This window comes from Triturus cristatus, chromosome 3_1 (assembly GCF_964204655.1).
Source record: "Triturus cristatus chromosome 3_1, aTriCri1.1, whole genome shotgun sequence".
Taxonomy (NCBI): domain Eukaryota; kingdom Metazoa; phylum Chordata; class Amphibia; order Caudata; family Salamandridae; genus Triturus; species Triturus cristatus.
This window is the reverse complement of record NC_140583.1, coordinates 258126038-258349617: the sequence shown is the minus strand read 5'-3', so window position 1 is coordinate 258349617 and position 223580 is coordinate 258126038. Positions and strand designations below refer to the sequence as shown.

At 45.6% G+C, this 223580-nt stretch overlaps 2 protein-coding genes across 5 annotated transcripts; both read right to left on the bottom strand.

The window, feature by feature from the left end:
- Positions 1–1240: 1240 nt before the first annotated feature.
- Positions 1241–121445, bottom strand: NEIL1 (nei like DNA glycosylase 1). Of its 4 annotated transcripts, none has more exons than XM_085643834.1 (10): positions 121425–121445; positions 57051–57536; positions 54965–55084; positions 54507–54570; positions 51367–51463; positions 50831–50955; positions 11480–11507; positions 10778–10842; positions 6966–7821; positions 1241–2105 (listed from the first exon to the last, which is right to left on the bottom strand). In XM_085643834.1, exons 2-10 carry the CDS (start codon positions 57524–57526, stop codon positions 2056–2058), a joined length of 1881 nt encoding a protein of 626 aa, XP_085499960.1. In that variant the 5' UTR covers positions 57527–57536; positions 121425–121445; the 3' UTR covers positions 1241–2055. The 4 variants fall into 4 exon arrangements, with proteins under 4 accessions (XP_085499960.1, XP_085499958.1, XP_085499961.1 ...); XM_085643832.1 differs by lacking the exon at positions 121425–121445 and adding an exon at positions 70084–70187; XM_085643835.1 differs by lacking the exon at positions 121425–121445 and adding an exon at positions 70084–70187 and having other exon boundaries at positions 10778–10839.
- Positions 121446–161129: 39684 nt separating this feature from the next.
- On the bottom strand, positions 161130–187055 carry COMMD4 (COMM domain containing 4). Its single transcript, XM_085643831.1, has 8 exons — positions 186908–187055; positions 179377–179448; positions 178265–178330; positions 177064–177103; positions 175205–175324; positions 165850–165930; positions 163395–163568; positions 161130–162500 (listed from the first exon to the last, which is right to left on the bottom strand). The coding sequence occupies exons 1-8, from the start codon at positions 186908–186910 to the stop codon at positions 162460–162462; spliced, it is 597 nt and encodes a 198-aa protein (XP_085499957.1). The 5' UTR covers positions 186911–187055; the 3' UTR covers positions 161130–162459.
- Between the last annotated feature and the right edge of the window lie 36525 nt (positions 187056–223580).

Genomic DNA, 223580 nt, shown 5'->3' with positions numbered 1-223580 from the left:
AGTCAATTTTAACAAATTCTTCATTTTTCCATCATCTTTTCTTGATTTACATACACAGTCCAGCCAACGCATTTCATCCCATAAACAACTGGGACTTAATCAGGGCTTAATCTCTTGTGAAAGTGTGTAGTATCCCTGTTACGTGAAACCGAGATCTACCTCATGAAATATTAATGAGGGTTGTTTATTTGCGACCCACTGGAAATCGCAGAAAGTGTAAAGCACACTTATTTCACATAGGTGTTTGCGATTACCACATAGGAAATATTTGCTATTTGGTAATCGCAAACCCTCATCTACGTACATCTGGCCCAATAACTAGAGTCCTCGCCATGCACTGCTAATTTCCTAAAATATTACATCACTCATGAAATCACTGATAACATTATGGCAACATCTGAAATGACATTATTTTTTGACAACACTGAATGGAGGAGCGCGGGTTAGCGTTAATTTAGGGCAAAGAGTTATAGTCATGTAAGTTAACTATAGCTGGTGAATTTCAATGGTTTTGTTAGTTTAAAACGGTCTGTTTAATTGACATTTTCACCTAACGTCCCTTTAACCTTTGGGTTTTTGCAGTGAATACACGTGTGTATGTATAGTTATATATTTCTATATACATAAGCAGATATAAACAGATATATACATATATATATATACACACACACATACACAAACACATATTTACTGCCCTCTAAAAACCATTAAAAAAACATTCAAATTGTACGGAAATATGACAGCATTGCAGCCATTGAACAGCATGAGTACACACAAGCAGTCTGTACAGCAATGCCAAAGCCGCACAAGAAAACTCAAATTGTATAGCAAAATCACCTTTCGGCACTTTTGACTCACCTTCAATTACAAAACGTAAGACGAAATAATGCACACAGAAATAAAGTACTATTTGAGACATTTATTCAGGTAGCCAACCAAAATAACCTTCTGGGTATTCCACGGACCATATAGACTCCTGCGGGTATACACACTACATCCCATAGATACTGGCACCATACCAAGTTAAGAAGAAAGCCAAGCCAGACTGCATCTAAAGATGTCAGACTTCACTTTTCCGTAAGCACCTGGGTAAGAGGAGGGCGTCGGACTGCAGGGCAATGGTGGCTGAGGAGTGTCATCAGGAAGAGCCACCTTCACACCTTGCATTTGGGGAGCCTTGAAATCAGTGTTAATTAGTTTATTCTGCCAAAGTGATTCCACACACAGGACACTGGACAGCTTTTTACTTATATGCAGTAAGTTTATTCTTCTTTGCTTTAAAATGTGCACAGATTCACAATACTAAAACACTCTTGCTGTCTTGGATTTTAGAAATATAAATGTACAAAGCAGATACAGTATGGTCCCATTTGTAATAAACTTTTTTCCATCTCATACTAGTGCCACAAGCTGCAGCAGCATTCGAAGCCATATTCCCAAAGGCATATAATGGCAAGGGCTTTGATATTTTTGCATAACTTTGTACAAACCCAACTTTAAAAAACGTACAAGTAGGATCATTTTATTTTTTGTGCGGACAGTCCGGGAGTAGTTTGAAAAGTGTTTTTTTTTGTTTTTTTTTTGTAATTAAAATTTTTATTGAAATTAAAACAAAATTACATACCGTAACCAACAAAACAAGCCAGTTAGTGTTACAGCCGCTTTACAATTGTGGTGCGTGCCAAGTCATTTGTGTGCATACATCCTCATCTGTAGGGTTTCTTGTCACCATGATAGATACACACATAATATACCCCTCTGTTTATGTTCGGGCCAGTTCGACTGATGTGCCTACTTATTAACATGTGTAATCATGACTGGGTCCTTCAGATATACCTGGAGTGACGACACAGTAGTTTGAAAAGTTAAAAACACAGCCGGTTTTACTAATCCCTTGTAACTCCTTTTCAAAAGAACAGATGAGAAGAGAATACGATTAAAAACATGTCAGTCGCAGTATTCTCTGGGGTCAGTGCTGGGATCGAGCTTCCAAGCGCTGTAAAATGTCACAGGGAAGTAATGCAGAGTTCTCTTACAGACAAGAGAGGGCACTTTTTACTCAGCTTTCAGTTGTCTGGCGCTCCTGCGAATTCCAGTGGGGGACCCTGAACAAATGGAAAAAAGAGACATGAAGGTTAGAATACGAGTTACTCTTTCATCCTCTGTGAAGGAATTTATAAAACCTATATACTTTTCCATTAGCATCACTAACAGCCTTTGCTGTGAAGAGATAGGTCTGGGGTGGCTATTCTCTCAGTGGTAGCCCCAGAGGCCAGTCATTGTGATGACACCATCTTATGTCAAGGAGAGGGCAGTGAAAGTCACCACATGCTAACGACTTTGACTTATGAAAATCCTTTCCAATAGTCATGTATTTTAAGTGTCTATAGAAGGCTTCAACATTTCCAAAACCCAAATCACGTCATTTGTTTTACTATTTTGTGGAATGTGTTGCAGCAGTCACTGCTTCAGAAAGTTAGTGTAGGCTCCTTACTCGCTACTGCATTATTTACATGTTCAGGTCCCGTAGCGGTGCTTTCACTTCTTCGGTTAGGCCACTAAGTAATTTTGATTTAGCCTTCTAACTCTTATTCTTTCTCATGCAGTGCTCTTTTTATCATTACCTTCAATTCCAGCTACCTTTCTGTTTCCATCTCTCTCGCTGTCTCCAATTCTTCCAACAAGCAATGCAAGTCGACAATTATTAATTAATAATAATTTAATTATAAATTGCTTAATATCACATAGGATATTAAATATTTTATAATGAAATACAAAAACTGTATATTTTAATTATGAGATGTATAATAATCTAGAAGGTATTAAATATTTTGTAATGGAATTATGAATATGTACTATTTTTACAGATTTTTTTAACATTAATTTATATCTACTTCCATTTGTAAGTATTTTAAATTGTTTAATTTAATTTTATGTAATTTCCTTTCGGTTTTATTTTATGTCCCTACCTTCGTTATTTTCTATGAGAGGGTGTTGCAATTTCAGTGACTGGCCACGCTTAGTGCTGGACTTATACAAAAGTATAAGTAACTTCTACAAAAGTGCAAGCTACTACAAAAGTGCAGAATATCGAAAAGTAGTACACTTTCTCAAAAGTGCAGTTAGTGAATCAGGCCACAGTGCTGATACTGCAGGATACCTTGAAAAGATAAGGTGGCCTTTATGAAAGATTTTAATGATAACTAATATTTAATAGTGATCAATCCAAGCTTGCCAATGTGTGGCAATTATTCCTAGCTACAACAACACAGTAGTAAATAGAACACTAGAATTTCACCTGACCAATGACAGGGAAAACAGACTAGTGAAATGTGCCCTTCTTGGTGGGACCTTAGGAAGGGTAGAAAATTTGGATATGCAAGACAAGTTGTGATTGCATCAATTGATGACATCAAGAAGACGATTTAACTGCAATGACATGCATGTGTAATTTTTGAAGACTTAACACACAAGTATGGATTGTACCTATGATACAGGGATGTACACGGGAGCCATCAAAGATAGCAACAACACTTCACAAGGGGGCGAATTGCAGAGGTGTTCTTCAGTGTCCACCAGCAAATATTTAAAAGCAGGTTTAAAGAAGAGCCTGCCTTTCATCACTGCGTCCAGTCATTAAAACTGAACAGGCTCCTTTCCAGCTGCAGTGTAGGTCAACCCTGGAATGCAGAGACCTGAGCACCTGCCTCGGTAGGCAATACATTCCATTATGTTTTGCTAAGGTCATATAGCACGGTGAGAAGACCGTAGCTGGTACCATTGGGCTGTAAATCCCAAAAGTCTGTGCTTTGCACGTAATCCTTGCCCACGTATAGATGGCATTAATGTCAACTGCCCTGGTTTTTCACTGATTTCAGATTATCAAATATCTTTTCATCTTCAGTTTAAAAAACTGGTTATCTTGTTTTCATTCCATGTTGTCTCTTTCGGTGTTCACAAGGCTTCAGGGCTCTCCAAGACTACTTCAAGTTATGCAAGCCTATTACTGATCAGTGTTTGGGGAAAATATTTAGCTATGGGATGTACCAGTTGGGCACATTTATGGGACTACTGCCCTCAGCCATAAAGGAACAATGTGTGTGGGCTCCCCATTGTCATCCTCAAACCCTTCTTCAGAATAACAGTTGAGCATTCTGCCCACTTCAAGCTGAAACTCAGGTATTACAAAAGCCAAAGGCACGCACACCTGCAATTCTTACTGGTTTAAGGCCAATTAAACATCCCCAAATATATATTACAGGGCTTTGAACCAAGATTTATATTATGGTATAGAAATTCCCAAATTACATTTGACCCATGCTTAGGGGATGGGTCTTTTGCTCTGTTCTTCAAAATCAAAGTGGTTTCTTGTAAGCATCATCTTTATTATTTACAGACTCTTCTAAGGTGTTGGTAGGAAATGAACAGCCCCCAAATCTTCAGACGTTTCATCCATGGTACCCCCTGTAGGTAAGTGCTCCTTTTTGTCATGGCCACCCCCAATTTCTGCCACTGGTACTGATGTTTTTCGATTGATGTGCACTGGGTCCCTGCTAACCAAGCCCCAGTGCCAGTGCTCTTTCTCTAAAACAAAGTAAAATGGTCTAATTGTAACACAATCGGCACACACTTTGGCCCTAATTAGCGGTACCCCTGGTACCTAGGGCATGGGTACCAGATACGGTCTCTAGGGGCTGCAGCATGTATTATGCCACCATAAGAGACCACCATACAAACTGCATACAGCCTGCCACTGCGAGCCATGGTGCAAACCATGAATGAAAACACGACATGGCACACTCACTGTGTGCCATGCCAAAGTCACTGCATGTAATATATGTAAGTCACCCATACAGCTGGCCTTCTAGCCCTAAGGCATGGTGCATTCTATTACATGAGAGGGTAGCATGTCTGAATGAGCAGATATGCTTCGGTGCTGTCAAGTTTAATTACTAGATGGTACAAGTGAACAAGGAAGTCATCTTAAGTATATGTACTGGGTACTGGTCATTACGAGTTCCCCAGCTACATAATGGCTTTACTAAATTCTATGGTGTTTGGTTGCTACTATCCAGTTAGCTGGCTGACTGGAATTGTCCAGCATGCCACCACAGACCTATTTCTGATCCCCTGGAGGTGAGAGCCTACTTGTTCACACCTCTTGAAACAAGATGGCTAGTGATTTAGCATATCAAGGCCAGAGGTTTCAAAGCCCCTGCCAGCTTTGATATGAGACCCTGGCTTCCCCCAGACCTGTGAGACGCAACTCCCTGCCATGGGGCCCACTTAGCACCAGGACAGAATGGAAATTAGCTGTGCAAGTATGTGTGTTGCACCAACAGGCTAGTCCCACCGCTAATCTTGTTTTTTTGATGGAATTAGGAACTGTTGTACAGGCTTATGCTCACTACCCACAGGAAGTAGTCATATAGGGGTGTAGTGACCCCCAGGGTAAGTAGCCCATTGCCTACTACCCTTCAATGCCCTTAGGGCCCCTAAATTCAGTATTTAGGCGGCCCCCTGAAGCCAGGAACTCAGATACACCTGAAGAAGAAGGACCAAGAAGAGCTGAAGAATGCAAGAACTGTGGACTAGCGGTGGATTTTGCACCAATCCCTGCCTGCCTGCTCCTGTCCTAGCAAAGGCCAGGAGCCCGACTCGTCCTGTAGCTGCGCATCCTCCAAAAGGGTTGGCAGCATTTCACCAGCCAGCCAGCATCTCCTTTGACGTGGTGAAGTCACTTTCCTGCAACCTGCAGGCACTGACGGCAACGTCCGGTTCACTGATCTGCTGACCAACGAGTCCACCGATGTAGCAGCAGCCAGGAGGAGGTCAGATCTCCCCACTAAGTTTGGAGATGCCATACCCCCAGGAGCCGTCCTGCACCAAAACCTGGGGTACCGGATCAGCTTGCAGCAACCAAGGTTTGTTCAGCATCCAGCATGGACAACAAGTCCAACGTACTGTCATGGGACATCAGCTTCAGGGAGGCCATTGTTGAGAGTGACCCTGCTGTCCTGTTTTACTTAATCTCGTAGATCTTGGTGTTTAAATTAATATAAAAATTATGTTATTTTTGTAAATTGGTGAGGGATTTCCTTATTGAGTGTGTGTATCATTTATTGACTCTGTGTGCGCAACAAATGGCTAACACTCTCCTTTGATAAGCCTAAGTCTGCTGGACCACACTACCACAAAGAGAGCACCTTGGGATTGTTAAAGCAAGCCCCTGTACCCCTGTAAACTAGTAAGAGACACCTGGACTCTCTGCACAGTGCACGCTATACAGAGAGCCAGCTTCCTACACCCCCTGAACCAAAAGTGAAAAACACGAACTTCCTTCCAACCTGAACTGAAGACTCCCATCTGCCACTTATGATTTAAAATGAGGTTTCTATGGGAGTATATTAATTTTGTATACACATGTAATGTGTTGAACTGGGTGCTAAGGAAAGGGGCAAAACTCAGTGGGCTCGGAGGTTTGATTTTGAGCACACGTGTACACAGGAAAATTAGAAAGGACAAGGGATGTTATTTGCTGTAACTGCCTATTTTCTGTGTATCCTTGTCTAATGAAGTATTTTTCAGCATGATAAGCTTCAATCCTCTGTGAAAGCACCTTGAGAAGTTTTGAAAATTCTCCAGCTCGACTCAGAGATTAACAAGACCAGTTTCCTAGCACCACTGCTGCAACCATACTTGCATCACCTTTACCTTGCTGTAGCTCAGGGTCTGGGCACAGTTTAGTGTTCTATATGCCTACTTTGCAGTAAGGTCTCATTGGTTTGAGTGCCAACTCCCCTATGACACATCCCCATATTGCTTAATACCCTCTTGTCTTTAGGACATTAACTGGAATCTGTTAAGCATCACAACGCACAACAAAACTGTGCAGCTTCAATAACTGAAAACACTGCCCAGAGCAGAAGTAAGGAGCATTCAGAGATGCAGCATGCCAATCTTACCTGCCCTCTTTCGTGCGCTGGCTTTGGATTTCCTCCCTTTTACAAGTGACGAATTCTCACTGACGTCAGTGAGTGGAGCCAGCTCGGCATCATTCTTCAGCTGCTGCGTCCCCCCATCTGGCAGTGGTAAATCCTTTAAAGAGATTTCATTGATTAGTGCAGGTTCTTCTTCCTTCTTTGGTTTACAAGCAGTTTGTTCTAAGAAATGCTTTGTTGAGGCTTCAGTGAGGGAAACTGGCTCTCCTTTCTTCAGTTGCCGTCCTCGCCCCTTCGGAGCCCGGGAACCCTTTGGAGAGGTTTCAGAGAGCGGTGCAGACATGTCCTGCTTCTTTGGTTTTCTCCCTGTCTCCTGTTGGGAATTCTTAGCAGGTTCTTCCGTAAGTGGAGCTTGCTCTCCTTCCTTTTTCAGTTGCCTCCTTCTCCCCTTTTGCATCTGGGAATCTTTTGGAAGATATTCGATGAGTGGAATAGACTCCTCTTCCTTCTTCAGCTGTCGCGATCTCCTTTTCTCCTGCTGGGAATTCTTTGAAGTCTCAACAATATGTGTAGCAGGACCTCCTCCCTTGCTAGGTTTCCGCTTTCTCACTTCTTTCACCAGTGGGGTATTCCTTGGAGAGCGTTTGACTGCATCGCTTTTTGATCCCCTTCTGGGCCGCTGAATCTTTCCTCTTTTTTGTGGAGTGACTGCATCCTGCAAAGATCCTTTTCTCTTCCTAGCTGTAGAATTTGATCGCTTCTTTGCTCCCCCAACTGCCTTCTTTCGAACCATCTTTTTCTGCATCTCCTCACTTGCTCCGATGCTACCCTGGTGCAACTCACTGCTTTGCGGTTTCTGCTTCCTCTTTGGGGCGGTCACCTAGAAAGCAACAGCAAAATCTTAAACCACCTCCCCTTATTGGACCGATAACCAAGATAATCTTTTACTAACAGAGGATGATTCCTGATGAGAACTGCAAAGTTCTTTTAACCATGTTCATCTTTAGTTAAGCTGCCAAGCAATGATAAGGAATACAATTAAAATCTAACAAACTAAGAAGTTACTCACCTAAAAGATGGATCTTCACTTTTGGTATGTGTGGGGCGTATGTTTTCTCTCGCTCTGAGCAGCTCAGCACATGGAACAGAGGTAAGTTCATGATGGATATAAATGAGACAGGACCCAGCAGCATAAAACGGTGACCAGAAATGCATATGCATAACCGATATGGTCCCCATCGTACATAGATAGCATTGACAGCATTCTAGCCCTGGCTGGCTGCTGCAAACTACAGTAGTAACTACCCATAATTGATATGGCTGGCCCTTGGTGACCCCTTTCAACACCGTAGTACTGAAGCAGATGTGCAGGGTAGATGTATCCTGGTACATGGACTTCTAGATAGGCAGAGATCTGCTTTGTAAATGTGTATGACTCGAATGTAGATGATGGACAGTTTTATTGGAGGATAATGGAGCTCCTCGTGCTGTTGTGATGCTGTAGGTTGTGTGGGTCGCGGACATCACTCTCGAAGGGGATAAGGACCGACATCCACCCTGAATGCACGCAAAGCTATCTGTGTAGTATAGGGATAGTTTATGGAAGACATTGTGACGGGAAGGGGTAATTAGTTTGAACAGTGAAGATGAGCGGTAACACATGCAGAAAACCTGAACAGCGCATGAGGTTCACGCTGTTGCTTCCAAGCTTGTTTTCAGCATTCCATAGACAAAGTTATCTGCGGCCGGCATGTTATTTTTAATACACTAAGAAGCTACGAGAAGCAGGAAGTGTGGGAGAGATGCAGGCGAAGGTTGTTCTAACCCTGAGAAAGAGAGTTCAGGAAAAAGCCAAAAGATGTCCAAAGAAATGATTAGTGAGCTTCAGGGCAGCCAAAGGACACGGACTGATAACACAGCTAGAAATTGCGAGAAAAGAACAGAATCGGAAACAAGCCAAGCTTCAGGATATTTAAGCGCAGAGGCCCATGTGGGGGACTGAAGCTCGTAGATGGGGTTGTGCAAACTGCCATCGCCCATAGCTGCCTCTCTGGCCGTGCTGTTCCTTGGCTGTGACGCTCGAGAGAGCGAGAGAGACTCGAGAGAAAGGAGAGGGCTTCCCAGCACTGTGGATAAGTTAAGTTCTATCTTAAGTTCCACCCAGGGATGAAAGGCCTTTATTTTACTGCTTTATTCTAATTCGTCAAAGTGTCATTGTGGTGTTTGTCATCAAATGTATTATGCTCAATTCTGATTTATATGTTTACAGAAGTGCTTTGGATATTCCATGTAATGCAGCAGCCATTGTGCATTTCATAGCCAGTTGATTAATGCTGTTTTGCAAGTCAGGAACAAGGGAATGGTATTTCAACTGTTATATAGTTATCAATTAGGTATTTGACACTGAGGGACTGAGCTTCCTAAATGTTATTCTAGTAATCATAGTTTCTTTTAGTGAACCTGATCTTTTGATTATTATTATCATTTGCTATTCCATGATACAAAAATGTATCTAATCACCTTGCTTTTGTGCTAAAATATATATTTATTTTACTGTTTCATTAAAGCTAATTTGTACATGCTATTGGTGTATTGCTCCTCATTGAGTTTCCTTATTGACTTATATCTGATTATTTGGATTGAGTGACAGCTGTCAGTCCACCAACAAGACTTGCAATGACACGAAGACGCAGTGTCGACACTCTAATCAGGAACCCCTGGAGACAGCTGTCAAGTTGAAGTGGATGGATATTAAAAAACCAGACAAACTCATGGGAGAAATAAGACTGGCTCACACTTCGAGAGAACAGACAGAGGCTCCATGGAGATAGGATAAATCTGCCAAAGTGCTTGCATGGCTGCTGCACAGGGAACTGCCGCAGATTTGTACTCTTGCACAGCCGGATGGAGCCTTGGTTTACACTCGGGCTGGCATCACTGACGCCCTGAGAAAATATCTGGCCACAATGTATAAACACTCGCCAAGGGAGCACGTTTCCAGTTTTAGAGAGTACCTGGCAAAACGTCCGCTGCCAAGGCATCAGATGAGCAAATGGAGAACTTGGACAAAGAGCTCACATGGCTGTCATATATGAGCATGGTGTTTTTTTGCAGATGGGGAAGCAGCTGTAGACAGTGTCCCGCTCCTTGGTGGCGCAGCTCTCACGGCACTGGTTAGAGTTCGGGTCCTTTTTAATGCAGTTAGTGGCCTACAAAAGGGGCCGTTTTTGAAGTCTTACCAGGCTGTGATTGACACTGAACTGCTTATGAAGTATACCTAGAAACTCTCAGCTCAATGAATAGCAGATGAATCTAGCTAAAAAAAAAACAATACTTGAGAACCAGCAATAGACAGCATCTGTTACATCATATTCATAACACATGACTCACAGAGACTATCAATTTATACTTTCTAAAGCAGATTCCTTTTTTGTGCGAGAAGAGGGTGGCCACTTAACTCCATGTCACCTAGATACACACCATGTTTCCTGTGACAGGCTTTTCTGTTACAAATTGTTTTCAACAGGTGTGGCACATCTGGTAGTGGAATTTTGGCAACCTATCACTTCAATTCACATAATTCATGTGGTTGACAAATTAACCTGGTGACTTGAGAACTAGGAGCTTAAGTGGCCACACTACATTAGACTTATTACTTGTAGCGTGCAAACTTTAAACCAGGGTGAGATGAAATCTCCCCACACCAAGTAATGTCACTCACAGACTTATCAGCATGGGCGCTCATCTCTAGCACCATAGGAGATCCAGCTCTTGATGCTAATTAATTTATAAAACTGTGCCACCGACTTACCTCATCCACACAAAGCTTGCCTTACCTTTACAGGTGTAGTATCAGGATCTGCTTTCACAAGAGACTTTCTCTTCCTGCTTTTCTTTTCTTCTGAAACACCAATTATATAGGATTAATCACAAGACAAAGATATGATCCAACATGAACAATATCAAATGTAAGAGTGAGGAGCGAAGGCGAAAGAATATTTTGAGGTTATGTTTTAGGACATTGACGCTCTCTACTGCTGGCTACAACCCCAGCGACACTGAAGGTCAACCCTAGGTCCATAGCGGCACTAGCTTGTCATTTGCTGACGCAGGCGATCGTTCTTCCTTACCTCCTCCACCCACCGCTCCTTTCCCCCTTACTTTTATTTCTCCTAAGAGCCACTAGCCGAGTGCGAATGACCACATACCGAAGTTTAGTTCATTTCACTGCAAATTAATGGGCTAGCAGGATTTAGGATAAGCGATGCTAAATATGTCGACACTACTGTCCTTCCAGAGTCGTTACTGTATATACACTGCTAAATGTGTCAATTGTTTAAACTTTGCTTCAACCTGCAAATGAGCACATGTATATTACTGCTGACTCTTTTACGTAAAGTGTGGATTGTGGTTGATAAGTTACTGCTATTCAAATTAATTAAAAAAAGATTTCATTTAAAGGTTTTAGGAAGAGGAGTGTTTATACAGGTTTGTGAAGATGTAATCTTCTCGGAGAATGAGAATGAGAAGTAGCTCACCTTTCGGGGCCATAGGTCCAGGATCGCCCTATAAGCAAACAAGGATTTGTTAGAAGAGCAGCATGACATTTAGTTGTGTATCTACATCCAGAGGCGTGAACAGAGCAGCACCTCCACTTCTATTGGTGCCAGAGAGTTTGAAGACAAAGGAAAGCAAGTGTTATGAACAAGACACATCTTGCATAAGCCATACTCTCACAATCAGAGCCCTCTATTTTGGAAGGCAGGCTACTGGAGGAACAGTGGCAGTGGAATGCATTCTTCATCAGATGTATCCTTAGGTATACATTTATATCTGTGCATACATGTCAACTTTTAAAAATTGGTACAGAGACTTGGTTGGTTCTCAATGACGCCAGCATAGAGAAGTGAAAAGCTTGTTAGAGTTCAACTTATCCCTCATCTCAGACACACATTTCAACTTAACTGAAGAAAGGAGAAGGCACAAGATGTTGTCTTCTCTGTAGAAGGCGGTTAACAGATGAGAATGGTGGCTCTAGGTGCAAAACTGTGAATGTGATAGATAGAATGCTGAATTCTAATGTCTAAAGTCATTTATTTGTAAAGGAAAACTAGGTAAGACTGCGTGCCCATGCACGAGCGGTCATATGGCAGACAAATAACCTCTCTCCCGTTACCACCACACACAAGTGTTACAGGAGACAAGTTAGTAATTGCATTTGCCATAGCTAGCACGATGTCATTTTATAGCACATGATTCGGCCGCATGACCAAAAAAGCATAGAGGAGCTCCGGAAATGCTTTTCTGCTTGCCTATGAAGATTAAAGGACTTCACCCAATGACTTAGAATGTTGTGGGCACAGAACATACTTTGGACCATCTCCAATTGTCTAATTCCTTCCCACTACTAAAACCACTTTCCTCATCATGCTCGTATATGACCTCACAGTAATGGATGGACTGCACAAATCACATAAAAATGAAACAGGCGCAAGCGCGGGCCACACAGCACAGACTGTACGACGTTGGGGATAAAGCTAATAAGCTGCTGGCCTGGCTAGACAAAAGACAAACAAACGCAAATTGGGTTCCAGGGCTGCAAAGTGAGGCAGGGGACAGATTCGAAACTGGGGCAGAAATAGCAGGGGAGTTTGCTACTTACTATAAGGGGATATACGCCTCTCGTTCACACCATACAGAGGACTGCGGAGACTTCTTGCGGGATATTTCTCTGGCGCGGCTCTCGGTGGAGGATAGGGAGGGATTAGAGGGTGACCTGACAGTTGATGAAATCAAAGCAGCAACCCGTGGCCTCCAATCCGGGAAAGCGGCTGGACCAAACGGACTGCCGGAAGAAATGTTAAAAGCTATGTCTGACGTGACCGCGGAGCATTTATTAAATATGTTTTGCCAGGCGATGATTGAGGGCGTGCTCCCACCAGACCAGAGAATGGCGGTGATGGCGACAATCCCGAAACAGGGCAAGCCACCCTCGCATTGCAAGTCGTATCGGCCAATATTATTGCTCAACTTTGAGGTTAAGGTGCTTGCCAAGATTTTATCTACACGGTTAGCTGAGGTGATTACAACTAGGATACATCCAGATTAATCTGGCTTTATGCCACATCGAAGCACCAGGCTGAATCTCCGTAGGTAGTTTGGAATACTTCATATCACGGAGAAGGCCCCTAAGGAGCAGGCTGCACTACTTTCCCTCAATGCCAGAATGGCATTCAATAGAGTGGAGTGGAGCTTCCTCTTCACTGTTCTAGAAACGTCCGGCATGGGACCCAAGTTTATAGGGTGGGTCAGGCTTCTGTATGCGCAACCATTAGCCAGGGTACGGGCCAATGCCACGGTGTCACGGACATTTGCCTTGCCGAGAGGTCCCAGACAAGGCTGCCTACTATCTCCAATTTTATTTGCTCTGGAACCTCTCGCAGCATGGGTTCGGCAATACCCCTTTATCTGGGGGATACCAATAGGGGGGAGGATCACATATCCCTGTACGCAGATGATATTCTGCTGTATGTGAGGAAACCAAGGCACTCCATGGACTGCATTCTCCAGATATTCCGTATATTTGGGGACTACTCTGGTTACCAAATTAATTGGGGTAAGTCACTGCTGTACCCTTTAGCCGGAGGAATCCCCACACTGACCTCCCGATGCATTGTGCCAGTGCAAGAGAATGACTTTAAGTATCTCGGAATCTATATAACGAGCGACCCCCAAGAATTCCAACAACAGATCATCGGTACACAGCTCGATAGGCTTATAACAGAAATAAAGCATTGAAGCGCGCTTCCTCTGACAAGGATGGGATGCGCGGCAATGTTTAAAATGATAGCATTGCCGCGTCTTCTGTATGTATTGCCAAATACGCTATACAAGGAGTCCCTAGCTGTTTTCCAAAAGGCGAATACAGAGCTCCGGGCATTGTTGTGGTGTGGCGCGGCCCCACGTATTCGATAAATAACTTACAAAGAGGGGTATATGAGGGTACTAGTGGGCAGCCCAGCTGGCAAACGTGAAGGGATGGGTTTTTGAGGACAGGAATGATCCAGCATATAGGGTGGACAGACTGGCTATGGGTGGGAGAGGCCCGCGGACGCTACTTTACACTGGACGAGTAGGCAAGGAACTCCCGCCACAGACAACTATAGTGATTAGATCATGGGTTGCAGCAACAAAGTACTTGGGTTGGGAGGGTAAGCTCATGGAGATGACACCCCTGTGGGCAGGCGATGCTCTGAAGGAAGTGAGTAGGCTGAAGGGGTTCGCCACATGGGAAATATTGGGGCTGGAGACCCTGGGAGACATTTGGAGGGGGCAGACGTATATCACATTTGCCGACCTGGAAAGGGAATACGAACTGGGGAAAGGAGAGTGGCTCAAGTACATTCAATTAGGGCACGCCCTATGTGGGTATCTCAGAGAGGTGGAGACCCTGGCATTGGCCTTCCCACTAGAGGATAGGATATTGACAGAGCCACTGCAGGACAAAACCATCTCTCTAATCTACAAGAAGATAAACAACAATGCCCCAGACCCATCAGGCTCCCTCCGGACAACCTGGGAAAGGGATGTAGGCCCTTTAGAAGAAGAGGAATTGTTGGAGGCACTCCAGGGTCTGAGAGAAGTTGCGATACGCGCAAGATTTCGTTTAGTGCAGCTTAAAATATTGCATAGGGTGTACTACCCTACATCAGAGCTACAGCATCTGGGGTGTAGCGAAAGTGCGGAGTGTCACAGGGGTTGCGGGTCTGAAGGGACCTTCTATCATCTATTATGGGATTGTCCTCTCTTGCAAGAATACTGGTGGAGAATAGCGGCAGCAATGGCGGAAGTGGTGGGTATGGAGGTCCCGCTAGAACCTAAATGGTTCCTCCTGATAACAACTGGGAACCATGATTGGCCTAGTCACATGAGGAAATGGCTAACATTAGCGGCTATGGTGGCTAACCAGAATGTAGCAAGAAAAGGGGGAGCGACAGAAATCGCCACTGTAGAGGAGTGGGAGAACGATCTTGATTGGTGCTGGCAGGTGAAAGTTACAATATATAAAAGTAGATGGTGCCCTAAGAAGGGAGATAATATCTGGGAGGCCTGGCAAACATATAGAGGGTTGTAAGGGGATATATTGATGCACAGACCGAACTTGTTGAGATTGTAGCCAATTGCGTAAATATTTGACTTGGAACTAATATAAAATGGGTGATACACTAGAATTGCTTTTTGTATGTACTGATTTTGTTTACGTTTAATACAAAGATATTTTTTTAAAAAATAACATAGGAAAGGTATAAACAAATCTACAACATGCTCAGGAATTTTGTTCATATTTGTAAGCTTTGGAGGTGGCATTGTGGAACTGCTGTTACAAATGTGCAGCAGGAAGTGTGCAAGGCCACTGAGGCAATTTTACATACAATATCAATGGATATGTGTAGGAAAGTGCCCCTTTTTGTAATGGTTGCCCCCACTTTTTGCCACTGAGACTGATGTTTTTCGACTGATGTGCACTGGGCCTTGCTAACCAGGCCCAAGTGCCAGTGCTCGTTCCCAAAAAACAACGTAAAATGGTCTAATTAGTACACACTTTGGCACCCCTGTAAATCCCTAGTAAGTAGTACCCCTCGTACCTGGGGCATGTGTACCAAAGAGGGTCCTTAAGGGCTGCAGCAAGTATTATGCCACCCTAAGGGACCCCCCTACAAATTGCATGCAGTCTGCCATTGCTGACTGTGTGTCATGGAGCAAACCATGAGTGAAAACACAACATGGCGCACTCACTGTGTGCCATGCCAAAGTCACTGCATGTAACAAATGTATGTCACCCCTACAGTAGGCCTTGTAACCAGCCCTAAGGCAGGGTGCATTATATGAAATGTGAGAGCAGCAGCAAGTCCAGACAAAATGTGCCCTGATCTAAAGGTTGAGTTGGTCGCCTCAGTGCAGCATTATCCACCAACTGTAGGTTATAAAGACTGTTGTGCGAGGAGTTCACTGAAAGGGGCTCCCTGCACTTTACATGGGTTCCTGGGAGAGGCGCATAACAAAACGCTGCCCACTCACCATAGGAACCAAAGGCCCGCTGTCTTCAGCCGCACCGCTGAGGCCGCATTGCCCCACCAGGGACAGCTGCACCACCCTGGGGCATTTTGTGTCATCTGATCGGGGGCAAAATGAACTGCATAAGCGGCCCAGCAGGACTCCGCAGCAGTAGGTTGACATGGCCGCCGTTCAAGGTCAAGCGCTGGCAGCAGCCGCATGGGGTCCGCCACATCCCAGGGGCCGCGTACCAACCACAGCCCTCAGCAGGATCGGGCCGGGTCTCCCCCACAAGCATTTGAGGGAGAGCCACTTCAGGAACGGCTTGATGAGAGTGGCCCACAGGGCAGCCACGAGAGGCGGGCGTGTGCCAGGCCCAGCGAGGCCTCCAGTTCCAGTCAAGGCTGTGTGGCTACCACAGGTGGCCAGGCATCCCGCCAAGGGCACAGTTAGATTCACAGCAACTCCTCGCAGCCAGTCGTGGCAGTGAGAGTTATGGGGGAGCCCGCCGTGCAAAGATATTAAACGGATTATAGCATCGACCAGCAGAGACCTCTACAGAGCGGCCATTTTGCAGCCCAGTTGGCTCCGCCCCTCCCCCAACAGTCCTGTAAGTAATTTGAAAGTGACCCTATGCACTGTATGTTACATCCATAGGATAAAATTACCGCTTTCGAGGCTCATGCCTCAAATCTGCCAGTTGTAGTTTCTGAAAATCGCTAGCACGAAAAGTACTTACCTGATCCCAAAGATCTTGGTGTCTAAAATTATATAAAAATGTGTTATTTTTACTAATTAGCTTTGGATTTTCTTATTAAGTGTGTGTCTCATTTATTGACTCTGTGTGTGAAAAAAATGCCTAACACTACCCTCTGATAAGGCTCAGACTGCTCGACCACTCTACCACAAATAAGAGCACCTTGGGATTGTTACAGCAAGCCCCTGTACACAAGTAAGGGACACCTGGACTCTCTACACAGCGCACCTCATTTTGGTACACTACATAGAGAGCCACCTTCCTACAATATGTGTATCTGAAAACAGAACATAGTTACAGTATGAGTTGCAAGAGACAAACATGACACTGATGTAATACTATCAAGGGACTCCCTTCGAAGGTCAATTATTATAAACAAAGTCAACAGGTTGGTCAATGCTGGTTTGTCATGGTTTTTGGAAAATTTCAATGTTGAGGGAGTTACCACGGCCACCTGTACATAAAAAATAAAATACTGCCTGAAAGCACAGTAGTCCCTGGCACTAAAGGGAACTACTTTTTGTGTGGATGTGCTCCTTGTAAAAGAGCAGAATGCCGTCACTAACAGCGGAATTAGCTAATGCATGAAGTGGACAGACCCACTGCCCCATAATGTGGCGGGTGGTAAAAAAATGAATGTGAAGTGTGTTGGTTGAAAAGTCCTCTAGGTAGATAAGAAATATAACTTAAGTGAGACCAAAAGGTCTTGGCTAAAGCCGGACCTACAAAGGCATTAGTAATTATCCTGTTTCCTTTGTCATGGCGATTCTGCCACTTGATCACAAAAGGTTGATGCAAAACAAAAAGGTCATAAGAAATGGATATCTTTCTTACTTGGGAGTGCTTATGCAGGGGCAAATAAGTGCTTTCCCCTAAAATGTTCTAGGACAAGATAATCTAATTTCTAACTCCATTCTTAGAACGCTTGGTGGAATATGCCCCTTAAGAGCGACAGTGCAACACTGCCCTTATATAATGCTATAATTTCAAAATATTTTGTTGCCCAATCGCCTTTACCTCATCACAGGAAACTAAAATATGTGTCTGCTTCTGTATATTCCAAGCTCAAAACCCACACTGCTGTCTATCCTTCCCTCTCTCCACACCAAGGGCCCAAAAGCACTCAATTTCCCTCAGAACTTAGCAACTTGAAGCACTACGCTCTCCACCTGACCTTTAAACAATTCCTATGACATGTGCATGCCATTTCACTAGTAAAGTGATGTGGCAAAGCTATCCACTGCTTCCCCAGAAGCCCCGTAGCACCACCCATGCAACTCCAGGCTCATAACCCATTATGCACACCAATTGATCAGGAGCCTGCACTTTGTCAAGAATGTGTATCATTCACATTTATTTCCAAACTAAACTTGTGCAGTGTTCTAGTTAAGTGTTAGAGCTCTTCCAATGTGTGAAGAATCTCTTGAAGCATCTCTTCGTCATAAAGGTGGGAAGCCTGGTTTGGAAAATACTTAAATAAATTATCTGGCTGATGTTGAAATTAAGGAGTTAGTTGTTATCCGAGTTACCTAACATAGGAACTTTCAGCTTACAGGTTTAATGTCACTGGTTGCCATAAATTCAACCTTGAGTTTAACTAACATGAAACACCAGTTCTTACTGAGCACTTGATTCCCTAACAGACAAACTCCTTCACTAAGTAAGAAAAATAATCACTTCTGGTGTATTTTTCTATTTACAAACTGCAACTTAATTACAAGTTACCCTGAATGCCAACATTTGCCAACTAATAGAAAGAGCGTGCATACTTAACACAGATAAAGGCACTTAATTGTACACTACAACTTACTTAATTAACTGCTTCCTGAATGCAGGCATAGCTACCATATTCATAGACTCAAGAAAGGATTGTATGTACTGAAAAGAGGAGAGTCACTTAGCTTGTTAAGGGTTGACATGAGAATGGCAAGGACTAAATATAAGAGGAACTGTCCTATTACCTTAACTCTAATGGAAACTTTGAGATAAAGAGACTGACTGACTGACTGTGACACAACACCGTGGGTCGCTGACAAAGCGCTTTGACCTAAGCTTTTTTTTCTCTTAAATATAAGAGAGACAATAAAGACTGTTGACTGAACTTTTTAACAAATGGCTAACAGATTGTTTTTTGACATGTTAGAGTTGATGTAGGATACTAATGTTAGTCTTTACTTCTCAGGTTATTACATCAGGGGTTATTACATCCAGAGTACCTTTATATCACAGGTCATTACACTGGGAGAGCCTTTACTTCACAGGTAATGTTTAAGCATGTCTTATAGCCTTATAACTAAATTCATTTATTTCAAATTAATTGGAAAAATAAAACCTGTAATTAAGTTTCAATTTATTAATGTTAAGCATTGTAATGGTGATATTATTTTATTAGTAATTTAATACTTTAAATTTAAAATATTAAAATTAATTGTAATTAAACTAACCATCCCTGACACCTAACAAACCCCTACTACCCCTATACACTACCCATTCCTGAACCCTAACAACCCTTAATTACCGTTAAATATTATCAATGTCAGTTGTTACATCATTAGTTTTTAGATAGAGACAAATTATATCATGGTAAATACATCAGCAGCATTTTCACATCTCAGTACTTTACTTCACAGGTGAAGTGGTATTATTTATGTATGTGTATATATATATATATATATATATATATATATATATATATATATATATATATATATATATATATATATATATATATATATATATATATATATATATATATATATATATATATATATATATATATATATATGTGTGTGCATATTTATAAACACACATACATACACAAATATATAAATACACATGTGAATAAATATAATATATACATAAAACTTACATTTAAATATAATGTTAGCATTGTTTTTACATTTCAAAATACTTTCTAATAAAAATATTTTAATTTCCATTTTTAATGTTATAAAAATGTAATGTATTTTTTAAACTAGCCACCCATAGCCCTACAATTCCTTACTACCACTATGCACCTCTCATCGCTAAGCTCTAAAAACTCCTTATTACCACTAAACACTACCCATCCCTGAACCCTAAAAATCCTACCTACTGCAATACACATCCACCCCAGAGCTCACAAATGCCTTGCTATCTCTGTACACTACCCATCGCTAAGCCTTAAAAACTTCTTAATACCTCAGACACTACCCATTTCTGAACCTTAACAATTCCTTACTACTCCTAAGCACCATTCACCCATAAGCATAATAACCTCCTTACTACCCAATTCAATACCAATCTTTGAGCCCTAAAAACCTTTTGCTACCTGTACACACTACCCCTTCCAGAGCCCTAAAATGTTATGGCCGTTATAAACTACCCAACCTTGAACTCTAGAGAACCATTACTACCCCTATTTACACTTTAAACTGTAAACCAATATTTTAATCTATTTTAATAATGAATAACTTTTTTTTAATCAAATAAATAATTTACAATTAAATGAATTACTTGTATTTAAATAAATAACTTAACATTAAATGGTTGTACTTATTGACTAATTGCATTTAATTTAAAATTAATTTAAATTACTATTATCAATGTAAGGGCCCTAAACATGGAAATATATGTGTAATGTGTATGTTAGTGTACACACGCACACACACACACACACACACACACACACACACACACACAGATCTATCGTTAACTTTAGAACATTGCAAACTAACATATCTGCAAAGTAAAAATTTACGATGTAAAATACTAACATCCTACCTGTAATGAAAAAGTCCTGATGTAACAATAACATACTGTAGGAACCTGGCTTTTTATGTAGGGTACCAAAATGAGATACACTATGTAGAAAGTCCAAACAACCCTAAGTGGCTTACAGGGCTTAAATTAATAAACCCAAAGGTTCTATTTGCGGTAGTTTAGGCTTATCAAAGGGCAGTGTTAAGCATTTGTTGTGCGTTCAGAGTCAATAAATGAGACACACACTCAAGAAAAAACTCGAGACCAATTAAAAAAATAACACAGATTTCTATATAAATGTTGATACTAAGATTATCCAAATCAGGTAAATACTTTAGATGCTATACATTTTTACAGTAATAACAGTAGAAAATGACCATGGTCAGATTTGAGGCATGAGCCTCGTAATGTTATCCTATGGGAGAAACATACACTGCATAGGCACACTTACAGAGACTACTTGCACTACTGTTCTTCTGGACTTAAGATAAGTAGGGGCCAAGGTCCAAAACAGCACCAACAGTTCAAATTTACCTGCCTCTGGTAGTCTGGGAACAGAGGTGCTTTAGGCGGTGGTAGCCTTGAACCCTAGCCGCTAAAATCAATGGGGAAAGTACCTGTAAGAAAGTTGCTGCAAGGAAGGACTTGGCGGATCAGTCAGGCAGAACCCAAGGGGGTAGCTCGTCTCTTGAGGGTCTCAGAACCACAGAGACATTGTGGGCCCGGTTCACAAAAGTAATCTGAGACAAAATCCTAACTTTACGACATCTTGGTATTCACAAAGGGCATTTAGGAGTAGTAAAGTTAGGATTTTGTCTTAGTTAAACTTAACTTAGTTTAACTTAAGTAAAACTTAAGTTTAACTGAGACAAAACTTTACTACTCCTAAATGTCCTTTGTGAATACCGAAAGTCGTAAAGTTAGGATTTTGTCTCGGATTACTTTTGTGAATCGGGCCCTGTATGTTTATGTAAGCCTGGGCTGGGGAGCTCGAGTGCAGAGGTGTTTTTTCCGGCGGGTTGGTTAGTTAGAGGGTCTCACGGTTCTTGGTGTACCTGCAAAAGAGGGAAAAGAGACACAGCAGGGCCACTCTCAGTGTGGAACTGGCCTCTCTCGAAGTCCCTCGACGTGCAGGTAAGTTTTGGCAGCAGTGGTGTTAAGACGAACACAAACAAGCCTTGGTGCTTGCAACCGGCTCCGCTACCTTGGATTTGGTGCTGGGTGGCTTCTGGCGGTCCCAGCGCCTCCAGACTTGGCAGGAAGATGGATCTGACCTCATGGAGCAATGAAGACATCTATTTGGGGTGCTGCTGCCTTGGTGGCCCTGGGGGTCGACAGAACGCTGTACTGGGCAGACAGGGTCAGTGCCTGTTGGTGCAGGGAAGTGGCTCCTCCTCCCCAAGGGAGATGTTGCTGGATCGATGTAGTGCTGGGCAGATCTCCAAGGGTTTGAGGAGGCTGTTCTACTTTTGGATGCGTCTGGTTGGTGATTGTCGGGAGAGCAGCAGCCAGGCAGGGTTTGGCGCCAAGTTTGATGCTGCTCCACAGTTCTCGGGTCTTCTTTGTCCTCCTTCTTTCAGGCAGATAAATCTGAGTTCCTGGTGTCAGGGTGCCATCTTAATACTACATTTAGGGGTATTAAGGGGAGTGAAGGGTAGTAGCCATTGGCTACTTATCCCTGAGGTCACTACACCCCCTATAGGACCACTTCCTGTGGAGACTGGGCATAACCCTCTCCCAGAGTTCCTAATTCCACCAAATACAAGATGGTGGAACCCTTCTTTCACGGAGCACATCAGGTAGCCCACCTTAGGGGTGGTACACGCCTGGAGGTGCAACATGCCTACTTGCATAGCTAATTTCCCAACTGTCCTTGTGCCAAATGGGCCTCAGGGTAAGGAGTGACATCTCCCAGGTCTGTGGGAAGCCAGGGTCGCAAATCAAAGGCAGCAGGGGCTTTGAAGCCCTTGGCCTTGATATGCTAAATCACTAGCCATCCTGCTGGAGTAGGTGTGGACATTTGCCTCCAGAGCAGGCACTGTTTCTGACCTTAGAGAGTGTAGGCTCTTACCTGCAGGGGGTCAGAAACTTGTCTGTGGTGTCAGGCTGGACGATACTAGCCAGTCAGCACACTAGATACTGGTAGGTTTTTCATGGGGCACCTCTAAGGTGCCCTCTGGGTGTATGTCATAATAAATCTAGTGCTGTCAACAGTCCAGATTTATTAAGACAAGGTGCTTGATACCAAACATCATAGGTTTCAGTAAAACCATCATGTATCTGGGGAATTCGTAATGATCAGTGACCAGTAAATATCCTTAAAATGGCCTCCCTGTTCACTCGTACCATCTAGTAATTGAACTAGACAGCACAGGGGCATAGCTGCTCATGCAGGTATGCCCTCACATGTAATATAATGCACCCTGCGTAGGGCTACAAGGCCTGCTGTAGGGTGACTTACATATATTAGATGGAGTGACTTTGGCATGGCACACAGTGTGTGTGCCATGTTGTGTTTTCCCTCATAGTTTGCACCAAGTCACTCAGCCTGCAATTGCAGCCTGCTTACAATTTGCATGGGAGTCCCTTTAGGGTGGCATAATACATGGTTCAGCCCTTAGGGAATCCTCTTTAGTACCCGTGCCCTAGGTGCCAGGGGTACCGTTTACTAAGGAATAACAGGGGTGTTAAAGTGTGTGCTAATTGTGTTACAATTAGACCATTTTAACTTGTATTTAGAGAAAGAGCTCTGGCAATGGGGCCTAGGTAGCACGGAACCAGTGCACATCAGTCAATAAACATCAGTACCAGTGGCAAAAAGGGGGAGTGACCATGACAAAAAGGACGCTTTCCTATACATACCCCCTAAACACTACTAATCTCTCAAGACTGAAAACCTTTACTACACTGTGCACTACCGATCCCCGACTCCTAAAAATCCCTTACTACCCCTACATGAACCCTAAGACTCCCTTACTTCCCTGTTATAAAATCTAAGTTTAAAAAACATGAAACCACATTCACATGAGTTGAATTGTTTTTTTAATTGTAAAATCATTTTGTATTTCTAAATATTAAATAAACAGATTTTTATTTTGTATAGCTCTAGATAGTAATTACTAACAATCTAATTAAATAAAATAAAATTATGCCTAACTGAATGAGTACTTAACTGTAATTTATCATCTTTACATGACATAGGCTTAACCATATACATTAGTGTGTGTGTGCTTGTGTGAGTCTATATGTAGATAGATAAATATATACATACACACATATATATATATATACACACACACACATCCCGTAATTACCGCTTCAAGAACATACAGTTACATATTCTACACAGAGCGTACCTCACTCCTGAAAAACTGCAGAAATACTTTCCTGATACACCGTTCGCCTGCCCTAGGTGTCTCGAGCCGGCTGCCTCTTTCATGCACATGCTATGGGATTGTCCGACACTTTATAATTATTGGGAAACAGTGCATACTACGATTCGTGCAGTTACGGGGTTGCAGGACCTATACACATGGGAGGCCAGCGCCTTAGGCATACATGGGCGACAAAAAATAAGAAGGTGGAGCGGCGTTTTGCTTTCTTGGGACTTATCCTGGCTAAATGATGCATCACTATGCACTGGAAAGCACCGGAGGGACCTCCCTTGGCGGCCTGGGTGGGGGCAGTTAAGAAATGGGGGAAGGCGGAGGAAACGCTGCTTCGGACGGAGGAAGCCCGTGGACACCGTAAGCACCCGATTTCCCTATCCTGGGCGATGCTGATGCACTCCTTCACACAAGAAGCACCACCGGCGGCGGGCCCGCGAATAGCTGGCTCTCAGGAAGCCTCCGCGACTCCGGAGGGCGGTGACCAAGAGGCTCGGATACCCGGTGGGCCCTAAACTGAAACTGTAATTGGTACCCTGGTCGGCCCCTACACAAACAGGGATCTATACTCCCGCCATCAACCCCTACACCTCTCCTCCCCCGACTCTTCCCCGCGTCAGCGAAAACTTAGCACGACGATAAGTTGGGACATTGCTCTCCGACGTTAGTCTCACAAGGTCTATAATCCCAGATATGGTGCACTCCCCAGTTTACATGTCCCCAGTTCATTAATAGTAATTAGTTGGCCGCGCTTCAACGACCTGAGGGGCAAATCACTCAGGGAAGATGGATCCACATAGCAGCCCTCATATGATGCGGCATCCACAGTGCGCGTCAGCGGGGGTGGGCCCGGATACAGGATAGGGCAGGGCCCTGGACCCTCTAAGCCTGTGCGATCCGCGGACTATACTAGTCACATCTGTATACGATGATCCAAGGGTATATGTTTACTGTAAGTCCATAAGTGCATATATTTGCTATGTGTTTACTACAAATGCCAATAAAAAGTTTTATAAAAAAAAAAATATATACACACACACAAACACAAGTAACGTAGAGTGTGTAACAAGATCAGCTACTTATAATAATTTGAAGGTGGTGGATAAATTGTAAATAGAAGTTATAACTATAACTTTCACATTTTTCAATTTTGGGTACTTTAAACTTGGTTTGTACAAGGCAATACGTTCTCCTAACTATAACTAAGCTTTAACCTTTGTTTCTCTCATTGAATCTCAATATTTTTTTAAAAACTTTTTAAGAAAAATGTTTTTCAAATCAAAGAGTCCAGTGTTGCAAGTAGAGAGATGTTATATGGAGTGTTGTACAGTACAGTCGAGGAGAGTGTTGTAAAGCCTATTGCCATAGACTGGAGTATTGTTGATTGGAATCAAGTGGAGTAGAGTGTAGAAGAGTATTGTACAGTGTAGTAAAGTACAATATAGTGAAGTGGCATGGTGTCTCATATAATGGAGTCATGTACCATAGACTGGAACAGCGAGTTGTACAGTGGAATAGTGTGTCGAACAGTAGAGTAGGATGAAGTACAGTCTTATTGTCAGGATTGTCAAACCACGATTCAGAAAAACATTGTTTATGAGCCCGGTAAGAGTAAGGACAAAAGGAAGAAGAAAGAAGACAAAGGATCTATGTAAAAGATTGACCAAGACCGACTCTAAGATGGCCGCCAAGAGCCCTCCGTTTGGACAGCGAGTTAGCGTTCTAGCGCTCCCTCGCCATCTGATAGTTCCAGGTGAAGCGCCCGTGCTGAGGCGCACTTCACCTGAGAATTGAGGGAGAGAAGTTCGTTGAGGTGCGTCGCATAGTAATAGGGAAAACTTCGACGCGCACCACTTTTTGCATTTTTCCCGTCCTGAGTATCCTGAGGAAGGAGTCGTGAGGAGAGTTCGTGAGTTGCTCTTGAGGAAATTCGAACCATCTGGAGAGCGCGGTAAGACTGTTCCGTGAGGTGCAGTGGGAGTACGCGCATAAAGATTTGTGGCTCATTTTCTAGGCAGTGGAGTTGAGCATAAGAGACACTGTGAGGTCTTCACCAGACTATGAGCCAGTGCTAGCGGCCAGTGTCGTGAGCAAATATACATGAGGCTGAGTGAAGTAAAACTATTGACTTAATTCTAGTGACGTTAGAGAAAGTCATCTCCTAGTTTAAGAGGAAGTTACTGAAGTGATTATCAGAACAAACACATAATAATTCAGTAAAGACGAAAACTAATTAGAATAACAAGCTGAAGAGGATTACAATGTAAGGAAGAAAACAAGTAGAAGAATACTTATCTACATAGAACCCCAGGTGGAGCCCAGCTGTAAATTCGATAGGTGAGGAACCAGTAGAGAGAAAGGAAAGGGGTAGAGTTTAGAAGACTAGACACACAACGGGGAATTAACACTCTGACAATTTCAGTTGCAGCTTTAGAAGCAAGAAAAGAAAAGAAAAAGCAAAACAACAGAAGAGAGGCAAGGGTCACACTCAGACAGGGTAGGTAATAAGACGAGGAGAATATATAAGAAGAAAAGCAGATAGACGTAGGACTAATTGTGTTATTATATTACAGTCCTTAAGCTGTCGTGCTAGCTGGAGAAGATAGAAGGAGGAGTCAGAAGAAAGAAAATAAGAAGCAGCAGTGTGGCCGTCTCTTCTCTGTCCCATCCCCTTTCCCCCCTTGGGTTTGTTTGGCACTCGTGCAGTAAGGTGCAGTGCCGGAGAACCTGGGAGGGGCATTGGGAACTTGCGGCGTTCTGCTCCTGTGCATTGAATCGAGCGTGGTCTGACAGAGTGAAGTGCCCACAGTTGAAGTAGCACCTGAGCAGAATGGCGGAAGGTTTGGACTTGAAGAAACTAGGGGACATTTTAGAAGGAATTCAGAGGGAGTTAATAACGGTTCGGGAAGAGAATAGAGAGCTCAAAAAAGAGACTACAGATTTGGCCCAGAAAGTGAGTAGTTTAGTATCTAGTTCTAGTTTAAATTATCCAGCCCCACAGGAAGGGAATCTTAGCGACACCACAGTTCCCCACCCTAAGTTAACAACTCAAGTCATTCATTCTTTGTCTCCAGTAATTCCGTTGGCCCCTCCAGAGCGTTTTGGAGGGGACCCCCAGAAGGCTCAAGTGTTCATAACACAGTGCACCTTACACTTCATGTGCCGTCCGGCAGTTTTCCCTGATGCGCAGTCTCGAGTGGCTTTTATCTTGTCGTATTTAAGTGGAGATGCGGCGTCTTGGTCAATGCCTATAGTGACTCGTAATGACCCAATATTATACGATCTGGAAGAGTTTAAGAAAGAATTCCTTTGAATATTCGACCGACGCAGGGTCTCCCAAGCAACCGACAATGAACTTTTGGAAATAAGACAAGGCAACCGAGACTTGGTGGCCTACTTGGCGCAATTCAATAAGCTGATAGTGGAGATGGAATGGCCGGAGAACAAACGAGCTGCAGTGTTCTATCGTGGCTTAAAAGATGAACTAAAGGATGCCTTAGCGCAAGTACCCAACAGACCCACAGAGATTTCAGCGCTAATAGATTTGGTTTTGGAAATTGACTTCCGTCAAAGTGAAAGGAGAGGAGAGAGAAGAAAGGAATATCGTCCAAGTGTACCGAGATTTGATAGCGTCAGAACGGAACGGAAGGGAACAAGGATTTGGACTCATTCAAGGGAGGAGAGCCTATGCAGATTGGGACCATTCGAGGTCCTCTCTCGAAGGAAGAGAAGGAGAAACGAAGAGTAAATAAACAATGCCTATATTGTGGAAACGGGGGACATTTCGTTTGTAATTGTCCCAAGAAGCCCAAGCAATCGCCGGCGGAAAACGCCTCGCACCACCAGTAAATGGAGTTGGACTGGTGGTTGAAGAATCTAGGACAACTCCAGAAGCTCATACCCTGGCAAATACCCTGCAGTCGGCATCTCCACATCTGGTGTTAATGATGATCTTACGATTTCGAGAAAAGAAATTAACACAAGTCGCAGTCATGATTGATTCAGGGGCCACGGGTAACTTTTGTGATCTAAAGTTTGCCGAAAGGATCGGATTGAAGGCTATCAAGAAGGAAAAGAGTGAGGCAGTACGAGCTGTCGATGGGACCAATCTTTCATCTGGACCCATTGTGAGCCATACGGAGCCTGTAGAGCTAGAATCTGAAGAAGGACATCTAGAAATACTGGAGTTCAATTTAATAGATGCTCCACAGTTCCAATTGATTCTTGGTCTCCCTTGGCTCACTGAGCATAATCCCACTATCGATTAGGAGGCACGAACTATAGCCTTGAATTCTGAGTATTGCAAGTTGAATTGCCACAAGGGTTGTAAAAGAAATCAAGAGGAATCACCGGCATATCATTTGAGTAACAAAGAGGCGACCATTTGTGTGATAAGTACCGTAAGTCTGCCAGAAGAATACAGCGAATTTCTGGATGTTTTTAACGAAGTGGAGGCTGAAAAACTGCCTCCGCATAGAGATTATGATTGTAAAATAGATCTGGAACCTGGAAACAACCTTCCCTGCAGTAGAATCTATGCATTGACAGAGCGAGAAGATGAGCATTTGAAGAAGTACCTACAAAGATACCTAGCGAATGGATTCATCCGACCATCTCAATCGCCGGTCTCATCTCCATTATTTTTTATTCCCAAGAAGAACGGAGAATTGAGAACGTGCATAGATTACAGGGCGATCAATCGCATAACCATTAAAAATCGTTATCCGTTACCTCTCATATCTGTGTTATTGGATCAGGTTAAAGAAGCAAAAATTTACACAATTAGATTTGAGAGGGGCCTACCACCTTGTCAGAATTCGTGAAGGTGACGAATGGAAGACGGCATTCCGAACTAAGCATGGGCTATATAAATATCAAGTCATGCCTTATGGATTGTGCAACGCTCCAGCTGCCTTTCAACATTTCATAAATGATGTACTGAAGGAGTTCATAGATCAGAGTGCAATAGTATATATAGACAATATACTAATTTATTCTGACACCGAAGAAGAACATCAGGTGCATGTCAAGAAAATCTTACAGAAGTTGCGAGACAACAGCTTGTTTGTCAAGTTAGAGAACTGCGCTTTCAATGTCACCACTGTGGAGTTTCTGGGGTTTGTGCTTGCGCCCAGTGGAATCACCATGGATGAGCATAAGATCAAGGCCGTCATCGATTGGGAAACCCCTAAGTCTGTGAAAGAAATTCAAAGTTTCATTGGGTTCGCGAACTTCTATAGGCGGTTCATACAAAACTTTTCCAAGAAGTTAATCCCCATTACGAAACTGTTAAAGAAGGAGGTTCAATTTGAATGGTCTACGGAAGCCGAGGTAGCATTTCTACAATTAAAGAGAGACTTTACAACAGCACCAATCTTGCTCCATCCAGATCCTTCAGAGCCTTTCTATGTAGAAACTGATGCGTCAAATTTGGCATTGGGAGGAGTACTATCCCAAAGGCATAAGACAACGGGGCAATTGCATCCAGTGGCCTTCCGTTCCAGGAAACTGACAGCAGCTGAGATAAACTATACCATCACAGAAAAGGAGTTGTTAGCCATCAAGGATGCCTTTAAGGAGTGGAGGCATTATTTGATGGGTGCAAGACATGTGGTCACGGTGTACACCGATCATCGGAATTTGAAATTTTTAAAGTCGGCCAGAACATTAACCCCAAGGCAATTGCGATGGTCATTATATTTCGCAGATTTTGACTTAGTCATAACCTTTCGACCTGGGTTGCAGAACGGTAAGGCAGATGCCCTTTCCAGACTGGAAACCGAAGGAGTGTTGGAAGAGATCAAGGATCAGGCAATCATCCCTGCTGAAAGGCTGGTTGGAGCGATTTTGCAGGAGACTCAAGGGAAAAAGAATCTGAATGCAATGACCTTGGAGGGAATTACAGACTGGTTGGAAGGAGATACAAGGCGAGAAATTCGAGAAGGTTTACCATACCATGATGGGGCATTATACTTGCCCACACCTGAATTGCATCAGAAGGCCTTAAGGGAATGTCATGATAGTATTTTGGCAGGACATAAAGGCATGACTAAGACAGAAGAACTGGTGAGAAGACGATTCTGGTGGCCGGATGTGAAAAAAGATGTACGTCAGTACGTAGCCACATGTGAGATCTGCGCTAGGGGAAAATCGGAGCGGCAAGCACCTCAAGGGTTTTTGCAACCCTTACCCACACCACCTTACCCTTGGCATACAGTTACCTTAGATTTAATTGTAGATTTGCCATCGAGTCAGGGTTTTGACACCATATTAGTTTGTGTGGATGCTTTTACCAAGATGGTACATTTTGTGCCATTAAAGGGATTACCTACAGCTAAAACTTTAGCACACACTTTTAGTCAGAATGTAGTCCGAGCACATGGTATTCCTAAGGTTTTAATATCTGACCGAGGTGCTCAATTTTTATCTCATTTTTGGAGGGCCTTCACCCGAAAATTGAACATTGACACTAGATATTCCACTAGTTATCATCCTGAATCTGATGGTCAGACAGAGCGTGCCAACCAAGAATTAGAGCAGTATCTGAGACTGTGTTTACTAGATCACGAGGGGGATTGGCCAGATTATCTGTGGGCAGCTGAGTTTGCACATAATAACGCTAAGAACATGTCCACAGGTTATTCCCCTTTTTATTTGAACTCAGGGAGGCACCCCCATCACACATTAAGTTTTCAGGAAGTGGATGTTCCAGCAGTCACAGATTTAGTTGAACACATGACACGAGTGCATAGTCTAGCCACAAAAAATCTAACCAAAGCAAAAGAGGACTACAAACACTATGCAGATAAAAAGAGAAGAAGGGAACCTGAGTTACAGGAAGGTGACAGGGTTTGGCTGAATACAAAAAATCTGAAACTTAAGGGGGTCAGGAAGTTTCAACCTAGATTCATAGGACCCTATCAGATAGACAAGAAATTGAGTACCTTGAACTATCAATTAAGGTTACCCAAGGGGTTGCACATACATCCAGTGTTCCATGTTTCTCTATTAAAAAAGACTTTGAGTGGTTTAAGAATCAACAGACCCCCAAAACCAATCCAAACTGAGCAAGGAGAGGAGTTTGAGGTACAAAGGATAGTAGATTCTAAGGTGAAGAAGAGAAAGTTATACTATCTGTTAGATTGGAAGGGTTATGGCCCCGAGGAAAGATCTTGGGTGTTATCCTCAGACATTCATGCCCCTCGGTTAATTAGGGAATTTCACAGTAAATTTCCCAAAAGACCCAAGTTGAAAGGAAGCACTTTGAGGGAGGGTACTGTCAGGATTGTCAAACCACGATTCAGAAAAACATTGTTTGTGAGCCCGGTAAGAGTAAGGACAAAAGGAAGAAGAAAGAAGACAAAGGATCTATGTAAAAGATTGACCAAGACCGACTCTAAGGTGGCCGCCAAGAGTCCTCCGTTTGGACAGCGAGTTAGCGTTCTAGCGCTCCCTCGCCATCTGATAGTTCCAGGTGAAGCGCTCGTGCTGAGGCGCACTTCACCTGAGAATTGAGGGAGAGAAGTTCGTTGAGGTGCGTCGTGTAGTAATAGGGAAAACTTCGACGTGCACCACTTTTTGCATTTTTCCCGTCCTGAGTTTCCTGAGGAAGAAGTCGTGAGGAGAGTTCGTGAGTTGCTCTTGAGGAAATTCGAACCATCTGGAGAGGGCGGTAAGACTGTTCCGTGAGGTGCAGTGGGAGTACGCGCATAAAGATTTGTGGCTCATTTTCTAGGCAGTGGAGTTGAGCATAAGAGACACTGTGAGGTCTTCACCAGACTATGAGCCAGTGCTAGCGGCCAGTGTCGTGAGCAAATATACATGAGGCTGAGTGAAGTAAAACTATTGACTTAATTCTAGTGACGTTAGAGAAAGTCATCTCCTAGTTTAGGAGGAAGTTACTGAAGTGATTATCACAACAAACACATAATTCAGTAAAGACGAAAACTAATTAGAATAACAAGCTGAAGAGGATTACAATGTAAGGAAGAAAACAAGTAGAAGAAGAATACTTACCTACATAGAACCCCAGGTGGAGCCCAGCTGTAAATTCGATAGGTGAGGAACCAGTAGAGAGAAAGGAAAGGGGTAGCGTTTAGAAGACTAGACACACAACGTGGAATTAACACTCTGACAATTTAAGTTGCAGCTTTAGAAGCAAGAAAAGAAAAGAAAAGAAAAAGCAAAACAACAGAAGAGAGGCAAGGGTCACACTCAGACAGGGTAGGTAATAAGACGAAGAGAATATATAAGAAGAAAAGCAGATAGACGTAGGACTAATTGTGTTATTATATTACAGTCCTTAAGCTGTCGTGCTATCTGGAGAAGATAGAAGGAGGAGTCAGAGAAAGAAAATAAGAAGCAGCAGTGTGGCCGTCTCTTCTCTGTCCCATCCCCTTTCCCCCCTTGGGTTTGTTTGGCACTCGTGCAGTAAGGTGCAGTGCCGGAGAACCTGGGAGGAGCATTGGGAACTTGCGGCGTTCTGCTCCTGTGCATTGAATCGAGCGTGGTCTGACACTTATAGAGTGGAGTATCGTCAAGTGGAGTGTCGTGGAATACAGTGGAGGAGAGTGTTGTGTCAATTAGTGGAGTGGGTCATTGAAGAGAGAAGTTGAGTGGCATGTAGTTGAGTAACATACAGTGTAGTATTGTGGTGTAGAGTGGATGGGCATAGAGTGAAGTAGAATGTTATAGAGTGTAGTACAGTGTTGTCGAGTGGAGTTGCATCCAGTGGAGTAAAGGGTCGGACTGTGGAGTGGTATATAGCGGAGTATCGTACAGTGGCACAGTGTGATGAAGTGTAGTAAGAGAAGTATACTGAGTGGAGTACATTGGAGTGGGGTAGTGTAGAGTAAAGTGTCAGAGTGGAGTGGCGTGGCGTAGACTGTAGTGGCATGAAGTGCAGTTGAGTAGTGTAGCATACAGTCGATTCAAGTGTCATAAATTGGAGCAACGTGTTGTACAGCAGAGTATAGTGGGGTGTCGTACAGTATTGGTAAGTGATATGGACTACAGTAGAGTAGAGTGGGATACAGTCTAGTTGAGTTTTGTGGAGTGGATTGGCAACAGTGTTAGAGTACAAGGGCTTTGAGAACTGTCAGAGTTGAGTGAAATGGGGTGCAGTTGCATACAAAGAGTAGCGTGCAGTGTCGTATAGTGAACTAGAGTATCTTAGAGTGTTGTACAGTGGTATACAGTATAGTACAGTATGGTACAGTGGAGTAAAGGGGTATAAACAGGAGTAAAGTGCCGGAGAGTGGCATACAGTGTAGTAGAGTGGATTGATTGTTGTTTAGCAGCATAGAGTGTGGTAAAGTCTTGTACAGTGGAATAGAGTCGAGCGGAGTGGTGTAACCTAGTGTGGAGTAAAGTACAATAAAGTGTATTGGTGTGTCATAGAGTAGAGTGGCATTGAGTGGAGTGTACTGGGTTAGCGTAGGTAGTAAACTTATAAATTGGAGTGAGGTCTAGTACAGTATAGAAAAGTATAGAGTATAGAAATGTTGTATAGTGGACTATTGTTGTACATTTGAGTGTACAGGCATGAAGTGTAGTATAGAGTTATAGAATTGGACAGCGGAGTGTGCTGGGATAGAGTGCAGTTGAATATCATGGAGTGCCATGAAGTGGGGTAGACATTCATAGAGTGGAGCTATATAGATTGGAGGACAGTGTCATACAATGGAGTGGCGTAGAGTGAAGTGGCATGCACTGTAGTGGTGTAGAGTCGATTACAGTAAAGTGGAGTATCATACAGTGGAATACTGTACAGTGGAGTGCAGAAGAGTGGAGTGGCATATGTGGAATAGCGTATGGTGGAGGGGTGTAAAGTGGAGTAGGGTACAGTGGTTTAGTGTATAGTGGGGTGGATAGCGTAGAGTCGAGGAGACTATTATAAACTGGAGTGATGTCTCATACAGTAGAGTGGAGTGCTGTGTTGTACAGTGTTAGGAACTGTTGTAAAGTGTTGTACAATAGATTGTAAGGGCATGGAGCTGAGTGCAAATTTAGACAGTGCAGTGTACGGAGTAGAGTAGTGTCTAGTAGAGTGGCACAGAGTGTAGAAGAGTTTTGTAGAGTGGAGTTACATAGAGTGGAGTGGCGTAAAGTGTAATAGCGTATATTGTAATACCGTACAGTGGAGTGACGTAAAGTGTAGCAGCATGCAGTGGAGTGGCATACAGAGAAGTGGTTTCGACAGGAATGGTTTATTGTGGCATGGGATACAGTGAAATAGCGTACTGTGGAGTGAGGTAGAGTTGAATACTATACAGTAGCGGGGCAAATACTGAAGTTGCATACAGAGGAACAGCCTAGAGTGGAGTTCAGTGCAGTGCCGTAGAGTACAACAGCATAGAGTAGAATCACGTAGAATAGAGTGGCGTAGAATGGAGTTGTGTGGACTGAAGTAGTGTAAAGTGAAGTGGGGTATAGTGAAAAGGCACATAGTTGAGTGGCGTCCAATGGAGTAGCGAAAAGTGGAGCGGTGTACACTGGAGTGGCATATAGTGGAGTAGCGTATAGCGTAGTGGCATAAAGTGAACTAGCGAAGAGTGGAGTGGCATAAAACAGAGTGGCGTAGACTGGAATAGTGTATAGGGGAGTAGAGTACAGTGGAGAGGCGTATAATGGAATGGTGTAGACCTGGAGTGGCATACAGTAGCGTGGGGTAGAGTGTAATAGCAATCATTGAAGTGCAGTATATTGGAGTGGGGCTGAATCGAATAAAGATTGGAGTGCCATACACTGGAGTGGAGTAGCGTACAGTGGAATGGCACACAGTGGAATAGCATAGAATGAAATAGAATACACTGGAGTAGCAAATAGTGGAATTACACACAGTAGAGTGGCGTACACAGAAGAGGCGAAGAGTGGAGTTGCATACAGTGTAATAGCGTAGAGTGGACTGGAGTAGAGCGGAGTATGTGAAATTTAGCAGCAATGTAGATTATGCTGTGCAAAGTAACGCAAAACAGAGAAATGTGCTGCCTTGCATTTCTTCAGATTTACCAATCAGCAGATGGCCATGCATGGTGAAGTCCAATAATACTGCCAGTGCTTAGTTATATATTAAGCCATGGTATACCGTGATAACTTTGCAGTATACTGTGGTACATGGCGATGACAAGCCAGTATATAATTTGTTAATGGCCATTTTTTGAGAATGAAAATGCAGCTATATTGTTTTTACTACACTTTGGCTGTGTTCAGTGTAGGACCTTAGATCTAGCTAAGTAGCAGATCCTACCTATTACCACTTTAAAGTGGTATTAGGTAGAGGAATTTATATATTTTTTAATGTATGTATTTTAAAATAAGTTACATCCATGTTCCACTGTAGTTTCACAAAGGTTTGTGAAATTCTGAGAAAGTACCGTGGTGATAGATAAGTTTAAATACCTTAACTTAAAAAAAAAATCTTACCCTAATTAACAGCAGTACCCAAAACGCATCATATCTGCACCATAATGTATACTCCTGCCAAATTTCATGTAAATCCATTCAGCCGTTTTTGCGCTATGTCAAATACAATAGTCTATGGTAAATGCATTGGTAGAAAAACGCTTTTTGGGACCCCTTTTATCTTTGCATATCCTTAACGATTGACCACAAAAATGTATATCATCTCAAAATAATGTGGTGATTCGTCTAACAGGTGGAAAGTTATTAGGGAGATAATATTCAAGGGATTCCCATCTCTCGGAATACTAACTGTAACCACAGAACTGCAATCAAATATAATGGCATTTCTTTCTATGTATCTATTGTATTTGTAATTAATTTATTGGTTTACATAATCATGTGACCATAAACGTGTCTTTTAGTTGTTCATATTTAGATTTTGAAACTTTACATATGCAGTCTAGATTATTTATTGGGCTTCCTTGCTACTTTTAGTAGGATTGTGCTATATATGAAGCCCAAAGTGAATGAAATCTAATTACTATTGTTATGAAAATTAAGAATATTATTTTTTTCCTAATTGCTAATTTTTATGCCCTCCAGGTAGTTGTTTGTGTGGCTCACTGCTAGGCCACTTTTCCATTTTCCATTGAGTACATAAGGAAGGTGGTTTTGTTTGGCTTGCTCATACAAGCCAATATTTTGGAAGAGGAAATCTTAGTATAAGGTAACATCAATCAATCAATCAATCAGGGAATTCTGAGCGCGCTACTCACCTGTGAGGATCTCAAGGCTCTGGGAAGGGGAAAGGGGGGAGCCAAGTCTGGAGGGTCTTCCTGAAGATGTGCAGGGTGGGGGCTCGTCTGATGTTGAACTGGAGCTTGTTTCAGGTCTTGGCCGCGATGTAGGAGAAGGTTCTTCCACCCGTTCTTACTCTGCGGATGTGCAATGATGTCGGCGAGGGCAAGGTCGGCGGATCAGAGGTTTCTCTTGGGTATGTGGAAGGAGACTCTGTCGTTGAGGTATTGTGGGCCAGTGTTGTGCAGGCATTTGTAGGCGTGGGTGAATATCTTGAAAGTTACCCTCTTCTCGACGGGGAGCCAGTGGAGGTTTCACAGGTGTTGGGTGATGTGTTTGTGTCGAGCGATGCTGAGGACGAGTCGGGCTGCGGTGTTCTGTATGGTCTGGAGATTGCAGAACAGAGACTTGTTGATCCTGGCGTAGAGGGCGTATCCATAGTCCAATCTGCAGGTTATGAGTACGTGGGTGACGGTCTTCCTTGCTTCGGAGGGGATCCATTTGAAGGTCTTCCGGAGGATGCGGATGGTGTTAAAGCAGGTGGAGGCAACGGCGTTGACTTGTCGGGTCATGGAGAGGTAGGAGTCTAGTACGATGCCGAGGTTCTGGGCACGGTATGTGGGGGGAGATGCAGGCGAGGGTGGTGCACCACCAGGTGTTGTCCCAAGCAGAGAGGGAGGGTCCGAGGACAAGGACCTATGTCTTCTCCGAGCTGAGCTTCAAGCAGCTGCTGCTCATCCAGGATGCGACGTCCATCATTCCTTCCTGGAAGTTGAGTCTGGTGGCGATGGGGTCTTTGGTGAGGGAAAGAATGAGCAGGGTGTCGTCGGCGTAGGATACTATGCTGAGTCCGTGATGTCTAACGATGGTGGCAAGGGGGACCATGTAGATGTTGAAGAGAGTAGGGCTGAGCAAAGATTCTTGGGGTACTCCGCAGTTCATCTCTGTGGGTTCGGAGAGGAAGGGTGGAAGTCTGATTATTTGGGTTCTGTTGGTGGGGAAGGAGCATAGCCAGTCGAGGGCGGTACCATGTGAGAAAGTGGCTCTGTATATACTGTTCCCAAATAGGTACAGTTTGTACAGAGTCCACAGTCCTCAGAGGATTGGCAGAGGCTAAAGTTAGATATAACCTTACTCTCTAAAGTGGTAGCTTGGTCGAGCAGTAAGGCAGTACCAGAGGAAAGTGTAAAGCATTTGTTGTACACACTCAGTCAGCATATGGTCTCACACACTCAATAACTGAACTCAAGGCCAATGATTTATATAAAAAAATATATGTGTGTTTTATTTTAGAACCAACAATGGGTATTAAAATATACTTTCTCAGAATGAGATGCTTTAGGTAAATACTTTTGCAATATACAATTGACTGTTGTAAATACTGGTTACAGGTTGTTGCAATAGGCAACACAATTTCAAACACAATAATGCATTGAGCTCAATGGAAGTTTTAAGTTATTTGCAATAGATTACTTTCAAGATTACTTTTGTAACTCCAGGACTGGATCCTAGATTCAGTCCTGGGACAGTTTTTAGAAACAAGTGATAAAAGCAGACTTAGTTACTGTTGTGATTTTTAGGCAATATTTTGCTATTTTAAAAGTTCACACTTAGAAGAAATTTCATAGAAAAACAGTCAATGATTCCCTATGGGATAAAATTCAAGTTGCAGGTAAAGTATGTTCTCGTTACTTTTGTAATCCAGTACTGGGCTCCTAGACTCAGTACTGGGACCTCTATCCTAAACAGGTAAGTAATTACGTTTTCACAGTTGGTACGATTTTTAAAGAATATTTATAATTGCAAAAATCGACACTTAGAAGAATTTTCACAGAAAACAGTCAATGATTTCCTATGGAAGAAAATTGGGTTAATGGTAAGTACGGTTGTGAGTATTTTTCAGGGTCAGTGCTGGGCACCAAGATCCAGCACTGGGATCTCCCCTAATAGCAGGTGAGTATTTTCGTTTTCGTTACTCGGTTGATTTTAGGTGAATATTTTAAGTTTTAGAAACTCCACACAGAAGAAATTTCAGAAGAAACCAGTCAATGTTACCCTATGGAGGAAAATTGGGTTATCGGCTTTTGGGTAAGTACTCGAATGGCAGAGTTAAGGTTCTGGGCACAGACTCAGGGGTCTCCCAGGGTCAGGTAAGTACAGTTACACCCTCAGCGGCACAGGGGCAGCCGGGTGCAGAGTGAGTTAGGCCCAATGTTATCCTATGTGAGGCAGGGGGGCCTTGGTTGGTGGCTGCTGACTAGCAGGCCACGTGGCTGTGGGAGCTGGGCTCCTGGTCACTTGCTCAGGGCAAATGGGGAAGTAGATAGGTGCAGAGGTTACACTGCCAGGGCCACTCGGGCGCTTGGGTGCAGGGTGCTTTTGAGCCTTCGGGCGCTCAATGGATTTCAATGGGAAAGCTCCTGGTTGAACAAAGTGTGCAAGCTTGGGGACGAAGATTCTTCAGGTGCCACCACCACTTCGAGAGTTAAGTTGGGTAGTTGGAGGATATGTAGGTACCCAGGAGTTGGGCACAGGGGGCCGCAGGGCGCCGGGTGCAGGGGTGCCTTTTGGTGTCGGAAATCTTACCCTTTGTTGATCGCGGTTGGGAGGGTACCTGTTTCTGAGGCTGCAGGCGTCCAGGTGAGTCCTTGGGTGCCGGATTCGGGGTCACAGTCACCGGGGGACGTCCTCTGGGTCTTTGTTCACTCCGGCACAGGCCAAGCTTGGCGGGTGCAGAGTGTGCAGGGTTCGCAGTTCTGGGCTGATGCCAGGGGTTAGAAGCTGGTTTTGAGCAGAACATAACATAACAAAAGGTAGCCAGGTCCTCCGGGCTTTGTGAGGTTGCTGGCCACCAGAGGTGCCGGGATGTAGCAGGAGCAGGTTCGAGGGTCGACAGGCCGGTAGGGCTGGGGCCAAAGCAGTTGGTGTCTTCCTCTTCTTAGCAGCTGCACGGCAGGTCTTCTTTCTTCTTGCTCTTCTTAGTTTTTCGGAATCTGGAATCTAAGGGAGGAAGGGTCAGGGTGCCCCTAAATACTAGATTTAGGGGCGTTACAGGTAGGTAAAGGGCAGGGACCAATGGGTCCCTGCCCTGGGGTGGGTACACCCCCTATCCTGCCACTCTCCAGTGGGAGGGGGGCAGTAGCCTAGTCCTGATTGGGCAGGGCCTCCCATCCTCAAGATGGCGAGCGCCCGGAGATGTACTTCACCTCGCCTCCCCCACCTGGAGGGTGGGGTTGGCAGGCTGGCACATCCCCTGTCCTTTTTGGCGTTTCCGGCCAGGCTTCCCGCCAGAGTGGGGGTAGCAAGTGGCCTGGGGAAGCTCACAGAGGCGGCATGCCTTTGAAGCTTCCCCTGTCCATCCTGGGGGAGGAGACCTAGCACCTCGCCCAGGATGTGCATTGTTGCAGGCCCAGGAGAGCTGGGGCTCTCCTACCAAGTCGTCCAGCAACATGTCTGCTGTGTGGCAGCCTAGGCAGCCTCCCAGACCAGACGTGGGTTGTAGGTTAGGTTTCAGGGGCCATCTCTAAGATGCCCTCTGTGGTGCTTGGTACATTAAATCCCACACTGGCATCAGTGCGAGTTTAATGTGCTGAGAAGTTTGATACCAAACTTCTCAGTCTTCAGTGTTGCTATTATGGTGCTGTGGAGTTCGTGTTTGACGAGCTCTCAGCACCATGTACTCTTAAATGGCAGCACTGCACTTACAGTGCCCAGGAATGGACCTGGGTACTGTAGGGGCACAGGGCTCAGGCTCCTGTAGCCACACCACTGGCATAGGGCACCCAGCTAGAGGGGTGGCTGATGTATGCCAGGGCAGTGTAGGTAGTGGGCATGGCACACGGGGATGTGTGCCATGTCGACTCTTTGTTTTGTCTTGTACCCAGACACTCAGCCTGCAAGGGCAGTGTGTGTGTGTTAGGGTACAGGGCCTCTAAGGGTGGCACAATGAGTGCTGCAGCCCTTAGAGGCCTTCCCTGGTCACAAGGCCCTGGGTACCTTGGGTACCATTTACCAGGGGCTGACATGTGGCCAGGGTTTGCCAATTTGGGTTTGAGGTTTTTAGGGAAGGAACATAGGCCCTGGGCACCTGATTGGCAGGAGTCCAGGGCACACTCAGTCAAAGTACATTCAGCAATTCAGCAAAAAGTGGGGGCATACCATGCAAGAAAGATGGCACTTTCTTACACAAACCTACCCCCCCCACCCCCACCCCCCCCAAACGAAAGGTGATGAGACTAACCTTGCCCTATGGAGTCTTCATTGTCTAAGTGGAAGAACCTGGAAAGTCCATCTGCATTGGCATGGGCAGTCCCTGGTCTGTGTTCCACTTCAAAGTCCATTCACTGTAGGGAGATGGACCACCTTAGTCGTTTTGGATTTTCCCCTTTCATCTGCATTAGCCATCTGAGAGGTCTGTGGTCAGTTTGAACCAGGAAGTGAGTACCAAACAAGTATGGCCTCACCTTCAGCAGGGACCAAACCACAGCAAAGGCCTCTCTCTCAATGGCACTCCAACGCTGCTCTCTGGGGAGTAGCCTCCTGCTTATAAAAGCAACAGGTTGGTCTTGGCCTTCATCATTGGTCTGGGATAGGACCGCTCCTATCCCTAGCTCAGAGGCATCAGTCTGCATTATGAACTGCTCGGCATAATCTGGAGCTTTTAGAATTGGTGCGGAGCACATTGCTTCTTTCAGGGTCTCAAAAGCCTTTTGGCAACTAACTGTCCAGTTAACCTTCTTGGGCATCTTCTTGGAGGTGAGTTCTGTGAAAGAGTCACAATGGACCCATATTCCTTCACAAACCTCCTGTAGTACCCAGTCAAGCCAAGGAATGCCCTGACTTAGGTCTGGGTTGTTGGAGCTACCCAGTCTAGGATGGCCTGGATCTTGGGTTGTAAGGGTTGTACCTGGCCTCCACCTACAAGGTGGCCCAAGTACACCACAGTGCCCTGCCCTGCCCTACCTGGCATTTGGATGCCTTGATAGTGAGACCTGCATTTTGCAGAGCCTCTAAAGCCTGACCAAGGTGGATCAGGTGATCCTGCCAGGTGGAGCTAAATACAGCAATAGCATCAAGATAATCTGCACTAAAGGACTCCAGCCCAGCCAGGATATGGTTTACCAACCTCTGGAAGGTGGCAGGGGCATTCTTTAACCCAAAAGGCATCACAGTAAACTGATAATGCCCATCAGGCGTGGAGAATGCTGTCTTTTCTTTTGCTCCTGGGGCCATGCCAATCTGCCAATACCCTGCAGTTAAGTCAAAGGTACTGAGGAATTGGGCTGCCCCTAATTTATCTATCAGCTCATCTGCTCTTGGAATAGGGTGAGCATCTGTCTTGGTGACAGAGTTGAGCCCTCTATAGTCCACACAGAACCTCATCTCTCTCTTTTCACCCTGTTGATGAGGTTTGGGGACCAGAACCACTGGGCTAGCCAAGGGGCTCACAGAGGGTTCAATGACCCCTTACTCCAGCATCTTGCTGACCTCAGCTTTGATGCTTTACTTGACTTGGTCTGACTGGCGATAGAATTTGTTCTGGACAGGTGCACTGTCACCAGTGTCCACATCATGGGTACACCAGTTTGTCAGACCAGGGGTCGCGGAAAAGAAGCTAGAATACTGTTGCAAGACTTACTTGCAGTTAGTCTGCTGTTGGGCAGAGAGGGTGTCTGAAAAGACCACGCCATCTACTGACCCATCTTGTGGGCTGTAGGAGAGGAGGTCAGGGAGAGGTTCACTCTCTGCTTCCTGTTCCTCATCAGTCACCATCAGCATGGTGATGTCAGCCCTGTCATTGTAGAGCTTAAGGCGGTTCACATGGATAACCCTTTTGGGTGTCCTGCTAGTGCCCAGGTCAACTAAATAGGTGACCTCACTCTTTCTCTCTAGGATAGGGTAAGGGCCACTCCATCTATCTTGGAGGGTCCTTGGTGCCACTGGATCCAAAACCCACACCTGTTGCCCAGGTTGAAATTCAACCAGTGCAGCTTTTTGGTCATACCAGTGCTTCTGAAGCTCCTGGCGGCCTCAATGTTATTGGATGCTTTCTTCATGTACTCAGCCATTCTGGACCTTAGGCCAAGTACATAGTCCACTATGTCTTGTTTGGGCTCTTGAAGAGGCCTCTCCCAGCCCTCTTTTACAAGACAAAGTGGTCCCCTCACAAGATGACCAAACAGTATTTCAAAGGGTGAGAAACCTTCTCCCTTCTGTGGTACTTCTCTGTAAGCGAAAAGCAGGCATGGTAACAGGACATTCCATCTCCTTTTGAGTTTCTCAGGGAGACCCATGATCATGCCTTTTAATGTCTTGTTGAATCTCTCAACAAGGCCATTGGCAGGAGTCCAGGGCACACTCAGTCAAAGTACATTCAGCAATTCAGCAAAAAGCGGGGGCATACCATGCAAGAAAGACGGCACTTTCTCACATACCCTGTATGCAGTGAGTGTGCATGGGAGATGGTGTCGAAGGCTGCGGAGAGGTCGAGTAGTATCAGGGCCGCTGTGTGTCCTTGGTTGAGGAGGGTGCGGATGTCTGTAGTGGTGAGTAGAGCGGTCTCAGTGCTGTGGTTGCTGCGGAATCTAGATTGGGAGGGGTCGAGGATGGAGTACTCTTCGATTAATTTAGTTAGTTGGACGTTGACGGCTTTTTCAGTGACTTTGGCCACGAAGGGGAGGAGGGAGATGGGTCGATAGTTCTGGAGGTCCGTAGGATCTGCTGAGGGCTTCTTGAGTAGGGGCCAGACTTCTGCGTGTTCCAGTTGTCGGGGAAGGTGTCGGTTTCGAAGGTGGCATTGATGGTGCATCGTAGTTACGGTGCCATGGTGGCAGCGGCTATGTGGCAGATTTGCCGGGCCAAGGGTCCATGGGGGCTCCTGAGTGAATGCCTTTCATGGTCAATGCGGTGTCTTCGGTGGTGACTGGGGTCCAGGAGGAGATGGAGGGCTGGCTAGCGTTGCTGGAGGAGGAAGTGGTTTCAGAGTCAGGTGTTTGGTTGTTGAAGTTGTCGTAGAGGCACTTGATTTTTAGATGGAAATAGGAGCTGAGCTTGTTGCAGAGGTCCTGGGAGGGGGTGATGTCCGTAGTTTCGCTGTTGGGGTGTGGTGAATTCCTGGATGATGCTGAAGAGTTCCTTAGAGTTGCTGGAGTTGTAGAGGATCTTGTTTTGGATAAAGATCCTTTTGGTCGATCTGATGTGTTGGTTTTATTCTATCATGGCGTTCTTGTAGGTGGTGCGGTCTTCTGAGGATTTGCTGTTTCTCCAATTCTTTTCGAGACGTCTGCAGGTGCATCTGTATTCTTGGAGGTCGGCGGTGAACCAGGTGGCTTTTCTGGGGCGCAGTCTGTCAGGGTTACGTAGGGGTGCGAGCTTGTCTGCGCAGTTGGTGATCCATCTGTAAAGTTCTTTGGCTGCAAGGTTAGCGTCGGTAGAGGTGGAGGGGCATCACGGTTGAGGGTGGAGTTGAGCTACTCCTCGGTGACCTTGCTCATGTTCCTTCGCGGAGGGAGGGGTGCAGGTTTGCGGGCAGTGGGTATGTAGACGTGATAGTGTACGCAAGTGGTGGTCCGTCCAAGGGGGTTGCGTGGTGTGGCTGAATTGAATGTTGTTACCTCCTGCGAAGATGGGGTCGAGGGTGCGTCCTGTCTTGTGGGTGATGATGAGTTGTTTCAGTTCGAGGTTGGCGTGGTTGTCCAGGAGGGTAGAGGAGTTGGGGTCGCTGAGGTTGTCATGGTGGAAGTTGAGGTTACTGATGAGTATGTAGTCCATGGAGGCGATGGCGTGGGACGCGATGAGGTAGTGGTGAACGCGGTTCGAGGTCCGGGAGGTCTGTAGGCGAGGGTGCATCATAGGGTTGATCTGGGGCTGGTCTGGATCTGGAAATGGAGGTGTTCGGTGGTGGGCAGGCTGTCATTTGAGCTGGCGGTAGTGAGTCGGAGGGAGCTCATGTGTGCGATGGCAAGACCTCCTCCTGGGTGGTTGGGGCGGTCCTTCCTCTGGGTCTTGTATCCGTCGGGGGTGGCGGTGTCGGGGTGGAGGTGGAGTTGGTCCAGGTTGCTGTGAAGAAGGCTACGTCTGGCGTGAGCGTGTCAAGGAGGTCACAGATCTCTAAAGCGTGCCTTTGCAGGGAGCACACGTTGAGGAGGATGCACCTCAGTGCTTCGTGGGTGCTGGCGTCCAGTGTGGTGGCGACGGCTGTGGGGGTGCGCAGGGTGGTGAAGGTACGGAGGCAGTGACGGCAGGAGAACTGGCCATGGGTGGTGTTCGGCGTAGACTGCTGGCAGAAGTTGTTCTGTCGGGGTTGAGTGTGAGGAGGGCAGCTGAGTATTAGCGGTGGGTAGTCGGAGATCCAGGGTCCCTGGCGCTGGTCGCGGGTGAGTTGCAGACAGGAGCAGACGGGCTTGCCAGCGGCGCGGCCGCGCAGCGGCTGCCATTAAGAGGGGGAAGAGGAAAAGAAGCGCAGCTGGGAGGCGGGAGTGGGAACGGCAGGGGGAGGGGCTGTGGGGGCAGCAGCGGTGGGAAAGAGGCGAAACGAGCACGGAGGACAGAGACCGAGGGTACAGGTCAAAAAACAGGCAAAAGACAGAGAACCAGATAAAAGCACCATACACAAATAGACAAAAACATAGAAACAGATACAAGGCACTAAAATAGACAGGAAAAAACACAATGACAGACACAAAACACACAGACAGACAGCAGAGGACCAGCAGAAGAGCAAGGCTCTCCCACTGGACCATCAGGGATGAGGCCCAAGCTGGAGCCTGCAGGTGGAGGACAGCCGCGAACACCTAGCAGGAGAGAGGTGAAGGTGGCAGCGGCAGGTGACACAACAGCAGAGCTGCTGGGGCGGAGAGCGGGACTCTGGCCAACAGGTCAGAGGTCCTGCTCAGACCCCTGAGCAGCGGGCGCCATTAAGTAGGGGGAGGGAAGCGCACCTGGGAGGCTGGGAACGGCAAGGGGGGGCTGCGGAGGCAGCAGCAGCGGGAAAGTAGGGCGGTAAAACCGGCACAGAGGACAGAGACCAAGGACACAGGTCAAAAAACAGGCAAAAGACATAGAAACAGATAAAAGCACAATAAACAAATAAACAGACAAAGAGAGAGAAACAGATACAAGGCACTAAAATGAACAGACAAAAAACAAAGACAGGCATAGAACACGCAGACAGACAGCAGCGTTCTAGCAGAAGAGCAAGGCTCTCCCACTGGACTACCAGGGATAAAAAGCAGGCAGGAGCCTGTGAGTGGAGGACGGCCTCGAACACCTAACAGGAGAGAGGTGAAGGGGGCAGCGGTAGGTGACACAACAGCAGAGCTGCTGGGGCGGAGAGCAGGTCTCTGGCCAGGCCTAACATAACAGGCTACAACAAGAGAGGTGAAGCCTTAAAGTTCAGCTAATGTAGCGATGGAAACAATCTCTTGAGGTAAATTTAAAATCCTACCACTGGTCAAACACTGGAGATCTGAAAGGAAAGCATTGCTTACCTATAACAATCAGTTGCACCTATAGTGCTGTAGCTTCACATGCTCTGCACACTCTTCTCTGCCTGCCAATGATTCAATTTCCTCCAGTAAGAGAAATGTGTTGCCTCAGATCAATGCTGTGACTGGAATGTGTTTTGGTATCCTGCAGGCTCTGAAAAATGTCTTGTTCTTTCTGTCCTTTCTGCCAAGAAAAACGGTTTCCAGGCTCTGATGACTTCTTGCCTGGATTATTCTAAACCCTTATATCTTGGTCTTCGGGAGTGCGCCATTCACGAACTTCAAATGGTGCAAAACACCGCGGCACAACTACTGAATTTGCTGTGAAGAACTAGGATTTCTAGGCATCTTCCTTCCTTGCACTGGCTGCCAGTAAGGAAGAGAATTCTGTTTAAAACACTGGTGTTGATTTTTCGTGCCTTGCACAATATTGGTCCACGTTACCTGGCCTCCCGTATTCATTATTACAACCCTGCCACGAGCCTTCAGTCCACGCATCTGGCCTTGGCTAGAGTGCAAAGAGTGGGGATGACAAGGATTGTCGGATGCTCTTTTTCCTTTCTAGGCCCATCTGCATAGAATTCTCTCCTGCTGCACCTGAGGCAGCAAAAGTCAGAACTTGCTTAGGAAAGGGCTAAAACCTTGGCTATTCACTCTGTAATTTATGCTTGCAGCTAGACGAGCTCCGGGACACTCCTAGGAGCATCTTTACGCTCTATAAATCTGCCTTCATCATCATTATCAGTGAGCATTACTCCTGCTATGGTTTCCACATTTAAGCACCTAAATATCAGGAATCATCAAGGTATCTGAGGTCCGAGTATGGCTAAGAGAATACTTGTCACGTGCATTCCTTTTCTGTGGTAGACCAGCCTTCGGTGACTGGGACTCTGCAAGTAGCAAGCCAGCCTGAGACAAGGATGGGACTTCCAGGTCACAACAGGCAATTTTCTGTTTGGCCAGCTCTCTACTTGTCATTAGTTTGTTCACCACTTCCCATCTTTATTATTTTAGACCTTTAAGGTTCCTCACTATTCTGACCTCTGTGCCTGTTATACTGACCTTGCTCTCAGGATTCTGTTTAGGCTTTGTCATATTACTGTGTTTTGGCTTCTCCCTTCCCTACTCAGAGGAGCCCCATCACTTTCCTGAGTTTTGGACTTACCATCTTCGCTCTCACCTGGCTTAAGTTTACTGTGGCCCACCTTTCTGAAGTTGGTGAGTATACGTACTTGCCATTTACTTATTGTGAATATTGCGGGCTTTCAATCAGCACTAAAATACTGCATGTACTTTCCAATATTAGTAAGTCATTCTATTACCAGACAATCTCCCTGTAAATCCATGCTGCAACCAGAGATATAATACCTAGAGTTGAGTTTAAGAAGACCTGAGTATGTCTGTGTGTCTCTCTCTTCGAAATCCACTCTGCTTTCTTTCCGGTTTTTGGACTTGTCTGGTATGTCCTACTTGATACAGACGCAGCCACAATCTGGGTGGAGGGGCGTATTTGTCATCAGAACTTTTTGGAAAAGGTGACAATCGAGTATAGACTAAACTCCAAAATCTACCTGCGCCAGCTTTATCGGCATGCAGTACAAGATGTGTCTGAACTCATCATGTCTTAGCAACCCAATATCAAGATCCATAAAATATTTACTGCAAAATCAATGGACCTGTTTAGAGGTGGTACCACAAGATGTAGATTAGCCACCTGGGACTGAAAGTAGAGGAAAGCGGTGCCTTGACCGAGACTTGGCTGCTTCCATTTCAAAGGATCAACACAGACAAGGACAAGGCTGGACTGAAGTATGGTATGGATTTTAAAACGGATTATAAAAATCAGATTTGTGGTCTTGATAACAGAAGGTTACTATTGATAAACTCATGATGCAGTGATTGCTCTTGACAAATCCTTTGTTAGTTGATACTGACATTACTTAGAATTCACAGCAAGTAAATTTGGTGTTGGTGCTAATGGAATCATTTTGCATGTGTTTAACTCAAAAGAGATACCAGACCAAGTTGTCCCCTAAACCTTTTCTTTATTTGAGAAATTAAACTATTTGCAATCATCATTCGAAGAGATCTGCGTATTCACAGCTTTTTTTATGGTGAAATGAAATTTAAAACATAATTATATCCTGACAACATGCTGCTGACACCATGTAATCCATTCAACGTAGGTAATTATCTATTGCAAAAAATGGATACCTACAGAAACTTTTCCGGTCAGAAAATTAAATGGAATAAGGCTGACATTTTCCTAATTATCAAATACTGCTTCTCTTCACACTTCAAAGGTGGGAATGCTAAACAGTAAAGAATATATTTACTTGCCTAGGTATTCTTCTATATAACAATCTACAAAGTATTAGTAGAACCTAGATATAATATTAACAACATTAGATTATTATTTCATCAACTGGAGCAGGCTACATCTGAACTAACGGAAAACAATATTAGAAAATGTGTATTTTACTAAGTATTAGGACAACATAATACAACAGTATTTTCTTAATTTTTAAAATGTATATCTTAGATACAAAATAAAGAACATACTTGCTTTGTACCCATGGTGAGAATGTTATCCCAGAGAATTTCTATGCTCTCGTCAATAATGAGCTCTGAACCCATTTCCTTTCACTGCACTAAAAAGAACCAGTATGCAGCTGCTGACAGTATTCCTTTATTTTTACACAGTGAAATAAGAGCAGCTACTAGCTAAATAATTCATGAAAAAATATTTCACTCTTGGCAGTTGGCTCGGAGTTTGTATTCTCAAGGTGGCGCTTTATCACTAAAATAATAGCTATTACTAGGTTAGTCTTAATTCTTGAATATATTCAACAAAAACTATTTTAAACTCCAGCATGAAAGGTGGAATTGGGCTTTTTTTTTTACATCGCAGTCTAGCTGGATATGCAATATTGAACATGGATTGCTAGGAAACATGACCTGGTTTTATTATTGATTAGAGATGGTATAGTAGGTAGATGGGGCATACCTACACCACCAATGTTTACTGTTTTTTCATTTGTTCCTGTTATCGGTACAACTGAGACATGGTCATCAAAGCTGGATATTTTGTGGTTTTACAATAGCTAAGAAACTAATCTTAAACATATGTTAATCTACAATATATCAATCAAAAAAATTGATTCAAGATCTCATACTATTAGCCACCTAAGAACACATTATTTATCTTAGAAATAATGAAGATGATTTATATAATGATATTTGGAATTACTTTTGTAACTTGTATGCTTAATTCAATCATTTACTCTCTTCCCTGCCCCTTTTTAAAAAAAAGTTCTCTGTCCTTCCCATTATGACATCTTGTTCAGTTGTCAATGTGGCATCTTGCCTATTCTATTAAGTGATTTATCTATGACTTTCTATTTATGATTAGTACACACATTTTATGAAAACATATAATATAATATATTGTATTACTAATTCACATTCACTTATTTTGTATTTACAACGAGGAGCAATATAAATATATGTTAAAAGGAGAGGTAGCCGTGCGGACTCTAAATTGGTTTTACCAAGAAATGCGTGGTCCTAAAAAACAGATTCCGATGCATTTGATGCCAAGTCAATCACTCAGTCCACAAGTTTTTTTCAGTCTCTCAACTAGACGAGAAGTTCCACATGCACCAGGCAGGAAGGCATTGCAATGGTGTACCAACAGCAGATTTTACAAATATTAAATAATAATAGAAAATCGATAATAAGGTCTGCCCATAGTCGAGGATAGGAGAGTTTGCAGCCATGATTTTGCCCTGAGTCTTTCAAAACAGCTCTGGACCAAACTCTGAGTTCTGTAACATCCTCATCCCTTAAAACTGGTCCTCTGTGACATGTTCTATACAGACGTCGTATAGAAAAGAACAAAAACACAGGCATTAACAAACTTTACAAACACATTTTAACCCACCATGTTATAAATGAAACTGAAGGGTGATTCATGCAGAGGACAAGCAGGGGAGGAGGGCCTGTGACGCATAGGAAGGGGTGGAGACTTTCACCATTACTGTGTGGTTCCAATAAACTGAATAAAAATATTATAGTGTCATGTCACTTCCAAAGCAGCATGTGCAGTCTGCAGAAGTGTACAGCAGCTGATAAACTGAGATTGCAGCTCAAAAATTCTTTATTCAATGGCACTGTGTTCAATTATCCAGGACAGCTCTTGAAAATTTGAACACAATGACAATAAGCAAGCAGACTAAGGGGCTGATTCCGATCTCGCTGGGAGAAGAATCCGTCCAACTCGGATCCGGAGGGCTTTCCGACCGACTCGTGCTCCAGGGCTCCGAGTGCCCGAGTACGATGCGAACGAGCGCTGACGGACATGGGTCGCTCAGAGCCCCATTGAAGTCAATGGGAGCCTGTTGTGCGATGCGTTCATAGGCTCCCATTGACGAAAAAGGTACGTTGCGCACAAGGTAGCCCCCTGTAGTGGGTACGTGTCTGTGCCACCCGCACCGTACATGCATGTGTAAGGGGGACTCTTAGTTCCCCCCCGTGTTCGACTCGTATGACTACGGGTGAAGGGGGTCTGGCGCGGGCCCCCGAAGTCCGCTTCCCGGAGCGTTTATGTGTCGGAGGCTCCGACTCGATCCGGCTGTCCGAATCGTGCATCGTACTGGCTCAGTCGGGAATCGCCTTCATTGCATGGCACGGTTTGCTTACGGACGAGACGTATGGAGCGGTTCGGACCCGGAAACGATTTGGTCGGTGATTTCGCGTTTCTCGCGTCGTACTCGCACGCTCGTACAGCTGTACGAGTCAGTCGAGAAACACGCGTACGGCTTGTACGTTTTCCGGCAGTATCACGTTCGGAGCCCTTCCTAGCGAGAACAGAATCGACCTCTTAGTTCTCCTTGGAAAGCCAAGAGAAGTGGAAAGCATTTGGCAAATGAGATAGCTGCTGCTCCTTTCTGGGTTTTTAAAAAACATTTGAAGATGTAAAAAAAATGTGGTAGATGAAAAATTAAGAGGAGGTCAGTAGTTTTCAGGCACTTTAAAGTTACCATGGGTTATGGAACTTTGTGGACCACTTGGCTTGGGCTGTTTTAGTAGCCTGCGTCCTAGTAAACACTGACTGCGTAGTTGTGATCACACTCCCCACACTACAAGTCTCAATTCATAAAACTGAGGAGGATCATTGGGAGCAGGCTGGGTGGGGGGGGGGGGTGCTGAGGTTGGGGAGATCAGGGATTCAGTCAAGCTGGCAAATCCCAACCTGGACCTTACCTGGAACCAGATGGTTCTGCCATTGCTGTCCCGCAGGGTCTTCATTCCGGCGACATAATAACATCGCAGCCACTTCGCAAAGGCAGAATAATCATCTGAATGCTGCGGGCCGTAGCCTTTCCCAGCTGGATAGACAAAGGCAGGAGACAAAGAGAAGATTAGCTATTGCTCCGCTAAACATACGTTTCTAGTCTGCCGAACACGTCACTCCTGCCAGCTTTACTTATGTCTACACCTCACTATATTACATTCTGCAGCGTAAGTCCTCTGTCATATTGCTCTATAGTAAAACGAATGACCAAAAGCTGCAAAATCAAAAGTAAAAGCAGTATTCTAGTATTTTGCTGTACTTTTTCACTGCCAAAACGTTGACGCACATTTTGCAAAACTGACAAATTCAAGACCCGTTACAAAACTCTCCTGGAGCCCTCCCGACCCCCCACCTCACACACACTGCCATTGCCTTTTTTAGATTCTAAGCAACAGTACTTGATATCAGGTTTAAGAGTTAGCAACAGATGTTAATCGGTACATACTTAGGTTCATGACCTCCATTGGCACCAAATGGCAGAGTTCCAGCAGGTCGGGGTTCTCTTTCTTTAACTTCAGCTTCTTGCTCAACGTTAAATCGGACTGATGTGGAAACAAAATAAAATAACACATACTTTTAACACAGGCACCTACCAGACTAATAAGTAACTCTCCTCACAATCCAATAAAAGAAAGCTGCCTTGCCCAATTACCAGGTCAGAATCAAGCTCTCCCTTCTGAAACCTCAGTGTTTTAATATAAGTAAAAGCTACACCTCCCCACCTCTGGTCAACTATAAACTGCCTCTTCTACCACCCTGGTCTCCAGACAGACATTCTAATCACATGGTGCATCTTCACAGCCAAACAATGCCATTTTCAGCAGAACTGACAAGCCATCTCTTCACGTCACATAGTACGACAAACTGCATCTTCGGACAAAGTCATTGAAAAGAAGCCTTCCCTACAAACTTACCACCACAGACCATCTCATCCCACAACTAAGCCTCCAACTAGCTCCCACTGCTGAATCAACCTTGAGCTTGCCTTTGCCCTCCTATCCTGGAGGGTTTAAACACATCCTGGGCCACTTAAACCGTACTTACCATGGCTACGCTCCACCTAGATCCCTTAAACCACACTTACAGTAGTTAAGGTGCATGTGCTTAAATCCCTAACTCTTTGGTGACTTCCAGGTATCAACTGAAGCCTTCATTTGTGACCCTCTGCATTTGAGAGCTTGCTTCTGCAGCACCTGTTGCGGCGATAGACTATTTGCTGTCAGGTCTGGGAATTTGGTTGCCCTGCGTGACTTTCAAATGTTTGAGTGAAAAAAGAACACACCCTCTGACCATTCTCACATGCCTAAACCCCTTGTTCGACCAAGTCCACTTGATTCTCACCAGAACCTTTATCTGGGAAAGCTAAGGGTATCCTGATACCTCCAATGATGTGGGATAGGTAGCACTGGGTAAGAAGAGCGGTGTGGCACGTCTATGGAGCACTTGCCTGTGAACCCAAAAGTCTTTATGTTCAGCCAATCCTCCCTCCAACTAATATGGCAGTGCAAGACAAAGAAAGTAAGGGAGCAGGAAGGATAGGCTTGCAGACACCGTGTGACAGCGAAGAAAAGGAACACAGTCATAGTACTTCCCCACCTACTTTTAGACCCCACATATTTAACTCACAATGAGGCCCCGATTCTTTTCCCAGCACAACAACCACTGTTCTCTTTATTCTGGTGGTCTGCAGTTGTGCCCTTTACAAGCAATAAATATAACAATCACACACTGCCTCTTTCCGTAGTCCAGTGTACGACACACACCTCTAGCCACAGCAGTCAATTATAACCTGTCTCTTACGTAGCTCAGTAAAATACAAACTGCCTTTCTTGCATCTTCCACACATCTTAGCCTCCTACAAGTTTCCTAGCTGCAGTGTAGATAATCACAAGCAGCCTTGCTCGTCCTGCAAAGCACATCTCTCATAGTAAATAAGTCAACTGCAAGTTTACTCTCTACCTTGCTGAAGCACATCCAACTAAATCTGCCTGTACTCAATGCCGAACGAACATAATTTCCTGTACCGTCTGCATATTTTAACAAACCACAAGCTACCTCATGATTTACAGCCAACTACGTGCTCTAATAAACCACAAGCAATCTCTCCCAACTACATTTGGTTTTCCCCACATCTCAATAAAACACAAACTTTCTCCCACTACAACTCAGCAGATCAAATGTGTTTTTTTCCCTCAATCAAACTACCAGCTGCAACTCCACTTAACCCAGCCAATCGGAAATTATCCACACCGAAAACGCAGCCAAATGCAAATTGCGTCTTCATACCTACAATTTTGTTCTAGTTATAGACCAATCGCTCAACCTACAGCTCATCCCACCACTAATTACCTCTCAACAGCAGAGCAACCTACAGGCTGGCTCACCTGCAAATTTCAATGACAAACTATCTTTACCAACATCCGTAGTCCACTTCAAGCTTTCTCTTCTACAGCCCAGTCAATCACATGCTGCCTTTTCCCACACTCAGATCAACACATTCCTCCTCCTACAGCCCTCAGTGGCATTATGTCACTAAGCAAGCCCCAGCCTATGATCATCACATCCAGCACATCACAAGCTTTCTCTCAGCTCTTCTCCAGCCAACTGCCAACTGTCTACCCATTGCTCTACCTACCACCGGCCTTTGTATCCACCCTCATAACTGGCAAGCCAACTTTTCCTTGACCTTTTGGTCTCTAACCAAAACCTAATTAACAACAATCTGCCCCTGCAAGAAACTCAGCCAGGCCTTAGCTTCTGTTCCCCACAACCATGCCAATCCTCAACCCGTCTCCCCCACATATACAGTCAATCATAAGGACATTTCCACTTTAACTGTGCAGTCTACGTCTGCACAACCAATCACACGTTTGGGACACATTCCCTATCCACTACAACTGCAGTCCACCCGAAATCATACACAAGAGTTACATTCTATACTAGAGTTTCATCTTATCTTGTGTATGTCAGTCCATGTCATATACCACGCGTCTCCTTTCCCAAACATGGTGTGAAAAGAATTGGCAGATTGCTCTTGATGGGGCTGCATGATTTAAAATAGCGTACCTGTAAACTTATAAAGAATTAGGCATGTACCTGTTGATACCAGTTATACTCCAGAACATGCTACCCCAGACGGAAAACTGCCTTTGATCATTTACAGACTCAACACCCTAAGTGAACCGTAGTATATAGCCGTCACATCCCAAATATGAAAAGGACACTATTCAAAACATACATAAGGTGAATATCTTCATATAAGACAACGAAAACCACCACTTGCAATACAAAATGAACAAGGTGATTAACAAACTGGGCAACTCTCACCTAGGTTATTCTTTAATGGATCATTTATTTGAACCTAGCCTATAAGAAGGTGTTGGACACCTCCCCCTTCAAGGATATCTGAAAGAGAACTATAGCTTCCTCTGCCCTGAACCAAACAACAGATTAGGAAAAACGCCTATTACCTAGGATGGTTGCAGATCTCCACCAATAAGCCCTCCAGCAGCAAGCAGATGATGGTCATCCCGCACTTCATCCCTCTATGCGTAATATTTGATCATATTCCCCAGCTACACTCACCTGCTCAGGATTCCCCAGTGATTCTAGGACTGTCCGAGCCTTAACAAAGGGTGGGACATTCAATCTAAAAAGAAAAAATATGCATATTATTAACATGGCTTTGATAAATACCCATTCCTGAAACAAAGTCACCACCCTTGTGCAAGTCCTCACCCACTTAGACACGGACATGCTCAAGAAACCCCATTGTTAATCAGTTCCTTTGACCTAGAAGCCCACACATTTTCTAAAATCTCACCAGCATACATCTCAAAGGCCATTTTGAAGCAAAAGGGTCGACAAACCTGATGTACTGTCCCATAATTGTTAATGGTGAAAATGGAGGCATAGAAGTTCACCCTAGCCTCAGCTGCCATGCCTGTTTGTAGGTACATTTACTCACATATACATGTAGAGCTGTGCACAAAAAACACATGACGGATAAAACGGAGTGTTGCTAATCTCAATACATTGCACACCTGTACAGGATCTCTGCACGCAGGTAGTTTCCAATGCCGTTGAAATACTTTTGGTTAAGTAAGGCTTCGCAGATGGGTCTCTCAAACGCCTTGTCCTGAAGGTTCCTCAATACGTTTTCCCTGGAGCATAGCATGAGGAAAAAAGAATAGATTGGAAATAGGCAGGACTGTTGATTTCCAAAGCTTGTGGCTGCAGAACCTCTTTTTACAGATACCACCATCAAATCCAAGCAGCTGACGAGAGAATGAATTTGTCATTTAATGGGGAGAGAGGAAGTCCGCTACAGAAACTGGCCTTCTTTCCTGTACCATGATGCAAAGAATCCCCAGGCCATATTGCAGTCTTGCTCACCCTTTCAGTTCCAGAACCAGTGTTAACACATTGTATGGTTTGTGATCCACTGCCCTAGGGCAAAGGCAACCAAAAATATCAAACAAATGAGTTACCTCAATTCATTAGTCCGACTACTTTATAACACGCCCAGAAAAAACACTGAAGTAAACATAAACATTAAATCTTTACTTACAAATGATCTTTTACACACCGTGCTGATTAGTGGATGTATGGCTAACTAACCTCAACAAGGGAAGGGCCCACTTTTGGAATAAATATATGAGCATTGTAAGGCCTTACCAACAGTCTAGGACTTATTACAAGTCCCTTCAGACAACCAATAAAAATTGGTTACACATCTCTCACTTTCACAAATGAAACTGTATATTTGTTTAGGAAACGGACAAGTAACGCCCTCCTCACACATTATTCAATGAATCTGAGGAGTTCACCAATCATCTATTGTGTTCCATCTGTAGAGATGTCATCCAGTCAAAGGTAAACCTCAACACTCCTAACGATGCAGGCACAAGGATACTGTCCACAGCCCTCTTAAAACACTCCATACTGTCTATACTTAGGGACATCTTACACACAACAGTATGCCCCATCATGGCCCTGAAGAAATAGAACCACATCGCTAACGCACTATTTGATGGCCAATGCCTCGACCTTCCAGCAAGCACATATTTAAAACCAGCTGATGGTCTACAAAGCCCTCGTGACCAGCACCCATCCTATCTAGCACAACAGGTCCCTAGCGATCATGACTGCTCCACCCTTACTTGGATTTAGGAAAAAACGGAAGACACAACTCTTTAAAGAAATCTACATCACAACAAAGTAACAGTTCCTTTCCACTCTCAGAAACCGGTCCAATCACTCATTTGGCATATTTTTGCCTTAGGACACTTTTTTGGCTAGGTACAGTACCGCATACATTTCTGATTGCAGGTCGGTGGTCCTTAGAATCCAAAGTACAGGATTTGCTATGGGGTTTAAAGCTGTTTTTAGATCAAAGTGTTTTCTGGTTGAGAAAACAAATCATGAATGTAATAAGGCTGGCTCATAATTTTATCTTTTAACGTGGTCTGTGCCCCCTACCTTCTTCTCCTTTCCCTTACATATGGAATAAAGGTAATACCAAGGAGATATCTTCTTGCCTATTTCTTCTGGAAATAGAGAGAGTTCAGTGGAGGGGGCATTCATAACAAGCAGAGTCCTAAGAACAAGGATTCTGAGTTGATGAAGCTTGGTTGCAGGTCTGTTCAGTTACACTATCTGTCTTTATCTGCCCAAGCTTATGAGATTAAAGATTTTTGAGCCAACACAGGTGTAGACGTGTGTGAAGGCAATTCAGTCTAATAAAACTCCAAACCAAAGAATCGAGTCTTTGATGCATATTTGATAAATTTACACAACAAAGACAGAAGAGACGGTCATAAGAGGTCCTTGAATTCGAAGGTGGTATCTGATATTTAAAAAACACACATTGCAAAAGGCAAAAACAATGCAGAAGTAGCATGTGAAAATATACTCTCATGGTAATAAAACCAAAGTCATTTAACAGCTTCCCTGCACAAGCAAAAACAGCAATCAAAGTTACAACTGCTTCGGACAGACGTAGCAGAGTAGTAACGTGTATGCAAGCCTAAAGCTGGACACTTTTTACAGGCAGTTATAATGGCAAAGTAAATTGTCTCCCCAAACCTTACGTCCATTAAATATTTCTTCCATAAGAGAATTAAATACCTGAATTTCTCATACTCCAGCATTATGCAAGGGCCCCGGTCTGGCTGCCATATCCCATTCACTTCCCAGCTTCCAAAGCGCCGGGTGTCTACAAAGCACAGTGCCCGGCGTGGTGGGTCTGCCGTGTAGAAGCGCAGATGGGCATGCTTGGGAACCTCATCCGCCGGAGTCAATCTGAAGGTGCCGGACATCCCAAAGCGGAAGACTATGTCCATGGGTTCTTCCTCTTTAGTGGGCTCCAGGCCTTGCTTTGCATGTCCTTTCGTGGGACTTTTCTCCTCCCACTTGATGGGTGTCAGGCTTAGCTTCACTTCTTTGCCACGAGCTGCAGCTGTAATCCGGTAGCCTTGGCTGGAAAAGGGCACCTCAGGGTTCTTGCTCACCTCAGATTTCTCCACTTTTCCCGAGAAGATTACCCCTTCACACACGGAATTAACATAGCGTGCTGCTATGTGCAGCTCTGGACCTTCTGGCATCTTCAAAACCCTACGGATAAAATGACAGAAATTTGGAAAAGGCAGGGGTGAACAGAACTAATTAGCTCCAATTGAGGATTTTACCATCCAGATCTGCGATGACATCACTGCAGAAAAGTACTGTCTCTGAGCCTATCCCTCTGAATCTGCTCTAAACTCTGCATACAATCTGCTTCTACTTCCCAGAAGCTGCCCCCAGAATGCAAAACCTGCCACCAAGAATGTGCCTCCCTCTGCAGCAGAATCAGCCCAGAGGCCCCCCTATAATCTGCTACAACCAACTCCCCCTCCGAATGTAGAATGTTCATCTTTCTTAGGCCTTTTTCCCAGATTATGTACTGATTCCCTTACCCGTTTGCCCTTTATCTCACCACATACATTGCTTCAGTACTATTTGTCCGTCCTTTGTGCAACGTCTATTCTTTCAACTTGGACAAGTATAGGTTGCCTGTAAGATGTCTGTGACGTGCCGATTTCTAACATAAGCCATTGTACGACAGCATTTCACATCCTAACAAGGCTCCACATGTACTAAACATTTCAACGGTTGCAAACGCTCTCATTCAACGTTTGAAGCCATTAAAATGCTTTTTCTTATTTACTAATCCAATTTCAGGAGTCAAAAAGTTTTTCTGACACCTAAAATGTCTGTCTTAATAGTTAACGATTCAGTATCTGGCATGTTGTATGTGTCCCTTCCAAATACAGAATCAGTATCTAATGTATCAGTTTTTGTGACCGAAATCTGGTTGCAAAACATCGATATTTTACAAACACCTCAAATGAGGTGGAAAACCCATTTGCAAAAGAGGGAAAAGCGTTTAAGAGGAGGCAGTGGTCCCTGGGACCACTTAAAAAATATATTTTTAAATATATTCCTTTACGGAAAAAAGGCTGCATTTTTTTGAAAAGTTTGGTTTATTAAAATCAGTCAATGACCTGGTGATCTGCTGATCCCAGCAGGACGCCAGACTCCTTACTTAAACTCCCCCCTAGGTCTCACCTGAGTGCTCATTTATTTTTTATTTTTTTTAATTTGTTTCATGAGTTTTTCAAAACAGTGACATCATACATTAAGTACATCTGAGCAAAGAAAAAACCTCAGTACATAATCTCCAGGCATGATTTACCCAAATAACAATCTGACAACTTTACTTCAACACCGCCCTGTGCTATAAGATAGATCTCAACAGGACTCCAAATACCCTTAGGTCTTGAAGCGACTGGCAGGTCCTCAGCATATATGTTTAATTGCTCCTTTTAATATGCAATATCTTTGAACCAGGAGGCAACCGTTGGCGCTGCTCCCCCTCCCCTATCCCCCAGCATTTGGCTACTACCCTTTTTAATAGCAACAAAGAGATAGGCAGCTGTACAGCATTAAAAGTATGCAATTGCAGATTGGCTGCTAACAGGCACACCTTTGGGATACAAGACACTGATTGCAGCAACATCTTTGTTAGATGTTGAGTAACACTGCCCCAAAACCGTGACACCAGGGCACATTCCCAGGCCAAGTGTCTGAAGTCAGCACTTTCCACTCCACTTCTCGTACCTCGTGAGTCCTCTCGCAGCCCATATCTATGCAATCGTGCAGGTGTATAGTACAACTGGTGCAATAACTTAAAATGGATAATTCGTAGATTGCAATTCGCTGATAGTCTCCCCGTCAGTGCACAACATGCCGTCCAGTCCTCCCAAGATAATGGGTCGTCTAATTGTGTAACTCACTTTTCACATGCCCTAGAGGTGGGCAACTGAATCTCAATTAGTGAACCCCTGTATAACCTGCTTATCAAGTCCCTTCTACTGTTTCTAGTCAGGAGCATCTGAAGGGCCTTCAGGATATGCAGCCCTCACAGCCACTCGCAACCTGGCATTGAAAAGGGGGGCGAGTATATGTTGGTACAGCCAGAGTTATCATCACTGGTGCATGATCAGATAACGTTTTTGGTAAATGCGCCACTGTCTCCACCCATGAACCTACGGTGCCCGATAGTAACCAATAGTCCAATCTAGACCAGGAGTTATGAACAGCGGATGCGAAGATATCCTCCTTTATCCCTGGATTCCACACCCTCCAGACATCAATCAAACCCTCCTCATACATTATTTCTTTGACCGTGCTAGCAGCTATCTTACCATGCCAATCAGTGGTTGCCGATATATCCATAACCGGATCAAGATAAATATTCAGATCGCCTCCCCAAATAATTTGCAATGGTTCCAATGCACGCAGACGTCTCCACACGTCACTATAATAGGCCGGATCATCCACATTTGGCCCATAACTATTCACTAAAGTAATTAGAGATCCTCCCAAATAGCCCTACAGCAGGACAAGCCTACCCTGTTTGTCACCGTCAGTGTGGAACACCCTAAACGGGGTGCCTTTTTTCACTAAGATCATAACCCCTTTGGAGTATGCAGAGTATGAAGAGGCCACAACCTTACCCACATTAGTTTCGGTATGTTTGGTCAGATGTGTCTCTTGCAGCAAGGAAACATTTATAGCGTGCCTATCTAAATATGCAAAGACCAGCCTTATCTTCTTTGGATTGTTGAGTCCCCTTACATTCCATGTTATCATTTTAATCACCCCACCCTTTGGTGTCATTCAAACCCTTGCCCCGTATACTTGGACAGCGCATCTGCTCCACTCTTCCCACCAGACCAGCAATCAGAATTAGAAATGACCTGTAATGTGGTTACAACGCAAACAAACCCCTCCACTCAACCCCCACCCACTTCAGCCTCCCAAACTGTCCGAAGCCATCCCCGAAACAACAAGCCCAGAAAGGCATTAGGGGTGCACCCAATTGGGGGCATTGCAGGCTCAAGAACTTCTTCCCGGTGGTAAAGGGAGGTGACCGAGCAAGTACTATGCCCCACAGCCTGTGCCCAGTTTTATGAAATTTCCGTTAAGCCCCACCAGCACCTAAAACAATTTAGTTTCAGCTCAGTTTTTAACAAAGACCTGAGAAAGTTGTCAGTCAGCCTCGTGCCGCGGCCCTCGGCACTCACAAGGCCCGCGATACATTTAACCAAGCGATTTACACATAATTTCTTAGTAGGTGCAACTAAATAAATTCAAGTCAATATTCCAGTTTATGACAGCGTCCCACCGTCTATCTGACCGACCAATACGCACACAGTAGATAACTCAACAACAGACATTGGGGCATCCGTAGATTTCTGATTTTTCTGCCATGTTTTTACAAAGTCCATAGTACTTCTCGGGATCGTGAAATGCCTGTATACCATCCACCACCACCCGCAAGCTAGCCGGGTAAAGCATTGCATAGGGAATCTTTGCAGCCTGCAGTTTCTTCTTCACAGGAATAAATTCCCGCTGTGCTGCTTGGACCGTGGCTGTGAAATCCGGGTAAAACTCGAGCACATTTCCTTCATGCGTGATTGTCTGTTTCTCTCTTGCCATGCGGAGTATTGAGTCCCGATCTTCATTATTAAGGAGACGAGCGATCACAGGCCTCGGCGGGGCCCCCGAGACTGGGCGCGCCACCAGCGATCTGTGTGCGCACTCCAGCATTACATTAGAGAGGTTATCTGGCCCGAATATTTCCATGAGTATTTTTTCGATGTGCAACTCTATCTTACCCTTTTTCGTCGATTCTGGAAATCCAAGAATGTGAAGATTATTGCGGCGAGACCTCGCTTCAAGATCTTCATTCTTTGCCTAGATCACCGCAAGTACTTTTTCCATATCTAGACTTTTATAGGCCACGGACTGCAAGGCGTCCTCTGCTGCGGAGATCCGCTGTTCCTCCTCGCCTATTCGTGCCCCCTGCTGATCCAGCCTATTAGCAAAATGGTCCATACGCATATTGAGGGCATCAATTTTACCACTGATTGACTGCAAGCTAGTCTGCATTGCCATTAATGTTGATTCCAGAGCAGTAGGGGTTTTATCTGGAGATTCCTGCACCAAGTCTGACGCTGCCTGCTGCTGAGATTTAGTCAGTCTCTTAGCTTTGAAAGTGAGGCGCGACTGTTGTTTATTCATTTCCCCCATTTTGGAGCACACGTAGCCTGTGCAGCAGACAGCGACCAGCCGCGACAATGTAGCTTGTCAGTTTATACCCCACTCTGCATACCGCACCCTCCGTCGCAATTCCCAGCAAGCCAAAGTCAAGATTAGAGACCCCTCCACTAACACTCACTCACTGGTGCGTCTCTGGTCATTAAACGTCTGATTGGGCCACCCAGCTCTGCGCAGTATCTTCGGGAGTGTGACCCTGTTTACTTGGTGTTTGCCCACTGCAGTCGATCAAGCTTACTGCCACCCCGCAATTTTTGGACATCTGGACCCTCAGGTAATGTTTGCTCACGCAGGACGGACCTCCGCACGTCAATGTACCCAACTATTCAGTAGGCAAGTCCCTTCACCATGCCTTCACTAGCCAAGTCTCCCGCTGGTTCAAACTCCTCCGTTGCTAATAAATTGGCAGCGTCTCAACTGGACACCAACACTTGGCTCGTCGCCATGCTTCTCCACACTCCGCTATGACACTTGCGTGTTTGCCGCACTGGATGGCTCGCTACACAGCGTGCGATCCCAGCCTTCAAGCGGGTGGATGCAATATTTACTCAAGAGCCTGCATCGACAGCCAGGTAAAAGCAGGCCTCACTCAGTACCGGGTCCCGACGGCCTCACATACTCCATCACGGGCCGTGCATTACACTTCCCCCGGCGATAATCTGCTTGCTCCTGGATCTCAGGCCCTCGCAGCCCAGACTTACAGTTCTCGTGTTTATTAGGCGTTTGTGGCAGTCCGCAGCACTCCGTCGTACCTCTGGCAACGTTTCACCTCCTCAGGCAGTGTAGAGCTCGCGTTGCGGCACCGATGTGCCTTGATTCCAGCGGGAACTGCCATCTTGTCTGATCACCACGATTGTGAGCTGCGGACATCAAAAGTCGGCTTCTCCTACAACGGCCGGCGTCCGCAACAGGCCAGCGGGCTGCTCTGCATATTCCGATACCCGAAACTGAAAAAAACAGGCACAGAGCTGCAGCAGGTCGTAGGATGACATTAAATGAAATATGAAATGAAATACCAGCATTTGTAAAGCGGACAGCTACCTCCGGAGAGGTGTCCCGGTGCTGAGGGCTGTCGGAAAGATTAAGCAAGCTATTGCCCAGAGTCACATGGTGCTGGGCTAACCTGCTGCCGGAGTAGGGGATCGAACCATGAACCCTGTGGTCCGGAGTCAGGCACCCTGGTCACTGCGCCACACCTCCTCCACCGATTAATGAAGGATTGTAGTGCTTGGTCCGCGGAGCCGCTCTAACATGCAGCCATCTTGCCGCCGGCCAACCCACGCCACCCGACTGCTCATTTAAAGACCCTTCACTGGCTCCCAGTGAAAAAGAGGGTTCAATTTAAGGCCATGGTTTTAATGCACAAGGCTTTGCATGATTCAGGAGCAGGCTACCTTAGAGAAAGAATTCATGACTACATTCCTTCACGCACTCTGCATTCTTCTTCTGCAAATTTGGCAAAATTCCCTTGGATCCACCGAATTAGAACTGGTGGCAGATCCTTTTCTTATTTGGGGCCCCTTAATTGGAATAAGCTCTCAAAGGACCTGTGCTTAACCAGTGATCTTCCCGCTTTTAAAAAGAAACTGAAAACTTGGCTCGTTACACAATCTGTTTGGGTTTACAAGCTGGTGTCGTATGTATTTAGTGCGGGGATACTCTTCGGTGTAGCTGTGCGCTGTATAAATTGTTATAACATAACATACCTGTGATGGCCTCCAATCATGGTGAGTTGGAATTTGCGACCTACCTCATTAATATGCATGAGTTCGGTAGCCTTCCAACCCGGATTTTTAAGACCTGACCTATTAGTACATAGGTCGGTTCTTAAAAATCTTTCCTGATTGCAAACATACTGGCAGCCAATTGCGACCAGTATTTTTTCAACCAGATATTAGTACATATGGCCCTTTGTTCTTAAAGTGGCAGCGGTGTTGTGATTAAATACAAGGCATCTTTGCACCTGTGCAATTCAATCCACTTCTTTTTTCATCTAAGAATTTCTTCCTATCCAGTCGATCGTATGTGGTAGCTCTGACGAACACCCACATCACCACACAACCAATTCTACAACTACAAAAACAACTCTAGCAACAAACAGACTTATTTTGACTCAAAGAATAATCCAAATGTCCTGTGACACACAGAAAAGCTGTTCTCGAAAACAAAGATGGAGGAAGTACCTATAACAATTCTGGTCAAGGTCTACAACCTTTTGTGTGTTTCATGTACCGCCCTAAGTGGCTGGTTATGCCCAGACAAGGGTCCCTTGCTCACTGTGTCACTGGATTCAAACTAGCCTGGCTGATGAGGGGTAATACCCCGAAACAGGTCCCAGGATGCTTGTTTCCGGTTCAGGGAGGACCTGGCCTGGCAGTTCGGGCTGGGCTGAACTGGTCCCATAAAAGAGCAGGCTCAAGACTGATTTACAAATGGCTGGGACTAAACTGAGGTGGCATGGTGAGCAAGAGCACAATGGGTTGGGATGCTACCACGAGCGATCGCCAGTGGTTAGACAATTTGCAAGCATTCACACCATCACCTTTTGTGTGTTTCAAGGTCTACAACAGCCTTGTCAGGCTACCAAAATACTATGTTACACTTGGAATATGTTCCCAACCACTGAAATCGAAAGCGAATATTTCAGAATATTTGAAAGATCTCTAAGGTGCAAGTCCTTATGACTTTAAACGATCCCTTACAGAAAATCGCTTCTTCTGCAAGACTATACAAGACAAGAGCCAACATAACTTCACAGTGCAATGGTTTTCTGCTTGATTTTTAGCGTTCTTGGAGCCAAACTGATAACAAGTCTACCTTCCAGGTGATACAAATGACAGTATACGAAGGGAGAAAAAAAAACACAGGATGCACTTTAGTGGATACAAAAAATACTTTTTGAGAGCCTTACGAAATAAAATAATTTTCTTTAGATGGCAACGATTTCCAAAAGTGTAGGCTCGCTGGAAAAAAAGAAGCAACTTCGCATCCTAGCCTTGTGGAATCTCACAACAAAAAACGTCCATCATTATGACCACAATAAATGGCTGGTACAGTATGAATGAAGTCAGTGCTAAATAAAAATTGGACCCTTCTCAGTTAAAGACGTTGAGGGAACAACATCACACAGATACTGGCTACTATCATTTAATGATCTCACTCAAGTCTGACCAAACCACCCATTTCTTCTGGGTTCCCGTACTCTCAATTTCAACCCCTTTCCGACTCATACTTTGAAAACATAACTAAAGAAATCAGAATCCCTAGTCTAGAGTGCAGGCAAAATACTGTTACTAAGACTACCTGGCATCCTAAAGATCAGCGGCTGTCTAGTAGGCCAAGCCAAACATTGGCATCAAAGCCAATGCACAATTGTATGCATGCTATGCTGAAGGGCTGAACTAAAATGTGAATGACACTCCGTTTGATGAATAACCGAAGTGGGCTTACCTAAACCCAATTTTCTCTAAGAAATATTATGTATTATTTTTGAGAAAACATGAGGCTGGTGAGAAAGCTAATGCAGTCTTTTACTTAGACCAAAAACACACAGAAATAGATAGAGCACAGGGAGCATGAGTGCAGGGGGTTCTTAGCTCACACGCCCAAGACAAACGGCACTGGTCAAGAGCATCACAATCTTCCCTGAAAGACATGGAACAAGTGTGGTACTCCTGGACCAGTGCATATTTCTTTAAAGACATGGAACAAGTGTGGTACCGCAGTGCCAGCTAGAGCAAGCTTCCTACCAAGACATGGAACAAGTATGCTGCTGCAGTGCCAATCGGTGAAAGCTTCCTTCAAAGACATTAAATAAATATTGGTACCGCGGGGACAATGCAAACTTCATTCTAAGACATGGAACAAGTGTGGTATTCAGGTCCAGTGCAAGCTTCCTTCAAAGACACGGAATAAGTGTGATACTCAGGGTCCGTGCAAGCTGCCTTCAAAGACATGGAACAGGTGTAGCACTAGGCAGCACCATTGAACGACTCCATTAGATACAAAGAACAAACAGTATTTCAAATTTGGTAGACGTCTAAGGAATAACACTGGGGGATATGAATGCAAACTTGACTCGCGTGCGTAGAAAGATTTCCACACACAAAATAGGTACAGCAACAGGCAGGAGTGCATGCTTCCTTCACACCCATAAAACTGATCTGGTCAGAAACAATGCAAGCTAATGTAGTAAGTCCCTACCGCCGCTATTTTCTATGGGAGGGTGTTGCACTACCAATTGCTGGCCACGTGTAGTATTGGACGTACTACAGAAGTGTAAATTACTGCAAAAGAGTAACTTACTACACAAGTGCAGTATGTGAATAGCATGAAGTACTAAACTTACTCAAAAGTTTTAGCTTACTCAAAATTCTGTTACCTTTGTGACTCAGAGCCACAATGTGCAGCATTTAGTAGCAGTTTAAGTTCCCCTCACACACAGCACAGGTACAAACAAGATGGTCATCAGCAGTGCAAGCTAAGAAATCCTCACAAATAAAACAGGTATCACACTGGCAGTTGCATCTAAGCTATTTCAGGCTCAGAGTACCCAGAGTTAAGACTAAAGATGGAAATTGACACTGATGGCTTGAGCCAGATGCTAAGCTATGGTTCAGTTCAAGGTCCTCTCGAGCTCTTGAGCCAAATAATATATGAGCTTTCTTGTGGCTTCTGCCTGCAACCCCTGCTCTAACCTCATGTATTAAAAATGAAAGATCCTTATTGTTTTTTTTTCTCAATCTGTTGTTATTCTAAGATTGGGTTCTTTTAGGAAGTAAGAAAGTCTTGTTAGTACAGAACTTGCAGGAGGAGCCAGACCATCATGGCCGCTCGGATGCTCCGTGTTGAACCTTCCCCCCGACTTCCAGAGCGGGCAACCCGCCGCGCTGTTTTCGCACCTAGAACGGCGTTTGTGCGACCGGAATGCGGGCTGATCACAAGATCCTTGTCAACCTTCTCCGATCTGACATCTCGGAGAAATGAGCCTAGATGTTCCCCCGACGATGAGGCTAAGATGGCTTCCGTTTTCGCACAGCGAGCAATTTCCAACGCCCCCCCCCCCCCCCCGGTCCACCTCTTGAGCGGAGGGGCGACTTACTGCGGTGACGAGCAGCGGGACGAGCGGGACGCCTAAAGGGAACACCGAGTCCAAAAGAGGTGAGAACTCACTCGGTGTAGGCGAGAAGGGGTGCGCTACCACGCCATTGAAGTCTGGGCGTTTTTAATCAATTTACGCTGATGCTGCCAGTTAACTGAAAGAAACGGTTCATTGCGAGGCCGTTTCCTTCTCCTCGGTGATCTCCGCATAAACAGTGCCTGACCCTAAAATGACAGCTAAACAAGGACTATTAAGATCGTCTTATCCTCGCCTGGGGTGCTGCACGAAGAGACCTAGGCATTTTGGACTATTGTTGCTAAACCTATGCCGGCAGATTAAGAGATGCGTCTCATTGAGGGGCCAATTTTGTCTCAATGACTACCTTTATATTAACAAATGGCTCTAATGTCTCTGCCCCAGCGATCTCAAGATGGCCGCCCTTCCTCTTCTCTTCTGGGCTATAGAGATTCATGGGGACTGGCCGACTCGTCCCCACTGCCTGACTTCTTGACGGCCGACCCAGTAAGACCCTCTGCGATGCTCTTTCCTCCCGGGTCTATAACCATTGATCATCGTTGGGACATCGACCAGCCTTCACCAGACCCTGTTCCCGCCCACCCACCAGGACCTTTACTCTGCGAATTTCCCTCGACAGCTGAGACCAAACCATTTTGACTGATGCCCGGTAGAGCTACCACACGAGCTAAAGGGGAGATGGTCTTTGGATTCCCTCCTTAACCATCACCTACCCAGCCGGACTTTGGGCAAATTCTCCCGCATCTCTCCTGACCTTTTCGCCCCCCCACATTCCCCTACCCCCCACCTCCCTCCGCTCTACTCTTTCTAGCTACTGACCTTCGCTCTCATCTTTCCTTGCCCCTTGTCCCCACCCTGTCTTTCTGTGAATGTTTACCCTCACCACTTGAGACCTAGCTATTTTGTCTGATGCCCGATGGAGTTACCTTGTTTAGCTATAGGGAAGACGGACCGTGGATTCCCTCCTTGGACGTCACCTACCCAGTCGGTCTTTAGACAGACTTCCTTTCGTCTCTCCTGTCGTCTCTTCCCTCATCCTCCCTCTTCTCACCTCTCCTTCCGCCTTCCACTATCCTTTTCTCTCTCCTTTCTCCCCTCTCTTAATGTACTGCTTATTTTTTAACGTAATGTGTAATTGTGATCATTTTCTGTTACATTGCGGAACCTAATGTAAAGCGCTCTGATACCTTCGGGTCTAGCCAGCGCTATATAAAACTCTTTCAATAAATAAATAAATAAAATAAATAAGTACAGACAACCACAATCCCTATGTTACGTCTTATATACAGGTTTTGTGTTTCTCCTGACCATTCACTCTTAGCATATGATGCCTACAAGTATGGATGATATGCGACTCCAACACTTTATCTTCGAGGTCTTAAGTAACATTTCCTGTACATTGATTTACACACTTGTGTGATTTACTGTGTCTCTGTGTGTGATGTAAAGCTCTTTGACATCCTAGACGAGAATGAGTGGCGCTATAAAAAATATTAAATAAAAAAATGTGTGCCATTTAAATCAATATTTTTGTAATTACTCATACAGACAGAGAAAACCTAAATTCTTGGAGGTCAAGCGCATCAATTACGTAGGGAGTTAACATTGATTGTTGAGACAATCCAGCACAAGCGCACAGCACACCCACAATACCTGCCCTGAAATGTCACTATTGGGAAGGGTTTAGCCAGAATCAGACGTTAATAGCTCATCCCTGCAGACACAGGAGGCAGCTACCTTCCTGGGTGTGGCTGAAATAATTCCTGCAAGAGCAGAAACTTCCGGCCGAGCCCCACGGTTTGGTTAAACACATGGCCCCATAAAGATAAGAATCCTTTCACGATGCCGGAAGGCAGACCAGCCCGTCCAAATATGACGGCTCAAAAAGCCGAACAAAAGGTCACTACCAACTCTTTTCCAATGGCTGGCCACCGTTTAGCATAAACGGTGGCGCCAGCCAATGGAAAAGAGACCCAAAAAACTGCTGCCAATAGTTTATTTAAAGTACTTGTGAAGTGCTAACAAACTGAGGGCCTCTGTTTCCTTCCACTACATTGGGGTCTATGTGTTATGCTCCAGATGGATCCCAGCCAGGATTGTACTTGAACTACACATGGCCCTTTAAATCAGCCCTTTGTTTTGCTCCTAGCTGGATGTTAAAATAAGAAAGACCCCTTACTGCCTGCAGGTAGCTGGACCAAACTGAATACAGACAACGTGCGTGCACTGCCGAATCATGTCGTGGTGTCAGAATATGACACTAGGACAAATTCAGCATGTTTCTCTGTGAAAATAGCTGGGGGGGAAGGATCAGGGTGATTACCCCTACTTTCCAGCACTGGGTGTAATGGAGCTGTTTGTCTGTGACTTTCCTAGCAAGTACTGAATGTGTCTCCCAACAAATAAAAAGCAAAAGCACAAACCCCAGAGTGCAATGTGATATTCAGCACCTCCCTACTTCACAGGTCTTTAAAAGACCACTTACTTGATAACGAGGCTTTATTGTTTTTTTTTCCCCTTTCTTGAAACTCCTGCATCCCCACTCTGCATATTTCTTGATTGAATCAGCTTCCCGAAATATGGCTCTAGTTGCGCCTCTGGCAGACTAGCACAGAAGCACGGCAGAAGTACTGCCGCAGTGTAACAGCATTTCTGAATACTTGACATAAAGAGTTAGCTTATAACATTTGTGTGATGACACAGACATTGCAGCTTCACTGTACTCGCAAAGAGTTTAACTCGACATTTTGCATGTAAGGCTTTGAACTGCCAAACAAAGGTAGCTGATAGCCTGCCAGTGACGTGACCTTGTTAACAAATAGGAGCTGGGCGCATGTGCCCTCACTTAAGTTGCACGCTTAACTAGCGTCCGTTTCGTTTTTTGGCGCAGCGCTCTTTGCTGAACTACGGACACTTTCGCAAGGAGTCGTTGGCAACCTCAGAAAGCAACTTTCCCATTCAGTAAGTGAGCTTCCTCACTGCCACTCCCCCTTTAACGGCCCGCCTACTCATAAGATTCCCTCTCGCCAAATTCCCCTACCCCCACATGCCCCAAACTATCTGCCTCCTTTGAGAATCATGTACTATTCCTCTAACTAGTATCCGCCCTCTCCTACATCCCTGTATTGAACCGCAGCTCAAGCAGCAGCCCGGTCTTCCTCCGCAACTTCCTAAGTCACTATAGTCTCCTCCCATTTACTTATATAACACACACGTGTTCTGGCTAGATATACATAAGAAGCAAGGAGCGCGCCTTCAGAACTTTGGTACTATGCCCGCGACCCTCTGGACGCTTTGCCACCCTCCACCCACCCTCCACCCTCCTTTCAGCAACAACAGGAGCAACACCCCAATAAATACCTGAAACTTGCAGCTTTACTATTTTGGTCATCACCTGGGCTCGTATTGGCTGACAAAGAGGAGAAAGGAAGTGACCGACTTCGCGCTCTGCATCAAGGGATGTGTAGTTCTACAGAGACGGATGCACTATGGGCATGAGTAACAAGAATTTGCAACGCTCTAGGTCTCGCATTTGCGAGAGTTTTACCTATTGGCATTATAAATGACAATGCCTTTTATTTATGTGTTTTGAAAATCAGCAGCAAGCGGTGCCTAAACGCGCAGTTTGTACTTATACTCGTTGCTTACGAGAATCAAGGGTGGCAGTAACTGCGCCTGTTTTACTGCCCCCTTGCTTCTGGTAAGCAAGGGCGTGTGTTAAATTACGCACCGCTTGCAGGTTTTCAAAACACACAAATAAAAGGCATTCTTATTTACAATGCCAATAGCTCAAACTCTCCCAAATGCAAGACCTATTGCATTGCAAATGCTTGTTTGGGTAAGGTGTGTGCATGCTTGAAAAAGTGACATAAGGTATAGGCAAACTAAGGGCCAGATTTACAAAGGTTTCGCGTTGGGTTTGATTTACTTTCATAACGCATACCTGATTATCCTGTTTGGGATTTACTAACCAATGCGAATTGGTATTTGCATTGGTTTATAGATAAGAATAATGCAAAGCGCTGCTTTGTATTATTCGCCATTAAGGGGGCGTTCCACAGGTGGTACATGGGTGCTCCTGTGCAAGCACCCATAGTTTTTTACACAAAACCTTATATACTAACAGTGGACAGGGTTTTGTGTAAAAAATGAATGCCATTTCAAAGCAGGCGTTAAAAGGAGAAATGCTTTTATTTCTCCTAACATTTCACACAACATGTGTGCTGCAGTGTACAGCACACATAAAGAAAATGTCCAAAAGTTAATCTAAGCATAGTATTTTGTACTGAAGAGTGACTCCTGCGAAGGCCACTTAAGCAAACAACGGGTAGGTAGGATGTTTAAACTACCCCAAGCCCCCACCTCGAACCCCCTTCCCTCCGTCCATAAAGGCCAACTGATATTATTGAAAGCACAGTATAAGAAGCATACATGTAAGAAAACAGGAAAGTCCGCAAAAACACCAGAAATGCTGCTGCGGGTAATATTTTCTGTGACCATGTGCCCTCCTCTATTTAGCCCCCTGCCACCATGCCAGAGTTCAACCCGCCAGCAAACTCATCACTGCGCTGTCTCTGTCCACCGTCCCCAATGCCTTTAAGACACAGCGATGCCCACGCGACATCCGCGTGACCACAAACGTGTTGAAATCCCAGCTTCACACCCCACGCACCCAATGCTCCTTACTCAAAAATAGCGTACATTTAATTTTTACAACACAGAAAGTGATCAGCAACAGATGCAGGATGGGGACAGGCGAAATATGTGCAAGCCTCCCCCTTTTGTTTAAAAACGATTTAATTTTCGGTTGAAACACATTAAGTTCTTGTTCAACTGGGTCAGTGAAAAAACAAAGATGACATACAATAAACAGAACAATAATCACACCGGCACATTACTTTATACATGTGTTTTGGAAACTATTTAATAAAGCTGTTCCAAATATCAGGTTTGTTTCTGAGATTGGAAACAAGTTTATATTAGATCTTTCTGTGGCACTTCGTATAGTACTTTTACTGGTTCTAAGTGCTATAAAAACGGCGTGTTTCTAAAACTTAAATTAATGGTACTTAGTTTGCTACCCTCAAAAAGATGAAAGCACGAGTTGGCTTTACTCGTGACCTACAGATCACGGTAGTTGTGAGCACTGAGCGTTTAGTGCCTGTAGACCTCTTGCATGTGGAGTTAATATCACAAAGGCAAAGCTCCCAATAAACACCACATTGCGCTGCAAAGCCTGCTCCCAATAAACACCACATTCAGGGGCGGCTCCTCCATTGGGGCGGAGGAGCGTCGCCACGCTGCTTTCTCGCAGTGCGTGAAGCAGAAACATAAAATGGTAAAACTACCATTTTATGTTTCTGCTTCTCGCACTGCTAGAAACCAGAAGTGCCTGGTTGGGGGACGGGCGGGTGGACGGGTCTGCTGGAAAGCAGGAGAGGGGTGGCTAGCCCAATGCTGTGGGCCCTGACTGTTTGGTCGGCTCCCATTTTCCATGTTACTTCTTACCTCACGCCCTCCCTCCTGCCGAAATAAATGATGCAACAACTGTGAGAAGTTGGCCTGGCATATGCTGGTCACTAGTTATAGTGGCCACCTTGCACCAGTCCAATTCGACTCTTGGTAGATAGGTTTAAAGACAACCTTTTAAAGAAAGCTATCCTAGTGGTAGTTGTGGAGAGCAGCCTTCAGGCTAAGTCTCTGAGGAATGTAAAGCAGCTTGTTTTACCTTATAATCTCTTGAATTACCAAATGAAAGGACACCACACAGGTATATATATCAAATATATATGTATTTATTTCTAAATATACTCTACTAATCTCTTTATGAGATTAGAGCCAGGTAAACATTCAAAAGATCAACAGTTCTCAATAAACTAAGCACAAATATGGCTGTAGCCCTAGGGGCGTACCAGACCATATACTAAAATAGTGGTATAACAAACTCGACTTGCAAAAGTAAGAGGCCTAGGGCCTTGGGAATCGCTGGGGCTTCACTGCTGCAGTGTCTACAGGTAAGTAATCAGCCCACAGGAGACGCGTGCAGTGTCTAAACATGCACGCGGGTTTCAATGCGTTTCAATGGCAAATGTCGCGGTTTGTATTTTACAGTTCTAGAGCACTTCGGAATGGACAACAAGCAAAAAACTTACAGGGTAAGCACTTCGATAGCCAATGTGCACTTGGGCACCGTAATGCCAGAGTTACCTCACCCAGGGAAGCTGGGTGCAGAGGTGTCCTTTGGTGTCGGGTCGCGATGCTGCTTTCAATGGGAATCGTTGAAGTCTTGCTGCTTGTGTCATCGGGTGAGGTGTCCGTGGAAATCCAACGATGGATTGGAGTTGCAGGCGACCTAGAAATTGAGGGGACAGAGTTCAGGGTCACTTGCCAGTGACCGGTGGCCTTCAGGATAGATCACCACAACTGTCAAGTCTCTTCACGTCGCTGATGGTGTTTTGTCTCTTCGCCCACGTGGTCCAGGAGAGATCGAGGACAACCAGCAGCTGGATTTGGAGGGTCCCACGACGTCTGCAGCTGATGGCGGTGTCGGCACTTGGATCGGAGCCAACAAACCTTGGCAACTGCAAGTCTCGTGTGGAATGAAGATCTTGGATGGTTCAGACCAGCAAGGTCCGATGGACTTACCCAGCGAGGGTAAGTGAGGGCAGGCCCAGAGCAACCAGGCAAACCCTTGGAGTGTTTCAGAAAGTCTTTGTAGGGGCTACTAGCCAACGGGCAAGCAACCGCGAAGACGCCTTTGCAGGGAAACTTCAGCAACAGCCCACGGTCACTCGGGATGAGGTAGGCCGCTGTTCTTTGGTTCCAGACCTGCTAGGGACGTGGACAGTAAGTGGTCCAAAGCACAAGTTTGTAGTTTGTCGTTCAGGGCTTGCACTTGAAATCAGTGCACGGTTCCCTGGTATTGCTGTACCTCGTCACTCGTGGGGTCCAGATGCCTCAGCTCCGCTGGGGACTCAAAATGGCCGACGAGAGGTCAGGAAATCAGCTTCAGGGGACGCAGGGACTTCGGGCTCCGGCGGGAGCGGTAAAGTTTGCAACCGTTGTTCAGTCCTTTAGGTGCCTGCCAAGCAGGGGAGTCACTCCTTGACTCCAAGGGAGATCCTTCGGTCTTCTAAAGATAGTAGAAAGTTGAAGGGCCAGGATTCTTCTTCGTTGAGCGTCGTCCAGGTGTAATCTAAATTGCATTGGCAATGTGTGGTATCTTATACTGATAAGATGGGAGGGACTAGCTCTATGGCCACTCCTCTAGGAGGGCCAGGGTAGTGGGTGGTTACACCCACTTCCCTTTGTCCAGTTTCGCGCCAGGACAGGGGCAGGCAGCCCCTGAACCGGTTTGAGCTGGCATATGCACAGAGGAGCCTACTGCTCCCCCAGTGCAGGACTTCAAAGCACTCTAGGAGTGCACCCACCCAGCTCCAATACACTAAATCCTGTCTGGGAGGTGGTGACACCTCCCTGTGACAGGAAACCCTTTGTTGAGCTCCCTCCACTGCGAGTTTCGGTCAGCAGCAGGAGGGCAGCCCGGTGTCTGTGCTGGTGGCATCCATTTTGTGATGCCAGGGCTCTAGCTGATTTCTACCGTGTAATACAGGGTGTACATGTCGTCCCCTCTAGAAGGGTGGGATCCTACTCCCACACCAGTTACTGGTGTGGGTGTAGGATTCCAAGTTGTTTGACACCAAACACGACGTGTTTTGATGCAGCCATTCCAAAGTTAGCATTTACCGCGAGGTTATAATGCACTTAAGAGTATATGGTTTAACCGCATCCACAAACAGCAGAAGAGAATAGACTCTGCCAGCTGCAGAGGGGCCCTGCTCAGGCAGAAGCACCCCCTCACATAGTAAACCAAGCACCCTGCCCTTGGGATTGATAGGGCCTACCATAGGGGTGACTGATAGGTTTATATGTGTGTGTATGGTGAGATATAGGAACCTATACCTCAGTGAGGAGTGCTAACACTACCTCACACAGGCTGCAGTAGCAGGCCTGTGGTGTCAGATTGTGAGTGCTTCCCAGGGGTGGCATAATACATGCTGCAGCCCCTGGTAGGCCTGTGAAGTACCAATGCCCTAGGTACCTAAGGTACCATATACTAGGGGCTGATAAGGTACCACAGTATCCAATCACTAGTGCATCTAATATGCACACCAAGTTGTTTAGAGAGATCAGGTAGACTGGGGCCCTGATTAGCAGGGACCCAGCCAGACTATATCCAGAAACCAGTGTATACATCAGAAAAAAAGTGGGGGCAACACAAATGCAGATCCTACTCTCCTACACAACCCCCCCCCCCAAACGCAGGGACATTAGACTAACCTTGACCAGTTGAGTCTTCATGTTCTAAGTGGAAATACCTTGAGAGTCCATCTGCATTGGCATGTTGGGTCCCAGGTCTATGTTCCACTGTATAGTCCATCCCCTGTAGGGAAATGGACCACCTGAGCAGTTTAGGATTTTCACCTTTCATCTGTTTGAGCCAGAGGAGGGGCTTATGGTCAGTCTGAACTATAAAGTGAGTGCCAAACAAGTATGGCCTCAGCTTCTTCAGGGCCCACACCACAGCAAAGGCCTCCCTCTCAATGGCTGACCAACGTTTCTCTCTAGGGGTCAGCCTTCTGCTTATGAAAGCTACTGGCTGGTCTTGACCTTCATTATTAAGTTGAGACAGTACAGCTCCCACACCCAGCTCTGAAGCATCTGTTTGGACAATGAACTTCTTTTGGTAATCTGGACTCTGTAAGATGGGGGGCAGTGTACATTGCCTGCTTGAGGTCATCAAATGCCTTTTGACAGTTAGCTGTCCACTGAACCTTTTTTGGCATTTTCTTGGAGGTAAAGTCTTACGCAAGGTCCTTGCCCTCCTCCCCATATCCGCCCGAAGAACACTGGTACACGCCCTTGTGACATCACGCCTGGACCATGGCAACCTACTGTACCTAGGTGCCACCTGTAAGGCAGTAAAACGCCTCCAGGTATTGCAGAATGCGGCAGCTCGCCTCATCTGAAAACTCCCCAAAAGATCAGATACCAAAGCTGCTCTTCATAACCTCCCCTGGCTGCCAGTAAGAAGCAGAGTGGAATTCAAGGCCCTCTGTACATGTTATCGCATTCTTGCGCGGAAAGCGCCGGCACCACTCCAGAACCTAGCCATCAAGTATGTACCCTCACGCGCTTTGCGCTCTTCTCATACAGGTCTACTGGTGGTCCCTAGGATCAGAAAGGCCCGCATGGGTGGACGCTCCTTTCGCCATCTGGCAGCGAAATGCTGGAATGCCCTGCCTCTTAATCTCCGCCTCGACCCTTCGGAATCAAGTTTCCGGAAAAACTTAAAAACTCACCTTTTCTCACGGTAACTGAACCCCTCCTCACTTCTGCTTCGAGTTTGCAAATGTAGCGCGGGGACACGCTTCCTGCGTAACCATGCGCTTTATAAACTTCCCTAATAAATAAATAAATAAATCATTTAAGGGGGTCACTATAGATCCATATCCCTTAACAAACCTCCTGTAATACCCAGTCAGGCCCAAGAAGGCTCTCACCTGTGTCTGGGTGGTTGGAGCTACCCAGTCCATTATGGTCTGGATCTTGCTCTGTAATGGTTGAACCTGGCCTCCACCTACAAGGTGGCCCAGGTACACAACCTGACTCTGCCCTATCTGGCACTTAGTGGCCTTGATAGTGAGGCCTGCTTTCTGCAGGGCCTACAGTACATTTCTGAGGTGGACCAGGTGATCCTGCCAGGTGGAACTATAGACAGCAATGTCATCAAGATATGCTGAGCAATAGGTTTCCATACCAGTCAGAACTTTATTCACCAACCTCTGAAATGTGGCAGGTGCATTCTTCAAACCAAAGGGCATTACCACAAAGTGGTAGTGCCCACCAGGGGTCGAAAATGCTGTTTTTGCCTTGGCATCATCAGCTAACTTGATTTGCCAATAGCCTGCTGTAAGGTCAAATGTACTTAGATACTTGGCTGAGGCCAAAGTGTCTATTAGTTCATCTGCCCTTGGGATTGGGTAGGCATCAGTCCTGGTGACTGCATTGAGGCCCCTGTAGTCAACACAAAACCGCATCTCTTTCTTACCGCCCTGGGTGTGAGGTTTTGGGACAAGTACTACTGGGCTAGCCCAAGGGCTATCTGAGGGGTCAATAACACCTAGCTCCAACATTTTCTGGACTTCAGTCCTGATACAGTCCCTGACATGGTCAGGTTGCCTGTAGATTTTACTCTTCACAGGCAGACTGTCTCCAGTGTCCACCTCATGGGTGCACCAGGAAGTCTGACTTGGGGTCAGGCAAAACATATGTCTAAACTGTTGTAGCACTTGTCTACATTCAGTTTGTTGATGTTCAGTGAGGCTGCTTGCCAAAGCAACACCATCAACTGACCCATCTTCAGGGTTCTGTGAGAGCAGATCAGGGAGAGGGTCACTCTCCTCCTCCTGGTCCTCATCAGTTGCCATGAGCAAGCTCATGTCAGCCCTGTCCACATATGCTTTAAGTCTGTTGACATGGAGCACCCTAAGGGGGCTCCTGGGAGTGCCAAGATCTACCAAGTAGGTGACCTCTCCCTTCTTTTCAACAATTGTATGGGGGCCACTCCATTTGTCCTGGAGAGCTGCTGGGGCCACAGGCTCCAACACCCACACTTTCTGGCCTGGCTGGTAAACAGTCAAGACAGCCTTTTGGTCATGCCAAACTTTTTGGAGTTCTTGGCTTGCCTCAAGGTTTTTACTGGCCTTCTTCATGTACTCAGCTATCCTGGAGCGGAGACCAAGTACATAGTCCACTACATCTTGTTTGGGAGGTTTGAGAGGTAACTCCCATCCCTCTTTCACCAGACATAATGGTCATCTAACAGGGTGCCCAAACAGAAGTTCAAAAGGGCTGTAGCCAACCCCCTTCTGAGGAACCTCCCTGTATGCAAACAGAAGGCAGGGAAGTAAAAGGTCCCATTTTCGCCTAAGCTTCTCTGGGAGTCCTTTAATCATTCCCTTTAGGGTTTTGTGGAATCTCTCAACTAACCCATTGCATTGTGGGTGATAGGGAGTAGTGAATTTGTAGTTTACACCACACTCCTTCCACATTGCAGTTAGATATCCTGACATAAAGTTGGAACCTCTGTCAGAGATGACCTCCTTTGGAAAACCCACCCTGGAGAAGAATCCAATGAGGGCTCTTGCTACCACAGGAGCTGTGGTAGTCCTTAGGGGTATAGCTTCTGGATACCTGGTGGCATGCTCCACTACCACCAGTATAAATCTGTGCCCAGATGCTGTTGGTGGGTCAAGGGGACCAACAATGTCAATCCCTACCCTTTCAAAGGGAACCCCCACCACAGGTAGTGGTATCAGGGGGGCCTTTGTGGTGCCACCTGTCTTGCCACTGGCTTGACAAGTGACACAGGAGCGACAAAACTCCTTTGTGTCTTCAGACATGTGTGGCCAATGAAAATGTGGTACAAGCCTGTCCCAGGTCTTGTTTTGGCCCAAGTGACCTGCCAATGGGATATCATGTGCTAGGGTCAAGAGGAACCCCCTAAACTTCTGAGGAATTACCAGCCTCCTGGTGGCTCCAGAATATAGGAGCTACTCATCCCAATAAACCTTATGGGACCCACTAGCACTCCCAGCAGCCTCAGCAGCAGCCAGCTGTCTGAGGGGTTCAAGAGTGGGGCAGCACTGTTGCTCTTTGCTCAGATCTTCCCTGGAAGGGCCGCCTGCCCCCAAGAACTCAACCTGACCAGGCTCAAGTTCCTCTGGGGCAGTTCCTTCTACAGGCTCTGCTTCTCCTCCCTCAGGAGGGGAATCTGGGATCTGAGACAGAGGGGAAGGCCCAGCCTTAACCCTACTGCTCCTCCTCTTGGGTAGCACCTGGTCCATAGTTTCAGGATCCAGAGCTGGTTCAGCTTTATGCATTTTGGCTTGTGACCTGGTCACAGCAAATACCTCTGCAGGTATGCCCAACATCTCAGCATGAGTCCATAATTCTACTTCAGACCAGGCTGAAGTCTCTTGATCATTGCCCAACAAACATTCGACAGGGAGGTCTGCACTGACTACCACCTTTTTGAGGCCAGTTACCCCTCCCCAGGAGAAATGAACAACTGCCAGGCTATGGTTGGTCCTGGTGTTGCTAGCATTGGTTACCTGGTACATTTCACCCAGGATGATCTGTGTAGGGTCCACTAGGTCCTCTGCCACCATGGTGACACTAGCACCTGTGTCCCTAAATGCCAAAGCCTGTTTGCCATTTATGATAGGCTGCTGTTTGTATTTGCCCAGATTACTGGGGCTCACTAGGAAGGACATATCAAGGTCCCCCTCACAAACCAGCATTGCCTGTGTTGGTACTCTGACTAGGCCAGAGTCCACATCAGATCCCAGGGTCAACCCTACTACACCCTTATTCTGAGTATTACCTCCACCACTTGCTGTTCTAGGGGGAACAGTTGCCTTAGGGGCTGGAGTGGGGGTGGGTTGGTCTTTGGACTTTGTACAGTCAGAAGTCCAGTGCCCTTTCTGTTTACAGAATTTGCACCAGGGCTTCTTTTGGCCTTTTCCCTTGTTGGATTGTGACTCCCCACCAGTTGCAGATTTTTGGGGCCCTTGTGAAGACTTCTGATCTTTAGATTTATCCCCACCCTTATCTGAGCCTTTAGGATCTTGCTTCTTAGTGTCACCACATTGGTTCTGGTTTTTCTGCCTCACCCTGGTTCTGACCCATATGTCTGCCTTCTTTCCCAATTCTTGGGGAGAGGTCAGATCAGAGTCCACCAGGTACTAATGCAACGACTGGTTCTGGCAATTATTAAGGATCTGTTCTCTCATTATGAGATTATACAATCCCTTAAAATCAGTTACTCTACTACCCACCAGCCAACCTTCTAGAGCCTTGGTTGTACAATCAACAAAGTCAGTCCAATCATGAGTCTGTGCTTTTTGGGTGTCTCTGAACTTCAACCTGTACTGTTCAGTGGTTAAGCCAAACCCATCTATCAAAGCACTCTTCAGGGCTTCATAATCATTAGCATCCTGTCAGGACCAGGCGGAGATAGGCACATGGGGTAGGTGGGGGTCACGTAACACGGAAGAGGGACTACAACTCCCATAATCCCTGGGCGTATCCCTGACCCCGGACACACAGTGATAAGCCCTGCCCCTGGGGAAGATCGGGGCTTGTCACTTGTAGAACGACCCAGCCGCAGCAGGAGCTTACCTGCTGGACTCTTGCCGTTCGCAGAATCCCTAGGTCTGCAGAACACTCGTGACGGGGGGAAGGCGATCCTGGACCTCCTCGCTACTGTGGACATCCCGTCAGCATACGGAAAGGACGAGCCGGGAGAACTCGGCAATTATAGGCGTACGTGGTGGTGCCTGAGCGCAGGTTGCACGGAGCATTCTCACTGGGGTCCTGACAATTAGGAGCCCCGTACAATGCCTGCGAAAACGCTGCACGGAGCAGTGGTTTTCGCCTGATACTGATCACGGAGGGGAAAAGACCTCCTACCTCACTCGAAGTACGGTACTTCAAGTTCTTCGAGCCCAGGGCGGCTGATGCTGCCAAATTAAGCCCACACTAGGGTAACAACATTACAATCCAGAGAGATTGTAATCCGGGACTCTACTGTTCTGCCCTGCCCCGAGCAAGTATCCGGCTAATTCCCCCCGGGACAAGGTATCTCCAGGACAACGCGAGTTAAGGCGGTAGAGCGTGAGGACAACGTCTCTACCCTTGGTGGAACTCCCGTCTAGGAAAGAGAGAACCGGACTGCGCAGAATACCCTATGGAACTGCTCCCTAAGTAGTGGGAGAAGAAGAGCTCAGCCGGACGGCGAACTCTAACTGCAGCGAGGGTTATCTCCAGTCAGATAAGTACCTCTGGTGGAATGAGTTAATTCCACGCCTTGTTTTGATTTCCTTCGTTTCCTTTGAATCCTTATTTCACTTTGTGGCATTTGCAGAGCCGTGTCACCAACGACTAAGTAAGTCCCTACACATTGGGTTACGGGGTGGACACGGTGGCTGTGACAACCGAAGTGTTAATCCTTGTTCTGTGTTTGCTTACAGGGTACAGTGGGTGGCAGATAGGGATGTGAGGTCCTCAGCATCAGAAGAGATCCATTCCTGAGCCTACAGCGCCACCTGGTTTCTTTTCTTTTCTCCCTTTTTTCCCTTTCCCCTGGGGAGAGATTATTCTTGTGTGGTTCCCCATCCGTTCGCTCGAGAGTATCTCTCCGAAGGGGAAGAGGTTTACTAGCATCATCATCGTTCCTGCTGTATCCGGCTGTCAGGTGCGTGAGCAGCCTATCTCTGTATGACAGAGTGACAAGCCCACGGATAATTACGGCCCGAACGATGGACACCAATACAGTACTCACGTCAGTGTTAGAAACCTTGACAGCTCTACGAATGGAGGTAGATGCCTTTCGGGGGGAAAACTTAGAACTCCGTAATGAGATGAGCACGATGAGACGTGAAGTCGCAGGGTTGTCCCGCACTAGCGCCCCTCAAGGACGAGGAGGACAGTACATTCGGAACTGGACCCTACCTCCCCCTACGTCCCAAACAGCAGGGGATAGTCAATCCGCCGGGAATGCGGGTGGGGGTACAGTTCCTTCCACCATTCAGATTATACAACCCGCACAGTTACCCCTAGCTCCCCCAGAAAGGTTTTTTGGGGACCCAAAGAAATTTGGTATCTTTTTAGGACAGTGCAAGTTGCACTTTATGTGTAAACCCGCGGTCTTTCCTACGGACCAAGCAAAAACTGCTTTCATTATGTCATATTTAGGGGGTAACGCGGCTAGCTGGTCTTTCCCTCTTATAGAAAGAAATGACCCGGCCCTGCGCGATTTCGACACGTTCTGTGAAGAAATGCGTTAACTGTTTGATAGAAAGGCCCATTCCCTCTCCTTAGATAGGGAGTTGCTGACGCTTAAACAAGGCACTCAAGATTTATTGGCCTACATAACCAACTTCAACAGACTAGTGGCTGAGACTGATTGGCCGATGGACAAACGCACCTCACTGTATTATCAGGGCCTTAGGGGCGAATTGAAAGACGTCCTAGCACAAGTTGTGCAAATGCCCTCCTCCTGTGACGAGCTTATCGACCTTACCGTGCAGCTGGACCATCGGCTGCAGGAAAGAAAGGGGGATAAGCAGCGATCTGAAACCCGATACATCCCCCCACGACAGAAACAGGGAACTGAGGGACCCTCCACCGTTACAGACGGGACAGAGCCCATGCAAGTGGGTGGTATACGTGGACCACTTAATCCAGAAGAACGAGAGCGTCGAAGAAAAATGAAGTTATGCATGTACTGCGGGAAGTCTGGACACTTTATCAAGGAGTGTAAGGCCAAGGCCCGATACCCCCTAAAGGAAACCCCAAGGGTACCCGTGGTTGAGTACGTACGTGAGGCTCCGGAAAACTAATATGCCCAAACGAGTTACAAACCCCTTGTTTGTGGCATTTTAAGGAAGAGGTTTGTCCGACCTTAGCCAACACCATTCAAAACGCAGTGGCCCATATGAACGTTTGTGTTACTCTAGATGTACCAGGAACCGGGCTGGTGTTGGTCCATGCTCTCTTGGACTCTGGAGCAACAGGCAACTTCATTGATAGGAAATACGCTCAAGACATAGGCATGCCGTGTATTAAAAAGGAGATCCCTGAACTCATCAAGGCCGTGGATGGCACCGCACTAACGTCAGGACCCGTGCGATATCATTCTCATTTGGTACAGATGTGGGTGGGCGCAGACCATAGCGAGTACATCCAATTTGACCTGATAGACGCCCCTCATTTCACTCTGATATTGGGAATGCCCTGGCTCACTCTACATGATCCTCTAGTGCAATGGGCGGCCAGAACCGTAACTTTGAACTCTTCGTACTGCAAGGAACATTGTACGCCTGCTCGTCTCCAAGGCGCTCCAAAAAGAACGAGGCCTACAGAATACCTGGCTAGCAGCTGTCCTGGCAATATCGTAGGCTGCGTCACCACGCTGCCCAAAGAATACCAGATGTATAGTGCTGTATTCAACGAACAAGAGGCCAGCCAGCTTCCACCGCATCGACCCTACGATTGCGTGATAGAGCTGGAACCAGGAGCCAGCATCCCCTGTAGTAGGATTTACGCCCTTACAGAGGCAGAGACCACCTATTTACAGGAATACCTGGAGAAACTCTTGAGTAGTGGTTTTATTCGGCCATCATCGTCACCAGCCTCTTCACCCCTTTTCTTCATACCCAAGCGGGAAGGAGGTCTCAGGGCATGCATAGATTACAGGGCGCTCAATCGAATAACGAAGAAGAACCGCTACCCACTACCCTTGATACCCGTCTTGTTAGACCAATTGAAGGGCGCGGCAGTCTTTACCAAACTAGACTTGAGAGGGGCCTACCACTTGGTGAGAGTGCGGCAGGGGGACGAGTGGAAGACGGCATTTAAAACCAAGTTTGGTCTCTATGAATATCAAGTTATGCCGTTTGGACTCTGCAACGCCCCCGCCGCATTCCAATTCTTCATGGATGACGTGTTAAGAGGGTTACTGGACGTATTTTGTGTTGTCTATATAGACGACATTCTGGTGTATTCCGCGTCCCTGGAAGAACATATTCCGCATGTCAAGGCTGTACTGGAATGATTGCAACAGCACGCATTGTATGCGAAGCTCGAAAAATGCTTCTTCCACACCACCAAGGTGGAGTTCCTGGGGTACGTTATAGGCCCCCATGGAATATGTATGGACCAGAAGAAAACGCAAGCCATCACGGAGTGGGAATCCCCTACCTGTGTAAAATCCCTACAGAAGTTCTTGGGATTTGCAAACTTCTATCGGAGGTTCATAAAGGACTTCTCGCGTATTATCCAACCCTTGACCCTTCTGCTGCGAAAGAACACCAGCTTCCAGTGGGACGCAGCAACCGAAGAGGCTTTCCAAACGCTAAAGAACTGCTTTACCAGTGCCCCCATTTTGAGGCATCCGGATGCGACGCAGCCCTTTGTCCTTGAAACTGATGCGTCACATTATGCCTTGGGAGGCATCCTTTCTCAACGACATCCGGACACGGGCCAGTTGCATCCCGTCGCTTTCTTCTCCAAAAAGCTATCCGGTTGTGAAACCAACTACAGTATCATGGACAAAGAACTCTTAGCCATTAAACGAGCCTGTGAAGAGTGGAGACACCATCTTCTGGGCGCCAGACACACCGTGGAGATTTATACCGATCACCGGAATTTGCTATTTCTTAAGAGTGCCCGAGCCCTAACCCCTAGACAGCTGCGATGGTCGCTGTTCTTCGCGGATTTTGACTTCGTCATCAAATACCGACCAGGCCCGCAGAATGGCAAGGCAGACGCGTTGTCCAGACCCCTTCCTGCCCCTGAAGGAGAAGTCACCAGAACGGAGGAACCACCTAACATCATGCAGAAGGCAGCCTTCCCTGAGGAAAGAGTAGCAGCCGCCACCACCAGTGACTTTCTGGATGAAGTGCGAAGGCAAACCAGAAACATCGATAAAGATGCCTGGATCCAAGAAGAAGCCTTACACCGCTCTGCTAAAGGTGACTACTTATTTCATGATGACAAATTGTTCATACCTGATGGACCCCTGCAACAACAAGCCCTGCACTGGGTTCATGATACGACGTTGGGAGGACATATGGGAATCCACAAAACTATACAGACACTAACCCGCTACTTCTGGTGGGCATCACTCCGCAAAGACACAGCCAAATACATCTCCGAATGCGCGGTATGTGCCAAAGCCAAGGTACCGCATCAGCGACCCAGTGGCCTTCTCAGACCTATTCCCACACCACCTAGCCCATGGCACACAGTATCTATGGACTTTGTAGTGGAAATGCCAACAAGTGCAGGACATGACACCATATTGGTAGTTGTGGATCACCTTACAAAAATGGGGCATTTCATCGCTCTCACTAACTTGCCAACGTCAGCGGAGCTAGCCGCCATTTTCTTGCAACATATTGTTCGATTACACGGAATACCCTCGGTTCTCATCACGGACAGAGGGACTCAATTCACCTCAAAATTCTGGAAGGCATTCTGCGAAGCCCTGAGGATTGATGCACGTCTATGTTATGTTATGTTATGTTATAGAGTCTTATATAGCGCACGGCTGCCCCAGCCAAGGGGCGTCCCGGCGCTGCGAAAAAACCAAATGCAGAGAGAAAGGAACGCAAAGAGAGAGAAGCAATTATTGAAAAAGGTGAGTTTTGAGTTTTCTAAAGGTCAAAAGGTCCTGCATGCCACGGATAGATTCCGGAAGACTATTCCATAACTTGGCAGCTAGGAAGCTAAAGGATCGGCCGCCTACTCTGGTCAGTCTGATGCGAGGAATGATCGCCAGATGTTGTCCCTCTGATCGAAGCGCCCTCCTAGGAGTGTACTCCGACAGGAGGGGGCACAGCATTGGGGGAGAAGCGGTTTTAAGGATTTTAAAGGCTAAACATAGTGCCTTAAACTGGATCCTTTTGCCCACCGGGAGCCAGTGTAATTTTTTCAAGGCTCCGGTCGTCGAGGATCCACCAGCTACCATCCACAAACGGATGGAAAAACCGAAAGGTTAAATCAAACACTGGAACAGTACTTGAGGTGTTTCACGTTATCACTGGACGAAGAGTGGAGTCAACTCCTATGGACAGCTGAGTTCGCTTACAACAACACCAACCACTCTTCCTTGGGCTGTTCCCCATTCTACTGTCTCTTAGGGTTTCACCCCAATCTATTACCTTTTGCGCATCCTGTTTCCTCAGCTCTTCCGTCAATACAGGAGCATCATGCTCATCTCAAAGAGGTGGTAGATAGAGCCAAAACCCACTTAGAGGAAGCACATAGAAGGGATAAGGTACAAGCAGACAGAAAAAGAACACCTGAACCCTCTTATGGGATAGGGGATAAAGTGTGGCTTAGCACCAGGCATCTGAACTTTAAGGGAAACACTAGAATGCAGCCCAAATACGTTGGTCCCTACCCCATAGAGAAAATCGTAAATCCCGTTGCCATGAAACTTACTCTCCCTACCTCCTTGCGAATCCACCCTGTCTTCCATGTCTCCCTCCTGAAGCCATGTCTCCCAGATACCCGTTTACCGCTTAAACCCCAACCTGTCGAGGTTGACGGGGAAGAGGAATACGAGGTGCGGGGTATACTAGATTCCAAACACATCAGGGGGCGAGTACATTATTTAATCGATTGGAAAGGTTATGGCCCTGAGGACAGGTCCTGGGAACCTAAGGCTAATTTGCATTGCCCCGAGTTATTGAGGCGTTACCATCACCGTTTCCCCAACAAGCCCGGTAGTCCGCCGAGACGGCGGCCATTGAGAGGGGGTACTGTCAGGACCAGGCGGAGATAGGCACATGGGGTAGGTGGGGGTCACGTAACACGGAAGAGGGACTACAACTCCCATAATCCCTGGGCGTATCCCTGACCCCGGACACACAGTGATAAGCCCTGCCCCTGGGGAAGATCGGGGCTTGTCACTTGTAGAACGACCCAGCCGCAGCAGGAGCTTACCTGCTGGACTCTTGCCGTTCGCAGAATCCCTAGGTCTGCAGAACACTCGTGACGGGGGGAAGGCGATCCTGGACCTCCTCGCTACTGTGGACATCCCGTCAGCATACGGAAAGGACGAGCCGGGAGAACTCGGCAATTATAGGCGTCCGTGGTGGTGCCTGAGCGCAGGTTGCACGGAGCTCACTGGGGTCCTGACAATTAGGAGCCCCGTACAATACCTGCGAAAACGCTGCACGGAGCAGTGGTTTTCGCCTGATACTGATCACGGAGGGGAAAAGACCTCCTACCTCACTCGAAGTACGGTACTTCAAGTTCTTCGAGCCCAGGGCGGCTGATGCTGCCAAATTAAGCCCACACTAGGGTAACAACATTACAATCCAGAGAGATTGTAATCCGGGACTCTACTGTTCTGCCCTGCCCCGAGCAAGTATCCGGCTAATTCCCCCCGGGGCAAGGTATCTCCAGGACAACGCGAGTTAAGGCGGTAGAGCGTGAGGACAACGTCTCTACCCTTGGTGGAACTCCCGTCTAGGAAAGAGAGAACCGGACTGCGCAGAATACCCTATGGAACTGCTCCCTAAGTAGTGGGAGAAGAAGAGCTCAGCCGGACGGCGAACTCTAACTGCAGCGAGGGTTATCTCCTGTCAGATAAGTACCTCTGGTGGAATGAGTTAATTCCACGCCTTGTTTTGATTTCCTTCGTTTCCTTTGAATCCTTATTTCACTTTGTGGCATTTGCAGAGCCGTGTCACCAACGACTAAGTAAGTCCCTATGTGGAAATTTAGCTTGCAAACTGAACATTATCTGCGCCATCTTGCCTCTCCCCAGCGCCACGCACAGCGAATGCACGGCCGCCATTTTAGGCACCCCACTCTCTCCCCACTCATTGTCAATCGCCAGCGCGGTCCCCTTGGCGCTGCGAGCATCCCCCGCGGACTGGCCACCCCCGCTCTCTCATACAGGCCATAAACCCTCTCCTTCTGCGCGACCTTGCTACGGAACCACTTCCGACCGACATCCCATACATGGTCATGCCTCTCCTTTGATAACCCCCTTCCTCTGCGGCCCATTGTCTGAACTGGTCCCAGGCCATCACCTAGCCCTGCGGATGCAGTTTATTGCCCCTACTGTAAGGGAAACACCCCACATCAAAGGGATTACAGTAGATCAAAGCCCCTACCCCCTGAGACCCGACCGGTCACACACACCCCCGGGAATTGACAGAATACCCTGCTGCGCAATAGCCATCTCCTACTGTGGGTGGGGTGGGAACTTCTACTGTATCTATGTATGGGATCGGATCTGAACCGGGGCTTCAGGGGATATTCCCCCATGCATCAAGGGAATCTCAAGAATGTACTATGTGTAATAAAGCAATAAACCAGTGTATAAGAGACCAGGTCTCAGAGATGCAGTTAGAGCACCTCGTGACGATACCTTGCTGTCTGATCTGATGTGTTCTGCTCCAACGGAATAAAACTTTGTTTCCTGCCTTCCAGTCTCCGGCGCCTGCCTCTTTCATTGGTAAATTATCGAGTGGTATAAGAGGCGATTACCGCCGGGCAAATACTTGAAAGGTTATCGACTGAAACTGCCGCTACCATTTAACAATTGGCGTCCCAAACGTGGGGCCCATCAGCGACACGTGGATCCAGTGGGAGAGGTCCCGACGACAGAGTGAACGACTGCAACGATCGGGAGAGCTCCTGCCCAATAGACCCTCGTCTGGCAGCCGATCATCCGAACTTCACTGGTTCCGAGCAGACCTCTCTCGAGTGATCTACGGTCCTGACTGGGAACCATCAGGAGTGCCGCGGCAAATACGGAGAGTAGAGGACGATCGGGCGCTGGAGGCGGAAGACGAGAAACTGTCCACGCGGTCCGGGTAAGGTCGTGATACACGACAAAATGCGAAATAATTGATTGATTGTTTAAAGCTTTGGAAATACTAGTATTGCTCATTGATTGTGCTCATTGATTGTTCTCTTTGAGATATTCGCTGTCTACAAACGGGGAGGAGTAGAAATACTCTCTCTCTCTCTCCCTTTGCAGATAGTGAAGGGTAGGTAACGCAGACTTTTGTCCCCGTTGAAACCCGTCGTGCCTATCTTTATCTCCCCATTGATTGATTGTCCGAACATTGATTGTTTTGGAGAATAGTGCTTTTTGAGATATTCTCTGTTTGCAAATAACGTAGAATAGGAATATTCTGTCTAGTCTTTGCAAATAGTGAAGGGTAGGTAAACTTCACTGGTTCCGAGCAGACCTCTCTCGAGTGATCTACGGTCCTGACTGGGAACCATCAGGAGTGCCGCGGCAAATACGGAGAGTAGAGGACGATCGGGCGCTGGAGGCGGAAGACGAGAAACTGTCCACGCGGTCCGGGTAAGGTCGTGATACACGACAAAATGCGAAATAATTGATTGATTGTTTAAAGCTTTGGAAATACTAGTATTGCTCATTGATTGTGCTCATTGATTGTTCTCTTTGACATATTCGCTGTCTACAAACGGGGAGGAGTAGAAATACTCTCTCTCTCTCTCCCTTTGCAGATAGTGAAGGGTAGGTAACGCAGACTTTTGTCCCCGTTGAAACCCGTCGTGCCTATCTTTATCTCCCCATTGATTGATTGTCCGAACATTGATTGTTTTGGAGAATAGTGCTTTTTGAGATATTCTCTGTTTGCAAATAACGTAGAATAGGAATATTCTGTCTAGTCTTTGCAAATAGTGAAGGGTAGGTAATGCTGACTTTTGTCCCCGTTGAAACCCGTCATGCCTATCTTTATCTCCCATTGATTGATTGATTGATTGTCCGAACACTAGTTGTTCGATATTGGTTCTTTGGAGGTATTCTCTGCTTACAAATAACGAGGAAGAGAGATATTCTGTCTAGTCTTTGCAAGCAGTGAAAAGATAGGTAGTGCTGACTTTTGTCCCCGTTGAAACCCGTCATGCCTATCTTCTCCCCACTGATTGGTAGTTGGTTCTGCCCGGACCGCTTATTAGAGGTGAACCATCCGGCTCCACTGGAGGGCACCCCTAATAAGGACATGTTCACTAAATATGGACTAGTCACCGTAGCTTATACCAAGCTATGGCATAAATATACAAAGAAGGACCCCGAGAGTCAGTGGCCACTGATGGGATCCTTCGACGACCATAAGATAGAAGCGCTAGAAATAGCTCTGCGTAGCAATAAGACGACGCCTACTATGCTTGACAGTATCGGCATGTGGCACAAAGAAGCAACGCAACGGAAAAAGAGGGAAGAAGTAAAAGCAGAAAAGGAATTACGAAAGGCAGCTCACCTTGCCGCTAGAAAGTTAGAAGAAAACGTAAAGGAGAGAAGGGAAACTAAACTAAGACAGGAGCCCGAAACCTCAGGCCAGTACGCTGTTAGGACCCCTTCTTTGCTCTACCCTGAGTTGTCCTCCAAGCAGCGAACGAATGACGAATTACTGTTAGGTCCCCCGATCATTTACATGCCCCCTCCGTATGCACCCTCCCAATCAGTAGTGCAACACCCACAACCCCCGAACACGAGCGAAAGCAGTACAGGGGCCTCGGTCCTCACGGCCTCCGCGCCGGCCGAGCCTCCTGTGCTGAACACAACGTCGGCTATAACGTTAGACGACCCAGAGATGAGAAAGAAAGAGTCCACCAGAATGAATCGGCTAGCGAAGGATGAACGAACAGGAATCGACAAGATAGTAAAGGCACTGGTAGGATCCTTTTTTTTGACCTTACAAAAACTAAAATAACGCTAGGAGTTAGCCCTTTGTGGGACATATGAAACCAAGGGAAGGAGTCAAGCTCACGGTCGAGACGACCACGAGGTAGCCCGACTCCATTACTCTCGCTGCCTAAACATGTCTGCCCTACTGCCCACCCCGCCCAATAAGCATGACAAAATCCCGCACAAACGGAAGCCTGCTGACACCCACCATCGACGTCACCAAACTAGGGCTAGATCGCGCACAATTGGGCTATGTTATTTTTCCGATTGCACAGTAACCTCCTTGTGCTCGTCATCAGATTGCAAATATGTACAAACACTCCAACGAAGTAGTATAGTTATAACATTTTAATAACTTATAGGATATAACAAACACACCAACAGGGTAAACAGGTTAAAACACGTTTTAAAACAACTATTTACATGACAGTCTGCTGCAACCTCCATCCCAAAGCCTTAACGTCCACGTAACACCGTCCTCGCCTCTCCTTCCTCGAAATTGCAACATTGGCCTGTTTTGGGCGGTTCTTTTAGTCGGCTTTGGGCTATAAAAGCCATGCAAAAATCCATCGACCTCAGTGGCGGACGACTGTGCGAATAGGCCGGAGGCTATACGAAGCGCCGAAGTTCTGGCAACCCCAAGGCGGAGCCCGCCACGCTGTGCGGGCCTTTCCGCTTTCTCTTCTTCTTTCTTTAATGAGGGCTGATGCCCTGGCGGGGGGAGGCGACGCAGACGGGCCTCCCCCACCTCCCCAGGTGGAGGCTCGCCAGGCACCCCAACCATCTTTTTCATCGGCCTGCTGAATTTCACCCTGGCACGCTGTGCGGATCTTCCCATTCTCTTCTTCCTCCAATAACGGAGGGGTGCCCTGGCGGGGGGAAGCGACGCGGACGGACCTCCCCCACCTCCCCAGGTGGAGGCTCGCCAGCAGACGAGGGCACCCCAACCGCATCTTTCACACGTCAGCCAGCTGAGTTGCGCCCTGCCACTTCATTCGCCGTTCGGCTGAGCCGGCGCCCCTGCACGCGGCCGCCAGGCAACCACCCAAGCACCGGGTTCACCAGGACTGCCGCTAGCACCCGACGTGAGGAGTGGGCCCCCGCAGCAAGGTAATCGGGGACCTACCCCGGTGGTGATACCATCCAAACTGCTGTCGTCACTGCTACTGGAATCACCCCGGTGGCAGTACCATCCGAACTGCCGCTGTTACTGCTGCTGACTCCTCTCCGGTGACTGTACCGAAGAGCTGCTGCTACTGCTGCCCTTGAATTCCGGCGGTCGACTCCTCCGGATCCAGGCCTAAAGCCCACCGTGAGACAATTCTGGACTCGAAAGCTTGTCTGCTTGGGCATGGGCCCCACCCTTGACAAGATGCTCCCCTCAGCCTTGCAGAATCGGCTGGAGTCATTTGACACTCGACTCCCGCGGACTTCCGGTAAGGACAAACCGCCGCCATTGCTCTTTGCCCCGGACGGCAGCCACCTTGCCTCCGCTTAGTGCAGTGAGAAAGACTGGTTCGAAGCGTTGGCGGAAGAACCCGCCTCCTGCCCCGCCCCAAGAACGAACCATGGCATTTCTACGGGGTCGCAGTGACGCCATGCTGACGCAAAATTGACGCTAACGAAAGTTCTCGAACTACTGAAAGGGATTCTGGTCCAACAGCAAATTCATGGAAAGACTTAGACTGTACTCTGGCCCGACTTCGCCCCAAGATGGCGCCGATGTAGGAGAGGCCTACACACCCTTGTGGCGTCCCAGTCACGTGACATTTGTGTTAAACAGATATGTATATATATATATGCGATGCTTCCACACATGATGGTCGGGGAGGGGCGGCAAGGGAACCGACTTTATGCCGTAGTAGCGTTGCTCATGACACTCGACGCCTCCCCACCACGTGGCCGGCCTGAACGGTTGTAGGCCCGTATCTTGTATGCTGACATTGTTTTAAATAAAGGGTCTCTTGAAAGAATTACGGAATCAGTGCCATGACTAATCACATAGGTTGATAGAGATCTCTTCATTTGAATAAATGATTGTTACCCCCAAGCAATAGAAAACAGATAATGCAGTCCCCATTTGCCTGAATCTTTTTTATTAACGGAATTTGTACCCATCACACCTATCTTTTCCAAGAGTTGTTAAACCATGGTCAACCATAGCTCAGGGTATATGCCGAACGCAAGGTATGGTATCTTGCACCCTAATACACGACCGATTGAGAAATGCATATATGACAAGGGAACCCGAATTTAGGAAATGAAATAAATTAGAGCATCTTTGTCTCGGACAAAGAGAATAATAGGTCTGTGGTATCACCCACTCCTGCGACTAGCTTGATACGTGGTAAGTAGAACTTTTTCGTGTCTGCGCGCGCTGGGGTACTTTGAATACTGCACATCCCCTCCCCTCCTTTTTCCCCTCTATAGGTCACAACGAAGTTCCGACTGAAGAGTGGAATGGACATGGACCGCACCGAGTTCAATATCAGGGAAAAACATAGACAAACGTTGTGAGATAGTGCGTAAAATTACAGACCACCATTAGGAACATGAAAAAGTGTATGATATGATTGTGCGTGTGTACTACGATTATACGGCATGAATGTGTATGCGTTTTATATTTGGGTCACTTGAAGAGAGCGTCACTGTATGATTGAAGCGCTCGTCCACCGATCAAAGGGAGGAGAATAAAAGGGTCCGACACCCCCTAGGATAAACTACAAAATACTGAAAGTACGCAGCATAGAAAAAGAGGACAGGAAAGGAGAGGTCCCGATGCTCAACGTAGCCCTGAGTCTCCATCTTAAGTTTCTGCACTTGATGCATGTACTGTCACACCCTATCCGGCATTTGTGTGTACGTGATCACCGAATTTATGTCTTTTCCCTGCTTGTGTTTTCTTACATGGAACAGACCCATGCAACTCCATGTTGTGTGTGCACCAAGTGGCCTATTTTCTTACCCATGTCTCTCTCGTTTTGTGTCGTATGTATGCCAAATAGCCTACTTGATGCATCTCTCTCTCTCTCTCTCTCTCTCTCTCTCTCTCTCTCTCTCTCTCTCTCTCTCTCTCTCTCTCTCTCTCTCTCTCTCTCTCTCTCTCTCTCTCTCTCTCTCTCTCTCTCTCTCTCTCCCACTCCCACTCCCACTCCCACTCCCACTCCCACTCCCACTCCCACTCCCACTCCCACTCCCACTCCCACTCCCACTCCCACTCCCTCCCTCACTAAAAAGCCTTCTTACCCTCTTTTCTGTTTGAATAAATTAACGACACATACCTCTTCGGTAAGTGTATAATTGGCCTGAACACAGTGGTGTTCGAACAAATTGACAGAAACAAAAACGACCATACTTTACCACGTTACTACCTCTCCTTTTTGCAAACGTTAAGCCTAATCGGCTGAGAAGGAAAGGACAGGTAAGACGACTGATGTCTCCCAATCTGACCCTCAACACGGGGACTATATGTCAGTGGTTTTTGTTCTTAAAGGATACCATCTCCACCACCCAGAATTACCCCTGACCAATTAGCCTGAAATAGAATGTCTAAAGCACCCTGCTCTCCCAAAAATAACCCCAGCCCTATACTAGCCGTCTCAGAGTATTTCGAACGAAACGGCTGATGGCCCTATTTTCTAATAATCCATCGCCTAAACTGATACAGGGTTACCTATTGTCCCCAACAAAGATAATGCTTAGCTTATGTTCCTCCCCGAAAGGGATACTCGTGAACGCATGACAGTAGCACCTCGCACTTACTTTTTCATAAACTTAGTAGTCCTCGGAGGAAGATGTGTACTACCAAACCTTATGTTGAGGCGAATGAGCCTCCACCGGAGAAGCCGGTTCGAATTTTTAATAAACCAGAAAATTGACAGATGTCAGGCTTCCTGCAACGATTATAGGGCGCAGAAACCGACACCTAGAAGGCCAGACGATGGACAGGGACACCCACAGAACCCTGCACCACAGCAGTAATTAATAGATTAGTAACACGCACATTAACATCAGAATTATTAGACACCAATCATATAGTAACAGATAAGAGCATTTCCGCAACTACTCGAGAGGATGAAGTATGTAAATGTCTTCCCTGCCAAAATCTCTAAGACTTTCGTTTCTTATAACCCATTCAAAGATAACCTGCAGCCATCGGAAGAGAGGGGTCGGACGTGACGCACAGCCTGGCTGCGGATCATACAGCATCTATGACATCGACCAAGGGGGAAGCGACGAAGCAAAAAGGGCGTGAGACGAGACACCATTATCAGAACGATAAGCGCGAAGGGCTACATCGAGGCCCCTGCTCACTGACCAGCGTGCCTGAAGTCTCAACCCGTCGGGCCCGATTGATGGGCCCAGTGCTGAAAGATTCTGCTCTCCTTGGTCCGCATTTTTGATCCGATCCCACGCCACCCCCTTCTCTCTTCCTCTTTCATTTGGACTATGACTTTGACCTACTACCGAAGAACAAAAGGCAGGCACCCTGTCTCAAAGTACCTGTGGTGAACTGTGTTAAGGAACAGGACTGTGATCAGAGAACAGTGAGTGGTCACACCCTGCCACGTGAGAAATCGGATTTGAGCTGGACCTTAGCTCCACCGCCGGTGCTCAACAGTGCCAACGAAAGAAGAACAACAACAAGAGCTTACCAGTGATGGCTCTTTATAATAGGACACTGGAAAGAAGAACCTATGTTAAGTAGAAAATCCTCTCCCAACCACCTTTTTTTTTAACTATCTTCCTATTGAGTTTTCATGATGCTGCATCAAACACTTCCGACTATACACTGGGACAGTATCCTATTCATACTCGAACACACTCGCCTGGGCCTGACCTGCGGCACAGCTAATGTAATTTTGAATGTACCTCCTCCTCGCCTACTTTATCAAACTGTATGAGACAATGTACAAAAGTGTCAGATTACTCCTGCCTGCCCTAAAGACTCTGTATCTTTAAGAAATGTATGACGAACATTGACGATACTGTAACTGAAAGGCTAACAAAGGTGAATATTGGCCAGACAAGCTGGCGAGATATGTTAAAAGGGAGGTCTGTGGAAATTTAGCTTGCAAACTGAACATTATCTGCGCCATCTTGCCTCTCCCCAGCGCCACGCACAGCGAATGCACGGCCGCCATTTTAGGCACCCCACTCTCTCCCCACTCATTGTCAATCGCCAGCGCGGTCCCCTTGGTGCTGCGAGCATCCCCCGCGCGCTGGCCACCCCCGCTCTCTCATACAGGCCATAAACCCTCTCCTTCTGCGCGACCTTGCTACGGAACCACTTCCGACCGACATCCCATACATGGTCATGCCTCTCCTTTGATAACCCCCTTCCTCTGCGGCCCATTGTCTGAACTGGTCCCAGGCCATCACCTAGCCCTGCGGATGCAGTTTATTGCCCCTACTGTAAGGGAAACACCCCACATAAAAGGGATTACAGTAGATCAAAGCCCCTACCCCCTGAGACCCGACCGGTCACACACACCCCCGGGAATTGACGGAATACCCTGCTGCGCAATAGCCATCTCCTACTGTGGGTGGGGTGGGAACTTCTACTGTATCTATGTATGGGATCGGATCTGAACCGGGGCTTCAGGGGATATTCCCCCATGCATCAAGGGAATCTCAAGAATGTACTATGTGTAATAAAGCAATAAACCAGTGTATAAGAGACCAGGTCTCAGAGATGCAGTTAGAGCACCTCGTGACGATACCTTGCTGTCTGATCTGATGTGTTCTGCTCCGACGGAATAAAACTTTGTATCCTGCCTTCCAGTCTCCGGCGCCTGCCTCTTTCATTGGTAAATTATCGAGTGGTATAAGAGGCGATTACCGCCGGGCAAATACTTGAAAGGTTATCGACTGAAACTGCCGCTACCATTTAACACCTACACATTGGGTTACGGGGTGGACACGGTGGCTGTGACAACCGAAGTGTTAATCCTTGTTCTGTGTTTGCTTACAGGGCACAGTGGGTGGCAGATAGGGATGTGAGGTCCTCAGCATCAGAAGAGATCCATTCCTGAGCCTACAGCGCCACCTGGTTTCTTTTCTTTTCTCCCTTTTTTCCCTTTCCCCTGGGGAGAGATTATTCTTGTGTGGTTCCCCATCCGTTCGCTCGAGAGTATCTCTCCGAAGGGGAAGAGGTTTACTAGCATCATCATCGTTCCTGCTGTATCCGGCTGTCAGGTGCGTGAGCAGCCTATCTCTGTATGACACATCCTCTTCTCTAACAGTGAGGAGCCTGTCTCTCCCTTTGTCTGAAAAGGAGAGCCACAAGATTGCTGCCCACTGTTTCTGGGGGACCTGTTGAACTTTACAGGCCCTCTCCATAGCAGTTATCCATTTGTGGATATCATCCCCACCCTGGTAGGGAGGAACAACCTTGGACAGGTTCCTATGATCTGGCATGTAATCTCTGCCTCTAGGGACACTGTTGCTGCCACCAGGGGCATCTAACCCCTCCTTCTTTGAAGCTCTTTGGAGCTCGAAGGCTTCCCTATCTAAGGCCAATTGCTTGGTTCTGAGGGCAAGCCTAGCTTCCTCATAATGGAGCATCTTGAACCTTCTGTCAGAGGAGGTCTCCCTGGGAAAGTTGGAGTTCCTCTGTGGAATAGATTCTCTTCCAGAGTGGTATGACTTGTCAGAGTCCCTTGAGAGGGACCTAGGCCTGTCTCCCACTTTGTCAGCTCTCTTAGGGAGATTTCCTCTATTCTCTTCAGACCCCTCTGGGTCTGGCCCTTCACCCACAGAGTCCAGGTCATCTTGATTTTCATCATCAGACCCAGAGACTATGTGTGACCCACCCCCTGATCCAGACCCACCAGCTCCTAGAGCTTGCCTCAGGTCATCTGCTACTAGCAGATCTATCAGGTGTTGTGATGAGGGACTCCTGCCCACCCTCAGATTTCTTGCAAAGCATAAGGCCTTCAGCTCAGTGTAGGCTATATCTTTGTACTGAGATGGGATGGACCCACTGGCTCCATCCTGGTGAGGCATACTAGTGTTGTGCAGTGTTGTACTACCTACACTAGTTGTGGCCTACTAAACCTAGCTTGAGCTGTAGCAAGGGTGTGCTTATCCCTTCACAAACAGCTCTAAGTTCAGTAGAACTTATTGATACTAGCTTGACTTTATATGTACCTTGAGTACCTTAAGTGGTTTTTCAGGTAGTAATTCAAATAGAGATTTTCTGGTAAAACAATGGCAAGCTGGAATCCCACACGCTGCCCACCAATGTGAGAAGTTGGCCTGGCATATGCTGGTCACTAGTTATAGTGGCCAGCTTGCACCAGTCCAATTCGACTCTTGGTAGATAGGTTTAAAGACAACCTTTTAAAGAAAGCTATCCTAGTGGTAAACATTCAAAAGATCAACAGTTCTCAATAAACTAAGCACAAATATGGCTGTAGCCCTAGGGGCGTACCAGACCATATACCAAAATAGTGGTATAACAAACTCGACTTGCAAAAGTAAGAGGCCTAGGGCCTTGGGAATCGCTGGGGCTTCACTGCTGCAGTGTCTACAGGTAAGTAATTAGCCCACAGGAGATGCGTGCAGTGTCTAAACACGCACGCGGGTTTCAATGCGTTTCAATGGCAAATGTCGCGGTTTGTATTTTACAGTTCTAGGGCACTTCGGAATGGACAACAAGCAAACAACTTACAGGGTAAGCACTTCGATAGCCAATGCGCACTTGGGCACCGTAATGCCAGAGTTACCTCACCCAGGGAAGCCGGGTGCAGAGGTGTCCTTTGGTGTCGGGTCGCGATGCTGCTTTCAATGGGAATCGTTGAAGTCTTGCTGCTTGTGTCGTCGGGTGAGGTGTCCGTGGAAATCCAACGATGGATTGGAGTTGCAGGCGACCTAGAAATTGAGGGGACAGAGTTCAGGGTCACTTGCCAGTGACCGGTGGCCTTCAGGATAGATGACCACAACTGTCGAGTCTCTTCACGTCACTGATGGTGTTTTGTCTCTTCGCCCACGTGGTCCAGGAGAGGTTGAGGAAGACCAGCAGCTGGATTTGGAGGGTCCCACAATGTCTGCAGCTGATGGCGGTGTCGGCACTCGGATCGGAGCCAACAAACCTTGGCAACTGCAAGTCTTGTGTGGAATGAAGATCTTAGATGGTTCAGACCAGCAAGGTCCGATGGACTTACCCAGCAAGGGTAAGTGAGGGCAGGCCCAGGGCAACCAGGCGAATCCTTGGAGTAGTTCAGAAAGTCTTCGTAAGGGCTACTAGCCAATGGGCAAGCAACCGCGAAGACGCCTTTGCAGGGAAACTTCAGCAACAGCCCACGGTCACTCGGGACAAGGTAGGCCGCTGTTCTTTGGTTCCAGACCTGCCAGGGACTTGGACAGTAAGTGGTCCAAAGCACAAGTTTGTAGTTTGTCGTTCAGGGCTTGCACTCGAAATCAGTGCACGGTTCCCTGGTATTGCTGTACCTCGTCACTCGTGGGGTCCAGATGCCACAGCTCCGCTGGGGACTCAAAATGGCCAACGAGAGGTCAGGAAATCAGCTTCAGGGGACGCAGGGACTTCGGGCTCCGGCGGGAGCGGTAAAGTTTGCAACCGTTGTTCAGTCCTTTAGGTGCCTGCCAAGCAGGGGAGTCACTCCTTGACTCCAAGGGAGATCCTTCGGTCTTCTAAAGATAGTAGAAAGTTGAAGGGCCAGGATTCTTCTTCGTTGAGCGTCGTCCAGGTGTAATCTAAATTGCATTGGCAATGTGTGGTATCTTATACTGATAAGATGGGAGGGACTAGCTCTATGGCCACTCCTCTAGGAGGGCCAGGGTAGTGGGTGGTTACACCCACTTCCCTTTGTCCAGTTTCGCGCCAGGACAGGGGCAGGCAGCCCCTGAACCGGTTTGAGCTGGCATATGCACAGAGGAGCCTACTGCTCCCCCAGTGCAGGACTTCAAAGCACTCTAGGAGTGCACCCACCCAGCTCCAATACACTAAATCCTGTCTGGGAGGTGGTGACACCTCCCTGTGACAGGAAACCCTTTGTTGAGCTCCCTCCACTGCGAGTTTCGGTCAGCAGCAGGAGGGCAGCCCGGTGTCTGTGCTGGTGGCATCCATTTTGTGATGCCAGGGCTCTAGATGATTTCTACCGTGTAGTACAGGGTGTACATGTCGTCCCCTCTAGAAGGGTGGGATCCTACTCCCACACCAGTTACTGGATTCCAAGTTGTTTGACACCAAACACAATATGTTTTGATGCAGCCATTCCAAAGTTAGCATTTACCGCGAGGTTATAATGCACTTAAGAGTATATGGTTTAACCGCATCCACAAACAGCAGCAGAGAATAGACTCTGCCAGCTGCAGAGGGGCCCTGCTCAGGCAGAAGCACCCCCTCACATAGTAAACCAAGCACCCTGCCCTTGGGATTGATAGGGCCTACCATAGGGGTGACTGATAGGTTTATATGTGTGTGTATGGTGAGATATAGGAACCTATACCTCAGTGAGGAGTGCTAACACTACCTCACACAGGCTGCAGTAGCAGGCCTGTGGTGTCAGATTGTGAGTGCTTCCCAGGGGTGGCATAATACATGCTGCAGCCCTTGGTAGGCCTGTGAAGTACCAATGCCCTAGGTACCTAAGGTACCATATACTAGGGGCTGATAAGGTACCACAGTATCCAATCACTAGTGCATCTAATATGCACACCAAGTTGTTTAGAGAGATCAGGTAGACTGGGGCCCTGATTAGCAGGGACCCAGCCAGACTATAGCCAGAAACCAGTGTATACATCAGAAAAAAAGTGGGAGCAACACAAGTGCAGATCCTACTCTCCTACAACAATACAGGCTGAATCAACACGTTTTAGCAAAAGTTGGGGATGTATGGGCTAAAGGCCATCTACTTACCTTCCAGGAGCTCCAAACTCGCTACTCCCTACATTCGTCCAAATTTTATATATATTTACAGATGAGACACGCCCTCCAAACGCTCATTCCGGATGATACGAGGCTCCAGACAATGATAGGGGACTTGGGTAAGGGGGGGATCTCCCGTATTTACTGCACTTTAGTTAACAACACACCTGCCTACTTAGATAAGTTGAGGGAACGATGGGTGGAATGGGTGGGGCCCCTCAATGAAGTGGACTGGTACAATGCCCTCATGGCCCCCAGGACAGTCACTGTCTCTGCCAAACTCAAATTGATTCAGCTCTACTATCTACACGCTGCGTATCTCACTCCCCTGCGCCTTTACCGAGCGGGCTTGCGCCCGGATGCGTCTTGCGCAAGATGTGCCCACACCCCGGCTGACTTTTTCCATATGATTTGGTCGTGCCCCCGGTTGGAGCAATTCGGGGGGTCTCTCGAGTCGGAACTTGCAGAGGTGTTGGGGTGGGAGGTTCCTCATGACCCACGTCACTCACTGCTGGGAATCGCGGATGGGCTGAATGGGTCCAGAAATGAAAAGTTATTTTTTATTACAGCCATGATCGTGGCCAAGCGGGATATAGCGGCGGCTTGGACACTTCCGATCCACCTGATCTGGGTAGGTGGCGTAGAGGGGTGGATTGGTGCACGACCCGGGAGAAAGCCCTGTACATGGCCAAGGGGTGCGGCAAGAAGTATCGTAGTGTGTGGGGGAAGTGGTTGGGTAATGTTGAGGGTTTCGAGTAACTTGCCCTCATATTTTGCCTGTGTATGTCTTTTAGGTTCGTGATTGGGGGTTGCTTTGATTACGGGAATGTGATTTTCGTAACGATTTCTGTGCTTGTTGTTGTTTTGTTTTATGTGTTTTTAAAATCAATAAAAATGTGAATATCAAAAAAAAATGTGACCTCAAAGGAAAAATGACCCTACCTCAAAAGAAAACAGGACCGATCATATTAATTCCTTTTCAACCCCAAAAAAGTTGTTCGATAAACACATGCTGTAATGGTACTTAGTGGAGTGATATTGTTTGTGGTACCTGCTCTTGTGGAGGGATAAACACTAAAAGAGGCATGACAAATGCATGCCATAAACAAATGGGAAGAAAGAATAGGATAGTGACAATGGAGACAGCAAATTGCAAGCCTATGGGCAGGCTGTAAGCCCATGGAGTGAATACAGCATGTCTCGAAGAGACATGCGCTGCCTAGGCTTGACCTAAAAATAACTTTATTGCCCTTGGTATTATGTCAATAGATTGTAGGAAATAAGAAAATTAATGGGAGTGGAACATTTCAGGCTTCAAGCCAAATTGAACAAATTTTGTTGTCTTCACTGGGCATCCGCTTTCTGATCAAAGTAGTTTTTATTAGAAAAAGTTGTGAGAAAAGCTACAGTTAATGGCACACTGAGAAAACAAGACTGATCAAAACAGCACAGAAGGTAAAAGCAACTTTACTGTCAGTTTGTGGGTTCTTCCTCAAAAATGTAAATTGAAGGGGGGCATATGGTCTCATAATCACACAAAGCCTTATGCCGCGCTGGCTGATGAATTCCAACTGCATACATTTAAATTTTATCGGTACTTGTAGGTGCCACATGCTTTGGATCATTCATTTAGTAAGTTAAAAAATGTCACAGCATTCAAGCCATTAAAAGCTGGGCTAACGGGATAAAGGTATTTCATGGCTATACCATTCTTTAATACCCAACTGCACTGACCCTCTGCTGTCTTTAAAACTGAAGTGGGAAGAGGACGTAGGTCCTATAGATGATGACGACTGATCTGAGGCTAAAATGGCCATCAAAAGTCTGGCAATCTCATGCCTTCTTTCCCTGATACAGTTAAAATATTTCCATGGATTCTATTATGATCTGGAGCATATCTAGAAGATGGGCAAAGCCCATCCCCTGGCTGTGGTAGATGTATGAACTGTTGTACCATGTTTTTTTTATGGTATATGGGACTGTCCGATTATTTCTCAGTACTGGAAGGGTATCACACGTATCCTGGTCAAAGTGGTGGAAATGGGGATCCCTGTGGACCCTAAATTGGTGCTAATGGAGACTATAGATCAATCTGGTGACCCACAATGCGATAGAGTCTGTGGGTTATAGGGACGGTATTGGCCAAGAGGGACATTGTGAGATGCTGATGACAGTATCTGACCTCCTTGTGAGAGAACGGCAAAGATGGATGGATTTTTGTGCAACAACGGAGAAGTTGATTGATCAGGCTCGTGGGTGACATAAAAGTACTTGGAGATCTGGGGCAAGTGAGGGGACCATTCTCATGACTCTGAATTCAATGTAACCGTTTGCAAGGTGTGTTATTTTCAGCTCAAGCTTGTAATTACTCCCATACTCTCTCGAAATGTGCAAAATTGCATTGGACTGTATATTCTACACTGTAATCTTTCTGTGGATCATTGCATTTTATCTGTGGCTGTATTTATGGTTAAAATAAATAAGCTGATGAAAAAAGAAAAAGAATGGAATTAGAAGGTCAGTGGCAAGCAGGGCATGTTAAAGGCAGTGGGGAATAACATATATTTAGACTAGACATGTTTTGCAGACAGTTGTGCAGTAAGGGGTATCATGTTGCATCATTGGGCATGTGGGACCGTGAACCTCGAAGCCATATTTACTCAATGAGTCATAGCTGCCAAGTTTTCAGCTTGCATAGTTGTGACATATCCATGGTTTCACTGTACTTACGAGTGATATTCTACTGCTAAATGCGTGACACTTAAAATAATAACTTTTATTCACAGTGCTTTCTCAGTCTCTGGCTGTGACTTTGTAGCAGTATAAATAAACAGGTCACTGTTCTCCACTACATTAACCAGGGTTCGATTCGGCTTCTCTCTAATTACACTACATTAGTAGAGATTTCATTACTCAACTGTTGTTTCATAGCATAAAATAGTGAGTGTATTTCCCACTGATTACTAGGATTTATTTTTCATCTAAAGTGCGTGCATTATTTAATATGCAGTTATCTTTCCATACTCATAAAATATATATATATTGAGAGCACTTGTTCTATATTAAACCCTAAATATCTTTGCAAATTTTGCGACAGACTGTCTTGCACTTTTGTATTAGAATTTAAAAATAATTACTTGTGTAGTCACTGTGCCTTCTGAGTCGCAGACTGAGACCTCGTAACACTATAAACACACAAGTGACTATTCAGCACTGCGCCAACTAGGATTCATTTTTATTTCTCACTGGTCACATAAACAGACATTTGCATTAATTGCATTAAACAATTGGTGTTTCATTCCCTAAAAGAGTGCATTTGTCGTGGATTAATTGCATGTATCTTTCTTTTAAGAGGTGTGTGAGCTATTTTATTGTAGTTACCGGAAGGTGAAAGACCATCAAAATAGTTACAGAATATTTTGTCCTTTTTAGCCTTATCTTTGACTCCGACCCCACTACACACCGGGTGAGTTCAGTGCTCTGCTGGTCTCGCCTGTGCCAACCAGAAGGGCCTCCCCACTGACTGCTAGGTTGACACAGAGAGCGTCTCCGGGTCGCGATGGGGGCTTCGGGGCAGATAGGACTGATTGTGAGCAGGCCTGATAATTACCTGGGGCTAAATGACAGAGTCAGTGAGAGAGGCGTGGCTGCTTTTGTTTAATTTAAGTACAGTAGCACCTCGGAGGAGCTGTAAAATGCATGATTAATGCATTTTAATGCGGTGTTAGTGTAACTCCTGCCTCATGGTAATGAGCGGGGCTGATTACCAGTGGTAGCTCCCACCCTCAGTCCTCCCCCTCAATCCCCTCCCCTCCTCCCTAGTTCTTGATTATGCGTTGTCCAGCCAAGGGATAAAATCATACCCAAAGAAAGAGAAGGCCAAGAAGTTTGGGCTGCCACCCACAACAGCCCTATAGTTTCATTGGGATGGCAATGTAGTATGGGAGTTTGATTACAATTCTTACAATATTGACAGAACGTTTGAAGGACTTAACTAAGTCCAAGATATTATGGTCATGGGAAATACACCAATTGAGGAGATAAAGACTGCTTGACAGAAGGAGAGTGTGAAGGCGCCTTCCCCTCACAGGTTAGAGAAGTGGACGGCGGCTGAGATCACTAGCTGGTCATCAAGCCTCCAGGGATCCGTGTGGGTGAGAAGGGCAGCAGGAGGAGATAAAACTTGCTTGACAAAGCTCATAAACCATCTTGAGTGTTCACCGACAGGACAAGATGCAGTGCTACAGGGCCCTGGCAGCCTCTTGGGGTGCGGGAGCATGGGCTATAGAGACACTTGTAATGGGCCATAGAGACACTTGTAAGGAGAGAAGGGGCCAAACGGTGACTGAAACGCAGCATTTGGATGCCATTTTTGGGAGGTCTGTGGGTGCTAGGGACCGTGCAGACTAGAGATTGAAGAGTGGTGGTCCCAGAAGTCTGAAGGGATGCTTTGCATAGAGATGACGGAAACAGACCAATACAGAAAGTAGCGAGAGCATGAGGTGCTTCAGATAACCAGCTTTGGAAGAATGAATCTCAAGGTACCGAACACTGCTGAACCTTAAAGTGGAGGGCAAACAGCCAGATCCGGATCACCAAATAGGCAAAGTAGGCACCGGCCTATTGGCCCCACTCCTTTTAGGGGCCCCACGACAACGGATCAAAATAATATTGATTTGCTTTTGAAATCAAATTACAATCAAAGCTCTCTTACATTGTTTCCAAAAGATAGAACAAAAATGAATCAACTCAAAGAAACGAAAACCTTACATTAAAGACTCTAAAGAGAAAATAACACATTAATGTAATGTACCCATTGAGCACTTCAGGTTTTGTTGGTTTATTAAAATCCAAAAATATATTTTTTGTTTAATAACATTAATTTGTGTTAATGTTTAGTTTTGTGTAATAAAATTGGTTTATTAAAATTGTTGGTTGGTAAAATTACAAACGTATTAGGAGATAATTTGTGAAGGGGGTACAGAAATTTCAACTGACCAGGGGCCTCCACAGGGTTTAAACCGGTTCAGCAAAAAGCCTTTTCTACAGCAAAGCGTAGAGCTGGGTGATCCCTTCTGCTGCTGCAGGGGTTTGAAAGGAATAATATGAGTGACGTTTGGCAATTCCATTTTGCCTGAGAGCCTCAAAAGACTAATGGTGGTGGAAGCCAAAAAGGAACTCCTAGTCAATGACATGAGAACAAGAACACCAAAGATGAAGACTGAGGCACAGACAAAGCAAGGAGGTGATGCTTTACAACAACATTTTACCAGACCATCTATGCAAGTATCCCAGTTCGGAGAGGTCAAAATGGAGTTTCTGAAATCCCTATTTGGAGGTCAAAAAGAGGAGTTCTCAGCACTCAGAGTGGAGGTGTGACAGGATTTTAAAGAAGTCAAGTAGCATGTCGGAGAGGTGGGAGGGAGAGTGGGGGTTCTGGACAAAACAAATGACAACCTTTCTTGGAGCAAGCATTTTTGAGACAGAAAGTATTAACATTAGAAAAACAAACCATTGCACTACAGGAGGAACTTGAAGGTGACCACCATATTTGAGGATCAGGGTTAAGTCCAGAGAATATTTTGCACACTGTTGGCTCTTTAGCGAGAGTAGTAATAAATATTCTGACGAAAGTGCACCACTTCCAGTTAAAAGAAAAGACAGCGACAGCAGCAAGAAATCATAAACACTTCGAATTCAAAGGACACAGTGGTCTTTTATCAGTAGTTTGGTTTTATTGTAGACTTTACATAAAAGGCAAGAGTTTCACCCTCTCAAACACTTCTTGAAACCCAACGAAGTTGCTCATAGATGGGGCAATGACTTGACGTTTCACTGGCAAGTCCAATTAGAAATGCACTGAAATCTCTAATGGAAGTGAAGAAAGTCCTACATATACGAGATGGCGGCTCTGAGAGAGAAGAAGAGACTTACTCCAGTAACAAAAAAAAAGAACGATGAGGTGTGTTGAGACCCATCTGGCAAAGAGCGTGGGGAACTCAGAAATCAGCTGGCCATTGACAAAAGTGATAGACAGAGAAAGAAGAGGAAATCAATCAGTGGAAGAACGCCTGGGACACAAGCGCAGAAGACCCATTATGGAGAGCGTAGGGGTGTGACGTAGGCGGGGCAAGAGGGACCACATTCTGCTCAAGGCCAATTGATTTCAGTGAGAGATGGGAGACTCGAGGGCCCCTCATCACATTCGGGGTGGTGGGGAGAGGAGTCATTTTGCATTACACTACTGAGAGAGCGGAGACCTCAGGGGAAGAGTAAGACTAATGCTACTTATGTAGAACAGACTTACAAAATCATAGGGGTTTGCCCAAATCATCCTCCACAACTTGGGCTAAGAACATCACATTTATAACATGGTAGTGTGGAGGAATGAATATCTCAATATTACCTATAGGGTACAATTAGTTACCCTATACAAGGTCCATAGTCCCCTCTCTATTTCTAATGCATCAAGAACCACATCTCACTCAACATTCATTGTTAGAAAAGTTCATCATTGCATTAGTTCATTATGTTAAAACAAACTTGTACATAGATCACAAAACAAAAACAGAAGAAAAGTAAAGGACATTTACGCACATATATACATCAGCCCTTTAGAGCAAATAAAGGGCATATCAACTGTACATAAAACGAATCATCATGTGTGTTGTCACCTGAACCCCAACTACTTTATGTCAGTGCTCACACTCTCATTAATGGCAATGCGTTGTGAGGTAATCCTATGTACACATGGGGAATTCACTGCACCCCCTATATCAATTTATACATGTGTATCTCCACAACAATACAGTAATTATTCTTGTATTAAGTTGTTTCCCCCCAAACATAAACTGTTGACACGTTTCAGCCCCTATTCCTTCCGGGCCTCCTCAAGTCAAGGGAAAAGAAAACAACTTAGCGTCTCACGGGTGTAATGTCTCTAAGGGGTGGCCCCCTGGCTAAACGCTGTCCTCTCAATTCAAATCTGAGTTCCACTGGCTCCACTTGATTGTCTGTGGCCCATCCGAACCTTTTAAATATCCCAGAAAGACCCGCCCCATGAATCAGAGTAATCTGTGTCTCTGGCGGGAGGCAAATAACTCCTCGGCGTCTTCCACAAAAGATCGCACTCGGCTTTGTTCAAAGTAGTCTGGCCACATGTATCAGCTCAGTGCTCGGGAACCTCGAACGCGGTCAACTTATGTAGAACAGGCAGGAGACAAACATCTAAATATCATTTTAATGCTGGTGGAAGATAGGACTTGGGAAGTTGTTCATCTAGTAATTTTAAGGTTCCTCATTGGCGTTTTAGGCTCTTCATGCTTTAAGGGATAAAGCGACATGAATTATGGGTAGCGCTATGGGGCAGGAAAGGTGATTCCAAGTGTGGAAATCTGGTTTTGGTTCATCTTTGGGTTGGGTACCCGCCAAGTAAAGTAGGATGATACACAGAAAGCAAGACCACCGAGGGCATTGGGATGGACTGGGCACAAATGAGAAAGACATGCGTATTTATTGTGAGCTCTAGTATGGGTAAACCGATTACCTCTTTGTCTCCAATGTCTGTGGTCTTAATACCCCCAATAAAAGGATATTAATTCTGAGGGTCCTGAAACGTCAAGGGGAGACATCCATTTCCTGCAGGAGACACATTTACTTCCCTGGGACACATGGTTGCTTAGATCATGCTAAGGTCTAAAGCACTTTCTTTTGCTCAAATGAAGACCAATTGGCATCCCTGGCTTCCCACATGCTGGTTTCTCAGAGGCGCATTGGTTATTACTGAGTGGATTATTAAGGTGCCACCAGTTTCCTTTGAAGCAGTAAATGCCTCCAATCAGGGACAGAAGGGATTTTTCATGGAGACAATTCGGGTTCATTAGCCGGCCTACGGCCCACTCACAGTGGGAGGGAATTGGAACATGTTATTAGAATGATACAGAGATGAATCAAGCCAGCAGCATAGGGTCATGGCGGCCATTCCTGAGGATCAGTCTGGGAGGCTCATTGAGATTGGCATGGTAAATGCAGGGTAGGCAGTACACATTAACAACACAGACCATTCCCATTACTCAACAGCACATCAGGCTTGTCTTAGTCCTGGTAGACCAGACCTTGAGCGCTGTCCTTACAGACTCAGATCCTGGTGTGATTACACTGTCAGCACAAATGACATGCACATTGAGGTGCGGGAGGGCAGCGCAAGTCAGTGACACCACGTGATGACTAGATAACACACTTCTCACAAGGCCCGGTTCTAGATGGTGGGCCAGACCCATTCATAGTAGAAAACAATCCTTTGGATTTCTACTTAATGAAAAAAATAACAGATTGCATGCAGCCTCGCTATCGAAGGCTAATTGTACAGCTTTCATGTATATGGCCAATGCTTTGCGCTTCCATAGGTGCCCAGGGACAGGGGTGAGGTCACAGGGGCTGATTGCTGTTAATGTGCAAGTGTTAATAGAAGGGGTACCCGAGACACCCCCAGTATATCGAGACTGCAAACTCGTGTGACAGTAGTTAAGGGATGAAAACAGTTTTATGACAGTGTGAAGAATTTGGCCATTTCAAAACAAGTATGTGAAAATGTGCATACAATCAGGATATATATCTCAGTGGTGGTTTATTTTATTTTTATTTCTGTTGGGAAGCTATTCCTAGCTAATGGCCAGGGCCACTGGAATTATGCGGCCAATTTATAACCAAATTATGCTGCAGGAGTGAATACATTATGTGGCAAGACTAGGCAAATTACGTTGCACAATGCGGCACATTTTGTGATAGTATTACTTCATTATTTTTACAATTTTATACTTTAACACGGTCTTGGCAAAGGTTATACATCTTTAGTACCAAAATATAGCAATAGGCAACAAAAGGTGATTAGTCAACCTTTGCGAGGGGCGTTCTAAATTTGCTACAACATGTGTCATTGCATTATTAGTAACTTTTGATCCGTTTGGGTTAGAAACAATTGGGGGTAAAGTTAGCAAATTCTACAGCAGATGATGAATTATGTGGAATATGCTGCAGCCATAGAATCGCATATTTCCAGTGGTCTTGCTTATAGCACTATATTAGTTAAACAAACACTTATGAATGGCGATGTTTTGACTCTTCTTACGTGAAAAAGACTTGTCAAGTTTCATCAATGCAACACAGATATAGTATGGGATGGGGCAGTGCAAGTGTCTATTATACAATAAAAGCACTGGCAAGATGTGCTGCCGGTGTGCTGCCTACTCTCAATCCCCCGAGGTACTCGCAGATGGTAGCACTTGCTAATACAGTTAGACGGAATGTGAAGAAGAGACGCCCCATTTTGGGGTCCCGGCATTTATTCTCTCCCAACACATTCTCTCACTGTAACACGAACAGACATAAATGCGTTTCAAGCGTAATTATGGATTTGTCACATTTGCCCCATAATCCATCATTTGCTGCATAATTTGCAGATTTTAGCATGTAAACCATCTGCTTATTGTTGTATTTGCATTTTAAACTGGTACTAATAAGGTAAAATCTTTTTTCGGACAGCGTTAACGTGTAAAAAAATGTTAAAATAATGAAGTAATATTACTTCTCATTACTCACTGTAAAATGTAGTCAACCCGGCTGCATAATTCGGTCCTTCTGTGCCGCATAATTCCAGAGGCCCTGATTATAGTGCTGCTATCACTCCTCGGGTCCTAAACTGATAAGAGAGAAAGAGTGTGGTAGAGAGAGGGGAAGGTGAAGCAGAGGGACAGAAGAGTGATAGGGAGGAGGCTGAGGTAGGAGGGGGATAGAAAGAAACAAGCATTGGCATAGCCAATAGGTCTCGCCTTTGGGACCTTATAAGTGTTTAGCCATGCAACAGTTGCGTAACTAAATACTTATAAGGTCCCAAAAGCGAGACCTATTGGCTATGCAAAGCGGCCGTGAAAGTGAAAGTGATCGCGATTACGATCAAACATCAACGCGGCCGTGTGGCCGAAAGTGAAAGTAATCGCGGTAAAACGTGGCGCGCGCGCCCACGCACATGCACTGTAGCTCTAGGCTGGCCTGGTAGCACTTTTTGGAGCCCTCTCAATAAGTCTCGCCAGACCAGCGCATGCGCTGGGTCAGGCGAGACCTAAAAAGGAGGATGGTGAGGGGGGAAGGAGGACGAGTCTGAAAGACACAGGAGGGTGAGCAAGAGTGGGAGGATGATGAGGGACAGAGAAGATGAGGAAGAGAGAGAAGGGCGAAGAAGAGAGAGAAGGATGTGGTGGCGAGAGACGGATGAGGTGGAAATAGAAGGGTGAAGTGGAGCCAGAGTGAGTTGACGCACAGTGAGAGGATGGCAAGAGAGAAAGGAGGCTAGGGCGGAAAGAGAGGAGGGTGAAGTGGAGAACGAGAAGGGCACAGCACGGAAACAGGTAGATAAAGTGGAGAGAGAGTAGGACGGTGTGAAGAGAGTAACGTGGAAGGACGTAGAGAGTGAAGTGAGCGGGACAGCAGGGTGAAGTGCAGAGAAAGAATGGTGAAGTATGGAGAGAGGAAGGCGAGACAGAGAGAAAGGAGGGTGAGGTGGAGAGAGCAGAAAAGAGCAAGCCCATAGATTTAAACCTCTATAAATATACAGTCTAAACTAGTAGACAGAACACATCAATGAGTGTGGTATGCAGTAAACACCAGTATAACACCCTCCAGCATGTATAGACCCAACTCTCAGATACCTGAGAGTCTCTAGACACCCCCATTCATCTTCACAAATGACCAATTCTTCATGGCTCTCCCAGATCCTAAGTCCTAGAACCCTGACCGCTTCTTACAGACCAAGAGGTTGGGCAGGTAATCATATTGTAAATCATGGAATGCCCCCATATTAGTGACAGATTTATGTGACTTGTCAATAGTCTGTGGCTTTCTAATGGCAGAGGTGAGGGTTCTTGCATTGTGGAAGCTGCTTGATTGAAAAAGACAAAGGAGGGAACCTGTATTGCTCTTTCAAAAGAACTGGACAATCTGGAGGCGCACCATAAGATAACCTCCTTACAGAAATTATGGTGTAAACTCTATGCAGTGATGAGCTTGATGGAACTTAATACAGCGAAATACACTTTATCTAGCGATCAATAAAATTACATTGAGGAAAAGAAGAGAGCGAGGAGGATGCTATTGTCAAAACTCTGATTGAAACAACAGGCCTAAATATTCATAGATGCCATTTGAGGACAGAATGAAAGAGACTTACACATGAAAGGACATACTAAAAGCATTCCAAGAGTAGTGACAAGATGAGTCTATAGAGAAAGTAATCACAGCTAGGGTGACAAGCATGTCCACCCTTGACAGCAGACTTGCAAGAATTACTAGGTAACCCAATTTCCTCAGTGGAATTGAAAAGGACTCGGGCCTGACAGGTTCACACCCTCTTTCTATAAGACCTGCTGACCGAAGTAATATGCATACTCTTAAGAGTTGACATTCACTTTGCTTAACAAGGTCTAGGGTCTTCGTCAGGGTAATATTGCAGTAGGGCTCTGGTAGGCTGACTGAGTGGTCGAAACATGTTGGTAATATAATGATAATACAGAAACGTTAGGTCAGGTGATTCATTATTAATCACCAATTGACCAACACCTTTTTCATGTTTTAAGCATACCAGAGGTACTCTATAAATAAAGGATTGATTTGAATATACTTCTAGGTATATTTTAAACTTTCTCTCTTATTCACAACACAAAAATCAGGACCAAGTCTTTTGTCCTGATTATAAATGTATAAGAACTTCCAGGGAAAGACTAGCTCCCTCATGTTGAGTCCACCTGATGGCATTGTTCCCACCCCAGTGTGAGAGGTTGTCAAATGATGAAGCATGCCTCGATAAGTTCAGGGTGAGATGACCTCTCAAAAATCTTTTGAGGACCTTTACTCCTATTTTAGTTTCTAACAAACATGTGGTCTGAGTTGACCATACTACCCCACATCATATTCTGAACTGAACAAGTCAAAATTAGAGTCACTGCCCTCTGCCGCCATTCTTCACTATCCAGGTTTTGGAACACACTCAAAGTGGTAGTGAGGGGTAACATCATTGCCATCTATGTGAAACTTAAAAAAGAAATGGAAGAAAAGGGACTAAGTTGTAGGGGAAAGTCAGAGCCCTCGAAATAGACCACAAACACCAGGTGCCCACGCAATATGGTGACAGTTGGCCTTACATAGACAAAAGCTTAAAGTCTTAAAGCAATAGAGAATGCTCTGCTCAAAGCTTGCCAGCAATACTATAATAAGGGAAACACTGGCTAATTAAGGGCCAAGTAAGATTATCTCTCTCCAGGGCGAGGCTCTTCATATGGACAGGGTGATCACCCTTGCCTTTCGGGGATTCTATAAAGCCATATGCACAGCTTAAGACATGTCTGAGTCTGCTACAGAGCCCTACTTAGCTGCCTCTACAACACCATCGCTGATCCAGACTCAAGCAGTCTCTCGAAAAACATATTTCCCTTGAGGAAGTGATATCTGAGATTACTACGCTTCAGGCCTCTAAAGCCTGAAGTCTTCAGGTCTCTAACGCCTGAGGCTCCAATGGCTACCCTGCGTTGTGTTTTGTAAAACCTTGTGCCCTGCCCTGGTTCCAGTCTTACAGTGCAGTGAAAATATTAGGCAACGGGCTCGCCACCATGAGGGAAGCTGTTATAATAGTGATACAGAATGCCCATAAGGACTTTTCATCCTTCACCTCCTACAGGTCCATCTTGCTCCTCAATGTTGATGCTAAAATCCTCATAGGAATAGGAATTTGCCTAGCTGTAGTGCAGGGTAAGTTCCAATTCTATTAAGCACAAGGAGGCGAGGATTAGGCCATTCTTCCTTCACTTTATTGAACAGCAGCAAGTTTAAACACAATGAAACCAACTAACTACTACTCCCATGAACACACTGGGCTTGAAGAACAATTTCAGCCAAGTCCATCAACACTGTCCACTATGCAGCTCCACTTGACCCCTCCTTAGTGCTTCCTTTTCCTCTTTCTTTGTTGCGAACAGCCTAGATAGGAACCTCATGCATCCTCTTTCGATCCATCATGTCCTGAAAAGACAGGCAGCGTTAGCACCAATGCCAGAACCGGTGTCCGCAAAATCAGCACCAAAAGGCAACATGACTATGCATGTAAAACAAACGTAAGCAAGACAGCAGCACCAACGACAAATGTCGCAGAACATAAACCCCCAAGAGAATTTACTTACTCCAGAACGGGAAGGATCCTCAAGTCCGGCAGACGTCCGGGAGGGATAATCCTCGCCTCCGTGTCCTTAATAGAATTGGAACTTACCCTGCACTGCAGCTAGGCAAATTCCTATTCTATGGCAGGACCGGAGGCTCTGATTATGACAGTTTAAAGCTTATCCACCACCAGTTGAGCCACATCCAGAACTGGCTTAAAGTAAAACCGCTTAAAGGTGGAATCCGAAGACCAGTCCGCTGCATGCATGAGATCTTCAAGCCATGCACCCAGCGAAAACGCTTTTGAGGCCATAGCACCCCGTGCAGAATGAGCACCAAACGTTTTTGTATCAATCCCCACCTCCTGCATGACCCACCGCACCAAATGTGCTACGGTCGGAGAGAAAACCGCCTTAGAGGGCTTGCGGAGAGCAATCAACAACTTGTTCACCCGGAGGGCGAACCTCTTCTGTCAACTCCTCATAAGCATGGAGGCACTACACCACACACAGTTTTGGGGATTCTCTCAATGCCGGGTAGGAAATTACCCTAGTATGGCATTTAATACGCCTGCTAATCGCGAACGTCAACCCCTCAGGAGAACAAACTCTGGCAGTAATATCAAGCAAATCACATTGCCAATTTCGCAGAAAGCTCTTTACGTGACAAGAACCTATTGTGGAGAAGTGTGGCTCAATGGTTAGAGTGGCAGACCCTGGTGCAGAGGTCTGGCCCGGGACTAGGGTTCAATTCCCTGCCTTGGCGGGTCTTGGGCTCAAAATTCCACGGACCTGACAATTCTCGCCTCGGTGCCTATTCCAATCATGGAGTCCCACTCTGCGACTCTGGGCAATAGCTTGCTTAATCTCCACAACGGCCCCCACAACGCTAAGGATGCCTGGCCTCCACCTTGGGGGTGCCCAGGAGTGGACACCTCACAGGGAAAGCCAGGATGGGTTCCACAGCGGTATTCGTACAAGCGCCTCGAGACCCTTGCGGGTGAGTAGTGCGCTATACAAGTATCAATTTACAATTTTACAATTTACATTTACAACCTATTAGGCTGCCATGAAAGGAAGAGGTTCAAGACCATAGTCATGTCCCAAAGATGAGAATAACGTGGCTCCGGAAGGAGGCAGAGGCGGATGCCCCTAAGCAGTCAACACACCAAGGGATGTTCCCCCACCGGGGATCCCAAGACGGGCGCGTGACCCGCGGAAACTGCCGAACTGAAAGTGTTAATAGAGCGGTATGCCAGACCTTGCTCCACCAGGTCCACCAAAAAATTGAGAATATGGACTACATCTGCACCCACGGGATCCACACTCCATCGCAGACACCAACAACGCCATCTATTCCGGGCGTAGCGGTATCTCTTGGTAGTACTGTCGGCCCATGCCTTGAAAAGGAGGGACTTGGCGTGGCCCGAAAGGCCCGGGAGCGCACAGCGATGCCTGAGATCCTCCAGTCCATCAGCCTCAGGGATCTGTCCAACACCATGTGATGAGGTGTGAGATCCGGGTCCAGAAGAAAATGAGGAAAGTGGGGGAGTCGGATTGGAAAATCCCAGGAAAGTTCCAGTAGAACCGGAAACCAAACTTGAGATCTCCACAGAGGGGTGATCAGTACCACTTCTGCCTGCTGGCGACGCACATGGGCTGTGACCTGCGTGATCATGGAGAACGGAGGGAACGCATAGCCCTGCTCCGGTAACCAGTCCTGCAGGAACGCATCCGTCGCTTCCGCTAACGGATCCGGCCTCCGGCTGAAGAAACGTGGCAACTGGTGATCCAGCCGTGAGGCGAACAGGTCCACCGAAAACGGACCCCGATGCTCCGCTACCTTAGCAAATACCAGGGGATCCAGCTTCCAGATGCTGACATCCAACCGGTGTCGGGAGTGCCAATCCGCTACCTCGTTGGCCCGTCCCGGCAGGTACTCTGCCGAAACCGAAACCTGATTGTCCAGGCAAAAATTCCAAAAGTCCATGGCAAGATCGGACAAACCGCAGGACCAAACAGCCCCCAGGTGGTTGATGTACCGGACCGCCGACACATTCTCCATGAATGAAATGAAATGAAATGAAATGAATGAAATGAAAGAGGCATTTATAGAGCGCATGGCTACCCTAAGGCCTCCCAGCGCTAAGAACCAGACGACCAGTCAGCAAATTAATTAGACAGTAGGAAAAAGGTACGTCTTCAGAAGCCTGGGAGGGTGTTCCATGTTTTGGAAGCGACATATGAGAAGCAGCGACCTCCACATCTGGACCTGAAAATTCTCGGGACCATAGCTAGGCGTTTATTTTCAGAGCGAAGGTGCCTTCTGGGATGGTATGGAGAGACTATCCTTTGAAGGATTAGAGGGCCGTTTGCGGCCATGATCTTGTGCGTGACACAGAGGGCCTTGAATGTAATCCTTTCAGAAATAGGGAGCCAGTGCAATTGTCTAATTGCTCCTTTCGCTGATTCTCTCCGCGAAATTTGCTAGAGAATTCTTGCCGCACAGTTCTGGACCTTCTGTAGTATGCCTATTGTGGACTGGTGGACTCCTAGATATAGGGCATTCGCGTAATCCAGCCGTGACAAAATCAGTGCCTGGAGGAGTATTCTTCTTGCATGAAACGGGAGAGGAGGCAAGATCTTTCGTGCTGTCTTCAGTATCCCGAAGCAGCACTCAGCTACCTTGTTAGCCTGTGTCTTCATGTCTAGTCCTGCATCCAGCCACACTCCCAAACTCTTGATGTTGTTTTTAGGAGTAGGCGGGCTTCCCATACAACCAGGCCATGCCAACGGCATGTCTGGAGGCAAAGGTTTTCCCAACAGCATAAGGTCTGTTTTTGCTCCATTTAACTGGAGGCAGGACTTTTTCATCCAGACAGATATTTCCTCAAGGCATCTGGAGAGATTACTTCCTGGCTGTCCCGCGTCTTTAAGGGAGACAATCAGCTGGGTGTCATCGGCGTATGTGACAATTTGTATGCCAAATGCCTCCACAATTTTGGCTAAAGGACTCATATAAATATTAAAAAGAGTGGGGCTGAGTGATGAGCCCTGAGGCACTCCACTCTTCAAAGGCACATTCCTAGAAGTTACATTCTCCTCAAAGACCTGGAATGTGCGGCCTTCGCGAAAGGAGGCTATCCATCTCAGTGCGGTACCAGTCATCCCTATCTCATGGCATCTTGCAATAAGGATTTGATGGTTGACGGTATCAAAAGCCGCACTGAGATCTAGGAGGATTATTGCAGCTGATCCTCCTAAATCCATAATTTTCCTTGCCTCCTCCACTACGGCGATCAGGGCGGTTTCAGTGCCCTGACGAGATCTAAAACCAGTCTGTGTCGAGTGCAAGCAGTCATGTTCCTCCAGATAGGAGGAAAGAGTAGTATTGACATGCTTCTCTGCTATTTTGGCTATTCCCGGGAGCAGGGAAATAGGGCGATAGTTAGCCATTACCTCCGGGTCTGATCCTGTTTTTTTTAACAGAGCCTTCACCATCGCTTCCTTCCATAGTGAAGGGACCTTGCCTGTTGCCAGTGAGGAGTTAATAAGTGTTGCGAGGATGGGGGCTACTTCTTGGGCAGCCTTCTGCAGCACAGTAGGGGGCGCCTGGTCTTTTGGGGAACCAGATTTAAGTTTATTAAGTAAGGACATCGCTGTGTCTGAGTCCAGGGGCGGGAAAGATTCCAGGCTCTGATCTCGAAGGTCTCCAATTTCTTCCGTCTGAGAATCATGGTCAACAGTGGGGACTGCCGAAAAGGCAGAGTAAATCGCCTGCACCTTGTCCTGGAAAAACTCTGCTAAATTATTACAGTGCCCTTGTAAGTCAGTGGGGGTCACTGTGGTAAATGGAGGAGTAGTCAGGGATTTAAAATTTTAAAAATTTCTCTGGCGGTGTTAGGTGCTGATAGAATCTTTGCTTCATAAAACTTGGATTGTGTTTTCGTAATCTCTACTTTATACAATTTTATTGCATCACGATAGACTTTCTTTTTCTCGAGTGAGAAGTCCTTCCTCTACTGTCTCTCAAGTTGCTTACAGTTCCGTTTGAGATCCCTCAGCTCCACGGTATACCATGCAACTTTTTTTGGGCCTTTTTTAATGTCCCTAAGTTTTATAGGGGCTAGTATGTCCAGTGAATTCTTGATCCAGTGATTGAATTGCAAATTTGCCCTTTCAGGGTCAGGGTCGAGGCGGGGACGTGTTTCTTTAAGGATGGCAACCCATTCCTCCGTAGAAACATTTGACCAGTTTCGGTTCAGAATTTTGGAGTGGTTTTCAGCCTTCCTGCTCGTGGAGGCTGACCAGGAAAATGGGATTAGAGAATGGTCCGTCCAGGGGAGCGGCTGGGGGTCCTCTACCTGGATGTGGGTATTGGTAAAGATCGGGTCCAGCAGATGTCCTTTGACATGAGTTGGACCCGTCACTTTCTGGGAGAAGAGTAACACCTCTAAGGCATCCGATACTTCCTCCACATAAGTGGCGGCACGGGATTCAAGGTGTAAATTAAGATCTCCCAGAACAGTGAAATTAGGCAGGGACTGACCAATAAAGATGTGTTATCAATCAAGTCACCAATAAAGGATCCTATCGCACCTGGGGGTCGGTATATTAACATACCTGAGAAGGTGCATGTAGGTGTAAATTTGATTGAAAAGGAACAGCTTTCGCAATCCCGGATAAGCCCGTCTGATATCCTACAGCTAAAGGAATCCCTATGAATGATGGCAAGCCCTCCTCCTCTAGTAAGGCAACGATCTTGCCTCTGGATGGTATAACCTTGGGGCAGTGCCTGAACAACCGCTGAATTAGACCAGTCCGTAAGCCATGTCTCAGTGAGAAACATTACATCCGGGCTGGTATCTTCTAAAAGCAATCTAATTTCTAGCGAGTGTTTTGGTAATGAACGGCAGTTTACCAGCTCCATTTTAAAATCAGAGTTCAAAGGATATATCTTACCCGCCTGATCCTCTGACTTCAGGGCGAAGTTGCATTGAGCGCAGTGGATCTGGTCAAAGGGGGGGCCCAAGCAGTGGTGACATTTATGCGTGCCACGGAGTGTTCTTAGCTGATCAGACGTATATGGGCCCGGCGCTACAGCCGCGGGAGCAGCGGTCGTGGCCTCTGGTCTCGTTCGGGCGCGGACGGGCGCAGATGGGCTTGCCTTTGGCGCGCCCGCTGCACGCGTCCGCTGCGCGCTCGCCACATCCACCCCTTTTGAGCCAGGACGCGCAAGCTCTCTGCGGCAACTGCACCGCTAACCCCTCCTCCTAAGCCGCCCCCGGAGTATAACACACAACTCCGTCCCCAGAGCCCCCCGCATCAACTATCCCACAGAATTGAGAAGGACACACGACTGAACCCTGTCCTTGGTCTAACATTGCACTGTGAAGGAGCCCACAAGGAGCTTGAGGCGATTGATATGTAATGACTGTTCGGGCACCGACAAGGCGGCACCCATGGAAAAATCTCTGCACCTGGCGCCCCAGCCCGACCGGCTGGCATCTGATTCTATTACCAGGTCCAGGGCCGACCCGAAGATCGCACACCCATTCCACGTTTGCATGTGTGAAAGCCACCACGTCATCTCCTCCCACACCTCCGCAGAAAGGGGAACCAGCTGAGATTAAGTTAGGCCTCTCCGAAGATGACGAACCTTGAGCCGTTGTAGGGCTCGATAAGGCAGAGGGCCCGGAAAAATGGCCTGAATGGAAGACGACAGAAGGCCCACCAGACGGGCCAGCTGACGCAAGGATGTATGAGTTTTCGCCAGAGTCTGCCGCAACTCGTGCCTGATTTTCGCCATTTTCTTGGCAGGCAGGCTCAGTGTCGCCGAAACTGAATCCACCACAAACCCTAGGAATGTGACCATTTGCACCAGGGACAGAAGGGGCTTCTCGTTGATAACAAACCTCAGCCCCTGGAGGAGGTTGACCGCCATCTGCAGATGATCGGAAAGAATCCGAGGGCATTGATCCATCAGGAGCATGTCGTGGAGGTAGACAATCAGACGGATGCCCCGAGCCCTGAGGAACTCCACCGCCGGACGGAGGATCTTGGTGAAGTACCAAGGAGCGGAGGAGAGTCCGAAAGGCAAGGAGGTAAACTTGAAGACCTGCTTGTCCCAGAGGAACTGGAGGAAATGCCGATTAGGGGAAAACACCGGGATCGCGAAGTACGCGTTTTTGAGGTCCAGGCGAACCATCCAGTCGCTGGGGCGCAAAACATCCCTGAGGAGGTGTATCCCTTCCATTTTGAAATGACTGTACACCACCCACTCGTTGAACTCTTTCAAATTTATAACTGGCCTGCGGCCTCCATCGGGCTTGTTGACCAGGAACAAATTGCTTAGAAATCCCCAAGGATGCTCCCGTGCAGGCCAGATGGCTCCTTTTTGAAGGAGAGCCATAACCTCTTCTCGCACCAGCTCTGCATCGCGCTGCAAAAAGGAGAGAGGACAAGGACGGTACAACTGCTTGGGATGGCCATGGAACTCCACCTGAAAGCCCTGCACCGTCTTCAGCACCCATGCATCGCTCGTAAGAGATGCACAAGCCGGGAGACACTGTGCTAAGCGACCCCCCACTCGCACTTGTACTGAAGAAAGGACGCTTACCTTTGTTAAAACCGGAGTTCTGTCCTTTGGCACCACCACAGCCGCGGAAATTCTGTCCTCTCGTGGGGTAGAACGTGTTGAAGTGGGAGCCATCCTGAAACTGCCCGCGCCTGGAGCCTGGCCCTCAGATCTGTTGCCATGACTGGCCCCTCAGAAAACACGGGGGGTGAACACTTTCCGAATATTGGCCTGGGCTTTATCCAGGGAGGTGAATGTGGCAACAAATTTCCCAACTCCCGAACAAACGGACCGCCAAAGAGGCCTCCTTGGGCCACTGCCCCCACCTCCGAAGAGGCAAGGGCTCCCAGCTTAGGGTCGACAATGATTAGGAGGGACCTGCCCCTTTCTATGGACAGGGTGCAGTTAGCATTCCCCAGGAACACTTTCACCCCCTGCGCCCAGCCAAAAAGCACCTCAGGGTCAATCAAGGACCCGGATGCCTTGGCCTCCTCGGCCATGTCCAAGATCTTGGTAACCGGCCCCACGGCATCGAGGATCTTGTCCTGACACGAACGCCAGGACCTGTTGATACCCTTTTTAGGGTCTTTGACAAACTTAGCTAGGAATGTCGCCATCTTAGGGTCGATGTCCGGGGTGAGCGCAACTTTGTCAATGAGACAGTGGCGAAGACATTCTGTGTGGAGCTGGTTTCGGGCCTCCTTCTCCATAGGTTTGCGCAGACGCCCTGCAACATACTTTGCCACCTTGTCAGCTGGAACCCAGTCAGTAGACCTATGATGTACAATATCATCTGGGTTCAGCTTGTCAGAAGTAGTACCAGCCTACTTGGAAGGGGGGGCCAGCCATGGTCTGGAGGGGCCCGCTTCATCATCAGTATCGCCTGTGGTATCACCGGCATCAGGATCGGGGGAAGCCGTGCATGGGGGGGACTGGGGATCAATTTGAGGAGTCACAGGGTCAGGGACTGGGGCCTGCGCAAGAAAAGCCTGCTTCAGGCGCAAAAACGCATCCACATCCACATCCACCCCTTCACCACACTGTCTCTTAGCGGGAGGGGGACCCTCCTCGGTAGCCTAAGGGGCCTCAGGAGGGGGCACAGATTGCTCCATGTATTTTGCACCCTCCCGCGTAATGCGCGTCGAAAGGCGTTGTTCTAGAGGCTCCATAGCCTGGTTTACAGCATTATATATGGAGTCATCAACTGCCTGGCAAAAAGAATCATCCCAAGGGAGGTACGACAGGCCATCGTCCTCTCCCTGGTATTGGTCCTGGTCAGGAGTCTGCATGACTACTTTAGTCCCCAAAACCAGCAGGCAGCACCTCAAAAATATGCCAGGAACACTGGGGTGCGTAAACGCGGTAAGCGTTATAACTATTGAAGCTGGGAGGGGGCCCAGACCATATGGGTGAACACAGTTCACAATTTACAGGCCAAAGGCCTTGAAGACACTCGTGCCCTTCACTCGCACAGACCATCTCCTGTGAAGAGCATCTCTGCGGCTCCGTGCCGCAATTACGATCCCACAGGGTGTTTTAGAAAAGGTGGAATACGGACCCCCACCAGGGCGTACAACAACAATGGTGGTAATACTAGACCCCGCAGGGCGTCACACAGGAGACTGGGGCAGAATAACCTTTACAATCCCTCCAGTCCCCGCAAAACAAACAATTGAAGTAACAGCTCTAAACACACAGCACATGTCGAACACGCACCGAGAAAAGAATCGTGACTTATCTTGCTGCTGAGCAGCGAAGGAAGAGGAAGCACTAAGGAGGGGCCAAGTGGAGCTGCATAGTGGGCAGTGTTGATGGACTTGGCTGAAGTTGTTCTTCTACCCCAGTGTGTTCATGGGAGTAGTAGTTTGTTGGTTTCATTGTGTTTAAACTTGCTGCTGTTCAATAAAGCAAAGGAAGAATGGCATAATCGGAGCCTCCGGTCCTAGAATCCTAGCACAGCATTTTAACATGTTTATGCAAGGACTAATAGCTCCTGATCAGTCTGGATTCATTCCAGAGAGAGGGTTTCGCGACAACACAAAACAAATCTTTCACATTCAGGACAATATGCCGTGCACCAAAAAAAACCTCTGTTATCATTAGAGAAGGCATTTAGTCCCGTACGTTGCCCCTTCTTAGAAAGTATCCTAAATGGATTTGGCCCTTATTAAAAAACGTACTACTACTGTCAGCGCTTGGCTAGGGTAAGGGTCACCAGTGTTCTTTAGGACCCTTTCTCGATGCGGCACAAGAACGGGCTGTTCCCTCTCTCCCATTTTGTTTGCTCTTTACGTGGAACCTCAGGCTGAAAATAGTAGGGCCAACCCTGGGACTGCAAGGATCTCAATTGGCAGGCACAAACATAAGTTAGCTCCATGTGGTAAGGATGTTGTTGTCACACTGCTAGACCCGCAGTGTTCAAACCCAGCCTTACTGACTGGCCTTATACTTTCTGGGCAGGTATCCAGATTCAAAATTAACCCCCAGAAATCCTAGATATTGAACATATAATAATAACATATCTCCTGCAAAAGACACACAGGTTGTGCTAAAATGACTTTCTTTCACTGGTCTGGTCGTAGCAAGATATTCAATACCTGGGGATTTAAATGTACCCCTCTGTAGCCCTCAACTACTCCAAACTGGGGATTTAAATGTTCCCCTCTCTAGCCCTCAACTACTCCGAACTACTGGCTCAGCTCATAGAGATTTCCAATCATGGCACATATCTGGTCTATTTGGCTGGGATTAAAATTACTCCTCTGCCCAAATTACTTTATGTGTTACAAGCCCTCCCACTGCAGACTCTGATATTTATAAGTTCCTTAGAGGTAGACGCCTCTATTGGAAGCCCCCCCAACAACAAAGATGGGAAGCAGACCCTCCATTTCAGAAGAGGAATGGGCCAGTATCTATTACAGAATTTGATGAGCAAGGAGGCTGTGTTAAATACTGCACATTATTAGTACTATACCCCAACAAGCAGTGCTTAATTTGAGGTGGTGGGGCCCACCAGCAGCCATTTTTGTGCAGCACTTATTTTTCCTTATAAGACATTCACCACAAGCAAGAGACGCAAAAACACACAAAGGGTAAAGAAGTCGGATGAGAATAAAAAGGAAAAACGTCACAAAGGGTGAAAGCAGGAACCTGCATCAGTGAGATAAAAGGACAGGTAGTGTCTCAGAGTGGATTGCAGAGCTACGAGGTCCATTCAAGACTACGCAGCCCGGTGTATTCAGTGTGCTGACATTTAAAAGCACCGGCTGCTGGTTTGTGAGCAGAGCCTTGGGCACCGGCACTCATTCCACTTAGCACTGATGGCAAGTATACATAGAAGGAACCCCGCAAAATCGGATAGGTACTCGTGGACATGTACAGGGATTAGAACACTAACCCACATGCTATGGCACTATCCTAAATTAATGAGATATTGGCAAGTGGTCCTGGTGGATGTTAAGTACACTTTTTTTAAACTGACATACCACAATTCCACTCCTACATCATTTTTGGACTCCCCAATAGACAGACCTATTTTCTAAAGCCCCACAGGGGAAAAGATGTGGCTTAAGCTATATATATAGAGGTAACTATTGCTCTATCTGCTCACTGACGCCGTCGTTGTGACTTGCTGATATATTTACTTGCTGGTCCTTCTTTTAAAGCCGATTTTATTGTTATTTTAGCATTCATAACGTATTTGTGTATATATGTGATTTGTATTTTGCCCCGCATACTCGCACCTTAAAACTGTATACACTGGAACTTTTTAGTTCCTATCCCTGGCTGCTATAACCCACAATCGCTGTTTGCACTATTGTTCTATTGCTCATTTCCCCATTTTAAGGTGGCGCTGGCATAACTCGACTCGACTCCACTCTACTTCCTGGTAGCGTCACGGGGATTAGCACCTATTAGCTTGCTCCGGCCCTTATTTCAATAGCTGGATGCAAGCACGCACGCGCCGTAGGCGCGCCGGAGGCGCACCAGAGGCAAGCCCGTCTGCGCCCAGGTGCGTCCAGCGGCCAGTAAATATACTTTGCCAGAGCCTGTCACCTCTAATTTTGTAACTTATACAGCTGATGAGATACGGTCCTTAAGAGGCATGATCCTGCCCTGCTGTTCCGTAGCCAATCTTCCGTTGCAGAGATTTATCTGTCCCAACTGCCGCTTTGCTTTAGGCCGTGGTCCTAAAAAACGGATGAAGTCTATTTTAAAAGCTTCCGCCTCTTCCAATCTAAAAGAAAAGTCTCTTTCAGGTGCAGGTCACCTTCTCCATTTCTGGAGCCTTAATTGTCGCTCCCTCCCTAAAAACAAAGCGCATATTTATGACTTTCTACAGTCAGAAAATCCGGATGCCTTGTTCATTACCGAAACCTGGCTCAATACCAGTTCTGGCCCAGACATTGCCTGTGCCCTCCCCCCCGACTATGTTATGGTAAGAAGTGACAGAAGCACGGGAAGGGGAGGTGGGATAGGGATCATTTTTTTTTTTTTTTTTTTTTTTTTTTTTTTTGTATCCAACTTTGTTTTTATTTAGAAAAAGAGGTGAGCTCAAAGTACACAGCTGTGTGCCTACAACCATCCTGGCCGGCAGCGAACAAAATCAAATTCCATTTTACAAAGGCCTTACAGCCTAACATATCGCACATTTTCCCCTTCCAATTCACTGCCTTCAGCGTGTCATACTCCGGAGGCCCACCACCCCACATCCCATCCAAAGCCGCGTGTATGCCCGATGCGGGGGCGGATAAGGCAGGTGTACCTGGTGGTGCCCGGTAATCTCCGACACGAATCTCGCAGCTGAGGGCAACCCTGTCGCTAAGCCGGGGCTGCAGCGCGCTGCGCGGGTACACAATGTGTGAGGTAGCTCGTGTGTGGCGGTGTAGCGCCCCGATGTAAGCGCGCAGGGTCGGAAGGGGTTGGATAGAGGCGCGTCGCGCCACCGCGTTGGGTTATCAAGGCCCTATTAACGCACTTAACCTCTACACGTCCTGGAGGCAGGACAAACTTAAGTAAACAGAAAGCGGGGGGGGGAAGTGGCGGGGGGAGGGGGGAGGGCGGCGGGGGAGGCAAAACGGCAGTCCTCGCAGCGGTGTGGAGGGGGAGGCCCAGGTCTAAGGGACGCAGCACGTGGGGAAGCATGTCCGTACCGTGGTAGGGTCCGGCCCCGGCAAGCCCACCCGCAGCTAGGAACCCCCCAACGTCGAGGGTGTCAAAGCCCCCGGCCGTGTGAGAACCTCAGAGCGCGTCTGAGATATCTCGTCATCGAACAGTTTCAAGGCCCGCAGTCTCGGCGGTTTCATTCGCGCGTGTTCTATCCTGCCCAAATGGGCCACCAAGGGAGACCAGAGGGTCTTAAACCTGGTGTCTCTAAACTGAAGGCGGGCTGTAAGCAGTTCCATCGCCAGTACCTGCCAAAGACGAGTGAACCACACGTTGACGGACGGTGGCTCCGCCTTCTTCCAGTACACCGCCACCGTTTGCTTTGCAGCGCCTAACATATGAAGGCTCAGATGCCAATCGCGGCCTGTCATTGCCCTTCGCGACGTCGGCCGAAGGCCCAAAATAATCGTGAGGGGGTCCTCTGGCAGGGGGTAACCAAGCACCTTCTTGATGTGGCTGAGGACTTCCTTCCAATAGGTAGTCAGACTCGGGCACGTCCACCAAATGTGGATAAAGTCTCCTGGTGCTTGAGCACAGCGCCAGCACAGCGGGGACACCTTGGGGAACATCTTCTGCAATCGGACAGGGGTGTAGTACCACTGGGTCATCACCTTGTAGGCTGATTCCTGTTGGGGAATGCTGCGGAAGGTTTTGGGGATATCGCTCCAGAGCCTCGTCCATTGGGCGGGATTAATCTCGGAGCCCGAAAGATTCTGCCAGCGCTCTTGGTACGGGTGTAGGCCTGGCCGCTGAGAATGTTGAAGCACTTTATAGACTCGAGAGACTAGGCCCTTGTATGAGCCAAACGTACGCGCCAAGTGTTCAAACTGGGTGAGAGGTCTCGTGGCCGCCTGCATCAGCGAAGAGCCCTGCACCCAATGCCGAAGCTGAGCGTATTGGAACTTGTCCCCGTCTGCCAGCCCAAAGTCCCTTTGACATTGCTGGAAGGATTTGAAGGTCCCTCCCTCGAAGAGGTCTCGGATCGTCCGGCAGCCACTCTCCGTCCAGTTCTCGAAGTATGGCGCGCAGCAGGCCGGCGGGAACTGGGGATTGCGAGCTAGAGGGGTGTGCGGTGAGGGGAAGGTGGTGAGGCCCCTGCGGACCGCCACTTTATCCCAAATCTCTAAGACCGTCCTAGTGGGGATCGCCATATACGCACTACGGTGACGCGCCGCCCGGGGCAGCCAAGCGTGATCCCAAATCGGGCGACAGGTAACTGCCCTGTCCATGTGGAACCAGATTTTCTCGCTTTCCCACGCCCCCCACTCCAGGACATAACGGAGGTGTGACGCCCAGTAGTACTCAAGTAGATTGGGACAAGCAAGGCCGCCTCTATCCCGAGGAAGCTTTAATATTTTGTTAGAGAATCGCGGTTTCTTACCTCCCCAAATAAAGGAGATCAAATCCCTTTGTAGCCCCTGGATGTAGTGTTCCGGGATGGGGGTCGGCAGGGTCTGAAACAAGTAGAGAATCTTTGGCAGCACGGACATCTTAATCGCGTTGAGGCGACCGAGCCAGGAAAGCGGCAGTGCCTTCCAGGCGCGCAAGTCGTCTAGGACAGAGCGTCTGCACTCCTGCCAATTGGCCTGCGTCCAGGTGGCTAGGTCCGGCGTCAGGTTGAGACCAAGGTATCTCACGGAGTCGCTCGCCCATTGATATGGGGTGCTCGTCCGCAACGTCGCTGCCTCCGTCTCCGGGATCGTGAGATTGAGCACCCAAGACTTGGCGTGGTTAATTTTAAGCCCGGAGGCCCGCTCATAGGTATGTAGCAACGAGTGCGCAGCTGGGAGCGAGGCTGAGGGCGAAGACAGCGTGAGGAGGAGGTCGTCAGCGAAGAGCGCAACTTTATGGTCACGTCCCCGAAGGGAGATACCCTTGATGTCCGGCGACTGGCGAATGAGAATAGCTAAGGGTTCTACCACCAGGGCGAAAAGCAGAGGCGATAGGGGGCAACCCTGCCGCGTGCCCCTGCAGATGGGGAAAGGCTGTGTGAGGTGGCCATTCACGCGCACCCGGGCTGCCGGGGCAGCGTATGGGGCCATGATGCGTGCCTCCATTTTGGGTCCAATCCCCACTTTCCGCAGAACCGCTCGAAGGAACTCCCAATCCACCCGGTCGAACGCTTTTTCAGCGTCTAGGGACAACAAGCAAGCCGGGATATTCCAATGCCTGGCCTTTCCCACTATGTGGGCAATGCGGCGAACATTATCTGCCCCCTGGCGTTGGTGGATGAACCCCACCTGATCCGGGTCCACGAGGTGTGGGAGATGAGCACTAAGCCGTTTGGCAAGGATTTTAGTATAAAGTTTAAGATCCGAGTTCAACAGGGCTATGGGCCGGTATGAGGAGCAGAGGGTGTGGTCTTTCCCTGGCTTTGGGATGAGGGCAATCTCGGCCATCGCCATGTCCGGGGACGGCCCCCCCGAATCCGCGAAGGAGTTAAAGAGACGGTGTAGGTAGGGTTGCAGCTGCGGCAGAAAGGCACGGAAGAATGCCACCGGTAGCCCGTCTGGTCCAGGCGTCTTGCCAAGCGGAAGATCTCCCAGGGCACCCGCTATTTCTTCCAGCGTGATGGGCTCCTCTAGGAGCTCAGAGTGGTGTTTACTCAGCGGTTCCCATTCACAACCACCCAGTGTCTCTGTGATCAGCGCAGGATCTGGCGGCTCTCTCTCGTACAGGGAGGAATAATATCCATGGAACGCCCGAAGTTTAGCTGCCTCGGTGGTCACCCATGTACCTCCCCCTCCCTGTAACTTCGCAATGTGGGCCTTTGCCGTCCTAGCGCGCAGCCGCCTTGCCAGCACCTTTCCCACCTTATCCCCACCGATGTAAAAGCGCTGCCGGAGCGCAAGAAGTGCCCGTTCCGCCTTGTTCGTCCGGTGTGCCCGTAACTGACCTCTAAGGACCGCCAGGCGCCGCTTATGGACCGCCAAAGGGCGGGTCTGGTCCATCTTCTCCAGCGTCTGGAGTTCGCGGGTGAGTCTGGTTTCATACAGTTGGGCCTCCCGTGTCCGCGCGGCAGAGATAGCCGTGAGGGTACCCCGTATCGTGGCCTTAAAAGCGTCCCATAGGAGGGGGAGGGGGGTCTCCGGCAACTCGTTGTGCTCGAAGTAGTCCAAGATGGCCGTCTTTATTTCCTCCCTGTCTCTCGGGTCCCGTAGGGCGTGATCTGGGAACCGCCAGCGGCGCGGACCGGGGGCGCGAGTGGAGCGCTCGTGGAGTAGCAGCTCCACATGGGCATGGTCGGAGACCGAGATGCTCGAGTGCGAAACCGATATAGTGTCAGAGAGCAAAGAGTGGGAGACAAAGAGCATGTCGATGCGGGAGTAGGAGCGGTGGACGTGCGAGTAAAAAGTGAAGTCTTTCAGCCCCGGGGAGTGGTAACGCCACACATCCACCAAGGTCAGAGCAGTAAGGGATTTTTTCACAGTAGCCGACAGGGCCCCCACGCCTCGGAAACCTCCCCCACAGCGGTCCAACTTCGGGTCCCAAACCAGGTTAAAGTCCCCCCCCACTATGAGGTCCGAATCCACCGGGTCGAGATACTCCCGGATGACCCCGCGCAAAAAGGTATCTTGCCCCTGGTTAGGGGCGTAAAGATTGCAAAGCGTGAGCCTACGGTGCCCCCTCGTGAGCTCCACCCTCAGTACCCGGCCCGCAGTGTCTCTACGCACCTGTGTGTCCCCGTGACAGAATCCCGCCCGGCAGAAAATAGCAACCCCCGCTGTCTTGGTGGCCGCGGAAGCCCAAAATCTGTGAGGGAAGCGCGGATGGGCCATACGACCCACATCAACCCGCAGAAGGTGCGTCTCCTGCAGGAATACCACGTCTGCCCCCTGTTGGAGCAGGTACCTCCAGATCTGATGGCGTTTGCTAGGCGAGTTAAGCCCCTGCACGTTCAAAGAGACGACCTTCCAGGAGGGTACAGTAGTCACAGACATGGGTCAGCACGTGCAGATATCCCCCCCGGCCACCCCCAGCCCCCCCACAGAGCCCCCCCGCCAGAGGGTAAGGAAAAAATGAGGAAGAAAGTCAAAGAACAAAGATAAACGAAAGAGTTAGAGGCACAAAACGGCCAACATGGCCAACAAGGACTATTCCAGTCTAGGGAGTGGCCAGGCACTTCGGCACAGGTTATCCCAGAGAAGTCACTCTCCCAGGAATAGTGGTGGGGGTCCGTCGGCACTACCGCCATTCTCCAAGTTCGAAGGAGCCCCGGGCCGCCGCCCGGCATCAGGAGTTGCAGCAGCGACAACAGCGAGAGGGCCGCCGTCTCCTCCCGCACCAACAGCCGGGAACCACAAAGCGGGCCATCCCAGTTACCCAAGGGAGAAGGAGCCCAAATTGCATGCCCGGAAGGCTACTAGGGAGCAGGCTCCTGTGACCCCGCCGGTGAGGTTCCGGCCTCCAGCGACCGAATGTGGCGTATGATGTCTTGCTTGTCCTTCGAGGAGCGACTAGCGGCAGGGGAAGGAGAGCGCCCCGCCCGGCGCACCCTGGACCAGCTAGGCTTAAGCGAGGCTCGAGGCCCCGCGGCACCGCGCACCGGGCTGGCCGGAGGGGAGTCCGGGATCTGGAGTAGCTGCGCGGCTTCCCTGTAGGACCGCAGCACCCGTCGTCTGGACTCCCAGTTGAAGATGAGGGCGAAGGGGTGTCCCCATTGATATCGAATGTTGAGGTCTCGCAACTTGTCCGTAACCGGTCGGAAGGCCCGCCTGCGCCGGAGGGTCGTGGGAGCCAGGTCCTGGAACAGCTGTATCGGGGCCCCGTTGAATTTGATGTCCGTCCTGTCTCTTGTCGCCTTGATAATGGCCTCTTTTTCGACAAAGAAGTGGACCCTCGTCAGGATATCGGGAATCAAACCTGGCCTTCCGGGTGGGCCCGACACTCTATGGGCCCTGTCCAAAGCCGGCGGGGAAGCGTCGTCGTCCCCCCGGAGTTCATGCAGGAGGTCCGCCACGAAGGTCATGATATCCGTCCCCTCCGCGCCAATCGGGACGCCCCTAATGCGGATGTTATTGCGGCGCCCCCTATTTTCCAAGTCCTCCTGCCTGATCTGCAGCTCCACATTCTGCTCCTCCAGGGCCGCTATCCTCTGCCACAGGCGCTCCTGATCCTCCGAGCGGGCGTCCAGGGTTTTCTCCATGTCGTCGACCCTGTCCCCCAGCTCCCCCACATCTCTCCGGAGCTCCTTGACGCAAGCCTGGACCTCCGTGCGCAGCGAGCCGATTTCGGACTTGAGGTCCTGCATGAAGACCGCCATGAAGGACTGTGTCACTGGCTCTGCCGATCCACCGGCTCCAACCGCCTGCGAGCCCGTCGGCGCCCCTCCAGGCTTACTCCAAAGGTCCTTTACTGTGGCATCTTTCGCGGGCGCCGATGGGTCCTTTCCTGACTTGGTGCGCGTCATCTTGCCGTTATACGCCGCCTCTACAGGGAGACCCCAGCCGCAGGACGGCTCGTCCACTCAGCGCCCCTGGGGGGCCAGCCCGCGCCGAAGGGTGTACAGGCCAGGTCGAGTCACGTCCAGCGTAGGGCTGCTCCACTCCCCAGGTCGCGAGCCCTGTCGCAGCGCCGCCGCGGACGCGCCTCAGGCGCAGTAGGTAACCAAGGCCTCGCGGCCCACGCCGATACGCGTCGTCTTCAGGGCACGGAGGCCACCAGGTCGCCGGGCCCACCAGAGTCCAACTCAGGGCCCTCCCCACTCACACAGGGAGCAAGCAGCACAGCGTCCGGCGCTCCAGGAAAGCGCGCTGTCCTCGCAGCTCAGCAACCACCTGGGGGGGGCCGGTAGCCAAGCAGTCCCACCGTCCCGGGTCCCGCTGCCACCGCACCCCTCAGCCCCGCTCCTCCGTCGAGTCCAGCAGGAGGGGCGAGCTAATATCCAGGGCTCAGTCCAGCCTCCAGGCCCACAGCCGCCGCCCGCGAGGACCAGCCAGCCCAGCCGCCTCCAGTCCAAAGCTCAGATCCAGGGCCGCAGCAACCTCTCTAGGCCTTCAAGCGCCCCCACCGCAGCCGTCGCCACCACACGGACAGCGCTCTCAGGAGCCCCCCAGCGTCCGGGACCACCGCTGTCAGGGCACCCTCCGCGGCTACAGGCTTTACCCAACCAGGGTGAACCGCCCCGCGGGCCGATGCCTCCCGCCGACCTCCTCACCTCGGGCGCAGTCCAGCGCAGCAGGATCCGGTGCTCGCAGGCAGCGTCCGCAGCTTCAGCGGTGTAGGGTCCCAAAATGGCGGCCTCGCCCGCCGGGGCAGACAGCCCAGCTCCGCTGTCCTCGACCGGCACCAGGGGGTCTCGGCCCCCGCCCTCCGCCGCCTCCGATCACCTCAGGCCGGCCAGGCGGCCTCTCAGACGGCCCCTCAGCAGGCTCCAGCTATCGGGTGGTCCGCGGGACCCAGCAGCGTTCACCGGCGCAGGTCACGCAAGATGGCGGCCGTCTCTTCTGTGCCCGGGAGCCCTCAGTGTCCGGCCTCCGATGTCGCCAGTCGTGCTCCCCGAGCCCGGCACACCAGGCAGCGGCAGCCCCCTCCAGCTCCGATGGCCTCTCGCACCAGGGGAAGCCTTGTACCGGCAGTCAAAGGTGCTTTACAAGCTTATTTAAGCCGGCGGCAGCCCGGAGCCCCGACAGCTCGCGTCCTACACCATGCTCGGCTTGGCCACGCCCCCCAGGGATCATTTTTAAGTCTAGGTATTCTTGCAAGTTCGAACCTCAAACTTTTTCAGGCTGTGAGGCCGCATTATTCAAACTTGCCATTTCTCCACAATTGACTATATCTGGAATGCTTATTTATCGCCCTCCTGGCTATGCGAGACAATGGTCCTCCTCGTTTTCAGATGTAATCGCCCCTTTTATTTTACAAGCATCTAACTTTCTAACTTTGGGTGATCTTAATCTTCATTTGGAAGACCCCATGAACTCGGAAAGCTCTACTTTTTTAGCTGATTTGGAAGCTCTTGTTCTGATGCTTCATAATAAGGGACCTACACATCAGGCAGGGCACTTGCTGGACCCTATTCTATCGAATTTTGCTCTAGTCTGTAACACTCCTGCTCTTCCCCTAAATTGGACAGATCATTATGCCGTCCACTTCCAACTCAATGTCTCTGGAAACCCTTTCCCCTCATCCACTTATAGTAATGGGAATAAGAGACCATGGCATAAGTTAAACCTAGACTTGTTAAACAGCCTCCTGGAAGCAAATTCCCCAGATTTAGAACTCCCGCTCAATTCCTTGAATATGGCGGTTTCCAATTGGCTTTCCTCTTCTATTAATCTCTGTTTGCCTTTTACATAAAAAATACAGCTCCTCTCATCGTCCTTCGGTCCCCTGGTTTAACGATGACTTGAGGATCCTGAAATCTAAGTGCAAATCCCTGGAAAGGAAATGGCGCAAATCATATGCTTCCAGCGGTAAAGCTGATTATAAGGCAGCCCTTCACATATACCATTCCGCTTGCAAGGCTGCAAGGGCCTCATATGTCTCAAATACCATAAATAATGCTTTAAATCACCCTCAAGCCTTGTTTTCCATGGTTAAAAAACTGGCTGGTGCAAACACTCTTCCCCTACCTCCTGTTCTTGATTCTACTAGATGTAATAACATCGCTAATTTTTTCATCACCAAGGTAAAAACGATTTATAGTACTTTAAATTGTTCTGTTCCTGATGCCCCTGATAAACTGGGCCCAGATAACAATCACATGAATCCGCCTGGCACATTAAAAATCTCACAGTGGCCCCTCCTCGATGATGACTCTTTTGCCAATTGGCTAACCAGGGTACAGTCAGGCTCCCCTTTGGATCCTTTACCGGCTAACATCTTGAAACAACTTTCTCCTGCTGTATTGGGAATCTTTAAGGGGCTCCTCAATTCCTCTCTACGTGAATCCTCTGTCCCTTTGGATTGGAAACACGCAATGGTGGTCCCCCTGTTGAAAAAGCCCAATGCTGACTCTTCGGTTTTAGCCAATTACCGTCCCATTTCACTTCTACCTGTACTTTCCAAAATCTTGGAAAAACAGATTAATTTTCAGTTAACTACCCATATTGAAAATGCAAAATGTCTACATCCTTCCCAATCTGGTTTCAGGACACATTCCTCAACAGAGACTACATTACTAGGAGTAACTGAAAAATTACGCGCTTGTTTGGATCAGGGTGAGACTATGGCACTCATTTTATTAGATCTGAGTGCCGCATTTGATACTGTGTCTCACTCCATCCTGTTGAAATCCCTACAGTCAGCAGGAGTGGAAGGATCTGCCCTTTTATGGCTGTCCTCCTTCCTCAGCGATCGTACTTTTCAGGTCTTTTCATCCAGCTCCTCTTCTACCTCACGTTCATCTGCATATGGAGTTCCCCAGGGGTCCACCTTGAGCCCAGTGCTCTTTAACATCTATGTGAGACCCCTGCTACCATTGTTGTGGACGCAGGTCTCACATTATACTCCTATGCAGATGACACTCAAATCATTTTCTCCTTATCCTCTTCTAAAGACACTCCTGTATCCTCATTGCGGAACGGTTTACGTCAAGTTTCGGAATGGATGAATGCTAACTGTCTGAAATTGAATGGGGAGAAAACCGAAGTCATCATTTTGGGCAAAGATAAACATCTTTGGAACCCTCATCACTGGCCCCAAGAAATGGGTCCTTGTCCCAAGCCAGTTGCTCGAGTTCGCAACTTAGGGTTCATCATTGACAGTCAACTCTCTATGCGGCAACAAGCAATCAGCACCGCCGGTACCTGTTTTTCTATACTTAGATGGCTACGAAAGATCATTTGGATGCTCCCCGTTTCAACTCAGAGAACCGTGGTCCAGGCTCTTGTCATCTCCCGCCTGGACTACGGGAATGTACTCTATTTGGGGAGCAACAAAGAACTTTTGAATAAGCTCCAGGTGGTCCAAAATTCTGCGGCCCGTCTCCTTTGCCATGTCCCAAGAAAAACCTCCATCTCTCCTTTCTTTGACAACCTTCATTGACTTCGCATTGGAAGTCGAATTAAGGCCCTCTGCCATATTTTTAAAATCAAGCAAGGCTTAGCACCTACATTCCTGCAGGAACTGATTCACCCTTATACTCCGCTTCGCGCCCTGCGCTCCTCCTGTCTAGGTAACCTGGCACTTCCTAGAATTAAACTGGCTAGAATGGGCGGACGCTCTTTCTCAAACCTTGGACCCAGATTCTGGAACTCTCTTCCTAATCACATGAAACACGAATCTTCCTATCTCAAGTTTCGACGCGACCTTAAAACCTGGCTTTTCACCCAGCAATTTGCTTAGTTATCTAGTCTAAATTCTAGACATACTCGCGCAGGGAAACCCTGTCTGGGGTAGCTGTGCGCCTTATAAAATTAATTTAATAATAATAATAATCATAATATGCTGCCTAGCAAGGTATCAGGGCACTCTGGTGCTTTGGCCAAATCCTGAAACACAGCCTCTGGTTGAATATTCTTCGGGACTTACTTGGAATGGAAAAAACCATAGAGCCTGGATCATAAGCCAGACCATTTTGTAACAGTATGGGGACCTTGTATATTGTTTTTGGCTAGAGATTTTGGAGAGCTTTCTTGCTTAATATATTTGAAAATTCTGCAGATGACTCAGGGGCAACATCACGAGACCTCAGGTGGTACAAATGAACACCAAGTATACACAAGCGCTGTGGGGGGGAAGCAACAAGAACATGGATGATCAGCATTCCAATCAAGGGTGGGCATTACAACAGTATATATAGTTTGTCTGGGAATAGGGAAGAGGGGATCCAGCAGGTTCAAACTCATAACACTGAAGTTTTAGTTTGTTCTCTGCTTACTTCCTCTCTCCTATTTTTCACCTTACATCCACCGGCCGTTGGTTGTAGGTGGGCATATATGCACAACTATACATAATAATAAATAGAGTTAAAGCACATAGTATCTATTCTATTGAAAGATGTGGAAGATTGTATATGCCACCTCCCCATTACACTACTGAATATGAACGTTAAGATGTTTATGAACATCCTGGTTTTGTGCTTAGAAGATCTGATGCCAAAATTGATCCAACCTGTTCAGTTGGGTTTAAACTAAAAGACAAGTATTTATACCAAACGTATCCCGGATATACATGGTGAATAAGTAAAAGAGGGAGACAATGCATTTAATAGAAGTTTGTTGGAATTACCTCCTGGAGGTGCTGAGGCTTTTGGGGGGTTCAGCCTGCAGGTGCAATCCTTCGTAACGGCAGATTACTGTAGCTCTACAGCAGGGATAAGACTGAATGGCAGGGATTCACTGAAAGTAACATTTGTAAGGGGCACGAGGCAAGCAACTTTGTTAATTCACTTTCAGGGCAAGCTAAAGGTGTTTGGAAACATAGCCTGGAGACTAAGAGGTCCTCAACCCTTGGCATTGCCTCTGCCTCATGAAAAGAGTGTGTGGCTTGCTGGATGGGCTTGAATGGCAGCCGCTAGGGGTAATGAGTTTTCACCCTTCTCATCATTGCTATCATTTTGGGTAGATTGAAGACCTTGCACTGCATCAGAGCCAGACTCAAAAATAGCCAACATCCTCCTGAAGTATTGCTGTCAAAGCAAAGGAACTGGAGGGTATTCATCCTCCACAACCGCTTGTGCCTTTGTGACTTTATAGCTTGACATAGGGCAAACCTTACCAGCAGAATCACCTGAATCCAGAGATGGAGCTGTAGGTGGAACCAGCCCTGCTGGAGGCGATTTCTATGCAGGAATGCCAGTCGAGGCATACAGCAGGGTCATGGGCGCTTGACCTGGCCCAGCAGGTGGAGCAGAATAACTTCCTTTAGGGTCAGTCAGTGCCTGGAGATGGCCCACCACTGTTGATTCGACTGGAGCCACCACCAGGTCCTTGGGGCCCAAGGGCGTTGCAGAAGAGACCATACTGATGTTGAATTTCTGCAGCATTAACTCTCTGAAGGCCTCGGCCTGCTACAGTCGATAATGTGAATTTAGGCCCCTTGGATCCAGGTTCGCCATCAGGTCTGAGGATTAAGCCAACATCTGGTTTCTGAAATGCAGACTTTGAGACCTCTCCCAAGGTTGGGAACATCTGACATTGTAGATCCATGCATACTTTTCCTATACTTCTTCAACTTGACCTTCAACTTTGCCTGAGACTTAGCTGATGAAGGCGATCTGGATCAGGACTGACCTCATGATCTGCACCAGGATAGACCCCACTTTTCGTGCTTGGAGATGTACTGGCTTTGGGCTGCACTAGGTATAGAAGTTAAAAAGGCTTGGGTAATGTACCGAAATAAGGTAAGAGCGGAGCTCCAGATACTCATCAAAGGATGCATAGAAAGAGAACCTGATGTCAGAACACAGAAGTGTTGTCTATATGTGGCTCCAAGTTATTCCCTGAGGCAGGAACAGTCGTGATGGAATTCATAGAAACCACCTAATGATGTGCTGTAGCTATTGCAGACGTTTTTCAGATCCAGTGGGGCACGTGGGTAGATCCAAAAGGTAAGGAATCTGGGATGCGAAGTATCCATCCGAATGGAACGCTCTGTAACACAACACCTGGCAAGAGAAACCTTTCTAAACAAGGCAGCCCTGTTTAAAATCAACACAGGGAGCTTCTCCCGTGCTGCACCCCCCCTCTATCTTTCTTTACGTTCATGCATAGATATTGTAACTTGTTATTCACTATTTGAAAGGGCAACTCAATGAGTGCACCATCTCCCACTTGTGGAGAGCTGGAGTGCTAATCATATTTGCTAAACATACAGAGCAGCATAGATATGGTGCTCCAGGGACCTGCTATCTAGAAGAGGATGGCAGCCGCATGGAGTGAAATTTCCTCCTTCTGTAGTGTCCTATCGGACACGTTCTAGTGTTTCAGCTGGCACTGGTATTTCCAGCCACTCCCTCGAGGGCTGTGCACACATGCACCCCACACCTATCCATCACAGGTGTCACAAGTGATGTGACCCTGTTAATAAAAGGCCTGGGTGCACGTGCTCGAGGCCAGTTGTAGTACCCCACTAACGGTGTCTGTGTCAATGATTTAGCAGCATGTAGGCCTAAAGCCCACAACACCACACCTTCCTGTACAGCGACACTCCCTGATGAGAGGATCATATCTGATCCAGCACACAAGGAATTTTAAGGGATTGAGCGAATAACAAGGAAAGAGGACATTCCCATCTTGTTCCCTTCCCCAACCCGAAGTTCTGCAGAGTCTTCACTCACTGTTAATTATCTCTTTTTAATGCTCAATGTGTCTTTAAAGAGAGGCTACCCTCTTCCAGCAGTGGGGACTACCTGCTATCTGTACGATGTGATTGGACTTTCTGAGATGGGAGGGGGAGGTGGGGGCAGGTGTTGGAGAGAGTGAAAGTTCGATTACAGGATATCGTCAGCAGAACCCTGTCTCCTGTTTGGTCCAGTTACCTCCCTTTCATCCAGCCAGTTCCACGCCTGCTTGGAGCTCAAGAATTGCACTGTTTACTTCTTCACTGACTTGAAGCCCAGGAAGTACCCACTCAATATACTATAGATCACAGTCCCTGCCCTTTTTCTTGATAGTGCCAAACGCTCCTCTTAAGTATTGCTTGCTTGAAGAAGGGGGAAGATTAACACTTTGCTATTTGAGAAAGTGGACCATTCTTGCCTCTTGTGGTAAAAGGTTCGGGGTCCCAGAACCTGCAGTTGTTACTTGGCACCAATAGTGGGGCCTTTTACATCTGATGTCGCAGACCATAAATGAGCAACAAATACACCTGTTTAACATGTGTACCCCCAGGTGAAGAAGCAGATCTATCGAAGGCAAATGGATGTGCAAATATCAAGTACAAAATTATTACCTACAAAAAATATCTTAGCCACAATACAGGCTACCACAATATTATGGAGTTAAATAAATATAAGGTTAAGTATAGAGGATTGACAGAACCTTTCCTAAAAGGAAAGGCCAGTAGGCAACTCTCCCTTTGCAGGTAACAGGAAAAATAGCCAGTTCCCACATCTATAATCAACTGCTGCCAGTACTGGTGAGAGGACAGTAGTCACTCTCAACAAAGGATGAGTTTACTTATTATGCCCCACCAGACCACAGACCCCACTCTAGATCTCAATCCATGCCACTGATGATCACTGTACATGCACGATTCTTGTGTGCGCGAAGGCAAACAAATAAAAAAAAAACCACAAGGTTTAGTCACTTGCCATAGGAAACTTACGGCAGGAGTGCTTGCTCAACTGAGCCATGGATGAAACATTCTTGTCCCAACAACACTTGAAAGATAGTCTCCTCAACACTATTGCTAAGGAGAGGGAAGTCGGAGGGCAGAGGCGGAAACAGGGCCCTAAGCATAAATTTCCCAGATAAGACAGTCCCTTCGGCTCCAGTGTCTTCATCAGCCATTCTTCAATAAAGAGTTCCACTCTTGGACTCTCAACCTTGCCAAAGATTACCAGGAAGCAAACATTGTTGCAGTGAAAGCCCCACTCTGCACCTTTCACACGCTCGGACACCTTTGTTCATGGGTTGAGTAAATTCCTCAGATATATCCCCATTTATGTGGCCACACATTTTCAGTGTTGTTTCTAATGTCAGTTCTCAATAGATTTGTTATGTTCACAGTTCATATTTTATGTTTCAGGATGTTGTCTAGAGTGTTCACAGTTAACGCAAGGAGAAAATGGACGGAGTGCTGAAACTTTTCAGACACTTACCCCCAGTCACAGATCTGGGTGGAATCCATCATCGTTCTTTAGCTCAATATGCCACCCCAATTTAGACCCAGCCATTTGCAAATCAGTCTTGACCCTGTTCCTCATGGGAACAGTTCCGCTCGACCTGCAAAGCCAGGTCTTCCCTGGACCGCAAAGAAGGATCCTGGGACTGGTTTCAGGGTAACACCACTCATCTGCCAGGCTAGCTTGAATCCAATGGCAAAGTGAACAAGGGACCCACGTCTGGGCATACACTGCCAACTTAGGGCAAGCAAACACAAGGACATAATAGATGGAGTGCTGGAACCAATCACAGATCTGGGTGGAATTCATCATCGTTCTTTAGCTCAATATGCCACCCCAATTCAGACCCAGCCATATGCATATCAGTCTTGACCCTGTTCCTCATGGGAACAGCCCAAGCCGAACTGCCAAGCCAGGTCTTCCCTGGACCGGAAACAAGCACCTGGAACCAGTTTCGGGGTAACCCCCCTCATCCGCCAGGCTAGCTTGAATCCAGTGGTAAGGTGAGCAAGGAGCCCACGTCTGGGCATACCCTGTCAACTTAGGGTGAACAAAGCAAACACAATGAGATACTGATCGGAGCGCTGAAACTTTTCAGACCTCATCCCCAGTCACAGATCTGGGTGGAATCCATCATTGTTCTTTAGCTCACTTAGCCACCCAGTTCAGACCCACCCATATACAAATCAGTCTTGACCCTGTTCCTCATGGGAACAGACCCGCTCGACCTGCAAACTCGGGTCTTCCCTGGACCGGAAAGAAGCATCCTGGGACCGGTTTCAGGGTAACACCACACATCGGCCAGGCTAGCTTGAATCCAGTGGCAAAGTAAGCAAGGAACCCACGTCTGGGCATACACTGCCAACTTAGGGCACGCAAACACAAGGACATAAGAGACGGAGTGCTGGAACTTTTCGGATACTCACCCCCAGTCACAGATCTGGGTGAAATCCATCATCGTTCTTTAGCTCACTCCGTCATCCCTGTTCTGACCCAGCCATATGCCACTGGATAGCCTGGTGTTACCCCGAAACCAGTCACAGGATTCTTGTTTACGGCCCAGGGAGGCAGCTCGGGCTGGACTGTTGCCATGAGGCAAAGGGTCAGGACTGATTTGCATATGGTTAGGTCCAAACTATGGTGGCGAAGTGAGCTATAGAATGATGATGGATTCAAGCCAGATCTATGACTGGGGGTGAGTGTCTGAAAAGTTTCAGCACTCCGTCCATCATCTCCTTGTGTTTGCTTTGTTCACAGTTATCAACACTTTGCTGTTCATGGTCCCTTCGGATGTTTTTAAGAAAACATACTTTTACAACTTATTGACCAGCCGGGGTTTTGTGCCTACCTTTCTCTACCCAGGACAGATGTCGCTGAGGAAAAGAAAAATGTGATGGGTGGAATGGTTGAATTAATCTCAGTTACTGGTATGTATCTGGGCCGCATCCCAGTACATTATTCTTTTGCCCACCATGCCACCTACGACAGGAAACAGCCATATGCAAATAAGCTTGGTCCTGTGCTAATGGGAGCAGTCAAGCCCAAACTGCCATCCCCAGACTACCTTCGGCCTATTTGCACCTCTTCAGTAGGGTGTATATAGAGTCCTTAGCCACAGTGAGCATCTGACGAACATCTAGGCATATCCATTTCACTTACGGCATTGCAATGAAGAAAGCAAAAAAGTGATGTGTGAATGGTTGAATTAATCTCAGTCCCTGGTAATCCTAGTCTGTTGTTCTTTTGCCCATTAGGCCACCTCAGACAAAACCAGCCATTTACAAATCAGTCTTGGTCCTGTTCCAGTAGAAGCAACCAGCCAGAACTGCCAGGCTAGGTCTCCTATGAACAGGAATACAAGGATCCCAGATTAGTTTCATCACATTGCCTATCATCACCTTCCTGCATTTGTCAACTGATGTTCTTTGGGTTTGTTCACCTCTGTCACCAGATCCACTGCTAGGGCTCTATACCAGAGCTTATACTTGGCGAAATTCATATTTTCTTGAACTAGCAGGAACAACCGTGCCACACATCAATTTGTTTTCCTCATTTGTTGAACAACTGCTTCTTCACAATGTATTTTATCGACTAACTGCTTGGTGGCATCAGTTTGAACAAAGACTCCTCAGCAGTTTATTCATTGTGCTTCCTCTTAATCCAGGACTACTATTTTTAAGTTGGAGGCAGGCCCATCTCAAGGAATTGTGTGGTCACACTCCTCTCCATGACCGCTCTCTCAGCATATGGTTAAGCACCTGGACTTCGACTGGTCATACATCTACTGTCTCACCAACACCATTAGTGTTTTCTGCTTTGCTAGCAACTCCAATTCCTGGACTCTGACCAAGGGCTTAGCCCAGCCCCATCACCTGCACCATTGTCTCCACCGTCACCATCTGTGCACTCCGTCACCATAGACTGGCTCTTCGAAAAGTTTTTCTTTTGTAGTGATGATATTTCTTTTTTTCAACGGTATAGTGATGATATTTCTGAAGCGCATTACACCAAGATGCATCAAAGAGCTATGCAAGAGAAGGGACAGACAGAACAGTGGAACCTAAACGACCAGACAGGCCCCCTAAAAAGCAACCCCTAAACGACCTTGGGGCATATCAAGACTATTATCGCCGCTTTATCGTCCGTTTTCGGCCGGAAAGCGGCGATAATTGTATCGCACTATTAGCAAGGTCACGCTATCGCGTGAATCCTTGCCTCAGCTCCCTTTCCCTTAACGCCCAACTTTGCATCGCTAATGAGATGCAAAGTGGGCGTTCCTCCTCAAAATAACGGGAGAAATGTCCCTAACCGACATTTCTCCTATTTACAAGCTGCACGCTAAAGAGCATAGCGATAAGAAAAGTAGTGCTAACCTTGGTTATCCCTGCTTTCCTCACGCCTGCTTTCAGGTTGACTTAGCCATTATATCCATTGGAAGGTGGATATAATGGCTAAGTCCACCCTGCCCTAACAGCAAGATATCGCCTGTTTTTTGTGCGATTATCGCTGGTTTTCCAGCGATGGTCGCACATTTTATAGCTATTGCTGGTATTTTTATCGCTTTTGAGAAAAGCATCGCTGATAGCGCGCTATCTCAGCAATAAAATACAGCGATTGCAGGCGATAATTATCCTGGCGCTAAGTGCGCTTAGCGATTATTATCGCCCCCTCTTGATGATATGCCCCTTAGACCACAAACAGCCAAGTTTTAATTTGCTTACGGAACATCAAGCGAGAGCCCTCATTTTACTTAACACTAGCTTTTGCATACCTGACAATTGTAATTTTTTGCTAATTCAGTTTGTGTTTTGCCATCTTCTTTTTGAGCAACAGATTAGCCTCTTCCCATACATGAGGGGACACCAGTATACACTTGCTGTGACATTCTCCATTCATATCTCATATGCCATTCTACACACAAGGTTTTTTTCTTTCTCTGTCCAAAACAAAAGGGGCACACAAAACTACCTTTTGTAAGAGTCATAAAAACTTCCTTCCTTCTTTTGGTTCCATACTGCCCATTCTTTAAAAAAATTTAAAGGGGGAAAGGAGAAAAGAGAAAACCGTCAAAAAGTACAATTTCTTGTCTCAAACAATAGAGTTATCCCCTGAGTTTGACACGTTACACAGGATCTTACCCAGTCAGCACTGATAGATTACACGAATATTAAACACTCAAGTCTCAGACAGCCGATGTACATTGTTATATTAAGGTCAGCATAGATCATTAAATACCTTCAGAAATTATGAATAATGTCTTTGCACAAAAAAGATCCCTTTGTGACCAAAGAGATTACCCTATAACTTTAGCAATAAATCTAAATCATCATAAATTATGGGGTATGAAATGTAAACTTGTATCATTTGCCCAACGTGCTAGTACAGCCCAAACATATCAGTTTGACATTGTCTGAAAATGTACTCATTGCTCTATCCAAAAAGCCTCTTTTATGTATCATAAACTTGTTTTGTGGGGTTCCAACAGTTCGAGAGCTACAGCCCGGTCTCCTTGAGCATCCCCAGGCTTGCCCATGGTCAGCAGACACTGTGGATCAATAGGGGATGTATCGGAACGGCAAAGCAGATGGACCAGGCTGCAGCATATTTACAGCTCCTTCTCATCCAATTCCTGGTCTACTCTTCCCCATACTTCTTATTGGCTCAGGATATCAAACATAGACCTGATGAAAAGAGGTAGCAGTGACCTCGAGAAGAACTTGCCAGTACAGATTGACACCATTCAGCATCCTTGGTGCTGGCAGACCTGCTGTTCCATCAAAGACATTGGAACTACGGGGGCGTGGCTTGCGCGCTGCTGCGAGATGGCGGATCGCGCTTGAGCTCTGTGACAAGCGAGGGCCGTCGGAGGCTTTTACACTGCTTCGAGGTGCCCCATTCCTACCAAAGTTGGCCTCATGCTGCTGTTGATGTCGTGTGCTGCCTGAGAGGCTTTCCAGCGCTCTGTCACTACTGGTGACTGTATTTATGCTGTTTTAGGGTGGCGCTCGGTGTTTTTGCGAGCGGCCGCCATTTTGTTTTTTCCTCACTGACGGAGATGCTTGTTTTTCACTGAAGGAGATGTTCGTTTTCTACAACATGACGAAGTTTTTTCTGCGAACTGGCCAGGAATGATGTCAAACAGGTGCTGGTGACGTTTTCATTACTTATAATTGTATATTGGATTTCTTTATTGCCTCATTTACATTGCTGCCTATGGTGAGAGCATTTTGGATTTTATTTTACTATACCTCTCTTCAGAGTGCCTCCAATACCTTGATATGGCGCTTTTATGATTTTTGATACCCTGCTTCTTGGCTTTCTAGTTTCGGACGACGTCTTTTTGATTCCTGCAGAACATGGTATTTTTGTGATGGGAATTCTCTCCTCTGTCACGTAAACCCACCATTATTATTATCCGGGAGTGATTGCTGAAAGTGCGCTTTCCACGTTTTGCGCATTTCTATTTTACATATTGTGCTTACTAGTTTCCTCTGGCTTCTTCCTTCCCTTCATTTCTCTGAAGTGGGGTTTTTTGCGCCCGCTGTGGCTGTGGTTCTATGGCTGCGAATATGGGCTTGTCACCGAATGCTAAAGATGCCAAGGATTCTAAAGCTTCTCTTAAAAGGTCCAAACAAGTGTCCCCTATACCCGAGGCTGCTCAAAAAGACACCAATTCTACTCTTGAGACTATTCTGACGCGCCTTAATGATGTTCATGCAATTGCGCAGTCTACCAAGACTAACACAGATCTGCTGCAAGTGGAGGTGTCAGCCATCAGGAATGATCTCAAGGCCTTATCCCTTCGTGTTTCAGCCACAGAAACACGTATTAGTGGTGCAGAAGATTCTATACAAAAGCAATCTAGGTCTCTTTGCCAGTTTGAGCGTTCAATGGCGGCGTTGCGGAGGGAACTTACTGAACAAGAAGATCGTAATCGCAGATCCAACCTGCGCATTTTTGGTCTTCCAGAGGAGGTTGAGAAGGATGCACCGTCTATGATTGATTTCTTATATAAATGGGTTCCTTCTACGCTGCAAATTTCATTCCAAAGAGACTTTGAGTTGGAACGGGCACATCGGGTTCCCACTTTTCGTTCTAAATCAGCCACGCAGCCAAGAGCGATAATTTTTAAGCCACTGCGTCATCAACATACGGAACAAATTCTGGCTCATATGCGGAAGGTTAAAGTTGTCTCATGGAATGGTCATCGGATTTCAATTTCTCAGGACTTTGCCAGAGATACGGTAATAAGGAGAAAGGGATTTCTTAATCTCCGGAAGCGTCTCTCTGAGATGAATATCCCCTTCTCTTTTTCTGGTCCCTCAAAATTCCGCATTACCTTCAAAGGTCGCTCCAGAATTTTCGATGAACCTGCTGACTTGGCCTCGTTTTTGGATAATCAGATGGAGCTGCAGATGGATCTTCAAATGGAAGCCTCGCGGGATCCTGGTCCATCTGGCACCTGATGTGATTTCATACAACTGCAATGAGTTTTCTCTTTTCCAGATCTATTAAGATTGTCTTTTTTAGATATGCGTGGTGGTTTTATTGTACACTGTTGTTGGTGTGCTTTTGCTGTTTTTTCATGCATGGCTTTGTAAGTTATGTGATGGGCTGTGTTTCTTTTCTCCTTTTCCTTATCTGTTCTACCTTCCTATCTTTATCGTATAAGTGGAATATTATCTCTGTTATGTCTATTTTTCTGTATTTTCTAATCTTTCGTGATATTATCTTTCCTTATAGGTTGTCCTTTTTCCTGCTCGCTGTTTTATTTGTGCTTATCGATCTGTTTCCTTCCTACTTGCTTTTTGTCCATGGCAGGCTCTGGATCTTTTTTACCTCACTTTATCACTTCTTTTATTTCCTTAGCATTTTTGTGTGAGACTTGGTCTTATCTCTTTTTTTTCTTTTTTTGTTCTTCCTTCCTTCCAGACCCCATTTAATGTTACTTCCATTGCCGTACTTTTATTTGGTCTTTTCGCGTGTTGTTTTTTTGTGTGTTTTTTTGTTGTTGTTTTGTTTCTATGGAGTACGCCATTGTTTATTATCTGTATTATTTTCTAGATTGGCTACATAAATTGCTCATAGATACTTATGAATTATTGTATATAGAGTTAATCTTAACTTCTGTACAGTTAATTTTTATATCTATTTTATTGCTATATCATTGATTGGTTTGTTTACTTATTATTATTGCTTGCTTCCCTTTACTAGCGCTAATTTACTATATTTATATTGCACTTTATAATCCATTGTGTTTTACTTCTATGGTTGTATATTTACGATGTTCTTACTGCTTTAAATTAATTAGTATAACAAGTTTATATATTTGTGGACAGTCAACTAGATGTCTATCTTTGGATTTTGCATATTTAAATATTTACTTGTTTCTTTTATTTATTTTTCCATAGGGCTTCACTGATTGTTTTTGAGGATTGGTTACATGTATTGTTTCATAGATACCTATTAATTATTATATATAGAGTTAATTCTAATTTATGTATAGTTCATTTCTATATCTATTTTATTACTATATCATTGATTGGTTTGTTTCCTTTTATTATTACCTGCCTCTCTCTACTAGTTCTAAGTTAATATATTTATATTGCACTTTTAGTCTCATGTTCTTGACTTCTATGTTTATATATTTACGATATTTTTGCCCCCTTGAATTACATAAGTATAACAAATTATATATTTGTGGATAGTCAATTAGATGTCTATCTTTAGATTTTACATATTTAAATATGTACCTGTTTCTTCTATTTATTTGCCATAGGGCTTCATTGAATGTTATATTAACAATTTGGCATATACATGTCGCCTTTATAGTCTTACATGATGAATTGTCTTTGAATACTATAACTAACTCTAGTTCATATTTCAGATATTTATTTTCTTAAATCATTATAATCAGTTATGTACTGTATTGGGGCCATTTACGCTGATTGTATTTATTCCTCGTGATGGTTCCCTTGCTCATCTTCCCATGTTCCCCCTGGTATGAATTTGGTCTCTTTCAGACCTTCCATGTTGGTTCTTCTCTTTCTTCTTCTTTATACTTTCCTTCTTTCTTTTTCTTCTTCTTTCTTTTTTTCCCTGCGGATTTCCTTTGTGGATTCTCCCTGTTTCGTGTTGTTGTCTAGTGTGTGGTGGTGCATTTCTATGGTTGTTGTACATCCTCTATCATATATGGTGCGTCATTTTTCCCTATTATTGGTTCTATGTCTGGAGTGAATATACTTTCCCTTAATGTGAAAGGGTTAAATCACCCAGTAAAAAGGTCGAAGATATTAGACTACTGTAAATCTCTTTCTTCGGATATCGTCCTTTTTCAAGAGACGAAGGTCTCTGCCAGAGAGGCGCTATTTTTGAAGAAAGAATGGGTTTCTGAGGTTGCGTGCTCAGATGCTTGTGGCAAAAGAAATGGGGTAATTACTTTAGTTTCTAAACATTCTGGTTTGTCTATTGTTTCCTCTGAACGTGATACTGAGGGACGGTGGTTATTATCTAAGTTGACTGATGGTAACGTTGATCTTTTTGTCATGAATATTTATGCCCCTAACACGGATGATCCGTCTTTTTGGAAAGCAATCACCAAAAAGCTAAATGACACACCTCATTCTGGTAATCTTATTGTAGGTGGAGACTTTAATTTACCAATGGATCCCATCCTTGATAGGAATTCTGCCTTTAACTTTCGTCCCCCTAAATCACATAAACAAATGATTAATATGTGCTCTCTTATTCATCTTCAGGATGTCTGGCGTCTTCCTAATCCCACTGGTAGTGATTTCTCCTTTTTTTCTTCCCCACACTCGTCCTTTTCACGCATTGATTATCTGTTGGTTCATTCTTCTCTTGTTCAATCTTCGTCATCTCCGCTTATCCATCCTATTTTGATTTCAGACCATGCAGCGGTGACTTTCACACTTTTGTCTTTTGCCCCTAGAGCGAGATCTCGGTCTTGGAGACTAAACACAGAAATCCAGATTCGAGAGTTTTCCAATGATATTGAGACGTTTTTCCTTGAGAATGTTGGTTCAGTCGATTCCCCTGTTGTTCTCTGGGACTCTTTTAAATGCACTTTCCGTGGTCAGGTCATCAAATGTATGTCAAGGAGGAACGCTGCTATTAGAAAGGAACTCACGGACTTAGCAGCTGAGATTAAAAATCAGGAGTCTCTTTTTCGACAATCTAAAGACAAATCTTGCCTACAATCTATTAAGAATTTAAAATATACATACAATACTATAGTCACTAAAAGAGCTCATATAGGTCTTCAGGCTCAGAAATCTAAGAAGTTGTTGTTAAAAAACCGTGCTGGCAAGTTGCTTGCGGCTACATTAAAGTTCCAGGAATCTTCTTATAAATCTTCCCAAATTTCTTCTATTAATGACCATCTTGGTAAGAAAAAATTTCAGACTGAAGAAATTCTTGAGGTCTTTAGAGATTTCTATAATAATTTATATACCCCCTCTAATCAATCTTCTTTTGAACAATGTCAAGAGTTCTTAAAGACAGTTCCTGTGAAAACTGTATCAGAGGAGGATAATAGCTCTTTGAATGGCCCGATTACCTCTGACGAAATTATTTCTGCAATTAAAGCTACCCGCTCCGGTAAAGCTCTAGGTCCTGATGGATATCCTATTTTGTTTTATAAAACCTTTATATCTGTGATTGTGCCGCAACTTCAATCCGTCTTTGATGCTTTTATTAAAGATGGTTCTGTGTCTGATTCTGCTGCTGATGCTACTATTGTAGTAATCCCCAAAGAAGGAAAAGATCATTCGGACCCCAAACATTTTCGTCCTATTTCTCTTCTTAACATGGAAGCTAAGATTTTTGCTAAAATCTTAGCTAAACGCTTGGAATCCTTTATCCCTCAATTGGTTCATCCTTCCCAAACAGGTTTTGTAAAGGGTCGTCTTGCACGTGATAATATCCGTACTTTTTGTCACATTCTTGGTTCCGCCAAGCGATCCAATCTTCCGGCGGCGGCCTTGGCCCTTGATGCTGAAAAGGCCTTTGATAAGGTCTCTTGGCCTTTTCTACGAGCTGTTCTATGTGCACATCATCTTGGTGATTCCTTTATCCGTATGGTTATGTCTCTTTATTCCCGACCTAGAGCTAACATAAGAGTAAATGGAGCTACGTCGTCCTTTTTTAGCCTTCGCCAGGGTACTCGGCAAGGATGTCCCTTGTCTCCTCTTTTATTTTTGTTGTCCATTGATCCTCTTCTCAGACTGATTGACTTAAATCCAGACATTAAGGGTTTCTCTTTTGGGTCTCATCAGATCAAAACAGCTGCTATGCGGATGATATTCTTATTTTCTCTGATGATATTGCACTGGCCATCCCTGCTATCTCTGATATGATTTCTCTTTTTCAAAGGTTTGAGGATATACCCTGAATAAAGATAAGACAGAGATGTTCCCCTTAAATGCTTACTGTTTCTCTTCTCATATGGGTTCGGCGGGTTTTAAGTGGCAATCTAAACAATTAAAATATCTGGGAATTTATTTTTGTTCCACTCTTTATGCTACGGTCACTTATAATGAATCTCAAACTATTCTTAAGGTGCAACGTCTTTTAGAAACTTGGTCCCCGAAGCATATTTCCTGGTGGGGTCGACTGCAGACTCTTAAAATTATGATAACACCTATTATTAATTTTGTTTCCTCTATGCTTCCGGTAAAGCTATCTGATTCCTTCTTTCACGAACTTGATTTACTTACCTCCAAATTTTTATGGAATGACAAAAGGGCTAGAATTGCTTATAAATTCTTACGGAAATCTTACGATATAGGAGGTTGTAATCTTCCGGATTGGGGGAAATATCACTTCACTTTATTTCGGTCGTTGACCATAAAAGCACAGGTAAAATATGTACATACAAAATAAAACATAAATATTTATACATACAGATAAAAAGTTATTAAACAGGAGTTATCAAAGTTGAAATTTACACATCAATAATTTTGTTAATAAAAGTGGACCTCCTCCGCCACATACTATGCAAAAAACGGGAAACAGTGAACACAATAGGGGGTGAGGTATCATGACGCAATATCCTGCATGCTTGTGCACATTGTTTTAAGCCTAAATTTCTACATAGTGGCACAAGCCATGATCTGCGTATTTGTTTATAGGCAGGGCAGAAGAATAAGATATGAGCTAAATCTTCTTTGGTTGCGTTACAAGCCGGACAAAGTCCCTCACTTCTTCCTGCCCATTTGCAGGTCAGGTCCCCGATTGGAAGGCAACCATACCTTAGCTGAATATATAACTTTTTAGCAATCGGGGGCTGGATTTGGTCTAAAAATTCCTCCCTGCTGGGTACCATCTTAACTTGCAAGAAGTCTGTAGTCAGCCTACCCATAGTCTGTGAGCGGTATAGCAGAGCTAGTTTATGCTGTTTAAGTAGGACTAGCAACTCCTTCTTCTGTACCGCTATACAGCTCACCCCTGGAGACTCCCCAAGTTGTGGCAGGCCTATCTGATATATGAAGTCTTTGAGGTGGGATAACCAGAGTATATTTTTGGCCTTCAGTTGGTCCCAGATTGCTAAGAATTCAGCTCTATAGTCGTTAAGCTTGGGCACTGTCCATAACCTTCTCCAATATAGGAGGGGTCGGTTTGATAGAAATTCAGAAATGGGTTCCAGGTCTAGGTCTAACCTCATGGGTGTGAGAGGTGTGCTCTGATGGAGCCCTAGCAAGTTTCTACCGAATGTGTGTTCAGCCTTTGATAGGGGTGATACACAAGTGTGGCCCCAGAGTTCTGCGCCATATGTAGCGGTAGGTCTGGCTTGAACCCTATACATTTCAAGGGCTGGGGAAACTGGTTTGAATTGCGTTTTCCTGTGAAACTTGCTAATGCCACCAGCTACCTGTGTCAACTTTAGGGCGGATTTGGTCACCTGGGGGCCCCAGCCGAAATCTTCGGTCAGGGTGACACCCAGGTAAACAAAAGTTCTGACCCTTTCGAGCGGGGTACCATTCAGAGATGGGCAGGGGCGGGTGCGCTTTGGTGGGCCGAAAATCATGTACTTTGTCTTATCTAGATTCATTTCAAGTCCCCTCAGAGCGCAGAATGTTACAAATCCGTCCAAGACCCTCTGGATGCCTGTTGATGTCCGTGATAACAATAGAGTGTCATCCGCGAACATCAGAGCAGGCACCCGCCCAGTTGACAAGCGAGGGGCGTCATTATTCCTGACCGCATCCAGGTCACCAACCAAGCCATTTATGTAAAGGCTGAAGAGTGTGGGTGCCAGGGCGCAACCCTGGCGTACTCCTCTGGTGACGGGGAAAGGGTCGGATAAATCACCGTTCTTCCCACAGCGTACCTGGGCGTAGTTCCCTTTGTGGAACCGCTTTAGAAGCTCTAGTAAATATGGGGGGAGCTTTAGGTCTTCCAATACCCTCCATAGCTTTTCCCTGGGCACAAGGTCGAAGGCGGCCCGTAGGTCAACAAATACCAGGTATAAGCTACAACCCTCCAGTATTACCGTCTTCCAGTACAAAACCTGTAATCTAAAAAGCTGGTCCAGGGTCGAAATCCCGGCTCTGAACCCGGCCTGTAGAGTGGTTAATATTTTATTTTCTTCTGCCCATTCTAGAATTCTATCCAAAATAATCCGACCCATAAGTTTCTGTGAGGTGTCCAAGAGGCTTATCGGTCTATAATTTGAGGGTGCCAGGGGGGAACCTTTTTTGAATATAGGGACAATTTCAGCCCCGGCCCATGTGTCTGGGATGTTAGTTCCCTCAAGCACTGCATTAAACAGTGCCGCTAAATAGGGTGCCCAGATCCTGGTTTGGGAGTGGAAGAGGTCGCCAGGGACTTTGTCCAGGCCGGGTGCTTTATTATGGGGCTGCCTGGCGATGGCGTGCTCTACTTCCTTGATTGATATTCTAACAGTGCTTTCTGAGACTACCCCAGCTCTAGCGCCTACATGGTCCGGAGGTTCCACAGATGTCATAGATCCTCGCGTACTGGGCTCACTCTGATAATCCGGGTTCGTTATCGTACCAGTGAAGCCATCCGGTTGAAATGCCCTCTCACCGACTTGGTGCACCAATACTTCTCCCGAGGGGGAGCTATATAGGGTCGCAAAATGGGCTTCCCACACTGCGGGCGAAATATTTGGGAGAAAAGATTCCGCACTGTTTCTCCTGGTGTTATTCACTAAAGCCCAGAAAAGTTTGGCGTCCTTCAGCATCAGGGCATTCCTCAATTTTCCCCATGTATCCTCTTCCCAATCCAACCGGCTCCTATGTAGTTCCTCCTTGTATGCCTTCCTAAGGGTTCTGATGTCTGGCTTATTTTTTAGCTTAATTGCCATTAAAAGTTCCCTGCGTAATTTCCTACAGTCAGTGTTATACCAGGGGTGGGTGTTTGGTATGTGCCTCTTAGTACGGATTACAGGATGGAAAACATCCGCCAGTGCCACAACTAATTGTTTATGAATGCCCAGTATTTGCGCGTGCTCTTTTCCTTCGGCCATCTGAGCTATGAATGGCGTGGCCATTTGGTAAATTTTGGCAAGTTGTAGAGGTGACTCTGCCAAATGGGGCCATTTCACCCGCCTTCTATTATTAGTTAGTACGAGGGTGTGGGTTGCTGAAGTGGGATTGGTCTCAGTATTTTTCAAGCCAAAGGACCCTGGCTTCAAGGTAAGGATCAGTGCATTGTGATCACTGTCCTGTCTTTTCTCAATTCTGAAATCCAGCAGCTTGTCCCAGTTTTTAGCCTCAATCATTACATAGTCAATGATAGAGACTTTGTTGGATCGGTTAAATGTTCCAGTTGCTGGGCGATCGGAATCCAATCTACCATTGCATGCCCGCAGAGACATTGCAAGGGAGAAGGATTTTATTTGTAATGCCAAGGGTGTCCAGGCTCTTACTGGTGCAGTGTCGAGAGTAGGGATGTGCCACAGCTCATCTACTTCATCCTTCAACTCGGCTTCACCCAGCGGTTCAAACTGGCAGTTAAAGTCCCCTCCAATAACTAGGGCAAAAGAGGGGTCAAGCCCTGAAATAGATGAGGCCAGGTCGCTAAATACGGGTGATTCTTTACCGCTTTTGGTGGGTCTTGAGTATACATTTATTATTGCCACTGGGGAGTTACCTAGGGGTTTTAAGAGGACACACTGGAAGTCCAGGGATTTTGTTGGTACTTGGGTGGCCTGGACTCCCAAGTGTGTGGCTATCCAGATTGATAGTCCACCAGAAGGCCGACCTTTGCCTGCGAATGACGCCAAGATGTCGTAGGTGGCAAAGGTCGTGCTGGCGCTATTTTCGAGTGCCCAGGTCTCCTGCATAAGGCAGATATCAAATTTGGCCATAAATCCTGCCCACTCCGGGGAGGGCAGTTTATTTTTGATACCAGCTATGTTCCATGAGACCAAGTGTATACAGCATTGGTTCGGGTCATCAGAGCCCATAGTATCCCCGGTGTTGGCATTAATTGCCCTTTCCTTGGGTCTTTGTTCAGGTGGTAAGGTGGTTATCAGGTCTTCTTGCAGTGTTTTCTCCACCATTGCCTCTGCCCGGGTAGGAGTCTCGGCAATGGCATGGGAGTTTAGTTTTACTTCTGGGATAAGTCAATCCACCTCCTCCAACACACTGAATCTATTCCAGTGTGATTGTATCGGGAGAGGAAAAGGGCGGATGGATCCGCTTTCCCTATATAGCCCTCTATTTTCCGGGTAGGGTGGACGATAGTGCCCTCTGCTTGCTAGTCTGACGCTTTGCCAGGGTAGTTCCAAACTGGGAGTGGGATAAAAATGTGAGAGGTGTACTGCAGATATTTGAGTATTTTGTGCATAGGCCTTGGTGCTGCATATGTATTGCACAGCACTGGTGTCCCTAAAATTTAAAATTATCACGTCCCCTGCTATGGTCTTAGGATTCCTCCCAATCCATCCCACTCTTCTAGCAAGAAGGATTTCACCTGAGATATTATTTGGTAGGGGCATATTGACCGTTAGCCATTGGATACACTTATTTTTGAGTTCATCCTCCCTTTCTCTTTTTCCCTCAGTTAAGGGTGGTACTCCCACAAGTGCTACAACGAATGGCTGGGCTTCTGGGGGTAAGTTTATTGTTGGGAGCTGACAAGGACTCGTTCTCGTCATTATGTCATTTCCCATGGGTGTGATGGTTTTGGGCCCCTGGCTAATTTCCTTCATCTTCGTCACAGCTTTATCAGATGTATTTGTCAAAGTTGCTGTGGGTAGGGCACTAGTACTTTGGTGGCCATTTTTAGATGGAGCAAAAGTTGAGCTTTGCGTATCTGTAGTTGGGTCTATGTTACTACTCTGCATTGGGAGTTTATTATTTCCGCCATTTGAATGAGAGGAGGTTTTGGATAGTTCAGCTTCCACGGTAATGGGTCCCATATTTTTAGGGGGATTGGCTATCCCTGTTTTATCTCCCCCTTTGGCATTAATTGCAGAAATAAGTTTATCAATTTTTGACACTAATGGCTTTAGTTGTGTTGTTATTATCCTCTCTAGGGACGTTTGTAAGTCCGTAACCATACTGGCAACCCAGCAAGGTATCCTTGAGGTGGAATCAAGGGAACTATTGGAGGGGGTCACCAGATCATGGTTTACGTGGTTATGTTTACTTGGCCTATTGGTATTACATTTTTTCCTAGTTCTAGGGCAGGATTTTCGTGTGTCTAACTTGTTCCCTACAACAACGGGCGGGATTAAAGTAATGGGCCTACTGTGGGGCTGCTTGTCATTCTCTACAGGTAGCTGGCTACAGGGCAGGTCTACATATGAAGATGTCATGCATGAGCTGGCTCCCAACATCTCATTTGTGATAGTAGAAATGTCCATTTCCTGTGTTGGGATACATAGAGATGGGGTGATGGAGAGCCTTCTCTCTGTGTTCTCGATAGCGGTGGCCACAACCCCAATGGTCTGCTGTAGCATTTTGTCTATAGCAGTCAAAGTTGGTAGGGGCTGCGGTTCCATGGTCTGTAGTCTGGTATGTGACCGTGTGGCAGGAGATTTAGTATTGGTTTTTTTCCCCCGTTTCATCATTTCGTTCAGTGCTGTGTACTATTATTACAGCACCGGCTGGTAACTGGTCTGGTACTAACAGATAGTAAGCTGAGTAATACCAGAGAGGGGGATGAATAGCCTCGGTACTGAACGTGAGTGCCAATACAATATACTGGTTAAAATAGGTCACTGCCTAACACACTACAGAGTAGGGCGTATGGTCCAACAAAAGAAAGAAAAACAGGGACAACAGTACTGACCAGGAGATGTGGCCCTGCCCGGCCTCGATCGGCCCCGGACGGCCACAGACGGCCCGCCCTTTGCCCGGGCTTAGCCCGGCGCTGCCCGCGCGCGGACCCGCGAGGCGGGGGCTCACGTTGCTTTTAAGCGCCTCCAGGCGCGAGAATACAGAAGGCGGGTTCAGGTTCCGCTTCCTGTCCGCTGCAAAGGATCCTGGGAAGGGTAGTCCCCCTCCGCACAGCGGCCGCGTTGAGGATGGCGGCGGCGGGAGGGAGACAACGAAGGTCGCGAAACTGCACCCAGGGAATCTGGCAGGTGAGACAGAGCGTGTTGGCCTCGCAAGCAGGTTAGAATGTCGCCCGCTTTGTCAGGGGCTCACGTTACTTTTAAGCGCCTCCAGGCGCGAGAATACAGGAGGCGGGTTCAGGTTCCGCTTCCTGTCCGCTGCAAAGGATCCTGGGAAGGGTAGTCCCCCTCCGCACAGCGGCCGCGTTGAGGATGGCGGCGGCGGGAGGGAGACAACGAAGGTCGCGAAACTGCACCCAGGGAATCTGGCAGGTGAGACAGAGCGTGTTGGCCTCGCAAGCAGGTTAGAATGTCGCCCGCTTTGTCAGGGGCTCACGTTACTTTTAAGCGCCTCCAGGCGCGAGAATACAGGAGGCGGGTTCAGGTTCCGCTTCCTGTCCGCTGCAAAGGATCCTGGGAAGGGTAGTCCCCCTCCGCACAGCGGCCGCGTTGAGGATGGCGGCGGCGGGAGGGAGACAACGAAGGTCGCGAAACTGCACCCAGGGAATCTGGCAGGTGAGACAGAGCGTGTTGGCCTCGCAAGCAGGTTAGAATGTCGCCCACTTTGTCAGGGGCTCACGTTACTTTTAAGCGCCTCCAGGCGCGAGAATACAGGAGGCGGGTTCAGGTTCCGCTTCCTGTCCGCTGCAAAGGATCCTGGGAAGGGTAGTCCCCCTCCGCACAGCGGCCGCGTTGAGGATGGCGGCGGCGGGAGGGAGACAACGAAGGTCGCGAAACTGCACCCAGGGAATCTGGCAGGTGAGACAGAGCGTGTTGGCCTCGCAAGCAGGTTAGAATGCTTTTCTGGCGTCTCAGGGTGCTCTCTGGTTTTCTTCTCCCTCTATTCATGTTCCATCTTGGTTGTTAATAGAACAAGAATTGGCCTCCCCTCTGCCGACTGCCTCTTTTTTAACCACAAATACCCTTTCTATTCCATTCTCTCGGTCTATTATTTTAGACACTATTGCTGCAGTTCGTAAGGTTGATAAGAAGGTGGCAATTCCACTGCATAAAACTAGATGGTCGTCTATTTGGCGGAATTCTAAAATCAAAATTAATATTGATTCAGAATTGATGTCTTATTGGGCGGGGAAAGGTATCTCACTTGTTAAACATCTCTATGACTCCAATAATGACCCTTTCCCTTTCTCCTCCCTAGCCCAACAATTCTCTTTATCTAACTTAGAATTTTATACCTTTCTTAAGATAAAGGTAGCACTTGCTGAAGTGCACCTTCATCCTTCCTCCCCGACGATTACACTTTTTCAATTATGGATCAGGACTGGCCATGTAGCGTCTAGGATTTACAAATTCTTATCATCCTCTATACTTCCTTCCCACACTGTCGCACAGCAAAAATGGCTACATCATTTTGATCATAGTGTTACCGATCATATCTCTTCAGACACATGGCAAGATATTGGTAAACTTTCTCTTCGTAACAAAATCGCCCCCTCATTAATGGAGTCTACGTTTTTCTCTATTAATCTTCTTCACTGGACTCCCATTCGTTTGTATGCGATAAATCTCAAGGAAGATAATCTGTGTTGGAGTTGTGGTCTCTTACCAGGCGATTTTCAACATATGTTCTTTGATTGTTCCCTTCTTCAACCCTTTTGGGATTTAATTCACAAACATCTCATGATTATCTTTAATATTGAGTTTCAACTCTCTTTTCCATTAATTCTTTTAGGTCCGTTGGCGGCCCAGGTCCCTTTGCCTTTAGATTCCATGGAATTACAATTGCTGGATCTTTTATTGACTATTGCAGTCAAAGTAATTCTCATGGAGTGGAAATCGTTCTCTTCAGTTTCTTACCATACTTGGTGGGCTTGGGTTTCCTTTTTACGAAGTGCTCACACGTCAGTGGATCATGCTCATCTCTCTCCTTCTATATCGGATGGTGTTTGGAAAGCCTTAGATACATACATGGACTTGGTTTCAGAGGGGTTGGTGGATCAATATCCTTTTGATTTGTCTGGTTAATGTTGTCTGGTCACTGTTGTCTTGTGTGTCGGATGAATCCTTTGGAAATCTTCTCTTCCTTCACTCCTCCCTGTCTTTCTTTCTCTTTCTTCATCTCTTTCCTACTTTCTCCGTTCTTTCTTCTTTCCTTTCTCTCTTCCTCTCATCCCTATTTTGCTAGTTGATGGGGATACTTTTGATTATTACTTCTGCAGGGTTTCAATTTTGTCTCCCTTACTTAATTTATTTATATGATATCGGCAGTTTAATAATGGTTAATGTTGTTTTTTCTTCTTATTTAACTTCATTTTATCCTATTATTTATCCCTGTCTAATATCAATTGTATCACTTTTGCTTGTATCTTATGTCCTTTTTTGCTCCCTTAAAATAATAAAATTCTTTTGAAATAAAAAAAAAAGACATTGGAACTACATGCACAAGGAGGGAAACCCCCATCCACATGCAGTGCACACCAAAGCAAGTCAGCAACTCACTAGATGGTCTATGCACAGGCTATCACTTTAGTTACCAACTGTCACAACCAGCCTCGTGCCACAGTACAGAATATATGCAGGGTGCACATAGAGGTGCCACAGAATAGGATATATGCAAGGTCCACATAGAAAAGTGCACCACACAATAATAAAATATCAGTTAATTTGTTTATCTTAGAAGTACAACACATCAGTAAACATATCACTGCAGTACAAAACCTGCTCGGTGAGATGCTCTTTAGAAGACTGGAGAAACCTTCATCTTTAGTGGACCCACTGGTGTATCCAGTTGCCGCCTGCTGGAGGTTTCCTCTGTTAACAAGAAGGCAGTGGGCTCCAGCAGGATTTACTGACCATGATATCATTCAAATCTATCTATATGAGGCCTTTCATTAAAGTGATGGAGAGTATCCTTGCAAAGAGGGACTGGGAGAGGTGACTGTGCACGGCGCCACACAGGACTTCATGAGTGGGTCATGGTTCACCACTGCCATACGTAACTACTTGCCATGAATAAGGGTCCCAGCCCCTTATTTGTAGCTTGGATTCAACAGTGCGGAAACGCGAATACCAACAGTGGCCTCTGATATTTAGGAGTGGATTACGGGTCGCCCGATGCACCTGATAATGAGAGTTACTAGGCACCTCATATCGATAAGTTTTGATTTTTTACAAGATTTCAGCAGTCAACATTTCTGAATGTAACTCAGGGTTAAACATGCCAGAATCAGCATGCAAAAACAGAAACTCGTATATTATTTCCCCCAAACCTGTAATCCTTGTTATTTCCACACATTCAGAATTACCAGGACCTCCGGTGACGGTAACATTGGTAATTTGAATGGCCCACTCGTAATGAAGCCTTTAGTCTCTAGTCACACGGTAATGGTAAATCCAATAATTTTAACAGGACACTCATAATTAGGTCATTAGTTTCTAGCCATACAGATTCCAATACTTTGAATACCCCCACTGAGACTGACATTGACTTAGCAATAGGTCTTTCTTTAATGTGAGATCAGCTCTGATTCATGCATTCATTCCATTTAAGTATCTGGAAGACATGATAGTGACAATTTGCTAAATCAGTCAATTGTTGTTTGAAGAACATTCTAATGTTGATATTAGCTTCATCTTACATCAATACCAAGTTTAGTATGGCGACAGCTTTAATGTATACTTCTAGCCATAAAAGTACCTGGACTTTGGCACCAGGTAGTTTCTCTCATAGCTTTCAACAGACAGCCTTAAACTGTGGGCCAATCAAGATGATAACCGCAAGCTGCTGTTCGTGTTGAGCACATAGAAGCATTAGGACTTAGCAATGGATTAGCTCAGGTACTCACAATAAGGGCTATATGTTTGACAGAGTGTGAATATCTGCTACACTTCTAATAAAATATTTTGCCAATTGTTTTTTGGGCCGACATAATCCACCTTCTTGTTGATTGCCCGAATCTGTGACCAGCTACTGCTGGTGCAGAACACAGAAATACAATTTTAAACACCTACAGCCAGAAAGAATGGAACATTGCTTACATTTTAACCAATACAGCTCCAGAGTCGGAGGACAAGCTAGAAAATGTGTACAAGTGTGTACAGTGGCATTGGCCACTCCCAAGTAGCTGGTGTTTTTTAAAATGCTGCTAGCCAAAAAGAAAAGACTTTCCCCCAAATGGAGCCGCCCCAGTACCTCAAGTCTAAATAGTGCTTTCTGCCACCGAGTGACTAAAATAGAACGCTCACTCAAAGATGTGGCTATCTTTCGCCATAATTGGCTCTAGGTTTGCCAAAGAGAAGACTAAATAATGCTATTTCTCCAGAAGGTTAAGAGAAGCAGAAATTATTCCACAGATTTATTTATTTTTATTTGAAAGAAGTGAGCTCGGTTACTTCCTGTACCCCTACTTCAATTTCCTTGAATAGATGCCTATAAAAGTAAACCATTACATCTTCTGTACATAGGAACGCATACTTTGTGAGATAAGGACTCAGATCTACAACCAGGAAAAAGGAAGAAAAAATATCACCGACTGAGCAACCTAAGCCTCCACTGCTGGGCTTTGAAAACATCACCAGGGCTGGCATTCTCATTTAAACTGAAGACAGCGAACATATTCTCAGATGTATGGACATCACCTAACAATTCTTGTCCTTCTATTTTGTTAAAGAAGTGTGTTCAGCCTTTTTCACTGATCATTGCAAAATTTCTTAACGCCTGCCTTATTGATAATAATCTCCTTAACTGCCTTAAACAGGCTTGGATTACTCCACTTCTAAAAAAAAAAGCCTTCTGTTGATCCTCTTGATAGAGCCATCTGTTATCCTAGAGCATGTGCACTGTTCCTAGCCAAGATTGAGAATGTAGTAACATGCTCCTCACAAGAGGCCTGGAATAAAAATGATCATTTAGAGGAAAGTCAGTAAGAATCCAGGGGTTTCAATGGTCCAGACTGTGCTTCTTGATGTAAGCGAAGAGTTGCTCTGGTTGCTGACAGGAGTTCAGTTGCTGTTTTGGTTTGGCTAGATCTCTCCACAGAATATGACACAGTTTTCACCAGGGAATTACATTTCATCATGGAATCTTGCTAGACAGGCTGCATGAAGAAGTGGAAGTGGATGACAATTCTATTAGTCAGTTTAGATCTCTTCTCATGATTAAAAAGATGCAGGTGATTCTATGGCCCTCTGCTTCTTGGCGAATTGTAGGGCGCTCAGGGATTTCCCCTTTCTCCAATACTTTTCACCATCCACATGCAGTCATTTAAACAGCTAGCAGATGAAACGGAGGTCGGGGTGGGGTTATCCAAATCTTCGCAGGCGACTCAACTGTTCTTTTTCATCGTAGTTGATATTGAAAGGCACATCTGAGAGAATAACAGTGGAGGTCACGAAGGACTGGGTAGACCTATCGTCTTTATGAAACTAAAATCTTTTAGATTCCGTTTTTGACTAAATTACCATCTCAGTTTGGATGAACAGGTTAATACATTGATAAAGAATTGTGGGTTTTATTGAATATTGCCTAAGATCGGTCACTAGCTGGGGAGAACAAACTGCATCGCAGGTCCTTGATCTGCCGCCTATTAAATTGAAAACTATAATGATTTTCTTATTGGTACACTGAAAAAAATGATCAGTTGTTTATAAAAGGTTGAAACCCAGGCTGCTAGGGTAGTGGCAGGCACGACCACAGGTGCTTTTATCGCCTCCACATTGACGCTTCTTCAATGGCTTCCAGTTGGAGCCAGGCTCAAGTTTAGGGCACTGGTACATATTTTTGATTCTTCACATCAGAATGCGCCATAGCATTAGCAGGTAAAGGTCTTGCGGTATAATAGAACTTTGATATTTGTGCATGAAGGATTCAAAAGGAAATCCCTGGCTGGAAAACCGGTTTAGGTGATAGGGAATATAATTTTACAATGAGCACACACTGCCACTGGGGCAGCCTCCAGATTAAAGAAGACACAGACATCCCCTTTATTCTCTCCATCACAGGTTATCGTGGCTGTTGCTTGTTCCATTAGGTGTCTTACAGATAGATTTATTAATTATTTGATTGCTTGGGTGATAAAGTGATCTTGTCATTGAATTAAAGTTCTCAAAAATCAACCAGACAGGGTCTGTTGGGGATCTCCCGACTACTACAGGATGAAGCAGCCTGGACCTCTTGTTTGACTCTCAGCATCTTATTGGTGATTTAGACTGTCGCACAGTGGGGGCAAAAGGAATTATCGAGGAGAGCTTGGTTTGGGGGTGTATCAGGCCTTAGAGGACTTTAAATAATGCAATGCAATCCCTAGTTCAGCCCAACGTATGATCTAATACTGGTATGCTGCAATTTTGCACCATGATGAGATCGACACGTTATGCCAAGGTCATCAACGGCGCTTACAGAAAAATGCATTCCCAGTAATAACATACTGTAAATAGAAGTCAAATTACTTTGAGACAGATGGGTACATAGCACACTTATAGTTTCTGCCTGAAAATACAGAGAACTGCAGACTTTGAATGGACTTTCAATTTAATAGTAGAGGTCATCAGGCCAGGATGTCACAGTGATGCTCTTTGGTAGCGCAGAGAGCTATAGATGCAATTAGGAACTACAAAGAATGTGCTGCCACCACTGATTAGATCACTCCTCGGGGAGCAAGATGGGTGATAACTCGGGATAGGAGGACACGGATTTATCAGTACCATCTATTGGGACATGAAGGAGTCTTTCTTCGAAATCAAAATATAAGTTCATCAAATTTAAACACCAGCCAGGACCTTTGCTCTGGCAAGTATTATTAAACACAAATGATGGCTTCAGCACCACATATATGAAAAATCTATTTAATGGACTTCAATTCTAACCCATATCGTGTGTTACAAGAAGGAATCTCTATTTCTCATGACAACATATTTGCAAGTCACTCAATGTTAACGTCTCTGAAGAATTCTACAATGCATGGCACTGCGGATAATTTCTAAAGGATGTTGGCAGACTGGTTAGACAAGATCGAGGCTCTGAAAACGTGATAATGCGCTAACTTCTGACCCAAGTGCCAACTTACAGGAGTTACTATTGCTAGAATTAGCAAAATTGATGCCAGGATTAGTCAATTCAGTAACCTCGCAGATGAACAGAGGTATCTGTCAAAAAGGTTTATATTATATTAATTGAATTTCAGGTGGTAGCTTCTACCCTCAATAAGTCTCAAACGCTGAACCGGTTATGAGTTTGAGAGTTCATCACCATATGCGTTTGTAAAATATTAAGTTCTGATGGTTACAAGGATCAGAACATCCATCAGTCTTGGCAAGGAAGCGAATGGCAGTTTGAAACTGCCAGATCTAGAACACTACAGCTGTGCACCTGCACCTGGGAGTCCACTGACTCTCGTCCTTTATACACCGGAAGTAACTCATGGGAAAGTTATGCCTCCTTATGCTGGTAAAAAACTCCTCACCAAAGCAGATCAATCCGACTACTTATAGGAATGAAAAACCCAAGGATGCAAATGTGACTCCCTGTCAAGAAGCCCTTTGCATGCAGTAGCGCGTGTTGATCTCCGTGCAGGGGTGAAGAGCCTCCCAATGTAGATACTCAAACGTTAAGGAATGTAAGGAGGTCCGACAGTGAGGCGCGAATTCCACCAATCTGCAATCCCTTCCCATTAACTAAGTTCAGCTGCAGAGTTTTGACAAACATATGGCAGTGTGAAATGGCTGAGGATGTACAGCAGACAAGGCTGGTCCCAGTTGATAGCTCTGCTTTGCTTCTTGAAGATGCTGCACACATTCGGCGTCAGCCAACATGGCTCAGCTGTGGTGTGTGTTGTATGTTTTCTTCAGTTCAGGGAGTTCATCATCTCCTGGGCCTGCTTCAACTCTGAAACAGAAAGGAAGACATAAGTAAGACGGGAGATGGTATCCTGGCCAAAGATAAATCCTGCACCGAAGGCAATAATGGATGATGGGGTCCGTCAGGGAATCAATAAATGTGTCTTGTGCTGCGACAGCATAGACTGCGCTTTGTCTCCAACACGATCTTTGCTCTCACTCTATGGTTAGTCCAGGTCTCCGCCCACAACCTTTTTACATTTACTTACTGAACTTTACACTCATTACTCCTATGGAAGGGGGGGTTTAATATATCAAACACATTGTGTAAAGAACTTATATTGCTCTAATGCCCTAATCCAGCCACTCTCACGCCAGGATGCACTACAAGACTTCTCTGTACAAAACACTGGCTAGAATAGGCTCACCTTCTCTATTCCTGGGATACTGACAAGGCACAAACAGTATACTGATGCATGCTCTCGAGTCTATACAGGTTCACGGCATTATTGAAAATGTGTTGTATGGTTTACAAACACACCAGGACAGTGAAGGCCCCACCTCTGCTATCAGAGAAACACCTCCAATATTATTGAGAGAGATGCCCACTGGTGAGGATCTTTTCACTGAAAGTACTTACATTGGGATGATGGTGGGAACACTTCCAGTGCTAATTTAATGTTGTTCGGCCAAGAAACAATGGCTAATCTACCTTTATCTTTCTCGAGTTTATCCAGAGCGGGACATGCGTCTCTAGCTGAAAATAGGTTTTCTATCCCACAGAGCCAGCAGGAGGTATTTATGAATTTATTTTTAGTTTGGAAATGTACAAAGCACAACAGAAGTCAAAATGTGTTAAACTGGTGCAGGATATGCGATTCTCTGGGATTTTTCTACTGCTGCACATATATACGTGAGAACGCCTCCAGCTGCATCCACCCACCTGTCAAAAGAACCCTGAACTTCTCGGCAGAGACGGTCATATCCGCTGGCTGTAGACTCCCTTCGCCATCTCGCAGGTTGAACTTTAGGTGGATCAACGGTTCGTTCACTTGTGCTAACACACTGGAGCTCAGCGTATAATCCACTCGCCACGACACGGAGTCCAGGCGGGACACTAAGGAGCAGATGAAGGAGACCATGATTGATGAGAATATCACTGACAGGTGGGGAGGGACTGAGGGTGCAAGAGAATGAGAAAATAGAGGGATTTAAGAGATTAAAAGGACTAGGGCTGATGCTATGAGAAACAGATGACGCGGGGGGGGGGAAAGAGTCACAGAACAGGGTGCGAGAAAAAAGACTACAAAGAGAAATGAATAGATACAAGAGGAATGAGATGAAAATGAGGTCGAGACAGTGTAGAGCACAGAGATGGGAAGAAACCGATAAGAACAAAAAGGTGAGAGGCAAGAAGAAGAAATTAGACAAGAGTGATGGCAAAAAGGCAAACGAGACAAAGAAATCATAAGATAAATTGACAGAAGAAAACTTAATATGTACCAAATCATCACAAGGGTGTACGATTTTTATGAGAAAGAAGAAGATAAAGCAATTGATTTGATTGAAATAAGCGGAGGCATGAACAGGAGAGAGTTAAAACAGTGAGAAAAAGGGAGGTACTGATGTTGAGGGGCTTATGATGAAATTCCATGTGCACGATTAACCAGGAGAGAAATTCACATTATTACAAAGCCTCTTAAATAAGTAATGACAGGAAAGAAGTGACTCCAGCTACGCCCTCTACTCCCTTGCCTATACAATAGCAGGCTGCCTACACGTCTCATTGAGCTATCAGTATTTGGGAAAAGTGTCCCTCCAAACCTTTAGCCCAAACTGCATTTTTGGTAATTATAGATGTGAATGTCGTAAACCGGAACGCTCCAATTAACCCTGGTGGGAAATACGGAAAGGAATCAGTTTTATGAAATAATATATCTTAAAGGGTGAGTCTTCAGAGCATGGCTGTGAGAAGAAAGTGGAATTCTAGAGAAGATAGAAAAAAGAAAAATTTGTCACATTGTGGTATCCTACTATGGATCAGGAAATACGGTATTTCTTGCTCAGTGAAAGGATGCAATTACTGGTTGCTACCCAACCCTATTTTTCTTAAGTTCATTGACAAAGCACTGTTTTTTGGGCTTCTCCAAGGATAGGTACTGTGGTCTGAGCAATGGATGAACCCTTTTATATTGAATTTTTCAAGACTAGTAATTTAAGAGTTGCAGGGTAGTGGATTAATTAAGACCAGGATGTTAGCCCACAGCATCCCCTTTGACACAACCAGGATGTTTTAATTATTGTTCAAAATGAAATGGCAAAAAATTAAACTTACCATAGAGCAATTTTGAGACTTGTAGGCCATTCTCGTAAAAAGAAATCAAAAAGAACTTATTTCTTTCCTCACTTTCTCTCAACATTTTTGTGTTGCTTTTCTGACTCCCACACAAGGCTAATGTATGTATGCACTGATTTACAATACATATCCATTGTAGATATTTTGATCTGATTGTGCTGACATCACCCACATGATTTTAATTGTATTAAAAGAAAAAGGAAAGTTCCTAAAAAGTTATCACTTTACAAGCATAGTCGATGATATAATTTGTTTTATGTTCTCTGAACCTTTGATGGTTCAGAACCTGCAGGATTGTGACTCACCTTGGCCAAGTGAGACAGTGATGGTTACTGTAACAGAGGAAATCAGAAATACCAAATTGTGGGCAAAGCAGCATATGGCATAACAGGAAGAAGGGATATAACAAGACCACCAGAAACACGGACAGGACAGGTATAGCTCGTGAGAGCAAATAACGAAAAAGGGAATAGAATTCGAGACACATGTATGATGGCAAGAGTGAAGGCAAGGGAGAAATACAGACAGAGCATGACCAGAAGGATCGAAAACAGAGGCAGCCACCGAACAGCAGCAATAGGGCCCAATTACAAGTGAGGAGAAGGAAAACTACTCCCTTGTGCTATTCCACTTCTTCCCCGGACCCAATTACCCTACATATCCCCCTCCTTAGCTCCCCGACCCTCAATTTTCCAACTGCGGCGTGCATTCGTCTACATGGAATAGAGATTACTGAGCTGAATTCGGCTCACATAAACCGGGTCCCCATAGTTATCACCCATTTCTTGGAGGTTAACTTGTAGTTGCAAGGTGCTGCAATGGCGGTTCCGCATGGTACTAGATGTTTACAAATGCGGAGCCTCCACCCCACTGGTATCGTGCAATTTGTAATGAGGGCCCTAGAGGGGAAGCAGAAGAGGAACAAGGCACTGAAATAAAGTCGACATGTGGATAGACGTTCAAATTGGGAGGTGCAATTAAGCAGTTTATTCCCCTGGATCAGACTACCCCACGCCCCTTCCCAGCAGAGATTTTGACTTACGTCGTAAACTACAGTCTCGCAGTCTGTCCTGTAGGGGGCTCTGTTTATCTTCATAGGATCTGCACAACCCAGTAGCATGTTCTGCAAAACAATGTCAAGATGGATATCAGAAAGATCACCAGCTAACCCAAACTGTGACTGCAAGGACTAGAAGCCCCCTGGTTGATCAGCAGGTGTTTACCATGCCCCGAGGACCCAACTCTACGTGAAAATGGCATCCTGACTTTTTATTTTGGCCCATGCATTTTACTAATCTGGAGGGTGCACAGAGGCCTAGGCCTGTCCCTCGCTAGATGAGAATAAGAAGCAGTTCTTGTGACCTGGAGGAGTGCATGAAGCAGGCTCTCATAGTGGGCTGAGGACTACTGTCCATGCCATGGGTGAATCGTGTAAAGTGGTTGGGCAGTGTATTGTGCTTTTGTGAATCAGTATTGTGACCATAACTTTATTCGCTGTTGAGTGAAAGGAGAATCTACTGGCGCCTTTCATGTAAAGTTTCATTAGTATGTGGCCCCCATATCCTTGGGGTGAGTTTGCGTGTTTGTGTGTAAGCGGTAAAGTTTGTACTACATGCATGTAGGAGTCTGTGAGTGAGCTCTGGGACACGTACGATTCATTTTGAATGGCCCCTAATGAGACAGGGTCCAAGAGGGAGGGAGATTCTGCACCCCACACAGTGGAAGTATATTGAATACATTTCTGTGGCTGGAGTGAGGGTGGAGACAGAGCTGCCTTTAGAAATTCACTAAGGACCTTATTGGAAAAGAGCTGCTGATTGGTTCTTCCAGGGCATTGCTATTTTGTAATGTTAAGGGGGGGGGCGGGAAGGGGGGGGGGGGGAGGACTGCAGTTTCTGTTGTTCAAGGAAACGAAGTTTCAAGGGAGAGCCTGCACTTTTGTCTGTCCCCTATTACAGAAAGATCTCACACTGCATTGTGCCCTTGCTTTGGATGCTACTGCTTAGAGCCGGCCCTTTGATACCTGCTGTGAGAGCCATCTCCTTGCACAAAGAATGCATTTGAGGAGCAGATTGAACACTACATTTGAAAGAGAACCACCCCAAATTGGTTCTATAACCTAACATAACATGTTCCTGTCTGGAAAATGTGCATAAAAGTGGGATACAAACCACCTCACTTTATTCCAGTTTCTAATTCGACTTGACTAAGGATGGGAGAACTCTGCAGAGTATTCACAGAGCTGCAGAGTGCCCAGGCCCAGTGTCTGCATGACTGCCAGTCATATGAGGGGACATCACTTGATGCCTGCAGAGCTTGCTGGAGAAGCGGAAGGTCTGCCTAGCGCCGCTCACAGAGGAGGCATACTGCTTGAGCCTGCAGAAGAACAGACTGTCCAGGGGAAGAAGCTAGTTGTGTTTGATGAGTGTGGAACACCCAGAAGCTGCTGTCTCCCACAGAAGCGTAGCTGGAGCTGACCTGTGTAGTGAGGTGTTTTCTGGTCACTGGTCTAGTCTTCTGCAGTGGGCTACATGCAGAAATCAAATGAGAAGTAATAACATGCTTGATGGCACCCCTGCAATGCCTGGTGATACAGCTCCCCGACTCCAAACAAATCCAGTGGAGGAGCTGATGTTTTTATTAATGCAGTAGCCTCATCCCAGTCTGGAGGCCGCATCGGTGAAAAGGGCACCCTTTGTGATCACAGCCCAGAGGCAGCAAAAGCTTGCATCTGCCGGGAGAGGTGTCCACCAAGAAGGACTACTATGCTTCGCTTTTTCCATGGGCCACATCCAGGGTAAGGCTGCCATCATGGTCCTGTGTCAGCAGAGTCATCACTGGTCAGAAGACTGCCCCATTGGCACCGCACAGCTGCAGAATCGTGAACATGAAACGTGGCCTCACAACAGAACAAGCATTTACAATGCAATGGTCTCGGCATTGCTAAAGTTAGAGCTATTGGCATTGCTCATGACATTTTTGTTTATGTTGTTAAAACATTTAAAGAAACGGCATTGTTATTTACAATGTCAATAGCTTAATCACTCTCAAATGCGAGACCTATTGCATTTGCACCCACACACAGAGCCACACACAAAGCCACACACACACACAGAGCCACCCACAGAGCCACTCATAGAGCAACCCACACACAAACATAGCCACCCACAGAGCCACCTACACACACACACACGCAGTAGCCCACTGACCTATTTACATTATGTGCACTTTGTGATCTGTATGGTACATGTTCTTTGCTGCAGGCACATTAACCCTATGTGCTACCTTTCCAGGAGGCAAAACTTCCACTAGACAAAACTCCGATCTCTCTCTAGGAAGAACATTAAACACCAGAGTCATCATGACATTTTTATTGTTGCCGAAAATTGCTGGAGGCCAGAAAGGAGGCAGCAAACTGTAATGAAACATAATATGGTAGTCGAGTTTTTTTAGAAGCCCAGACCGGTATTGTTCCTTTGTGCTGTTTGTCCTCTAACACAATTTGCCCCAATTTAGTGTAATACAATTTAGGGTTGAGTGCTGATTACAGTGACACCTATATTGTGGTTTCGCTATCTGACAAGTGTTCTAACGTGAGCAACACCTTTCGGAACTGCATGAATGCAGTGATCCAATGGATGGATAAACTGTCTTAAATTGAATTTTGCTAAGACAGAAGTCATCCTGTTTGACAACAATGCCTCTTTCTGGTCCCCCGCTTGGTGACCAGACTAGCTAGGCACCCTACTGATGCCGGTCAAGAAGGTAAAAGACCTCAGCGTCCTGGTCGATGACGTACTTGCATTTAAAGAGCAAGTTAATAAAGGTTTCTCTGCATCTTTCTTTTCTCTGTGCATTGTGAAGTAAATTGCTAAATGTTTACCATCAGACCTGCTAAAGACTATCGTTATTGCATTAATCTTCTCCAGAGTAGACTACTGTAATGGTTTGTATCAACATCTGCCTAAAAAAATCTTTGAACAAATTGGAAATCTTGCAAAACTCAGCAGCCCGGGTGCTGTGGAAGGTCCCAAGATTTGGTTCGGCCTTACAAGCTGCCATTAGTAGACTTCATTGGGTACCCGTAAGGAAGCGCATACTTTTCAAGGACCTTTATACTTACTGCCTTTAAGGCACTTGACAGCCTATGTCCTGCCTATTTGAGGGATTGATTCAGATTGCTTCGATCTAGCTTCGCCAGAAACCTGGTAGTTCCCTCAAGTAAACTGTCCTTGTGGGTAGGCAGGAGTTTTGTCATCTGCACCGTCCAAAATTGGAATGGTTTTCCTCCAGAGCTAAAAGCTGCCACCTCTCTCTTAGGTTTTAGGAAAGCGTTGAAGACCGGGCTGTTTAGTCATGATTAGCTGAATCTGGTCAGCAACTCTCCTGTCACTGGTAACGGCAAGACGCCTGCGTGTATATGTTGCGCTTTACAAAATCAAAAACTCAAATACAGCAATGTTCTGATAAGTGTAGCTCGTGAGAAACCTTTTTTCTCTCCGCATCCTACATTCTTGTTTGCATGTTCTCATTTTTTCTGTAAACACTGACCAGCGGTGTTGGATATAATTCTGTCTTTCACAGGAGTGTCCCCTTCTCTCTTCCTCTGGTGCCCAGCACTCTGCCCAGGCCAGTTCCAGTCTATACAGAGCGCACATCTAAGTTAGTTACTCACACCGCCTGCTCCATGTTTGTCGGCTACTGACCGGGTTAACCAGTGAACAAGGCAAGCGGCAGCAGAACTGGATCGGTTGCACCCACCCGTGGCCTACTGTACTGCTAGTGTTAGCGTCACCAGTGTGCACAGCAGCTAGCCTGTGCCCAGCCTACGGAGACCAGCCAGATACAACCGCAAAGCACATATGAGCCTCGCATCTGCGGCCGAGCCGCAGTGTGGGAACCAAAGAGAGGCTGCCACTGTTAGGGCCACGTCCTCTGATCACTGATCTCTCAGCTAACCATTTCCTTGACGAGACTGAGACAGCCTTACAGGAGCTAATTTTGAAGGCTGATTAGGTGAGATTGTGCAATACTGAGTCAATCGGTAATGGATTGCTTTTTGAAAACCTGAAATTTCGTTTTTATTGGGTGAAGTCGTTACGAAACTTTACAGACTTATAGAAGCTGGCTGTGTGAGCTAAATAGCTCAGTGAGCCGAGCATGTGGTGCAGAGATCGGTTTACGAGTTATTGTCACAAATTCGAATGATGGAAGATGTTTAGAATGCATGTTACCAGTGGCTCTAATCATTAGTGTGGTTTTCATGGCTGCTAAAGTAACCTCTGTACCACTCTAGTTAACACTGCCTGGATGGTGCCTGGGTTCGCTTCCCCGCAGCGCTCCCGTGACGACAAATAGGGCACCAGAGAAAAGACACACACGGCGGATGGAAAAACCGCATTAAAACAGAAAACAGAAGAGCTGACCCCTGCCAACCCGCAAAAACCCTGCAGCACAGAAGGCATCGCGTCAGAGCAGAAGCGGACACTGTATTTTCTTCTTTTGAAGCAAGCAGGAACAACATTCTTACCTTAACGCTTGTACTCACCGGACTTGAAACGCCGATCCAGCAGCAAGGAAGAGGTGACCGCACGTCCGCTCCGACCGCGCACAAAATGAATGGACGAATCTTCCGACGCGAAAAAAAAACAAAAACACGCCCACCACGTGTAAAAGGGGCGGGGCTTCAAAAACCGAAAGAAGTGAAAAAACACGCCCTGAATCGGAAAAAGACGGGGCTTGTTTGGAGAGACAAAGCTCTTCTCCAATGGCTGACCAGCATTTAAGAGGACAGCCAATGGAGAAGAGGGGCGGGTTCAAGCCCCTCTTCTGACAATATTAAATCTCGGAGCTAGATTGCGCAAGCGCAGCCTTCGCAGCCGAGACCTAAAAACGGAGTTAGACATGCAACCCATGTTCTACATCAAGAACAATCCTATTTTGGGTATGAACTGTTGAACTGAATGATTATGTACTCCACATGAGTAGAGGCACAGTGAATTGTACTTGTGCCTATTGAATGCCTATGTAACATCCACACAAGCATTGGCATATCCAATAGGTCTTGCCTTTGGGACCTAATAAGTGTTTAGTTAGTGGTGATTAAGTGCTTTGGGACGGGTGAAGCGTGCAGGTGAAAGGGGGAGAATAGTGTGCAAATTGAGAGCTTAGCAGGAAAAGGATGGGGATGAGATCTGGCTTAAGGGCTAAAGCTGCCGCTTTTGGAACCGGGTTGGAGTCCCGACGTTGGTTTAACACCTTGTGATCCTGGGCAAGTCACTTAATCTCTTCGCGCCTAAAGCAAAGTTATCGTGCCCTTGTTATAATATAAGTGTTGATCCTGTAATGTGCCTCAAATCCTTCCGGTTGAGTTCAGGCTATATAAAAACAGAGAAAGTAGTAAACATCACCAGAAAACGGACTGAAAACACAGAATAGTTTGACATACAGATGTCACTTGCCTTGAAACGCTGGCTCTGTAATTAGGTACTCATACCTGTATGTGACTTAAAATGAATGGGAAAGGAAAGAGAGCAAAAGAAATTGAAGAGAGAAAAGAGAGGAGAGCGAGGCAGGCATGGAGCAAGAGATGGAAGAAAAGGGGAGAGGACAGAGAATGGTTGAGCGAGGAAGAGAGGAGACAGACGGGGGAATGAGAAAAAGCGAGAGAGGAAGGTGAGAATAAAAGAGAGAGTGAGTGAGACATAGCAACAATTGATTGAAAAACGAGAAGAGGCCGAAATGGAAGAAAGAGAGAAGACTAGAGAGAGACAAGGGAGAGACTAGAGAGAGACGAGGGAGAGACTAGAGAGAGACCAGGGAGAGACTAGAGAGAGACAAGGAAGAGACTAGAGAGAGCAGCAGGGAGAGAGACCAGAGAGAGCGGCAGGGAGAGACCAGAGAGTGGCAGGGAGAGAGACCAGAGAGAGAGGGCGAGCGAGAGAGTGTGAGAGAATACAGCAACAGAAAGAGAGAGAGAGAGACAGAGAGAGAGAGAGAAAGAGAGCAAGCATGGGGCTTTGGTTAACAGAGGGGCTGAAAAACATTTCAAAATGTTCATCATTATCATCATTTATGGTGCGATTCAAGTGCCCTCCAGCGCAGACCTCTACTGTGGCTCAGTAAGCCTCAGAGTAGGCCACTTGGAGGGGATTAGTTCAGTGCGTCTTGTTAAAGGTGGGATCGAGTAGTAGAGGATTCTGTCCGCGGCAGGCTCCAGCGGCCACCACGGAGCCCGCTTTTCCAGACTCGCAGGGACATACCGCGTAGGTGCACGGAAAATGCTAAAAATAGACAATTGAGCAAGGGCCGGGAGCACGAGGCAAAGTTTAGCTGAAAGCAGTTTCTGCCATGCAGAAGAGACTCAATGCCGAGGCACGTCGGCTGTGCAGCCCCCACTTACGTGAGGGAGTAGGAGGCATCGTGAGTTAGCACATCTCCTCCCCCTCAGGGAGCCGATGAAGGGGCTCCACAAGGGTGCAGCGGCCGGGCACAGAAAGCGAAGGAATTCCGCGGCAGGGCTGCCCTCCCCACGTCCAATGGGACGCGGGGCTGCACAATGGGGGCAGCGAGAGATGGAAGCGTAAATGCAAAGCAGGCCTGGTCTCCACGACCACCCGGTGGTCAGTATCCTGCATCTGTGAAAGGGGCAGTGTCCTGCATCTGTGAATGGGCAGTGTCCAGCATCTGTGAAAGGAGCCGTATCCTGCATCTGTCAAACAGCGCACCATTTTCTAAAATATCCTTGAAAAATGGGGTAACCTCCAACCATAAGGGGCACACACATTTCTCCTCTAACCAAAGTCCATATGCGGTCATCTTGCGGCCCAGTATGCGCTTTTCTACTGATTTCATTTTACACCAATATGTTTTAGGGAAATGATGGCTCAACAACCAATATACGCAGAAACCTGTCCGTAGGCTGCAACTCTAGAACAAGGCGCAAGAACCTCCAGGGGAGAACAGAAACTGACAATGCCCCGCCCTGGTATGCAGTTAAAAACGGCATCCTGCTAAGAAAAGAACCTCAAACTGTAAAATGTCATCACTTAAATACACCGGGCTCCCGAAATATGACCATTTCCAACGCTTCATCTCCGTGAGCCTCAAACCTGCCTAGCAGCAATAGGACAGCGAATTATGTCGAAGGTCCGACCCCTCAACAACAATCCACCAGAATGTGTTTGCAAACAGAACGCAATGCTTAAGAGTGAAACTAACACAGGAAGACTCTTTTTTCTGGGTCAACTAAATAGCCCTGCACTCACAATGATGTAATCGATGGCTGAATTATCCCCATGTCCTTGATCGCTAACTTCCGAAAAGGACAAATCGACCTAACCCAGAGGCTCGAGCTGTAAACATCCAAGGGGGCGGAGCTCCGCCGAACCCACCATTGTTTTCTCATTTTGTTCGCAGCTGTAGAACGCTGCTCTAAGTGTCCCCGGAGACTCACAGACTGACTAAACTGATAGTTCTGGTCTGTCCACAGTGACGTGTGTGAATGGAGCATGGAGAATCCTTTACGTTAAGCTTTGGGGAGACAGATAATAATCCTAGTATTTGTAAAGCGCACAGCTACCCGTAGGTTTCCCGGAGCTGGGGGCCGTCGGGAAGATTAAGCGAGCTATTGCCCAGAGTCACACGGTGCTGGGCTAACCCCTGCCGCCGGTGCCGGGGATCGAACCGTGATCCCCAGCGTCCGTCGTCAGTCGCCCTGGCCGCTGCGCCACACCTCTTCCACAGATGGACCACGGCTGTGGATATTACCTGCAGTTTGAGTCATACAACGAATACTCACAAGCAAGTAAGTACAGGCAGAAGAGTTACACACAGTCTGTAAGCAGTAGACAGGAGGAGGCCATAAGTCACAAGTAGTCGCAGGAAATGCAGGGAAGTACAGCCATATCATGGGCAAGGTAGTGTTCCACAGAGTGAAGGGGAGGCAGGCAGAAATGGCTTCAGACTTGGGAGAAATAACCTCCTCAGGTTGAAGTGACCATTTGACGACCTCCTTTTTTAACGATAAATCCATTGGTCAGACTGTAGAACAACTTTTCCATTCAGTGCTTCCAAATAATCACAAAAGGTAACAGAAGCAGCAAAGCAGGAAACGCGGTTATGAGGAAAACAAGCCCATGAGTGGTGCGCGCGCGCCACAGCGAGCGATCTGTTTTCAATTATTGCGTCATTGTCTGGGCACGATAATTGAAAACAGATGTGGCCTTTGCGGGTAACCGCAAGCAATAGGCCGTGGGCGGAGCAAAGGCGGGACATGCACCCGCCTTTGCCCAATTGCGTGCTGTCTTTCTTAGAAAGACGCACGCAAAGACCAATAGCCTGGGAGACAAACGAAAGCACACGCACAAGGGTGTGGTGAGCTTTCTAAAGCCCATTACTAAAAGTCGAGCAAGCAGCGCATGCGCGCTGCTCTAGGCTCGACCTAACTAGATAAGCTGCAGAAATGGGGAGATGGCATCAGTAGGAGTGCAAACTCTTACCTAGGAACTATAGTTAGAATCAAAACCCTGTTGCAGCGCTCTTTTGAATTGTGTAGTGTTACGTTGTGCTGTGTTATTTCTACTAAGATCAGCAATGGGCTGGACAATGCATTATGGTATCTGTTTTACTGTTGAGTTCTGAGCTCTTGCCCCCTACATTACTTCCTTCGGAAGCCTGTAACTGCTCGTCCTCACTACCCTGAGATTCAAGTGCAGAAAGGGTATACTTGGCCAAGTATGCACAGCCATATCAAGACAGACCCCAAGACACCAGTGGCAAATGACGTCAACCACCACTGTTGGGGGTCCAGTCCCGCTGTCTCTCCTGTGGCCACTGAACAGGGTCTAACAGTTATATAGTCCATATAGTCCAATTATGAGGCACAGGTTCATCTTTAAAGGCCAGATATGGCTGGAGAATACTACTGCAAATAGGTGCTCTGCAAGTGCTCTGAGGCCGGAGATTGCTACTAGACTATCAAATGGAACACAGGACGCATTGGTTGTGCTGCTCTGGACCACCAGGCTTTGCTCTCTAATTTCCCATTCTAAAAGTTAAACGTTTTTCTATACCAATTTCCATATAGCATTTGTCAGCCCCATCCAGAAACCCTCCTTTCTTTCTAGCCATTTTAAGTTCAGAGTCTGAACAGAGGAGGACTTTGTATGAGGAGAGACCCCAAGTCAACAATGCTTTATTGCTTGAACCTAGGAGTTAAAAAGTGTTGTCACGACTATACAGATTTACTGGTCTTGAAATAAGACTTAAAGTATATTGTCCTAGTTACCAAACTGCTTTCAATGACACTTTATATATGCGACACCTGCATATGATTCAGTTAGTAGAGTGTCTTTTAAGCTCATAACCGATCCCCTGAACTAATCAGGCTCTGTTACCTTTCGGCAACCCTAACTGCTGCAGCTCGCTGGAAAGAGACTCGCTGTCCACATGGTGCTTCGCTGCGCTGGACAAGATGAAGCTCAGGACAGCCACCGTGGCCTTCACATCTCCAGACTCTGTGATTAGGAACAAAGTGGAGGGTGGTTATCAAGGGGAAGGGAGGAAGTTAGAAAAACAGAATGTGCAGAAGGAACATTAACACCCCCCCCCATCACTCAATATTTGAGTTATAATTAGTTTGTGCAGTACCCAGAAACATCCCAACAGGTACAGACCTTCATTTAGAATTTCAGCGTACTCCACAACTGCAGTGCTGGCACCCAGCATTGTGAATATATATGAGCATCAAGGCCGTCTGTCTGTCTCAAGGATGCAGTACTAATACCTTTTACTCAGTCCTAACAATTCGCCTAGATTTAGACTTGCAGCACTTGTGCCAGTCTATTAATGGAACCCATAAACAGCAGAAGTAAGATACTGCTAACATATTCCTAGTATTGTTTTCCCATTTAGAACTCACCCAGTGCTTCTTCAATCAGCTCTGTAGTATCCCATGAGCTGCCACTATTACTCTCCCGCCCACATAGAGAGCACCCTGTGCCCCCCTTTACAGCAGCCTCTTCTATTCCAAAACTTTCACTGCACAGAGCTGCCACTGCCCCTCACATCTGCTGCACTCCATTATTAGACAATACCTTGCTCGAAATGCACATAGATTCTGATATTGCCACATACTGAATGGTTCAACATTACTACCCAAAAGACAGTCCTGAAACTAAGGCTCAAACACCCTCAGCCCCCAGCATGCCTCCCCCCTACTATACTGTTGCTATGAGGCAGCACTATGCTTTGCTTATGAATGATAATAACGGTCTGCTATTCTCCGTGTTATTCCAACTTTGGGGAAAATAGGTGTTGATGTCAAACCTTCAGAATGATCTACAGCCCCACAGGACTTGGCATTTCTTACAATAATCGGTCATTGCAAATGAATGTCTAACAGCTGTACAACTATGAACAAATGCTAGGATCACACGCATAGTACAGTCAATGAACCTCAATCCCACTCTTTTGTCCTAGAACTGGTTTCAACATACACAAAATTGACAAGCGTGCCCCAATTATTATCTGTAGCACACTCTACCGACTAGCGCTAGGTTCTCAAACATAGCTATGTGGACGCCTTCAATCATGACCTGCAGCACAAGTGGTTTTGTAAAACTAATAAGGCCATTTTGAACCTGTCTGGAATGTTGCAGGAGGGAAAACTGACTGGAAACTGCAAATTCTTTCTGCACAAATAACCAGCAAGATCCCTCAATTTCCTCAGACTCTTAACTAAAGCAGAAATGGCTGCCATTAATGGCAATACTGAGGCAGTGTTTTTCTTCAACTTAGTGCAAATTCAAAATTTTTGGAAGTGATGCAAAAACCAGTTCTAAACTTGCAACTACAATCGTAAAGAGCAGCTATTCCTTTGAGATTATGAAACCGCAATTGATGAGCATTTGACCACCACCCTGTGCATTATATAACTGACCTGACATCTGCCTGAAAATCCTACTCTGCATATTGACACCTGCACACGCTCAACAAAAAAAAAGAAAAGAAACAATTTCCATAGCTCAAGGCGACCTGATATGTGACGAGAACACACCATCTCCTCTTCCAGAGCTTTCCACCATCTCAACGACCCTTACCCTCGACGCCATCCTTGGCACTGCATGTCAGTACCCATACATTCATTCTAAATCGTGATATGATGCAGACTGCCAAACCGCGTAACTGGGGGAGAAATGCTTAGCGCCTCACAGACAGGTCATATCTGGAGAGGTAGGTGAGAATGGTGACTTACCGAACCGGGCATCTGTTGTCAGCTTCAGAATCTTTTCATACTGCAGATGAAAGAGGCAATTACTAACATGCAGAATTCTTGGCTACTCCAATTAGTACCATTACTCAATATAGGCCAAGGACATGGAAGAATAGGACAGGCAGCACATTCTCACTATGAAGGTACGTAGGCAGAGTTGAGCTGGTTAATCGCTTGTTACCAACAGTATTACCTGCCCTGCTCTAGGAGGACATTCACTGGTGCCTTAACTCTAGCGACTGTGTATTGATCACCCTTGGATCCAATCAGTATTGTGAACACCAAGTAGTGCTACAGGAGCGGAAGTCCTAATCGTTGTTTGTGGGATTAGGGCATTATTTGGTGTCTGACAAATACAGTGTGAAAGGAAACCAAATATTTTCAGCTTGCTTTTGTGGGATACAGAATCACACCTTTATCTTAGGAAACTGTGGTGCAAATGGGTGCTGAAACTGTAGGGCTGGGGCCTTTAAACAGGGGGGGAGGGAGGGGGGAGGGCGGGAGGCTCAAGTGATCCCAGAGGGAGGTGCCACACTCTGGCCAACAGCAGCATTATGCTGATAACGGTCTTGTGGTTCCAGTGGGGTAAAAAGTCAACAGCACTAAACCGCTCTGTAATGGGCCATCATTAACATATTTTGTCATTTATATCCTGGCTGGAAGAAGGTGTCAAAAGGGAAGGGACTCCAAATATTCTTCAAACCTCCCAACCACATTTCTAATAAGCACACTGCAGATACTTTTACACGTTAGTAAGCCATGTCTGACCAGAATAGTATGTTTGGCAATCATGTATTTGACAGCATTTTTAAAACAGTACAGAACTTAAGTTGAAATAAGTCTAGACATAATTAAAATAATTATACATTGGCAGTTTAATAAAATTATTGTGAAAACTTTTGAGGGGAGACCCCAATGATCTTTTTTCCCCAGGAGGGGGTGGGAGAGAGAGGCATTAAAAAGTTTGAAGAACACTGCAGTAGTGGGTTAAAGGGGTGCTGGTGGAAAGGGGTGACAAATACCTCTAGGGCATAATAGCCTACCATCCTTCTCCAATAATCAGTGGAAGCCCAGGTCCCATTTGAAGGTTCCTACAACATTCCCAGGATCTGTCATTTGCCCACTTGGCCTCAAGACATGTTGTCAGATTCCTTTACAGACTGGAAATCAGATGCTTACTCACGTCAATGCCGTCCCCGAGAAGGTCCTTCAGCACCTGGGCGCAGATCAGTTTCAGCTTCACTGAAGACTGCGGGGGATAGAAAGGGATCAGTGATGTGAAACAGGAGTCGCAGAACCCCAACATAAAGCAGCTTCCTCAAAACATGCAACACAGTGTAAATAACCAGGGCACTGCCAAGTAATCTATCTCTGGACTTCAAGGCTCTGAAGCGGCACCTCAGCTCTGCCACACCACAAATCCTTATCTCTTCTACATATCATGTGCTCCAATGGTTACCTTATCTCTTCTGTACAATGTCTGGTAACAGTGCATCATCCTAGGCTGCAGCCAATGCTCATTTCAGGTTTGCTCCTCCTATCATTCCTGCATGCAGCCCTCTGCCACCTGATCTATGTAGTCCTGTGGACTCAAAGCATATAAGCCCAAGAAGGACAAGTATAACCTCGCTTGTCGAGCTTCAAAAATAAATCTCCGAAAGAACCATGAATTACTGTCCCAAACACAACAAGTTTATATGAATTACCACTGGCAGTTCTATAAAACCACTGGTTGCTCCATGAACAACCAATGTACGAGCCCGCAGAAGCTAGCATATGGGAAGATACTACTGCTGCACAAGTAACCAGCCACCAGACCATGGACCGGAACCCCCTTGCCTCTGCTGCCCTGCTGAAGTCACCTTGACCACCGACTCATGCACCCTCAAGTTTGCTGCCATGTCAATAATCGTGGTGTAAGAGCACATCTGCACGACTATGAACCACGAGTCAGTGTGCCCTCCCGTTGCAGCTCTAGGAATGCCAAGTTGTTGGAAAACAAACCAGTGCCGTAAATCATCTTGTCACTGCAATTTAAACTGAGGATTTGCGCTCTCTGACATTCCTGATCGCAAAACAACTGTAGCCCACCCAAGCTTCTACAAATATGCTATTTAACATTTATCTTCACTTAAGATATGTAATGTTTACAACCTACAAGGGACAAGTTACCCCTGAATCTCCAGGCACACACCCTTCCAACACAAAGCCTCAGTGTCACTGATTATCTCAAAACAAACCACACATTTCTTTACATTTTAATTGCTCTGTTGAAAATAAAAGTGGTATCTTAACTATTTTGGCCAAAGTGCTGATCTCTGCCAGGACCCAGTCGGGGCAGTCCAAATCGCCACAGAACCGGAACCTCTAGTGGGAGGAAGGAAAAAAGAAAACATATACTTATCATAAGACTTAGGGAATACTACACATGCTCTGGTAAAGTCTGCAGTGCAGCAGGGTGGTTTCGGTGAGCACACATGTGGTAGGAGAGGATTTATAAACTCAAGAACCTGCTACTAGCTTTGGCTATCATAGCTCGACTAGTGTCACACTTACATGAGCTGAGATGAACTTCCTTCATGTATACACACTCAATATGGACATGTGCTAACTCCAAAATTAGCTTCAAAATCCTTTGCTGTGGAATTGACACATTTGTAAAACTAGAGAGAACAGAAAGGAAGCTAAGTGTATTCTGAGAAGTGCTCATTAAAGTCCCCGACTACAGAATCATTAACATTTACAAAATTACACAATTTCTGCTATTATATCTTTTAACTGGTATCAGATATTCTTTATAAATCAAGGTTCACAAAAATGTCCTGGATGGATAGACTGAATTTTTGGAACACATTTTAGAGGAATATTAGTCTCTACACTAACCTTATTCTGTCCACATACATTGTTGATGGGGAGGGTGAGGGAGAGTCTGCCTTAAGGGGAAGGAACAAATATGGTTTCCCGAACAGTTATGAATTTATGATTGTTTTCCTACCTGCTAATTGCCTCTAAGAGGGTGTCCTATAATTGTGGGCAATTAACAGGGATGTGGGTTTATTTATTGGCTGGATTTAAGGTCAGCATTGACTAGCCATGTGCCTTCTTAAAAGCTGCTGTAAGTTCCAGGAGAACAATGGAGTGTTATATGGTTAAGTGTGGGGCGTTGCTATTATATGTTTGCTTATTTCATATACCTTTATGGCTATTTTATGTGCCGAATAAAGCAAGTATTGATTGACTAGCAACAGGTACAAAAAATAGTTTGAAATTACCGACTTTAAAGTTATGTGTAGGTTACATCTTTTTCTCAATGTGCATAAAAAGATAAAACCGTAGCATCTGTAGCTTTGTTTTCAGAAAAACAAGACTGTTTGTCAAGCCTATATTTTATTTTTGAAGACAAAACCAGAGATTCAACTACCAGCGTCTGCTCTGTGTCCCTCGCTATGTAACGACTCGACATGGGAAAAGATCTTTCTCGGTTAGGACCGCTAGACTGTGGAACTCTCTGCCATCCCATTTGCGCCAGATAGAGTCAGAACACGAGTTCGGGAACATCCTAAAAACCTGGCTCTTTAGTCAGGGGTATTTAGACTGGCTGACTCTCTGTAATTTTCGCGTAGCGCTGGGACACCTTTATTTGAGGTAGCTGTGCACTTTATAAATGTTTATTGGTTGAGCCCACAATACGTCTTTTACAACCAGACAGCTTTTAGGGCTGTCTGCTAGGTTTAAACTACAAATAGAAGTAACCCAATTTGACAGTCAAAACGGCAGTTACCAAAGTACCTTCCTGATTGTTTTGCAATAGACATTTGAGTAATTTCTTAGCTCCACTATTCATTTACATTTAAGGAGATAAATGTGATTTACAATAAGTGGAAATGACATTCAAATGTTCTTTTCACAATTCTATTTGCAAAAATACTAAAGCAATCAGGATGCTGTTTTCAGACCACTGAGAGCATTACAATCACAAATCTAAGTTCCCAAAGGTATCTCTGACACTACACAAGAATACATAGCTTCTTAAAGTAATATCTTAATAAATATGAATTTGCTTTATTATTGCATGTCAAAGTCAAAGTCACTTGTGGAGCGCACAAATTACCTTAAGGTCTCATGGCGCTTGCGAGACTCCAGTAGACTGAAGGTCATATCTATTCATTATTATTTCTGATCAAATAGTCAAGTTTTTAATTCTTTCCGGAAATGTTTGTGTTCGACGATGGAGAGATGATGGGACGGAAGCTTATTCCAGAGATGTGGGGCAAGAAAGGAAAAGGATCGTCGCCCAGTTCATACAGTGTGGATTCGCAGTGGGTTAAGGAGAGATTTTGAACTAGATCTTAACAGTCTTCCTGGCTGGTTCCCGTTAAGCTTTTCTGCTAGATAACAGGGTCCGGTTCCATATATGATCTTATGAGTGAGACATAGGATTTTAAAATGGCCTCTCTTTCTTATCGGAAGCTAGTGGAGGGACCTCAAGCTGGGGGCTGAAGGAGATCTAGGTGGCAGATTCAAAATAAGTTTGGCAGCGGTTTTCTGCAGTTTGGTAAAAATATCTTCGTTTAGGGAAGCCAGCTAAGCATTCCTATAATCCAATCGGCTTAAATTTAGACCCTTCACAAGAGGTTTCCTGGAATTGATAGGTATCCATTTAAAAATTGTACGCAATTTCCGCAGGATGCCAAAGCAGGTGCCTAATACAAGATTGACATGGATTTTCATGGATAGTTTATTATCGATAGCTATTCCAAGATTACGCACAGCTTGTTTTGGGGATGGGCATAAGCCCAATTCCTGTGGCCACCAATTGTTAGACCAATGTTTTTCAGCCCTGCCAAACAAGATGATCTCCGTTTTACTGCCGTTGCGCTGTGATTTGATATTGCCCATCCAGTTGTTAATATGGATCATACAGTTCTTAAAATGGATCATTATGTCTGCAGGGTCGGGACCAAACATAATCAACAGCTAAGTGTAATCAGCGTAAGACATGGCCTAAAAACCATAGGACCGGATTGCCCTGGCCAAAGGTGTTACATAGAGGTTAAAAAGCATAGGGCTAAAGATGGATCCCTGGGGAACTCCTATGCTTACTGGCCTACTACGTGAGGCCAGGGTATCTATATGTATGGTGGTTGAACGGTTCTTTAGTTTTTGAACGAGTCCAGGGCTTACTCCCACCTCCGAGAACCGGTGTTCTAAAATGCTGTGGGAGATGGTGTCGAAAGCAGCAGACAGGTCCAAAAGAACCAGCATAGCTGATTCTCTTTTGTCCAGGGCCAGCCTGATATTATCAACAATCTCTACTACTGCCGTTTCGGTACTATGTGCCGACCGGAAACCAGATTGCGATGGATGAAGGTTATACTGGTTAATTTGTTCTTTGTAAAAAATGTTTATAAATGCATGCATTGTTCTTTACATATAGGCCATGTATTGCTGCAAACATTCCCTGCTTTTAAGTAACAAAACAATCACGTATGCATGCTTAATCATGCATATTTAAAAGTTTGGCATATATATGAATACTGTTACTTAGTAGGTAGGTTGCGCTATATAAGTTCATATATATCCAAGAACAGAGCTCAGAAGTCAGCATGGCTAAATTGAGAGTTTCACACAGCGGTAAGCAATTCCATTTATAGGACTCTGCAGCAACCTCCAACTTCATGCAGAATTGGAGAAGTAACACCCAAAAATTATTGAAGGACAAAGGGAGAGGTGTACAGTGATGAATACACTCTGCCGGACTTACTGAAAGGTTCTGTTGGTTTGCTCATTCTCTGTTAAGAATGAAAATGCATTTCTTTCAAGACCTAATATAAGTTTCTTGTAAAAATAACAATAAAATGAACTGCAATAAGTGCTGCGTTAAGTCCTTTTGGGAGAAAATAGTAACTACTGTTACATTATACAAGTGAACTTGTTTGCATAAAATAGGATAGGTGTAATATGTTTCAACTGATGTTCTCTTTGAAACAAATGGACGAATGGATGCCCTGCAATGGACGCCATCTTTATAAAGGAATAAAATGTGTTGCGTGTTGTAGCTTTGTTCCTGTTTCTCATTCTGCAGTCTAATACCAACAGAATAGGTTCTACACCAAACCTAAACCCAAATTGTTCTATCACTCCAGATGTCCCTGTTGAGACTCTATCTTTATTGTCTGTTGGGCACACTTCAAGGATAAAGGGAATTTAAAATTATTCATCAAGTTTATTTCAGGTTGAAATGGGATAATTTTTGGCTGGATTTTAAAAGTGAGAGATGTAGTATTAATTAGTGAGTAGGGGTCATAGTTGGGTGGCGGAATCAGAACGAAAGGTAGTAGGATCCAGTATTGTGTTAGTAACATTTTGGATATTGAGGGGCATATGTACAAGCCCCAGTCGCCACCACGACGTCACTTTAAACGGCGTTTTGTGACGACAGGGGCATAGACTTATTTACAAGGCAGCGTTAAGCCACTAAATGTGGCTTAGCGCTGCCTTGTAAATAAGGCACTCTTTCATGCTCTGCTTAGCTTGAAAGGGGTAGGCAGTAGGTGTTGCGGTGGGCGTTCTAAAGCAACACCCATTGATTTTAACGCTGTCCCCTATTTACAAGGACAGTGTAAATAGGAGGCAGCGACAAAAATTAAGACCAGGGAAAACCTGGTCTTATGTTGGCGAAACCAGGAGAAATGCATTATTTCTCCTCGTTTTTGCTTTTTCCATGTGTGCTGCCTTGTGCACACATGGATAAAGCAAAATGCTTTTTAGGTCTCGCCTTGCTATCGCGTAAGTGATCGCAAAGCGAGACTATTGTAAAAGGGCTCTTCAAAGTGCTCCCAAAAAGCGGATTGCATTGCTAGCACGCGCACAATCACGCGCATGGTGCCGACATGCACTCCGCTTTTTGGGAGCACTTCAGAGGGTCCGCTCCCCTGCCTGGAAAGCGCTCGCCCGGCCCCAAGCACGCGCGCGCCACGCTCCGCCGGGTTTGTTTTGTTTCACTTCTTTTTTTTTTTTCTTCAATAGCAATCACTTTCAGTCCCGCTCGTCGTCACCGTGTAGGGCATGGCTGGTTATCAGCAGCTCTGGTGCATCTTCAGGTACACGACATTGAAATGCATAATCCTATTCATGGTAGACTCTGTTCTAGAATCAGCTGCTTAACCCGTGATGTGATTTCATGTCTTCTAACGTTGTGACGTATGCACCTCATTTCCCACGTTCATTGTTTTTTTTCAATAGCAATCATTTTCAGTCCCGCTCGTTATCAGCAGCTCTGAAGCCACTGAGGACATCAAAGGGGCCGCGAAAGTGCACACTATTTGCCACCCCCTTCCTGCTTGTTACTTCACTGCTGCTTTGAATAGATGCATCATGGAGGGATGTCATCATTCGGGCTCCAAATAACGGTGTGTTCCCAGGCAGATCCTCCGTGCTGCGCCGTGCTCACAGTAGGAAAGTCGAGATCTGGCGTCGACTAAAAGCCGTGTAAATGGCAGACGTGCTATATGTAAACTGTGTAACATAAAACCCATACATTGAGAGTAATCTTTCATTACTTAATGCCTTTCAGCGTGTCATGCCTTTGAGCGAGCGCATGTCCGTTTTCTAGTACTTTGTGTTTCACTATTGACATCCGGTAATGGCTTAAATATGTGCGCATGCAAAGTCTTGTTGGTTGAATAGCCTTGACAGCACGAAAGTGAGACATGACGTGAAACCACTTGTACTATATATTTTTATGAGGCATCTTATGTCTGCTTTTAACCACATATTAAGGGTGCCCTAATGGGAATTTGTGCCTGGGACACCTCACGCTAGTTATCGCTGCTCTTCTCCTTGCTCCTCCACCCCTCCCCCTACCACCCCCAGGCTGCACGACACATTGCGCTCGTTATCACAGCTCCTCTCTTTGCTCCTCCAACACCCTCCCCGCAATCCCCAAGCTGCACGACACCTCTTGTTTACCACCGCTCCTCTCCTTGCTCCTCCTCCCCCCCCCCTTCCCCTGAGACTGCCACGTAGCGTGCATTTAGGACAGTCACACTGTGAAACGACCATATGGCCCACGGCCTCCCAGTGCCCTGCTGTGTTTTTATGGCGGCCGCGCACATCGCCGAAAATAAGTTTACAACGCTCCTCTTCTTGCATTTCAAATGCTTGTTTTTTAAACGGCGCAGCAAGCCACATGCTAGATGCGGCCGCCCTGCCATTTCTTTTCTATTTCTTTACTTTAGTTACAATCTCGGCACCCACGCGGGTGCCATGATTTCATCAAAAGTAAAGAAATAGAACAAGCATTTGCAATGCAATAGGTCTCGCAGTTAAACGAGTATAAGCTATTGGCATTGTAAATGACAATGCCTTTTATTTATGTTTTTAAAAAGAAAAATAAAAGGCATAGTTATTTGCAATGTCAATAGCTCAAACTCACGTAAATGCGAGACCTATTGCATTGCAAATGCTTGTTCTTGTTTATGTGCAGGAAGGAGGACCTTCCAGTACATAAACAATCTTTCCCCTACACGCGGACACCCTTGCACTATGGTGCAAGGGTGCCTGCATTGGCGCTACACCGCTAAAAGTAGCGCCAGCGCTGGGGGAAACGCAATGCTGCACCACATCGCTGTAAATATGGTGCAGCCTTGCGTTTCAGAAGTGGCGGAGTGAGGCGTTAAGCCATGACGGCCAACGCCTCGCTCCGCCACTTCCTTGACCATAGGCCCCTAAGTTGCTTACTCATTAGTGAGTCTTTCACTGGCACGACTGTAGAGAAGAGGTTCGTTCAGCTACAGATGCCACTGAGAGCACAAGCTTTGACACCAGGGTGCTATTTCACAGATCCCACCTCCAGTGACCTGACCCAATTATGCAACTGTGACCAAATATCTGGGCGGTTGCTTACTGTACACATGACAGCAAGGTGAAGCTTTCAGCAATTTTAAACATGTATTTATTATCAAATTGTGTTATGAAAAAACTGAGTCACTTCTCTTTTCGTGGCTACATCAACATACCTTCACCTTGAGGAGCTTCTCACGTGTATTATGTGATAATTAGGCCGGTATATCATTCACGTAACATCACTCACCAACGAGAAACGTATGGGCAACACGAGATGACTTCTCGTCGCCACATTTATGGGACAGTTACAAAAAAAAAGGATCTGCGACATTTTGGAACTGAATATTGGGCGGGGAGCTAACGCTTTTAACCGGTATTATTTAATATGTACATCTGTTTTCCGGTTGCTAATGTTCAAAGAGTTTTTTTTCCCACATTCGTTGTTGGTAGGCACGGAGAGATTAAGTGATTTGAGCAGAATGGCAGGATGTTGAGCCGACGCCGAGACAGGAACCTGGTTCCTCTGTTCCAAGGTCGGCAGCTTTGGCCGTTACGCCACACCCTCTCCCCATAGTTCAAACGCATCCAGTGCAACCTTCTAACTGGGGAATCATAACCTCGGCCAAGGACACTATTATTTCTGCAGTTACTTTGTATGACTGTTGGGCAGTCATCTCGTTACCTGGTAATGATGCGCACGGTCTCATCGCTGCCTTCCTTACACAACTGCAGACATTCTTACACACTAATCAAAGAGTCGTTGCGTGAACACTGTAAGTACACACAAGTATAAAGCATACATACATCAGCAATAGCGTAAAGCACATAAGCCTACAGTGTACGGAAAACATTCATGATGTTAGACATAGTGACAGATACTGAACGCATGAACACGCAATGCTCACGCGATAACATATATAAAGCATGTTTGTTGCATTCATATCTACTGACTCCGGATACAACATTCTGTCAGACTCACCATTATCTTTTGCAACTGTCACCAGTCCTGCCAACTAAATGCAGCAGCCTCAATCCTTGTCACATGATAACTTCATTCACCAATCTCTATCTGGGCACAGACTCTTACTCCTCCCACGTGACCACCTGGCGTCAGGCTGGGCACTGACGTTGAGTCAGCTGATCTACGAGAAGCCTGTATTATGAGAGAAACAAAAAAAGGACGACAAAGGCCAAATCCCGCTGAAATTTGGCAAAATCTTCCGGCCATTTAAAAATTGTTCATATCGGAGCATAGATGGAGGCGTATTTCTACCGATCCTTATGTTATTTTCCGCTTGACAAAGGTAAACAAATGTCTTGAGTATGTGAAAACATACACCAGGCATTGGACTGGTTGGAAAAGCAAATCAAATGTTCTTTTTAAAAGTGTCTTATTTCTTCACGGCACGTTGAAAATAAAGTATTGTGGAAGCGTTCCAAGAGCAGTCGCCAGTCGGTCCTGTTAATAATGGGCAAATCACTTTATCTCTACGTGCCTGGATGTGTAACATTACCGGTGCTCATGTAAAGCGCTCCAATACCTTCGGGTCCAGTTCGCGCAATATAAATATGCAAAAAAAAAAAAAAAATTCCAGAAATTCCCATCCCTCGATGTTGTTTCTCAGTGACGTTAGTCAGCTTTAAGTGGGATGACAAACCTGGGCGGAAGGGGTGTCTTTAAGAAGGTGGTGACAAATCTGCCAAAGGGGCGTGGCCAACATAATTAAGGGCGTGGCATAAACTATGCTGTGCTTTAGTAAGATGCCAAATAGAAGTTGACATCATTAGTGTGTCGTCTTTGGATGCTCTTAGGGGCTCAGGGAGAGGGGCCATTGGTTGATCTGATTTTGCAGTGAATGTCTACAGGGGAGTATGTAGTTGTAAAGAATGGACTGGTGCCAAATAGTAGAAATTAGTAGTATCTTTATTCAGGAGCAAGCAGGTATATGTTCTATCAGCTGTCATCCCACACCAGCTGATCCTTCCTGCCTATTTCAGAATCCTGCTATGTAATATGCTTACAGTTACCATGACACTGGAAGCATCCATAGCTAGGATACCACATCTTCCCCTTTTACAATGAAACAAAAGAATAACAAAGTGGAGAAGTGTGGCTCACTGGTTAGAGCAGGCAGACCTGGAAGCAGAGGTCAGCCCGGGACCAGGGTTCAATTCCCAGCTTGGCTGGGTCTTGAGTCCATAAATTGTCCATGGACTCGTTAATTCTCGCTCCAGTGCACACTTGATTTATGGGTTCACACTCTGGGCAATAGCTTGCTTAATCTCCACAATGGCCCCTTGCGGCGGGGATGCCTGGCTTTCACCTTGTGTCACAGGGGAATACCAGGACGGGTTCCCTAAGCAAGCGCTTAGAGACCGGTTGGTGATTTGCGCTATATAAATATCTGCACATTTACATTTACAAAGTGGATTACTAAATTGAATACATTGTGGTACTACAATATTATATGAATAAGCAATAGTCAAGAAAATGCAAAATACACTGTGGTACTACAATATTATATGAATAAGACAATAGTAAAGAAACTACAATATATGAATACGCATAGTAATGAAAATGCAACAGTCTCCACCATCACCCCCTTTTATACACATTTTCTTAAATATCTGTTCTCTTTTGACTTACATAACATAACTTCTGTATTTCACAGGTAAATTCACTGCTCTGCCAGTACGTGTCACTTTATTGTTACCGTTAGAAGATTGCACTACATTCTCTCCAACATGCCTATTGTGGGAATCAATATGTTGTGAAGAACAATCTTTCCCTAGGTCAGTGACATCATCCCACATCCAATCCATGGATGAGGTTTTCTTATTGACAATACAACTTGAGCTAATACAATCTTTGTCACATTTGGCCATTCTACTGTGATGCCACACTTTATTGTCACTCAACTTGTCAGAATTTGAGTAAGTATCTATGACCTGTAGAGGTGCAGAGTATCTGCTTTCCCCTTTCTTCATTCTTGTTCCAAAATTTATTTTGACCCAATCACCAATCTTAAGATCAACATCCTTAGTGCTATGTTTCTTGTCGAAGTTGACTTTATAAGACTCATGTATCTTTCGTAAATTAGAGCGGACAACAGCAGGTGACCATTTTCCACAAACCTTCATACAATTCCACGCTACATTATCCTTTGTTAATGGTTTCCTGCCTCTTAAAATCCTAAAAGGACTGTTGCTGCTACAAGTGGGAGTGATTGTGTAAGCCCATATGGTGCTCAATGAGGGATCCTGGGGGTGGCACTTGCAGAGTGTACACCCCCATGCAGCTTCAGGCACATAGTATGGCCCTAGGACAGTTAGGCAATGCTGATTGGCTGGCGCTTATCAGCGCGAGCCTCAGAATTCGAAATTCTATGTGGCGCACTTTTCCTGACCACGGTGAGGTAGGGAAACGGATTTTGGGTTTCTGCTTATCGTGGTCATAAATTGTTTCATTGGAAGGTCTCTTTTGTCATGGAAACCGCCGCTTCTGTCGGGGAAGCGCTGCGGATATTGAGTGAGGCTGGGAGGGAGGATTTGATTGTGCCTGGTGTACTTTCTGAGGCGTGGGTCGGCATGGAGCAACATAAGCGGCAAGCTGCGTGCGGCGTTTCAGCGTCTGTCACCGCTTGTATTTTTAGCGAGGGGTCACCAGCGCCGTCAATAAGCATCAGCCACTCGCCAGAAGACGCCTCACCTTGTGTAACTCGTCAGCTCTACCGGTCGGCGTCTGCTTCGCATCTCCCCAGTACTTTGAGAAAGAGGAGGGGCAGGCCGCGCACACGCGCAGTGCCTTCCACTTCCTTTAAAAAGAAAAGAAATAGTAAAAAACAAGTCGTTTTGAAGAAAAGTGACTCGGTGGCTGCTGAAAATAAAGGAAATGCACCACCTAGTGGTCAAATAGAGCAAATTCGAAGCCCTGCAGCTAATCAACAGGTTGTGATGGGGAATAAAGATATTTTCATCTTTGGGAAAAGGTTTTTTTTCTTTAAATGTCAAAGTGTCAGATGAGCAGTTAAATGACAGAGGTTTGTCCCCTATAATAGCCAGTGCAAAAGGTGACACTATTTTGTTGTCAAACCATACATCAAAGAAAATTGATGTTTTGCATACTTTACCTCAGAAATCTGGTCATGAGCCGTATCATTTTAATATAAATACAGATGCAGATAAAGACACCCCCCTTTTATGCGACATTACCAAGAAGAACGATGTTAGTCAGGTTATCAGTTCTCTGGGATCTAAGCAGGATGGACAATGGGTGTAGATACGGCAAGAAATAAATAATGAACACAGGTTATTAAATTGAAAAGAGAAAAGGTCTTTCCCAGCTGCAAGTTCAAGCGTCTTGCAGCCCAACGTGGGCGAGATACTGCCAGGCCCAAGAAAGGGCAGTACAGATATTCCAGTCAGGCTTCTAGCGTCCTGAAACGTAAGAAACAACGCAAAGGGGGATTTTCAAGCGAAATTCCCACCACCGTTGGACGAAAAAAGAGCTTCATATTACAAAAAAAGCTATTAACTGGAAGGAATATGATGGGGGTATAGGGGACAGGTAACAGCCAAGCGGTAGCTGAAGGGGTGGTAGCGCAGGAAACAAGGGGGTGGTAGGCTCAAGTCTGCTAGTTTAGGGGAATAAGTCTTTCGAAGAAGGGGAAGTATTGGATTATGGAGAAATATCAGAAGGTTTGCAAACACTTACGGGGAAAAGGGGGGTTTGTAATAAAGACGTCTCGAGAATTAATTTTTCTGCAAAGCTGAGGAAGCGAAGGCGCCCAGGGTGGATTCGGTTCAAGGCATCAGAACAAGGGGAAGAAGAACAGAATGTTGACCGAAGAGCATACTACTATGAATTCAGGTGAGGCACATACACAGATTGTGCACAAACGTTTGCGAGTGGATAAAAGTGTGGGCACTGATTGTGAACGTAATGAGGTGGTAATGCAAAATGAGGACAATCAGGGAGTTAAAAAGGTTGGAGTAGCAGATGACAAGGTAAAAATTCTGGTTAGTTCAGATACCATTAATAAAGAGTCTGAAGAAAGGAACACATTATATTTTAGACAACAAATCCAATTGGCCGCACACTGCTCGTCTTACCAGCAAGTTGCCCCAAGGAACTATGGTCGTTGTAGTGGCGACGGCGAGTACGCCTGTGCCACAGTGTTGAAAGCAAGTAAGTGTCGCATTAGCCATCCCTGGACACGTGTTTCGAGGTAGTTGCCTCTCGTCAACAGGGAGTAGGTGAGTGTAAGGGGGTGCCGCGTAGACTGTCAATAACGTATTAACAGGTAAAGTACCTCTCATGGCGCGCAGGTGCTGGTCCAGGGCTCGTCAGCCCGATGGCTCAAGGGAGCCTTTATACAACAAACCCAATTGGCCGCACACTGCTCGTCTTACCAGCAAGTTGCCCCAAGGAACTATGGTCGATTAGAGGTACTTTACCTGTTAATACGTTATTGGCAGTCTACGCGGCACCCCCTTACACTCACCTACTCCCTGCTGATGAGAGGCAACTACCTCGAAACACGTGTCCAGGGATGGCTAATGCGACACTTACTTACTTTCAACACTGTGGCACAGGCGTACTCGCCGTCGCCACTACATCGACCATAGTTCCTTGGGGCAACTTGCTGGTAAGACGAGCAGTGTGCGGCCAATTGGATTTGTTGTATAAAGGCTCCCTTGAGCCATCGGGCTGACGATCCCTGGACCAGCACCTGCGCGCCATGAGAGGTACTTTACCTGTTAATACATTATTGGCAGTCTACGTGGCACCCCCTTACACTCACCTACTCCCTGCTGACGAGAGGCAACTACCTCGAAACACGTGTCCAGGGATGGCTAATGCGACACTTACTTGCTTTCAACACTGTGGCACAGGCGTACTCGCCGTCGCCACTACATTGACCATAGTTCCTTGGGGCAACTTGCTGGTAAGACGAGCAGTGTGCGGCCAATTGGATTTGTTGTATAAAGGCTCCCTTGAGCCATGGGGCTGACGAGCCCTGGACCAGCACCTGCGCGTCATAAGAGGTACTTTACCTGTTAATACGTTATTGGCAGTCTACGCGACACCCCCTTACACTCACCTACTCCCTGCTGACGAGAGGCAACTACCTCGAAACACGTGTCCAGGGATGGCTAATGCGACACTTACTTGCTTTCAACACTGTGGCACAGGTGTACTCGCCGTCGCCACTACATCGACCATAGTTCCTTGGGGCAACTTGCTGGTAAGACGAGCAGTGTGCGGCCAATTGGATTTGTATTATATTTTAGACGCTTACCTTATATGGGATTTTCTATGCCATTGAGTGCACATTTAAATAAGACTACGAAAGAAAAGATATGGAAATGGGAGTTCATTGATGTATTTAAGCTACTCCATAGGGAAATACAAGCAAAAGAAGGCTCAAAGGAGGAAGCATGGGAGTTGGCAAAGAGACCAAGGGTGCCAACAAATATAGACACATTGACTTCAGCTTTTCTCATTTTCGTTAGTGTATATTGCGAAAAATTTCCTGATAGGTCAGTATCACTGTTCAAATACTAAGACACGATTCGGAAGGCAGCAACAGAATTTGGGGGCTATGCCTGGTTGCATTATAATGAGGAGTTCAGGGCCAGACTAGTTTTAATGCCAGAAAAAACGGTGGGGGGAGGTCGATAACGAGCTTTGTGTGGGGGGGGTGGGGCGGCCGGACTCGGAACAGATCACAGACATTTGTCTCCGGCGCATGCTGGAATTTTAATAAGGGATATTGTACAAAAAACCTTTGCTCAAGGTACGGGGGGAAAACATGCAGTTATGCAATGTTTCGGTGAGCAATCAAATTGGGGAAGTGGTTTGCCACACCGAGGACGAAGTTTTGCGTTTCAGTCTGGGAACAAGGGTTTCTACTCCAATCAATGTGGACAATATATGTAAATGGTTAAAATTCTACCCTGACACCCAAGAAGCAGCAATGTTAGAATGGGGTTTCAGGAAAGGGTTTAAATTGGGATATCAAGGGCCCAGATGTCGCAGATTTGCGCAACATCTAAAATCTGCAAATGAATTCCCACATATCGTTAGGAAAAAGCTACGGACGGAAGTAATGGAAGGTAGGATGGCGCCCTTCGATTCATGGCCGTTAGACAACCTCATTGTTTCACCTTTAGGAGTGGTACCTAAGAAAACTGAAGGGGATTTTAGGAGGATCCAACACCTATCATGGCCCCAGGGTTTCTCGGTCAATGATTTTATTGCAAGAGAAGATTCCATGGTCCAATTTGCCTCGATAGATTCCGCTTTAGCAATAATAAGAGACACAGGGGAGAATTCTGAATTGGCTAAATGTGATATTAAGTCAGCTTTCAGGTTATTGCCAGTGCACCCTTCTGATTTTTCGTTCCTTGGAATCTTTTTTGAAGGAAAATGTTTTGTAGACAAGACCTTCCCCATGGGTTGTGCAATATCCTGCAGGTTGTTTGAATCTTTCAGCTCCTTCCTTCAGTGGTGTTTTTCTTTTCACACGGGGCATATCGGAGTGACGCACTACCTTGACGATTTTTTGTTTATGGGTTAGGCCGGTTCCCAACAATGTGAAAAGGCGCTACAGGATTTCCAAAAATTTAACAGGACATCGGTGTGCCTTTAGCAGAGGACAAAACAGAAGGCCCCAATTGTGGTATTACACATCTTGACATTGAAATAGATACCAATAGAATGCAGGCTAGGCGGCCTGAGAAGAAAATAATTGAAATAACTAGACTTTTGAAACATGCACGTAAGGTTGACAAATTAACATTATTGGAAGCCCAACGTTTGTTAGGTCATCTTAATTTTGCCTGTAAGGTCATAAGAGCAGGCAGGACTTTTTGCAGGCGTCTGGGTTTTTTGATGTCAGGTATTAAGCTACCACATCATAGAATCAGGATAACGGCACATATGCGAGCAGATTTTGAGGTATGGCCCACATTTTTGACAGATTGTTATGGTGTGACACTCTGGTCACTGGACGAAGATTTCATTTGGCTGATGCAACTTTTCTCGGACGCTTCTAGGGCCAATGGTTTTGGCCTTTTTTGGGAAGGAAAGGGGTGCGCAGAAAGATGGCCAGCCAGGTGGGTTGCTGAAAAGAAAAGTATTGCTTTTCTGGAATTTTTTCCATTGATAGGGGCTCTAGCAGTGTGGGGAACGAAACTGGCAAACAGAACAGTACTATTCAATGTAGATAATAAGACCGTAGTTGACTTGATCAATGGTCAGAAGGCCAGAGACAAGCAGTTGTTGAAGTTATTGCAAACATTCATGCTAGGCTGTTCAAAGTTTAACATTATATTCAAAGTTAAACATAATGTGGGAATGGAAAATAACATCGCAGATGCCCTATCTCGTTTTCAGTGGGAGAGATTCCGTGGTTTGGCGCCCGGAGCAGATATACGGAAGACTCAGATACCCAGCGAGATATGGGATTTGGCGATATGAATGCTCATCAACTCATCGAAAACTCATCAGCAAAGAGTACCAAACTGGCATACAGAAGAGCTTGGCTGTAATTCTTAGACTCAGGTGGATCGTATAGAGTTTATGATAGTGTTGGGTTGCAACAAAGCAGAGAGGATATAGTTAAGTTCATTATGCTTAATATAGATAAGAACATTTCGTCTACGACAATAGCTGGGAAGCTAGCTGGAATATCATTTTACGGAAAATTCTTCTGGGGCTATGAGCCATCGGCAGGGGAAATGGGTAGGAGGATACTGCAAGGCTGGGCAAACACAAAAAAGAGAGGGCTATACAAAAGAGAGCCAATATCTCTAAAATTTTTGTATAAGATAACACTCAGTCTTCATGAGATCTGTTTTCTGCGTTTGAATTTCAACTGTTTAAATTATGCATGATTTGGCTCTTTTTTGGTGCCTTCAGGATATCCGAATTGTTAGGAACTGCTATTAATGATGACCTAAAAATACAAAACATATCCCTGGTGCATTCAAATCTAGAAATTTTTCTTGAACACTCAAAAACCGACCAAACAGGCAAAGGTTCAAAAGTAATTTTGCAAACCATAGGTGGTCCTTTATGCCCTAAACAAGCATGGCTAGATTTTCTAACGGTAGGGGGTGCAACTTCAAACTTTATTTTTCGGCACCTTGATGGATCTCAACTAAAAGCCTCACAATTGCTATCAATCTTGCGGAAGTCTTTAAAGAGAATTGGGAAGAATCCAACCAATTTTGGTACACACTCATTTCGCATTGGGGAAGCTTCAGAAGCTGCCAGATGTGGGTTTTCCGTTAGTGATGTTAAAGAAATGGGGCGATGGTCCTCGGATTGTTGTTTATGTTATATTAGAGAGTTAGAACATGACAATTAAAAGTGAAAATATTAATTGTTTTTTCCTTTTAGGTTTGGTGGCAGGTTTGGCAAAGTCACAGCATCAAGTTTGGATAATTGGACACTCATTCATCAAGTGGGCAGCAAAGCAAGCGGAAAAACTGCATTTTGGTAAGAATTTAGGTTTTAGTTCTGAAGACGTTTTGTTGTCTTGGTGGGGAAAAAGCGGCATGAAGTGGGGTCAGCTCATGCCGTTAATGAGTGAGCTATCCGTTAAGAACAAACCAGAGATGGTTATGTTACATCTTGGGGAAAATTATTTAGTTCAGTTGTCAGGGCTTGGGCTACTGATAGAGATGAAAACAGATTTGGAACTATTTGCGAAGACTTGGCCCAACACACAAATTATCTTAACCGCACTGATGCCTCACAAAATTTTGAGGGAGGCAGAGAGGTTTACTGCCATTGAAAGAGCAAGGAGAAAAGTAAACAGAGAGCTGCAACGTTTTTGTTCTATTAACGAAAATTTTGGTTAGTTCATGATAAGATTACTAAAGAAAATTCCCAGTTTTTTAGGCACGATGGCGTTCACTTGTCCTTTATTGGAAATTAAATTTATATATCTTGAACATAAAAGAAATGATTTCTAAGATTCAGGGTATACACACATGGTGTTGAACTCATGCTGTTGAAGCGTCATCACCACTGTGAACTTTTATAGTAATACAAGTGTTTTTCCAACTTTTTTTCATTGATAAACATCCTGCCATTCACCTCCCCTTCCACGTTTTTACATTCTCTATTTAGCACTCTCTGCTCACCTCTTTTTCTCCCCCCTGCCGCCACAATCTTTTTTATATATTAGATTATGGTGGTAGTTTTTTCTGGATATATGTATAATGTGGCTACGTCATTAAACTGTTTGGCGACAGGATGAGTTTGTGCCTTCAGATAACACTTGTTTTAATAATTGAATAAAGGTTTTTCACCTGTTTGGCGACAGTGGTGCTCTTTTTTAAATCTTAACTGATGACAAGCGTCCAGTTGTCTTCTGAATTCCTGGTAAATGGGGGCGGGGGGACAGGAAAAACGCCTGAGTTAGGGTTTTTCCTGGTGGCAGAGTTGGAGGAGATCAAGACAGGCAGGAAGGGTTGTGGGCATTAGGAATAGCTTAGGGCAGAGGGAAGCAAGAGAGCGAAGTTGGAGGCAAGAGGTAGGCAGGAGATGGAGATAGGCGTTTGGGGAGGAGGATTAGGCCGAACAATGTTGGGTAATAGTTGCGATGGGGATATTGCTTAGGGGCGGGGGGTGTTAGGCTGGAATAGATTTGAAGTATGTTCTGTATATAAATATGTATAGTATTGCCTACCTGTCCAATAAAGCAGCCTTTTACCCCAAATTTGGGACTTGGACGTGCTTGTTGCCTGATAATTCTTTTCCCCAATCTTTTCCAGCACTTATCGAAGCTTGAACACTGCCCATAAGCACTCTATTGAAGCGTTCAACTATACCATTCCCAGCCGGGTAATATACAGTTTTTTTTTTCCACAAATGCCATTCCTTTTTAAAAATTGTAAGAATTTTACTGATGAGAATTGTGGACCATTATCGCTGATGATAGTTTTAGGTATTCCTTTGATCCAGTGGTGAACCAACAACAGATACTCCAATACCATATACTCACCTGGGCCCATAACACATATACACACCTAGTCTAGTAAAACCGCTGGAGTCAAAGTTTGAGTTGTTTCTTACTTCAATATTAGTTACCTGTCATTCTTAACGAATCTTTCACTGATCAAAAAGTTCTTTCCTCTGGTCAATGGAACATTAGGGGAACTAGTTGATGGTGAAATGATATGAATTGTTTCTCTGTATAATGAAATGACCACAGACTCGGAAAAATGTTAAAACTTTATCTAAATTAATTTCATGTGAACCATTCAAAGTACAGCACAGTCTCCGTCACTCGCAAGAGGGAAGATTCAATTAATCTGTCAATCAACAAATACTCATATTAACGCAATAACGTTGCTGAGAAAAGAGAGGATAGACAGAGAGAGAGAAAAGCATATCTGCACATTCATGAAAATATATTTACCAAGAATGGTGTGAAAACCAGCCCCTTGGCCAAGGAGCTGTGAAGGGTACCCCGGTAAACATCAGGCAACAAAGGCTTCAGGACAGGAATCAGGACAGGATAAATGACCTCTCTAACACCGACGCTTGCGTAGCACCCCTCTCTGACACTCTCTTCCTCCTTGAGATTCTTCCGGGATCTTCTTCTAAATTAATTAAGTTTAGGTAGATAGTTCCGCAATCGATTCTTCATTAGCATTCACTCATCACTCCGACAGCATCCCGAGCTCTGAAGCAAAAAAAACTCCTTCTCCGTCTCTCTAACTAACTAAAACTACCTCAATTAAGCTCTTTGGTATTCAGATACCACCCATTAATGTTTCAATATCACAGAATTACTAACTCTGATTTGACAGGCAAGGGGGATGATCTTCACACCATACTTATATTTCAATCTAGTCTTTCAGTCTATTGTTCAAAGATCCCACCCTTTACTTTTTATTCATAAATCTTTATTTCCCACCCATAGTCACCTCTTATTAGACACAAAAGTATACATTTCTTATGTTCCCATTCATCTCAGAGGTCTTCGGACTGGTTCCCAGGGTATGTATCCTTTGCGACCATGGACTGTGTTCAAGAGTCACATCACTTCTTCCTGCTCGCTTACACCACGTATGTGTGGAGATCATGTGAGTTATGGACTCCAGACTCGCACAAGAGGCCCAAATGCATACTAATAGAAAAGTCAAAGAGACAAATATTAATTTCAAAATAAAATGGTTTCACTGTATACCACCTATCTCTACGCTAACCCCATTTACTTATAAATGCTTTCCCCGCATTAGCCTTAGTAAAACAGCTTGGTTTATTTTCAGCAAAGCAGTTGCTTAGCATGTAAGGTTTAAGCAGCCATTTTAAAAGCGTCAGCGCAGGCGCAAGAAATTCCCTCCAAGCGACAGTTCGTCATACTGCGTAGATGCAGTTGACGCATGCGCAATACAGTTTCCCCCTTTAGCGGCCATTTTAAAATTTCACTCGAGTTACTTGTTAGTAAGACATGTAGGGAAGCTTCTCTATCTTACATGTCAGATGTGATGCATATTGTTTTACACAATACATAGTTAATATAAGGTTATGAGTTAAATGAGAGGATTGCTTCCGAGCAAGTCTCCTTTCTACGAGTCCTTGCTCCATCAAACCCCTCTCTGATGGCATTTTTGAGCCATCACAAAATCACCCATTCTAATCAGATGCCATCTTTGGCACATCTCAATTCCCATTCCATTCTTTTTGCTCTTGTCCTCATCTTTAATTTTCAAATCTTTCATCTTTTGATATAATTCTCCCTTCATCTCTTCTAGCTGTATCTCTTTATATTTCCTTTTCTTTCCCTTTCCATTTACTTCATATTTCCTTCCCTTTTTGCCACATTTGAATCATATCATTATTGTTAAGACTATTATTGTTATACCAACTAATGGAAATAATATTTAACCTATAATACCTTTCCCAAGATTAGTAAACAAAGTCCCTATTGAAGAAACACTTTTTGTTAGTCTTTCCCATACACTGTCAACCTCCAGTGGTTTCAATTCTTCTTAAAGTTTCGTAGTATTCTTAATATATCCTTTAATTTCTGTGCTTTTATCTGGTATGTAAGTGCAACAATGTTGCACTTTCAACATTTTACAGACTCTGCCTTCTTTTGCAAATAATATATCAAGCGCAAGTCGATTTTGCAAAACCATAGACCTAATTGCAATCATTTCTGTATTAATCATCAAGAAACCTCCAGCAGTATCAGTCGATAGACGATCAATTACTGTTGACAATTGACAGATTCTTTGCGAATTCAGAATGACTCCCACTGAAGGTATCAATGCACCAAATATGTCATCTATTATTTCTGAAAAACAAGCTCTCTTTCTTCGTGTTAGTTCATTAGTGTTTTCATTGCTTCCAGTGATTCTTTTTACGTGATACATTTTTGGAAATACAATCCCAAAGTAGCAACTACCGTACCACTGTGCTGGTAGCTTATAATAAGCATTATTCTCACACACGTAGCAAACACCAGGAAATACTGGATCTGTTCCCCCTTTTAGTCCCCAGCCTCCCAGAATTAGGAAGTCATGTTCACAGTCACTGGAACATATAAATACATTGTTATAGTCTGTCTTTAATCTATGAATGCAGGTCTTCCCTGTCTGTACAATGTCTAAGGACATCGCTGCATTGGTCTTGCCAGCTGTATAAATTCCCTTTTTCTCAGCCCATGGTGGAATATGGGTTTTCTGTTCAGTAGCTTTCCTTTGGAAATCCTGTCTCTTTTCTTCAACTAAATTCAAAAACATTTTCTCTTCTTCACGTAATGAACAAGTTAGGTTGTTCTTGTGTGCCTTTGCTATATCTATTGACTTCATTGTCAAGAAAAATTCACCCATAAACTGTGCATCTAGACTACTATGTACTGGATTCATATTCCTCCAAATAGGAATTTCCGGAAACACTACACCTAAGTTTGAATAATAATACTGAAGTTTCCCTGTTCTATAGAATAGACTTGTCAGTATGCTACATGAAATACCATATGTTAACGGTAAATAGTGATATGTGACTCCTTCTGCTACTGAAGTTAGTAATTTCATACAAACGTAACAATCACTAATCTCCATTGTGTCTAAATACTGAAACAATAATTTTGTAAATACATTTAAAGAAGTGTCATTATCTGTCACAATGTGATTTAAATCTATCTCATCTGATGCTTCTAATTCTGCTCTATCTCCTTTCAGGTTAGCTGTCTTTTCATTAGTGTCTGTGTCATTCTTCTCGTCTGTTATCATAAGATAAGAAATTGCTACTGTTAAAAATAGCCACACTATGACCACTAATAAGATAATACATATGCAAACCCTACTACATTTGTTTATACAATTTCGTTTTCGTCTTCCAGCAACCCTGTCTTCAGCCATTTCAGTCTAAGAAGATTTCCTTTTTTTTCTTCTTTTTACTTATGAATTTTATTTGTTTGTTACGTCAAGGAGGCCTCACTTCCCCTTCGTCAATCTGTTCTGCATTTACTTCTTCATCAGTTTCTTCATTTAAATCTAGATTCTCAAATTCTTCAAGAATCACGTAGGTCCATTCAGGACCCTTGAACTTATTGTTCAAGATTCTCAGTCTTTGGCTTCTTCGACTGCTTTTCACAGTTGACTGCCCAGACTGACTAGTCACCTCATTCACTTGTTCAGGATTTTCACTTGTTGTCCTGAAATTATATTTTAACCTTTTAACTCCACCTGGCCAGTTATCACCTTTCCTGACCCTTTTAACTTGCACTACACTTTCACCTTCTTTGTCTTTCTCAAGAGTTCTTTTATTTTCATTATGTTGTGGCACAATCTGATTTTCTTTTCTTTCAGAGTCACTCTCTATCTGTCCCTGTGCAGGTCTTTTTATCGTGGCTTCATCTGCCTGAACTTGTTCTTCTTCCTCTATCTGTTCCTGTTCGGGCCTTATTTCAAATTGTTCTTCTTCCACCTGAACTTGTTCTTCTTCTCCTAACTGGTCCTGTTCAGGTCTTACTACAATTTGTTCTTCTGCAGCCTGAATGTGTTCTTCTATACCTGTCTGTCCCTGCTCAGGCTCTTTTGTCTGTTTGCTTGCCTGAGTATTGTTTTCTTTCCTTGTCTGGTCCTGCTCAGGGTCTCCAGTAGGTTTGTTCACCTTTTCCTGAGCGTGTTCTTCTACAACTATCTGGTCCTCTCTAGTCTTTCTAATCTGGCTCTGCTTCTTGTTTGAATAATCACCTCAGGTATATCAACCACTGGTATCCAATCCTCCTGACTTGTGCGTGGTTGCTCTTTGTCAGCCTCTTCAGAATTTATTACTCTAGATTCTTCGACTGCACAACCTTCAGCAGCCTCAACTGTTTGGGTCAGTTGCGGTCTCTCTTCATTAGGGGCTGGAACCCTTTTTGTGGTACTGGCATGAATCCAATTGGGCAAACCTGCACACTTCACGGCTGTAGTAGTGACCAGTATAACCTGCTGTGGATCATCCCAACTGGGTGCTAGGATTCTTCACCACCACCCAGTCTCCAGGATTCAAATCATGCGCTTGATCCGGCGGCCTGGCATCTGCGTCTCCTCCAACCTGGTGAGAGACAGAACGCACTAGGTCAGCCAATCCTTTGCAATAGTCTAATACCAGATCATTAGATATATTCAGCAATTTATGTCCTGGTATAAATGCTTGTCTCATTGCTCTTCCCATGAGAATTTCATGGGGACTCAGTCCTGTGTTTCTGTCAGGAATACTTCTGAGTCCCATCAGTACAAGAGACAATGCGTCTGGCCAACTCAGTGATGTGGATGCCTTTGCCAATCTTGACTTGAATGTCCCATTCAATTGCTCCACCACTCCAGAAGCCTCTGGGCGGTATGCACAGTGCAGTTTCTGTTCAATTTTAAATTCTTCACAGATTAACCTAATTATTTCAATATTAAAATGAGGTCCTCTATCTGATTCCAAGGTTACTGGAAAATCGAAGCACGGAATCCACTCTCTCAACAATAATTTGGCAACTGTTATACTGTCATTTCTCCTAGTAGGGTAGGCCTCCACCCACCGTGAAAACAAACATACTATTACAAGAACGTACTTCATTCCCCTGCATGGTGATAAAGATATAAAATCTAGTTGTAATCTTATGAATGGTCCTTTTGCCTTTCCGATTTTTCCCCAACTGACCACTGTTTTCCTGCCTGGATTTATTTGTTGACAAATTAAACATCACTGGCAAAGACTTTCTGCGACTACCCTAAACCTTGGATTATACCAATCTTGTATGAAAAGTCTGATCATGACGTCTCTGCCTACATGAGTGTCTCCATGATACATTCTGGTCATTTGTGAGAGCAAGCAGTCTGGCATGACTGGTCGCCCATCAGGATAAATCCATACAACATCTTCTGCCCTCCTTTCACAACCTGACTTTATCCAATTCTCCTTTTCACTCACTTCCACTTCATTCTGCAATTGTCTCACCTCATCCCATGTTTCAAAAGCTGAGAATAGCATAAGTTGGCAGCTGATTCCACGTTTCAACCTTTTTGTTTATTGCCATATTATTTCTTGCACAGTATTGAGCAATCTGGTCAGCGTATCGATTACCAGCCGTCACATAGTCATTTCCTGACTAGTGGGCAGCACACTTGACCACTGCTAGTTCTTTTGACAATTGTATTGCTTCCAACAGTTCTTTCACAAATTTCCCATTTCTTATAGGAGATCCTGAAGAAGTCAGATATCCCCTCTGCATCCAAAGCTGACCAAAGTCATGCACAACGCCGTAACCATATTGGCTATCAGTAAATATGGTCACTTTCCAATTCTTCCCAATTTTGCATGCTTTTATTAAAGCTATCAATTCGGCTACTTGTGCAGACTTGACTCCCGGTAAGCAGGATGCTTCAATGACCCAAGATATGTTGCAAACAGCATAAGCTGCACTTAGTCCTCATCCTTCAAGCCTTAAACAAGAGCCATTGACAAAAAGTTCAGGGTCGGGCTCTTTCAGAGGCTCTTCCTGTATATCAGAGTGGGGTTTAGTACACAATTCTGTCACATCTAAGCAATCATGATATACTTCATCTTTCACTTCTTCACAATGTGCATCTGGCAATAGAGTAGCAGGATTCACCATGGTGCACCTAATCACTGCCACGTTTTCTGCTCCCAAAATTATTCTTTCGTACTTAGTCATCCAACTATGGGTAAGATGTTGTGTTCGAGTTCTTGTCAAAAGAATCTCGACTGAATGTGGAACATAAACTTTAACTAGATGTCCCATCACAATTGACTCACTTTACTCCAGACTCATACAGGTAGCAGCTACTGGTTTTAAGCAGGCAGGCAATGCTGAAGCCACAGGATCCAAAGTAGTAGAGAAATATGCTACTGGACGTCGGCTTAATCCATGTCTCTGGGTTAAGACTGAAAGTGCACAACCCTCTCTATCACAACAGAACAATGCAAATTCTTTCATACAATCAGGCATACCTAGAGCTGGGGCCTTGCATAGACAATTCCTCAATTTTACAAATGCTTCCACACTTTCATCATCCCAAACTATTGGATCTTTCACTCTCTTTTGGGTCATCTGAATTAATGGTTTTGCTAATAGGGAAAAACCTACAATCCACTGTCTACAGTATCCCACCACTCCAAGAAACATTCTGATATCTCTTTGGGTCTGTGGTAACTGCATTTGCTTTATTATTTTAATTCTTTCCGGGGTCACTTTTCCCACTCCTCTTTCTATCTGGTGACCCAAGTACTTAACTCCTGTTCGGCAAAGTTGTAACTTTTCTGGTGACACCTTGTGTCCTCCGTCAGCCAAATGATTCAGTAATGCAATTGAATCAGTAACACAGTCATCTCGGGATTTCGATGCTACAAGTAAGTCATCAATATACTGCACTAGAACTGAATTTCTGGGCATAACTTACTTTTCTAGACACTTTTTCAGTATTTGATTTAAAATTGAGGGACTTTCTGTATACCCTTGAGGAACTCGGTTCCATGCCAAAATACGAACCTCAAATTTAAACGAAAAAAGGTACTGGCTATCTGGATGCAAAGGAATTGAGAAAAAGGCTTGGCACAAGTCAATTACTGTAAACCAGCCTGCATTCCAAGGTATCTGACATAGAATCACTGCTGGATTTGGCACTACAGGACAACAAGGCACTACAATTTTGTTAATTTTTCTTAGATCCTGTACTATCTGGTACTTTTCACTAGGCTTTTTAAGACCTATTATAGGTGAATTACAAGGACTGCTCATTATTTCTTTTAAGATGCCTTATTTAATCATTTGATCAATCTCAGAAGCTACTCCTGCTTTGCCTTCAGGACTCATTTTATATTGTCGGGTGTTGGGGTAAACTGCACCTTCTTTCACAGTTACTTTCACTGGGTCTACATTTGCCATCAGTCCTATTTCTTTTCCAGTGAAATCCCATACTTCTGGATTCACAGTTGTTCTTAGCTCTTCCGGTAAGTCATCTTTAGTCATTAATGAATACATTTCATCTACCTCTGTGCCTTGTTTAGCTAACATTATCTTATATATCATATCTTCATCAGGGGGTTGAAGAGCAACACCAGCCGGTGTGCAATAAATTGTGCAGTTCATTTTGCACAGTAGATTTCTTCCTAGCAAATTCACTGGACTGGAGTCACACACCACGAATTTGTGCATGTCTTTAAAATTTCCAATGCGCACCTCCATAGGCACTGTAATTGGGGTTCTAATCTGCTTATTCGAAACACCTACTACTTGGATGGCTTTTCCCGAGAGGGGTAGGTTTGGGATATCTGCTGTTCTCACAGTAGAACGTGTAGCACCAGTATCCACTAGAAAAGTGATATCATTACCTTCCACTTTCCCATCAATAAATGGACCTGACTGATCTACCGGTAAGGATGCGTCAAGTACGCACTCCTCTTCCTCCCCCCTCAGTCACCGTCATGGTTCATGCTCACTGTCACTGTTATTTTGTAAAAGGTATTGTGAAATCACAGACTTTTTCTTACCACTTCCTTGAAATCCAGTGTCCTCACTGTACTTTGTCTGGTTCACAAAATTTGGCATAGGGGCAGGTGGCACCTGACACTGCTGATTAACTACCTGCTGCGGTTTATTCACAAGCACCTCATTCTGCGTCTGTGGAATAAAATTTTGGTTTGGCCCATTATTATTCTGAATATTCTTACACTCGTTTTTCCAATGTCCAAGCTTTCCGCACCCATTACAAGGAAACTTCTTCTTTGCATCCTGTCTACTCATTTGTCTTCTTGATTTACCACCACTCACTGCATTATCGCTCTGGCCCTGTTCTTTCATCTGACTATCAGTCTGACTATTTAATTTAAGTTCCTGTTCTTCTGCCATTTTCACTTGTGCCTAAATCATTTTCTCTTTTAACCTTTTATGCCTGGACTCAATGTCGTCGCCACAGTACTTGGCGTACTTTAAAATATCATCAATGGGTTTTCCCTGCCAGCACTACATGTGCTGTTGGATCATCTGACTAATTTCTGGTTTCAGACCGTACACAAACCGATACACAAAATGACCCATATCCTTATCTCCAATGTTCTCAAAGCCACTATGCTGTTTAAACAACTGCAACAGGCGTTCATATTATGCATGAACAGATTCATTCGGCTCTTGGGTGGTTCTATTTATTTTTACCCAATCTGTTTCTTTTGGAGGAATTTTCCCTTTCAAGAAGGTAATTGCTTGGTGATATTTCTTCATCACATCATCTGTGGGTGCTCCTGTTTTCGAGTCTCTTGGATACTCGTCACTAGGCCAATCAACTGTGATCTTACATTCTGTCCATAAATCAGCAGGTACTACTTTGTCAAACAGACCATACAAGTGTTTCAACAAAACCTTCGAAACCTTCACAAACCTTTCAACCTGTTTGTACCATTCAACTGGTTTCTCTCTCAACTCAGGGAATTCGTTTGTAAATGACAAAATATCTTGTCGACTCCATGGAACATGAACATATCCACCACCAGGTACCTCTCTCATGGGACACAATCTTTCTATTTTCTCTGACTCTTTCAACATATATGCAGTAGACGCTTCCTTTGCCTGTGCTTCCTCCTTTTTCTTTGTCCACCTGATTACCCCATTTTTGCTAAATGTTCATCAATTCTTTTACTTGTAATTTATTTCCGCACACATTTATATTTTCTAAATCTTTGTCAGTGAATTCCACTCGATATGGTATCTGTAGTACTTTTGATCTCCCTATGTCTATCCTCATCTCAAAGGCAAGTTCTGTCAATTTCTCATGAAATAATCTTGTATTTCTAGTTATACTCCTACATATAAACAAAAGCTCTTCTTCATTGTAAGTGTTTAATCTATCTATTTCCACATTTCCAGCTACCATTTCTTCCAATTCCACTTTCAGTTTGTAAATATCTAAAATCTTTGGGGGTGAGTTTTGTTTTTCTATTCCCTGTGCCCATCTCCCCAGATCTTCCTGAGTTACCGCTGTTGCACTTCTGAATCCTGAGGATGTCACTGACCTTCCTTCTTTTGAACCACTGGGTGTAACTCTTTTCGGGGTTTCATTTACCTATTCCCTTATTGGCAGATCCATTAATGAAATTACTGAATCGCACTCACTGGCCTGGTCATCAGTTATTACAATTTCTTTTCAAGGATTATTCAAAGGAGTTGTTACTGCTTGTGGTTTTGGACAATTTACCTTGTCTCCATACAATGGTACAACCGGACCTATAGTTACGGGTATTGTCAATGCTTCATGGTTTATATTTAGTTGACTTATTTTCTGTACTAATTCACCTCCGTTTTTATTCAATGCTTCCTCTTCTTTGTCATGAAGTACTTTATTAACTGTTGGATCATGTAAAATCTGTGGAATTAAGGGTGTGCCCTGGACTGGTGCACTTGGAGTGACTATACTGGGTCCTTCCTGATACGGAGGAGGGTTTTTGGTTAAAATGTCCTATAAAGTCATCATCTGATTCACCATATCCTGTCACTTTCATGTGTTTAGTTTTTTTAGGTCTCGCCTTGCTATCGCGTAAGCGATCGCAAAGCGAGACTATTGTAAGGGGCTTTTAAAAGTGCTCCCAAAAAGCGGATTGCATGGCTAGCACGCGCACAATCACGCGCATCGTGCCGCCATGCAATCCGTTTGGCATCGCACTTCAAAGGGTCAGCTCCCCCGCCTGGAATGTGCTCCCCCGCCCCCGCCAAGCGCGCGCGCCACGCTCCGCCGGGCTTGTCTTGTTAATTAAAGCTTGTTTGTCTTGGAACTGTACAAGTGTGAACTCTGCACTTTTAGTCATTGCTAGCTTGTCTGTACTTTTTTTCCCATTGACTTCTTGCTCGTGTCTGCATTGTGTACTGCCGTGTGCTTTGATTTCCACTGGTGCTGCTACATTCCAACAATGGGGTGAATAATTCAGGCCAGGAGGCCCCTGCAACTTGTTTTCCTTGCTTGCATTCCGTCACTTGGCGTCTTTGCTACCCACAACCATCTGCGGTTTGGAATCCGTGCTCTGACTGGCAACAATGCTCGAATGGCCATGCTAATGGTGTTCTCACTAGTACAATGTTCTAGTGAGAAGCCTTGAGACAGCTGTCCATCACAGACAAGTCACAGGGCGGTGTGATCCTCGGCACAACCCTCGGACCGGTGCGGCGCAGAGGGGAGGCGAGGGCTTCAACACCCGCCGGGACGGCGCCTACTCTGTAGGGACACACAAACACACACACCGGGGAGCTGTGCAAACATCCAAACCACAGAACGTGCTGTACGCACTTGAGGTGATTGTCGACACCGAACAATCTATCTCAGCCTGTTTTAAATATAGAGTGAATGGGGCACATGCCTGGCTGCTGAGACTTCTGATCCTCTGCACCCCAGCCCTTTCTCTCAGAGACAGAGCAGCATGTGCAGTATCGGCCCTTCACATGCCCCAGACATTATTACCCTTGTTTTAGTGGTCCTGCGGACTGCCGTCTGCTGAGGATCAAAAGCGCTCTGCCCTAAAATGAGTGCCGTGGTTGGGGATTTGGGCACAATTAGGCTGAGAGAGCAGAGGGGTGCCAACATCTCTGGAAGGTCAACACAGTGTGTCAGTTGCTGGCAGCTGCTAGCTTCCTCTGCTCTTGCACTCGGTGGGAGAAGCAACAAGCATTTGCAATGCAATAGGTCTCGCATTTATGCGAGTTTGAGCTATTGACATTGCAAATTACAATGCCTTTTATTTATGTTATAAAAACGAAAACAAAAATAAAAGGCACTGTCATTTGCAATGTCAATAGCTCAAACTCGCGTAAATGCGAGACCTATTGCATTGCAAATGCTTGTCCTTACACTTGCCCCCTGACTGTTCTTCAGCCATCAACACTGGATATAGTCCTTCTGAGACCATTGCTTTTCTCCATTGCTTCATCTGACCCTCAAGTGACTCAAGCAAATACCTAGGGAAGTGAACAATGTATCTACCACTCCTTTTCTTCTCTCGCTCATATGATTCAGTCTCCCATTCTTCTGATGCCTCATACTGTGTAATCCTGGGGCTCGGATCTAAGTCATCCATTTGCATTCTCAAATTCTGCAGAATTCTCCCATTAAAGGTACCATATTCTGGAAAATCTAGAACACCATCACCTTTTGTATACTCCATCCAATTCTCCATCAATACACACGTATGATATCCTCTCTCCATCATCATAAATGAAGCAGGCGATTTTGGCAGAGGTAAAGGAATTCCTTCTCTAGTCAATACAGGCTTATCTATCTTAAAAGAAATTCTTAATTCTCTTTATGAATGACATTTTTTCTCTCTTCACCATACATTCTATACTTTGAATACATAAACAATTATCCACAAACTCTTGAACTTTCCTGTCAGGCTACTTGTACCAAAAGGCAAATGAGAATCAAGCATACAAAATTTTGCCAACCAATCCAAAAACACCTTTCATCCAATCACCCAATCCGATTGCAGCTCACGCCCGTGGTCTGACCAATACCAGCATGGCCTTTCGATGTCGTCAGTTCTGCTCCTTTTCAATTTTGCGTCAGTCACACACCCGCTGTTTTAACCTATCTCAGCGCGGCTCTCTGTGACGTCAGTGCAACTCTGGCGACTGACCCGTTCTTCACAAGGTAATACGATAACTTTATTTCTTAATACTTTGCATTAATTCTTCATTAATAACAACATGAAAACATTTGCTACTCTGCCTGTTCCACTAAAACCAAAAGAATAGAATAATTATTTTCACTGCGAGTAAAACCTTCCGCTTACTCTTCATACACTGCGAGTAAAACCTTCCGTTTACCCTACATTGAAACTCAGTAGAACCTGTTACTCCTTCAGTATTACCCTTTCTAGGTGATATAAGACCAAAGTTTCACCAGCGAACCCTTTTTGCTACCATTCACTCTCACTTTTATATGAAATAGTCCCTGATTTAACACTGCCAGCCCTGCATAGCTTCTCAGTGCTATTCCAACAGACGAGTAACCTCACTGCAATGTGGCTTCTATCACCACCCGCTATTCATTCCCCGGGAATTTTCCAGACAACACAAAACAAGACGCTAACTCTTTTTGTTAAACATAAATCAATAAATCAATAATCAATACTTATCACCAGACTAATCAATAATAACCATAACTCTGCTACCAGAAAAATGATAAAGCGGTGAACCAGCAACAGATACTCCAATACCATATACTCACCTGGGCCCATAAACACATATACACACCAATCCTGTTTACTTATAAATGCTTTCCCCGCATTAGCATTAGTAAAACAGCTTGGTTTATTTTCAGCAAAGCAGATGCTTAGCATGTGATCTTTTAAGCAGCTATTTTAAAAGCGTCTGCGCAGGCACAAGAAATTCCCTTCAAGCGACAGTTCGTCATACTGCATAGATGCAGTTGACGCATGCGCAATACAGTTTCCCCCCTTAGCGGCCATTTTAGAATTTCATTTGAGTTACTTGATAGTAAGACACATAGGCAAGCTTCTCTGTCTTATATGTCAGATGTGATGCATAATATTTCACACAATACATAGTTAATGCAAGGTTATGAGTTAAATGAGAGGATTGCTTCCGAGCAAGTCTCTTTACTACGAGACCTTGCTCCATCACGTTCATGTATAAATAGTCTTTCTAAAAAATAATGACTACCTTAGAGTCGAAGATTTCGCAAATTTCAATTTCTGGCCACTTCGAGTAATTGTCAATGACAAGAATGTGTTTTATACAACCATTATCGTCTTCAATAGGACCTAACCAATCAATACTTAAATCTTCCCAGGGATGGTCAGGGATAAGTGTCGGTTTAAGTACCCGTTGTGTCTTGTCAGAATTCCTACAAATGGAACATTGTTTGACAAAAGTTTCAGAGCCTTAATTAATTCCAGGCCACCTGCATGACATTTGTATTTTGTTTTTAAGTTTGACTATCCCAAATGTACTTCGTGATTGATTTGTAAAATTCTGGTGCGTAAATTTGTGGGTGCAACAATACTTTCACCTCTGCATAAGTAGTTTTTTATCATCAATGGACAATTCATCTTTGATCTCCCACATTGCTCATAGGTCACCTTGTAATTCTATTTTGTTTGGCCAACCTTTAACAACATAGTTACTAGCATCACTCAGTGTTTTATCTTGTAAATATTCAGTGTCCCATTCTTCTTTAGAAATAGCACATGCAGGGTCATAAACAACAGCTACACTAAATTTGTCCCAGTCAGCATTCTCTATTTCTTGTAGGGATAAAGGACATCTACTTAGATAATCTGCCACTTGGTTTCTTTTGCCTGGTAAATATTCAACCTCATATGTGAAATCTAACAATTTCAGACTCATCCTAGCAATTCTGGGGGTAGCTTTGAGTATGCCCTCGGAAGTTAATATTTTGAGCAGGGGTTTGTGGTCGGTGCGTAAAGTAGATTTTGTACCCCATATGAACTGTATAAATTTCTCCATGGCCCAAACTGTGGCCAACATCTGTTTCTCTATGACAGAGAATTTCTCTTCAGCAAGGGAAAGAGAACGAGATATGAATGCAACCGTAACTTCAACGCCTTTTTCATTGACTTGAGATAAAACTGCACCAGGTCCTTTACCACTAGCATTGGTGGTGATGATGCTGTTGGCAAAACTGTCAAACACTTGTAAATTGAAAGCAGACTAGATCATGTTTTATTTTATCAAAATCTTTTTGAAGCTCTGTATTCCAGTAAAATTCTTGCTTTACTTTAAGTAGTTGTCTCAGATTATATGTTTTAGTTGCAAAATTCTGTACATACTTGGAATAAAACTCGGCTAAGCCAAGAAAGGATCTGACATCATCTTTTGACCTGGGTACAGGAGCATTACTAATCACTGAAATCAATTTCTTTTTGGGTGAAATTCAGTCACCCCCCACCTCATGACCTACGTAAGTGACTGAATTCATCGCAAATTTAAATTTTTTTAAATTCTGCAGTAAGTGCTCTTTTTGCTAGGGTGTCTAACACAGCAGTAAGCTGTTCATCATGTTCATTTTTATCACACCCCATTATCAAAATGTCGTCCTGAAAATGAGTTACTCCTTTATGATTTTTGAAAAGTTTGTGCTTTAACCTTTGGAAGACAGCTGCTGCCGAGGCTAAACCAAAAGGCATTCTGACAAAGCGGTAGCATCCAAAGGGTGTTATAAATGCTGTCAAGGTCTTGCTGCTTTCGTGTAATTGGATTTGGTGGTATGCAGAGGTTAAGTCCACTTAATGCCTTTGGATTGGTCTAAGAGTTCATCTATCTTGGGTAAGGGAACTTGTCAACTACATAATGTTTGTCCCTCAAGTCAATACATAGGGGCAAACGGTCATCAGGTTTGCGTGCTACATCCAATGGGGCCAACCATTCTGAGCTTTCTACTGGCTCAATTATGCCTGTCTTCTCTAATGCATCCAATTTTACCATAACTCCTTCCCTTACACTAATGGGAATGTTCCTTCGTTTGTGACTAACAGAATAGCATTGTCTTTTAACACAATTTTGGGTGTAAATCCTGTCCGACAGTTGAAACAGGCTCTATCCACACCCTTTTTGGGGTCTTTGCCAAACTTGGTGAAAAACTTTGGCATGTTTGGATCTATAAACGGGGTGTCAGCCACTTTATTGGGGAGGGAGGGATGGGGCATTCTGATTTAAGTTTATTCCTGGAAATGTATCCAAGGGATGTTGAATGTAGACAGCAACATAATCAGAGACATGATCTGAAGGGTACCAAGCAGTGGAGTTGGGATGATGGATTAAAACAGAGTCGAACATAGGCTCGCTTAAATGATCCACAAGCTCAATGGACACTTGGTTTGAAACACCATCAGTATGAGAAAGTTTTTGGCTTCTATCCAGGCCCTTCATCAAAAACATCGGGAAAAACATCATTAGTAACTCTCACATCCCCCAATAAGTCATTGACATCATCAACATCAGTGTCCTGTAAGCTAGTGATATGGAGGGGAAAAGAAGGAAACCCTGAAAAGGAAGCCTCTCGGGTGGGAGGGCCAGCTTTACTAGAAATGACTTTGGAGTGCACCTGCAGGGAAGCAGCACGCTTCTTTCGTTTTTTGTAAGGAACATCAGAAGGGCTTTGCAACATTTTGGAAATAGTGGCTTCCAAAGAGTTGGAAACATCCAACATGGAGACAGAAACTAATTGTTGGACAGAATCTTTAATGAAGGACTTCAAGTTTTCCTTCATTGTCTGAGAATCCTCGTCTTCAGACATATTTAAACAGAATAACAGGGACCAAGGTGACAGAAATATAGAAAAATATGACCCCGATTGATAAAGGAAAATCAATGACCAGGGAGCTAGGGGGTTACCTATTCTGCAGCTGAGGAGAGGGCAGGGGCGTATAAAAGGGCATGTCTAGGGGCAGACCGAAAGCCGAGAACAACCCTACCAGCTTTGGCAGAAGGAGAAGGAAGCTCCATAAGGCAGTACCACCAACAGGGGAGCTGAATGAAGGACCAGGTCACTGAGAAAAGGCCAAGAAAATACAAGGCTGAGGAGAAAGGAAGGCTGCCACGGGGAACATAAAAACGGCTCGCAGCCTGAGGAGAGGAACGCTCTAACTGCCGCTAGAAAGGAACGTGAAGCAATCATTCCAAACGGCCATCAAATGCAGGAAAGCACGCGCCAACCACAGTATGAAAATACCAATGAGACACTCACAAGTATACAAGAAAGCAATAAACCAGCTGACAATAAGAAATAATCAAAATTGTGAGCAGAGTACTCAACTTGACTGCGAGCAGCAAGAAACAAGCATTTGCAATGCAATAGGTCTCGCATTAGTGAAAGTTTGTTCTATTGGCGTTGCTAATATTAATGGAACGGCTCATACTTTCAGTAATGCTTTGTTGAAGTCATCGACGCCATATCATTGCGCTGTGACACTCTTATAAACATGTTCCAATTAACAAGAACTTACCTCGAAAAAGGGTGCCCAATTTGCTTTCACACACCTTGTGTAATAAAAAATCTTTTTTTTTCAAAAGGATCGTGCCCTTTTTACGCAACACTAAAACCATTCAGTATTAATGTATTGTAATAAATATGTGCAAGGTCTTAAGATCTGATGTCACTTCTTGTGATGTCACTTCCTGTGAGGTCATGGTTGTTATGCCCCTTCCTGAGATGCTATGTGCGATGTCACTTGCTGTGACATCATATGCCATGATTTTACTTGCATACTGCCTAACCTCATTAGTCCCCACGCTTCTATTTTTAGCACTTTTGCCCTGAATAGGAGAATTGAGTGCTAGGGCATGTGTGAGATTGGGATGGTAAGATGGTAAGAGGAGATTGTGGGCCAGCAAAAAGGATTTTAAAGAGAGGAATTTCAGAAGAAGGCAAGACCAGAAAAGTTATAAAACAAATTTGTGTTATGGTTATGAAAAACATTAGTGGGATCACAATGACAGAGACATATAACCACGAGGAAAGTGACAGAGAAAAAAAGAAAACCTTCATAGAGGACACAGAGATGGAGGATGCAGATGCAAAGTGTGAGATAAGAGGGCAATAGAGGGGGGAATGTGAGTCTGAGAAAGAGAGGTAGAGGAGAGAATGTGAGTCTGAGGAAGAGAGGTGAAGGATGAGAAAGGCGAAGGGTGTTAAAGGTGAGAAATGAGAGTGCATGATACACACGAGACCAAGAAGAGCCAAGAAAGAGAGAGGATAGTGCATCTGAAACAAGGGAGATGGCAGCGGCAATTTTTTGAGGAATAGAACAGTAGGTGGATGTCTAGGCTGCCACTAGCTTGTAATATTTTATGTTAGCAGGGCACCATGTGGCATCTTTGTGGTACAGAGAAGTGCACCATCACCCAAAGTCGCAAAAATGCAATATCTGGCCGTAGGTGGTGGAGAGGGAGGAGTAAGCGGGAAGGCAGGTGAGAAATCGAAAGGAGTGGGAAAAATTATAACAGTGTAAAGGGAAATGTGCGTAAAACCGTAGGGTGGGAAGAAAGGGGGTCACAGAAGCAGGTGTGAAGGAAGAGTGTGATGGATGCGAGGATAACAGAAGACAAATAAAGGTGAAACAAAGGGAAGGTGGGGAAATATTGACAAGAGAACTGAAAGCCGGAAAAGCGAACATGATGGAGAAGCAAGGAAAGAGAGAAAAAAAGAGGAAAGGAGTGAATGGATAGAATGGGGGTATCTAATAGACAAGAAATTCTCTCTCAGACGGTGTAATGGCAAGGGAGGGAATAAGAGCAGCATACAAGTGATTTTTTGGGGTTTGACATTTTTTCGTTTAACAGTCCTAGAGGCTCTCGAGGTTATTGCGGTAGAAAGTCAACTCTTACAGCCTCCAAACCTAACATTTGCTGCTCAAAAAAGCAAAAATTGTGTTTTATTTTTAAATAATAACCAGAGTTGGTTTGTTTGCTGTTTCTACTTACTCATCTAGAGCTGGACACGTCTTGTATAAACAACTCGGAGGAAGTGAGTCTTGTATCACGTAAACATAAGTAAATAAACAAACGCAGTTTTGTTTGCTTGTTTAGCTATGAATCAATGTATTTTGGCTGGCAGAGAAACATTTTCCACAAACGTGTACAATGCAGAAGTCTGAGTGCCGGAGCGTCAGCCTGCAGAGTAGTCGCACATATATGTCAACATTACCACGTGTCTGTGGGGAGGGAAGAGATTAACTTCAGCCTCTCCAAATAATTTCTATAACCTGTCCAACTGACCAGCAGCTGTTCTGTTGGCACTCTATACACTTTCTTCAAGTTACCGTTACATGCCCTTTTTCACCTCTTTGGTAAATACAGACACTTTGATTGACGACTGGTGCTCTCTAAGAAAGGTGCACACGGGGACAATGATACCTGGTTAGTGGATGCCTGCGGCAGCAGTCCCCTCTATGGGCAGAGAATGAGAGGGAGCTGCCCTCAATTGAAAAGCCAAAAAGGTAATTAGTGTAGCACATTTAGTGACACCGGGCTCTGTGGGTCTAAAGGGCCCACTGCTCCCTACTAAGGCGAGCTTTTAATACCAAACCGTGGTGGGAGGGCCCATCTCCCTTGCACGTATTAGACCGATGGGACCATTGCTAAGCAACTGCTGCAACTAATAGTGCAGTAGACCCAAAACCAAAAAGACCAACCAGTGCCCTGCCAAAACAGAGAGACTACTTCCTCGTAGATGCATAAATCTGGGAATAATGAAGTGGGAGATTTAGAAAGAAGAAAACAAAACGGGAAAAATGTATTTGCTCATTACCTATCGTACCAGCTCCCTTGGCTATATTCTACGCATGAGCTGACCAGGAAGTGTATTCGTCAATCCGTTGACTTCCATCCTCTTGAACACAGTTCCAATAAACAACTCGAACGCTAAATCGGCTCTTTGGTATACGAGTATCGGCCGCCATGCTGCAGGACAAAACAGCTTTCCCAATTCCCCCCATTCCAGACAGTAGAGGAGGCAGAGTTTGTCTTACATCAGTGGTGCGCGCGCACCACAGAGGAGCAGGGAGCGGGAATCGAAAGTAGTGGTGCGCGCGCACCACAGAGGAGCGGGGGGGCGAGGGAGCCTGTCGTCCGTGCAGCGCTCTGATGCGCGTCCTAGACACGGACGGGAATGGACATGTGCCCGCCTTTGCCCAATTAGGTGCCTTATTTTTGTTTTTTAAAAAAACTAAAGCCAATGGCGGTGGCGAAAGCAAGATCACACACACGAGGGCTCGCACTGCGTGAGCAGTGCTATGCACTGCAACGCTAGGCGCGAGCCCTAAAAGCGACTTGTTGCTCTCAGTCAAGATAATTATTACTGTACTGAAGGTCCTATTGGTCACCCCATTATGATGTATTGTTTGTAGGTTTTTCTCAGGGTTTTCTGGGAATTGTACTACTTTACTTCTTGGCTCCTGTTTATTAAATGTAAGAAAAGTTTGGCATAATATGAGGCTCCGGTCTTGTAATAAAATCAAAGACAGCACTGACAACTCCCATATATGTGTTCCCTTTCAAGATAGGCCCGAGTTTTCTCTGAATAGGCAATATAAGCTCCTGTGCACCTGCACCTAGCCTTTGAAGATCAAAAATGAAAACAGATAATTTTGTTTAAAGTTCTAATTCAGTATCATATCTGGACCTTGGCGCCAAATTGAAATGTTAACAAGATCTGATGAGTTTGGGATAATAGGTTAGTTGCAATCTGTGTAAAGTGCTTTAAAACTAAGGAGGGAACATTGTGTGTTCGGTCATTTCAGCGAGGGACACAAATGATGATTAGGGTTTATGCACAGAATAATGGCATCACTGACTGACCTTACAATAATTACAAATCTTTTCTTGGGGAGCAGTGTCTTACCACTTCATACCACATCGCTAATCCCATGGGGCTGGCCCACCGAGAGCACGTGCAGTGTGAAGTAAACAGAACAAACAGACCAGGAGTTTTCCAAACCGGCAGCAGGCATGCAGCACTGTGACTATGTTGCTGTATGGTTGCCTTTGTCACTCTGTAACTTTCTAGGTTCAACCCCCAACTCAGACTTTTGTCCTTCTGAGTCTGATCTACGAAGATGGTTAAGATGGGTAAAGGTGGAAGTTATCAAGTTAGCACCCAGTGTGGTGGCAAAGGACATATATGGTGCTTGTGCAAACGTGGGAATGGAAGAGAGAGTGTCCCCAAAGTACAGAAGAGTGACACACAATCCTCGTGACATAAACCTGTATGTTCCACTCCCAGGCCGGACCTGCCCCTCGCTGCCCACTCTCGTGCCCCCAGAGAGGCAGCAGAAGGGCACCACCTCCATCCCTTCGTTTTAGCAGAGTGCCTTCATACGATGGGCCGTGTTGAATCTCTTTACCAAATCACAGCACTGCAAAGGCACCGGCATGGAGTGACGTAGGCAGTGTGCTGTGGGCGTAAAAACAGACCCGATATGGACCCACACTCAATACTCTCTTGTAATAACTGCCAATGTTGAGCACTGGCAGGACCCGGCCCACTAAAAGCCCTGAGGTTAGTTCTGTGACACTGCTGGGCCTGGGTCAGAGCATCCCTAACATGACACTTCAAGATTTTCAATTCTATTAAAGGACACGGAGGCGAGCATTATGCTTCTTTTTTATTTACAGAAAAACGAACAGCAGCCAATCAAAACAGTTAGACATATAAACTACACTTCCTATAAAACCTCCAACCAACCAGGCCCAACCTAGCCCTTCGTCAATCAGAGACCTAAAGGAATAGGGGGCACATGCATCAAAGCTAGGAATTGCGAGCCCGTAATAGCGAATATTAAAGAATCGCTATGAAGGAGTCGCAATTGCCTATGCATGTAGGTTTTGCAATAAAAATTGCGATTCTGACATATTCCTAAATAGCGATTCGCAAAATGCGATTTGCTATTAAGGAATAAATTACTAATGCAAAGCAAACGCTAAAGGCATTGATAATCAGGTACAAAAGTACAAACGTACTTACCAGCACAAGTGAGGGAAGGTCACACTATCACAAATCGGGTATGATGACCCAGGCCCGGCTAAGAGGCTGATGCGTGCACAGCAGCAAGTGGCATCCAGGGCAATGAAAGCCATACGAATAGTGAAATTGTTCAATGGCCGCAAAAGTGAGTGCGAAGTATGATGCAGCTGCGTTCCTAAAACTACCACTGCCATTCGACACTGTCAAGGAGCAGAATATTGGCGCCAGGTGTACTGCATGGATTGAGATGTTCGGTGACTTAATAGATGGCCTATAAGAAGAAGATGATAAGAAAATCATTATGAATTTAGACAGACCCCTCCCCCCCCACCCAGGATATTGCGTTATAGATTTGCAAAATAGGGGCACAAAAAAAAAATTAAGCAGCAAAAAATGGAAGATTTGCTGCATTATTGCGGCACTGTATTTTACTCTTGATTATTTCTTTCCAGCCTTAAATCAATGGAAACTGTTTTAGCACAGTATTTCACTTTGAATTATGCATGTTTAAAGTGTCTGGGAGTGTTTTTTTGCTATTTTCTCTTTTGTGGTAACATACTGTTTTCTGCATTCCTGCAAGGTGTGATGTTGTCACGCAATATTTGGCAGCTGTCAGGGCTGCTGTGGATGTACAATTTTGAATAATATGGCAGAGAGAGCGCACACTGTGTCATGGCTTGGTGTACCCTGTATTTCTTCTCATTGCGCCAGTACTAGCAGCAGTGTGATGAGTGCTGAGGCTAAGGTAACAAGTGAGGTGTTTGGTTTTACTGCATGATTTGCAAAGTAAACTATTTCCCACAGTTACGAGTACTACATTTCCCAGTACTAATAATTAAAGATAAAAGGTTTCATTTGACTTAGGTGTGGCATTTGTACCAGGCTTAAACTGATGTTGGCGCGCAAACTTCTCCTAAAATCCACTCATGAGGTGTGCCAATGAATAGGACCAGGAGCAGAGTAGTCCGGATATGGACTTTTGTGGTCCCCAACGGCAGCTGTCACTATTTTTATTCGTTTTAGTTCACATTGGGTACTGTTACATTCTTGTAAGAATGACCAACAAGGGTTGTCGTTTTAAAGCCTTATACAACTGTTAATAGGCAGTTTACATATAACAATCTGCATGTAAGTCAGAAACACAGAAAACTCGGTACAGTTCTAAGTAAAATCCAGCATAGATTTGCCTTCTAAAGGTGGGGAAAAGGGTATTTTCTACATAGAAATCTGCATGTCCTTTTATAGAACTTTAGATCTTACATGAGTACATGATTCTCAGGATATGCGCCTACGGGGAACGAGCAAGTAGAAACAATTTACTACAAAATACATTTGAAGATTCTCTCATGGTAGTAGTACACCGGGGTTGCAGACATTCTCACAGTCTATTCAAGCAATTCAATTGATACATTGTATAGCAATAGCCTGAGACGCTTGATTAGGTACGGTGAGAGAAATTCTCCGGGAACACTCTGCGTTTATTAATGAGGACCCTAGCAGTGCTTTATTTAGAAGAAGAGGGCAGCAGGCGCCATCGCGTGGTATGTTGTGACGTCGGTTCAAGATTGAGGACAATGTAAACAAAATCTAGGTTAGCATAAGCTCAATTTGCAATGCGCTTAATAGGCAGAAAGCAAAAACGACGCCCACACAGATGCGGCACTATTCATGCATGAGCACCTACCTCAAAGCATCTCCACCTCAGCATAAGGTCCCTTGTTTGGTTTGGAACAACAAATGGCAAATGATAACAGCTTTGTAATGGCCTTATTCTCCAGCCCTTCAGTCCTACTTTCCTCAGGACATCAAGTCCCAGTTTCATTTTTGTATTTACCTTTGGCTCTTGTAATTGATACAAAAGGAGGTCAGTGTTGGGAAGAGCATTAAGAATAACTACTGCTACTTCATTAGGCCTGGCTCTGTGTTTATGAAAGAGTTTGTGTTGGCCATGAATGCTTGTTGAATATAGTTTTGTAGGACTGTGTGTGGGAGGCACAGCAGTGACCTTCCTGCACCTTAATTTTGGTGCAGACATGTCCAAGCTAGACAATGTTTGTTGACAATAAATAATTGTTTTACTTTGTTACACTACATGAACATTACTGCTGTGTGCTACTTCAGATAAAGAGTCACAAACAGTGCCACATATTAGCGTTTGAAATGTCACACATTCACATGCTAAAATGATGAAAATGTCGGACACGAGTAAGCTCAAAACTCTCTCGCCTCCATGTCCTTCATATAATTCAAAATTCTTGACATGTTAGCTAGAAAACATGTTATTCTGTGTCAGGACCAGAGGCTCAAATTCTGCTTGTTTAAACCTGATTACCACCACAGACACCACCTTACTAATAGGTATGTAACAAAATGTTTAAAACATTGAATAGAGGACCAATAATCTGCCCTCATAGAACTGATGAGAACCTAACCCAAAAGTTGTTGGCACCATGGCAGCCCTTACTGAGTGTGCACCAAATCCAGTCTCATCAATGCCCACCTCCGCCATAATCTATTTCACCTATTGTGGCAGGGTAGCTGACGTGACCGGGCGAAAAGACTTCTGCAAAGCAATCAAAGTTGACCTGAAGGAGAGAGCTCCCAAGTTCCCTTGTGAAGTCCTCAAAAACCTTCAAACACTGAACTACGCACAACTTGGGGATTATTTGGAAAGTACAGATAAGAAACACTCCTGGAAAAGGGCTTTGTAATCCTAGAAATTTGACAAGAAACCCCGCCAGGAGAAATAATTCTACCAGTCGAAAGCCTGCACATCAGAGACACTCCGGCATGAAACCAGACATAAAAGCATAGTAAGCTTTGCAGAATTTTTTTTCTAGAAAGATAAGAATTATCAGGTCAGTTTTGCAAAAAGGTCAACATGACATCGACATTCCAAAGGCAGGAATAGCAGGGTTGAGGGGGACTTGAGAGATGACTACACCTAAGGAGTTTACACTCCAACTGGTGTTCTGCCACTTGTCTGCCATCCACATGGAAATGACCCACAAAAATGGCAGAGCATAAATTGTTGAATGATCTATAGGAGAATCTCTCCGCTGCTAAGCATGATAGGAAATTCACCATGTAGGGAAAATCTGCCCCCACAGGCTCTACCTGGAGTTCACCACACCACCGTACCCATTGCTTTTCAGGCTGGAGAATAGCGTTTATGGGTACCTATGGACCAGGGCCACCTGATAAAGAAACTACCTTGTTCCAAACGGCCATGCGCTTGCCATCTGCCTCTGAAATTTTCAAAGCCATGAGCTGTAGAGTGCCCACTAACCCCCGATCTGACAAAAGTCCCGGAAACTGTGGAAGACGAACCAGAGGCTTGCAAGACAAGTCCAGAAGAGACGGGAACCATGGTTGGGTCCTCCAAAGAGGAGTCACTAGTATCAGATCCGCTTTCTGTCTCCTCACCTGGGCCACTACCCTGGAAATCATCATGAACGGAGGAAAAGCATAATGTAGAGCCCTGCTCTAACCCTGAAGTGGGCTTTCGGATCCAGACGCTATCTACAGAACCTGATGTTTATGTTGTCCAACAAATGCAGTTTTTTACTGTGAAAGTATAAGCCATATGATGCTTCACCTTCAGGGCTGGTAACAATAATTGAGCCGTCCCTGAACCCAAAAATTTTATATTCTGAGAGGGAATCAACACAGATTTGCTCTTGTTCTCTGCAAAGCCCAACTCTTGCAAGAGGTGAATGAGTCAATTCAGATAAATCTTCAAGAGCACTTGGTCTTGGGCCATCAGGAGCACAATGTCTAGATAGACTATCACATGGACATCCCTGACCCGAAGGATCTCTATGGCTGGTTTCATCACCTTGGTGAAGGACAAAGAGGCAGAAGACAGACTGAAGGTAAGCACTGTATACTTGTATCAGTGATCCCTCCATTGGAATTGAAGGAACCACCTGCCAGAGGCATAAATTAGCATAAGTAGATAGGCGTCTTTGAGATCCAGACAAACCACCCAATCGTTTTCTTGCAACAAGTCTTGAAAAAGATCGATGCCCTATGCATTGAATTCTCAGTAAAACAACCAACCATTGAACTCCTTTAAATTCAGTACCAACCTGTAACCACTTCCAAGTTTGTTCATGAGAAATATGGTGCTGCAAAAAACCCTAGGATGGAGAAATGAAGGATGTATTGCTGCTCCTGAATCTACAAAAGTCAACTCTCACAGAGAAAAATACACTTGTCTGGACAGACCCCATTGAAGGGGTAACCCGGAGAACTCGATTTTGAAACCCTGAGCGGCTTCCAAACACCCTAGCTTATGTTATGCAACACCAATTAGGACCAAAATATTGGTTCTGTACTAGCCTCCCGCTTGGCTGCCACCTGTTCCGAGACAACCTCTTGTTATCTGGCATGGGAGGAGAAAATTGTATCTCTGCCAGAGCAGTAGTCTTCTATTGCCAAATCCTCACTGGGAGCCGTAAAAGAAAGTTCAGCCTGACAATCACCCCTTATATCATCCGGTCCTGGCAAAAAGACCTTGATTAAAAACTCTCTTCAGGAACTCTGGGCCTTCTATAGTACCATGACCATGTTAACAATTTTCCTGAGGTCCTTCACACACGGATCCCTGAAAAGCAGCCCATTGGCGATGGGGATAGCAGCTCTGTCAGCTTGGGGTTAATCCGCATCAGAATAGCCTTCCATATAAACTGCGCAGTTGGCATTCCCCAAATGACAGATAGCTCTTGGTGCCCAACTGGCAGCAAATCAGGGTTCACAGGCTCACAGGACTCCTTAGCGTGAATATTTCAAGAATTTTTGCTAACAGGCCTGTCATATCCAAGAGCGTGTCTTCGCGGGAGCGCCAAGATCTGTCAGTCCCCCGCTTGTGGTTCTTCACTAATATTTTCAAGACGGTCACCTTATTTGGGTCCACTTCTAGGGTGTCAGTGACTTTATCAACCAATGCCGGTCAGCGACACTTTGCTTTTAAGTGGTTGCAGACATCCTGGTCAAACCATTTTCGCAGACGGCCCTGCATATAATGTGCCACTGCCTGAAGTGCCATCCATTCTGGGGAACAGGGATACAGTCTCATCTGGGTCAAAGAACAGCTGTCCCTAATATTCCCTAGAGTCCTCTAAGGATCTCATGGACAGAGAAGAAGACTTGGGTTTTTTAGAAACCTGCAACTTTGCAGCTGTGAGCTCGGCGTGCTGGCAAACTCCAGCTAGGATACTTTTAAATGACCACGACCACGTACAGCACACTTGTAATCATAAAAATAGAAAGAGGACCTCAAGTGCAGTCCTCAAGATAAGAGTATGTCTCTCCCTGCGCGCTTGTCTAAAGGAGGGAAACACTGGACATAAATAAATCTGCAAAAAATACCTTCTGGGTGGCTGAAATAACACCTTATTTAAACATACATGTGTGAAGTATATGCAGGCCACAGAATTACAAATAATTGTCAGAGACTTAACTGATGGCTGCTGTAGCACCAGGGCCGGCTTTAGCGCTGATGGCGCCCGGTGCAACAATCACTTTTGGCGCCCCTGCGTCCCTTGACCGCCTCCTCGGATTCTCTCACTACCACCTGCAAAGTGCCCCCCATCTCTCCTATCATAAGATACTGATAAGCACACCGCCCCCCT

Bases quoted from the DNA above. Each gene is read 5' to 3' on its own strand.
- NEIL1 (XM_085643834.1), bottom strand. From the start codon at position 57,526: ATGCCAGAAGGTCCAGAGCTGCACATAGCAGCACGCTATGTTAATTCC. The intron at 51,464-54,506 runs GTGAGTGTAGCT...TTTCCACATCAG, and splicing joins CACTGGGGAATCCTGAGCAG to TCCGATTTAACGTTGAGCAA. The intron at 2,106-6,965 runs GTAAGATTGGCA...CCATTTGTTCAG, and splicing joins CAGCGCACGAAAGAGGGCAG to GGTCCCCCACTGGAATTCGC.
- COMMD4 (XM_085643831.1), bottom strand. The intron at 178,331-179,376 runs GTTAAGATACCA...TATCCCCCGCAG, and splicing joins TCAGCACTTTGGCCAAAATA to TCTTCAGTGAAGCTGAAACT. The intron at 177,104-178,264 runs GTGAGTAAGCAT...TTTCATCTGCAG, and splicing joins TTCTCGGGGACGGCATTGAC to TATGAAAAGATTCTGAAGCT.